Below are 288,358 nucleotides of genomic sequence, written 5' to 3' on the forward strand. Positions count from 1 at the left end.
TCGTTTGTGTCCTCTGCCTAGGGGAATGCGTCCCCGGGGATCTGAAGCAAGAGCCCACCTCACTTCCGGTGAGTATGTTTTCCAGCCTTCCTCAGCAGCCCAGGGAAGCAGTCAGGAACATCCAAGTAAGGAGTGGGGCCTGGAGAGTCCAGCTGTGGACTCTTTCTGGATGAGCTGCCTGGTCTACTCTCTGCCTCAGCCTCTCACCTCGGAAATGGGCCAAAGCCAGGGACATGACCTAGCTGGTCCTGGCTGGACCGGTGAAGATAATAACTCGGCATCAGCAGAAGGCATGTGGGGCAGCTGAGGATCTTGGTGGAGCTGGCCTCCGGATCCTCCCTGTTAACCACAGGGACCAAAGGGATCCCCCTCCCTTGCTTAATGTTGAACCTAGGCCCTGTCACATGCTAGGTGCTGGGCTTTTTTTCTTTTTAATGCTTTTGTTTTGAGGCAGGGTCACAATGAGTTGCTCAGCCTGCCTTGAATTTTCCCTCTAGCCATGGAAGGCCTTGATTTATCATTTTCCTGCCTCATCTTCCTGAGTACCTGGGAATACAAGCCTTACTACCAGGCCTGGCCACAAGGGAAATTAGAAACCAGCTTTAAGCTCTTGGAAAAAGGCTCAAACCACCCACCTCTCCAACTTCTCAGTACCCACTGTAGGGTTAGCGCTCAGCTTTTAGGAGCTGCTCCCAAAAGGATGACCAGGATATGGTGGCCACTTAGCATTCTCAGGACCTTGCTATTCCCACTGGAAAATGGCACCCATGGCAAGTCAGAAAGCCAGGCTCTTCCATGCAACAGCCATGGGAGAGAAGTTATTTAGCAAGTAATGTTTCAACCCATCCTAAGCCTGAGTGACTTTGTATCCGCAGGGTACAAGGAGCTAATGCAGAGCTGAAGGAGCCGGTCTGCAAGCCACATGGTGGCCACTATCCCTCCCAGTGTGGGCTGGCCCAGGTGGTCTGGACCCCAATAAAACAAGCTGTCAACTCTGTGTGCCTTCTGTGTGTTGGAGTCTCTCTGTCACGTTGTTGTAATACGGGGACTGGAGAAGGAAGCTCTGGGCATGAGTAATCCAGCCTTCCCAGGAGAGAGAGACACAATGGGACAACTTCCTGGAGTACAAGATCCTGGCTGTGCACCGCTTCAAACACAACAGCCCCTAATTCTGCGCTTGTGTAGAGGGGGCTTATTTTCTTTTACTAAAACAAACAGGAAAAAAGGAGGCCTAGAAACTCTGGCACTTGTTTCTAGAAGAGGTTGGTTGGGGGGTCACAAAAACCCAAGGAGAAATAAATAGTGATGTCCTGGAGTGTCCAGGTGCCTGAGGTTGTCACCACCCTTGTCACACCCAAGTCCTTTCTGGTGGTTCCCTCCACTTGTTAGCTTGTCTCATCCACATCCCAAATTACCTGGAGCTGTAGCACCGGATGTTTCTCCAACCTGACCTGGAGGGCCTGTCCCCTGGGGTCCTCACCTGGTCTTCTGCCCTAGTAGATTGTCTCCTGGCCTTCCCAGTGCATCTGCAACAACCAGCTGGGCCCTTGAGCAGAGTTTAAAGCACTGGGCAGGGCTGGATTCTTGCCATGTAGGAAAGAGAGGAGGTGGTGGGCTGGCCAGAGGAGCTGGAGGACAAGCACGCTCCACAACCATGCCGTGTTGTCTCCTGTAACTGGTACTACCGACATCTACCCAGTGCCTCTATGGTGGGCAGATAATGAGCAGAGGGTGAAGGTTCCCGGCTTGATGATGCTTTTGAGTGGCAAGTCATCCCTGCAGCGGAAACCAGGCCAGTGCTCGGGGAAGTGACCGTAGTCCCTAGACTGATGGCCAGTTCTGCAACAGGATTGCTTTTCCCGCCCGTAAGCCATTTGGTGAAGTGTTCTGTCAGGCAGAGAGATGAGTCTAGAAGATTCTATAGTCTCCTGAGACACACAGACACTACCTTGTCCTTCAAATTCTGCTACTTGGGGTTTCCAGTTTCCAACTGAAGAGATTGTCTGGAGGGACAGGACTTACGATCATGGCTCTGGTTTGAAGTGGACAGGGTAGAATCCACTAGGGAGACAGGCAATTGTGCAGGAAATGTCAGGAAGGTCCTCCAACTGGGGCTAACAAACATCATCACCCTGTATATCCATCCCCATACACCAGAGCTGCCAATGAGTGTTTGAGGTACCACTCTGAATCGGCGAGGCACTTTGGACTGGCCTGGGGGACAAATGTTTAACAGAGGGTAGAGGTTCCACATGCTGAATGGCTCCCACCGCTGGGTGGAATGTCAGGTTCGTGGTGGTGTGTTTGTTGCATAGTTCTGAATTTCCTAATAAAAACCAAGTGTCCTCATGAAAATCTGCTCATGGAGGCTTTGAGATAAGATCCTTCTATGTAGCCCAGGCTGTCCTCACACCAATGATTGTCCTGCCTCTACCTATCCAGTGCTGGGATCAGAAGTGTGCGCCACCACACCCTGGATGGGCTGCTCAATTCTTGTGGGAAGACACATCAGGGGTTCGGGTTGTGTCCTGAGCATACATCATCCTGTGGCTCACTTGTCCCACCTCCAATTTTCTGTCTTGAAGTCACCTATTTCTGTGACAGTTCTATGATACCCTCAGGACAGGCTTCCCCATGGACTTGCTGCAGCTTTAAAGGGACAATGGTGTACCCTAACAACACAATTATCCTCTGGTAGAATCAGGTGAGGCCTGCCTGTAACTTAGTCCCAGAAATCCACACCACTCATCTCAAAAGGGACCAAGATTAATTCCCTGGAAGCTGGCCCTTACCGTGAAGAGTCACACAGCATCTCCAGTCTTGCTGTGGGTTTTTGGTGGTTACTAACCAGATTTCCTTGCTACAGTACAGATGCAGCTGCTTAACAAACACCTTAAATGGTCATATAACCCAGAGGCTGGCCCTTCACTGGTGAGGTCCACCGGCCATGACCTGGCCTTATCTGACCCTCAAGGCCTAGGGAATTCAGGCACATCTGTGGATGCCACTGACTTCCTGATAATGGCAGCCATGGAGAAACTTGTGCACCAACTTTACCTGCTGGCACACAGAGGTCCATAATTCCCTTGGAGAAGCTCCCATGGGGCATGCCTGCAGGGCAGTGCTGTTGCCCTCTGGGAAGGGCCCAAGTTTAGAGATGATACCTACAAATAATTTGACAGGATTTTGTCTAGAAGACCCAAGTGACTCAGCTTCTTAGAGTGGAGTTACCCTCCACTAGTCAGGGACATGGGTGGAGCCTGAGGTGGGAGGGGCCTGGGCTTTACTTACCTGGAGACCAACAAGCAGCCTTTCCATGCTGGGCTCCCTTAAGGCACTCTATCCTCTACACAGGCCTCAGTTCATTTTCTGGTGTGATCTTTTCTCCCTCAACTTTGAGTCTATAGAAGAAAAGCATGAATATCCCGTCTATGGCATCAAGCCCTGAACAAGTTGTGGGAGCCAACTCTTGTGTGTTTAGAGTCCCAATGCTTTCAAGACTGGGCTAGTCTTCCCCAGGAAATACATGGTACATAGGACAGTTGTTAACACACATACATTGCATGGGGGACTCTGGCCAATGTATTAGAGGTACAAGATCCTCATGGACAGCTCAGGGGCCAGTTCAGGCCCACTATGATGTGTGCCCTATGTACTGAACCAGCAGGACTGATTACCTCCATCCCTTATTCTGAAACAAACTTCAAGCCATGTCACAGCAGGTCATTGTCTCCTTGGAAACTGTCTCCCATAGCCATCAAACACTGGCTGAGCCAGGTCTATGCTGTGATAACCAATGACCCCAAGAGTGGGCAAGTATGACCTCAGAGTATGACAGGCTCAAGCCATCTTGGTACCTGACCTGTCCTCCTCACCCAGCCCTGTGCTAAGTGGATGGCATGGCCCAGCTCCACCCCTAAGAAACACATCACACACCGGAGGTTCCTAAAGTCGTTTTATTGTAAAACCATAAATACAACACTGACATGAACTTGTGAACACACTAGGCGACTGACCCTCTAGTCATTGAGAGCATGTCTTTTTGCCTTGGCATCAACCAACTGGGAGATGGTTTGGGAGTTGGGGGAGGAACTGATTCTTGGGCTGGGGCTTTTGGTGACTTAAGGAATGCAGTGGAACCTTTTTCTTCTCCATGGGAACATTCCACTTTTGGACAAGAACAGACAGGTAAAAACAGCAACATTGAAACAGCTCAGTTTTAAATTTTATTACTTTGTAAAAATCTCTCTTTTTAAAATTTTTTTCTGTCCCTTTCCTCCATTTAACATCAGTAAAATTTTTAAACATCATGAAATCAACTTGGCTGTAAAATGGAGAAACAGTATCCAAACCAAACCAAAACACCCCAAAGGACACACAGAAAACCCTAAAGAAACCCGCAAGTTTGGCCTTGGGAGTTTATGTATCACAAGAACCGGCAACTCAACCCCCATGCAATGTGGCTCCTTGAAGGACTGCTGGATCCACACCATCGATACAGGAGACCACCAACGACATCTTTGTTAATTAACACAGCAAGTGTGACACTAGGTAACTTTTTTTTTTTTAAATACAGTACATGGTACACAGGGTCCCTAAGATAGCCCTGCATAAACCCCCGTGAAGACTTGAGCCAAGCGCTGGCTGTTTATAAAAATATTATGTTGCTACAAAAGTATAAATTAATGCTACTGGTATTAAGAAATATTAAACACATAAAACTTATAAGGATTAAGAAAAATATTCATTAATACCTGTAGAAAACTCTGGCCTAAAAAAGATATTTTTTTGTGTGTGTGTTTGCTTTTTTGTAAATTTTTTTGTGTTTTTAATTTTTTTTTTTAAGATGACTTGAGTTTCTTGCACTTGAAGCGAGACACGGATGTGTCTATGGTATTGCCTAGAACGTCTTTACTACTGAGACAGGATGGGGGCGCACACATGTGGTCACTGAGTAGGAGGGCAGGAGGGATGGGGGCACCAAGGCGTTCTCAAGATTTACCTGATGTGAACGGATCACCCACATGAAGTTGTGGGGCAAAGGAAAAAAAAAGACAGGATCAGGAGACAACTGAAAATAACTCATGCCTCTTAAAAAATATCTCTGCTCCAGGTTGTTGTACAAAATGGTTTCCTGATGCTTGGGGTCCAGAAGGCCCTGCCACATGGCTCTTGCTCTTTCCTGGCTGGCCAGACCCTCAGCCTGCATCGGGCCACAAGCTTGAGCCCTGCCTGGGAAGCCACCCACCCTGGCTGGGTGGGAGAAGGGTCCCAGGAGAGCCTTTGGGCACCTGGGTTGTGGGAGGAGCCCTCCTTCTGGCTGGCCTGCAAATTCAGGGCCCTAAGGACAAGGCCAGGCTGTGCCCCTTAAGGAACTTTGGTTCAAAGAGTCAAGGTGCCCAACGGGATGCTTGGGTGGGTAGGACCTTGGTGGGTTATGATGCTCATGCCAACCCTAAGCCTTGTCAACTTCCCATACGGGAGTGGAACCCTGAAGGTGCCACCCTCTTCCATGTGAGGACTACATCTGCTCAGAGACCACAGGTTCCCTTGGTCCAAGCCAGGGCTCTCTAGACTGCCATCCTCAGATCCAAAGGAGACAGGAAAAAAAAAAACAAACAAACCACCCCAGCCATAGAATCCCCCTGGAGCCCCTGCCAAGGGGAGACAGGAAGGAAACCCAAGAGAGAACACTGTATCATTGGTTCACCATAACTGGCCTAGCAAACATTAGCCACAGTGAAAGGGAGGGCCGGCCTCCTTGCCAGTTCTCCCACTGCCCTGGGGACTGGAGCCCTGTGCACTGTCTCCAGGGTATAGCCTGAGACTCAGTCTCTTGGTTCTGCCCCCCAGAAGCCTTCCTCTAGATATATTCCAGACACAATAGTGTCACAGCACTGCCAAGGCCAGGCAGCTCGGGGCTGGGCCCAGCTCATGGATACCGAGGGCCCCTCTTCAAGCATGTCATGGCAAGGTCTGGGTGGCATCTCACAGGGTATCCCTTGACCTACGTCCCAGCTTTGATCCTTCTTGGTGACCCTGTGTCCTCAGGGTGAGTATGTATGGTGCCCAGACTCTCCTCAGGTGTCCCCACTCCTTGGGCAGTCTAGCCTGAGGCCAGGAAAATAGGGAACCTTGGGCTCCAAAGCTTCACAGTGGAAAACATGCCTTGTAGAATTCTTCCAACTCTTCAAAGTGCAGGAGATAAAATCTGTCAAACTGAAATGAAGACTCTTCCTTCCTACAACCCTGGAGCTGAGTTCTCATCAGTGTTACCAGCTGCCCTTCTCACCAGGAGACAGGTACCTTTCCCTCAGCCCAGAGCCAGCCCCACAAGGCCAAATGTGAAGCCATCAAGTGGGATGGTGACATCATATGTGCTGTGTCCCATGGCTTCCTGCGCAGGCAACCCCTAGGGATGAAATGCAGACAGCTGTGCTCAGCACCCATCTTGCTTCCTGGTTGCTGAATGCCATGCAAGGGAGGCTTGGCCGGTAGACCTGGGTGTTGGGAACAGAGTCATGCTGAGATCAAGTGTTTCCATGGACAATCACTCCTCACAGACCTGAGACCTCTTGAATGTTGAATCCTGCAGGCCAACAAGCTGCAGGCCTTGTCTTGGGCTTCATTGGGGGAAACAAAGTGACCTCAGATTCACGGAGAACCTTGCTAATGGAAGTGCATCTTCTCTACTTCCATGTTTGGATTCAGGGATGTCAAAGCAAAGACCATTTTTTTTTGGCCAGGGAATCATACAGCTTGAGGTAAGCTATGAGAACAGGACAGAAATGGCCCAGCTTCCTGGTCTCCCAGACCCCAAAAGCCTATGGTGTGAAGACCTTTAGTGGTCACAGAACCAGGAGGCAGATGACAAAATCTTTCTGAAGGTCAAGGCCAGCCCAGGCCATTGGAGAGGAACTGGAAGAGCCCATCTTAGTGCTTTGGCTGAAGTAGAATTTGGTAAGGTGGCTATTGCTGTTGATGGGGCCTGTGGCTGGGCCTGGGAGATCTTTGGGATTTATTGAGCTGTTTGCTGCAGGATGTGCATGCACTGTGAGATGGCCCACATGACAGCAGACACCGGGTGCAGTCTTTCTGGTTGATGACACTAGAGAGAAATGATTGACAGCCTGCCACCTTATAATCTGTGAGGACGAGGCAGCCTGGGAGACAGGTTTCTGAGGACTGACTGGGGCTCACATTGAACCTACAGAGACGATCTCAGCCCAGGGATAGATTCAAGGTGCCAATGAACTGGACAGGATGTAACGACCTCTGACCAGGAGCCTGGAGTTTCACACTAATGTTCTTTCTGGAGGGCGAATGTTCCATGCTCCGAAAAGAATGCTTGAAATGTACATCTGGGCTTGGCTGATGGTCAGCCACTCACAGCAGCTCAAACCAGCTCTGCCTGAGGATCTGTTCTCACTGACCGCACTCAGCTCCCAGTGTGGCTACAAGTGCCAGGTTGTGTCCCCTTCCCCAACAGCTGAGGGAGACTGTCCCTTAGCTATCCAGAGCCCACCTCCTGGAATGTTCCCCAAGCAGTCTGAAGACATTCCTTCATTCTTCAGGGAGCGACTCTGAGTTCCTGTCTAGATTTCTCCACTGTGGACAGAGGTTCCTCTGATGGTTAAGACCCAAGTTGAAGACACTGTGCTGAAAATGCCTGGAAGTCCCCCTGGAGGAGAGATTGTATGGTGGTTCCTGAGAACATAGCTTGCTGGAGTGAATGTGAGTATTGCCTCCTCTGATTTATCTGTGTATCTGAGACTCTGCAGGAGAGCTGGGTTCGTCTTGTGAGGCAGAGAGTGCAGGCTTAGTCCTCAAGGACAGTGTTCTGAAACCTTGAAGAGAACCGGAAGCCTTTGTGTCTTTAAACCCTCCTCACTCCTGTCCTGCTGGGGACTGGGGGGAGAGGGCCATGGGTACAGTGCTTTTGAAGTCGAGGTATCTTTCAGTTGAATAATGCTTTATGACTAGAAGAGGAGGGCAGTCCAAGCCCCAGGTGGTAGAGGTGCTTTGGCAAATAGCCCCACAGGGGTGGACATTCTCAGCCTGATGTGTATGCACCCCCATCCCACAGCTGTGGTCACTGAAGAATCAGGGATACCAAGGTCTTTATTTATGGGGTGGTTGTGCCCGTCATCCTCTGAAGAGAATGGCATCCCCTCTCGGCATCTGGTCTGTGTGTAGAAACACTAGCTCCTGGCCAGGGGGGTCAGAGTGAGGGCTAACAGCTCCTTTCACAGCATAAAATCGAATCAAGCGCATCCACCCACAGGATGTTCAGCCAGCAACGTACTGTGCCCCACCACTGCCCTGACTACAGGTCTGAGGTGCCTGTGAGGACCTCTGAGGGTTATAAGCTCCCAGAACCCCTGGGATCTGGGGAGGGAGAGGGACTGTGGGTCTGGTAGACACAAATGTGGAGTGAGTAAATCACAGTCCCCGCAGAGCTGGAGGTCAGCATGTGGTGAGCAGCAGGAAGGAGTCAGTCCAGGGGCAAACATTCATGAGGTGGACATTCACACTACCACAGGCAGGAACCAGGCAGCAGCTCGCTCGCTGACATTCAGGACCCCAAAAGCCACATGCTGCCCACTATGGCTTCCACCAAACCCCACAGTCAAAGAACCACGTCTCCTCTCCACTCCCTACTCCAGACACACAGCTATATCCTTGATCTTTGTTTTGTGAGTCCTGAATACCACCACTGAGATGAGCTAGTTTACAGTGTGACTTGAGCAGTAGAAGAGGAAGAAAAACATGAAACAAAACTCTAGAACATAAGTTATGATATTCAGTGCCTCCCAGCAGAGTCTAAGTCAATGTGAAAGGAAATTGAATCCCCCAAAAGATAAAAAAATTGCTAAAGCATTGGAGGAAAAAAACAAACAACAAACAAACAAACAAACAAAATGAAAAAAAAACCTTGAGTGTAGAGTCAGTTATACATCTCTGGAAAAAAATGTTTTTTTTTTTCTCTCTCTCTCTTATATTAAAAAGTAAAACATCAGCTTTATATTTTTAAAGTCTCCTTTCCTGATTTGGGGAGATAGATAGTGTGTATTCTAAGGCAGCTGACCCAGACATCCAAGGGGAGGTCACGGGTACAGCAGCTTAATGCCCTGAAGGTGAAACAAGAAATGAAGTCCAGTGCAGAAACTGTCCATCTGATGCAGTTTGGAGAATCTGTCAGAGCAGCCGGGCCAGAGGATGGGCACCATGGGTTGAAGGGACGGAGGAATGGAAAGGAAGGGCTCGGGTCGGGGATGGGAGTTCAAGCCACTTCAGCCCTCAGCTGCCTGAACATTTCACAATCTCAGCTTCTCCCAATCTGCACACCTGAAAACGGAGTCCTTAGAGCCCCTGCCCAAGGAAAGTGAAGCCATCCTGCTTTCCCAGTCTCTCGGCTTTCCTGACACACCCAGCTCAATGCACACACACCCGAGGACAGGCATGCATACACGCACCAGGTTTGTGTGTATGTGTGTGTGTGTGCATGCGTGTGTGTGTGTGTGTGTGTGTGTGTGTGTGTGTGCGCGCGCGCGCGCGCGCGCCATGCACGTGTGGAGCTTCTCTGGCTGTGCATTCAAGCATGAGCTCCCTATACCCTTTACCCACACAAAATGTCACGTGTGGGTGTGGACACATGTGCATACACACACACACACACACACACAAATATACATACACACAAACATACACACACACTGGAAAAAAAAGCACTTAAGTTTCCAGGGGGCATTTACAATGAGGTTCCACAGTGTTTAGAACTTAAATTTCTTTGTGACAGTGTTGTGTGTGTTTTCCTAACGTTTTTCTTCTTTACGTCTTTTTTTTTGTTTGTTTGTTGTTCCCCAAAGTTGAGTCTTAAAGCATGTTAGATTTCAAAAACATGAGCTTGTTCATGTCTTCCGGGCTGAGCAGCCGCCTCCTTTTGATCAGAAGTGCTTGTTCACACATATTTACACACCCGCTTCGAGCCCCCACAGCAGGAACAGCCAGGAGCCAGAAGGCGAGCTTGGCAAGTTTCGTGTGCTTTTGGGTCACACATGACCAGTACTGGAAGAGGTCGGGAGTGGCCTGGAAGAGGGGTTCCTGAAGGTAGTCGTATACTTCATTCTTGCCCAGCCGGTCATCTTCCTGAGCTGTGGGGTGCTCGCCGGTGGCTGAACGTGCCTTCTTGGTGGCGGGCTCAAAGTCGGCCTCCTCAGCCCAGGACTCCTTCACCTCATTGATGAGCTCACACACCTTGCTGATGATCTCCTCATGCTGATAGGGTGGCACTGGCCGAAGCTTCTGCTGAGGATCCAGGATCATGGCCACCTTGTGGGCTGGGTGCACCTTGAAGTTCTCCTTGAGTGCTTCTAGGAAGAGATGGCACAGCTTGCTGACCGTGCCTGCGTCGTTGGCTTTGGCTGTGAACAGTTTCTCTAGCCGGACGTAGGTGGGCAGCACCAGCTGCAGGGTGGGCTGGCTCTCATTACTGAGCTCAATGACCGCCTGCTTCACGGGCGTCAGGATGGCGGCCAGGTTGCTCAGCAAGTGCTTGTTGAGGCTCTGGATGAGGTTCATTTTCTTGGCACGGCTGTAGAACTCGCAGATCTGCTCGTAGCGCTCGTGGACCAGAAGCAGCGAGTCGGTCACGGAGTTCCAGCAGGGTGGTGGTGATGTCTCCTCCAGAGAGCCAAAGGTCTCCTTGGCCAGGCCCGTAGAGCCTGCTAGGTCCTCACACACATTGAGCAGCTCGATGACCTCATGCATGCTGCGGGCCTGCAGCGTCCGCTTGCTCAGCACACTCTGCACCACTGAGTTCAAGGCACAGGCTGAGCAGCGAAGGCACATGCCAGCCTTGGAGAAGGCGGATGTGCTCACTCGGCAGTCGGTGACATACACGGTCCGGATCTCTGACATCACAAACTCTGACAGCACGTTCTGCACCCAGTGATGCACCAAGTCACCGCTCTCACGAATGTCTGCACCCTTCACACCTAGCACATAACTCTTGATGTGGTTGCCCTCAGCCTGGTAGGCTGTAAGGATGTAGCAGGAGTCAGGGCCCACACTTTGGGAGTGGCACGTAACACCGATGCCCAGGCAGGCATTGCTGCCCAGGGCACATGTCACCTTCACCTTCACCTGGTTGTACATGCGTGGCAGGTGCTTCAGTGCTAATGTGTTAAAGTTGCCCAGGATCTCGGTGACGGAGAAGGCCCCATAGCGGGCGCCACTGTCTACCAGGGTTTGGGCCAACTTGAGGAACTCCTTCCCACTGACCACGCTCAGTGCACCCAGGTCAGCACACATGACCCGCAGCAGCCGTTCTGCGATGTTCTGCCGCTCCTTCTCGGGGATTACACTGTTGGGTGTCAAACCACTAGTTGTGGCTGGCAGGGGACACAAAGAGAAAAAGGATTACTTCTGACATTCAAAGCTGCTTAACCTGGCTGCAACAACATCCTAAAAGGGCTAGTATGAAGAATAACAAATAGATTTTGTGTTGCATACAAATTGGTATGGTCTTCTTTTTACAGTCGACAGTACCTTAGGGATAAAGTTCTATGATTGATTGATAATGCCTGCCATGGGCATAAGAATTGTATATAGTGATATGTGTGCAACATACTTGTCACATGCGCCAAACACCTAAACCTTTGAATACAACCTTTTCTTCAACAGGAATGACATAGGAATCTTTAGTGACTAATGTGTTTTAGGGTCAGTGCCAAATTAAAAAAAAAAAGCTTACAGAAACTGAAAATGTGAGGTTTTAGTTGTGATTCTGGTATTAAGTAGTGCTTTGGACACACACACGCACACCCCTTCTTCCTGGCTTCCTTTCACCTACCCACCAGTTAAGAATTCCTGCCCGAGTCTAAGTACAAGTATGCTTTGGAGCTGTATGCATCATCTTCAGACCCACAGGAGGTAGAGATGGGAACAGCGGGGGACAGGACAGGGCTGCAGTGGGGCTGCAGAACTTCCGGGAGCCCTAGGCTCCAGCATGCTGAGACCTACTGTTGTTGGCACTGTTCCTCTGGGCCTGAGGTTTCCACTTCTCTTCCACTGCAGCAGGTGGAGATCGGGACTGGTTGGAGGCGATGTTGTTTTCACTGTCGGCTGCAGGCACAATGGGAATAACGGGTCACTTGGAAGGGGAAGGGGAAGCTGAAGAGTAAGGTAAGAACACGTGTATGTGGGGGGGCAAGGGGAAAAGCAACACATGGCCACAGGGAGCTGAGTTCAGGCTTCTCAGAAACGGTCTGTGCTTTCAAAGCCTCATCTGCACACTCTGGAAACTGAGGACAATGGTATGGCTACCACACAACTTCAGGAAGGACTATAGAGATGACAGAGAAGAGGCCAGGACATAGGGGACTCTTAGAGAGCATGAGCCCTCCAGGAGCCCTGCACCCACCACAGCCACAAAGCACGGCTCTGAAGTGTGCGTGCGCTCTAAGTGCTCCAAAGTGTCTCACAATCTCTCACTTTTTTTTTTAAAGCACACTAGATAATCAGACTGCTGCCAGGCAAAATAAGATAATCTGTATGATGATAAAGTGCCCAATTTCCTTAGAATATGGAAGTCTAAAAACACAAAAGTGAAAACTGAATTAACACAAAATGGACAAATTACTACTAGAATCTGACTTCTCTTAGCAACTGTTACTGAGAATAAAAGAGTTATGGGGAGGAACACACATGGACTGAGCACACCACAGGAAGTCTGTATATAGGCTGGAGCCATGACTCAGAGGTTAAGAATAAATACTGATCTCCCAGAAGGCCTGAGTGTGTTCTACAGCCCTCTACACTGTAATTCCAGCTCCAAGGGATCTAATGACCTCTTCTGGCCTCCACAGGCACCTCACACACATGTGGCAGTCACTCACCCAGACAAATACACATAAAACATAAATAATTTTAAATAGAGGTCTAATGATAAGTAACCTGAGTCAAAAGTAAGGAGAAGAAATAACTCAGCAGAAGCATAAATTGAATGAAATAGAAAATGGACAAGCATAAAAGAGCAAAGCCAATAAAAACAAAAGCCAATTCTTTGTAAAGATCAATATACTTAATAAGCCTCTCACCCGAGGATACAAATCATTAGGATCAAGGACAAAAAGGAGTTATCACTAGAGAGCCCAGAGATATCAAAAGGACTAAAAGTAACTATGAACTTTAGGCCAACAAATTCAACAGTTTAGGAAAGACAAGCACCTCAAAGATACAGAAATAAAGCTCATCCCAAAAGAAACGGGTAACTTGAACTTCTGTGCCCATTAAAGAAACAGTGCATAAAAGTAATTCCCACAAAGAAACCTCAAGGCCCTTAAAGGTTCACTGGTTCATTTTATAAAACACTTAGGTAAGTAATAATGTAAATTCTACACAAATTCTCACAGAAGACAAGGGTAGTAAGACTATCCCACAATTCATCTTATGAGACTAGTATTCTTGTTATTTGTATTTTTGACGACAGACATTCTGACTGGAGAGGGAATCTTTTAATCCAACATTAGAAAAAACATTTTATGTGTATGTATGTTTTGCCTGCATGCATGTCTGTGTACCACATGCATGCCTGGTACCTATGGAGACCAGAAGAGGTTGTTGGATCCCCTTGGACTGGAGTTATAGATGGTTGTAAGCTGTCATGTGGGAGCTGGGAATCAAACCTGAGTACTCAGCAAGAGCAGTCAGTGCTTTGAATCACTGAGCCAGCACCCCAGCCCCATGAGATGAAACCTTAAAGTAGCTTTAATCTGCATTTCCCTGAGAGCTAAGGATGCTATACACTTTCAGAAGTTTTAATTAGCCATCTGCATTTCTTTCAAGAACTCTCTGCTTAATTCCACAAACCCCCTTAAATTGGATTGTTGTCTTCACATTTATTTTATTTTATTTTTTTTAGTTCTTTCTAGATACTAATCCTCTGCCCAATATACAGATGGATTTTTTTTCTTCCATTTTGCAGGCTGCCTCTTTATTCTGATAGATTCTTTTGCTGTCCAGAAGCCTTTTAGTTTCAGGAGATTTCATTTCTCCACTGTTAGTCTTAGTCCCCGGGTTTCCCCAAGTCCTATTCAGAAGGTCTCTAACTACTGAAGTGCACTCCCTGCTTCCTTATCAGTTCTTAGGCTGAGGTCACTGAGTTGAGTTTTGTGCAGGACGAGAGACAGAGATCCAGTTTCATCGTAAACTAGTGCAGACACCTTGGAAATAGGGCTTCACAAACAAACAAAGAAACAAGAAATCAAACTAGCAGATGACCTAGCTAAATTTTCCCTGGGCATATGCCCAAAAGATCTCATATCACACTACAGAGATACTGGCACATCCACATTCACTGCTGCTTGATTCACAACATCACAGATATGAAAGCAGCCTAGATGCCCATCAACTGATGAATGGATAATGAAAATGCGGTACAAATACACGATGGAATTTCATCCAACTATAAAGAAAAAATTAAATTATGATGTTTTCAGGTAAATGACTGGAACTGGAAAAAAAATTATACTGAATGAGATAACCCACGCCAGGAGAAATGTCACAGTCTTTTTCAAATGTGAATCCCAGCTTCCACTCCTTAGCTTTAACCTGGAACCCTGGAGACTAGAAAGAGGAAATCAGGATGTGGGAATGCCTTAAAGGAGCAGGGGGGTGGGGTGAGATGGGGGGGGTTTATAAAGCCAGGCAGTGATGGCACATGCCTTTAATCGCTGCATTTGGAAGGCAGAGGCAGAGACTCTGAGTTAAAGGCCAGCCTGGTTTACAGAGCGAGTTCCAGGACAGCAAAGCTACACACAGAGAAACCCTGTCTCAAAACCCATCCCCCAAAAAAGGAGGGGGCTAGAAGACAGGTAATAGGGAAGTAGAGAGTGGCAACACTGAGCTAGAAATGTCTAAGTGGGGTGAGGAAGTGGGAGACGAGGGACAGAGGGTTAATATACTATTTTGTAATCAAAGTTAAAAATATAAAAGCCAGATTTATGAGAGATACCCATTACGGCTTGATAACATTTCTCTTGGAAGCAGTGAGTCACCATACGAAATTCCAGGTGCCAGGGGTTGGGTACCTTGAAGAGCTGGTCAGGCCCCCAAATGACTCAGGCTCTTGTCAGTCCTCCTGGATGCCAATCAAAACTCGAGTGTAAGACCCTGTTGCTGAAGACTCTACACACATTTTTATAAAATAGAGAGAAAGCTGGAGCTCAGCTGGAAACTTCCTCTCTCCTGGCTAACTTCTAAAGAGCCAGAAGTTATGATGCATGCAGGCAACTAGGAGAGAAAAGGCATCACTGGACACCTAGCTAGGAACCTTACCAACTACCGAACCAACCAACGTTTTAGGCAAGAGGCACCCACCTGTGTACTAATGGCACAACTGTCACGTAATCAACTAATCACCCTCTGATTCAACTGGAGCCCCACTGCACAGGAAGGAATTCATGCTTAGTGTTGTAAGCCAGGTCAACAATCCACACTTGGGGGAGTCGTAGGCCCAAGGGGATAATGCAGTACTGTTGTTTAACTAAAATGACTAAGCACCTCTTCTACACAGACAAGAGTCACTCTCAGCCTTAGCTAAGCCTCTCTTTACAGTGAATGGGGGGAGGTGGATGCAGAGACTCATGGCTGCCCAAGGCACTGAGAGTAAGTGATGTCTGAGTGCACACCCCTAAAACAAAATGGATACCACTCCTACTGAGGCTCAGGGAACCCTGAGGACGAGGGATCAGGAAGAACAGAAGAGCTACAAGACAGGGAAAAGGACTGCAAATGTCATCTAGGCACAATACAATCATTCTAATCATGAACTCACAGCAGCTGTAGTTACCTGCACTGGACCTGCATAAGACTGGCCTTGTCAATAATCAGCCATGGATGTGGGAAGGGCTAAGGAGCCCCCCTTCATTACTAAACTAATAGCTATAATAGACTCTGGGAGATGTGGGAGCAATCATCTTCAGTTGTGTATCTACTGCTAAGTGCACCAATGGAGAGTTCTAAACCCAGTCTTAGCTGGAGTTTCTATTGTTGGGACGAAACACCATGACCATAAAAGCAAGTCGGGGAGGAAAGGGTTTATTAAAGCTTTACACTTCAGCATTGCTGATCATCACTGAAGGAAGTCAAGGCAGGAACTCAAACAGGGCAGGCACCTGGAGGCAGGAGCTGATGCAGAGGCCATGGAGGGTGCTGCTTCCTGGCTTGCTTCCCATGGCTTGCTCAGCTTGTCTTCTTATAGAATCCAGGACCAGCGGTCCAGGGATGGCACCACCCACCATGGGCTGGGCCCTCCCCCATTGATCACTAAATGAGAAAATACCTTACAGCTGGATCTCAAGGAGGCATTTCCTCAGCTGAGGTTCCTTCCTCTGATGACTCTAGCTTGTGTCAAGTTGACACGCAAAACATCCATGGTCACGCAGATAGCTATAGTTAAATTCAGTGAGTCACAAAACAAAACAGATGGGTATGTGGGGAAGTGGGTTATTGTTGTTGTTTTTTGGGGGGTAAGTAGACAGGAGTAGAAAAAGTTGAGAGAGGGTAGGGAATGAGAGTAATTAGAATGCACTCTCTATATATTCAAGTATCCTAGACTTTATAGTTTGTGGCTTCTGAAACCCTTCTGCTTCCAAGCATTTCAGAAGAGGGATACTCAACCTGCACCTCCAATAGCTGATGGAGAAATAGATACCTGTCAGGCTGGGTCTTAGCACCATAGTCTTTGGATACATAACCCCTGCAACCTCATCTTTGGGAGCAAAAGCTCTTACAGTGGAAACGAGGAAGTCCAAAGCTGTAAAGTGGCTCCAGGCATCAGAAATCAGAGGTGTCCACCACCTCGATCTAAAACAGAGGACCACTGACTTCATTTATTCTCTGGAGAGTCTCCCGGTGCCTTGTACCTGTGCTTTCTACCCCTGCTGGTGAGGTCCAAGGGCTGATCTCTCAGGAGTCAAGTCCACTGACTCCACAAGGACAGACAGCCTACAGCTTCAGTGTGGAGGTTAAAGCTGTGCATCTGGAAGGAGCTGACCCCCCAGAGAGAATGCTGGCCTATAATCACTGATTTCATAACCACTTTTGCTTCAGATTCCTTTTTCTTGGGGTGTGTATTCATATGTGCAGGTCCATGTGTGCATACCAATGTGTGCTAAGGTTGGAGGGTAACCTTGACTGCTGTTCCTCAGGGGCCACCCGGTCCCCATCGTTTTTTTTTTTTTTTTTGAGACAGGGTCTATCACTGGCATGTACCTTATTAGACAGGCCAGGCTGGCTGGCCAGGGAACTCCAAGGATCCGGTCACCCATCACTGCCTCCCCAGGCTAGGATTACAATTGTGCCTTGCCATGCCTGGCTGTTCTATGTGGGTTTTGGGAATCAAACCCAGATTCTCATTCTTACAAGGCAAACTCTCTACTGACAGCCATTTCCCCAGCTCTTCAGTGTCCTTTTCTGTGAAATGGCGTTCACATTAATGTGACAGTTTAGAGGGCCACTTTGAGAATTAGATGGTGAACATGTCTAAAACTCTCAGACCAAGACCTGGCAGCAAGGATCAGCTGAAATGATGCCAGGCTGTTCTTAGGAGCTCTGCCAGGGATTGTGTTTTCTGGACCTTTACAAAGGGGATGGAAAGTCAAACTTGTAGAGTTTCATGTACCACACTCAACACATACACCTGACACATGGCAAGCTATAGTTAGCATCATGACTGCTAGACCTACTCCTGAACTGTCACCAGGGCAGACAGGTTCCCTCCAGCACATAAGTTTACTGGCATGAATTAGCCTGTGCCATTCAGCAGCTCTTAATGAGATTGGTGTTACTTGAGGCTGATCCCCCTTATCAATGGTGCTGAGAACTGCGCTGCTCACAATGCTTAATTTCCCTCCATGAAGCCAATCCTTTAATCCTGATTCTGCCTGGCTGGGATTCCGCCTGGCTTTGCACTGGATGGTGGGGAAGGCACTCTCTGGCTGCGCTGGACCAGCACAAAGCAACCCTTCAGCAACTCTGAACAAGCCAAGATGCTGGGGAATAGTGGGGCCACTTCCTGGCTCAGCCATACTTGTATCATAATGGTTTTGTCTTCCAGCTGCAGAGTATTGGGGAAGCACCCCCATACAGACTCATGCCTCATTACAGCTTCCCCCAGTTAGTAGAAACGGGAAGCTCAGGAGAGGAGAGGGAGAGAGAGAGGGAGAGGGAGAGAGAGAGGAGAGGAGAGAGAGAGGAGAGAGAGAGAGAGAGAGGGAGAGGGAGAGGGAGAGGAGGAGAGGAGAGAGGAGAGACGGAGAGACGGAGAGATGGAGAGACAGAGACAGATGGTGGAAGGTGGCATGAATGAATATGAATTAACTGTGGGAGGCTGGGCTGTGAGGTTCAGGAACCAGGCTTGGTACCCAAAGACAGGGACCATGGCTACCACCAATCCAAGGCTGTAGGTTCCCCTTGAGGGCATGTCTAAAAGCTTTGAACCATTCCTGGCTGATCATGGAATCACTGGGAGATGGGAAACACCTGTAAGTGGGGTGAAGACACCAGGCAACAGGAGTCTGTGTGTCCCTGCTTTAGAGATGGGGACAGTTTCCTGCCTGAGGTCTCACAGCATCTAGAGAGAAGAACTAGAACCCCAGAGTCCTGACTACCACTCACAACTCAATTGTGTTTGTAGAGTGACTTATTGCGGGGGAGGGGGGGAGCTCTCCCAAGGCAACACAAATTAGTGCCTTCATGTACAGCACTCTCCTTGAAACGAGTGAATGGAGGCTGGAGTAACATCACATTATCTAGAGGATGAAGTCTAACTCTGTGTGGTGGTTTGAATAAGAACGGCACCCAGAGGCTTATGTATTGAATGCTTAGTCATCAGGGAGTGGCACTACCTGAGAAGGATTATGAGGTGTGGCCTTGTCAGGGTAGCTGTGGCCCTGTGGGAGAAAGTGAGTCACTGGGGGTGGGCTCTCAGGTTTCAAAAGCCAAAGTCAGGCCTAATGACTCTCTCCTCCTGCTACCTGTGGATCTGGATGTGGAACTCTCAGCTAACTCACCAGCACCATGTCTGCCTGTAGAGTGCCACGCCCATTCCCCACCTTCATGATAATGAACCAAATCTCCGAAACTCTAAGCAAGGCCTCAATCAAATGTTTTCTTTTGGAAGAGTTGCCATGGTCATGGTGACTCTTCATAGCAATAGAAACGAAGACAGAAGTTGGTACCAGGGACTGGGGGATGACTGTGACAGGCCTGACCGTGTTGCTTGTGGGTGGAATGTAGACTTTGGGACTTTGGATTAGGAAATCAGTTGAATGCTTTAAGTGGGGTTTAATGGGCCATATTAGTAGGAGCATGGAAGAGAGTGCTGAAGCTGATTTGAACTGTAGAGCCCAGCTCAAGAAGTTTAACAGGGGAAGAATATTAGTAAATGGCCTAGAGAGAATTTTTGTGATATTTTGGGCAAAGAATATGGCTGATATTTGTCCTTGACTGAAAAATCTACTTGAGTCTAATTTGAAGAGTTTTGGATTAATGGCACTGGCAAAAGAGATTTTCAATAATGGTGTCACATGGTCATTAGTGGCCGGTCTTATGCAGATCAAGTTGTTGAGCAAGGAAAAAATACAAATTGTACAGTTTGAGGAGAAAAGGAGCACCAGGAAATGTAATAGAGCTAAATCTAGGGCTCAAGGACACAAAAATTTTAAAGAAAAGCTTGAAGCTAAATGGGATCAAAGGAGTGGTGACCTCAGGGCAGGACCCCACCTAGATAAGCTTCCAAGTTGTGAAAAGGAATTAAAGAGTAAGCAGTGAAGGAAACTGTCAGCAACAGAAAGCTGATGCAGATGTAACTGAACAAGGGGCCCTACTCCAGCTCCAGCAAGCAGCAGAATTTGGCAGTTCTGGTCACATGGTTCTGGTTTTAGAGTCAAGGATAGAAGAAAGGGATTGTGGTATTTCCCTAAAAAACTTTCCTCATGGCTAAGGAGAGCTGCTGAGGCCAGGCATGTGCCAGGGGTGTCCCTGAATGGAAGCCCAGAGAGGCCATTGTGTGAAGCCGTGAAGGTGAAACCTGGATTGTGTTGGAGACCCCAAAATGTTGAAGATGCCAGAGCCATGAGATTCCTGCCAAAGAGAGCTGTAGACTGACTGGGTGTGGAACCAGCCCAGGAAAGAGAAATGTGTTACAGTCAACAAAGCTGGAAAGAGTTGGAGATCTGAAGAGCACCTTGACATCAGACATGAAGATGAGGAATGTGGAGTTTGCCCAGCTGATTTTTAGTCTTGTTTTGGTCCAGTATTTCCTCACCATGCTTCCTTTCCCCGTTTTGGAATGGTAATGCATATTCTGTGCCATTGTATATTGGAAGCATGGGATCTACTTTTTGACTTTGGTTTTATAGGTTATTATAGTTAAGAGAATGTCATGAGTCTTTATAAGAGACTTTGAACTTCGGACTTTTCAAACAGTGTTGATACTGTGATAGGCTATGTAGACTTTTGAAGTTGGACTATGTGCATTTCTGGATTAGGATGTGGCTACAAGTCTATGGGGGCCAAGGAGTGGAAATGTAGTGGTTTGAATAAGAACGGTCCCATAGTTTTATATATTTTGAATGCCTGGTCATCAGGGAGTGGCACTACTTGAGAAGGATTAGGAGGTGTGGCCTTATGGGAGGAAATGTGTCACTGGGAGTGGGTTTGGGGGTTTCAAAAGCCAAAGTCAGGCCCAGTATGTCTCTCTTTCTTCTATCCATGGATCCGGATGTAGAACTCTCAGCTACTTCTCTGGCACCACGTTTGCCTGAGTGCCGCCATGCTCCCACTATGTTAACGGACTAAACCTCTGAACTGTAAGCCAGCCCCAATTAAATGCTTTATTTTATAAGAGTTGCCATGGTCATGGTGTCTCTTCACAGCAATAGAACAACCTGTAAAGCTGAGTGCTAGGCAGGCCCAATCTGGAGGCTCTACAAACCTCAGGGGACACAATTAATAACAACTGGTGATATCAACAGTGCCAACTACTCAGCCCCCATCATGTCCCACATACATTTTATATAATATTTCTTTTCATTTCTTTCATTTTTTTTTTTGAAACAAGGTCTTATGGTGTTACTCAGAATAGCCTTGGATCTGTGATCCTCCTGTCTCAGCTTCCCAGAGGCTGAGATTATGGGTGTGCACCACCACTCCACTTCACATGCTATTTCTAATGCCTCTAGAAGAACTATGTGGAGGGACAGGTGCCAGCTGCCCCTTTGCCCAGATGCATGATGGTTCCTTTTGCAAGTGTTGGTTGAGCAGAGGTTCTGGGCACCCTTCTGCCACCGATTCAGGATGGTCATGCGCCTAAATGCCCACTGGTAGAAACTGAGCACATGGGATTTGGGTCACTTGTATATTCCCTTGCCTCTCCCCACACCCACCAAGCCAGAGAGAAGAAAGCCCCGAGTACCCAGGAGAGTATAGGGCCATAGGAGGGAAGGGACCTGGATCCCTGAGTACCCACATTGGGGGTCCCCAGCCAGACTTCTTGTGCCATGGCTGTGTGGTACATTGTAACCCGTTTGTGGAGATGCTGGAACTGGGGACTCTCACTATTGACACACAGTATTTCCCTGAATTAGACCAGAAGCTGGAGGCACTGTAATTCATGTCTGGAGGTCCAGGCTGGGAAGCTGGACACCTGTGCTGTGCAGCGCAAGTGTGAAGACAGGCTGAGCCTGAGGTGGAGCCGTGCAGTGTGTCTTACACTAGCAGCCTGTGAACAGCCTCCACATCCTTCCAGCTAATTCCTTCGGGAGCTCCAGGGCTTTGGAGAGAGAGAACGGTCAGTGCATGGGACTGCCTGGGGAAGGTCTGAGCCCAGTCTACCCAACTGCTGGCCTCTCTACCACCAGCCTCTGCTCATGTTGACCTTGAACCATACTCAATGCCCATTTCCAGGCCTCTTTTCCTGGCCTGCCACCTCTGGGAAGCCTGTCTTCCACCCCCACCCCCAACTCATCCTGTGCCTGGGCTGAGCTCCCAGGGCTCAGACTAGCCAGTGATGAAGGACTTCACTGGCCGGGGCTCACAGGGTGGATGCCCAGGACTGACAGCATTGTGTGTGTGTGTCGGGTTAGGGGTGAGATGGGGAAGGGGTGTGTGCTCTGGGCGGGCTCTAATGGCCGCTCCCATTTGTGTGTCTGGGGTCCCTCTTGGTCTTACCTGCATGGGACTGCATGTGCTCCAGCAGGTTGCTGTAGAACTGAAACTGAATCCCACAGGCACCGCACGTGTAGGGTTCTGGGGAAGACAGGTGACATGTGACAGGTGGCTCACCCCCAGGCACCCCGACACTGGGCTGCAAGGTGGGGACCCAGATGCATACTTGGGACCCAGGGCCCAGCCTGTCCACTGGCCTGTCACTAGCCTGGAGAGGGAAACGCTGAGGAGAGGCAGAGGCACAGAGGAAGGAAGACGCGCAGATGCGGGCTGCTCCACCAATGGGCCCGCTCCCTTATCGAGTGCTTACTTCATGCCGGGCACTGTTCTGAGTGCATGGGAAGGACAACATCCAGGCACTGAGCGAGCGAGCGAGCGAGCGAGCGCTCTCAGGAGACACACTGTGTCCCTTGGGGTCCTCAGCTCAGCCCCTCTGCCCCTGGGGCCACACAGGGTCACTGCTCACAGAGGGAACAAATGAGGAGATGCACAAACGAACGAACGAACGAACGAACGAGGAAATTCACCACGGGGAGGGGATGACAGTGAGGAGGGAAAGAGGAGACGGAGGAAAGCGCAACGTCGGGGTACACTGGAGAGGAACAGGAGGGGGAGCTGAGGGGAACAGGCTGCACCATCAGCTCTGTGAATCCAGTACCTGGCAAAGAGGGAGGAGGAGGAAGCAAATCACTATTAGGTAGAAGGGAGGGAAAGAGGGAGGCTGGGAAGAGAAGTCCTGGGGCTGTCTGGATAGCCAGGAGTGGGTAAAGCTGTCCCTCCTGTGTACGGAGGGCTCTGTCTACCTGTCCATGCTTCTCCACCCTCCTGGGCCCTCCGCAGCCTCCCCAGGCTGGGTGTTCCCTGGAGGGTGGCCCAAGGCCTGTCTACATCTCAGTGAGGCCAGCAGTGTTCACTCCCTGACCTGCCTTGCCCTCTTCAGCCCCCCGAGCAGGACCATCCATCACTTACTCTGCAGGAGAGGGAAAGGATTGGAAATCAGGGGACTTGCAGTTTCTGCAAAAGAGAAACAGTTTAGCTAAGTTTTTTTTTTTTCCAGGCCTGGGGCTGGGAGGTCATTACACAGGCTGAGCCAGGGGGCGCTCGCAGTAGGCACCCAGGTCTGTGTAGGAAGGTGGGTGAGAGGGGACTGGCAGAGAGGCTACGGGTATCAGGGAGGCAGCTATCGCGTGGTGCTGGTAGGGCTGTTTCTCTAGGGTGCTCTGACAGTGGGACTCGGGTATGATGCCCAATAAGTGGCCATGCACTTGGTGACAGGATGTTGGAAGCTGTTTCCAGGTTCTGACACCAGGGTTAGAGTGCTTGGTACCAAAGCACCCGAGTGGCCCTGGAAGGTTGTTTGCTGGCAATCCCCCATACTGCCTGGCACTGCCAGAGGATGAGGCTGGCAAGCCCCCAGTGTAGCGGGTAGCAGGCTGAGTATGGGGTTCCTGGCTCTACCTACAGCCTGGGGGACCTGGGGTCACAATGGGCTTCTCCTGGGCCTCAGTTCCCTCATCCAGAAAGTGGGAATGAACGGAACACTGTCCCCACAGGATTGTGGTATGGGTGAAAGAGATACAACACACAGAGCTCTGAACACGTGCCAGCCACGTCGTAAGCGCTCAATAAATGGCGGCCGCCAGCAACAGCAGCAGCAGCTGCCGCCGCCCACAGCAGCTTCGTTCCCAAACCGATGTTAGCCTTGGTGGCAGGAGAGGCGCCAGGGGTGCAGCATGGCTTGGCTGGGAGCCCAGGCCAGGCCAGGCAGTCTGGGTTCTAGTTCCAGGCTGCCACTTCATCCTCTGCGGCCTCGGATGGGCCACGACGTCCCTCCTTGACTAATCCCTTAGAGAGGCTCTGGGGTCCCAGTGACAGCCCCGCATTGGTACTTGGTTTACATCAAAGCAAACCAAGGCAAAAAGGCAAACAAACCTCCAAGCAGCATGTCCTCCTCTCCTGCCTGTGTTCTCCGGGGCCGTTTATGCTCATACTCAAGTACATACAACCAAGGAGGGATTAGGGCTCACCTAGGGCACTCACCGGAGGCAGTAGAGCTAAGTTCAAACCCCAGGGAGCTTGCGACTATTACTAGGCAGAAGCCTCCACCTGGTGTCTGTGCTCCTCACCACTTGCTGAAGCCCAGGGTGGCCAAGATGCACACCATTACCTGTATGCACCAGGCAGTGCTGGCATGGGGGCATTCACGCAAGCCTGGTATTCGGTGACGCCAGCTTCACAATGGCAGAAGATCTGTTCCCTTCCTGTCCTGGCCATCACTGTGCATGCCAGCCTGCTGTCCCTTTCTCAGACAGAGACTGCTGGTGACCACGCACATTCCTGCCAAGGGTAAACTCTGGAATCCAGAGCTGTCTGTCCTGCCGGCTCCAAGGTGCCACTAGGGCCCAGAACGAGGCAGCCACCAGGTGGCAGCAAACGCTATCAGGAGTGCTCATGCAGAGCCATAGCACTGCGAGGGGGCTAGAAGAGCATCGGTTCTGTGGTCTGAGGTCCAGTGTGGGTCCAGAACCTGGGACCTCTGGCTCCTTTAAGACGTCTTTCTACTGCACCCCATTTGTGTCTCCCGAAAAGAAGCCTGCTATGGTATTACTTTTCACTTAGCTATTGGCTCTCTTTGGGCTACCCATCTGGGCTGGCTGAACTGATGTCTGGGTTTGGGATTAGGGAAGTTTCCCTCTCCAGGGGCACGGGACAAAGGATCAAAGTGCAGCCACAGAAGGGCTTCCATGGGCACAAATGCCCCTTCTGCTCTTGATCTCACTACTCAGCTCCCCTCTTACCTACACCAGAAGACCCCCAGCACTGCCCTTCTGAGGGAGGAGGCGACAGACGGACAGGACAGGACAGGCCCCGTGTACTGTCACCTCACAGGCGCACTCACCACTGGAATTCTGTGAGCTGCTGTTGGTCTCCTCAAAGTGGTTCTGTGCTTTTCCTTCTACCCGCCGGCTGAAGGTGCTTTCTGCTGGGTGGACGGGGAGAGGGGGAGAGAGAGAGGAGGGAGAGGGAGACGGAGAGAGAGAATGAGACTATGACATGGGCAGGGGCCAGCTTGTTCGTCAGGCCAGAGTGGGCAGGAGGCTCCTAGACCTGGGAGAATATAAGAACTCCACTGATCCCTGAGCCACCTGGTCCCAGGAGACTCTCTGGCAAGTGTCTGGGAGGTCCAGGAATGGAGGGGGAAGGAGTGACCTGCCCAAGGACACACCAATGTAACGCACCCAAAGAGCGGACAGGGAACAGGTCAGGGCCCCATTTTTCACTCCAGGGCCATATGTGTAAGGCCAAGTCATTGGAACGAACTTTCTTCTGTTCCCCCTGGCAGGCTGTGCTGCTACAGCCTCGCCCCCCCCACCGCAAAAAAAAAAAAAAAAAAAAAAAAAAAAAAAAGAGGATGGAGGATGACAGCCCATTTTCTGGACCCAGCAAGTATCTCAAGGCATAAAGGATGTCTTGGGACAGGCACATGACAAGGAGGAAGGGGGTAGAATTTGCTCTGGAAAGGCCAAAGACTAGGTGAGGAGGGTTGGAACTCGTAGTGGAGGGGGCGTGCTTGGCTCCTTGTGAGCCATGCCTGGCATCTTTCCAAAGGCTCACCGTCTCCCAGGCTCTCTCTCCGGAAACTCCATAATGCAGAGATGGGCTCAGCCAAGCAGAACGCTATAGCTACAGTCCCAGCTGCAGAAGATAACCCAGCCTTCCCACAGTGCTCCAGGTACCAGGTGCTCCATAAGGCATGGTGGAGCCAGGAGATGAGAGTCTCGGGAAAGTCAATTTGAGATACTCAACTAGCCCTGACCCTTTTGACAGCTTGGATGAGGCTACCACAGGCTCAGAGAAACTGACTAGAAGGCGATTCACTGGACTTTAATAGATGCATCCTCCAAAATAGTGGGGGTCCTGGCAGAACCCCATTTTAAAGATTGGATTCTGTAATATCTTTCCAAGTGGTGTTTGTGGGAATTCACTTGGAGAAACACCACTCACCAGGTCCATCCTACCCAACAAAGTGCTGGGTGTTGGTGCTCTGGGTCATGGGGGACATGGGTGATGGATGCCAAAGGCAGCCAGAGGCAGCTCCTATAGGCCTGCTCAGTTCTTTTCCATCACTTCAAGGTCTCCCATAGCCTGTAGAGGCTGCTAGCATTAGGACCATGCTCCCTCTGTGTCCATAACAGCCTGGGTTGAGCGTCTCCAGACAGCATGTAAACTGGCAGAGTCCCGTTCATTCTCTGTCTACAGAGTGTGAGGGGCTCTCACTCTTGAGCACCTACTGTATACCAGCCACAGGGCCAGAGGTCTGCCATCATGGTCTCCTTGAATCTTCTCCCCACCATGAGGCTGTGTGATATGATACTGGCCACGAAATGGCAGAAAAACAAGCTGAAGTCAGCAGGCTCCTAGCCACTGCGATAGCATGTGAGCCTCAACTGGAGACAGGTGCCTCCCTTGTAAGAAGGAAGGGCTCCTCTTCTCTACTGCAGCCTGTGTGCACAGGGGACAGGCAGGTGGGCAGGATCTTTGTTCTGACTAGCACGTGGGTGAGACTTGGTGCAACTCAGGTCACCAGCACCTGTATGAAGTCCCCCACTGCTCAACTTTCCCGGTGCCAGGGCACCTGGTTGGAGACCAGCGTGCGCATGTCCACATGCACACAAACAGCCATATTCTCTAGGAGGGTGACAGTGACAATCTCCACCTTACACCACTTCAAAACCCCTGCCACCTCCTGCTCCCGACCTGCTGCCCGTGGACTTGACCAGCTGGTTAGCCCAGGTCAAGATCCACCACAGGGCTTCCGAGTCTCAGAGGCAGCTGCTGGTGTGCCCTTGGCTCGCTGGGCACTTGGCTGAAGATAGTTGACATTCAATGAGTGCCAAATGCCATGCCAGTCCCGGCAGACAATTCCCAGTGGAAGCTGAGGGCCTTTGCAAACTCAGCCACAAAGCTCAGGAGGGGAGCAAAGGCAGAAAGCCATGACCGTACCATTTGGTGAGCCAATGTCTGCCTCCAAGGGGACCATGGTGGCCAGTCATTCCAACCCTTTTAAGGTGCTGAGGACCGAACCCAAGCAAGGCCTTCCACAAACACTCTACCACTGAGCTATCTCCCCAACCCTTTTTTTACTTTAAGATAGGGTCTAACTAAGTTGCCCAGTCTGGCTTGAACCCACTCTATAGCCCAAGCAGGGCTTGAACTTTTGATGCCCCTGACTGTAGTCAAACACACAGTACTTGAAAAAATCCACACTTCAAGGCTGGCTGACTCCCCTCCTTTTGGGAGATATAAGCACATGAAACAAAAGACCACAGCTAGGCCCAAATTAGCTTGTTAAACCAGAAGAAAGGCAAGCACCACTAATTAACCCAGCCAAGTCAACAGTCACCAAATGATGCCAGGGGCTCATTTATCTGACCTTTCAGTGGAATCATTCTGTGTGTTTAGTGGCTAGCTTTGGCCTCCTGAAGGTAAACGAAAGGCCCACAGCCCCATCATCTGGATAAGTGGCCCAAGGCTTTCCTTATATGAGTCTGAGACTCGGGATTCCTGGTAGCTGTAACTAGCACATAGTAGGTCTTATATGCAAGAGGAAACAATCACTGGGGACTTTGCTGCTCAGTCACCTTCTGGAGCCAGGGCTCCTTTTTGCATGGGCCTGGAAACTTCTGAGCTGGCCTCCTCTGGTTTCCTGCTGGGCCTCTACCTCCAAGAGGGTTTCATGGGGGAACTCTAGGGAGTGGGAGGCCAGGGAAACAGAGCTCGAGACAGCCACCCTACTTGGTGGAGAACATCTCTGCTGAAACAGCCTGAGACAGTTTTCTGGAAGGTGAAAGTGCAAGGTCACGCGAAGGGGTCCAGGCAGAATGAACTGGGCGGGATGGTCACAGACAACAGCGTGCTCACGATGGTAAATGGCACCCGCCACAGGGCCACTGAGGCACCGGTGCAGCAGGGAGTGGTAGGGCTTGTGGAACAGGGGAAGTGCATAGACACTGATTGTGAGGGAGGCACCAACCACTGCCCTGCAGGAACACAGGCTAGGAGCCAGATCAGATGTTTCAGCACAGTCAGAAACTCAGAGTTCTACACAGACTCTTCTCACGGTCAAACACTTCCAATTGATCTTTTATAAAAAGCTTTTAAACTTCATAAAGGCCAAATGAAACAGACTCCCTTAGGCCATGATTTGAGGAAAAAAATGTATCAAATTACTTTGAAAATGTTTGTAAATTTTGTTGTTTAACCCTCCAATTGAGGTCCAGAACTTGGTCTGCCAGGGTCACAAGTAGCCAGAGGCCATGGGTCCCAGTCTGTACCAAAGCATGATGGGACTTTTGTCTTGTTCTTGCAGGGCAACAGCTATGGCCGGCTGTGGGCAGGGAGCCAGGGAGGCGTGGGTAATGGAGGCCGTCCGTACCTGCGGTTGCCTTGCTTGCTGGAGATCCCGAGTTTGGAGTGCGGAACGTCTGAGTTTGGGTAGCTGGAGGGGTACGGTGTAAGAGGGTGGTACATCGGACCACGGAGGCCGGAGCTTTTTTCCCCGACTGGTTCGTCTGGGTCTTCGCTGCCACGAAGCGTGGAGATGGGGTGACCTCTGGATGGGAACACTCAGAACCGGTGTCCGGATCTTCCGGCGGCTCCCACCCGGGGGCGGTACCTGAGAGGGGCATGTTCTCAGTCCTTGAGGGCCTTCAGAGCCTGCAAGTGACTGGCCTCTCAGGCCACGGGTCCCGGAAGGCTCACTCTGACACACCTATGCCCAATCTGCCCTCATTCTACGGGGAGCAAGGGCTCGAGCTCCCACCCGGAGCCCGAGGACCTTTGAGAGTCGAGAAACTTCCCCACTTTTCACTTCAAGGAAGCCTGACCTCCGGGTCATGCCCAGGACTACCTGTTAAGTCACCACCACTTCTGTGCAGTTTCTGAGTGTCTACATCCTTAGACTCGGGGCACCTGGAGCATTACCCCAGGCCCAAGTACATTTTCTAGAATGTTCAGCCCTTTTCCTTCTGGCTCCTACGTGACGAGGAGAAGCAGACAGGCAGTGACGGTGGAGCAGGGAAGGGACAGGGGTTGGGAACTGCTGTCCTTAGGAGACTTGGGGCCTGTCACTGCCACAGAGGTAAACGCCTGTCCCCCGTGAGGCGTGGGAAGTCTCTCTTACCCGCATCCTCCACAGAGCCAGGTTCTGAGAATGAGTGGATTCTCAGGCAGTTTCCACCTCTGGTGGTCTTGGGTGCCCTGCACTTGGCCCTAACCTGACCCGCTCAGAAGAGCATCACACAAGGCCTGCTTGCTGAGACCATGTAAGGTCTACAGCTATGTCTCCTGATGGAAAGAAGGGGACCAGACAGAGTGGGGAGGGGATCCTAGAACCCACCCACAGGAAGGAGCATCATCCTGAAGGCCCTACCTGTGCACGGGGCCTGGGCTCACTGCTCTGAGCCCCTTGGGCTTCCTGGCTCTGTGAGGGTGGTGGAGCCATGTCAGAATCCTGCTCTCAGGGCAGTGCCCATCCTGGGAGTTGGAGACTTAAACTACCCATACCAGAGGCTGAGATGAAGGGCTTTGAGCCCCCGGCTTCCAGCCATTCCTAGCACTGATGCAGAAGTCGAGGTCCAAGGAATCCAGGCCCCATGCGAACAACCACAGCTCTTCCATGAGGAGCTGAGCACAGTACAGGAGATGCTTGCCTGTGCACAGGGCTGGTTGTGCCAGGGGAGTCATTCGGTCACAGCTCTAACAAGCTCCAGCCTAGCTGAGGAGATCTCCGGGGCCTCAGTCTGAGGAAGGCCCGGGGAGCTCTCACTGGCAAAGGACACCTCCATGTTTTCCTTCTCCCCTTTCCCGTTCTTTCTCACTGAGTCGAACAGGAAGGATGGCTTGTTGAGTAGATCCCCCTCTTCACTGTTGCCACAGAAAAACCCGACACATTCAACCCGATACTGCTGCCCGGGTCCGCCTCTGACTGCTCCACCGTCTCTCTATGCGAGGAACAGTTTAGGAGCCATGGCTAGAGGCTCACTCTCGGGCCTAAACTGAGGCTGGGAAAGCCAGCTCATAGTGGAAGCCTAGCTCCATGACTTCTGGCCTCAATGGTCCTGGGCTCTGTACTATAGGGGGAGCAGAGTTTCCCCTTCCTACCTCCACTGATGAGGCAGGATGACCCCACCCCAGAGTGGGCAGCCCCCAAGGAACTCAGTAAGACATCCAGAAGCCAGAGAGATACCTTAAAGTAACGGCTCCTCACATGGAAACTGCTACTGATGTTCCTGCTTAGAGACGGGGAATCTAAGCCAGGAGCTCCAGTGAGATCCTTAGGGACACCAAACAAGAAGGTGCTGGATGACACAGGATCTGAAGCCAGCCAGAAGCTCAAGAAGGCCTATCAATATCATATATTCCCTCCACGCATCACATGACACTCACCCACACATCCAGAGCCCTGGGGTATGAGGACAGAGAGTCCATGAGCTGCCTGGCCACCTGCTCTCCCGAGAGCCCCGTCTCTGTCACTGCACCCCACTTCTGGGGACTGTTTCAGTTGGTTCCTGCTGTGAAAATCCTGGCATTGCTTATGGCAGGGACCTCAGGGCACCTATGAAGCACTTGATCTAATAAACATAGACAATCATCTGTTTGCTCCGGCTGCCCTGCCTGGGGCTTCTCACCTCACAGACTCTGCTCAGGCCCCTCAGCTCCCCACTTTCTCACCTCCTCTAACATCGTTCTCTTCCACGCTCAAGGCCGTTGTCCATGTTGTTTCCTTTCATCCCTTCACATTCCGACTGTTGGACCTATGTGCTGCACTGAACATCACTTCCTTAGGGAGCCCTCCTTAAAACTCACTTTCTTGACTATCTGTCCCTCCCTCTCATCACCTCTTCCCTTCCAGGAACTGACTGCCATCGATGACATTTGCTGTGACCTTTGATGAGTTTGCTCTCTAAAGGCCCGAGTGGTCTCGTTTGTCCCCCTATCTTCATGCACTGGGCTTGGAAGCTCATTACCTGAATGAACCACAGGGAATGATTCAGAAGAACCATGCCATCCACGAATGAATGCACTGAATAGCCAGAAGAGTGAAATGTAGAACGCTGGAGTAGAGGGCATCAAAGTCAGGAAGTCAACAGAGGCTGTAATGGTGCCACGAGGCTAACCTTATCCTCCCCCTGCCTCGAAGTGTAAAGCAGAGGGGGTCACAGAGGTCTGGTCACCACTTCAGGGTCACTCAATGGGTTGACCCCAAGCATGGATGGATCTCAGCAGGTTCCTAACTCACATTACCCATCAGTCTACTCCACATGTTTGGCCTCACATGGGACCCCATCAGGCTTCTACCTGGGCCTGTACTAGGAATGAGCATCTCAGACAGATTGGCCATTTTTCATTGTAAGAAACACATGCGATTTTTATACAAACAACACACCTAACAATGACAGGGTGCAATTATACAAACACACCTAACAATGACAGGGTGCAAAGTCTCTCCTATAGGAAGCTGAAAAATTAACCGAGGCAGAAAAAAAAATAAGAGAAAAGAAAGAGGCTAGAGAGGTATGGGCTGTCTCTAAACTCTAGGAAGCAGGGGTGAATTTAAGGAATCCCGTGTCCTAACGCTGAAGATGGGGGGGGGAGAGACAACCTTCATGGAATTGTGTCCTGGAAAGAGGACTTCTGGCCACAATGCAGTGATTGGAACAGGACTGGAGTTTCTGATGAAGCTAGAAAAACAAACCACGGTGTGCAGACCTCACCATGTGATCCATGGAGTAGACTCGAATCCCAGCTCATTCCAAAATCTCCACTGGAGATAGCAAGCTCAGAGTACAGAGCAGGGCCCAATGGGCATGCCCACTCACTGAACATGAACCAGGACAGTGACCAAGGTCAGGGTTTCTGATGAGGCTGGACACTGCAGGGCAGAATAACAAACAACAGATAACTGAGCCAAGAAAGAATTCCAGAAATGTGCAGTGGGGCTTCCTTAAAGGCTTTAGCTGAATTACGCACCATCTGTGTAGAGCGGGTCTCTGCACAGAGAAAACAGACGTGTGTGTGTGTGTGTGTGTGTGTGTGTGTGTGAGAGAGAGAGAGAGAGAGAGAGAGAGAGAGAGAGAGAGAGAGAGAGAGAGAGAATGAGGACTGAGAGGTCACACTGAAGTCACACAAGATTAGGAGATCTCTGGGTCCCACCTGCCAGAGAGGAGAAGGCCTACTGACGTCAGCAGAGTCACAGGTCATGCCCTGGAAAGCTAAGGCAATGCTGAGGAAGAGCTATCCCTGTTGCTCTAACCCGGTTTAAGACAAGACTCTGAAGCATTAGTTAATCTGTAAGGAAATTAATTGCCTGCCAGAACTAAGGCAGTACTTTTCAAAGGAATAAAACACAACCCAGTCAAGTCCACAACATACCATCTATAAGATGCAGCACAAAACAATTACTTTCAAGGGGAACCAGGAAAATGTAGTTAAAAATCAAAAGGAAAACCAATCAGAAGAAGCACAGAAATAAATATGAGGATGGAATTATGGGACAAAGACCTTGAAGCCATTATTATAAATGTACTCAGAGGTTTAAAGAAGACCATGAATATAACTGAGAACAAGGAAAGCTATAAAAATGAATTTGCAGAGATTAGATATTGTAGAAGAAATGATGAATGAATTTAAAAGCAGGGCAAACTGAAGCATAGAGGGATAATTAGGCTGGAAGAATAAACACTGTAAGCACTATCAGACATCTAATGCACATGCAATTAAGGTACTGTGAGAGGAAAAAGAAACCAGGGAAGAAAAATAAAAATCTCTTGGTCAAAGCTGACAAATCTCAGCAAAAATTACTAAGAACTAGTCTTACAGGTTAGTACTTAGAAGGCTTCAGAGGGCTTGAAAGATGAATCAGTGGTTACAATCTAAATTCATGACAGACTGTAATACATTGAAGACATATACTATAAACCACAAAGTGAAAAAGCTGATAGCAGAATATTAATGGAATAAATTAAAAAATACTTGATTAGTACTGCAGCAGGCAAGAAAATAAGAATGAAATTGAATAATATGAACAAAAAGAAAAATATATAGTACCAAATGAAATCCAATCATATCAATGTGCTATATTAAATGTAAATGGGTTAAACTGTTCAACTAAAAGGAAATAGTTCATTTATTGTACCACAATTTTTTTTAAGATAGAGTTTCTCTATGTAGCCCTAGCTGTTCTGGAACTCACAGGGAACCCTGTGCCTTTGCCTTCTGAGGGATGATTTTCAAGTCATGTACCATCATGTCTGGCTTATATGTTCCATTTTAATTTGAAGCTTAAAATAACAACTTTTAAATATTCTAAAGGGGAGGAGCACAGATTTGAAAGAGTGTGTGCATCTAACAGCAGACATCCAAAAAAACTAGCCAAAAATGGATGCATCCTAAAGAGGCAATGAAAAACCCAGACTGAAGGGTGAGGATTTTGAGACTTTTGGCTTAGTACCTGATAAGGCAAACAATTTCTTTTTAAAGGCAAGAAAGGCCACAGAGACTTGAAAATTATCAACTAACTTAACCTAACTGACTCTACAAATCATAAACTTACTCTTAATTAATTAATTAATTATGGTGAAGTGAACAGGGAAGACGTAGCCAAGAGAAATCATATATAAGGTAGACCACAAAACTCAATTAATTCCAAAGATTAGAAATCACAATATGTATTTGACCATATTAGAATTAAATTAAAAATTTTAAATCATTAACTTACTAATATATGGAAAGGGAATACATTTTCTAAATGATGTTTCCTATGAAGAAAATGCCAGGTTTGACCATGTAAGTGTTGAATTTCTATAAAAATATTTATAGAAAGTAATTCCAACTCTATATAAATTCTTCAGAAAATGGAAGAGAAAGGAAGTTTCTTTGAAACTGCTTCTATGAAACAGCATTGTTCAGACACATAATAAATACAAGGACGTTACAGGAAGAGCATGGTACTTGTTGTAGTTAAAGTTGCTCAACTACCTTGGAAAACAGCGGCTAATCTGTGGACATGTATGTGTTGTGCACACGTGTTGTGAGCACACTCACCCGTGTGTGCACACATGGAGGACGGAGGTCAGCCTCAGATAGCTTTATTAGTTCCCCACATTAGTACTGTTGTTGCTAATGTTCAGAGTAGTATTTCTGAGACAGGGTCGGCCACTGAATCCAGAGCTCACTGTCTGGGCAAGGATGGCTGGCCAGCAAGCCCTTGGTACTCACCTCTCTCCACTTCCAACCCCCAGGACTGGGATCACAGGCACGTGCTGCCCATACTCAGCTTTTAAGTGGATGCTGGGAACCAAACTCAGGTCCCTGTGCCTGCACATCAAGCACTTTACCACAGAGCTATCCACCAGTCTCAACAACCAGCTACTCTTAAACATACACCTACCGGATGATCTGGCCATTCCACAAAGACGTGTACATATAGTTATGGCAGCTCCATTCCCATGAGATCTAAGGTGGAGATCTCCACCTTACACTCTAAATATCCACCCAAGAGTAAACAGATAAAGGGCTGGATAATGTCTATGGAGACCATGGTATATGTTTGCCATTTGCCATTCAGTGCTTTGGTCAATGACAGACCACAGTATACGGTGATTCCATAATGTCATACCGTTTAATAAAGCCACAGTTGTCTAAGTTTGGGTAAGTGTCGCTCCCTGATGATTGTACAACAAAAAACCCTAATGATGTGTTTCTTAGAATGTGCCTGACCTTAAGGGAAAGATGGCTACGTTCAGAGTGAACTACTGAAAGGCAGGCTACCCCTCAGTAATGGAGCGCATTCTGTCAGAGTCCACCTATGTTGGACATGCAAACTCATCAACACTAACATAAGCAGACTGGTGACTGCTGGCGGATGAGAACACAGTGAATAAGGGATTACAAAAGGGCACACGGTGACTGGATTTGCACTCATTATCTGAATCTTGGCACACCCATGGACCAAAGGTTCCCACTTTCACACTATAAATGGTGGGAACTCTGTTATGGGATTAACATATCTCACTGGTGGTATTTAGTGCTTCAAAGACTCATTAGAAATATTTACTTCCTTTTGTTGTTGCTGCTGTTTTTGTTTTTTCGAGACAAGCCTCCTCTCTGTGTTGCCCTGGCCGTCCTGGAACCCACTGGCCTTGAACTCAGAAATCTGCCTGCGTCTGCCTCTGCCTCTCAAGAGTTGGGATGAAAGGCGCGCGCCACCACTGCCCAGCCAATACCGACTTTCTTAAGGACCCTTAGTCACACCCCACTGGTTGATCATGGGGCACATTCCTAATCTAGGACTGTATTCCCTGCCCTCGGGAGAGTTTGGCTAAATGTCAGGGGAATCCTGGGAAATTGTACACAGAAGTGAGTAGAAAACACGCCCTTGAGAGCAAAGTAACCGATCCAAGTACTTCGACGCTTCTGTAATTCAGAGTTCCTCTGCAAAACCCTTGCTGTGATGGCATCTTCAGTGCGCGCTTCTATGACTGTATATGTGTACATATAATCAGAGTTGGATACATTAAACACACGCTGGGTTTTGTTTTTTGTTTTTTTTCCAGAGCTGAGGACAGAACCCAGGGCCTTGCGCTTGCTAGGCCAAGTGCTCTACCACTGAGCTAAATCCCCCAACCGCACATACACTGTTTTAAAACAGCAATTTTGGCAAAGAAGAGACATCTCAATATTGTAGCTTTCTTCAGTTCATGTGGCACTCTGACTTTCTGATATCCTCAACCTATTTTAATAAAACACAGGCATAGCGACTCACTAAAAATGCATGCCATTTTGTACACTAGCAAAAAACAAACAAAACAAAAGTTAAGAATCTACACGTTCATCTCAACGGAAGGAACACGCCACACAACCCCAATTTACAGGCCCACCTTCCAGCAAACCGGGTGGAAGGCAGCCCGAGCTGACAGGGCCAGTGACGCTCAGCAGGGAGCAACCGAACCCTGGGGTGGGGAGCGGGCAGGCGCGCCTGCTCGTTTCTTCCGTCCAGCAGGACGTGGAGAGCACAACCCCTCAGACATCAGGAAGAACACAGACCAGGAAGGGAGTCGCTTTCACTAGCTGATCACCTCACCAGGAGCAAGAAATCCACAAAGGAAGGAAGCTACAGGGACTGACGAGGAAATCAGTGAACCTGCAGGACACAAACGCAGAACGCAAAATTCTACCGCTCCCGGGAAACAGCAGGAGCAACTGGGAGAGTCCAGTTTAAGAATTACAGCAGCATCACAGGGCACAAGACACCTATGAAGCGGGTGTTAGAACTGAGGAGGACTAAAGCAGTCCCAGATACGGAGGGCTACACAACGGCCAGGGCCTGGCTGGGAGACCCAACACCATAGCCATGCGCCGGCCCTGAAGACCCAACACCACCGCAAAGCGGTGACTCTTCAAACTGGCCTACAGAGTCAATGCAATCCCCCCAAAAAAATCTAACTGAATTTTTTCTTTCTGTCCCCCTCCCTCTCCCCACCTTCTCATCATTATCATTTTGGTAGAAAGTGGCAAGCCTCTAACATTTATGTGAAAGAATAAAGTTCCTAGATGAGCCATATAGTCTTTCAAATGGAAGGATAAAGTGGAAAAAATGTAAGGAGAGCTGTTTTAAGACTTCCTGAAGAGGTGTAATAAATAATAGCACTGGTGTATGTATAAAGGTAGAAAAATGAATCAATAGAAAAGAAAGACATTAACCCTTGGATGTTCAACTGGTTCCAACAAAGGTATCAAACCACTAAATAAGAAAGGGTACCTTCAACAAAGGCTGTCAGGCAACCCAGTGTCTACACAGAATAGGACCAACCTCATACCTCACCTCAGCCATGGGCTAATGCAACTCAATTGCAGACCCAAATGTGGAAGTTAAAATGATCCAAAACACTTCTAAAAGGCAAGGAAGAAGCCTCACCATTATTAGGTAGGCGAGGATACCAGATCCAGAAGCACCTACTGTAGAAAAGAATGATAAATTATGCTTCATGAAAGAAAGTCACCTGCTTATCAGTGGGTTCTGCATGGAAACTACCAGGTCTGCCAAAGGCTGGGAGAAAACATCCATGTGATGAAGGATGGGGACCAACTCAAACAGACGAAGAATTTCTACAGCCAATGAAAAAGGACAGGGAAGAGAAAGAGAGAGAGGGAGGGAGGGAGGGAGGGAGGGAGAGAGGGAGAGAGAGAGGGGGGGGGATATCATCCACACAAATATTTCCAGACTAAAATAAGGAAATGGACAATAAGTCAATGTAAAGAGGGTGAACATCACCAGTTACCAGGGAAGTAGAAGTCAAAGCCATAAGATGCCACTGTCCACACACTAGAACAACCAGAAACAGACAGCCCGATGTACCCAAACCCCAGAACACTGGGGCCAGCACAGTTCCTGGGGAGGCTGAGATGCTATGGGCATTTTGGAAAATGGCATGTCAGTTCTAATAAAAAAGAAACAAACCTATTCCCCGGTAGCTCCACCCCTTGGTATTTGTCCTCAAGGAATGACCCCCCAAGCCCACGGAGCGCATCACGCAAGCCTTTCACAGTAGCCCCATTCACGTCAGCCTGAAGCTGGAATTGACCCAAGTGAACAGGCAAGTGATCAAACAGACTCGGAGTTTGCACAGTGGGGATCCATCAGCAGTAAAAAGGAGCTGATGTTATGACACACATGAGTCTTAAAAACGTTTTGTGAACAAAATCAAAAGCAGACATAAGTGCACACATGGGTCTCAGGAGAACTTCCACAGTCAGCCTTCAGTTCATCGGAACCAGGGACACATGCCCAGCCATGGCCACCATCCAATCACATCTTCACACCCACCTCCTACCTCTCTCTCCCAAAGCCTCCCCGACACAGGTCGAATCCTGAGGCCATCAAGACACTGTCTCCCGCCCAGCCTTGCAGAAGCCATCCTCTGCTGAAACTAGACCAAATCTCATGTTGTATTTTAAACAGGTGTTTCTAAAATCCCCAGAAGACAGCAGTGAGTACCAGAGAAACATAGTCAAAAACCTTAAGTCTAAAACAGAGAAAAACCAAATGAAAACCAGGAAGAGATGTAGGGAGACCTGTGGGAGGGAAGCACCAAGATGTCGGGGAAGAAGTTAGGGTGCAAGTGGGGCTACCCTTCCCGTCATGTGCCAAGGGAGGCTGGACAGCTTCAGGGTGGAGGTAGGCTTACAGCTGCTGGGTGCGCTTCGGGACCTACTCCTCATCTTACTAACACCATGACCTTATCAACACTCTCTGGGAAGCAAAGGAAGCAGCACAGACACTGAAGCCCAGCTGCCTCTGGCCTTGTGAGTGATGCCTCTCTAAGTGCATTCTGGGTAGCATCCTCATTGGCACTTAGCAGCAGCTGCCCACAAACAGCCCAATGCCTGGGCACCAGCATCAGGAGTAGAGATCAAATGGACAGGATGGTACCCATCCAGTAGACCCTCTGATACTCTCTCTACATGGCGTGGCTACATAGGGTGCATTAGGGCCACAGTAGATATCTACCTGGAAGTCACTGCCGGATGCAGATGTCAGTCCAGACTCTGGGACAGAAAGATCTCAAGGACCTTCACAGATGGGAAACTTGGCCCCAGAGAAGCTCACTAGGCAAAAAGTCACACAACAGTCAGGCATAGAACCAGACCAAGAACAGAGCACAGCCCAGTGCGAACGAAGGATTGAAGCTACCATCTACAGTAGGGTGTACCCCAGCCTTACCACTCTGCCAGCAGGGAGGAGTTCCTTGGGAAGCTGCTGATACCTCCATTGAAGCACTAGACACCTGTCCCCCTAATCAGATATCCTCAGGGGAGCCACCTGCCTATGCTGCTACTGAAGGTCTGGGACCATCCCAGACAAGGGGTTTTGATGCTGTGACCTCCACAGGCTGTCCCTCTTCCTCTACCCAACTCTTCCCAGTCTCAGAAAGGGGGATGATCCCCATAGTTCTACAGTGAGGTGTCCACACAGGGAAATTAGAAGAGACCCCTAAACACCCCGCCCGACTCTTCCAGAGGCTATGAAAGTCCTGCCTCATCACAACTTATGCGTCCACCTGCATAGGAAAGGGTGAAAAGGCGGAGACCCTCTGGCTCATACACTTAGGAATGGACCATCCCTGACTCCCATCTGCAGAAAGACACCTGGAAGTCACCAGGTAGGCTGACAGGCATCCAGAGAGTGGAGGACCAATGGTACCAGATGGAACCCCTTTCTATCCTTGTCAGGACAGAAGGAAGGGATTATGGGTCATGGTCACCAGGAAACGCCAGATGCCTGGGCCTGGTTTTCAGATCTTCTGCCTTGCACAGTAGCATGCCTCCTGCCTTCTTAAGGGTTGTCTTGCCTAGGTGCCCTCCCACCAGGGAGGTTAGGCCTTGGTCAACTAGGAGGAAAGCTACATCCCAGGACAGATACTGGGGGGGGTGTGTGTGTGCAGAGTCAGGAAGTCTGCACATGCAGGTCTTTGGAGAAGGTGGGGACGGGGTTCACTACAGTTCCTTGACAAACGCCACCCACTTTCCTGATGCCCAATATGAGAGCCAGTCCTCTAAGCGCCTGTGAGAGAGCCCGGTGTGGTGGTAGTGTATTCCCCGAAATATTGTGCACGCTAATAAACTTATCTGGGGGGGGGTGTCAGAAAACAGGACAGCCACAATATTAAACATAGAGGATAGGCAGTGGTAGCACACGCCTTTAATCCTAGCATTCCAGAGGCAGAGATCTACCTGGATCTCTGTGTGTTCAAGGATACAGTCAAGCATGGTGACTCATCACGCCTTTAATCCCAGAAAGTGAGCCTTTAATCCCAGGGAGTAATGGCAGAAAGCAAAAAGGTATTTAAGGCGTGAGGACCAGGAACTAGAGCTGGTTAAGCTTTTAGGCTTTTGAGTAGCAGTTCAGCTGAGATTCATTCTGGATGAGGACTCAGAGGCTTCCAGTCTGAGGAAACAGGATCAGCTGAGGAATTGGCAAGGTGAGGTGGCTTGTTCTGCTTCTCTGATCTTCCAGCATTCACCCCAATACCTGGCTTCAGGTTTGATTTTATTAATAAGACCATTTAAGATTCATGCTACAGCCTGGCCTGGTTGGTTTCTGCTTCTGAGGAGGCTTTCCAGGCTAGTCTACCTCACAGTCTACCTCATGGCTCAGGCTAGACCCAGACACCTGACAGCCCAGACCCAAGCTCGCCTTGCCGGCACCCTCCCTAGCAAAGCTCCAGAGTCCTGGCCAGTGGCTAACCCCTGCCCCTTCCCAGGTCTCCCCACCCTCCCAGCTGGAGAAGGGACTCACTGATGGGCGCATGTAAGGCGACATGCTCCTGGTAGGGCGTGTAGTACTTGTACTGCTTCCCGCAGAACTCACAGGTGTAATTGCCGGTTTCTGCGGAAGGAGAAGGAGGTATGAGAACAGGTGCCTGCCCTCCCCCACCTCAAGTTTCTTAGCCCCCAAACTCCTCTTCATTCTGGGACCACCAACCAGATTCAACTCGGACTGTGGAGGGGTACGGTCTGGTTCAAATCCCAATGTGGCGTCTCCTATAACCTCTGACAGTTGGTGCTCTCTGTGTGTGGCGGGGGTGCGGGGAGAGGGGGCGGTTCCATGTACACATGTGTGCATAGGTTATCATACGTGTGGAGACTCAAGGTCAGCTTTGGGTGCTTTCCTCCACAGATGTTTGTTTGTTTGTTTGTTTATTGAAACAGGGCCTCTTGCTGAACCTAGAGCTCACTGATTTGGGGGAACTGGCTGGCCAGTGAGCTCCAGGAATCCACCCTGTTTTGCCTTCTCAGTCTGGGATTAGAGGCACAGGCTGCTGCACCTGGCTTTTTACATGGGTCCTGGGGATCTGAACTCAGGTCCTCATGCCGGCATGCAAGCGCTTTGCCAACTGAGCCTACTCTCCAGCCCCTCACCACCTCGTGCCTCCACTGTTCTACCTGTGAAAGGGAGGGAACAGAAGGGCCACCATCGTGGACTGCTGTGAGGTTAACTCTGAGTATGAAACGATTAGAACAATGCCTGGCAGCCTTGACGCTCTGGGGACCCCAGCTGACCCGCAGTCAACCTTTCCATCAACCTTCTTGCAAGTCCTGCCCACTGCAGGGGTCACCACCATGGTCCCTTAGCTCTAAGACTTGGTGTCTCCACCCACCAGAGCTGGGGTCACACTTCTTAGTCCTCGGTAGGCCTGAATATTTGTTTATTTACGTATTAATTATTGCATGTGTCTGGTGTACATGTGGGTGCACGTGTGCTACTGAGCACATGGAGAGGTGGGAGGAACAGCACGGGTTCTGCAGGACAAGTTCAGGTATCCGGCGGACAAGGCTCACACTTTACTCCTTGGGCCATTGTGCTGGTCCATCACTAGCCTTTTATCTTCACATCTCTCTAGGTTCTGCCTAAATTCTCCTTTAAAGATGTCTGGTGTAAAATGGTTTATTAGGGGACAGTGCTGATAAAATACTGATAAATACAGGCGCAAAGCTTTTAAAAGAAACACACGCTATCTTCTGCGATCCCTACACCAAGGGGAACATCTTCCCCCAGGACCTCACCAGCTGCCCCACCCTGCCCCCACATCCCCTTCACCCTCCTCTAGGGCGTTTCTCTGCTGCTACCATTCATTTGTCTGGCTCCTGTGGCCTTGAATTAGCCAGCCCTGATCAATATCCTCTTTGTAACCTGGTGTATTCAATCGACAATACTTTGTGGACATCTTGCCCAATCAATAAGTATTGATCTCCAGGACTGCCTTTATCGGCTGCATGGCTCCCACGGGACTTGGGAATTTGCTGAGCCAGTTGCCCTCCACCAGGGGACATTCGGATTGTTTCAAGCCACACACCCCATCCCCTTGTTAAAAAAAATGCTGTAATACACGTCCTTGCAGGGGCTTTTGCATATTTGCCTATTAGTTTGGCACATGATTACAAAAAAAAGCCCACTGCTCAGGAGCCTGCCTGTGACTTCCTAGGGATAAAGAGGTGGGGGAGGGGCACGCCTTCTGGAGGCCTCTGGTCACACACATACTGCATCCCTACCACTCTGCATCCCTACACTCTCTATTTTGCATATCTGACCTGGGAGGGACAGCCCGATTACACTACAGACTTTATTTTCCATTTCCTTGATTTCTAAGGAAATTGTTTTTCTTGTATAATTAAGTATAGTTTTTCTTTTGTGAATTTCTTTTACAAATCACCACATTATTTATAGATTCATGATATCAACATTTTGTTACATATATTACAGACAGCTTTGTCTCAGCTGGCTTCTTAAGTCTCTTTTGATTTCCTCTCCCAACCTGGAGGCTTTAGGATTACAGGTAGTTAAACAATTTTTGGAGCTGACTCATGAATGCTGAAAAGGTATGCCTTTTAGTTCTTGTCAAGATTGTTAGATCAACTGTATTAATTATATTATTCCAATATTATATAACCTTGTCTGCTTGCTCCAGGAAAGTCTAAATGCTGTGATAAACCCTCCTATTCCACTGCTTTCCTGGATTTACTTTGTTATTTAGGTACATTATTGTTTGGTGTAAGAAAGCTTGTGGTTCAAACTCTCTACTGGAGGGCTGGGAATGGAGTGGTCAGCTGAACTTGCCTAGCCTGCAGGACATCCTAGGTTCCCCCATCAGCTCTGTGGAAACTGAACTTGGTGCTAACTCTTGCAATCCGAGCAATAGGAAGGCAGAGGGAAGAGGATCAGAGGTTCAAAGTGACCCTCATCTACACATGGAGCTCTGAGTCATCCTGGGCTACATGACATGAGACTCGGTCTTAACACACCACTTCTAAGTGGTTCCTGGACCACAGGAGCCTGACAGAAACCCAGTATCTCTGGATTTACCCAAGATCTGCTGAGAGAAAATTTCTACAGGTGTGGCCCATAAATTTATGTTTTAACAAGGACATTCTAATGCATGGGAAAGTTTAGGAAGCATCGTTCGAACATTTAATTAAACCATTTTATTAGTTCGTCTGGTATTAATATTATTAAGTTCCTAGTGATCCATCAGGTCGTGATTTCTACTTGTTTGCATGTGTCTAATGACATGTTCTTACATGTTCCTATACTTTCATTCATTAAGCCGGGACGGCACTAAAGTGGAGGCTGAGCAGAAACTGTCATGTCCCTGTCTTCAAAAAGCCGTGTGGAAAGGGAAACGGAACGCTCAAACCATCACACGACTTTCAAACCGCACCCATAGTATGTACACTCAAGGAAACAGTGTCTCGAAACGCCACAATGAGGCCTTTAATCTCTTTAAAGGAGTAGAGAATCAAGTCCCTGGGAAAGACAGGCTGAAGCAAAGGGAAAAGATAAGGAATGAACCAGGTGGGACGCTCGTAAACCATTAGTGATTGGGATTATTTCCAATGAACTTGACAGCTCCTCTTTTCTCACCGGAGAGATTACACCGCTTGCTTTTATTGCGATGATCGATTTGGTTTTTACATGGTGAACATTCCTAATCCCCAACCCTGAAATGCTCCAACAGGACGCCACAAGTAGGAAACTCCATGCTCTGAATCTTTGTGTCACGCATAATGTCATTACAAATATTTAATGAAAATTACTTAGAGGTTATCTATACCCATATATGAAAGGTAAGTACATTTTCTATTTAGACTCAGGTCCCATCCTAGGATAGTACATTATGATACGCAAAAATTTTAAAATCCAAAATCCAATAGGTCTTAAGCATTTTAGCTATGGGACAGCCAACCTGTGCTCATTTTCTGTTTTTCTAGCCTCACCCTCTCTAGTTTGTCCTTCTGAGCTCTGGCTGTTTGGGATACGAGCTCTTTGCTTTTCCATTTCCTCCTGTGTTCCATTATTTTTAAATATTCCTTTTTATTTTAGAAAGCATATAACATATATTTCTTTAATAGTTAACGGGGGGGTGGCATTTAAAGTATTTCACTGCTGAGAAAGGGTGCTTAACCTGGTACTTATTAAACTGAAAAAATATTTATTTGTATTTATATGTCTCTGTGTGTATGCTACATGTGTGTGGGTGCCCACGGAAGCCAGAAGAGGTGTATGCTGTCAACTGCTGGATGGGGGTGCTGTGAGTTGAACTTGGGTCCTTTAACCGCTAGCCCTTTCTCCAGACCTTTTCTGAGACTTTAGCACATGTAAAAATCCCCTACAAAGTCTCACAGCATAGATCAACCACCGGGTTCTAATCTAGAGATTCTGATGCCACAGGTTTGGGGTAGAGTCACAGAATTCACATTTCAGGTAAACTTCAAGGAGAGGTTGATCCTGCTGGTCTGGGACCACACGCAGGGTGGACCAGCCAGTCCTTCGCTGTGCACAGCATTGGAACACTTTAGTGCATTACCCCATGTCTCTCTTCTTTCAATTTTTATTCTTTTTTGGGGGGAAGGCAGGGTCTCACATAGTTCAGGCTGGGCCTGAACTCACTATGTAGCTGAACATGGCTGTGGCATGATGGTGTCCCTGAATTTACTATGAAGCTGAAGGTGGCTATGGCATGCACTACCATGCCTGACTTATGGGGTGCTGGAGATCAAACCCAGGATGGGTTTGTGCATGCTAGGTGAGTACCTTACCTACCAACTGAGCTAATCCTGGTCCTTTTTGGTAACTCACCTCTATATTTAGGTCAATCATTAGCACATACACTCAACTTCCATAATTAGATTTACAATGGTTAAAACTGACTTGTTCAGAGTCCATAGTCCTCTTACACTATAGATTCCCCAGTGCCTACATGTGTTCCATCAATCAGTTCCCTAAGTATGTTATTTCAGAAAAAGTTTTTCTCATTTTGATTTGCATGCCAATTCCAATTTGCCCAGGCGTAACATTCTTACCGCCTCTTTCCTTCCAAACATATCCACTTTCTTTGGATATACAATGTTGCAGAGAAGTCTCAAGACGTCTACTTGGAACTCAGAGGTAGATACAACTTATTTTTTACAGGTAGATATCTCAATTTTCCTCTTTCTAGCTACACCTTTGAAGCCATTAAGATCTGCTGATGCTTAGGGTCTCCTTATGTTGACTCTGCTTGACAGTATGACAAACCTTTCAAACTCACACATACAGGGCTCCGTGAGCTCAGCAATGTTTTCTTCCATTAGCTCTTTGCACTCTTTGTCTGTCACAACTGGTCACAGCATCAGTCACCTAGAGCTGGTCCCGTTTTCACACGTTTCTTATGGTCTCCCGTGACTGCTGTCCTTCACGTTGCTAATCGGTTTTGTGCAGACCGATTCTGTCGTTACGGTGGTTCGGCTTTTCATACGGCTCCTGTGTTCTGTTTTCCCCTTTCCCATCTTACGCTGCTCTGTGCCTTTTCATCTTATCCCGATGTCTTTTCATCATACAATCCCAGGCTCCTTTACCACAGGGCCATGCAAAGGTGGACTGTCCCTCCCCTATCCACACGTTCGGGCACTGGGCTCCACTGTGATGCCATCTGGAATTGGGGCCTTTGAGAGGCAATGAGGATTCAGTGAGATCAGGAGGAACCATATGATGGGGTTAGTGTCCTTAGGAGAGACACCAGATCTCAGTCTCCCATCTCCCTTCCCATCACCCTTAATGGCGACATAAGGTCCTCTGCAAACCAGGAAGAGACTCCTCACCAGAACCCAACCCCACCAGGCTTCCAGATTCCAGAGCTGTAGCAGTTACGGCTAAGCCTTCAGATTCTGGGTTTTTTTGTTTGTTTTATGGCAGGCCAAGTGGGAGATGAGTGGTAACCTCCTCTTCCTCCTCCTCCTCCTGATACAGGATTCTTGCTTTGTAGTCCAGGCTGGCCTTGAACTTGAAATCCTCCTGCCTTAACTTTCTTAGTACTAGGCTTACAAGTGTGTGCCACCACATCGAGCCTGTTATAATATGTGATGGAGGTTGTACAAAAACGTTTTTGTCTAGACTTTGTGACAGGCAGTGTTCAGAGATACACTCTTCCCTGGGCTTTTCCTGCACCTTCTTCTTTATCTGCTGGAGTTCTCAGCATTGTTGAGCTTTTGCTTGTTATCAAGCTGCCTCCTTTATCCAAGCATAAAGGTCACTCGAGGCCAGCTTTCCTGCCTCAATAGATGATGGGAACTGTTCTCCACATCCCTCCGGCCCACAGCCACAGCAGTCATCCTCAGCCTGCAGCTGACGGGCATGACACCCGACCAACACTCTTCCAGCTGCTGCCCTCTTGCTCCTCAGGGCCTTGTCTCTTCCTCTCCCATTTGTTCAGGTGAGGCCCCATGGAAAGCACTTTCCTCCGGAAATCCTCCTCTTCCCTGGACCTTCGGAGCTTTCCTTGGAGTAACCAGGCTCCCTTGTCCTATGCCTAGTATATTTTTTAGGGATCCATAGCACCAGTCTTTTCAAGAAGCAGCATCCTCCACTCGCGCTCAGTCTGAGACTCCGACATGGCTGCCGCAAGCAATCTTACTCCCACTGGGGAGAGGTGGGGGTGCCCGCTGCCAACCCTGGTTGAGTTTCCTCAGGGTAATCCCAGTGTACTCCGTGGGGAGTTCTCCAGATCCTAGCAAGGGCTTCCTATCGGATCAGGCACAGAACACTGTGCATCTTGATGGGCAGTCTGCAGGTCCCACTTAGTCAATGTGACAAGGACCGTGCTAACTCACTTACAACAGAGTCCCACCCTATCCCTGGGGCCATCCTGAAAGGGAGGGCTGTCATCACTCCACTGTGGAGTAGATCGGACAGACTTCAGAAATAGGGAGGGTCCCACGCACTAGGACTAGAGTTGGGATGTAGGTGTGGGCCTGCTCTCGAACACCTGATGGCTTCCCAGTGACATCCCTCGTCTTACACCCTGGATAAGAGACAGGAACTGGGCTCGATACTGCTACATACATTCTCTCGCCATGGAGAATGTGCCACCGTTCCTGTCCCCCGCTTCCAGGTGAGCCAAAGCACGCTGAGCAGGGCTAAGCACCTGTTCGTGCTTCTCCTACAGTCTCACTCTCAGTTAGACATCTCACTGTCTTCTCAATCCACGAGGTGATTTTCACCCTCCCAAGTACCCAGTGTCTACTATGCTCGCGACAGGCAGTTCGATCCCCTCTGCAGACACCATGTCCTCTGCAGGCTCCTGAATGACTCAGGAAGAAGCAGAGAGAAATCTAAGAACTACCCTCTGAGCATGCTCAGACAGCACGAAGGAAAGGCCCCACGGGCAGCATCTAGAACCTTCTAAGATCCCAGGTAGAGCTCCCTTCTGTACAGCATACCCCTCTTCCATGTTAGCTCATCTGATTTCCTCACCCCCGAATTCTGTCTGGGTGTGTGTTTTTGCAAACAGCCTTGGATCCTTATTGTAATAAAGAGCTGAAGACAATAAAGGTCTCTTCTTGCAGGATAGTAACTGAGGCACAGGAAACAGGTGAAAGGAACAAGCTGGAACTTCTTGAAGGGCTGGATGGAAGAGTCTCCCTCTTTGTGGTCCTACTGTACCTGCCTACACTGACCATGGGGGGGGGGGTCCTTCCCTATCTAGTCTCCTCCTGGCAGCCTCGTGGTCACCCAAGTTCCTCTCCATTCTGAACTCTGGCTCAGCCCTTTAAGGACCAAGTCTGCTGTGGAATAATCCTGTACACTGTGAAAATGTGTTGCTCTCATTGTTCATAAAGAAGCTGACTGGCCAAAAGCTGGACAGGAAGTGACTGGGCAGGAGACCCAGACACAGAGGAGGCTGGGAAAAAGAAGGGTGGAGTCAGAGGAGTTGCCAGGAGACACAGAGGGAACAAGACATGCTGGAGGACAGGTAAAGCCATGAGCCACATGGCAAAAAAATAGATGAATAGAAATGGGTTCATTTAAGTTGTAAGAACTAGTTAGTAATAAGCCTGAGCTATCAGCCGAACATATATAATTAATGTTGAGACTTCTGTGTGTTTATTTGGGAGCCAGCAGTCCCGATAAAAAGCTCTGCCTACAAAGTCTAGATACTCATGAATACTCTGAAGAAATGAGACACCTCTAAGATATTGAATGAACCCCACCTTGTGTCATCCCCACCTATGTGAATCCCCACCTGATGACTCCCCTCTGATGTGCATCCTACCTGATGTACATCCCCCCCTCCCCCCCCTCCCCCACCCCCCCCCCCCTTTACATCCCCTCTGAATGTGACATCCCCACTCTTTACTCCCCCACCTCTGAATGTGACATCCCTCTATGTGAATACTTGATGTACATCCACCTCTGAATGTGACATCCCCTACCTCTGAATGTGACATCCCTACTCTGGTACCCCCTACCTCTGAATGTGACATCCCCCCCTCCCCCCCCCCTCCCCCCCCTGAATGTGACATCCCCTACCTCTGAATGTGACATCCCCTACCTCTGAATGTGACATGGGGCTCCATCCCTACCTGTATCTGCCCTGGAAGCTTCTTGGTTCTCATGCAGGACTTCTCTGACCCCTGAAGATCTGGATGCTCTGGGTTCTAACTGTCTGCTCACTTGTCTACCCTCCCACACCCCTGATCTCCATGTGAATTACCCGAGTGCAGGGCCATGTCTGCCATCTACATCTGTACAACATCCAAGACAAGTCTGCTGAAAACACCCAAGTTACAGGCGTGGTTCCTGTCCTGAGGGGTTGTATGGGATAAGTGTCTATAAGTGTCTGCGTCTGCAGGTGGCTGCCCTCCTTAGCTTTGTTCAATGAGATGTCCCTCGACTTCAGTCATCACCCTCTGAGCACCTAGTACATTGTTCTGGCACTGGGCTACAGCACTAGCAGTCTGGGATCTCATTAACATCTCCCGAGTCTGCGGCGAGCATTTCTCTCACTGCTGTGGGAGGCTGAAGTACAGGAAACTAACAGACTGTGGGGTCACCATAAACGAATTGATCAAGTAAGACTGTGGACTGGCTACTTTCACTACCCTGGCCTTGACCCCACACTGTCTGCAGTTCCTTGAAGGCTAAAGTCCTGAGACTGCTTAGCCCAACGGACAGGTGGGCAACAGGGCTGCAGGTTTGGGCCACAGCCTTTCTAGCAGTGTGGCTCAGGCCGCCTCCCTCCCCCGACCCGCCCGCCAGCCCTTGGCCCCAGGGTCCCGCATACTTGGTCCAATTTTCTGGAAAGGCTCCGGAGGCTCCTCCTTCACTTCATCCGTGGCCACAACACCTTGGTCAAAGGGGTCTGTGGGAGAACACATGGCCTTAGCATACCGGTCAGCCAGGACACAGGACCCCAGCTGGAGACAGGGAAAACAGACAGCCACAAAGACTTACCTGCCCGATTCTCGGGAGCCCCTTCCACACTGAACACTGTACCCAGGCGGGAGGCGACAGCCGCAGGAGGAAAAAAGCAAACAGAAGGCCTGTGAGTCCCTGGCCACAGCTACCTCTTCCAGCCATGCCTAGCTTCACGGGGTTGTCTGCGCCACCAGGAGGCCTGACCTCCACCCTGGCCCATTCTTCCTCCTCCCTGGGGGCAGCGGCCCACACCAGACACTTGCTGCTCACAACTCCCCAGCATGAGTGCCATAGCAGAGGAGTCTCAAAGGTGAGGAGAGGGAAAAGGGAGGGGAGGGGAGGCTGTGGAAGAGGCAAGCCTGGTGTTACATCACGGCTCAGTGGCTGAGGTGTAGGGCTAGATAGGGAACCTCAAGTCCTTTCTGGGTCCCAAACCCTCTTTCTAGGAGTCTTAGAACGCTATAGATAAAAGACTTGAATTTATTGTTCCAACCTCCGCCTCTATAAGATGCTCAAGGGACATCGTTCATCTTAACAAATTGGGTTAATTTCGCTACAGCATGCAAACACTCGACATAAAACTGTAAAACGGCACGAGACGAAGTTTCAGCATTCGACTCATTTTGACCTCTAAAAAAATAAAAAAATGCAGCAGCAGTTTCATTTGGATCAGCCACAGAAGGGAACGTGGATACGCAGGGACATTCCCTCCCCAGAATCCTGCAGCCGAGATCCGTCTCCCCGGGGCTCTGCGTTACAGGGGACGGTGCCCCTGAGGAAGGCTTTCTCTGAGGTGACTCCCAAGAGTGAGGGGCCTGACTCACCATCCACGGCGTGGAGGTCTCTGTGTTCCTGGAAACAGCTGTAGTATTTGTATTTCTTTCCGCAGATGTCACAGGTGTACCTGAAATTGTCTGGGGGCGGGGGGTGGGACAGAAGGACGACACTGGTCACTTGCGGTGAGGCTGCTGGTCAGTATACCAGACTCTGGAACCCAGACGGGACCAACCCGCTCTGGCCCCAACTGGAGGGCCCCACGGAGAACTTGATCCTGAGCCATCTGAGTCCCGGCACTGCCCACCTCTTCTGAACAGAGGCTACTCCTCCTCACTCCCTGGACCTCTCTCTGAGCAGCTCCTCTTCCACGCGCAGCTGGGTCTCCCTCCACAACCCCCTCAGCCTCCACTCCAGGGCCGAGTTAGAATGCATTCTGGGACTGTAAGGCTTGGATTGTAACAACAGGTGTTCTTTGTGGAGATCCAGAACCACAGACCTGGGAGCCTGATTCCCACACCAACCCCTCAAACCCTCCCCGTGAGACTCAAGTTCTCCAGGACCTGGCTCTAGATGGGTCTCATCTCTCACCACAGAGGAGTATCCACCACTGCAGCTCCTATGGTGAAGGCCAGACGTAACTGAGAACAAGGCGCCGCCCCAGGCCCTTCCCTCGGTTCTCCCAACCAGTCTTTCCAACAGAGGGAAGAAACAGTCTCCCATTAATGTATGAGCGAACTAAAGGGACGTGATCGGCCCCAAGTCCTACAGCAAGGCAGCCTGGCTTCAGAGGCACGCTGATGGCCCTTGCAGCTAGTGTTCACACCCTGTGTGACTCCTCTCAGGGGGCTTCTGATTGGGAGAATATGGTCGAAGTGATGGGATGTCACTCTGGAAGCTGGGTGACAGGCAGCCAGGGCTTTGGCCTCGCACACACCACGTGTCCCCTGCTCAGTCTGTGGTTGGCTGCTGTGTTCTTAGTTCAGTCACAGGGAGGAGACGCAGGTGGCAAGGACTTGAGTTTGGCCCTCTGTGAGTAGCCAGTGGGAACTGAGGCCCTCAGAGCAACAGTTTGAGAGGTACAGAGGCCTGAAATCCTGGCTTTCTCACTCAAGCAAACCTAGGAGAAACACCTACCGGCTGAAGCCTGGGATGAGACCACAGCTCTGACCAAATCTGCCTGTAGTCCTGTGGGAATCTCGAAACCAGAGGACCCTGAAAAGCCACACTCGAATTCCCAACCATAGAAACTGGGAGAAAACCAGGGTGGGTTGCTCTGAATCATTAAGTTTTATAGACTTGACAGCTAACACTGGTCCGAGTTTGCCTGTTCCCTAGGCCTCCCACAGTGAGGCTAGCAGCAACCAGACCTATACCTTTCCCTCCAGGGCACAACCTCTTGCTTCTGAACTGGCTCAGACCTGTTGAATTGTGTTCCTCTGGCTGACCTATGGAGGGCCCATCAATCTTATCTCCCAAGGTCCCTAGGCAGCCTACAGAGGTACAGCAGCTTGCTCAAGGCTGTATGGAGAGAAGAAGAGAGAGCTAGGGACCAATATTCACTGAACTTCAAGCTAGAGCCGACTCAGGGTTCCCAGCCTTTCTCTGCTGGGATGAACCGTGGTGGGGTGCTTTGCTCTGGACCCATTTCCTGCTCCTCAGCATCCAGTACAGGAAGGAGCCAACGGAATACTCCACGCCAAGGCTGCACCACTCTGCAGAAGGGTGAGAAGGGTTCTGCTCCCCTTCTCAGCTGAACTCAGGGACAGGAAGGACACTGGTCATCTTTCGTCCCACCTCCGCCCTCAGCCCATCCCTGGAATGGTGGTCCCGGAAGGCTGCAGGGGCGGACTGTCACCGAGGACCCACAGCTCAGGCACTTGTAGACATTCACAGGAAGGAGTACCAGGGTCTTCCAAAGAGGAGCTGGTGGGGGGTGGGGGGCGGGGAGTGGGAGGTGTGGTCTCCGCCCTCCTCATTTTCCCTGTCTCATTTTGGAAGTCTAGGGCACACAGATCAGGCGACCCTGGGTCCTTTCTTAGGCTTCTGCTTCAGCATCACTTCCTTTCCCATGGCAAGCCAGGCAGCTCAGAGGAACCTTTCCTTCCATTCTGTCCCATCTGGACCATAATCCTTAGCTTCTCCCACAATCCCATCATCGTCTCCAGATGCCAGCATGGAAAGCTGCCTGGGCGCTAACTCCAGCTGGGATGAAGTCCTGACCTTCCTCTCTCAGACTGCCCGGCGTTGCCTGCCCTCCGAGGCCGATCTCTCTGCTGGCATGTATCTCTGCCCACAGCCTCTCCTGTCGCAGACCTGCTCCTCTCCCCACAGGCCACGTTTCCCAGCTCCAATAAAACACATCTCCCCCCCCCAACTTTCCATCACTGAAAACCACCCCCATCTGCCCTGATGAATCTGCACGGTCTCCTCATGTCCCAGAACTTTAATGGAGGAGTTGAATAGGGAGAGAGTGAGTTATTCCCAAAGGCGTCTGCCAGTGAAACGAGAGCCGGGCGGCTCAGGAATGCCACCATGGACCTGCTACAGGAGGCAGATTCCGGAGTGAGACACGCCTAAGCCCAAACCCAACTCTACCGTTGGCAAAAATATGACTGAATTTGGACACACTCCCTAACGCCTCTCTGAGATGGGAATAACAACAGCTCCTCATAATGAAGAAAAGAACAAGATCCAGCTGTAGGGCATTTTCTTAATTAGTGATTGATAGCAGAGGACCCAACCCATTTTGAGTGGTACTATCCCTGGGCTGGTGGTCCTGGGTTCTATAACAAAGCAGGCTGAGCAAGCCATGAGAAGCAAGGCAGTAAGCAGCTTCCCTCCCTGGCCTCTGCATCAGCTCCTGCCTCCAGGTTCAGGTTCCTGCCCTGTTTGAGTTCCTGTTGTGACTTCCTTCAGTGATGAACAGTCATGAGGAAGTGTAAGTCAAATAAACCCTTCCCTCCCCAGGTAGCTTTTGCTTACGGTGTTTCCTTATAGCAATAGAAACCCTAAATAAGACAGGTCAAAATGGCTACCACCCCAACGAATAGGGTAAATGTCACGGCGCAGGGTTTTCCAAAGAAGATCTAGGAGATGAAGATGGGATCTAGGGAAGTATATGGTGGGACTGCTCTTTGATCCCCTCATTCTGAAGGATGGGTGAGTGGGTGGGTGTGTCTCTATGTCTGTGTGTGACTGGATTATCTCCCTGCTAAATATACAACAGGTCCTTGGATGAGGAAGTTCAAGGACCTTTTATCCAGGCCTGCCTCTACTGCTAACAAGCTGCATAATTGCCACACTCTGAGACTCAGGGTCTTCATGTGCAAGGTGGCAGGCTGGAGTTGATATTCTCCACCTTTCAGATCCAATGTTCTACAGCCCCGTGCCAAGGCCGACCCATCAGCTCACGAGACACAGAGCACTGCTGCTGGTCTGACCTAGGTTGGGACATAGGACAGAGGAGACAGCACTCTGGCCGTGGGGGAAATGGCCCATATAGAGGAATGGAAAATGAAGCAAGGTCTAAAAACACTCCCACCACAGCACCAACACTAGGGAGCCTGCACAGTGGAAGCCAGACATAGAACAACAGCCCACTGACAGGCTTCCAGGGAGGCCAGGGACCCAGAATAGCCAAGGAAGGAAGGATAAATAAGGAAGGTCTTTAAATGTGTGGCTGACCACAGGCAGACCACAGGGGCCAGAAGAGAAGCGAGGAGTTATTGAAGCAGACAGCGACAGGGCTGGGCTGGGGAGAGAGACAGCTGCTGTGCCTCAGAGCTACGGTCTATGGCAGGTGTCTGGCCAAGCTGAACACAGAGGATTCCTATCAACTTTGCTCACCTCTCCAGAGTGGGCGCCTCCAGAACAGTGTTCTCGGGGCTTAGCCTCAGGTGGGGCCCTTCTTCAGCTGAGGCTAGCTTATATCCTAACCTCCCTTTTTTGAGTGATACTTGTTATCTTTAAGTATTTTATAGTGGTGCAACAAACACAAGTAACAGGGTGTCATACTGGCTCCCTGGGCCAGATCCTGGCCGCCATCTTCACTGGTGGGAATCTAGCCCCATCCTGTCCCCTTGGAGTTCCCACTACAAGTGAGGGGCTGAGGCTGGAGATGCTATGCCCCGGGGCACAGCCTCCTCCTCACCTGGTCCTCTACAGAAAACACTTCTTGGCCCCTACCAAACAAAGTGTTTAGGCCTTGAGCAAGCACCTTGGTCACATTGCAGCCACAGAGAGCCCTGCGGAACTGAACCCTTGGCTCAAGAAGCAGGAGGCAGACCCTTCCAAGGGTGCCCAGCCTCCTGACTTCCATCGGCACCCCTCCCCCTATGCCTGTGCTTTCCGACAGTCACAGCAGACGAGCCCCTCTGGGCCTGGCCTCACTCATTGGGGCTGTGCACACAGCCATGGGGAGCTGGACCACATTCACACACACCCCACTTCTGCAGGCAGCCCTTTATGTGAGTGCACTCACTGAGCCACTCCTAGCGCTGGGCAATCTGGGTGGTATCTGAGTGGTCAGGGACAATGCGCTCAGAAGATTCTAGTTTGCATCTTCCGATGGATGGACCCAGACATGGGCCCCCATGGGACAGTCAGGGAGGGGTGAACACTTGAGGCTCCTGGTGTGCACAGGGTGGGTGGAAGGGCAGAGGTTTCACCTCAGAGTGAACCCAGCGGGCTGTCTGCTTATCATCCCATGGCGTTATCGAGTTGGAAGTGGAGGCCGGTAGGACCTGTGAGCAACTACCACAGGGCCCCAGCATCTGAAACCCTAGGACCAGGCATCTAGGACATCTGTGCCCAAGGCTGAAGGTCCTCCAAGAGAACTATTCCCCGGCACAGGCTACAGAACCAGGTCCATGAGCCAGGATCCAAAGTACAAGGAAGGTGCTTCCTGGAGATGTTCTTGGTGGCATGGGACACCCATGACAAAGATGCCCATGTGGGTACAACTCATGGTTTCCCAAAGTTACGTGGCCAGAGAAGCCTTTTGCGAGAGAACCCTCCTCAGCACCCACTTTGAGAAGGCCTGCTCTGATTTCCTAAGGCCCCTCTGGTCCTAAGGCCTGGTCTCCAGCAGCGTGTTTCTCAAAGGCTTTTCAAGGCTGTCCCAGGGAGGAAGGAGCAGCTCCTTTCCAGGCCCAGTGCTTGGTCCCCACCCACCCAGGAGGTGGGAAAAGTACTCACTGCTCTGGGAGGCTCCCTCCCCTGAGGTGGCTTCGGTATCTGTGAGAAAAAGAGAGAGAGAGGAAGGAGGTAGGCAACTGGTAAAGATGAAGCCGGGGCAGCGCTGTGCCAAGGGAGAGACCGTGAGCGGAGCAGCTGGAGGGAGTCCGGAGTGTTGTCCACGCATGGATGCTATGAGGGACAAAGGCTCACTTCTGCCCCGAGGCTCAAGATCACCTGGGCCTGAACCTGGGCTTCTCTCCCCTGACCCCAGCTCAGGAGGGGCAGGTGCCAGTTCATTTGTCCCCTGAACTCCAGAAAGGGAAACTAAGGAGCTGCTGGCCCCTCTCTTGAGTTGTCCAGAGCAACAAGAGATGACATGAGCACATGGCCTTTTGGGGAAGGGGAGGTGATACTCCTACTGAGCATCCCTAGAGCCCTCAAGGCCTGACTGTCACCCCCCCCCCTCCCACCCCCCCACACACACACTATTTTTCCCACACCAAGAAGGCTCCTCCCTCCCTCCACGCCCCTACTCCTACGGCTGAAGGAGGATGAACTCTCAGGGTCTCCAGGGACACCGGGCAGAGCACGGGGCAGCCGGGCGCCGCTCACCTCGGTGCGCCCGCACGTGGGTCTGGAAGCAGTTGTAGTACTTGTACTTCTTGCCGCAGATCGCACATTCGTAGGACCCTGGAAAACAGCAGGGGACAGTGAGCTACTGTGCCAGCACAAGGCCCAGGACCCACAAGGTCCCTTGGCAGACAAAAGGGTGTCGAGGACCACAGAGACAGCCTTGAGCTGGAGTTCATGAAGCCTGGGTCCTACATCCACCTGCAGCCACCTCTGTTCCCCGGCTTCCGAATCATCTGCAGGATAAAGGTGACAGCCTGGACTGAGTCCTGCACATACACATTAAGAGGAAAAAGGGGAGGGACCCAGAGTGCTGGGATGGGCCACCACACCATAAGGACGTCACTCCAGCATTGGACAGAGAGGAAGACCACAGACTTCAAATCAGGCCACAGGGGTTCGGGTCCCCATTCCGCACCTGCCATCAGTCTGGCCTTGGTAATTTCTCCACAGCAGGCTGTGCTCTGTGCACCGCCCTCCAGCTGGCCCTTCACTCCCCCTAGCAAGTGTCCAGTCCCACTATAGACAAGCTCACCAAGAACAGCAGTCCACATCTGCCAAGGAGCCATGGTGCTCTCAGTCACAGAGAATACCCCCCAACACACACACACACACACACACACACACACACACACACACACACACACACACACCTGACTTCTCTGCTTGGAGCCTTTTCCTAGGTGCAGAGAACTAAAAAGGCTGACCCCCCCCCCCAAAATGACCCACCATGTAGAGTCTGGGACAAAGTCCATGGCAGGGAGGCTGGACACAGCCAACCTGCCAGGGACCCCAGGTAAAGAGCCTGCCCATGTCCAGTGGGCAGAGCCCTCCTGCAGGCTTGAGACTACTTGGGCCCAGCTTCCACCTTCTAGAACAGGAAGGCCAGGAAGCATGTGCAAGAGGTCTTGGTCCCAGCACAGGTCATACTCAAGCTGCTGGGTCTGGGGGCCTAGGCACGTGACTTTTCAGGAAACGACTGGCACCCAGCAGTCAAGGTGGGAGCATCACTCCTTCAGTGTGAAGGAGCTCGACTCTGCCATTCACAGGCTGTGCCCAAGTCTCTTCTTTGGAAAAGGCAAGGGCGTTAATGGCAAGACTGAACACACAAGAACCACGTTCCCTGAAGACCCATGGGGAGTGGTAACGATCACTAACTGCCACTCTTTTCTTCTGTGCCCAGAAGCAGAGACTCTTCTGTCAAGCACCTGGGAGAGTCTGTATGCCAACCCCCCCCCCCCACCTCTCCACTCCCCCACCCCCCCCACCCCCGCTCCTCCTCTAGAACCCACTTTCACTTGTCTACAGCTTGGATTCTTCACGTGCCAACAGGACTGTGGCTCCTGCCTCTCCCAGTGAGAGCAGGACACACAGATAGCACACGAGCCTCTGGCACAGAGGAAGCACTAGGGCAAATGACCCTTTCACAGGCACCGCCTAAGGCCATCGGGGAACACAGCTATGTACATTTGGACTCATCACAGTAGCAGAATTACAGTAACGAAGCAGCAACAAAAATACCTTTATGGTTGGGGGTCACCACCACATGGGGACCTGTATTAAGGGGTCGCAGCACTAGGAAGGTTGAGAAGCACTGTTCTAGGAGACAGTGGCCAGTGCCCGTGGTACTGCGAGTTACTTCAGGGCCGCTGGCATCCAAATCCCGCACAGCACCGAGCAGTCTGCCTCTTAGGGTTGCATATACATCACCCCTGCCACACTGGGAAAGATACAAACGCGAAGCAACAGAGCGCACACATTTCTCTGCACTCAGCCCCGTAGTTGGCACACAGCGAGGACTCAGTATTTCATGGTGGCTTGCTGCCGGGCTCATCCATCACCAAGTGGTAACTTCCTGACTGTCGTCTTGGCGCCTCCACCCCCTCTAACAGTTTCTGCCAGTTTCTTTCCACCAACCAAGGATTTATTGAGCATCGGGGATGGCCAGGCACTGAGGCTCGGCAGTGAGATAGATGTGATCCCTGCCCTCCGTCTAATGGGGGGCAGATAGGTCAGCGGGCCTGGGGATAACTTGGTGACGGTGTCGTGACAGCCAGAATAGGACCTGGAGGCTCGAGGTGGGACCCTGGCCCGGTTGTAGAGGAGTGCAGTCTACGGAGTCAATACTGTTTACAATGAGGGCCTATAAGGCAGACCACCTCTTCTGCTGGTGCGGAGCTGAGAGTTCAGGCTGCCTTGTTGTGAGGCTTCTGACCGTCTCCCTACCCCTGACAGAGGGAGGATAAGTACCACACGCTGGCAGGAGGGACTCCGAAGCTCACCTTCCGATCACCCTCAGTGCCGGGGCTCCAGGTTCCCTGTGGGTAGAAGGTGTGCATGGACAGAGAAAAGAGAGTGGTGGCCTCACCGAGCAGTAGCCGCAACCCACCGAGGTCTAAATCTTAACTCCCTGAGCGCCAGTCAGGAAAAGGCCCAGGAGTCCTCTCTGTGAAGCGAACCGATCGTCATGGGGATGAGACGTGGTGAGACTGTGAGTCTCAGCAGAAGGCCTGGTTACTGCTGGCACTCAGCAAGGGAGCGTTGTGGCTACCACCGGCATTTCAAAATCGTTTTCCTCAGAAGCAAGTTTCCAGCATGCACAGGAGGAGGAGGATGAGGAGGAGAGGAGGAGGAGAGGAGGAGGAGGAGGGTCATAGCCAACAGAGACAGGGCAAACGCTCAACACATGGCCCTGTGCTGCTGAGACAGAGGCACACAGCTGCTGCAGGCTGGGAAGTCCTGCAGGGAAGGATGGAGGTACCACACACACACAGGTGGTTGGGGGACCATTCTCCTCCGTGGCTGTCGGTGGCCCAGAGGAAGTCTTGCTGAAATTGTCCAGAGAATCTAGACCACCAGATTTCCAGACGTCCTGTCATCCCTGGGTACAGACTCAAGATTTGTTCACAATGGCCGGATGGGGAGTGGGGGAGGGAGGGTGGCCCCTCAGGCCCTGAGAGACTAGCAGAGTTTGCTTGCTCAGGGTATGTAGCTGGCCGCCATGGCCAGCGGTGCCCACCCTCCATGCTGACCCCGATCAGGCCTCGTTGGTCCCTCAGCCATCACGTACCAGATGCATATCTCAAAGCTTGGTTAAAAATCCAGGTCCCTGAATACCGGCTCCGAACAGATCCACCGTGGGGGCTGCCTTCTGGAGCTTTTCCATCTGAATTACGTAAGAAATCAGAAAGAGCCCTTAACATTGGAGAATGCCTTACGATTGAGCTTTGGGTCAAGGCCAGCTGGGGGAAGGGGATGACCAGGCACCTCACCTGGGCTATCAGGGCCTCAGTCTCCCTAGCTGACATCAGTAAGAGTAGTTAGGGCCATGTGGCAGCCTCCTCATTTGAAAACTTGTGCTGGCACCTGGGTGAGGTGGCACCCGCCTACAATCCCAGATCTCAGGAGGCAGGGGTGGGAGGATGGCAGGTTCAAGGTTAGCCTGCTCTACTACCTAGTGAATCTTAGGCCAGCCTGAGCTAAAGAGCCAGACCCTTTCTCAAAACAAATAAACAGGGCCGGGGAGACAGCTCAGCTGGTATAGTACTAACATTACAAGCACGAGGATCTGAATTTTATCCCCAGACACCACATAACAGACACTGTGGTGCACACTCCTAATCCCAGCACTGGAGGTCAGGACAGAGAGATCCCTGGTGCTGGCTAGACAGCCAGCTTATCATACTTGGTGAGTTCTGAGCCAACGAGAGACCCTGCCTGGATCCAAGAAAAGGAGGCATGTGGTACCTGAGGAATGATACTGAGTACCTGAGGTTGTCCTGTGGCCTTGACACACATGCATGCAACACACACACACACACACACACACACACACACACACACACACACACACACAAAATATTAGTATTGACCATGGTCATTCATGTGTTCTCCAGGGCTGTTAGGAGGGCAGAAGCAGTGGATAGGCCAACTCTCCTGATGTTTTGTTTTCTAGAAATTCTCATTTGCACATGAGCATAACACTCCCCCCAATAAAAAGTTCCCAATAAAATGATCCTTGAAGGAGACACATGACATGCTTACTTTGACCTCTGTCCACCTCTCATGGCCACCCCTGACCCTTTTTGGTGCTGGGGCACTGGAGGAACGCCTCTGGTACTGTCAGCTCAGACCAACTCCCACCACTGCCCCCTGCCCCAGCCTCCACCCCTAGCCCTGGGACTCCTGCCCTGCATGCTTCCTCTTTGGCTGGCTCCTCTGTGAAACGTTGCAGTGCCCGTCACCTGGGACATCTCGGAATGGGGCTGGCCTCTGACTCGGCACAGCTGGGGGAGCAGAGGCAGAGGCAGGCACACTCCGGAATCTGCCCAGGCTGTAGGCCTGGGGGGCGGGGAGTACAAGATGCCAGCTTGGGGGCTTCTCCCATTAGTTCAACACACCTTCAAAGCTCCGGAGAAGAGGGGTCGCTAGTATCTCCATTTTTCAACAGAGGGAAGGGAGGACCAAGAAGGTGACACATCCTGACCCCAAGGTTGCTCGGTTCTGCCCAACTGAGTGTCACCATCAGCTTCACAGAGGACGTCCTCAGCGCAGCGCCGGTGAGCAGGTACAGGCCTTGCTTCCCTTCCCCACCTTTCCACTCCACTGCATCACTGGCGAGCACATGGTGCTGAAGATGCCCAGGCCTGGGGCTCTGGGGCTGGTGAGGACACACACTCAAAGCCAGTCCCTGGGATTCCAGAGCTAAGCCTGTGCCAGCACAGCAGGTCTCTTTCTGGATGCCAAGCAAGTTATGTTCTCCTTAGTGGTGAGGCCATACACTCTCCAGAGCTAGGGTCCTTACCAGATCTGACACCACATCCCGGACAGGACGGACGGACTCTCAGTTCTGGGAGGGACTCTCCTGCTCTGAAGGGGCGGGCTGGCAGGACTTGCCTGTCCAGTTCAGTCTTTCCCCATCCCTGTCCCTGTTTCCCTGCAAGATGGCTCCCAGGCTGCAAACAGAGCCTTATCAGCAGCTCCCACTTAGTACTTTGCTACATCCCTGGCAGAGGCTTTGGCCTGGAGTCCTGTGGGAGAGGAATGTATGAGGGGACCAGGAGAGGAAGCAGTATTCTGAGGACAGGAAATGTGGGTAGGACCCTTGACTGCAAGTGTGTATACCCAGCTGCCATGTCCAGAGAAGCTTGGACACCTAGACTAAATATAAAATGACCGACACCCAAAGGAGATGGATGGAAGATCACAGACCTGAGGCCCATGGATATCTATGCCCCTCACCCCCCAGTTCCCAGAACTTGATAAAGGCAGGCTTTGGAGTGGGAAGTTGTGACAAGTGAGCTTCCTGAGGCTCCCAAGGGCTTGGCCTCCAACTGAACGCCCTCTGGAGCAGGGCCTTCTCAAAGGGGCGCTTGAGGACAGTGGCTGTAAGACAATCGCTTCCCTGCTGTCAACTTCAAAGCCCTTTCCCCCTTAACCCAATCAATCAGAGCAGGTGGGGAGGCACTGCCCACTGGTCTCCTCTGTCACTCTCTCCTTCAGCTTCTCCCAGTCTGCCAGTGCTAACCACCAAGCGCTAACCACTAAGCTCTCACCCTTCCGCAGGGCCGATGCTCTCCCTGGGTCAGGACAACACTGACGTTCTGAGCACAGAGAAGTGACGGGATCTAAAGACTGGGGACAGACAGCCTGCTCTCCGTTCAGGGGTTTCCAGTTCTCCGCTCTCCCTCGGAATGGAGATGGAAGGGCAGGGAAAAGGGCTTCGTGGTGAAGTGGCCGCTGTACAAGCGCGAGGACCTGAGTTTGGAGCCCCCGCACCCACACATCAGTCAGGGGCGGCGGCCGGCGGCGCACAGCTGGGATCCTACTGCTGGAGATGGCAAAGACAGAAGGATCCTTGGGGATCCAGTCAGACTAACCAAACAGCCGAGCTCCGGGTTCAGCAAGAGACGCTGTCTCAAAAAAATAAAGGGACGGAGTAAGAAAGACACCCCACACTGACTTCCGGCTTCCATACCTGTATTCTTACACATGTGGACACACACACACACACACACACACACACACACACACGCACGCACGCACGCACGCACACACACACACACACGCCCCCCCCCCCCCCCCCCCCCACCCACCCCACACACCACACACGCACACACGGATCTAACAGGGCTGTAAATGAAGAGGCCATTAAAAATACTGTCTGAAGACGGACCTTCCTGTGGTTTTTGGCATACATCTTGGAAAAATTCAAAGAATCAAGTGACACAGTGAAGCAAGCCCCATGGTCTCCGGCTCCCTGTTCACACGCTCCAGCCCTCCAAACACTGAAAACCAGCACAAAAGGAGGGCCAAGTCCTGTCTCATTCTACCAGTAAGAAAGTATTAATTCACAGATACATGAGCTGATCGAGAAAGAAAGAAAGCCTTACCCATTTTATCGAGAAGTGTGCTTTGGATATATTTTTTTTTTATTTTTACACTTACTATTTATCTAAATTTGTTTTTGACAATTTGCATGCTAATCACAACTCGGTCTGGGGGAAAAAAATTAAAAGGTTTTAAAATGTAGAGCTTTATGATCCCAGGAAATTTTTTTTTCCTCCAGAAATTTCTATTTCAATTTATGTACCTCTTGTTGTGGCAGACGAGTGTGAAACAGTGATCAATAAAAGACTTTCAAGCATAAAAAATATATTATATTAGGATAAACCCCCATGGGGGAAGTGGACTAGAAATAGTTCAAGGAGAGAAAAAGGATATAAAATTCCTGTCTGCTAAAGATGAGCTTGTTCACATGCTTTTTAAAGTGACAATGGTGGGCCCTAAATAGCAGTGGCATTGTGATTATTTCCATAATTCCGCCTTTAAAAAACAATACAATATTCCAGGAATTATAACCTTTGCAACTGGTGAGAAATGAAAGCCAGTCTTTTAGGAGGCACTAAACTAAAGGTGTTTGATGCACTGGTCTGTGGGGTTCCTCTCATCACCGCATTCATCCTGGGGGTGCCAATGCCCTGAGGCCTCAGCTGATGCCAGAACCTATCCTGTGTTTTAGTCCACCTTTAGAGACATTCTCACAACTCTTGTCCTAACGATCCCGCAGATTTAAACCACTGAGCATCCCACACACAGTGGGGTAGACCCCAGGTCTCCTAACTTACAGCCAGGATCCCCTTCCAATAGGGGTTTTCCACCCAGACCCCTTCCCAGTTTACCCCAGACGCAGATTCAATAGCAGAGAAAACCGGCCTGGGAGGGCAGCCAGGACCCCTCCTTCCCTCGTGGCTGTAGCAAAAAAAACCTAAGTGTTGGTTCTGGCAGGCTCAGGCACCAAGACCTGCCAACAGCCTATTGAAATAGGAAACTCACTATCAGCTGGCACTACCAAATAGGACCTGGCACCTTCCCTCCTGGACTTGTCAAGGACCGAAGCCCACGTGGCTGTGTCTGAGTAGTTGTGGAACTACTCATCACTCCATCCAGAGCCACAGCCCTGTGGCTTCCTACTGCCTGGGGTTCCCCCTTCCTCCTCTACTCCCTCTCCCAGGATGGCTTTGTGGGCGTGCTTGTGTATGAGAACTGTCCTTCCTTCTTGGGTACACTTTGCACCTATTCACTGCCTAGGACAGACACCTCCCTGCAGAATCTAGTTTCTATCTGACCCTTGATTCTTCTCTTGTAGCTTGGCTGGCTGCCATCCTTCCTCTCTGTTTGCCTACCTCTAGGACCAGAAACTCATTCCCTCACAGGTTATATTTGGTCACCAAACAATTTCTGACACAAATGACTTCCTGGTGGCCACTCCATACTGGTTGGACTTTTTGGAATGTGTGTGTGTGTGTTAAGTATCCTAAAATGCTGTGGGCTGTGGATATCTAGCCTCCATCACCCTGCTCCATGTCCCCTACAGGCTCTGTTGCTTCTCCAAGACACACAGTCCTAGGCTTGTCCCCGTGTCCCTCCCTACACAGTTGACACCTGGTTGGTTCAGACTTCACAAGAAGCAGAGTCCAGTGGAGGCAAGACTGTTCCCTGGCTCTGTCTCCATGAACATGAACCTCCCTGGGCCACCCAGCCCCTGGTTGGCTCCACAGCATAGAGAAGAGCACTCACTGATTGAGGGTACATTTTGAAAACAGGGATGAGTGCCTGCCATTCTTATCTCTTGGGACCAGTCAATGGTCCATGATGACATCCGGACTGTGGTGAGCCCAGCTGGCTTTCCTTGTCCCCATCTTGCATAGTGATAGCAAACGGGTTTCCACTTCCAATCTTCTGATTCCAGCCATCTGGCAGTGTGTTGTGTTAAGGATTCTGAGGAACACTGATGGAATGGTGTACAGGGGTCCATTAGTGATGCCTACCATGAACGTGGGATTGGGAGTGGCAATAGTGATGCCTGCATATGTCATTCTTCACAAAGGAGCTGAAACCTCATGCTCCAGCCCCTTCCCGGGCTACAGGACAGAGCTGTGCCTATAGCTTGTCAGATGGGCAAGGCATCTATTAACTCATCCATTCACTTCTGGTTTTATCTAACAACACTGTCGAGCTCAATATCATCTCTGCTCTTGCTAAAAAAAAAAAAAAAAAAAAAAAAAAAAAAAAAAAAAAAAAAAAAAAAAAAAATGAACCCCTGGGTCTGTCCAATAAATCCCATGCCAGCTGTAACTGCGTTGACATGCTAAGAGCAAGACATGCCCTTCTCAGCACAGGTCCTCTCTAGACAGCAGCCAGCCTTCTGGGCACCAACACCTACAGCAGGACTCTCCCAGTCAATGCCATCCATGTGGCCATGACCCTAGTTTCTCCAAGGGAGATACCATTTTCGTCACTGGAAAACCATCTGATGGCGCAGGTCCAGTGTGGACTTGGGGAGGTTTCCAATGCCCATAGCTGCGTGACTGAGCAGGGACACCATTCCATTCAGTAACACAGCCTGTTCCTGAGCCCAGAGTGTGCTCGGCCAGCAAAGCACATGCTTGCTGCAAAGTGTCTCGGGGGCATGAGCTCAGCACACTCAGACACCAGGGCACAGAAGGTGCACATGCCAGCACTTTCTGTCACTCTTTCATTTATGCTCAAAAGCAGGGGTAAGGCAGACCCTATCAGGAGAGTGGGCTCCTTGAAACAGGAGTAATACACCACCAGTGTGCTGTGTGGCTAAGGACTCTCCTGCTTTCCACAAGATTTGCCTCCCTATAAAATTATGGGATGGGTCAGCTCAAGTGGTAGCATGCATAGCCCCACTGTCCACATGTACACCCAGCACAGACTCCAACAGTCAACCATTCACCCTTCAAGACCCTCAACATTGAACTCTCCATAGCCATGGATGAGACCAGGATTGGAGCTTCAGGTAAAATCCACTCGCCAGCAAAAGACGAGTTTATTTCCCTCAACACAGACATCCACTGGGTTCTTCCCAAGACCTTCTTGGTTGGTGACAAGATCAGGATAGCTTCTTCTGAGCCTGACTCTCTGCACCAACTACACAGCAAGGAGGAGAATCTGCCTTGTGGACAGGAGAGGAGCCACACGGTCCTATGTGGCACAGCTTTCCAAAATGGTAGTTTGCCTTGAGGTCATCTCTGGGGTTTCCACCACCTCTTCCAGTAGGGTGTGCTAAGAGAAGGTTATGAGGAAATTACCCAAGTTACTCAAGACTTGACTCTTGGGGAGGCCAACAACATAGAAGAGAACGAGAAATTATGTGACGCTGATTTTATTTCTTATTCCCGCCCCCTAGTCCACACCACACCGACTCAGTTCTTAGACTAGGGAGAAAAGCAGGTACTGAAGAGGTACTTTACATCACCTGTTGTGGGATATTTGTACACTGTGTGAAAATGGATTGCTGTGATTGGTGTAATAAAAAGCTGAACATCTGATAGCTAGGCAGAGGAGGAATAAATAGGTGGGGCTGGCTGGCAGAAAGAAAAGAGGAACCAGCCAGCCACCCGGGGTCCAGACAGACAGACACAGTGGCAGCAGGAAAGCAGGATGGGCAGTATGTAAATGAGGTAAACAGGCCTCAGGGCAGCACATAGATTAATAGAAATGGGTTAATTTAACTTAAAAAAATAAAGAGCTATCTAGAAACATGCCTAAGCTAAGGCCAAGCATTCACAATTAATAATAAGTCTCCGTGTCATGATTTGGGGGCTGGTGGCCCAAGAAAGCCTGCTACATTTGGTGCCCAACATGGGGCACAGATTTCTACATAGGGCCTGAGAAAGCTGGGGGGGAAAACCCTACACAGCTGCCTAGTAACCCAATGCTCGTCACACACAGAGGCACCGCTCTGCCATGTAGAGAGCACTTGAACAGCCAGGACGTTAAGTAGAAACAAAAAACTAAGGAAAAACGCCTGCCACAGTGTGGGCTCCAACTCCCTAGAGCTGGGGTGGTTAAATGCATCCCTCTGTTAAATGCAGCTCCCAGTTAAACAGGCTCTCTGCCAGGCCTGTGGGCTTAAGGCTTGGCTCTCATGGATCCAAGGAGGGAGTGGAGCCAACCATCAGAAGCACACAGTGGAGGGCCTAGCTGCCACTTGGAGTTTAAGGCTTGGCTCATACAGTCAGAGAATGTCACAGGTACACAGTAAAGCAGCAGGTCCAGACTGAAAAAAAAAATTTAAACAGGTTACAGTGTGTTTAAAAGTGTGTATAGGCATTTAAAAAATAAAAGAAAATGGGGATAGTCAAAGGAAAAAAAACAATAGTTTAAAAACAATAAAGTCTTTAAAGAGAGAAAAAAGTAATATAAAGGGAAAAAAGCCACGTAAAGATGGGAAATATACAGGGGTCTGTATCCTGTGTTGACTTTGAATTTTATGAATGCTGATGAGCACATGACTGCTGCTAAGAAACATGGGATTGTAAAAGGAACTGCTGAAATAAACCAGCCTAGATATTTTAGGGATGTCAACTTTAAAATGGAATTCAGAAAATGTATTGCATTGGGGGAGAGGTTATGATTTTGTTTCAACAGGAAATGAAAGGCTGTGGATTCCTTCAAAGTTAACAGAGATCAGGTTTGATCGGGTGAGACCTCCTGAAAATCTTGGCTACAGATATAAAGAAATAAACCAGAAAAAAATAAAAGACAGGTGACGTATATGCTGATCCCTCTGCATGGGAACAGTTCTGAAACTGGACAACAAATGTTACACGTCCCAGGACTTGACCATTGTTTCAATTTTCTCAGAGTCCCCTGGAGATGCCATCGCCCCCAGACAACAGGAAGCAGTCTAGAGAACATAATACCCACATTCCCAAGAGGTGGGGTGGGTGGTTTTTGGTAAACTCGGTGGGTTGTGAATATTTGTCATCATTTAGTGGGGATTTAGGAATATAGGATAAAAAGACAACCATTCATCTCAAATATTTTACAATGATATGGGTTTTTGTGTATTGATACAAATTTAAGGCTAATTTTGTTGTACCATACATATGTTTCTACTCTTGTTTAAGGTATTGTAGTTATGCAGCTCATTAAAATGTATATAAAGTTCTAGTCCTTGAAAGCTATTATTACAAACTGGTTAGGATAATTAAAAACACACGTTAGTAGTTAGTCATCTATAACAATCACACTTGTAGTTATGTTAGGTATGTTTTCAAGGTTAAAGAGCTATATTTTAGATAGATAGGGGATCTTCAAACACTTCAGAGACCTACAGAATATGGCATTTAAGATGTTTAGTAACTTAAGGCTTTTCATGATACTGAGACATTTCTGTTCCTGGCAGCACCAATCCACTTCATAAAAGGATGATGTGTGTTGAAGAATCTTCATATGGAGTTTGCTTTCACTGTGGCAAAGCTAGCCATATGGGCAAGAAACTGCCCTTGCCTCAACTGCTAACATTAAGTATACTGTATAAAGCAGGACACAAATGAAAAAGACTGCTGAACTTTGCCGAGACAAGGTGGGATAGTCCTTTAAAATTCCTGCTTCATAGAAAAGTTTGCCAGATATTCTAGGTCTTAGGCCGAAAACAGATGCCCCAGCATTGCAAATGAACCTTGGATGACTGTCCAGGCAGCCAAATGTCTCTGTCATTTCTATAGTTTTGGAAGTGGCTTGCACTGCATTTCCTGTTTATTCAGGTAATGTTATATCCTTCTTAGGTCTTTGATGGAGTTGAAGACTAGATAGTTATAGTTGAAGTTATGATAGAAGGTAAATTAGGTGCAAAACTTTGGACTCACCAAGATAGGATAAATAATGGAGTATTTTCTCTGAATTTGCCAAATACAAATGGACTGAATATTGTAAATGTAATTTTTACCTGCTAATTGTTCTTATTGTATATAGTTTTACTTTGTTAGAGTTAAAGCCTTTCCTTTTTATTTAGACAAAAAGGGGGAAATATGGGATATTTGTACAGTGTGTGAAAAATGTATTACTGTGATTGGTATAATAAAAAGCTAAATGACCAATAGCTAAGCAGGAGGTATTGTCAGGACTTCTGGGCACAGCAAGAGGAAGGAGGAGGAGATAATCATGGTGTTGGGAGACACCAATGAGACCCGGAGGGAGTCAAACATGCAATATGAAAGGTAAAAAGCCACAAAGCAAAATGTAGATGAATAGAAACGGATTAAATTAAGTTGTAAGAGCTAGTGGGACAAGCTTAAGCTAAAGGCCGAGCTTTCATAATTAATAACTCTCCATGTCATTATTTAGGAGCTGGTTAGCAGCCCAAAGAAAATTCCAACTGCAGTTACCAACACTCAGACTATACTACTAAGAGCTTATCCACTCATCACTAGGCACAGCACCAGGCACTTAGCACACATCCTATGTCCTCACATAACCCATGAATCTGTTTGGTGGGCACTGTGGTACAGAGGCCTCACACCATGAGTCGGAGAACCTAGATGTGCTCTCCATCACAGGCACCACGGAGATGAGCTCCTCAGTCAACACTGTTCTGTCCACTTCTATTTCGATCCCCACATCCATGAGGTGGCCAGGGTGGGTCCTCATCTAACAGAACAGGACACTAATGGACAGTGCAAGCCAAAGACCTGGCTGTTGAGCAGCAGCTGAGTGGGAAATGGTGCTTCTGGCTGGCCTGCCTACCAGAGGCCTCCCTGACTGGATCTTCACTCAGCTACCCTTCACAGGACATCCTGGGAAGGGCAGCAATGGTTGCTGGGCTTAAAGAGTATTAACATATCCTTGTCAGTGAGAATAAGAGCATAACCTCACCTCCATTCACAGATGGAGGAAGCATGGTCCTTGGCTTTGGGAAGAAAATGCTGAGGGGCAGAAGTTAGGCAAGGCTCCCCTCCTCATGCCCAACTGTCCTTCATGCTGCTCTTGAGATGTGGGCACCTCCTGGCCCCCTCAGATGTTTGGTGTGACAGCTGTCAATGAAATCTATACCTCTCCCTTCTGGCTCTACCATAAATGGCCTGCTTGAGGTCATCTGGAGCTTGGTATCCTCTGCCATTCGGCTATCTGTGAACATGGCTAACTTGTGCTAGAGTTCAGAGACAAGTAGAGCCCTGTGTGAGCCACAATGGAGAGTGTTAAGAAGAAATACATTTTCAGGGTTCCGAGTTACCAAGATCTACTACTTTTGAGACCTCTCTTTACCACACCATCACCTCGCCCCATTCTGACTATCACAGTAGCACAACAACACAGCTCCCCAGAAGCCAGCACCATGCTGTGGGGTAGGAGCAAGGCGCAGAAGTCAGGCAGGTCCCAGAGATCCAATCTCCAGGGGCTCCCAAACTTGGCAGGGGACAGGCACAGTTCATGTAGACCCCTCTGACCAGAGGAGATGAGGGAAGGAAGGAGGCGCCCTGGAAATGGCCTTGAAGGACAAGTTGGACTTGGGAAATGGGTGGAGGTATTCCCAGAAGGGGAAGCAGCAAGAGCAGACAGGATGACAGGATGAATACTGTGTTGAGAGGTCTGGGATGATCAGAGGCCAAAGACAAAGGGCTATTGGAGGATCCTGGTGCTGTGGCCACAGTTCTGGACATGGCAGGAGTCAGTCTCAAGGTTTGTAAGGAAGGACAACATAGAATGTGGTTTTTATTTGTTATGATATGTCAGGCAGAGAGACACAGAAGTATGGCTGGTCATGGGATGCTGTGGTGATGCACGTGAGGACACTGAGTAACAGTGGACAAGAGAGCAGGAGGCAGAGGCCAGCAGCTAAGGAGAAAAGGCATCAGGACTTGAGGGTGAACCTTGGAAACAAAGGGCATCTCCCCTGATGCCCTGTAAGCCACACACAGTATGCAAGCCAGGAAGACAGAGGGGCTGAGAAGTCAGGAAGGGCAGGCCAGACCGAGACTGTGAAGGGTAGATGGCGATGGTGGAGGGAACAGCATGCCCCTGAACACTCTGGGCAAGGCAACCACGGATGAAGGTAAGGATGGACACGTACATGTACACGTGGGGCCAGACTAGGGAGCAGGGTAAGGAACATGGGCCTTGTTTCACTGTCTCTGGGATTCAAAGCTGTGGCTCGTGGAATGACGCGAAGCCACCAATATGTTTTGTTTGGCAGATTTCAAAAGCCAATCTGAGAGCCAATGTTGAAAGCCAAAAGAATTCACACCAATATGTTCACATGTTGGGCACAGGATCTGTGCAGAGATCTGGCAGGGCTGAGCCCAAGTCCCCACTTGAAGTGACTCTTAAGAGGCTGTCAAGCATTGTGGTGTAGGAGCAGCTGCCCTCTGTACATAGGGCAGTTGGGCACAATGCCATCTCATGTCCTGCAGGCTCTCGCTACATATGCTAAGCCGGCCTGTTAGGCCGTGTGACCATCTGAGTGCTTGAATCATCATTGCCTTAGAGCAAGTTATTACCAGACTCTTCCAAGTACAGGAAGGCACCTACCTGCCACTGATCAAAAGATGACCAGGACCAGCCCTGGGAACTTTCCCGCAAGTTCCCAGTCAAGCCAGGGACAAGACAGACAGGACATGCATTCAAGATACCAAGCAAGCAGTAAGGGCTTATGCTGGTTCCTCACCAGGGGCTTGGGGTCTCAAGGTGCGATGGATTCACTGGGCCAGCAGATATTCTAAATATCTGACCCCAACAAAGGCTTGACAGAAGCATGGGGTCTTGTCACATCAGGAAGAAAGTGAACTCTGCAGGCTAGAATTCAACATGCAAAGGCAATTCTCAGGAGCTCTGCTCTCTTCCTGGGGCGGAGCAAGACATGGTCTCTCAGAGAGGCCAGCCTCTTTCCGGCCACGCATTTCTACCTTGAGGTCCGGGTCCTCACTCAAGCACTCACCCAGGGTCTGCTGGTTGCGGACGCCGCCGATCACCACGCAGATCTCGGCAGGTACATCGCCAGTTCCATCCTTGCCCACCGCCTTCTTCTCCTCCTTGGCCTCGCCCTGCCAGATGACCTCCTGTATGTAGTCGTCCGGCAGTTCCGTTTTCACCTTCACCTCCGTCATCGTCCCCTGCTCAGCACTCAGCGAGGCCTCAGCAGGCACTGGCTCTGGGCCCTCCACCTTGGCGTTCTTCTGACTGCGCTTCAAGCGCTCCCTGGGAAGAAGAGAGGCCGTTCAGAGGGGATCCGTAACAGCCCGCTGGCACACAGGGAACCCACCAGCCCTGAGCACCATACAGACTTAGGTCAACGCTCTGTATTGAATGCAAAGGAGGGCTCCTTGGCCTCCCCCATCAGCTCCATTTTACATCTGGGTAAGTGGAGGTCTAAAGACTCCCAGGAGTACCCAGCTGACCTCCTGTCATTTGTACAACTGAAGTCACAAGCTACCTCAAGGGGCACCTCTGGCTACTGGCAATGTATTCCTGTCCAACTTTAAGCTGGGAGGCCTGCCTTTATAGATTCGAGGTCTGGTTCAGGCAGCCTGGGCTAGGGCCTGAGACTCTATTTCTAACAAGCCCCAGGCCAAGCTGGGGGTCTGGTCTGCCAACAGCACTCTGAGCAGCACAATCAGAGCATGCCAAGTATCTCGCACTGTTTCTGTTCCTTGGCAGCAGGACCACAGATCCCATCCAAGCTCTTTTCTACTCCCACTTTAGATGGGAAAACATCGGTCCCAAGAGGCTCTCGTGGTAAGGGTGTGAAAGAGTCAATGGGTTGGCACAGGACTGCTCTCCAAGCATTTGAGAACATCCTCAAGGACCTGAGGTCGGATGGAACTGGGCAGGACGCTGAGTGCACTCTGTAGCCTGGAACAGAGCCATGACTTGCCTAGGTCATAAAGGCAGGCGCAGGCGAACACACGCAGCCAGGGCTCTGGCCCCCACACCCGGGCCACTCTTTCCCCATTGCTCTCCATGGGTTCCCACATCCTTTCAGTAGGTGAACCATCCTCACGACTTCCATGTGGAAGGTGAGTAAGGCAAGGTAGGCACAAGATGAAAATCGAATCTCATTCCAGGCCCAGGGACACTGCCTGGCTATGCCTGGTCCTTTCTTCTGCTCAGAGAAGCCTAGACTCAAGGCATGCTCAGGCCTGGCCACGCGTGGAGCAAAGTGGAGCACTGTGAAGGCGTGGAGATGTGGGAAGCAGGGCCTGGGACTTGGTCCTGGATCTACCTGGACCCTGCGGTGTGGACCCATAGAAGCCCTGCTCTCTGGGTCTCAGAAGCTACAAGAGTCGAGGAGCAATGGTTTCACTGCACAAGTTGATTCTCTAGCCACAGCTGCTCCTAGAGGGGCAAAAGGTTGACGCTGAGCAAAGAGAGAATCCTTGAGGGCCTGCTTACAAGGGAGGCACAGAGAAAGGCCACCGGGGAGCTACTCTGGACCAAACTGTGCCCACCCATCCCCAAATTCACGCACTAATATCCAAACCACAAACGTGGCTGTTTCTGGGGGCGCAGTGATTGGGAAATAATGAGAGTTAAATGAGATCCCCACAGTGGAGCCTTGATGATGACGACGTTAGTGACTCTTGGACCAGCAAGAAGGCTCAGCCAGGAAAGGCGTTTGTCATCAAGCCTGATGACCTGAGTTTCATCCCTGTGACTCACATAGTGGAAGGAGAGAATTGACTCCCACAGGTTGCTCTTTGCCCTCCACATACTTTATAACATGCCCCCCACCCCATGATAAATAAGTTCACAACCGTTACTCTCTCCAACAGAGGGCACAGCAGTTGTCTGCAAGCTTGTAGTCGCCCCTCCCCGGAGCTTAAGCCATCTGACTCCAGACTTGGCCTCAAGTCTCCAGCCTGGTGAAACACTATGCCTGGTATTCCATTAACCACCATCCAAGGAAAGCAGGGGAGGGGCCAGATGTTCACTCCCTACTCAGCACCTCACCTTGAAGCCTGGGTCTCCTCATCTGCAAGCACAGCTAAGGGTTGTCACGGGTGAACACAGAAAACCCTTAGCGGAGTACTTGGCCCATTAATATTGACCTGCTACTAGGTCCTGGTGAAGCTGCCTGCCGGGAGACCTCACAAGAGCCAAACTCATGCTGGCTCTTGAACTTCCATGAGTGCAAGCTGAATAAATCTCTGTTCTTTAGAAACTACTCAGCCTTGAGTAGTTGATGAGATCAATAGAACACAGATTATTTAGAGAGCACGGAAGACTCTTCCATGGCATACAGTCTAGCACATGGACTGCAATGCATTCAACCCACAGCTCTCCAAACGCCAGCTCCACCACGGCTGAGAACCAGGAAGGGAGACCCCGAGCTGCTCGAGACAGAAATAAACATACTGATTGAGGAAAGGTGGCCACGAGTTACATTTTCAGACATGAAGAGAACTGCCAAAGGCCTGCCCAAGGCCTGATCTCTCCAAGGTTTGCCAAGTTCAGAAACAGGACAGAAAGGAACATCGCCGTCTCCTCCCCAGCTTGCTCCGCCGTATTCTCAATTTCAGCACTGTTACCCACCCTGAAGAGACCCCATGCCCCTTCTCGATCCTAAGGTCCTCATTAGTTCCAGGCCACCCCGTGAGGGCAAGAGGAACTGTGGGTCAGACACACTGTGTCACTCTAACCTGCTCGCCCACGGACCCTGCGGTGTTCCTCAAAAAACCCTCCCCGAGCCTTCGTTTCCACGTCTGCTACGTGGGGATCCTCGCTGGACACGAGGATGGGTGGGGACATCTGCCTGAAGTGGATGTCCACACAAATTTCAAATAGCAGTTATCATTATGACAATGACACTGGTTCATGATGTTGTCACTCTGGCCACCCTGAAGCCTTCCGAGCACGTAACTCCTCTGTGGAAGGCGCATCTCCCTCCCACAGGTGACTCCCACAGCGACTGGGCACGCTTATGAATTCTCTTTGGCCCTCTTGTCCCCTTTGTGACTTCACTGTCCAGCCTCTCCGCCATCACCTTGTCTATTTTCTTCCTAGCCCTGGCTGCTGGCTGCAAAGCCTTGTCCATTGATGACTCACCAAACTGTGCACGTCCTAACAGTTGTCTGTGTAACGCTCTACCTCCAGCATACAGCAGGCACACAGCAGATGCTCCATAAGTGCTGTACCTGCTCAACGATCAAGAGAAGACATGCCACCTGGTGAACAGGCATCGGGACTTCTGCTTGCTGTGACCCACAAGGGCTCGCCGAGACAGCAGATGGATCTACGCTTAAGGTAGCCATACCCATCTGCAACAGGCCTGGGTGGAAATATAGTACAGGGAGACTTCAGGGCATGGCACCAACTCAGGACTTGAGGCCATGTCTCCTGACCCCTGGGACCTCCAGACGGGTCACCGGGGTTCTAGAGTGAGGACGAGCAAATGACTTCCTCCCAAGGGCAGGTAAGACTTTTAGCCCCCTCCCCGACCCTACTACATTCTAAATAGGAGCTCGCTCTGGAAATCCATCTGCAGCTGCGTGAGCAGCCTGACCCCTTGACTCGGCCTATGGATGGGGATAATGAGAGCCGCTCTCTTTCCACAGGTATGTGTGTGACGGCACGGCACAGAGCTACCGGCTCCCCTTCTGTTAATGCTCGTGGTGCTCAGGACACACACGGGCAGCTTCCATCTCTTCCCCAACTCCTGCACTGAGATTTACAAGCCCAAACCTCTCTCTTCCTCAGCTGCTCCGCATTTAATTAGGTGTCCTAATAACAACGGCATCACACAAGTACTTAGATCACTTTGAATTAGTGGTGCAGCTCCTTCCAACTTCTTAAAAAATTTTTTTTCATATATCATTTTTTAAAATAGAGCTCATTATTTTAATTATATCCATTTAAATGTACAGTGGAGCCCTTGAATATTCTCAGCACGAATCATTAGGTATATTAGTGGAAAAGCACTCAGAATCTATCTACATGCTGACACTCCATAATCTATTCTATTTGTGTCGCTGTAAAATAGATTTATATATAGATAACTACAAAATAGTTGCTCAAGATATGCTGTGAATTTTATATTTAACCCGAGTCACACTTCAACATCAAATCCAAAGATGGGCACTGGAAGGGTATTTCTCAGTAAGTACCTGCTGCCCCTGGTCACTGGTTACTCTGAATGTGGACTGACCGGAGAGAGGCCAGACCAAATGGGTCCCCTGCCCAAAGAGGTGCTGAAAGCTCCTGCCCATCTCTTGGGTCATGGTTCTCCAAATGTGTTCCTCGAGGGCTTAGGTGTTCTGCTACAAAGGCTCACAATCACCCAGGAGGCTGGGATGGTGAGGATGGCCTTGAGTAGGACTCCAAGACCCCATTTCCTTCATTTTCAATAGACACAACTTTGTTTTGTTGCCTGACACTGATATTTGAGTTTCTTCCTTGTAGTGGGGTGACTGGAGCTCCCCCAAAAGGCATGGCTACATCCTAACCCTAGATTCTGTGAGCATGCTTTTTCTGCACGTGTATGTGTGGGCTTATGTGTGTGTGTGGGGGGGGGTGATAGCAAGAAGCTAACACCTCACTTTACCTTCAGGGTCTCTCCCTTAATCCAGATCTCATGGAACCATTAACCGTCGGCTCGCCAATTGGCTCTGAGCATTCCGTTTCTACCTCTCCAGTGGTGCTGGGATTACAAGCATGCCATCATGCCCATCTGGCTTTTGTGTGAGTACTTGAGATCTGAACCCTGGTCTCCTGCTGTATGGCAAGCACTGAGACCATCTGCAGCCCCAAATGTGAGCTTCTTTGAAAACAACAACAATAGATGTTTGCAGATGTAAGGATGTTGGAAGTGAACTCATCCTATGTGCAATAGCAAGTATTGCCGAGAGCACAGATATTAGAGATAGAAGAGGTCTCAGAGAAATGGAGGAAGCTACTGGACATCCAGGTAGATGTGGCCATACATCAAGGAACAATGACAGCTGCCAGAAGCAAGAGGAAACATTTTGCCGCTAGAGGCCTCCAGAGTGAGTGTTAATCTGCTGGCTCGCTGATTTCTGACTGCTGTCTCGAGATTTTGCAGGAATAAACCTCTGTGGCTCTAAGCCACCCAATCTGAGGTGCAACAGGCTCTTCTTCTCTGTATGGGACGTATTCAAGATCCCCTGTGTGTATGCTTGAAGCTTGGGCTGTGTGGACGTTTTTTCCTATGTGCCCCACAGCTCTAGCGCATAGCACCAAAGGCACCCTGTCCTTCCACCAGGGTGCTGTGCTCGGCTCTCTTTGCATCACGACTTCTGTGGTTTGGGAACATGACTAAGTGGCATTAGAGCCACTTAAACACAAGCTGAGACAGCTGAGATGAGAACCGCGGTAAGCACTAGTGGAAGGGGTGGGTGGTAGACACTGTGGATACCCTGACCGGCGTCCTGAGCACCCAGGACGGCATGGGATTTCACAACACCATAGAGAGAGCAGTAAGTCACTGAAAAACTTGCAGGCGGTGTATTTCTGGAATTGTTTTGTTTAATATTTTTGGATATAGTTCTGAAACCACAGAAAGCGAAACTGCGAGCAGTGGAGGGGGTGGGGGTGGGGAACTACTGTAACCTGTTGGATAGGCCACGGGGAAAAAACACACTGTAGAGAAGTAATTCTGAAGCGGTGGCTCCTCCGAGCCGTGGGATCTCTGAATCCAGCCCTCCTCTCCCCCCGGTGCTCACTCTTCTTGTTCCTGGCTTGCTGTCCTAGGCATGTGGCTGGTCTCCTGTGCCCAAAGACTCGGAATGAAGCCCCAGAAACAATCTTCCTCCTCTGAGTCTTACCTGGCCGTTCAAGTGGACGTACCCACCCAGTCCACCTGCGTTTTCAAGGCCTGCTGCCAGATGGGGAACCCAAAGCACTAGGCGTACCATACAGTAGCAATTCAGTGCACTCGGGTGAACGAAGGTCATGTCCAAGGTCACAGAACGTTGACTTATAACCAACATAGGGTAAAAACAATTCTGGCTTCTATTGTTGTCTGGTAATCACAAACCCACAGCCTAAGATGACGTCATCAGTGAATCCAAGGCCTGGGAATGCTGGAAGACAGGTCCCAAGTGACCCTAGGTACCTGAGCCAGACAATGTTGTTCTTAGGCATAATTTCTATACCAGTCCACCGAAAATACTAACATAGGAAGTTCTACGTAGTCCCAGTAAATAGAGACATCAACTCGCTGGACTTGAACCCTGAGGCTGACTCCCTTCGACTGATTTTGCAAAGCTTTCTGCCTTCTGAGATGGGGGGGCGGGGGTGGGTGTCTCACTATGCTGCCCAGGCCAGTCTCACATTCCTGAGCTCAACTGCTCCTTGAGTCTCCACCTTCTGAGTGCCTGGGACCATCAGCCCGGTGATACCACGTCAGGCTTCTGGGATTCAGTTTCTCAACCTGAGACGTAGCACGCCCACACAGGGGTGAACCCTGTGTGCTCAGGTGTGTGTCTCTCACTATATGATGGGAAGCAGTGTGTTTGCCCGCACCCCTAGAGTCAGCCTAGTTCTTCCAAAGGTGCCATTTGCCATGGTGCTCATCCACTGAAAGCAGCACTAATTGTTGCGGCATGCAAACAGTGCCTTGCTTACTCCCTCCAGAGCAAAATTTCACTCTGCCTCAAGCTCCATTTAACTACTGTCTCCAGAACGTACCGACGCTGGCATCGGAAATAAACCGAAACACACACTGCATGCCTGCAGGGGTCATAGGACCCTGCTGCAGAGGCTGACCTCAGATCAAGTCCGCCGTTCCCCACCAAGCTGCCCTCCCACTGATGACCTCAGTCAGACTGTTTCCTGTGGGTCATCACTGACCCTGCCTTGGCAACGCTTCCGTCTATAGTCTATAGAGCTGCTGGTCTCCCCTGCATCCCCGGAACTGCTTTTCTGAGGCCCCATGAAATCTGGGTTGTTAAATGCGGCTGTCCCGCCCCAGTCTCCATGCAAGGTACTTTCTGTCTTCAGCCGCTGATTCTCCCCTTCCCCACACTTGGCACTGAACTCACCCGAGGGCCTACCACCTTCTGGCTACTCTTGTGTATTGTGTGGAATCCTCATCTCATCCTTGTAAGAGTTGCTGTGGTCATGGTGTCTCTTCACAGCAATTAGAAACCCTAACTAAGACACCAGGGCAAACACTCCTGAGTGAGGCTTAGGCCCTGGAATCTGCAGGCTTCCTCCATTCTAATGCATCCTGCTCCAAGCCCTCACCTGCACCTATGATTTCCATGCAACTCTGAGAGACATCCAGAGGCCACAGCTCCACTCACTGTGCTTGTCTTCTGTGCCTGGGCCCTGGTGGGGAGCAGCCAAGGTCTGCTGAGAGAACAATACAAACAGAAAATGACTAGACATCAGCACATCAGTGCACAGGGCAGAGGTGAAGCTGGCTGTGATGCTGCGGTGATGCTGTGGTGATAAGAATGGTACCCACAGTGTGGGGAGGAAGGGGATCTCTGTGACGTAGTGTCCAGCTGTGGCACTGGATGCCGGACAGCTGCTCCCACTATCCTGTATGGCACCTTACAAGGCAGGCAGTTCCTGCATTACAGACGAGGAGGCAGGGACAGGAATAATGACAATGTGACTTCTGGAGGGTCTCTGAGCTTCCTCATCACAGAAAGATGATCCTGCCAGGGTCTGCCTGACTCCAAAGCTGAGGCTTTTGACTATTTGGACAGGTTTAGTTTTCACTTCTCAAAAGAAGAGAGACTGGGAAAACACCTGCCGATGAATAAACAGATGTGGGACGAGCGCCAGGAACTCCAAGAAATAGGGAGTACCCATACAGGACAGAGACAGTGAAGAGTGGAGGGGTCCTCTCCTCCCCAGAGAAAGCTACCTGGGCTTGGTGCACACTGTCAACCTCTAATTCTCCATGATGCTGCTCAGGTAGTTGCTTGCGACAATGTGTCCTTTGGACATACAGCCGAATGACAGACTTCGGACTGAGAGACCGGGAGGGCGCCAAAGGACTCTGGAGTGAGACCTCAGGCTGGAGAGACGGGACCAGCCCGGGGCCTGTACTTACTATTCTGCCCAAGTTTCCAATCCTTGCTCCATTATCTGCCCCTCAATAACCCTCCAAATTGTCTGTGCTTCCATTCCTGTCATGTATCACTGATATATTTTAATAAATAGTCAAGAAGAAAAGATTAAATTAATAGATTGAAACTATTAACCTATTAAACAACTCTTAACATTCTAGAAACTCAAAATAACCTACAATACATAAATACATCATTACTTTGAGATAATTCTTAGGCACTTAATTTTCTTCAATGCACGGTGTCAGTCAGCCACAACACTGACTAATATTGCCGCTCAGAGAGACAACGTTAAGATTTAAATATTAAGAGAAAATTCCCTAGTTAATTGAAAACTAAAGCAGGAAAAAGAAATAGTCTCAGGCAACCCCATCAAATCTCGAATGCCAAGATTCAGCTAGTAGGGTGTTCTGCTTAAGACCCGGGAGCTCACTTCATGGGCACGGGGACACATCCCATTGGAGGCTGACCCAGACCTGGCCATTACAAGGGATTAGCATTAGTAGCATTTTAAATCAACACATGGCTTGGCTTTGCCAACGGGCCTGGCAGCACTGTAATTCTGAACTGTCTCAAAGGTGCCCTGTTCCCTGCTCTCACACATAATGACACTGCTGCCCCAGCCACTAACACCCACACAACAGCCTCTGAATAGGCAGAATAGGGAGTTGATGAGGGGGTCTGTGCCCAAGATCCTACACAGCCCTGCTTCAGGACACACGGGCTCATACAGACAGATCCCAGAGGGCAGGAGGCCCCATGGGCAGTCTTCCTGCAGGTCTCAGAACCAGAATCAACATTCTGACTACTGACCTTATTTCCAGACAAGCCTATGGCTTAATAACTCCCCTTCCTCTCTCTCCCTGCCCCTCACGTCTTCCTAGGATTGACAGAGGGAGAAGCTCCTCACAGGACGGCCGCTCCTCCTCCTTTTGGTCCCATGCTAGTAGATGCTCTGTAGTCCTTCCCTCCGATGGTTTCCCCTCAATCCCCCGCCAGACCTTAAGACGAGTGGGTGATACACAGCGTCTCTCGTACCTAGCCGTCTCTGAGTACGGAGTTCTCCAGGGAACAATGAGCTCAAGTTGACAGACCCACAACAGACTCTGTCCTGCTGTGACCCTCACAGGGGCCCTGAGGCTGAGAAACTGGATGTAGAGTTAGCTAGCACTGGATTACTGCTTACCGCCCCTCTCTTTATGTGCCTTCAGGGATGCTAATGCCAACACTCAAACAGTTCAGAAGGTTAAAGGTCAGCCAAGCATGAGGCACCCTGTATGCTACCACATACAGCTGGCTCTCTGTCTCCTTGGGCTCCATGTCCACATTCCAAGTGCTAGATTGTCTGGGTGTATGTGTGTGTGTGTTGGGCGAGGACAGAGATGTATCCTTGTCATAACTCCCTAAGCTATGCGGTCTAGCAACCCATCACAGGACAGTTACACTGTACCAGTTATGACTAACCCAGAGGAAATCCAAAACATATGGAAGGACATGCAGAGATGACAGGCAAATATAACCCATTTTCAGATGGGCCCTGAGCATCATAGGACTCAGTATCCTTGGGGTCCTGGACCTCCCTTATCCCACACAGACATCTGTCCATATCAGGGACCCAACAAGTAGCTATTTTCTCTAGTTCCTACAAAGGAGACAAAATGTGATGTTTGCTCGGACTATGGAAAGGATGGCCACCCTTTCAGCCCATCGGTCAAGAATGCTTTCTACATGAAGGGAACCGGGGAATTTTCAGCCCCAACGAAAACAAAAGGAGTGGTGGGCGTGGCTGCTGTCCAGCCAGCAGCAAAGATGAGGCAGAGACTGTGAGAAACAGACAGGAGGGAACCAGGAGGCAGCTATGGAGTAGGGCGACCTTCTTTACCAGCATGCTTTGACTGGTGTGTGAGCGAGTTTCAGCTGAGTGAGGGTGCTTCCTCCCCCATCAGCAGAGGCAGCTTCTCAGGAAGAACCCCCTCTGCTCATAGAACACACACAGCAGGATGCAGAGCAGAGAGAGCCAAGCGAAAGTCCCAGGAGACCCTGCTCAGTTCTCTGTGTAAGGTCACCCCAAACTCAAATGCTCTTTGGTGACGACGACCTGTGGATCCCAATACATGTGAGCGAGGCTGTGCATTCATTTCTCTGGCTGTCTCCGTCGGGCAGCAAGAGTTGCATGTGAACGTTCCAGAATCTTCTCTACTTAGTCTAGGTTTAGCAGTAACTGATTAAGCAAAAACTGAACTCTGCCTACTAGAAAAGCAACCAGTCCCTTGGAGCAAGGGCACAGACCTTACAGTCAACCGTCAGGCTAAGAGGGTCCAGGACCCACACTTTGCCTAGAGTCTGGCAGAGGGAGAAGGGCCATTTCTGGACATCAAATCCAAGCTCTGTCACTTGGGAGCATAAGCCTGGAGCCAGAGGAAGAAGCTTCCTGACTAAAGCAAGCCAATTCTCAAAGAGTCTCTTCCATCTACACTGTATCATTCACTAGAGCTAGGTGACAGTTACTAATGAAAAGTCAGTGCTGCTGGGCGGTGGTGGTGCACGCCTTTAATCCCAGCACTCGGGAGGCAGAGCCAGGTGGATCTCTGTGAGTTCGAGCCAGCCTGGGCTACAGAGTGAGTTCCAGGAAAGGCGCAAGCTACACAGAGAAACCCTGTCTTGAAAAACCAAACCAAAACAACAACAACAAAACAAAAGTCAGTGCTAATGAAACCGTCTGGGACAACCTTTATTTTACTGCTGAAAACCAGAATGCTAAGCAAGAATTACTCTCTAAAGAATGCAGCTCACACATGAGGTCATGATTACACAGTCTACTGGTAAAAGGCCTTGACATTAAGGGTAAGACTCAGTTAAGCACAAAGCTATTCAACTGTACGAGTGACCTTGGGCATCTTCAACTGGATCTGAAGGAGGACATCAGGCACCGCTTTAGAAGGTGTTCCGAGGAGCAAAGAAAGCACGTGCGATGTCAAGGCATGGTGACCAGATCCCAAGGTCCCTCAACAACCAAGCTCCATCCTCACCCTCTCCCCTACACCCTGCCAGCATGGTGACAAGAAAAGTGGATGACGCCTGACCACCTGCTATGGCTGGGCGTCGTGCAGAGGGCAGCCACATTACCAGCACACTGAGGTGTGAAACTGACACAACCTTCACCGTCCAGATGAGGTAACCAAAATGTGCCAAAACGCAGGTCGGGTAACAACCAGTAAGTGGCAACACCAGGATCCGAACCCAGGCAGACTTTGTGTGAGCTGCCTGGTTCTCAGCATGGCTAGAGGGAAGGCAGAGATATACAACCAACCAACCAACCAACCAACCAACCAAGCGGGGAGTGCCAAGGTTGAGAAAAGAGGTGCCATGTGGATATGAGTGCCCAGTCTGGGGCTGTCCCAGGACCAAGCAGGAGGCTGTGCATTTCAGATATAGGCTTCTCCCAGTCAGTGTCCTCCAGCTCAAAACGCAACAGTCCATCATGTGCTCAAAACACAACAGGCCATCGCGTGCTTACCTCTATGCCTACCTTCTACAGCCCTGTGGGTCTGAACCCTCAGCAGTATCTCCTCTAACATCTTGCCCCCCACTCCTGTCCTCTTAAAGGCATGATGACCCTTTTCAAATCAAATACAGCGTCATCTCTGTTCAAAATCCCTAGTGCCTCCTGATGGCGAGCACAGTAAGTGCCAAAGTCACAGTGCCCTCTTGGATGCTGCTCCAGTGCAAAGGACATGCCCCAGCCCCAGGGCCTGGCACCTGTAGTTCTCTCTTGGAACACACTTCCCTCAGAGAACCGCTAGGTTTGGCCTCTTTCATGTCCTTGTTTCCGAGTCCCCTCCCCAGTGGTGCCTTTAGTGACTAAGCACCCAAGCTGAAGAGACAACAGCCTCTGACAGTCTCCCTGCCACCCTCCCCGCTCTTTCTGCCGAGGCACTCATTAGATCCCACAAGCAGGCACTTTACATATTTGCCCCACCAGAACCCCGACTCCTCGAGGGCAGGGCCTGCAGTCTGTTGTGCCCAGTGCAGTATCATCAGAATTTAGGCATTAAGTAGTATCTTATGGAATGAAGGAGTGAATGAATGAGACCCGGCTTTCCCATCTTCAGGATCTGTGCACACCTGCCATATGCAAGGAGGCATGAGTGGCTGACCCTCTCTTATCTCTGGCTGTCTGGAGGGTTTTACTAGGTCATTAGGCTCTTTCCACAGGCCAAATGGGCACAGTTCTCCAAGACAGCAAGCCTAGAGCCATCTGTACCTGCTTCATCATAAAGCCTGCATTTCCTCTAGAACGTTCCAGGTACCGTCCCCGGCCCCTTGGGACAAGCAGCATTTGGCTGCTGCGCTGTTACGTGGGTAGCAACCTGCACATTCGATCAGCATCACCCAAGCCCTGGATCACTGGGCTTGTAAGAGCAGCCTGGCCTGGGTGACAGGGAAGTACTGTGAACTACATTTGTCTGCTCCTTAATACTAGGAACCCCGCCTCTCCTCTGTCCCCCTCAATTTAACTCTAATTCCTTAGCAGGCCATGCTGTTGGTTTTGGGGGTTAGCCAGAGGCCCTCAGGGGGGAAAATAACAAAATTGTGTGTTCTAGGCCAAAGAGAGGGCACAGGGGTAAAAGGGCGCTTGGTGCGGTAAGAGGACGCCCTAACAGGCAGGGAGCACAGGCCTCCAGAGGGCGCTGTCCACCCTTCAAGGTCATTTCTGCCCACGGCTTTCTAGTCTCAGTCTTGACTTTGGTGTGGGGAAGCGGTGGGGGGGGGGGGGGCTTGAAACCTTTATTTTTCCATCTGAAACTGGCTGAGTAAGCTCTGATGTGCCAGTGTCCACCACACCCGGCCTGGCCAGGGTCACACTCTCTAGAGGCCTAAGTTCCCCTGACACTTTAACATGTCAGCCACTCCTGGGGCCACCGAGCCACTCACCAGCCACACTGTGTGGTCATGTAGAGCAGAAGTTCCCAACCTGCGGGTCGGCCGTGACCCCTTGGGAGTCAAGTGACCCTTTCACAGGGGTCACCTAAGACATCAGAAAACACGGATATTCACATTATAGTTCATAACAGTAGCGAAATTACAGTTACGAAGTAGCAATGAAAATAATTTTATGGTTGGGGGGTCACCACAGTGTGAGGAACTGTATTTAAAGGTCGCAGCAGTAGGAAGGCTGAGAACCACTGCTCTAGAGTCTATTGTGAGTTCCAGTCAAGGAATCACACAAACTTACCCAGGAACCCTTACCTTTCCTTTTCTATTGCCTTCCTTTTTATTTTGAAATAGAATCTCCCTAAGTTATTCAGGCTAATCTTGAACTCATTCTGCAACCCAGGTAGACTTTGAACTCATAAACTATCTGTCCCTCAATCTTCCAAGTAGTCAGTCTACACCACCAGGCCAACAGCAACCCCCTCCTCCCGGACCCCTAGCTCACTAGTGAACTCCTAACTGAGCCCCTTTACCTGGAGAAGCAGGAGAGCAGAGTGGGCAAAGACATCAGAGACGTCAGACTGGCAGGCAGCCTGGCCCCCCTGCCTCTTTCCAGCTGAGCATCCTTAGGCACATCAATCCCTCTACCTCCGCTGCCTCAGCGGACACTCAGAATAATACAAATGTGTCCCTCGCAGGGGGTTCAGTCCCTAAATCTAAGTGGTGGAGAGCCCTGGCTGGTCAGGAAAAGGTATCACACCTAACCCTCCTTCTGTCCTTCCCTGGGTAGGAGTCAATAATCAGTCTCTGGACTCTGCCATTGACCACGGTCACGAGACTGTAGTCAATGCACAGCCACAACTACATACTAGCGCTATGGGGAAACCCATCTATGTGCTCTGGCTACAATGACCCAGATACGTGCTCTGGAGTAGGACAGGCCAATGTATAGATGACAAACACCAGTACCTCATCCCTATCGGAGTCACAGTGTGGATGGAGCTCCATTTCTCTGCCTGGCTGTGGATGCAACACTTCGAACAGTGCCTGGCACACAGAAGCCACACAAGCCGGCTGGATCAGTTACGACTTGACCCATCCAAGCACCCAGTACACAGCCCAAGGCACACTCCAGCAGGTGCAAGGCCGACGAGGAAGAGGGTGGGAGCAGCTGGCTATGCCCCCACTTGAGTGCAGGAGAGGGGAAGGCACCATCTCTGACAAGTTCCAGGTCTGGCACGGTCACTCACTTTCCTGATGACCCTGAGCAGGAGAGTTCCTTGCCGGAGCCTCAGTGTCCCCACATGTACATCGAGAGGGTAGACTATACACATTCCCAGGCCCCTTCCACTCCTGAACTTATAGAAGCCACTCCCTTGGAGGCCACAGACCCCCACACACAAAGTCCACCACCAGGCTCCAGGAAAAGCTGCACCCAGAGCGCTATAAGCTTTACCTCCAATATCACCAACCATGTTCACAGGCCTGGCCTGACCCACCAATCTGAGCGCTTCAGTTGTCCACTTGACACCACCCAGAATCACCTGAGAAGAGAGTCTCTCCAATGAGGAAGTGTCTACATTGGATTAGCCTATGGAGATAAATAGATCTGTGGGGGACTGTCTTAACTGTGTGGTAATAACCATCCCACTGTGGGTGGCACCATTCCCTGAGCAAGAGGTCCCGGAGCGTACAAAAGTGAGAAATCAAGCTGAGCACCAATAAGCAAGTGAGTGAGCACGCATGCACACTTTCACACACACACACACACACACACACACACACACACACACACACACACACTTGACTAGCCATGACGGACTAGCTGTGTCAGGATACTGCGCCACTGGCTTCCCCACAATCAACTGCATCCCGGTTTTTAAGCTAAAGTAAACCTACTCTCCTCTAAGCTGTTTCTGTCAAAAAATATTTTATCACAGAAACATAAATTAAAAACAAAAAAAAACCACTCTCCTCCATTCCAGCCTACACACACTCCTCCTGTATCACCCCCACTTAACCGTCTCCTGCACTGCATAAAATATGGACCTGACCCTATGAGGTCACATGTGCTGAAGGGACCTCCCTCCGGGTGTCATGACGAACCCCCCCCACCCGCTGAAACAAAGCTGAACACCTTGCCCTTCAGCTCAACGGACACACTTCCCAAGGATTTCCAAAGGGTGTTCCAAGGAACACGTAAGTGAGGGAGGTCAATCTCCATAAAGGGTTCCATAGTTCATTAGGTTTAAGAAACATGATTATTATCATCCCCCCCCCCTTTCCTTCCCCACTCGAACAAGTCAATAACCACATTTTAGTCTAAAATGTCCCACAGCAAAAAAAAAAAAAAAAAAAGAAAGAAAAAACAACAACAACAACAAAAAAAAAACCCTTTGTTTATTCCAGAGTTCTCCCAGTAAATGTGGCCACAGAAAGAGCCTTCTTCAGACCTCCCACAAAAAAATTCATCAACTTGAAAGAACCGGTGTTTAGGGAATCCATGAGGCACTCCAATATGACCTTCCAGTCTCGCAGGCGACCCCTGACTCTCTGTGCCAGGGAGCCATCTCTCTCCTCAGGCCTCAAGCAAAGGTCACATGGTCACTCAGGCTTTCCCCACGGCACAGCAGCAGCAGCACTCAGGCTAAACTTGCCAAGTGCCAACTGGGCAACGCAGGTCTCATGGCCATGTCTCTTTGTCTTCCTCCCTCGTCTGGCAATACTAACCCAGCTCTCCTCTGGCCGTCTCCTCCCATCTCCTGCCAACTTCAAGGGTGAGGATGGACCCCTCGGCCAGCCCATGGACGGCCCACTGCCTTGCTTTGGAGTGATGGGTTCAGAACGAAAACCCAGTCCCAAGTACGTGGGCCCAGGAATGCCATATTAAGCTGGGCTGGTACCCTAAAGTTGCCACTTATCTGCTGAGCTCCCCGCTTGGGCTCACGCCAACTTTCGCAGCCACTCACTAAGTTCTCCAGTGAGTCATGTCACAGATGCCCGCAGAGGGCACATGGGAAATACTGCCCACCAGCTCAGATCCTTGAGGGTGTACAGATGCTTCTCATGCTCCCAGTGGCCAAGACCAGGGACAGGAAGGGGCGTGGCATGGTGAGGGATGTACCTGCTAACCGTGCTTTTCCTTCTGGCTGCACTGGCTCCGTCAGCCTGCAAAAGAAACCCAGAACACCTCCATCAGCCAAGGCAGAAGACATAGATTCTAGCCACCACTACTACCCTGCGCGGCGCTCACAGAACACTCGCCTTCAGGTGGATAGTCGGGCCACAGACTGCTGCTCCATCCCTCCAGGGACGAAGGACTGGAGTCCTCAGTTGGCAGGAGCGAGTCTGGACACCTGCCCACCCCCATCTGCTTGGCCCTTTAAATCCAGGAGAGGACCCACTGCCAACACAGGCCCCTACTGCCAACACAAAGCCAGTAACCGCACACCCTGGGGACCCAGTGAGAAGTAAGTAACTAGTTAAATCTGAGATTGAATTGCTCTGCTTTTATTTTCTGCTGGGATTTCCAATAAAACAGTAGCTGCAGATTTATTCCTACCAACCGGAGGGGAAAAATCCCATTATGTTAAAATATTCTGTCCCCCCACCCTATGAGCAGAGGAATGCAAGAGAGGGGGCCAGCTCTTAATCTTTTTATTTGGGGGCGAGGGGGGTGGGGAGATAAAACTGACCAAATGAAATTTCCACAAATCAGAAAATCCTGGTTCGGATGGAGAGACCATGGCCCTGGGAGCTGCTTCCAGTCTTATGAGGCCTGACTGACAATGGCCTGGGGTCATGACTCTTAGTCCAGGGATCAGGAAGGCTCTGGCACAGAGACCAAAGGAGGCTACAGGAAGGTGAACAGTGCCAAGATCCTCCTCCATCACTGGCTGTGGGCAATGCCCTTTCTTGGCTATCTGAAATTACCTGCAGCCACAGTAATTCTAGAACATGTCCACAGCTCAAGAGTATGTGCCCACTATCCAGAATCTGAGAGAGACCCACTGCATGCCCCCACATTTCCCCACACTCCTGGCAGGGTCTGTGGCACCCTGGTAACTTAGCACCCTGCTATTTCCATGACAAAAACACACACAGCCACCCTGCATGGATTCCTGAGTGACAACCACATGATAAAACCCCCCCACCCCTGGTTAAGTTCTACTGCCTAAAGGTCACGGTCTTTTTGTTTCCAAGCTTTCTACCTTTTAGAGCTGTGGACGAAGGGCTGAGGATCCAAAGTAAAAACTACAGCTGTCTTTTGATGTGTGCTTACAGTTAAAAAACTGGCGAAACTATGAGGCTGGGTTTGACTCGAACAGATCATCGATATTAAAAAAAAAAAAAGTTTCATCCCCAAAGGCCATGTTTTCAGTTTCTCTTAAAAACAAGCCAAACCCAAACACCAGGTTATTCGGGAGTGACATTCAGTCCTACAGGGTAACAGGCAAGCCGTGGTGACATTTCTGCTTCTTCGGTCCTCATTCCTTCCTCGTCTCAGAGCCAACACCTGCTTGGTCCCTGTGACAGGCCCCCCTTGTCTACTTCTCAGTGAGTGCCAGTGTGGGGCATGGATGCCTACTCCCCTGTAATGCTCACTGTGCGTCCCCACTCAGAGGCTCAAGGACTTTCTTTATACAAAGTCTCACAGCTCTGAGTACAGACCAAAAAGCTACCTCTCTCAGCCCTAGAATCCTTTGTCCTCTGCCAATGTTTGAGAAGAGCGAAGTGACCCCATGGAGCTCCCAATCGCCACACGCGGACAATGGGAAAGATGGAGACAGAAAAGGTGCCACGCGCATGTATGGTCTGGAAAGAATGACAACCTGTGACATCAGAAGAAACAGGTGGGAAAGGCCTGTCATTTCACGGAAGCAAAGGAATGGGATCAGCTACGGCCGCTTCCATATGTCCTGCATTCCTCAGCTTGATGCAAGGCTGCTTTTGTGTTCAGGCAGGTCCAAAGCAGGAGATGTTTGATCCGCAGAGTTTTCAGAAACTGTGCAATCCCAAATAATCTGTTACCTTTCAGACTGAACTCAGGGTGTGGATTTGTAACATTTCATATACACTTTTAATGTTGTCTTTTCCCTCACAATTTGTAAAAGGTTTATTATTTCTGTTTATGTGCGTGTGTGCATGTGTCGGCACGGGTTTATGTGCACACATCTATACAGGTACCCATGAAGGTCAGAAGGTGTAAGGTCCCCTGGAGCTGGAGTTATAGATAGTTGTGAGCTGCACTATATGGGTGCTGGGAACCAAACTCTGGTCCTCTACAAGAGCAGCAAGTGCTCTTAAATGCTGAGCCATCTCTCCAGGCCTTCCCATCACAATTTTCTGCCAGGTTGGCTAGGTCCCACACAGTGAATGTGCAGCAAAGGGGGATGGATGCTCTGTTGGGGGCACACTTGGCAGTCTTCACCTGCTTCTCTGTCATTGACTCTTGGCTTCATATAGCTGGAGGTCACTTAAGACGAAATGTTCCCAATTATTCAAACTCTTGTTGAAATAGGTTCTTTTGCAGAGAACGGGGGCGGGGCGGGGGGTGCCATGTACCAGAGCTGCTAAAGGTAGGACTATCTACACTGGGAAATGTCCATTCCCATGTGGGAATTCTGGGACAGGATGGAGGGTGATTGGGCAATGGATACGGCGGGGGACTACAAGATAACATGTCACTATCACAACAGCACATGGCAAGCACAGCTTCTGTGACTGGCATGAGATAAATAAGGCCACATATGTTCACATATGTTAAAATATTTAACGTGGCAATAATAACCATTAGCAGCCCCAGAAGTAGTTACAGAAACCAACATTCACGGGGCCTAGGAAATCAAGGCTTGAGAAAGCAGAACAAGCTGCAGAGCCAGGCTGAACTTTCCCAGAATCCCTTGCTCAAGAAGGCATGTCAGTAGGTTCTACCAGACCACCATAACCCCAAGGCTATTTCCAATGGTCCAGGTGACCCCAATTACTGTTTAGCATCAAGTCCAGGGAGAGCCCAAGTTGTAACAGCTCAGATAATGTGACTGCTGTGGTCACATGAACATGCTCCGAAAGGATGTAGCTCCTCACCCTGGTTCTGTCTGGGTCTTACTTTGAACTTCAGGCAAAATTCCTCTAGACCCAAAGCTCTCCACAGGTTAAAGTGGGGGTGGGCACAGTGGGATGAACTCAGACCCCTCCCCCACCCCCCACCCCCGCCACCTCTGCCACTCTATGTTGAGGGACCCCAACTCTATGACCAATGAGATATGGATGGGTCAGTGGGGAACTCTCCTTCTCATTCTTGCTGGCTGGGAGTAGAGATGGTACCCCACCCTCTTTCCCAGCTCCATCCATTCCTTATACCCCAGATTCTCTCCAGCACCTGGGCAAGGCTATTTTTGGTTCCCTCCCTCCCTCCCAAATGCACGTTAAGTTGTTCTTTTCCATTCTCTTATTAAGGGTTTTCTTGGAAAGAAAATATTATTCCAAACCCAGAATTTTTATTTCTAAATTTGTGCAAATGTAAGTTGTAAGACATTAGCTGCATTTCACATTTTGTGCAAATGGCAGAAACAGGCAATTCGTGTGCTACGGGGATGGGGGCTGGCCAACGATTTCGATAAAATAAACCCTTTTTTAATTTAAATGCTAATGCACTGAATTAAAATTTAATAACTGAGGAAATTGAAAAGCCGAGCAGGAATATTGGAAATAAATCCAAGCAGAAACAGCTGAAATTAAAAATTCTAGAGAGTGGGAGGACAGCAGCTAAGCTGTCTTATATGATTACATTTTTTTTTTTTCAGAATGAAGCAAAAAAAAAAAAAATCCTATCTCTTGCTGGCTCTAGGGCAGTAAATCCACAGCGCTGTGATTTATTGCTCAATTTTCCTGAGGGAAAAAGGCTTTCTTTCATGCTGAAATATTTCATAAATTTCAAGCCAGCATAAATTCTTAATTTAAAAGTTATGGAGGTCACATTTAGTGCACGGGTACAGTTCCAAAATCTTAAAGGCATAGCAGCAACCAAAAAAAAAAAAAAAAAAAAAAAAAAAAGGGTAAAATATGAGCCTTCTCCTCTCTTTCTTTTTTTTTTTTTTTTTTTTTCCATTTTGGTTTTAATTCAAAAGTTGAGATTTCATTCTTAAAGATTCTTCCTGAATGGACAGAACCCAACCAAGCATATGGAAAACTGGTGTGTGTTTGGAAATCAGCTGTAAAAGACAAAGAGATAAAGATTTAATTCAATTATGAAAAGGTTGTTTTTTTTTTTCTTTCTTTTTTCTTCCTTCCTTCCTTTCTTTTTTTTTCTTTTTCTTTTTCTTTTTTTTTTTTTTTTTTGTAAAGCCACTTGAGGAATTTCTGGTATAAATTTCCTCCTTTCCTGGCTGGAAAGGGGTGGGGGAGGGGGAGGGTGGCCAATGTAATTGCTTCTCTTAGATCTCCAATCTTTTGTGCACTGTGATATATTCATTTGTTATACAGCTGTTCAGTGGCGGGAAGAATGCTGGGGCGCCCATAATTCTAAGCAAATCAATCAAAAATTAATGATTTGTCATGCTTGCACAATGGAGGAAAAACAGCTCCTTGGGCCCTGGCCGCCTGATCGCCAAGAATGAAATGCCTTTCTGTGATAAGAGAGCGGAGCCAGAGGCTGGGGTGGTACCACAAATGTGATCCCCCCACCTCCGTGAAGGTGGAGGGGCCACCATCTTAGAGTGGGCATGTCCAAGATGGCGCCAGGACAGGCCCCTGCATGGTGCATTTCCGCAGTGGTATAATTAGGCTCTTGGCTTTGCCATCCCCCATGGCAACTTGAAAATCACTTCCTCCCTGGAGGACTGACTGGCTCCCCTCCCCCAAGGAGATTTAATTTGTCCCTGTGCATTATTCTCCCAGCACTGCTAAGACACTACCATCAGACTCTTCCACCAACTCCACAGGGCGGGGCCACCCTTCTTGGGATGCCACACCTCCCAGGCGAAGACCATACCCCACACGCGGCCATGTCTCCAGTACCTGGCTGAGTGAAAACACTCAACAACATACTGTTGGATTTGTTTACAGGAATCACTGCTCAGAAAATTCTGACTGCAAGGTTGGCCTGGTGAACAAACCACACTGGGAATCCAACATGGATGAAATGTGTGTGAAGGCTCTCATACACATACATGTGTGCTTGCGTGTCCTCACACAGATGGAGGTAAAAGGTCGACACGAGGTGGTTGTTTCAGTTACTTTTCTACCAGACTTTCTGAGACAAGGTCTCTCACAGATTCAGCTAGACTGGCGAGTCCCAGGGTCCCCGGGGACCTTCACTTCCTCCACGCTGGGATCACAAGTGCACACTGCTCCTCCATTCTCACACGGGGGCTCGCATCTACACACTTGTGCTGCAAGCCCTCAGCCAGCTGAGCTGCTCCCCAGTCCTCACTAACTGAGTTTTAATGACCGGTCACTCCTCGCTCTGGATTTCACGGAAACCTACTATGTGTTAAGTACTGTACCGAGTTCTGAACAAACCTCCAGCGGTCAGTACACTTTGCTGTTTGTTGTATCCGCAGGAACTGGACACATGCAAAGGAAAGCTCTCTGCACGCTCCATCATACCGATTCACATGAAGGTCACATTCTTAGGTGTCCATAAAATATATGTGTGTATGTGTGGGTGTCCACATTTAGTATGTACGCTAGTTTAAATTTTTTTTTTTTTTTTTGATTTTTCGAGACAGGGTTTCTCTGTGTAGCTTTGTGCTTTCTGAATCATTGGTAGCCAGGCTGCCTCGAACTCACAGAGATCCGCCTGCCTCTGCTCCGATGCTGGATTAGCGTCCACCCGCACTAGTTTAAAATTTTAAAATAAAAGTCTGCTTGTATGTCAACTGGTACAGTCAGCCCTGTAGGTAGGGTGAAGCTCTCCCAGCCAGAAGCAGCTGTCAGAGCCCCAGGGCCTCCCAGGGGATAATTCTATGTTCCTTACTATTTATGGAGGACCACGTTAACATATCCTTTTCCTTCCAATAGCCAGCGCTGGCTCCAAATGAATCACATAATGGTTTCCCTTCCCCAGTGAGCAAGGAATAAGAAGTCACCTGCTCTTCACTCACAGGGTGCCTTCCTATTGCAGGATATTTGATCACACTGTGTGAAAGGTGCCTTCTGATTGCTTTAATAAAGAGCTGAATGGCCAATAGGGAGGCAGGAGAGAATAGGCAGGACTTCCGGGGAGAGGGAGGAACTGGAGAAGAAGCAAGGCACTGAGGAAGTTGGACATACAGAATGGAGGAGAGGTAAGAAGCCATGTGGCAGATGTAGATTAATAGAAACAGGTTAATTTAAGTTGTAAGAGCTAGTTAGGAACAAGCCTAGGCTAAAGACCAAGCTTTCATAATTAGTAATAATTCTCCATGTCATTATTTGGGGGCTGACAGTCTGAAAAAAAGGCTCATTGTACCTTCCACAAGTTATCCTACCCTCACAGTGCTGCACTCAAGTGGTAGATGGTACCACTAGACGTAATCGGTAAAGTATGTATCCTTCCTGAAGAGTTCTATGCAGGGGCAATGGTAGAGATGTCAGGAATGCTGGGCACAAGGCCAGGCTGTGGGTTGTGAACATAATTAAAGGTGGTCAGGATAGGCACCTCCGAGAGAACACACGGAGGAGGTGAAGGCCTGGCCATGAGGTACCTGGGCCAGGCTGAATGGCCACTGCAAAGCCCACAGGCCAGCGGTATGCCTAGTGTGCTCATGACCAAAAAGGATGCTGGTGGACTGAGCAGAGTCAGTGAGAGAGACAAGGAGAAGTCATGAAGGTCACCTCACAGGGGGCCCTGAGAGGCCACTAGAGAGCCTTGGGTGTTCAGAAAGACTGCAATGGCTGCTGTGTTGCAAACAGGCCCTGAGGAGGAAGCTGGTGAGGCTGCGGTTGGGTGCATTAAAAAACAAAACAAAATATAAAAAAAAAAAAAAGTGGAACAGGAACACTAAGGAAAAATGGGTAGCTTTCTGGTATCCAACGTTAACAACCCTAGTACATGGAGGGATAGAGGACTGCGCCATGTGGACTGTCCTGAAGATCCTGAGGAGGAGACAGCACTATTAGCCATACCCTTCTGATAGCAATTAACCCAGCAGCCACAGGGGCCAAAGAAATGTTTCGGCGTCACATGGCTGTGAGCAGTTGGCGTGGCTCCCACAGTTCTCCTCACTCTATATCCATCCCCTTCTTGTACTCGCACCTTCAGCTCCAAAACCTTGGGGCAAAATCTGGTTCTAAGCAAAGTGGACGAAGTGTCTTCCTACCTCGCCTCCCAACCCCACCCAGGCTCAGGGAGTCCTTATTTGTATTCCCCTGGTGCTCACCAAAGCAGGCTGACTGTGCCAATGCAGAGCCAAAACTTTGCAAGTTATAAAGAGCTTCAAACTGTTCCCCCAAACTGAGCGTATTATAATCTCCCCAGTTAGACCATGCTGCTCAGACCTCACTCTATCATTTACTTTGTTCATATGGTACTTGGGTTTCAAATGTGTGTCTCCTTTCCCAACTGAACATGGTTGCTCAAAGCCACTGACTGCCCGGGATTCCAAGCCTGAGGGGTGAGCAGGGACAGCAGAGGGGATGTGGGGAAGAAAGAACTGGAACTCAGATAAATGTTGTTTCCAGTAAACACATAGGTGTTTAAGCAAGGCCTTGGGCAGACTGAAAGCAAACACGGTCTTTCTTCATTCATGCAGACATTTCTGTGTATGACTACCTATGATGGGCTGGGCACCGGAAGAATTATACAGAAACAGTTGAGGAGAGAGCAAATGGGGACTTTTAATGGCCTACAGTTATCACCAACGGCTACAGTTATCAAGAATGTGCTCAAAAGAGAAAGGCAGGGTTCCAAGCTCGTCTCTAGCAAGAGGGTCTAACAAGACTAGAGGGTCCATCCAAGGGAGGGAAAGGGAGCGTGGCATTTAGGCTGAGTGGAGGGAGTAAAGGATGGAGAGGTGAAGAGAGCCTGCACACAGCTAAGTGAAGGGAACAACGTCACACCAGGTGCAGGGCAGAGACAAGGGCGCCATACTGTCCATGCTGCAGCCTCCACCTCTGGATGGGGCACCAGCCTACCAGTGTGTACAGGCTCCCACCGAGTGCTCCTGACTAGCCCCCTAAGCCAGAGCCAGGCTGCCCTCCAGGCAGGGATCAATCCACTAAGATGGCATGAAGAAAATGCCCCAGTACCAAACAGACACGTGGGAGTTGATCAGACGGGAGCAAGGTTTTGTTGCTACGTCTCAAAATAGAGTTCTGTGCTGTTAGGAAGTCCCTGCCATTCTTCCAGTGTGTGCAGAGGGTGGGATCACCTGCTTGCACCGACCTGCACAAAAAGGAGGAAGGTAAGATAAGAATCACCTCTGATGGGACCTTAGAAGTAAGAGCAGTCCCCCTGCACTGCCAGGCACGGATCTCCAGACTGCACAGTCCTGGTTCCCAGTCTAGGGACCAGTTGTCACCAACAGAATTGGAGCCTCAAGGCCACTCACGAATCCAAAGGGCGCTATGATGGCTCCAGTTCTCAATGTCTGTTCTTGCCTTCCCCACACTGGGTGGGTCACAAAGCTTCTAAATGTTGCTTCAGAAAGTGAGTTCTCCTGGGTCAGGCCCAGTGAGGTGTTGTGGCTTTTAAATATGTTAAACTCATTTTATATTTTCTAAGGACAGACAGAGATAGTATGGAGGCCCTTGTCCATCTTTCATCCAAAATGAGGGCCTTCGGGAGAGCAGACATTGTCAGAATTCTGTCTTCAAAGTAGCTCAGAGCAGAGATCTTAAAAGTAGGGAGAGTCAGAAGTGGAAACCCAGGCAGGGCCAGCTCAGGTCTGGGCTAAGAAATCACAAAACCTTCATGTTCAAAATCCACAGCAGGAAGAGGAAGCCACTGTCAGAAACAGGAGTGTCCTCCCTGACAGCATGGGCACCAAGTCAACTATTAGACAAGTCGGGACTTCAGAGTGGTCCAACTCTTCTCTCTGTAAATGAAGATGGGAGGTATTGTGTCCATCTCGCCCTGCTATGGTTACAGATGAAATAAGTTGATCAGTCACATGCTCCAAATGGGGTCTTCCATCCATGGTGGTGGCAGCACCATTAACAACAGGAAAACCCTAAAGAAGATAATCTTGTAATGCAGGAGCAGCTCAGGACATGGCATGTATCCTCCGCCACTCTCCAATGTGGGGACACTTCTGACGGCCAGACCCAGCCTCACAGTGGGCTGGACACAGAGACCAGTTGGGAAAACCTCACAGGGCTTGGGCCTGGACGGTCCCACTCCAATGGCAGCTTGATTGCCAGGCTGCAAGGTGACCTTGGAGAGTGACTTTCTCTGTCATCTGGAGGGGACACCCTCTTCTGGGCGCACTGATGCAGCTCTGTTTGTTTTCTTAAAGGAAAAGGAAAAAGAGGGGGGAAAAAAGCGCATCTCTTTGCAGTCACACGATTAACCTCTCAGTTTACAGCAGAATGAGTCATGTGACCGAATTCCACAAAAATTCTCTCTCCAGGTTTATGATTTTACAGAAAACTCCAGGGAAAACCGCCTGGAGCGAGTTAAAACCAGATCAGCCATAAACCATGTTCTGGCACACTCTCCCCATGCCAAGACTCAGATTACTCATTAAAGACGTGATAAATATTCACTTCAGAGCAGCAGGAAGTGGGGGAGGGGCGTGCACAAAAAAGAAAACTTTTGTTGTTGTTGTTTCCTGGAGAGAAAAAAAAAGTCTATTATAAATACAGGAAGGGCTGTGAAGTCTGAACGAGATGGCCAAGGATGGAGGGATAGGGCTGTCTTTAAGAGAGATGGGTGTGGAAGAGGCCAACCCGCCATGCATCAAGAACAGACTTGAGGCTTGGACCCCCTGTAAAATGCCCAGATGACCTTGCCAGGGAAGAGAAGAGCCTATATGGCCTGCTGGGGTGAATGCTCCTGGTCCACAGTTTGCCCGTTTGCCCAATGGAGTGCGAGATTGGAAGGTTCTCAAGCCCTCTAACACTGACCTGTGAAACCAGGTGGACGTGAATTCAAATTCTGCCCGGACAATTGCGCTGTGACCTTGCTCCAGACACAGTCTGTCTCTGAGTCTCCTTTTCCTCCAATGTCAAACAGAGACTAAAAATCAGCTCTTTTACAAGGCTGCCAGGACATTCTTAGTCAGTGTTAAAATGTTCCATGACCTAAAGACCCAAAGACCGTCGTTCTGACGACACAGATGGTAGATATAAAATTAATGCTTAAAAAAAATCCTGATTACTCCGGCAAGACAGATTTTGTACAGTGACTCTCAGCATGGCATACAGAGGCTGATGGCTGGATTTCAAATAAACTCTGGCTCCATAACTCAGTATCTGGGGGACACATTAACTCTTGACTCAGTTTCCTTGTCTACCAAAGGGGGATAATAACAGCACTCACAAGATTCCTGAGGGCTGAATCTGCAATACAAAGCTCTCTAAACAGCAATTGGCGCACCCTGCGACCTGCACACATAATGACCTCTTCCTAAAGTGGGTTCTCAGCAGTGGGCTTCATAAAACCATCATTTATTGTCCAGAGTGGTGAGGCACAGCCATAATCCCAGCAGTCAGGAGACTATGATGGGGGAACATGAGTTCAAGGCCAGCTTAGGCTACATAGAAAGACCCTGTCTAAAAACCCAAAAGTAAATTAAAAGTATCCATATGAATAAACAAGAGGTAAAATATATTTTCATTTACGAATCCAGCAAGTCCCTTTTTTCTCCAAACCCCAGTTTCCTCGAGTACAAAGAATTTTGACAGAAAGGGTTTCTGAGGACTCCCCCAGTTCTGAAGTATCCTGACTCTGTCTCTTTGTCCTGCTGTCTTGCTGCCTGGTTTATTCTGACCAGGAAGCCCTCACATCACAGGGACAACTTGGCCCTACAGCACTAAGGACCCAAGACACCAAGGACCACCATCAACGCCTGCAGTCTTGCTCCCGGAGGGTGGATAGCAGTTTGACGCTTCTTTGGGGCTCCACAGCATCCAGGGCTGGGGCTGTGCTACATGTGGGTGGGGCTTCATGGGACCAGTCAACTGGTTGAAAACATAAATGAATCGTACTGCCAATACTGAGAGAACGGTGGTACTAACTGGGGTCTAGGGAATCATCTAGTCCAAGAATGGTAAGCAGGTTTTATTTCAGTGCCAATTTTAATCAGTTAGCAGAGGCTGCCTGGGACAATGTGCTCAGAGGAGTCTGGAGCCACATTAGGGCACCTCTAGAGAGTGTGATGATCCATTACCGATGTCTACAGTGAACTAAGCTGAGGATGGTAGCCTGCTCACACTTCTAAACTAGCCCAATACTTTCTTTGTACAGATGGAGTCTCCTGACCCTCCAAATACCACTTTTCAGGTCATCACAATGCAAAATATCCCAACACAATGGAGTTTGGGACATTTAAGTTTTGGAGAAAAAAAATGTTTATTTTATATATGTACACACACACACAGACACACAAACACACACGAGAGACAGAGACAGAGAGACAGAGAGAGACAGAGACAGAAACAGAGAGAGACCCAGAAACAAATCCACACAGAAAATGTGTGTGTATGTGTGTGTGTGTGTGTGTGTGTGTGTGTGTGTGTGTGTAAGAAAAATAAAAGGGCAAAGTAATGTTCTAAGATTTTTTTTTTTAAGAAAGAAAAAAAAAGTCTAGAATACACGCTCCAAGTTAAAATCTTATGAATTCCTCTTGCAAAATAACTCCTGGCCAGCCAACCACAAGCTCTATAAATACATCACAAGATCAACAGTCCAGGCAAACAGGGGGAGGAGGAGGAACAACTGCATGAATTTTTTCAAAATCAAAATAGTTCCTCTCTCAGTTGGAAAGGAAGGAGTCACCCACTTCCCAACAAAATGAGAAACCTTACAAAACCTTACAAAGCTAAGAAGATGGTAATTCTACACACCCCAGTGGGTGCCTGCTGGGGAATCTGGGCAGCCAGACTATTTTAAAATTATTCTATAATTCTGTTTTCTTCTCAAATGCAAAAAAAAAAAAAATGGATTAGCTGTGACGCTGTGACTTTTCACATGGGCTTCCATGAGACAGTGGGGTGTTGGAGCGCCCAGTCAGGGCATTCTTTGGGCCCAACTAGTTATGTCTCCCCAGTGGATGGGCCAAAACAAATAAATAAAAGAACAAACAAGCAGACAATGTTTTTTTAAAGAAGGAAAAAAATCACTGAGGGTCTTTTAAATATAGGCAATTTAACATAGAGATATGAGCTCAGGCCCCTAATGGGACTGTGAGCTCTCTGGGCAGAGTAGCATCTAGGGACCCGCTGCTGGCAGCCAGGACCTGGAGAGTCAAAGAACGATATGGTGCCAAAAGTTAAAGCCGCTCGACATGAGTAAAATTACAACAAGAGCTACTCAACTGGAAAGAACCACAAGAGGAGGGCTGCAGCCACACAGGAAACATCTCGTGAAGCAGAGATAAGAGAAAAACTCCAGGTTTCTCCTTCTTCTATTCCAATCTCCTCCTATGGGCTGAAGGAGTTGAAGGCCAGATAGCAAAGGCACCTGGGAAATGTAGTCCTCTACCAAGCACCACAACTAAACAAGGTGGAATTTTGGAACCCTCTGATATCTCTAGATCACAGTTGGAAAGTGTGTGAAATATATCCACAGTCTCCACCCCTGACACATGAGGGGGGATGCCTGCATGACCTCCATGAAAACTTTCACTTCCAGCCTTTTCTGAGAGCCTACTGTTAACCAAAAACATGGAAGGCTAGCTGTCCTAACCCACCACCCAGGAGATCCAAGCACTCAGGAAGCATCCCTTGACCAGACCAATCACTACCCTCAGGGACAGAAGCTCCTTGGGTTCCTTCTAAATTCTTCCACCTTCAGGGCCACTCCAGATCACTACAACTTTTTGTTGCTGTTTAAGTTTGCTAAAGACAACAGCATTCCTACCACACCAGGGCACAGCTGCATCCCTGGGATTCTCTTTGTCCTGCCTATTGGGAAAGGCTTGATTTAGATACATTCTATGGAAGACTGCCTTCAAGGCTCAGTTCTCGCCTCCCTCCCTGTTTTGTTAAAGCACTTATGGCCTGAGCCATTCAAACAGTATTGATCAAGCAGCTGGGATACTCAGTCATCTTTTTATGGCCTGTCTTCTCAGCTGGACCATCCATCTTCCCCAGCAGGGGCCATGCTCTGTATTCTCTGGTGTCCAAAGATGAGCGTGTCTACATAGTGTTGTTTGAATCTTAGATGGTCTTTAATAATAATAATAATAATAATAATAATAATAATAATAATAATAAAGCCAGATACTGAGGTGAATGCTGAAAGATTAGAGAAGCAGAGCAAACCACAGCCAAGCTCACTTCACCAACTCCTCAGCTGATCCTGTTTCCACAAATTCTCAGACTGAAAGCCTCTGAGTCCTCACCCAATCGGGTCTCAATGGAACTGCTTTAGTTCCTGTTTCCTCACATCTTATATGCCTTTCTCTGCCCTGCCGTAACTTCCTGGGATTAAAGGTGTGTGTGCTTCCCAGTACTGGGATTAAAGTGTGTGAATGTGGCTTTTTTTGCTTGAACTCACAGATAGAGGTCTCTGTTCTGAGTGATAGTAAGGTGTGTGCCACCACTGCCTGGCTCTGTTTCCAGGGTGTCCTTGAACTCACAGAGGTCCAGACGGATCTGTCTCCATGTGATAGAATTAAGGGTGTGTGCCACCGCTGTCTGGCCTCTATGTCTAATCTAGTGGCTGGCTCTGTCCTCTGATCCTCAGGTGAGCTTTATTAGGGTACACAATATATCACCACATTTTCCCCTTTTTTGTCTAAAATAATAAAAGGCTATAACTAATATAAGAAAAACTAAATACAATAAGTATATACAATATATACAGTCCAGAATTATTTTACATTACATTAACAATATCCAGGCCATTAACATTTGACAAATTCAGACAAAAAACTCTATTATTTATCCTATTTTGGTGAGTCCAAAATGTTGTACCTAATTCACTTTCTATCCTAACTTGTATTACCAACCAAAAACTATCTTTTGATGTCTTTCAAATGTATATACTTTACACATCTTTAGTGAGTATCTTTTCTGAATTTGTTAACAAGAAAAACTATAACTATAACTAATCTTCAACTCCCCCAGAGACCCGAGAAGGAAATAATATTACCTAAGTAAGCAGGAAGTACAGACAAGCAACTTCCAAAAAATGTGAGAAATGACAGAAACAGCTGGTTGCTGGACAGTCACCCAATATTTCTCTGCAACGTTGAGGCATCCATCTTCGGCCTACAGACCTAGCATATCTGACTGCTGGAGATGTCTTTCTGTATGTTGTGAATGTGTTGCTCTGATTGATTGATAAATAAAACTCTGATTGGCCAGTTGTCAGGCAGGAAGTATAGTACAGGCTGGACAAGCAGAGAGGAGAATTCTGGGAACAGGAAAGCTGAGTCAGGAGACGCTGCCAGCTGCTGCCATGAGAAGTAAGATATAAAATACCAGTAAGCCCCAAGCCATGTGACAACTTATAGATGAATAGAAATGGGTTAATTTAAGATGTAAGAACTAGATAGCAAGAAGTCTGCCACGGCCATACAGTTTATAAGTAATATAAGTCTCTGTGTGTTTACTTGGATCTGAGTGGCTGTAGGCTCTGATAGGACTAGAGAAATATCCAGCTACATCTGACAGACTCATCTGTGAAGCAGGATTTTCTAAAGGGCCTTCCTACCTTGCCTTGGCAAGGTTCATCAGTCCTTTCTTTTGTGTCCTGCTTGTCCATTTTGGACAGCAAATGTCAGCAGTTGATGTGAGGGCATTTTTTTGCCCAGTGGTTAACTTGCCATAACATAAGTAAACTCTATATGGAGTTTCTTCGATGGCCATCATCTTCTCTGAAGTATATTGGTGCTGCCAGAAGCAGATATATCTCATTGTCATTAAAAAAAAAATCAGTGCTATTAAAACATCTTAAATGTCATATTCTATAGATCTCTGAAGCGTTTGAAGATGATCTGTCTGTCTAAAATATATTTCTATTTTACCTTGAAAACATACTTAACATGACTACATGTTTGATTGTAATGACTATTAACTTGCATTTCTTATACCCTAATTATTTGGTAATAATTTTCAAGGACTAGCAATTTGCATCACACTGTTAAACGAGCTCTACAGATACAATGCCTTGAACAAGATTAGAAATATATGTACAGCATTTTTTCTAACAAAATTAAGCTCAAATTTGTATCAATATTCAAAATTTTGTATACAATAAACAAAAATCCAATCCAATGTAAAATATTTAAAATTAATAATTGCTTTTTAAAGGTAGATTCAATAATCTACCTTTTTATCTTATCATATCCATATTTTCACTTTTTTCTTTTCAGAGTAGATTCAGTAATCTACTCTTTATCCATCATTTCTATATTTTTTTCAGAGTAGATTCTCTTTATAATATCTATATCCTCTTTTTTTCTTTTCAGAGTAGATTCAATAATCTACCTTTTATCTTTTTCTATATTCTCTTCTTTTTCTTTTTTTTTTTAAACAAGAACCCTAAATCTAATCTCCTTTGTTTAGCCTTTTTCCTGACCATTAACAATAACAACTTGTAACCAACCATCCTAAACAATGACAATTATCCATAGCCCATCGAACAACCAAAAACCACCCACCCTACCTCTTGGGAATATGAGCATCATGTTCTTAAAATTACTTCCTGCTATCTAGGGAAGATGACTCGGGTTCTGGGAAACCTGGGAGGAAGACATGTCCCATCAGCCCTGGGCATCATCTGCTTAGTGATGGGGGATTGCTACACCCATTCATTCAGCTCACCAGGCTGGAGTCAGGCTTTCCATGTCAGAGAGGAATGAGCAGGCTTTGGGTCACTTTACTGAATGTCATATGGTTAGAAGCCATGCACAGATTTAAATTCTCATCTTCTAAGACAAATACCAAGTTCTTTCCCTTTCCAAGGTCCCACATCATATTTCTCTTTCATAAACTGGGCTGATTTGATGAAATCATTCAATGAAGAGGAGTTCAAAATTGTAAGGCTCTTAGATCAATGGCCAGCACAGATCAAGCTCTATGCAAGTAACAACTCTTCACCGTCACCATCCATACTGTTGTATCCATCACCAGGGAACTTGTTTCCACAAGCCAACCTATCACAATACCCATAGTAAACAAAATACAGAAGCAAAGTAGTAGACCATTGAAAGTGCCTGTGTCTAATTTAAGCTGGGAAATTATGTGAAGATATAGGACTTAAAAATTAAAGAAAACATCTGAAGACATAGCAAGATTCTCAGAAGTCTACCCAAAACACTAACCTCCCTGTACCAAGCACAACTGCCTTCTCCAAAGCTAGGCTTGCAGTTCCCCTTCCTGTAGCCACATCAGTTTCACTAGTGGATGTATTCAGTATAAAAGATATACCATTGATGCATGGCCTTTTGAGCCAGGTAGCATGTTGTATGCATGAAAAATAAAGTGCACAAGGTCGTATGTGTTTGAATGTAGGCTGCAAACCTCCACAGCCTTATCTCCTCCTTAGCTAAGCTGTATATGGGGCTCTGTGATCACAACCACCAAGTATGAGCTTCCAAAGCTCTCGAGACAGATGTCGCTTAGAAATTAACCTCTGACCGCCATACATATGTGAGTGCCACATGATAGTGTCCTTGGAGGTCAGAGGATGGTGTTGGATCCCCTGGAGGTGGAGTGACAGGCAGTTGTGGTAAGTTTGATGTGGGTGCTGGGACCTGAACTCGCGTCCTCTAGAAGAGCAGTAAAGCTCTTGACTGCTGAGCCCTCTCCCTCCAGCCCCCATTTTCCCCTTCTGAGGTCCCTTGGGGCAGCAAATCTCCAAGTGGCTCTGTAATACAATATACAAACTGGCTAAGCTTTTATAACACAAGTGGTGGTAACCCCAACAGCAGGCCCTCTGAAGTGCTCAGCACCCAAAAAGGCTCTTCGAATCCAGCATGATGATCTTGTCTAGCAGCCTCACTATGAGGAGCCACTCATTCTCTTTACAACTGAGTAAACTGAAGGGTCAAAGGTTGATAGGTCCTGCTGTTGGTGGAACAGAAGTGAACTGAGGACACTTGTGGATGGCAAAGTGGTCCAATCCTGTGGTCCAATCACACAGTCCAGGCTGGAATGAGAGTGGAGTTAGGCCACATTCCATTTCATCCTCACCAGGTAATTGTGTGCTAAAGTTTATTCATGAACTAGTGATGTAGCTTAGAAGGCAGAATGTCTACCTTGCATCTCAATCCACAGCTCCCCATAAAGCCAGTGCATGTCTGCAATCCTAGCACCCAGAAGGGTCAAGGAAGGAAGACCAGAAGTTCAAACACAGTAACAAAATATCCATGTCCTTTTCCTGGAACTTCCTAGAGATTCTAGCACTACTACAATTTCATACAAATAGAGGATTAGATTAACAAAGTCACATGTCCCCAATCACACTGTCCTGTGTGTAACAAGGCCAATATTTAAGGCCAAGCTTGTCTGGCCCCGAAGCCCACATGCTCAACCATCAAGTCATCCAACCTTCCCCTCAAGGAAAGAAAACAAGAGCCACAAGAAAATACCGACTTCAGCCTAAGGAAATACGTGCAGTCACTGCCGGATGTGGTGAGCTCCCATAGGCCATCAGCACAAGACAGCAGCCATGTTGTGACAGGAGGAAACCACTCAACAGATTTGGATGAAAGGCTAAGTGTTAGTGGAAAAGTGTGTGTGTGTGTGTGTGTGTGTGTGTGTGTGTGTGTGTGTGTTGAGTCCTTTAGTCTTGGATACTTCTAGAAGATCTCAGACCTTCCTAATGCTTCTCAGCCTGGCCTTCATCGCCCACCTTTTATGGTCCCTCTTTAAGGCCCACCATCTTTGAGTGAAACTCTATGGACCAAGTATTTCATTTGCTTTATTCCCTTCTTCCTGATTTCACAAGTGTTGTAAAAAGTTAATGAATCTATAAATTGCTCATTGGTTTAAAAAAAAAAAAAGAAAAAATAGTTAATGGAATTTCAATGAAATGCCAGTTCTACATAGCTGTTGGCAAGCCCAGGGTTGAAACACCTGGCACCAAGTAGTCCAAAGAGGGTGCCACTAGGTATGAAGACAGAAAATGAAAGGAAGTAGATCCAAGCAGATCTCCCTCTAAAGCATGACAAGATCTCTTCATGTCAGACCTCAGAATTGCCATGGAGTGACATCTGTCCTAAGGGAGACGTGGTCACATCTGTCACCCAATTTGGAAGCTATTTCTGAAACAAGGGAGATCATACACACACACACACACACACACACACACACACACACACACACACACATACACATACACACACACCCGTTCTTCCATGGGCTGAGGCCAAAAGGGCAAAAGGCACAGCTGGAAAAACACATCTAAGAGGGCCACAGCCACAGAACCACAGAGCTTCACTCATCTGGACGTGGACAGTGGACAGAGGGCGCCTTACTGGAGAAGAAGCTTTGGGTGTGGTTGGCACAGGCTTCCCAGCCAGAAATGCTGATCTGATCTCTGCTCCACATGAGGCTTCCCTATCTCCACTTACACACCACCTACACTTGCTTGATCTATCTGACCTTTCTGAGGCACAAGGCTGACCCTGTCATCCTCTCTCACCTAAAGCACTGCATCCTGGACTCTCATTTCTACCAAGATGAAAACCATACCCTCCTCCTTCAGGACAGCTGCTGCTCTTCTCCAGCCACTGTGTTCTCACACCTGCATACCTTCTCTGCAGCTATCTTCACCCCTGGTGTTCATCACACCTGCATACCTTCTCCTGCAGCTATCTTCACACCTGGTGTCCATCACACCTGCATCCCTTCACCTGCAGCTATCTTCACACCTGGTGTCCATCACACCTGCATCCCTTCACCTGCAGTATTTCACACCTGGTGTTCATCACACCTGCATCCCTTCACCTGCAGCTATCTTCACACCTGGTGTTCATCACACCTGCATCCCTTCACCTGCAGCTATCTTCACACCTGGTGTTCATCACACCTGCATCCCTTCACCTGCAGCTATCTTCACCCTGGTGTCCATCACACCTGCATCCTTCACCTGCAGCTACCTTCACACCTGGTGTCCATCACACCTGCATCCCTTCACCTGTAGCTATCTTCACACCTGGTGTTCCATCACACCTGCATCCCTTCACCTGCAGCTATCTTCACACCTGGTGTCCATCACACCTGCATCCCTTCACCTGCAGCTATCCACCCCTGCATCACACCTGCATCCTCACTGCAGCTATCTTCACACCTGGTGTCCATCACACCTGCATCCCTTCACCTGCAGCTATCTTCACACCTGGTGTTCATCACACCTGCATTCCTGTATCTGCAGCTATCTTCACACCCGGTGTCCATCACACCTGCATCCCTTCACCTGCAGCTATCTTCACACCTGGTGTCCATCACACCTGCATTCCTTCACCTGCAGCTATCTTCACACCCGGTGTCCATCACACCTGCATTCCTGTATCTGCAGCTATCTTCACACCTGGTGTTCATCACACCTGCATTCCTGTATCTGTTCCCATCGGGCTGTTTTCTCTCCCATCTTCCCAGTCTGGCCCTGAATGGCCTTTACACCAGGACACCCTGGGGCATGCTCTGCAGCCCTGCCCTATGCCCTTGATGTCCACCACTCAAGACTGTGGAGCACTTCTGATGTCACTCTTCCCAAAGGCCGCACTGGTTCAACTGCCTACCTGACTCCTTCCCCAGGCTGAATGCAGCCTAGAGGGACCAAGGTTCGTTCACCAAGCCTTGGCCTGTCCCAAGAAGACACACTCAGACAAATGCTAAATATGAGTAAGGTGACAGAAATTGTCACCCCAGGGCATCTATGTCCTACAACCCTGGGTTCAAACCCTAGGACCTGGGCCAATTCTGCCCAATCTCCCTGGGTTCCCACAACCTCCCAAGGAACACAACCCAAACAGGAGCAGAAAGAAAAGCTATCTCCTTCATCCTTTGGCCTCATGGCCTTGTCTTTATTTTCTGTGAATGAATACAGTTCAATCAATCAGAGACGAGAGTCATGGTCAGCAAAGGCAGGGCAGGAGAAATGGGAAACTATAGCTGGCCAGGGACAAGGAAGAGCCACGGGCACACTCAGGTAAAGGCTCTAGGGTGGTCCTAGTGACGGTCTAGACCAAGTCAAGTGACACTAAGAGAAGCAGACACAAGAAATACCTGCAATTACAACATGGCTTTTGGTTTCCAGAAAATTCAAAGCCTCTTTCTCTTTGTTTTTCCCCTAAACCAGTTACAATTAGCACGGAGGGATATAATTACGTTGTTAGTCTAATTGCCTGTTTGAAACAAGATCTACGGGGGTTTAATGGAAGATTTGAAGGGGGGGCAGATAAAATAAAAAGTCGGGGTAATCACAGAAGAACCGTGGAATGTGACTTTCTTCTCAGGTAGAGACAAGGTCTCCCCGTGCCAAAGCCAGGGAATTGCCTCCCATGTCAACTCCCTGGCCTGGCTGGGTGGGGAATGACACTAACCAGATGGCTCCACTTTGCTGGAAATTGGTTTTGGAAATGTTGACCTAGTTAATCGGGAAGCAATCCTAGCAAAGGCCTTGCTCCTGGAGCCGTCCAACTATAACCGGCGGTGACAGAGTCACACGTGGGAGGACAGTGTTTTCCCAGGCGGAGCCAGCGTGTGTCGGCTGGTGTCGGCTGGCTGGCCTGGGCCCCTCCACTGCACCAGGAGACCGTGTGGTCCGCTGACAAGCCAAGAGGAGGCAGTTCTGAGTCGGGATGAAGAGGAGCATCTGCCTTAGGGGGAGAATCTGAATGAGAGTCAGTAAGAACCATAGCAACAGAGCCATTCAAGTTGGGTTGCAGGATGCGAGAATGAACTGGGTGACTCTAAAGGACGGAATCTGCTCTCTCTCTGCAGGCCACAGAGAGGAAAGGAGTCTTAAGAGAAAGAAAGACTCACTTCCTCTTTAGGACCACTCCATCCATGATCCCCTGAGTTATGCACTTACATAGGGAAGCTAGCCCTCTATGGTGGCTACATGGAAAACATTCCTCTTCTAGTTATTTTCTCAAAGGCAGGTAGCATCCTAGCAACCCACAGCTACCTCCATGTGGAAGTAGAGATGTCCCAACAGGAAGTCCAAAGCGGGGCAAGCTCACTACTGTGGTGGCCCCTGCTATTCCAGGACTGGAAACCAGGAAGCCAGGATTCTAGCTTCACTCCTGCTACGGCCAGGCTGAGAAAATCGACAGGAGACCAGCTGCATCGCTGCCCTTCCGTTTCCACTTCTGGGAGAAAGGCAGGGGACAAGGAGGCATGGCTGCCCAGTTTCCAAATGCTGAGACGTGCGATGCTTCGCAGTCAAGGCAGTGATGACTGTGACCATGGGTGGACCTTGCGGTGGTGAGGGCAGAGCCGTCCTCGTTAGTTCCCCCACTAGCACTGTTTTCTGTACATGGCATGAGATCATGGATTCCCTTGTGCCTGACAGAGATGGCTGAATGGCACACGAGGGCCATGACTACCAGGAACTCTGACAAAACAACAGACGATGGTTGAATTCTCTCAGTTTGAAGCCTCTCGCTACAGGATCAGAGGAGATGCTTTCCCAGAATCCTTCCTGAACCTTCTAATTCCCAAGGCTACACACGTCCTCTGCTCCACTGTGGAGCAGTGAGGCTTAAGGCCTTGGAGACCCTTTAGGGCCCTGATACATTCCACGGGAAAGATAAGGACCTGATCTCCAGGCAAAGACCCACCACTCAGGAGCCTTGGGCAGGGCAGGTCTTCTAATTAATTTGTGTCTACTAACAGTGTACCACTGTATCCCAAACACCCTTGGCTGTCCAGGAGAAGTCAGTACGCTGGGTTTTCTGTCCCCGAAGCATTCAAGGTCCACAGTAGCAGTGGAGTGTGCCGAGGACCCACAGTACACAGGCAGCCAAGGTTCCACAACTCTGTTTATGAGGGTGCACAACATGTGTGACACATGAAGACCAGAGGGAGAGGCGCTCTGCTGCTGAGGAGAACCCCTACCTGGTCAAATGGTCCTTCAGCTCCAGCATGGACTGTCCTTGTCAAGAAGGACAAGGTGCCCACCAAAGACACATCCATCCTGGACCTCCCTTTTTTCTAGAAGGGAGGGAAGTTGCTGTTCTCCACAGAAAGCTTCGTGTCAGGCCTGTCAGCTTGGGGAGACCTGAGAAACCTAATGTAGGCAGAGGCCAGAGTCCCCCCATCCAGCTCACTGAGCAGGGGCATGTGACTATGTAACTGGAAGGTTCTGGTAGGCTCTGTGGGAATTCCTGTGCTGAATTTTGGGGACTTAGAAAGATGAACACCTCAAAAACTCCCTGTCCAGGAGGGCCAACAAGGTGACAGGAGTCACGAGGACACTGTCAGGGCTGACATGACTGGAGTCCCACCAAGTTTGATGCAAGCAGTACCCAGGAGGGCAGGCATCCTTCCTCTTGGTGCTTACAGTAATACTCCAGAGTAGTTCCTGTCCCCAGTGTCCAGAGACAGAGGACCACTGAGATGGAGTATCTCGTTCCAGGAGAGGCCAGCTTCAAATTCAACTGTGTCTGAATTCAAATTTCCCTGGACAATACTAACCACTGGTAGTGGGAAATTCACTAAAAAGCTCAGCTGGAGTTGATCAAGCTTGCCTCCTTGCTACCTGAGCCTCTACCGCTCCCCCCCCCGCCCCCCCCCCCCCCCACCCCCCCCCCCCGCCCTCCACACACACACCTGAACACTCTGTATATGACTTTGATGACTAGTAACTCTGAGTAATGAGGCCTCACTCAACAGGGAGACAGGAGATGTCAACTCCCAAAATGTAAGGACTGCAGGACAGCTAGGCAGAAGCTCCCGGGGCCACACCTTTCTGAGACCATCCCCAACAGAAGAGGCTATGGAGGAAGAAGCAGGTGAGTCCATCTCTGAACGAGCAGACACTTGCCAGATGCTTACAGAAAAGCGTGAGCAGCCACCAAGGGTCTCAGATGACCAACCAGTGTGTAGGGTCTCTCTCAGCTCTGAGGCTAGACTCCAGCAAGGCTGTGAGATCCACAGAGATTCATGGTCTCCACCTCCTCGTTCCTACTTCTTAAAGGATGCTGACATGCCCTCTTTTAAAAAGACAGGAACAAGCATGCAGCCACTCAATTAACATAGCAGCGCCGCGCCCCCCCCCACTCTGGTAATTACACACAAGGAAAGGCTGCCCCTCCTCCCTCTAGGTACCATCTGTGCCATCAGGGAGTGAAGGTGAGGTGTCCTGAAGGAGCCAAGGGCTGTCTGTCTCTGAGCAAGTCCCAGGGCTCTGCTTCATGGGCAAACAAATTCTGGACTCGCCACCCATAAATTGTCTGAACCCTTTTTCAACGGCTTCCCCCATTTCACTAATTGCATTCGCTGCATTTTTTCTCCATAAATTTAATTAACTTGCTACATGACCTTGGGTTAGAGGAGCCACCGCCTCCCCTTCAAACTCAGTTTCCCTCTATATAAAACGAGAGCAGGGCTACACGCTCATGGCTCACTTACAGCTAGAACATCCCAGAATTCTGTGACGGGGACAAGCCCATGACCTTGATATGGCAGGTGACTGTAGCTGGAGGCTCCCTGGAGTGCCAAGACCCTCCCACTCAGAATAGCTGTGGCCTGGCCACGGTGCCAGCTCTCAAGGCCTCGTCTCAGTCTGAATGAACAGGCAGGACCACCTACCCTGGTGAGGTCCTCTCCATCCCCACAGGACCTCAGAGCTCCAATCTGCCTCTGGCATGTCAGTGGAGCTACTAGGCCATGGGATTCAGAGACTCCAGATCAAGGTCTGGATCCAGAGCATAAGCGTGAGGCTGAAATTGTAATAATAATAACTGACATTTATATCACGCCTTTCATCCCCAAATCCCAAATTAATTAACTTTTTACGAGACATTTTTAAACTAGTGCCATTTAATAAAATTCTATTAGGAGAAGTCTTTTTTTTTTCTTCCCCAGCCCTATATTTTTATTAACAGCCACCAAAAATATAATTTATAGGCAACTGAAAGCCAGTCAAGAGAGGGAGAGGAAGAGGACAGTTCTGTCGAAAATGAAGCAGGAAGGCTAGTGCTGGCCGGAAGAGCTGAGCTCCTGCTCTGGCTGTCAGAGGTCTGGGGGCCTCTGGGTGGGGGTGGGATGGGGTCCCATGAGCCTAGGCTACTCCACACGATTGACTCAGCCCACCGTCATCATTCATTTCCTATTTATTGATCATCAGTTTTCTGTAGCCACCTCGCTAGCTGCTGTGGAGAAATCAGAGAACAAAGAAGTCAGGGCCCTTTTGCTGCAGGAATGCACAAGGCTTGGAGAGGTAGGTGTTCAAGAGCCGATTACCACCGCAGAAGGTGCTGAGAAGAAGGACCCCTCTTCTCCTCACAACAGCACCCAACACGGGTGCTGGAGATAGGGGCATGGAGGTGAACAAAGGCCACCCTGAAAAATGGGTACTTAACCGCAAAGATCACCTTGGTATGAGCTAGGCACGGGAGGGAAGAACCCAATTCAGGAGGCAGGAATACACTATCAGAGGAGGGTTCAGAAGAGAAACTCCCGGCAAGCCACTGGGAGGGAGCGGAGAGACAGGACAAGAAAGGCTAGGGAACTGGGGAATTCCATTCCTAGAAGAGGGGCTGACCAACGCTCAAAACAGGCAGGAAGCAGAAAGACACAGGCCCTTCTCCAGAGCTGGTCACTGGGGTTTTTGTGTTTTTCATGTATACCTGGTGCAGCCACAGTGTCCAGCATGGTCACCATAATAGCCCATGTGGCTATTATGCCATTGTGATGGGGTTCATCCCCACACTGAGGTGCACTGTCCTTGAAAAACATGTACTGATTCCGGAGACGCTCTACAAGATAAGAAACATATACTAGCTTTGTAAGAATTCTTATTATGATTGCATGTTGGACCGGCAACTCTGTGGAGATCCTGGGTTATGTGAAATGCGTTATTCAAATTAATTTCACCTGTGTCATCTTTTTCAATCCGGCCACTAGAAAATTTAAAGCGACACGCACAGCTTGCTTTGTATTTCTGCTGGATAGCTGTGTGATCTGTGTTTAAGAACAAAGGCGTTTTAAATAAAAATGTAGCTACCTAGTGCAGGGGGCGGCAAGCAGCAGGCCCTCCTCCAGGGCTGGCTTAGGCCTGAGCCTAGTTCTCTGATCCCCTTCCTACTCTTCAACAAAGCCAAGGAGAAGCAAAGGGAGAAATTCCAGTGGGTTCCAACAGTGGGAGGCTGAGCTAGGGCATGAAAAGGCCATCCTGTCTCCACTGTCTCCCATCACACCAGTTAGCCAGATTTATCAATGAAAAATGCTAAAAGAAAATTTAAAAAAATGTAACCATCACCCCCCTTCGTTTTCTCTTTAGATTTTAGAAACAGAGTCTGACTCTGTAGCCCAGGATGGCCCAGAACTCACTGGGTCAACCCAGGCAGGTCTGGAACTCAAGGAACATTGCTACCTTAGCCTCCAAGTATTGGGACTTTAGGTATAAGATGCCCCTAGGCCTTCAACCTCTCATGTCTTGAGCCCTGATAAAGATGGTGGGGTGGTGCTAGTGAGTCCCCAACACTTCCTTTTCAAAACTGAAGACCAAACCCTCTTTCCTTCCATTGGCTAGGGCAACACTGGGTGGGCCTGTCCCATTTGGGACCCTGAGTCTCTCTGCATTCTTGGTTATCTCTGGCACTAATCAGAGGGGCTGAGTGGTGCCTGCAGCCCTCCAACAGGATGAAGGGTTCCCTTATCCACCGCAAGGAGGCAATATCCAAAACCATCAGAGGCTAATGAGGACACGTTCCTCTGTGGACCAGGGTTTCCCAGCCCTCCCCTGCTCCCAGCCTCCCCCAATGCTCCCCATTCTTGTGGCTGGGCTATCACACAGAGCACAGATGCTCAAAACTGCCTGCTAAGCAAAAAGAAAACATGTGGATACCATACCCTCCCCTGGATAGATCGGTCTCCTGGTGATGTTCCTGGGCCAGTGGTCCATTTGGTGAAACCAACTTTGAGCATCCTTCTAAATACATTACACGTTCATTAACTACCTGAGTGGGTTAAAAAAAATCATTAGAAGCTGAAGATTACACAGAGTTTGAGGTAACTCTGAAGCCATGTAATCGCCTCTTTTTCTGTTGTGTAAACAAGAATTCTAGACTGCCCCCTTTGAAGTGGCCTGGGCCCCGCCCTGCTGCTCTTAAAAATGGAGTTTCACAATGGTTCTAAACCAGTTCTTCTCGTTTTCCTAAAAGAATTCCTGCTGTCATTCAACCACAAATAAAATCTTTCATGAAACTGTAAATGCAAGGGAACCCTGCCCGGTGAGGTGAGACGAAATCACTTCCCAGCGCAGGAACAGTGGACTGCTGACTCCTGCTCTCTACCATTCTCTAAGCACCTACTGCATGCACGGCCTGGACATGCGCAGGTGGGCGGGCGGCTGTTCGGCTGACAAGTGGCCACACACACACAGAAGAGAATAGAAGAGGGCACATCGGGCACCAAACATGCACAAAGACCTGCCGCTTCTCATTTACTGGACCGAAGAGGGTTCTGGTAAAGTCTAAAGCATGTTATGTCAAAGTCAGAGCGCTCTCAATGTCCAGATTCTGGCTTCAGCAGAGTCTCATTAACCAGAAAAACCAAATATAATGAGGGGAGGGCGTGATGAGGAAGAGATGGGGAGGGGTGATGAGGAAAAGGGTAGGTGAGGAGCATTACGGTTCAAGTATCTATCTAGTATCCACCTATGAGTAAGTACATACCGCGTTTGTGTTTCTGAGTCTGGGTTACCTCATTCTGGATGATTTTTTTTTGTTTTGTTTTGTTTGTTTGTTTTGAGACAGGGTTTCTCTGTGTAACTTTGGTGCCTGTCCTGGATCTCGCTCTCTAGACCAGGCTGGCCTCGAACTCACAGAGATCTGCCTGGCTCTGCCTCCCAAGTGCTGGGATTAAAGGCGTGTGCCACCACCACCTGGCCTCCGGATAATTTTTTCTAGTTCCATCCATTTGCCTAGAAATTTCATGATGCCATTTTTTTTTAACTGCTGAGTAATACTCCATTGTGTATGTGTACTACATTTTCTTTATCCATTCTTCGGTTGAGGGGCATCTAGGTTGTTTCCAGGTTCTGGCTATTATGAATAATGCTGCTATGAACATATCTGAGCAAGTGTCCTTGTGGTGTGGTTGAGCATCTTTTGGGTATATGCCCAAGAGTGGTCTCGAGGTAGGTTGATTCCCAATTTTCTGCCATATATTAATTAGATGCAAAGCAAAGGATAACCAGACTACAGTGCACAAGGATCACCCCAGGGAGGAAAAAGGGTTAAGATCTCCTGGGTAAACTGGGAGGGGGGAGTAGAAGGGAGGAGATAGGTATGGGAACATGAGGGATCAAGATGGCTGATCTTGGGGAAGGACAGAAAGGAAGAGCAATGAAAGAGATATCTTGACAGAGTGAGCCAGTATGAGGTTAGGGAGAAACCTGGTGCTAGGGAAATCCCCAGGAGCCCACAAGGATGTCCCCAGATACGACTACTAGCAATGGTGGAGAGGATGCCTGAACTAGCCTTCCCCTGCACTCAGATTGGTGACTACCCTGATTGTCATCACAGAACCTACATACAGCCAGTGACTGATGGAAGCAGATGCAGAGACCCACAGCCAAGCACTTGGCCGAGCTCCTGGAGTTCAGCAGAAGAGAGGGAGAAGGAACAAGGGGTGGAGGAGTAGGGTCAAGATTATGATGGGAAAACCACAGAGACAACTGACCTGAGCTAGTAGGAGCTCATGGACTCTGGACTGACAGCTGGGGAGCCTGCATGAGACCGAACTAGGCCCTCTGAATGTGGGGAACAGTTGTGTGGCTTGATCTGCTTGTGGGGCTCCTGGCAGTGGGACCAGGACTTATGCCAGGTGCATGAACTGGCTCTTTGGAGCCCATCCCCTATGGTTGGATACCTTGCTCGGTCTTGATGCAGGGGAAGGCACTAGGCCCTGCCTTAACTTGGTATGCCAGACTTTGTTGACTACCTAAGGAGACCTTATCCACTCTCAGGAGTAGATGGGGATGGGATTGGGGTGGGGGTGGGTGAACAGGAGAAGGGGAAGGAAGGGGAACTGGGGTTGATATGTAAAATGAAAAAAAAATTAAATAAATGAAAAAAGAAAGAAAAAAGATGCAAGCATGCAAAAGTATCTCCCACCAAGTCATTTCTTTTACATGAACACTTTAAATAATAAAATGAAGGTAAAAATCTACAAGTTCCATCATTTTCAGTGGGAAAGTGAGGCGAAGCTCCGAGGTTGTAGCTTGCCCACTCTCCAAGTCTGACTCAAATCCTGTCTCCATCTCTGCCATCTGCCAGGAAGAACCCTTCCTACCCCAGCCTTGTCCCAGAGCTTCCTCCAGATGAGGAAAGCCAGTCTTAGTGGGCTAGGTGTCCCAGGCACTCTGGCTACCAGAGATCCACAACCATTCTACCCCAAAGACGGACTGACCCAGCACTCACAAGGGTCTCCGCAGCAGAGAACAGGACCAGAGTTTCCAGAGCCAAAGACCAAAGAGGAAGAGAAATAAAACAGGACACTGAGACACTTCTGATAAGATTCCCAATCTGAAGACAAGGCGGAAATTCCCTAAGGCCTCCATAAGGGAAAAACCTACAAAAAGACAAGCCCAGGGGTGCGGTGGCTAGAGCGCTGGAGAACAGCTCCCAACCCAACACTCAAGGAAAACAATGTCCTTTCCAGACCTGCCCGATCTCACCCACCCCGAGATCATGAAGGGAAGGATTCAACTGTAAAAGGAAGACCGTAACTGGGCCAGACAGAGCTAAATCTAAGCGGTGACAGAGGACTCAAGGCGGCTTATGATCTCCCAAAATAAGACAGATGGGGTTCCCTCCCTCTTAAAAGCTGAAAATTAAAATTCCATATTCCATTAACCAGGAAGAGACTGGAAGAATGGCCAGCCAGGAAGAAGTGCATGGAAAGGTCAATTCTACATGGGCCAGGGAGGGTGGACATTCTTTGCAAGGGGTTGGGGTGGGGTGTTAGCAATGCTAATTTATTCGTGCTCTCAAGTTTAAACATCTTTGTTACAGAGTTACCCATAAGAAATGAGAAAGAGGACCATGACTTCCAAATCACAAGAACAAACCAAGGTTGGGACGAGGGGAGGGCAGAAAAAACAGGAAATAGAGTGGAATTTAAAGGAAAAGAAAACTTTGGCAACCCAACAAAGCAGGGGTGGGGGAAATCAAAATGAGGCGAAAAGGAAGACGTTGAAAATTTATAAAGTAATTGTATTAAAGATAGATAGTATGCAAATTCCCCTGTTAAAAACCCCCTGTTAAAAACTGGGCATCACAAACTGAGTGAGGCAGGCAGGTCAGGGGCTGGAAAGAGACACAAAAAGGTAAGGAAAACAGAGGGGGGCTGAGGTGATGGGGAGGCAGCCAGGAGAAGGCCGGACAGCACACAAAGGAGCCTGTAACAGTCTACTGTGGTTTCTTGTGCAGTGTATGTCAAATAAGAAACTAATAAATTACACCAGACCCATGTCAATAACATGTGGAAGTAATAACAGGACCCAGGACAAAAACAAATTTATAAGGAACAAAATCTTTGGTTTTTTGTTTGTTTGTTTGTTTGCTTTTTCAAGACAGGGTTTCTCTGTGTAGCCCTGCTTGTCCTGGAACTTGTTCTGTAGACCACCACCCAGCTGAACAAAATCTTAAATGTGTCAGAAGATGCACAATAAGGAAGTTTTGTATCTCCATTAAAAATGCACAGATGAAAACCGCTGAAAATACATGGAGAAATGGAAGGAAAGCCCATTAAAATTCGGAGCCTGAGCACTCCTCCCAGAAATGGACAGATCATGATTAAAACAAAGAAAAAAAACCACAAATGAGACAATAAAAGACTTTAAAAAACACAACTAACCTTTTTGATATATTTCATACACATTTATAATATAATATACTTCTCAAAAAATCCACAGAACAATCACAAGCAGATGATGTGAGAGGCCACAAAGAAAACCCCAATTTTTTAAAAATTAGAAGTTATATAGGCCATATTCTCTGACCACAAAGCAATAAAACTAAAAATTAAACAAAAAGAAAGCCACAAAAATTTAACCACTTGTAACTGTAACCTGAAGGTCATTTAAGGGAGTATTTTTTAAAGAGACTAAAGAATGCAGACTCTTTAAAAATGAACAATGAGGGTACTATATAGGAATGCCCAGGGGATATTTCTGAAGCAGTCATTCAAAATGGGGACAAATGAGAAGAAAAAAATCAGAAAAGGAAATGAATGAAAAATAAGAAGTTAAAGGAAAGAAATCAGAAGACTTGAGAACAAAACCAAGGAGAGGTGCTTTGAAATCACCAATCAAATAGTTACCTGTCTGGCCCTCAGCCTGGTCAAGGAAATACAAATAAATTCAAATTTTAATAATAAGAAGAGACAATAAGGAAGGCTTTATATGGATGTATTTTCAAATGTACATGGAATAGACGTTTTCTAAATAAATGAAAACTATATAAAACTGACTCAAGAGGAAACAAAACCCTTGAATAGGCCAATAATCTGGGAGAAAAATAGAAATTATAAAATTATTGTGACTAAACAAATAATTCCACAGGCAAATATACTAAATTCTCAGAAAAAAAAAAAAAAAAAAAAACTATTTTCTGAATTGCTGGGCAGGAGGTGGGAGTCAAAGCCAAAACTTCTACTAAAATCGGGCAAGGGAAATTTTAGAGGGGAAAAAAAATGTGTCTAAATTTTATGCAAATCATACAAATCCAAACTTCTTTTAAATAAATGTTAGCAAAAAATTGTGACTAAGTTTTTAATAAATCATACAGAACCAAACTTCCTTAAATAAATGTTAGCAAATAAAATATGGTACCAAACCACAAAAGCAATAGCATTCCAAAAAAGAAAGATTTATTTTACTAGGAATTTTCTCTACACCTTCTTAATAGATAGCTCTCAGAAACTTCACACAAATAATAGTAAAACAGGAGCACTTTTCCGGTTAAGAGTTGGGGATGCTCAAAAATGCCCGTATTCCTCAACACTGTTCTGGAGATCCGGGCCACTATCAAAAGACTGGGGGTGGGAAGACAGAAGTATAAATACTGAAAAGGAATCGGCAAAGTTGCCATTATTTACAGACACAACTGTATTCATCAACAACCTAAGAGGACCAACTGGAAGAGCATTTTCAGAAAAAAGAGATTTCTGGCCAAGTAACCAGATGCAGGATATATAGTCACAAGTCGGTACCAATAATAATTAATGAGAAATAGAACGGGTAAGGATGGGATACAGCGCACTGGTAGAGTGCTTGCCTAGCATGTGTGAGGCCCTAGGTTCAATTCCCAGCACCGAGTGAGTCACCTGCCCTGTGTAAGAGCACACAGCAAAGTCAGTGAGAAGAGCAGGTCACCCAGGAGACCGTGGTGAGGCCTTCCTAGAAACCTCAGACACAACAGTGAGGAGAGCACTTTCTGTACAGGAAGCCGGCACACCATAAATACATCACTTCCTTCAAAATGAATTCACAAATTCCAGTGATGCTAGGCAAAATGCTAAGAGGATTCCTGGGGGACCTTGTGGAGTCCACACCAAGCTCATGCAGAAAACAAATGATTGGCTTCTGGTACAGACTCTGTACATCTTTTAGAATAATAACCTATGGTCTCACACTGATCCAGTACTGAGCACCTAAAACAGGTGAAAAAATGGCTAGGTAAGCCAGCCGTGCATTTAAGGGAACAAGTCCAAAGGCAGCCCACAGACACTGGAGAATTTAGAAAACTTTGAATATAGCATGTGGGGAGAAAACAGCTATGTACCTGGTCATGCAGACCCTCAAGAGCTGCTCAGAAAGCCCCATGCTTCTGGAGAGTTCTCTAAAGCACGCTTATCTTTAATTCAGCTAACAGGAAAGTCCACACAGACTCAAAGTGAGGGGTAGTCTACAACATGACTAGCCTGGCCTACTGAAAGACATAAAGATCTGAAAGACCCAAGATTGCTTCTAAGTCAGACAGGAAGGACTTCTCCTGTAGGGGCACTGGAGTAGATGGGAGGTGAGAATCAGGTCTGCAGATAATAGCATTCTTCTGCAGTAATTCCCCAATTTGGTTACTGTGCTACATTTATGTAGGTGAATGTCCTTGGTTTTAGGAAATATACCCTGAAGTGTATAGCGATGTTGGCTTAACTGATCAAGAAACAGAGTCCTATAAAAGTCAAGAAGGCAGGAAGGGGAGAGAAAGGAAGAGAAGGGGAGAAGGATCCAGCCGTGTGGGAACTCTCTCTGGGGAAAGTGAGTGAACAACACTCAGATATTCTCTGTACAATTCTTACAGCTTTTCTGTAAGCCTACATTACACCAAAATAAGGTTTTGGAAAGGAAAAGTCCCAGCTGCAAGGCCCCTTGGGATGGTTACATCTCACCTATGCATAACATATTCTTTTTTTTTTTTGGTTTTTCGAGACAGGGTTTCTCTGTGTAGCTTTGCGCTTTCTGGAGCTCACTTGGTAGCCAGGCTGGCCTCGAACTCACAGAGATCCGCCTGGCTCTGCCTTCCGAGTGCTGGGATTAAAGGCGTGCGCCACCAACGCCCGGCTGCATAACATATTCTAAATCGCGCCTGGGAGTTAGAGGTACCAAATTCTGTTACCTCCAGAGTGGGAGGGGAAGGAGACCAGGAGAGCGGTGCGGCTCCCATCACCAACTTCCACTAAATGACTCAGGTACCACAAAAACAAACAGAACTCGTGAAGTGAAGAGACGAGAGTGGGACACCTGGAGAAAATACAGGCGAGGAAATTCCAGATGGATTCAACAGCTCAGTGGGAAGCAGGGGGGCAACACCAAAAACCAAACACAGGGCAATTCTGAAAACACTGGAATGAAGAGGTATTTCTAAGCATCTTCGGAAAACAAAGTAAAATAAAAACAGTGTGAGACTGGGGATCGATCCTCTGTCCTTGAACTGTTCCGTAGGAAACGTCCGGGCTATAAGGGACAAGGAGCTAGCCCATGCTCCGGGTCTGTTCTAAGCACTTTCCACGTGCGTCTCACCTGACTCTCATGGACCAGATGCCTCAGGTATGAAGATGGGACTCACAGAGAGAGAACCTCAGGGCACCTTCCATACTCCAGATGCTGTTTCACCACCCACCCTTCTACACCACCTCTGCAGAAGCCCCAGGTCCTTTACGGTAGTGCAACAAACTAGCCATTTACCTCAGAGCTGGTGGACTCTAGAAGGTTCTCAACCACTCCTTCCACACTGCTCGGCCACTGAATTGCCTCTTCGCAATGTCATAGTTGGAACTTTATTTCCTGTCTCTGAAATTCACACTGTCACCCTGAGGTAGCTTTTAGTGTTTCTTTCTTTCTTTCTTTCTTTTTTTTAAAGTTGAGGCTCAGATACTGAGAAAGAGAGATGCCAAAGACAGCATGGCTAACTGGTCATCATGAGAATGTGGACCCAGGTCCACCTGGCCTCTCAAGTCTGGTCGCTGGATCACTAGACTACATGACCTCTAGAGCCTCCTGGAAAAGGATTGAAGACACCAGTCAGTGCCCTAAGCCAATGGCCAGTTCCCCTGAGATAAAGGCACCAATCCTGAAACACACTAGAGAAATCAGCCAGATTTGATTCTGTGGCAGCCGCTGGACCACCACACCCGGATTTGCCATGAAAGACAAGTAAACATGATGTGATCCATTCAACGTATATTCTGAGCAGCGACAACGTGTCCATCTTGGGGACATCACTGAGGGTTAAGAGACTCTGCCCATCCTCAAGAAGTACCCAGTGCAGAAAGGTAAGCGTTTAGTCACCCAGTTACTGATGGAACCAGCTAAGCCTGACGTGGATGAGAGGAAAAACGAAGATGGGAAGAAGAAAGGGGCCTGCGCAGAGACCTAGACCCACTGCCCAGAAGCAACCCCAGGGCACAAAAGAGTCTGCTGCTTCTCCGATGACCAGGCAGGAAGAGGCCGGCCTGAATTCCAGGCTGCCAGATCCTGTCCTGTACACACCTCCTCTGTGGCACAGCAACACCATGGGCATGGTACTGGATGCTTCCAGGACCCAGCAGGGGGTAGCACATGCAGCCCAGTGTGGCTCCGAGGGTGAGAGCAGATGCCAAGAACATTGGCATGCTCGCTCCTGCACCCACCCCTGGCCCTGCAGCTCCTACTTCAGCTCTCCTCAGTTGAACCTGCTGGAGCTGGCAGTGATGTCACCTGGGATGGACAGGCAGAGAGGTCAGGAAAAGCCACAAGGCTCCTACCCAAGGGACTAGGCCATGAGACAGCTTTCCAGCAAGTAACTGTCCCACACACACTAGCCACCAGGGTTCTAGTCAGGCCATCCACAGTACTTTCATCCTTGCTCAGCCCTGGGGTCTTGCGGCCTTTTGTAAAATCAGGCCTCAGATCAGCAGTCGCTCTGGCCTGTGTTTGCACAGGGTAAGGATTGGGGGATCCTGAGCATGACTAGATAATTACAAGCGTCCTGTCCTCCTCTGCATTGTGCCCCCATGGCACCTTCTGGAAGTTGCCATGGCAAGTGAGTTTACGTGGCATGAAGGACCATGCCCTGCCATGTTCAGACTGTCAGAGCTGCCCAAGGCCTCCCCCTTGACTCCTCCCATCTACCCAGGTGACCCCACCTGAGAACATGCCTCCATCCAGAATAAATCCATCAGACGTACCTCTATCGAGTACCCGAAAACCTCATTCTACCTACCTGCCAGGGCGAATATAACCAAAATAATCCCTTTCAGAGAGCCCTTCTGGGCCATGCACACACACACACACCACACCCACCACCCTCCCCCCCCCCCCCGCCAGCCATCCTCTTCGGGAAGCACACTGTCTCTGGAAGCCAGTTTTCCCCTGGGAGCTTCCCATCAGCTGGGCACTGGGCTCAAGGACCACCTATGCACCCTGTCACTTCCTCACAACTGACACAGGGATTAGACAACTGCTGTCCCCACCTTTCAAGGAGGATGCAGGGGTGGCAGATCTAGGGGGTGACACACACTTGATTGTCCTCTTCGCTGATGTCACCTCCATGGCACGGTCCCACCAACCTCCTTCAAAATACGGCAGTGACGCAGAAGCCCACTTCTGTGGGACAGCCATGGCCCTGGCCCTCTGAGGACACCATTGTGAGACCAAACATATATATAAAAAAAAATATAAAAAAAATATATATATATTATATGTATCACGTGCTGGAGGGCAGTTCCACTCATTGTCTTTCTCATTGTCACCTTTATGCCTGGCCTCAATTTTAGCAGCTTGAACAGGCAGAAGTCTGGCCCTCACGGTTCATTCATTAACCTCTTTTTCTCCAGAGTCTTCCTATCCCCAACGCTCCCACCAGCTGGACCTCCCCCAGTCAACACCTCAGACTTAGGCCTCACCAGAAACACCACCATCGAAACTTCAAGCGTCCATTCTCAGACTCCCAGGCCTTCCACCAACCCTGGCCCCCGTAGGACCTCTGCTCCTTATCCAATCACACCTACTCCAGACGTCTGGCCCCTCCCCTCACTGCTGTCTGTCATAACTAAAGCCAGACCCACCACAACCCTGTGTGTCACCATTCTCAACCCAGCTCCTCTCTGCTTCACCCCGGCAAGCCCCTACTGCTGGGGGCTTATCACACTGTGAGGCTGAGACCACAGGCCTCCAGCGGGCCCTGGATCCGCTGATAATCTCCCTCACGGTCTACACTCCTAACAGGAGTGTTTAAGGTGGTCTAGCTCCCTAAACCACAACCAACCTGTTCTCCACAATGGTTGCTTTCTGGAGAAAAATGAAAGTAAAATCAAAATGAAAGAAAAATCAAAACACTGTATTAGCACGCCACTGACCCCAGCAGCCCGCCTCCGTCTCCACGAGACAGCTCTTGCCCTGTCATAGTGGCTAAGCTGGACCTTCCCAGACGGACACTGGGTCAACACCATCATGCCAGCCCAGGCGACTTCCCTCAGCTCTCCTGCAGCATCCTGCTCGCTTGTCACCAGATGCTCTCTCAGGCAGGACGACAAAACAGGCCGCCTCCCCCTCATACTTAGGAAGTATCCATAGACCACTGGATCCTAACTGGACTCCTGCGCAGAACTCCCTGAAGCAACCTGAACTAATTCCCCTTGCTCAATGCCCAGGCACCGATTCTACTCACACTGAGTGCCACCTCCACCATGACACTCCATGGAGATCACTGTGTCCAGGGTCACTAGTGGCCTCTGATGCCAAACCAACAGGATCCTTAGGGTCCTCACCTTAGGGAACATGGCTAACTTTGCCTTCTCTCCTGGACTCTTTCTTCTTGGCTTTGAGGAGCCTTCTTTCCTGGCTTTCCTTCCCCTCACACTTCCCAGGGGAGCCACAAGGCCCGTGGTCAAATGCCCGCGTGCTGGTGGTCAATCCTGACATGCCTGGCCTGGTCCAGACTTGTCTCTGGCTCCTGACTTCACCATCAATGCTCGGGCAGCTCAGACACTGTGTAAAGGTTCCTATCTCCACCTCCACCCGGCTCCCGCCCAAGACCATTCTCCAAGTCCCATCCCACCAAGCACTGGGACCACAGGTAGACTGAGGTAAGTTGTGCCTCCTCTTCTCACCTCCATCACCTGTGTGATGTGTGCGAGCACGCTGGCTCCACATCACCATTCACCTCCATCTCTCTTCCCCGACACCTCTCCTCATCAGCACCACCTGTCTCTGGGACTCCACCTTTCCCATCATCCTCTTTTCCACTGTTTCTTCTCGTAGCAGCCAGGAGAGCCTTTGAAAACCCAAGCCAGGCCCTGTGGACATGCCAGAACCTTACCAAAACAACAAAAACAGAAACAATTAAAAAAAACCAACTCCTCCTCCGTGGCCACTAAGACGATCTACCACCCACTTACTTTCTCATTTTCCCCGCCTCCCCACAGGGGGAGTGTTCTGCTGCTTCCTCCAACACAGCCAGCTCATTCCAACCTCAGGGCCTTTTCGCTTACTGTTCTGCTCCTAGAATACTTTCTCCCATTAATCACAAGGCTTGCTTCCGAGTGACTTTTCCTGGCTGGCTCCCAGTCTCAGCACTCTACCCCCTTTCTGGCCCTCTCCATTTCCCAAACCCAGTTATTCATTCCAAGCACTTCTTTTCTCATCACAGCACGAATGCTGGCAGGCTTTGACCTTGTCCCCATTGCACAGATGGGAAAACTAAGACCCTAGGTCAGAGGAAAGTAGACCTTGACACAAAACATCTAGCCCTGTAGCCTGTCCATCCACCACTGGTCCCTCGCAAGGGCAGGAATACTAACCAAATCCCAGAGCCAAGAATGAAGACATTGGAACAAGTTATCACGCATGCCCAGACCTGTTTGGCTCCACCAGTCTCAAGGCTAGTTTAGAGACAGCAAGCTCTCCAGAATCATCGTGACATCAGAGAGTGTCAAGAACCACCACATGGTGATTTCCAGTGTCAGCTCTGATGGGTAAACGGCTCAAACATCATCCTTCCTGTCCTCACAAGAAGAGGTGGAAAAATTGAAAACTCCTCCTCTTAGGTTCTCTGGAGAACACAGGGCATAGAGCAGTCATAGAGCAATTGACGCTTATAAACTGGAGACACACAAAAGCAGAGCCATATGGCTATGGGCTGGATCTAAAATGTCCCAAGAGAGCCATGTGCTCAAGGCTGGTCCCAGTCTGTGGCTACCGGAAAGTCAACGAGCCTTTAGGAGGTAAAGATTTGGGAAAGGAGGCTGGAAAAGGAGTGAGGCATGGGAGGGGCTACCCTCTGGTTTGTAGCTCCCACAAGGTCAGCAACAGTGCTCCACACCATGAGCTCCCTTCCTCTGTCTCTCCACAAGTCCCTGAACAACAAGCCCACGTGACCATGGGTGGAAACCCCTGAAACTGTGCGCTGAAATTATCCTTTCGTCCTCTGACATTCCACCTCAGCAAGGAAGAGGTAACTGCCAGAACCTCTTCCAGGAGATGTGGATGGCCAGGACACTTAAATGTTGCCTATCTGACTGCTGGAGGCCAGCCCAAAGTGTACCCCAAGCTCCTGGGGGTCTCCACCTTTCAAGGTTGGTTTGTTACTCTCAAAATCCCCAAAACATCTCCTGGAAAGGTTTTAAGCAAAACCCATTGGCTTAAGCCAGGAGGAGTGGATTGTCCCTGTTTACTGTAGGCAAAGGGTGGTCAACCAGCTGGGGGAAAGGAGGGAGCCCAGCAACTCAAGCCCAGGAGAGTGAGTGCCTATCCTGCCGGTCTCCCCGAGGCAGAAAATGAGAAAGCTCAGACATGTTTCCAAAGGTCACAGGCCAAGGAAGCAGATTCTCATACACTAAATAAATAACTCCATAATAAAATAAACAAATGAAGCAACTGAGATTAAGTCCTAAGAGTGCGACCGTTTCCTCTCCCTGGCACCCTATGACTACATGAAAAAGACGCCAGTAATTACAAATGAAAGCTTCTAGATAGTCTATTCAGGAAAGAGTTCTCAGGGAAACCCAAAGACAGGAGGCAGAGAAAACAAGAAACAAAACAAACTAACAACAACAACAACAAAAGAAAAAATGGGAGCTACCCAGACACCCCAGAGAGTAAAGACACTTGCCACTCAAACTGACAATCTAAGACTCATCCCTGGAACCCATGTGGTGGAAGAAAGGACTAAGGCCTACAAGTTGTCCTCTGACCTCTGCAGGCACAAGTGTGAGAACACAGGCAGACAGACACACAGATACACACACACACACACACACACACACACACACACACACACACACACACGAGAGAGAGAACTGAAGTTCCTGGCATCTATGGTGACAGCAAACACCGAGTATAGCCTGGGACCTAGTCTCACATACGCCCATATAATTTACTGGATAAATCATGTCTAACTCCAAAACAAAACAAAACATGGCATTCCAAAAGGCAAGAAAACAAAACAAAACAAAAGCCACAGCATTCACCACGTCCAGCCTCAGAAACAACACAGACTTTTCTGAACTGGACTAGCTAACCCTGAACGTCTCTGAAAAGTGTTCTGGGTAGCCGTGGAAAACCCGCACAGCAGCCACCAACAGAGAAGCAAAGGGGCTACTGAAGAAGCGTGAGGAGAGAAGGCCGGGCCACAAATGCACAGCCTCAGAAATCACGCAGGCTTTTTATGATGGGCTCCTTGGTAGACCTGACTGACACGGCTTGAGAAAACAATCAGAGCTGGGAACCAACCGACAGAAACTATCCAAACTGAAATGCAATGAGATAAAATAAAATGAAACCAGACAGTGGGAGCCTCCAGTTTAACACAGAACAAAGGGCATGGAGGTCACAGCGAGGAACAAGCTGAGGGGCTGGTGAGAGGGAGTCAAGAGCGCTTGTTGCTCTTACAGAGGAGCTGGGTTCGGTTCCCAGCACCCGCGCGGTACTCACAACTATCTGAAAATCTAGTTCCAGGGGATCCAACACCCTCTTCCCACCTTGGACACCAGATACACACACGGTGCACATATATATCATCAGGCAAAACATTTACACATACAAAGATCAAGGAAATAAGAGAGAGAAGAGAAAAAAGCTAACACAAATCCAAACTCAACAGCTTGTCTTAGGTCCAACGGGGATTGCAGGACACAGAACAAGCCACAGGTCTCATAAGGTAGAGGGACAGGCAAGTAAAAAGAACCAGCTTACCCCTCACTGGAGCTGTGGCCAGGGCCAGAAGCTGCCCACAGGGCACAGGCTGGCTCGGAGCTGACCAAGAGCTCCTACCTTCTGCAAGCCTCAGCTCGGGCTGCCTCACTGGCTCCCACCCCCAAAAGAAGGAAAAAGTAACAATCTTGAGGTACCTCCAATAGGACCTCTGGCAAGGATGGGGGAAGGGATGAGTCCATGCTTAACCTCCCTGAGCCTTTCTGTCTCACCAGGGGAGGGTCTGAGAACCATTTGTGAAGCTTGCTTTCTGGGGGAGCAGGCTCACTTGGGACTGAGCAGGATAGGGAAGGCTCTAGAGCACATTCCTCACAGGTCCCTTTATCAATTGGCTCCTCTCTAACAGAGGGCCCCACATGGACTTACATGGCTCGGGCAGGCACTATCAAAGGAACAGAAGAAAACCCAAACAGGACCCTAGAGGACACTGCCCTGTGAGACCTACAGATTAGACCCATGAGGGGAACCCGCCTCTCCCTGCTGTTCTGGGCAGCTGTGAAGGCTGTTAAAAGCACTGTTAAAATCAATCATCAGTGTTAACAGTAAGCTCTTATTGTAAGTACTTCTGTGTTTATCTTCCTGTAAATAAACAAAGATATTGGGGGGTGGGGAACCTGACGCCCTAAATGACAGCTGTTCAGACTGTTTTCTGGTATCGGCTGTCTTAGGAAAACGACCATCGGGGACTAGGAAGGTGACTCAGTTGATAAAGAGCGTGCTGTATACGCGTGAGGAGCTGAGTCTGGATCCTAGCACCCACGTAAAAGCCAGGTACATGGAGCCTGTTTCTAACCCCAGTGCTGGGAAGCTGGTTGAGACAGCCAACCCTGGAGCTCACTGGCCGGCCAGCCTAGCCAATCAGTGAGAGAGAGAGAGAGAGAGAGAGAGAGAGAGAGAGAGAGAGAGAGAGAGAGAGACCTCCAAAAATAGGGAGGGAGCAAATGAGGAACACATCCATGTCAACTTAAGGTCTGCACATACACATGTACATGCACACTAACATGAACACTCATGTTCACATACAAACCACGAAAGAAGGAAGGAAGGAAAGGAAGGAAGGAAGGAAGGAAGGAAGGAAGGAAGGAAGGAAGGAAGGAAGGAAGGGGGACTGTCAGTCAAAGACCCAGCGGCATGACCATGCACCAGCACGTGCTGCTGAGAACACGCCACTGACTGGTGAAGCCCATGACAACTGCAGCCAATTGCTGTTGAATCACAACTCCAGCTCCTGACGTGTGCTACCTACCAGCCAGGACTACTTCAAACAGCTTTCACTGGCTCTTCCCCACAACCATTTCCACAAATGCCAGAGGGGTGGTAACTTCCCCAATGGCCTGGTACAAGGGACCGTCGTTACTAGTGCTCACGGGAAAAGGCACGGTGGACGTAAGCAGCCCTGCACTTGCAGGAGAGTCAGTAGTGACTGGTGTGACTTCCCTTTGGGGGGTACACAAGCAGACTGCTGGGAGACACCTTCATGTTGTACCCTACTCCCCCTCCAACTGTAACCCCCCACCCCAGAGTTACATGAGACCCAACGAAGGGATCTCTTGAGTTACAATTTTTGATAGAGCGCACTGAGCTGGTGATACAGAGAGAGCAGTGGCCACAGCAGCGCAGCAATGATAGCAGAGCGGCCTCCATAAGAGGAGGAGCTGGAAGGTGGCCTGGCCGTGTTGACAGCCACAGAGAATGGAAGGCTGGGCTATAGTCATAAGAAAACCTGAGAGTCGCCTCAGAAAGAGCAGAGGCACAGGGGTGACAGCCTGGCAGCAGCAGAGACACTGGCAGTGGCAGAGAGCAGTGAGCAAGCAGCAAGAGAGAGGCCGCTGGGGCAGGAGCCAGTGGGGGGGCAGCGGTGGTACAGTAGCCCTGACATCAGCAACAGCAGTGGTGTGGCAGCCTTAAGGGCTAATGGTCTAGATGCCCTAGGCCTGGGAGCTGCATCTCTGACCACTGTCAAGGGAACCCTCAAAACAAACTGCAGTCAAGAGCCAGGGACTGCAGAGGCCCACATAATAGCTTCTGACACCAGTCCAGCAGAGCCAAGGGTTCCAGTTCCTGAGGCCTGAGCGAAACCTCCAGCACTAGAGGGAGCCACATCTGCTGCTCCTGGCTGGCTGCTGCTGCTACTACCCACTGTGGTCCAAAGTCTGGGGTTGCAAAAGGACCAAGGGCCACAAAAGCTTTTCCTCACCTACCCACTACTGCTATCCCAGCAGAGCAAAGGGACTCCAAGCATTGAGCTGTTTACAGACACAGCCAGCTGTAAATGCAACCCAGCTCCCTCGAGAGACAAACACAGAAGATCACAGAAGATGGGCCCATTTACTGCTTGTGGTAGTTTGAATGTAATTGGCCCCCTTAAGCTCATAGGAGGTGGCACTATTAGGAGGTGTGGCCTTGTTGTAGGAAGTGTGTCCCTGTGGAGGCAGGCTCTGCGACCTCCTATGCTCAAGCTAAGCCTGGTTCAGACCATTTCCTGTTGCCTGCAAGTCAAGATGTAGGACTCTCAGCTCCTTCTCCAGCACTGTCTGCCTGCACAGCACCATGATGGTGATGGATGAAACCTCAGAAAACGTAAGCCACCCTAGTTAAAGGTTTTTCCTTTATAAGAGTTATCGTGGTTGGCCAAGCAGAGGTGGCGCACGCCTTTAATCCCAGCACTTGGGAGGCAGAGCCAGGTGGATCTCTGTGAGTTCAAGGCCAGCCTTGTCTACAGATCAAGAATCAGGACAGGCATCAAAACTACACAGACAAACCCTGTCTTGAAAAATAAAACCAAAAACAAGTTGTCATGGTCACGGTGTCTCTTCACAGCAATAGAAACCCTAACTAAGACACTGCTGTTCCTCCAACTTGATGTCATGCCGAGCTTTTAACCTCCTGATAAAATGCAGATTACTTCAGACCTCCTGGCTCTATGTGCCATGTCCAGTTTTCCACAAAAAAATAACAAAGCATGCAAAACAAAAACAACAACAACAACAAAACCCCTGGGGAGATACTGTAGACACCAGACTTAGACATGAAATACACGTGTGGATTTAAAGTAACTGTGATTAATGCACTAAGTAAGGGCTCTCTAATGGAGAAGGTGGACACAATGCACGAGCGGGTGGTAAGTTAGGGAGAGAGACGAAAGCTCTTAATGATCGAAAGACACTGCTAGGACTAGGAAGACTGGCTCAGTCCATAAAAGGCCTGCCATGCAAGCATGAGGTCCCGAGTCTGGACCTCCAGCACTTGTGTACAATGGTAAAGTGCAAGCCAGAAAGTGTCTTAGGAGGTCAGGGCACCTGCTGCCCAGACTAACAACCTGAGTTCACCACCTGGGACCCAGATGATGCAAAGAAAGAACCAACTCCTCCAAGTTAGCCTCTGACCTGCATATGCTCCCCACGACATGTACACTGGGTGTATTTTCGAGCAAGCTCGCACACATGTGCATGTACACATATACATACAAACAGATACATGAGTAAGTCAATAAATGAATGTGGGCATGGCGGCACACATGCACTCTCAGCACTGTGGAGGTGAAGACGGGATGATCCTGGGGCTTGCTGGCAGCCAGTGTAGCCAGTGGGTGAGCTCCAGGTTCACTGAGACAACCTATTACAAAAAAATTAAGTAGAGAGGGAATGACGAAGCTATTTAATGTCAATCCCTGCCTCCTCCACACATGACAGTGCTAAAAAAGAAAGTTTTCCAAACTTTAAAAAAAAAAAAAAAAAAAAAAAAAGGGGAAAAGAATGCAAAAGGAACACAGAGCCCAGAGATGTGACTCTGTAAGTAAGGCTCTTGCTTAGAATGCATGAGGCCCAAAGTTTGATCCCCAGCACAGCAAAAGTAGGTCTGGTGGCACATACCTATAACCACAGCATAGAGGTGGAGGCAGGAGAATCAGGTGTTCCAGGCCATCCCTGACTACATAGGGAGCTTGGGGACAGCCTGGGCTACATGCAACTGCCTCAAAAAACACATCACAATACCTAAGAACTATGCAATGATTTACAAATGTGTGTGTGTGTGTGTGTGTGTGTGTGTGTGTGTGTGTGTGTGTGTGTATCATGAGCATCCCAGAAGGAAACAACAAATAAAGAAATGGAACTGAAGAAATATCTTAATGGCAGACACTAAGCCACAGATCCAGGAAGATGAGAGGAGCCAACCAAGATAAAAACAAAAACAAACAAAACCTCTACAATCTGCACATCAAGTTCAAACAAGTATAGAAAATCAAAGAGAGGGAAATCTTAATTAAAAATTACAAGTGGTGGGGAGGGCCTCGCCTGTATGGAGAGGGGAGGTGAAAGCTTTAGACTTTGCTTTACAAATGATAAGGAAGAGAGATTGTTGGAAGAGGACAATCACCAGCCTACAGATCATATCAAATGACACTGCATACAGTGAAGGAAAGCCCAGTGCATATGGTGAGCAACCCTGCAATCCCAGCACCTGAGGAGCAGAGGCAGGAGGACTGCTGAAAGCTCAAGGCCAGCCTGGGCTACACACAGAGTTCCAGGCCTGGCAGGGCTAGCTATGTAGGTGAGACTCTACCTCAAAACACTTCTAAGAAAAGAAAGGAGAAGGGGTTGAAGGAAGGATATAAAAGAAAAGGAAGAGGAGGAGGAGGGGAGGGTTGAAATTAAAACTCAGAGGTAGAGCACATGCCCTCAGTTCAATCTTCAACATTAAAAAAAAAAAAAAAAAGAAAGAAAGAGAATGAAAGGAGTACCTTGCCAAAAAAAAAAAATTCTAAAAAGTTCTTTAGAGAGAAGAATACAGGTAAAAAAACTCAATGTATACACAAAGAAAAGTAAACGAGGAGAGAGGAATCACTGAACCTAAATCAGTCTTTTATTTTCCTTATTTTTAATCGATCCAACAGATAAGCTCGTTAGACATAACATCAAAGGTTGCATTTACAACATATTCATAAGTGAAATGAATAAAAACGATGTTGTGAGGGATTGAGACTGGAGACTGCCCCTGATCAGAACTGTTCAACTCATCCTATTTGACTTTATGATGATCCAGGGACATTAAATACATCGGTGGCAATGGTAGTTTTGACGTGCAGTGGATTTATGGGGTATATAGTACCTATCAGAAGTCAAAGAGTGTTTGAACTATAGTAAGAAAAGTGTATCCGCACTCCTTATGAAGTGGCAGGGTGCTGTTTGAAAAGAGATGTGTTACACATGGAAACTGCCTACTCATGGATAATTAAGAGTTGATAATAGTGAAAAAAAGAGAAAGCAAAAAATGTGTAATTAAAATCAAAGAAAGAAGAAAAAGAGTGGAAGACACCACTGCCCACCCCCCCAAAAAAACTAACAAAATCAAGGAAAAGAAACAATGGATGCAGGCAGCAAATAGAAAGCAATGACAACCATGGCAAACACTTTAATGTGCGTGTTCTAAACATAATTAAGAGGCAGACTATCAGAGCAGATAAATAAAAACAAGATCCAACTATATACTGTCTACAAGAAACCTACTGTAGATGTAACCAACCATCTTATTAAATAAGAAACACAGAACCAATGCAAAGAAGAAAGCCAAGAGGTCAGAGATAAGAGCTAAAACCTTACCCTTCCTCCTGCGGTGGTCCTACCTCTCCAAAAGAGAACTACTTCCTGTGTTAAAGTCTTTCTATAGACTTTCTGTTCTGTCTTCTCATTGGTTGTAAACCCAACCACATGACCACCTCGTCACTGCCTCTCTGTATAGACCTCCAGGTCTTCTATGGTTGGTATTGAGATTAAAGGTGTGTGTATCCAATGCTGGCTGTATCCCAGAACACACAGAGACTTACCTAGCTTTGCCTACCAAGTGCTGGGATTACAAGCGTACGCCACCACCGCCCGGCTTTCCTATGGCTTGCTAATAGCTCTGACCCCCGGGCAACTTTATTTATTAACATACAAGTAACATTTTAGTACAAAATAAAATATCACCATAACCTACATTAAATAAAAAATACACACAGAGGCCTGGGCAGATATTGGACTGAAAGTCAAGACACACAGAAAAACGTACACCATACCAACAACTAATTACAAGACACCTAGGCCAGTACACTAATTCAGACAAAGCAGAAGTCAGAGCAAGGAAAACTACCAGACATAAAAGAAGCATTCCACAGTGATAAAGGAGTCAGTATGCAGGGAAAACCTCAACCCTCAACAGAGCAACACAGCATCACCATGTAAGGCTAAACACCTTGAAGGAGAGGTGAACAAATCCACCGTTAATGTTATCTACCTGTGGCTAACAGATACAGAGAGCAGGAAATCAGTACAAATACAGTTAAAACTGAATAGCACTGTCAATCAACCTCATCTAATTGACATTTATTGAGTATTTCATTCAGTAATACTATAGGATTCATTTTTCTCAAACCCATGTGGAATATCCACTGAGACGGATCATACTCGAGGCCACAGGAAACACCTTAACAAGCTGAAATGGACAGAAAGCTTTTGAGTCCTTAGATCATATGACATTGAACTAGAAATTCAGCAACAGGCTACCAGAAAACCCAAAACATTTGGAGAGTTAATAAAAACATCACATGTTAAAGCAGGACTATCAAGAGAGATGAAAATCTTGAACTAAGTAAAATTAAAATACATTTTTTACATTTAATAGAATATCTTCTATTTATTATTTGGCAACTTCACATGTGTCAATAAGGCATCCTGATCATATTGCAAGGTTAGTTAAACACTTAAACTCATTGTAATTCATCATATCAAGAAACTAAAAAGAAGTCACACACCCTTATCAACACACACACATTTGACAAGACCCAGCACTCATTTAGGATTGCAAACTAAGAAAACAGGACTTCCCTCAACTTGATAAAGAATATATGCAAAAGAAAATTTCCATGCAATTGGTATTCTAATTAATGAAGAGAAACCAAATACCCACTCCATAAGACCAGAAATAAGGCAAGGATGGCATTTAGCACCATTCCCATACCAACTCATAATAGAAGTCCTAGTTAATGAGATAAGGAAGGAAGGAGGTTTCTTAGTTAGGGTTGCTATGAAGTGACATCATGACCATGACAATTCTTATAAAGGAAAATATTTCATTGAGGTGGCAGCTTACAGTTTCAGAGGTTCAGTCCATTATCGTCATGGCATGGCATGCAGGCAGACATTGTGCTGGAAAGGAGCTGCTACATGTTGATATATAGGCAACTGGAAGTAGACTGAGACTCTGGGTGGTAGCATGAGCACATACGAGACCTCAATGCCCACCTCCACAGTGACACACTTCCTCCAACAAGAGCATACCTACTCCAACAAGGCAATACCATCTAACAGTGCCACTCCCTTTGGGGGCCATTTTCTTTTAAACCACCACAGGAGGGTAGGCAGGGTACATAGGTAGGTGTTTTTGTTCATAGATGACATGGTCATCTATTGTAGGAAGTAGTAAAGAAGCAACCCAAAAACCTAAAACTAACAAGCAATCCCGGATGGTTGCAGGTTGTAAGACCAATGTCCAAGTCAACTGCTTTCCTGTAGAAGACGAACAGTGAGTAACTGTGACCTAAAACTAACACACAACAGCATTTGTATCAGCACCAGAAAGTTAGACATAAAAAATATAACCTGACAAAATGAGTAAAATCAAAGGAATCAAAGACTTTAATAGCTGGAAAGACATTCCATTTTCACGGAGTATTTTCCCAAGATTCCATATTACCAAGATATCAGCTTTTCCAACCCCATTGGTGGAGGTGTGGTGAGCCAGTTCCAAAGTTGTGAGCATGGGAGTGCTGTCTCTATTACCCATCTGCCATGTGGCAGCATGGGTGGGGGAGAGATGCCCTCCCTCACTGCCCATCAATGCCTGAGGCAGTTGTGAGAGCTGTCCCTGCCCCTCGTCAGCTGCAGCACTCGGGAGAATGGCCCCTATGCCACCTGGGCTACATAGTGGAGCATGCCCTGAAGGTACTGGATGTGCAGGAGATATGACCTTCAGGACATAAAGCAGAACTGGTCCCGCACCTTGCTTATAGCCGCAAGGGGTGAGCTCCCCAGGACAACGCAGGAGACCTCACACTGGTGGAGAGCTGGCAGGCTGACCAACCATGCAACTACCCAGGCCCAGAACCAAAGTTATGTGTTAGCCCATGCCAACATCCACCTCCAGCTGTGATCTGCTGGAGCACGGGAAGGGACCTGACCCTAAGACTCAAAGCTGTAGGATCTCCACAACACAGGGCAACAGCAGGATAACCAAGAGGAGTTCCAGTGAGGGCCCAGCATCGACAGTGTAGCAGAAACCAGAGGCCTCCAACCAGACCAGTGACTCTTTGTAATGAGCACCTGCAGGTAAAGATATACGGATAAAAGGGTTTACTGTGTGACTCACTGTGTCTCACTGCAGCTTCCATGATGAGACTTTTTTTCCCCTTCTCTCTATTTTTCTTTTTCTTTTTTCTCTTAAATTTTATATTATTGAGGACGGGGGTTTGCAAGGGCAGAGGGTAGGTAAGAAGGGATGGGAAAATGAATGGGATAGAGATGCATGATGTGAAAGACCCAAAGAATAAACAAACAAATATAAAAAAGATATCAGCTCTTCCCAAGTTTATGGAGGGATTCAATCCAGTCTTGATGAAATGCCCAGCTAGTTACTGTGTGGCTATAAAACACACTGATTGTAAATGATGCATGAAAAGGCAAAAGACCTAGACTACTCAAGCACATCCTGAGGAATAAGCAAGGTGGAGGACCACCTGGTGCTTTCCAACCTCAGAATCTACTCTACAGCTACAGTAAACAAGACAGCAGAGAGCTGACCGAAGACAAGAGGTAGATCACTGCAGCAGACTCGGCAGCCCAGAGACAGAGCCATGCCGATACCTTCAAGCCACCTTCACCAGAGGAACAAGGCCCACTCCAGTGAGATGGGTCACTAAAGGATGCTGCTGGAGTAACTGACAACCACATGGAGAAAACAAAACCAAGGCCCGCTCAGGCCTGCCTCCACACTCCAACCACAAGTCCTCCCACCGAACAGCACAGCTGCCCACCCACCTCTCCTCTGCTCTGTGCAACACCCACGTCACCGCAATCACCTCCTAATGAGCTCAGGACTCTCAGGGTCCGTGGCAGCGCTCATGGTGGCAGCGTTCACGGTGGGTTGCAGACCTTCCCACAGCCCTGTGTCTGCTCCGGGGTCTTCTCTCCCTTTCACTACATACCTTGTTCTCTGGAGTCACTGACGTCCATATGTGGCCCTGACCGTATCTCCCAACAGTAGATATGCAGTAAGTATTTCACAGATAACTAAATGTTGAAGTGATGTCACTGTTGAACACATTCTCAATAGATGCACCATTTTAGAATCTCAACCTTCAGACATCAACATCCACGATGACTATGTCTGGGACTGAAGGAATCTCAACTCCTTTTTGCTCACCTAAACATTCTGTCAACATATATTGCTTTTGATATAACAAAAGTAGTAACAGAGGCAACAAAGTAAGAAAACACAAGACAGGTCAGGTTTGTAGGAAACATCAGGAGTAAATATTTACTTTCTGAAGGAGTCCTTTGCTTTGAAAGAAGCATTTCTGTAAGAATTTCATATGTGGGTAGTTGCCAATAGAAGGATTTGATGTGAAGAAAGCTAAGTTCAGAAATCCTTGCTTCCCAAGAAAACAGCAGCAGAAGAACTCCTCCTCCATCCTTTCAGAAGGTCCTCTCCTCTTCTCAAGGGTCTGCCCAGTCAGATCCAAGCTAAATGACTCGAGACCCATCAGCCTCTAGAGCAGTGGTTCTCAACCTGTGGTCAACCCCTTGAGGGTAGAAAGACCCTTTCACGGGGGTCGGATATCAGATATCCTGCACACATACAAGATATTTACATTACGATACATAATAGTAGCAAAATTACAGTTGTGAAGTAGCAATGAAAATAATTTTATGGTTGGGGTCACCACAACATGAGGAACTGTATTAAAGGGCCACAGCATTAGGCTGAGAACCACTGGTTTTAGAGTATCCCTTTTGGACCTGGAACACCAGGCAGGGTTCTCTGCTGGGTCACACCAAGGAAGAGCCCCTTCGATGACTGGGTGGTGACAGAACAGATCCCACCAATAAGGAGGGGTCTAAAGTATTTCCAGATCTTGACCTTGGGAAAGTCCTCCCACCTAGGAATCCCAACGAACCAGAACAGTAACTCTCACCCACTCAGCACACCCCACTCCAGGGCCCGCTTCCCTGTGTATCCCTTCAATCCAAAGCCCAGAGCAATACCCAGGTGTGTACTAGTGACCCAGTGAGGAAGCAGACCAGAGAGCAGGGGGGATGTGCCCATAGTCACCAAGCAGAGACAAGACACAGGGTGCACAAAACAGGACAGAATTCCAACCTTGGTCTGATGGATGCCAAAGCATTATAATACATCAATATATACATTCAAGTACCAAAGTTGGCAAAGCTGTTCAGTGTGTGATCCAAGGCAAGCTCTGAGCAAGGCCAGGTCTGAAAGCTGCTGTTGATGTGCACACAGGAGGGGTGCCAGCAGAGAGGGGGGGGTGCCAACAGAGGGAGCACACAACTCCTAGTAACTACCAACTGATGCCCACTTACGAAAGGGACTGCTAGGTGGCATTTCCATCCTCAGACGGTGCACAAAGGAATGGCTGAGAGAGAGCTACAGAAAGCTACCAGACCTACTGTATCTCCCATGATAACTGCCACCAACTGTCAATGACTTAGCCCTTCCCACGGGCCAGGCATTGTGCCTGGCACTTGAAACTAACTTGCTGATGCCTCCAACTGTCTATGACAGACGTTGGTATATGCCCACTTTATAGGCAGACAAACTGAATATATTCCTGTACCTTGCCCCCAACATGGCCCCTTGTGGGGTATGCCCTCTGGCCCCTCTCCACCCTCATAAGCACAGGCTCCTAGCCACTTAGGTCCACCATACTAACAGCTTCTCTTGAAAAGAAATCAAGACACCACAGAGGTGATTCCTGTTGCCAAGGTAACTGGCTGAGGGAAGCGGGTCAGAAACATGGGGGTAATAAAGGTGCAAGGGAGGGTGACCTCATTAGGGGCAAGGACCTCTTCCCAAACTATGCCCCAGGATCTACAGCACCCATGTCCAGCCCACAACTCCCCTCACTGCCTAGTTCTGACCAGGTGCTCAGTCCCCTGCTCAACACGGTGAAGCTGCCGCGCCCCCACCTACCGCTGTCAATCATCCTCGGGGTGGAGGGATAACATGACTCTTTGGGGCCAGCTCTGCAATGGACTGAAGAATATTTTAGGATCATTAGAATTTCCGTTCCCTCTGCACTGTGGAGAGCTGATCACTTCTTTCTCTGGGCCTCAGTTTCTCCTTCTACAGAGTTAGGCCAACCATCCTCCCCTCACCCACTTCCCAAGACCAAATGTGCAGAATCAGCAAGAACACAGTCACCCACAGGCAAACTGAGCAGCTAGATGAAGGCGGTACTTGTGCGGCTGCTGCGTGTGCCATGGAGAAGGCTCCACTTCGCAAAGATTTGACGCTGCTTGAGCGAGACCTGGCAACTGGAGAGCAGGAGGCAGCCAGGCCTCTCCTGACTGTGAAATGGCTACAAGTTGCCAAGTTCACTACTGGCACCAGAGTCTGCCAGGAGGGATGGCTAGAAGGCCCACCAGCCAGTTTCCTCTTCAGGGATAAGCACACTCATACATTTAGCGTGTACACACACACACACACACACACACACACACACACACATACACACACACACTCATAAATAAAAATCTGATTATTGCAGGCTTTTCTAAAGCCAATGTGACTGAGTTTTAAATCTTTCATAAAGAAATACTCATAAAATATTCAAGTGAGTCCTGCCTGTCTCTGGAGACTAAAAGTGGCTTCAGGCAACCCAAGCCACCCACTCCATGGGACCCCAGGAGCTCTGCCATGAGCCACAGAGCAGCATGCCCACCATGGCTGGGGGTCAACATAGTCTTTGGCAAGGACTGGGCTGGCCAGGTCCTCGATTGCCAGCTTCCTCCCTGCTGCGCTCTGTGTTTGGCTCTACATGACTGGGAAGCCCTGGGCTCCTGTCAGACCACTAACATGCATAATAAGACCGACAACAAACGAGGAAACACAGGCTAATTCAAACCTTGCAGGAGCGGCATCTGGAAGCCGGCCACCACATCTTTCTTTCCAGATTCCTCCACCGATCTGTTCGCCCAGCCACGATTCCCTGGGAGCCTACCACGTGCCTTGACACTGTGTGCAGCAGGAATACGCTGGCGAAGACTACAGGCAGAACTCTTCCCTTGTTTCCCGGACTGGGGACTGATCTCAAGGCTGAGGTACGAGGTGAGCCAGGAGCACCCCGCCCCCCAAGAATGCCCAGAAGTACTCGAGGAAAGATGGCAACTCTAAAAGACAGGGGGGCCTTGTGATGGGTCAGCCACTAGCCAAATGTGCAACAATGTAAGCCACAGAAAAACGACGGGCACTGACAGGAAACCACTAAAATATGTATCCCAAGTCTACAACCATTGCTGGATTTGGACATAAAATACATATCTACATGTACATCGAGACAAGGGAATAAGAGAATGAATGAAAGAAAGAAATTCAGAAAGAAGGGCTCTTCATATAGGAAAACACTAATTAATAAATATGAGGGGGATGAAGGAAATAGAAAACAATCACAGCCCTCACTGTGAAGTCGGGAATCCAGAAGAGATGCTCAAATTGGTGGAGAAAAGGTGGTGAAATGTTGATCTAGCCTCCAAATGCCAGCCCACGAATGTGTTAGCAGACACCACCTCCACTGGGTGCTCAGGCGGACACCACCTCCACTGGGTGCTCAAGGTTAAGGTCTCCAGTCACCAGCCTCCACAGCACATCACACACAAGAAGGTGACATCAGAAGTGGGATAGTCCCATTTGAGCTGCTCCAGCCATCTGACAAGCAAGGGACAGGCCAGGGGGTGGGCCTGGACAACCGCTAGAGGCTCACTAAAGGGGTCAAAGACTCAGAAGTCAAAGAAAGGCCAAGAACCTGGCCCCAAAGGAGACACAGCAGCTACGTGTAAGTGGGATCCTGGATTGGATGCTGGGCCAGAGGAGGGTCATCATGGGACCACTGGTGAATTCTGCATAAGAAACAGAGATCAATTTATAGTACTGTCGCTACAAACTTAGGCAAGCCGGATCCAAAGCCAGAAATCTAAATAATCTGAAATTCAGAAATTTTGGATAGAGACAGACAAACTGATATGGTATGGTATGGTAATGGTAATGATAATGGTAATGATTGGTATGGTATGGTATGGTATGGTATGGTATGATAGATAATGAATTATTTACAAAAAAAAAAAACCCTTTAGTTTTAGGGGCTGGGGAGATGGCTCACGTGACAAAGGGGCTTGCTTAGTAAGCATGGAAACCTGACTTTGGCCCCTCAGAATCCATGTGAAATATGGGGAACAGTAGTGTATGCTTGTGATCCCAGCAATGTGCAGATGAGCAATGGAGACAGGTGGATCCTAGCGCTTTGCTGGCCAGCCAGCTTAGTGTACTTGGCCAAGTTCCAGGCCATTGAGAGACCCTGTCTCAAACAAAAGGCAGAAGGTGCCCGAGGAGTAACAGCCAATGCTGTCTTCTGATCTTCGCACACATGAAACTTACATGTTGGATTCAACACATTTCTTTTTATTTCTGATTTTTAAGACTAAAGAGGCTCAACCAGTAGAGTCTATGCAGATAGTCCAAAATGTGAAAAAGTATGAAATCTAAAATACTTATGGCCTTAAGAATTCCAGATAAAAGAAACTCAACCTGTAATTTAATTTCCTGTATCAATATTAATTTCATAGCATAACTTGAACATTATACAATAATTATACAAGGTGTTAACATTTGAAGAAGCTGGGTGAAAATGTGTGGAAATGTTTGATAATATTTTTGTAAGTTTTTTTTTTTTAAGTTTGAAATTATTTTAAAATGAAAAGCTGGAGCCAGCGAGATGGCTGCAGAGGGAGGGAGGTAAAGAAATCTGCGGCCAAGACGAACCACCTAGGTTCAATCCCCGGAACCCACACGATGGAAGGAGGAGGGAGCCAACTCCTGTACGCTGTGCTCTGGCCTCCGCATCTGCGGTGGCACATGTGTGTACATGAGCGAATAAATAAATACAATTTTTAAAAAATGAGAAGCTCAAAATAAGTAATGTTAAACCCTGTCTCGGGGCTACCATTGAGAAGCCTAGACAGGGAAAATAAACCTATAAATCTCTTTTTAAAGGGTACGTGCTGTTAGATGGGAACAGAACCACAGGGGGAAAAAATGAAGCCAAAAAAGGATGGGGGATCGAGCAACTTTAAAGAGTCCTTAAGAAAAGCCTTGGTGAGAAAGGTACCTCCACATGACAGAATGGGCCAGAAAGGAAGCCAGCTGAGGAACAGTCAGTGCGGAGGCCCCGAGACTGTCGTACATGGTGTAAGGGAGATAAACGCTGTCAAACTGAGCTGGGGCCGTCTTTCCATTCCATTCTTGCCTCTGTGGGAGCTGGCTGCCCCATCCTACCCTCTCTTTACCCCGTTCCCTCTGAACAAGGTGAAAGAGCACCCCCAAACAAAGCAGGGTCATCATAAACAAGTTGAAGTCCCACAGCCAGCCACGCAGCTTAAACTTCCCATAAGAAGACCTTGCTGCTGCTTCTAGAAGTCCAGCCCCAAGTTTATCTTGCAGAACTGGGACAGAAGGTGCTTTTCCTGCTGAGAAGATGCTGTCCTGCATGGAGGGTCACACAGCAAGACACTCTGAGCTTGCAGCTGAAGAGCCACAGTCAGCTGGACTAGGTCCTCTCACTCCCTGTGGGATCAGATGAGCAGGAGGAGTCCTTATCTCCCTGTCATGGCCACCAGGGCACTGGTCACCCAGCGTCCGCGTTCTTCATGGTTAAGTGCACAGCTGATGAGATATAAGGATGGCTGTTCATCAGCCACGCCTCTGCAATACATCAACAGTGGACATTGCCTGTTCCCATCCCCATCAGCACACCTCACCTCTGCAAGGCATCAACACTGGACATTTCCTGTTCCCATCCCCATCAGCACACCTCACCTCTGCAATGCATCAACACTGGACATTTCCTGTTCCCATCCCCATCAGCACACCTCACCTCTGCAAGCATCAACACTGACATTTCCTGTTCCCATCCCCATCAGCACACCTCACCTCTGCAAGGCATCAACACTGGACATTTCCTGTTCCCATCCCCATCAGCACACCTCACCTCTGCAAGGCATCAACACTGGACATTTCCTGTTCCCATCCCCATCAGCACACCTCACCTCTGCAATGCACAAACACTGGACATTTCCTGCTCACAAGGCAAGCTAATGTGAAGCCAAGTGGAACTGGGCTATAGGTTTTCCTTCTACAAATTGTCTGCAGGGTCCTGCCACCTCCTATCTGCATCCAAGATGGTCATCAGTACCAGGAAGGGACAGCAAACTAACCCTAGGAGACAGGAATCTACAAGCCTAGCTTACATTGAGGTAAACTTGGTTCATCTTCTCAGCATAAGCTCATGCCTGTGATTTTTTTTTTTTATTGCAGTCATATAACACGGTCATATTTTCTGCTAGTAAAATTGTCCCTGGGTCAAACAATGGAATCAAATTGATCAATATTTCAAAGCACTGTTTAAAAAAAAAAAAAAAGCTTCCTGGTGTTCCCATGTTTCTCCCTCCCTCCCTCCTCCTCTTTCTCTCTCTCTCTCTCTCTCTCTCTCTCTCTCTCTCTCTCTCTCTCCCCCCTCCCTCCCTCCCTCCTCCCTCTCTCTCTCTCTCTCTCTCTCTCTCTCACTCACACACACACACACACACACACAACCTTGAGAATTGCCCATCATCATTGGTATATGGGGTAACAGTTTCTTCTTACTGGGCTGCCTTATAAATGCATGTGGTAAGGCCAACCCAGTACCACAGTGGCTCCCCAGTACTCTGTTCACAGAGACCACCTGCTATTTTCAGCCTCCCTCAGAAGATATTTTTAAACATCTTGAAATGCCATTTGCATACAAAGCCTCAGCTAATTATAACCTCTTCCTCAGAGCCCGGGATACCCTCTCCTCTCCCCTCTGCCGACCACCCACAAGGTCACACACCTCCCCTATTCCTCTTCTCCCTTACCTCTTGGCATCCCCAAAGCTCCCAAGAACTAGCAGCCTGCCTTTCAGGGGCTCATCTATCCTGCTCATCTCTGATGACAGCAGACATCACAAAGACTCTGTGGATTTCAGAATCCTCTTCCTGGGACCAGCCCAGCCAAGGCAAAAGCTCCTGGTGACAGACAGCTGGTGTCCAGGGATGCCCACAGGTACAAGGAGCTAACTCAGGGCAGGCCCAGAGCATCATTCTTCTGGACACTGGATCCCAGGGCAGTGCCTAGCTCATAGTAGGTGCTCAATAAATAAACAGCCAGTGGCTGTCCTGGCTGCTGTTGTTTGAAAGCTCTGTTCAGTAAGGATTTCCTCTCCAGCTCACTGGGAAGGAAATGAGTGACTTTATGCTCACTGTGCTCTGAAAATAACATGGAAAATTGTTCTTAGAAAGTGAGCGTTACAAGTTTCCAGAGCGCCCATGAAATCGGGGAAAGTTCCAGGCAGACGGGAGCTGCTGCTGCTGCGGCTGCTGCTGCTGCTGCTGCTGCTGCACCTGCACCCCCCTGCTGTTGCAGCAGGGCATGTATTCACACTACCATACAGGTCACATTAAAACAAATGTTTAAAGATGGGCAACTAAATGGACTATTGCGACCAGCACGTTTTCACCTCTGCCTTAACTTCTCTGCGTAGCTCTCCTCCTTCCTCGTCTTGTGGATAGCACCTCTGAACAGAAAGGCTGTTTTGATCATTTAGCCTAGTATTTCTATTCCAATAGTAAATTTCCAATGGCTTCAAGATGGACCGGCTCTGTGCACACCTTAGGCTCTTCCCCTAAGAGATTGTTTATGCTAGCATTTCCCTTAACAAGTGTTCCCCAAAAAAGGTCACGTGAGGTCACCAACTCCCTAGCAAGCAGCCAGAATGATTAGGACTATTAGGAACCCATTAGGTGACTCTTGAGCACCCATAGTACCAGGTGAAGAGTGGGTCTTCTGGTACCATACGCTCTTCAAAGAACTGTGCATGAGGCAAGCCCCCAAGGGGCCATGCCCTCCAGGTCTTGAGGACCTGGCTGGAGGAAGGATGTAAGAGAGAGGTTCCTGGGGCTTAGCACACCTCTGGGATCCCAGGACAAACACAAACTTTGGTATAAGAAAATCCGATGTACTCAAACACCACCTCGCTAGGAGCCAGTTTATTCAATTACAATCATTATTGATAGAGGAATGCTCAGATGCTGGCCATCACTAATTGTGTGATGGGGAAACTGAGGCCCAAGAGGGCAGGGCTGATCTCAGTATGCACAGCAGGTCAACGGTGGTAGCAGACAGGACCTGTGACACCTGTGCGTCCCTCCTGCAGCACCCCCCACTGCAGGGGAGGAAGATAAGGCATCCCCAAACCCTCATCACGTTCCACTGATTTTTTAATAGACTTGAACAATTTACTGACACCAGTGGAGCTTATAAAGTAGTTTAATTGAATTAATTAGGCAGTCACGACTTACTCCTGAGTTCCCCCCTTTGGCTCCGGGGAGGCTGTGCCAGCCGACTGTTAACCCCTCGTATGCTAGAAAGTCTGTGGTTCATGCACATGTATGAGAATTCATCACATCACCCGTCACTTCTCTCCCCAGGTTCCAGCCATCATCCTACCTGGATCTCACACAGCCCACCTGGATCTGGCATTAATAGGTCTAATCCGCATCGGCCAGGCCCCAACTGTGGGAAAGCCACCCTAATTAAAACCTCGAGGAGATCCCTGGATATGGTCCTGTACTGCACTCCAGAAGGGCCTAGATGACGAATAGCAAGGCCGTGGTTGCAGACCCCATATGGGAGCCAGGAGATGTCTACTGATGCCCACACACCCCCACCTCCATAGCCTTGACTTCCTCCTAGGAGACGCTGCCTCACACTATGCTTGAGCATGGTCCAGGAGGCGGCTGGACATGCAGACTTTCAGTGGCAGCTGTGCCTGCCTGTTCAGAAGCTCTGGGATGGGGCCCAGCTCAGGATCTTAACAGATGCCACCACCCTCCCCAGGACTGTGAAACACATCAGAATTAGGGAAGAAAGTGGTCTGGGTGAGGGCCGAGATTTCGTCTACAACCAGAAACAGGAAAACTCACTCACTCACAAATTACTCAAGCATTATGTGTAAAAGGGGAAAAACTGGAAATAGCCAAATAGTTACCAGATAGGGCCAGGCTGGGCCAAGCAGTATACTCACAGGAGCCCTGTGAGCAAAACCACAGGGAAACACAAAGCTTCTAATACTAATGGGTTCCAATCAGGAGAGAAGTAAGGATCAGTATCCATCAGACTACTGGTTAAAAACCAACCCTCAGATGAGATTTAACCAGCCAGGGTCAGTACCAACTAGGGTTCCAGGTCATTCTCTTTCTTCCTTGTTCTTTTCTGTTTCCTAACTCTTTCTATGCAGAATGGAGCACTTACTACTCTTTATAACGAAGAAGCACAAATTTGGCTTTATTGTTGTTTCAAATAAAACAGAAAGATCCTATGGGAAGTGACTGCTTAGGAAGCAGGAAGGTCCATAGTAACTTGGGAAGTACACGGACTTCTGAGATCTCAGTCTGGGGGGTCCTTGTCCCTGTCCTTAGGCTGGGAGGAGGAAGACGGTAGAAGCGGGGGTGAGGACAGAGAGGCAAGAAGGATGGACAGACTGACTGACTGATGGAGGAATGAGCAGGTGAATGAAAGCAAGGGCAGATGAAAGAAAGTCTGGCCGATGAACCATTTTATGAAAGTGCAAGTTTTTTTGGTTTATAATCAAATGAACTCTGGAAGGAAGGAAGGAAGGAAGGAAGGGAGGGAGGGAGGGAGGGAGGGAGGGAAAGAAGGAAGGAAAAGAAGGAAGGAAAAGAAAGAAAGAAAGAAAGAAAGAAAGAAAGAAAGAAAGAAAGAAAGAAAGAAAGAAAGAGAGAAAGAAAGAGAGAAAGAAAGAAAAACACCTCAAGAAGCCAGATGGAAACGGAGCCCAAAGCCCTGTGCCCACAAGGACATGCTTCAGAGCAGCCCACACACACTTGAACACACCTGGCTGGCAGAGATGCATGAGTTGGTAGGTCAGTAATATGTCACTGTTTCCAGGAACTTCTAAGTCTAAAGCTGGGTTGGCTGCAGGGCCTGTTAAGTGGCCTCAGCAGGAGCGTGTAATTATGAAGTGTCAAACAGGAGCCAGGTGAACAAACACCAGACCGGGGATGAGAGGCTGGCCGGTTAGGAGGCTCTCTGCCAACAGCTAGAATAGGGTCATCTGTATCTTCTCTGTAGCCTGGAAAGCCATGGCATAAACAGCTACTCAGGAGAGACAGAAGCACAAAGTATGGAGATGAGAATCAAGAAGTATCCAGGAGAGCTACTTAGTATGGCAGAAAAGAAAAAAGAAAAAAACAAAACAAAACAAAACAAAAAACCAGCCTGGGGGAGGGGCTGTACAGACAGGCTGTACTGGAGGTACCAGCTAGTTGGGATACAGGATCAGAGCATCATGTGAGCACCAGAGCCTAGAGGAGGCTCGAGAACAGGAAAAAATGGAGACGTGTCCATTCTGTAACCTGCTGTCCATCCCCACAAGGCTCAGACCTCCGGGCAGTGACACCTTTCACCTTGAGCCAGCACACCCTACGGAGGAAGCCATGTCACCACGCTTCCTTCTATCCCGACATGACAAGCACAGGACTCCCTGGGTGCACTGGGAAGCTGCCTGATGGACCCTGGGGTGACCAAGTGTCCTTAACAGGGTTTAGAAGAAATTCTGCATCCCCAGTGGGGACAAGAAGAAGAGGAGGAGCCACGCCCTAGAGTCACCTCATCTTCCCATTCCTGATGCCCACATTTCCTTCCACGTCTGTTGCCGAAGTCCCAGCTCCCCCTGGACCGAGTGGGGTAGGAATACACGGGCCTTGGCTTCCAGGCAAACGCCAACCAACTCTCCACACCCCGGAATAATCTGAGTTGCGGGCACCACTGCCCTTGACGTGCCCAGGTCTCCCTTTCACATCACACAGCGGGGACACAGGACACCACCTGCCCCTTCTCCTTTCCCAAGTGAGGCGCCCTGAGTCACACCGCAGTGGGGGGCAGAGGTGTGCCTCAGGCTCCTGTGGCTCACTCCCACCACGGCTCAGGACACAGACCAGAGAGGAGGACTAAAACAGAGCGGACCGCCCTCCGGTCCCTCGAAGGCATTCACGCCCAGGCTGGGAAGCTGAGCCGTCAGCGGGAGGGATGCTTAGGAGGTTGAAGGACAAGACCTAACTTGTTCTTTTAGGGGCTGAAGAGTGAGAAACAGTATCGGCTTAGCGCTCACAAGACCTGGGAGTGGGGGAGTCACCAGGAGCCCAAGTCTGAAAGCCGGAAGTGCAGCGCGGTGGCAGAAGGCTAGCCCCCCAAACGGGAGGCTACGGGTTCAATTCCCAACACCACCCCGAAAAAGAAGGCAGGGCGGATGTATTTTGCTTCACAGTTCTGGAAGTCAGAAAGTCTGACGGCAGGGGGCTACCACCTGGCCAGGGCCTTGGGGAGAGTCTTCGCACAGCCTCGTGGGGACAAAGCTGTCACACCGTGGCAGAAAAGCAGAAGGGCACGGGGCTGCTTAGCCAACAGATGAAGTGCAGGGGCTGGAGAGCAGTCTGCTCTTGTGAGAACTGACCCAGGCAGTCAGTCCCTGAGAGGGAGCCATTAATCCCGTCTACCAGCTCAGTCTTATCTTCAGGTCCCCACTTCCTGACATCCGCCCAACAGCAATCAAATCTCAAGGAGAGTTTCCGAAGGGACAGACCTCGGCAGGTGTGAGGGACTTCTGATGTCCCTCACTGTCCGGTCTTCTGAGTTCTTCAAACACACCCAGGGAAACAGAAGTCAGCGTGTGACCAGGCACAGGGACCATCAAACAGATCCCTCCTCCAGCTGGCCTCTGGGCCACTCACGTTAATAGGGACTTGTCTCCCTCAGGACCAATTTTTTCCAGATGCTTGGCAGGCACAGTGGGGCACACAATGCTTTTAGAAGTACATGTGCACACACATGCACACACACACACACACACACACACACACACACACACACCTTTCACTCTTTTAAAAAGCCAGAATAAACTGAATTTTCAAGTCACAGAAAATGACTGACATATAATATCTTCACCTTTATAACCCCCCAAAATTGGTCATTAAGGTACAACTTCTAGTGTTTTCTTTAATGAAGGAAGGACTCCCCCAGAGGCACAAGTGCCTGGGGTCCACAGAGTCACAGTGTGGCCAGACCTCCTCAATTAAGAGAGTAATTTGTACCTATTCAGTGCCCTGGGCTGCTGTGTAAGATTTCACTTACAGAGGGACGTTAAGCTAGCAACCTGTCTGAAAGCTGGCGGCAGATGAGACTCGTGGTTCTCCAAGGGTTAGGGTTGTACCTAGGGTACGAATTAATCACTGAGCATTTCCAAGCCCAAGATTCAAGACCTGAAGATCCCGTAGGCTGTCTGGGCCTCAATCCTGTGCCCCTGGCTTCAGATGTCAACGTTTCTCAGTGAGACACGTAAACCCACCATGTGCCACCCTTGTGTAAACCCACGTGTGCCACCCTTGTGTAAACCCACCCTTGTGTAAACCCACGTGTGCCACCCTTGTGTAAACCCACCGTGCCCCACCCTTTCCTTTTGCGTCACTTCTCACGTGTGTCTGAAGGCACGGGAAGCGGAAGCCGCAGTGTAGACACACAGCTGTCCTCTTCAGGACAGACACCGCTCTCTGAACCTGCTCTTCCAACAGTGACCCCTCTCTCACTCCTGAAGGAGTGACTGTCACAGGAGGAGGCTGCCCCTTAAAACAGGATGAACTAGCCCGATGATCCCACCAGAAGCCACGACACTCCAGCTAGTGAGGTGGGGACCACAGCCTTGAGTGAGCACTCCATCCTCATCGTATGCAGATTCTGCAAACCCATCACTAACGTTTGAAAAAATGACACGTCTGTGTTTACCGTGGGAGGGAGGGTGCAGGGGTGCCAGTGTACATGTGGGGGTCAGAGGACAACCCGCAGGAGTTGGTGCTTTCTTTCCTTCCACCTCGTGGGCCCCAGGGACTGAGCTCACGTTTGTAGGGCATGGCGGCAAGGCCTTCACTCGGGGACCTATCTCACAGGCCACCCTTTCCAGAGATGCAGAAACACTGGGCCCTGGGTCCCTCCAGGAGGTCTCTCCACCCTCTAAACTGCCTCCCTCCTACCAATGAAATTGGACTGTGGGGGGTCCTCAGTCTGCTGGGCCCAGTTTCCTGGGACCAATCAATGAATAAGGATTCCGTGTCCTGGGAGCCTCATAAAAAGTCTCACAATGTGGAGGATTTCTCTGGTAGCACGCAATAGCGACTCCCTCACATTGCTCCTCTGCTCTGACCACCCTGGGCGCAGCTCAGCCTCACAGTGGGGCTGGACAACCTGGCTCCGGAGCCAAGGATCTCCAGCCTAACGTTGCCAGTACCTGGCTGGAAGCCACGTGCTGCACCCTGGGACTAGAGATAGCTCTAACAAGAGACATTAGAACCAGGATGTCTCCTTAGCTGAACAGAAGTTAAGGGACAGGACCTGGGAGGGCAAAGTGCCCCTGTCCAACCAAAGCCAGACCGGAGAGGCCACACTCAGACTGTGAGAACCATGAGTGATGGAGTTCCCAGGGCACAGAGGCAGCACCTGCTGTCACAGGCCAGAGAGGTGTGGGCATGCTTGCTTTTGCCTATTCCACACCTTCCTCCAGAGCATAGAGCCATCTTATCATTGCGGCTACTACCTACTACCCAAGTGCTTCAACCGTAAGGGCTATTATCCCCAGCCTCCAACACCAGAGCCAGGTGGAGTAGGCATGGTCAGCCTCTATGACCCAGGATCAGTCTGAGAGTCTGGGAGAGCCTCTCTTTGTGGTGGGAGTGGGCCTGCCTGGGAACTATGTCAACACGAGGAGCAAGAGCGAGCCCCATCAAATGACATCATCTGTGTACTCAGGCCAGCCGTGCCCAGCAAACAGCTGGGTTTGTAGGAGGGATGCTGACATGTGTCCCTTTTGACTGAAGAGACTCTAAGATGAGGTCCCGTCTAGAACGTGGGGTCCACTGTGTGAACTGGAAGAGCCAGGGAAAAGCCTTGCTTTGCTGGGAAGGGGCTGTGTGATCTTGGGCTAGCCTCACCGCCTCTCTGAGTTTCCACTGATGTGGGAATGAAATTTCCTCACAGTGACTACTTTGGGCACTTGGACATAATTTGACATCGATGCTCACAGATGTCAGGAAAGAAACAAAACAGACTGAAGGAAATCTTGTCACAAGGACTGCCGTGTCCATACAGCCTAAGAATAGCTTAGAAGAGCAAGGGGGCCACCTGAGATTCCGAATCAAGGGAAAGCTACCAGGGAAACCCTTCCTCCAGAGCCACAGCCGCTGGCATGGAGCCAGGGAGCTCTAGGCAGTTTCCTGCCCATCATCTGTCCTAACACCGCCCTTAGGAGATTTTCCAAGGTCCAAGAGAGCACAGCCCCTCCATGGTTGAAGTGGTTAACAGTGTTAAAATGCACAGTGTGTGGCCAGACATCGCTCTCTTCCAAAGGTACCCTCATTAGAGCCAAATAATACTAACTAAAGAAGCACCGCGGCTTCAAATAATGAAGGGGAGTCCAGATTTACTGCCCACCTTAATAAAGACGGAGCGAACTGCCACCCTGAGTAACAGGCAATGCAGACCAGTAACCCTATGAGACAGGCCAAAGAGCGGGCCTCCAAGCATCCTGGATCACTGCCAGGAGGGTTTCAAGTTGCAGGGCAAAGGGAGGACCCAGGCACTTCTGTGCTAAAAGAAGGGTAGGAATTTAAAGGAAGTTGGAAAGTATGGGGCCCAGAGAAAAGCAATTTACTAAATAGGAGAGTTTACAGTAAGCTAAGGTTAGTTCCTTATTAAAGGAAGAGTTTTAATACCTTCGGTGTGATTGGGCCTGAGTGATTACCCATGCCACAGCAGTCAGTGCAAGGTGACATCCATGGCCTTCCCTGTCGCTCACCACTTACGCCACACCGTCCAGGCTCCCCCTGGTTCACAGTAAACACTCCATACAAGCGGGCCATTTCTTCTATATTGTATTTTCACTGGACCTCTCCTTGGTCTGACGTGCTTCAATATACAGATCCTGTTCTAGTTTCCTCTCTGTTGCTGTGATAAAAAAAAACACTCAGTCCAAGAGCAACTTAGAGGTTGCACTTCCAGGTCAAAGTTCATCAATGAGAGTAGTCAAGGCAGGAACTCAAACAGGAATTTGAAGTAGAAACAATGGAAGAATTCAGATAGCTGGCTTACTCTCTGGCTCACTCACAGGCTCATGTTCAACTAGCTTTTTTACACAGGCCAGGACTCCTCTGTTTAGGGAAAGATGCTCCCCACAGTGGGCTGAACCCGCCTACATTAACTAACAACTGAGACCATCCCCTTACAGACATGTCCACGGGGCCAGTCTGATCTGAGCAACTCCCGAAAGGAGATTCTCTTCTTGGGTGAGTCTGGGCTGCATCAAGTTGAGAGTTTAAGCTAACTAGGACAGATCCCCACCACTATGTGGCACATGCCTACGGTCTTCAGTACACCCCGTACAGGTGTGTGGCCCAATAGCAGCAGGCTATTGTAGAGAGTCCATGAGTGTAACAGGCTGGATCTTCTAGGTTTTCATAAGCACGTGCAATAGTGTCCACACAACAAAATCCTCTAACAAATATCTCAGAAGTTATTTGCATCATTAAGTGGTACCTAACTGAGCAAGATGATGAATCCGTGTTGCTTTATTATAGCCACTCAGTTTGTTGATCTGTCAGAGCAGCTACGGAAAACCAACACAACCCCAGCAACAAAGCACAAAAGACAGATGCCCAAACACCCAGCAGCAAACAGTGAGATGCACACAATCTGTCAATCAAAATTTATTAAGCCCAAAAGAAGTAGAAAAATCAATCAACAGGAAAAGACTCAAAAATGTCAAAAATGTCCAGAAATGAAAGGCTTTAAATATATTAAAATGGCTATTATAAATACACCTCCATGTTATAGAGACACGAGAGAATAAAAAAAAAAAAAAAACATACTTTCAGGGGTGGGAAGTCCAATCCTGGGAGAGAAACAACAGAGTGGGCAGAACTATGGACAGCTAAGACAAGAAAGAAGAGCAGACTGGCAACTTCCGGATGCTTCAACAGACCCTGCGAACAAACAATAAAGCTCAGAAGGAAAGCAGATGGGAAAAGGAACCCGGGCATCAGTGAGCTGGAGGACAGCCGTAAAAGGGCTAGGAGACATGCAATTAGAGTACCCCAAAATGGGGTATTTGAAAAGTAATGGCCTAAAGTTTTCCAATTTAGTGCAGACTATAAACCCTGAAGACCCAGAAAAATCAATGATTCCCAAGTCGAAGAAACAACCAGTCTCAGGTACATAAACATCAAACTGCTTAAAATGAGAGCTGAAGAGAAAAAAATCTCCCTAAGTCATCAGAAATTTGTTTCAAGACTTCAAATAACGAGCAGCCAAGATGAAGAGTGTAGCCACCTTCTTATCAGAAAACAGTTTCGCCGGGGGACAGTGAAGCCCACCCCCAAAGTACTAGAAGGAAAAGCATTCATCTAGAATCCTACAGCTGGCAAAAATATCAAATAAAAACAAAAGCAAAATACAGAAGCACCAAGCTCAACAGGTTTAGCATCACCTGGCCAGTACCAGAAGGCAGGGCTCTCTGGTAATAGCAACCAGGGCACCCCAAGTACCAGTAGGAGGGGACTGATGGCTTGAACCACACAGGCCCTTACAACAGAATGCTGCTTACGAATACAGAGGCAAAGCAGGGGTAGATTTATCGGGGCTACCAGGGAACAACCTTGCAACACCCTGTTAAGAAAGAAAAGCCACGCTGCCAAACAGTGTGAGTGGAACACATCTGTGCCTGTGAACGTATTAGGAAGCCCGAGTGGGACACAGCTGCCGTCAGGGACACTGCCCTGTCAGCCCTGCCAACCACAGGGCTGGAGAGAAGAGGCCCAGGTAGGGGTCCTTTCCAGTTGACTCGTTTAACTTCTGTGTCGTCTGAACTGTTTTCAAAGACGGTGTTGTCCATACGACCTTGAGTTTACAATTGAAAGGGGGTGACAGGTCAGTTTGCAAACCATTTTCTGTGCGAGCACAAGGACCTGAGTCCAGACCCCCAGAACCCCTGTAAAAGCTAGGCTTAGGCAATGCCAGCGATGTGGCTCGGCAGGCTGAAGTACCCGCTGTCAAGCCCTGAGGACTATCTGTGCTCAGATAGTCTCGGTGGTCTGCCCTCAGGACCTAGACGGCAGAAAGAAAGGACTGACTCCCACAGACTGTCCCCTGACCTCATCGCGGGTGCCGTTACTAGCATGCAAACACACACATACACACAGCTAAGTTAAATGTAATATATATGCAATATCAACATTAATATATTTATAGAATGTAGTGTGTGTGTGTGTGTGTGTGTGTGTGTGTGTGTGTGTGTGTGTGTAAAGTCTGAAACAGTAGAGTGTGTCTGTAACCCAAGTGCTGGGGAAGTGGAGGCAGGAGGATCCCCAGGCCTTCTCGGCCAGCTAGCTGTCTAGGTGAGTCAGCAATGAGATTCAAGGAGAGACCCTGTGTCAAAAAAATAAAGTATAAGATGGTTGATGAAGACACTGTACGTTGACCTCTGGCCTCCGTGTACAAATGCAAACACACAGAGAGAAAGAGACAGACAGACAGACAAAGACAGATGGACAGACAGACACAAACACACACCAAGAAGTCCTTGGCACACAACTCAAGTCAAGCTGAGCGTGAACTATTACTTCAGCCCAGTGATGTTAGTACTTCACCAACCGAGTACACAAAAGGTTCTGCTGCCTTGATCCCTCTAACCACCCTCTGCTCCAGCCCTGGATAACGGTAAGAAACCGACTCCCCGCCGTCTGTCTGGGAAGGTGTCTGGTGTGGCTGTGCTTGGGGTGTAGGAAGCTGCAGGCAGAAAAAGGCAAACACTGAAGGGACCCTCCATCAACGCACCAAGCAAGAGCTGGGTCTACAGTCAAAGCAGCCGGAAACTGGGAAAACTCAAGATATCCATCAGAAGGGGACTAGCACACACTGTGGCATGGGCTAAGACTCCCTTCTCTGAAATGCTTGGCACCAGAAGTGTTAAGGGTTCCAGAGTTTGGGATATCTATGTAAACTTTACTGGCTGGGTCTCCCTAATAATCGAATCCCCAAAGCATTCCAAAATCCAAAACCGTCATCACTCAAAGGTTTCAGATCTGAGTCCATCTCAGATGTCAGGATTTTAAGATGCTCAACATGTAGCACTTCATTGAAGGACACGGCAGAGCACTAAATACAAATGCGACGGGGGAAGTGTGTCGAGGGCTGCACAGGCCAAATGTGGTAGTTTCACTCCATCACTATGAGTCATATATGGGTGAACCTCAAAAAAATCCCGGCTAGGAGACCTTTAAAGAAATAGAGACCCCCAACTAAGACATCTCATTTTAAGATAAAACAACAGTGCTTCCTTCTAAGAAGACCCGTTGCAGCCAGGTGAGGGGCAGAGCAGGTGCAGAGGCACTGCGATTAGAAACTGAAGCAAGTAAGAAAGGTCTGCACACAGGCCAAAGGCTGAGGTTGGTTACCCTGCCACACCAGGGCTTCAAAGGGGCAGAAAGCGTGCAGGCATGCTCTCCCCCTGCACCGGATACTTTCTGTGGATTGCCTCAAGACGCTCGGCTCACTCTCTTCTGGGTTCACTGATGGAGACCCCTTTCAATCTACAAAGCAGAAACTCGGATGCAGACAGGTTCGACAGTGCTCCCAGAGTGGGAGAAAGAGGAGCAGAGGCAAGGACGGGTGACCGTGGAGCTCATCAGCCTCTGACTCTATTCCCCCTGGTCACAGTGAGAAAATGGAAGCCTCGTGAGAAGTCGGGAGGGGAGGTTCACAGCATCTCCGGACACCTTTTCCTGCACCTGAAAAAACAGGGGTATGTCGGCAGAAGGGTGGACAGCGCACACTGCATGGCCAAGAACTCCAAGCAATGTCCCCTAACTATGGCACACAGGGTAGGTACCACGGCCCAAGTCACACTTGGAAGTGCAGAGAAGAAAACCAAACAGATTTTGTGGAGGACGAGGGGCCAAGGGAGAAGCTGGAAAGAAAACAAAACTTCCTCCCTTCCAGGTCTGTGACGGAGCCATGGGAACTTTCCAGTCTCGTTAGCCTTGGTCCACAATGTTGGAGACCTCGGGAGGACCTGCACCTCGGCTGGCACCTGCCACAGGGCCAGAATGAGGTCTCTGACCAGGAAACAAGAGCTTACGCTTGACTCTGTAGTTCATCCTGTTCTGGAGAAGCTGGTAAAGCCCTGGCACCGGGCGATGATGGATCAGCTAATGTCTCACTCAAGTTGTCAGCGTTTTGTTAGCGCCAATTCAGTGGGTAATTAAGAAAGAAGTTGGGACCAGATGGGGAAACAGACGCTGGCTTGGCCGTGAGCAGCTCCCCGCACATGTAAGAAAACAGCGGCCAGCCAGCCCGGAGGCGGGGGACAAATAGAGGGACCACAGCAACTGCTGCTGGGGAGGAGAGGCCCATTTCAAAGAGGCAGAAACTGAGGCCTCGAGAGGCAAGAGAACCTAAGGACCACGGAAAGATGCAGGTGAACAGGGATGCAGAGACCGGAGCTTGACAAAGGCATGAGTGATTCTGACCTGGGAGGGAGCTGGAGATGGGGGTCGCCACCAACGGGGAAATGGGGATCTTCAGAAACCAGGCAATGAGGAAGGGTCATGCATGACACATGACTGTGGGGACCGAGCCAGGAGGCAGGACCTGTGTCTCAGCCTCCACACTGCCACTGCCTTGCTCTCTGCCCTCCTCCACGCCTCAGTTTATTGGTGTGGAATGGAGGAAGGAATCCCTGCCCAGCCCACTCAGAGCAGAGCTGAAGTGAAATACAGAGCGCTCATTTGGGGGTTGAAAATACAGAATTACCATGGAGTCTGGGATCCCATTTCTAGGTATCAACCCAACGGGATTGAAGGCAGGATCTCAAAGAGCTCTCTGCGTACTCGTGTTCATGGAGGCCCAAAGGAGGGAGCAATGCAAACGTCCGCTGATGGAAGGACAGACAGACAAGCGTGGCACAGCCATACAACAAAGCAGTATTCCGTCTTTTTATCGGAGCTCTTGCCATACGCCTGTGGGAGTCCAGCTCCCACCTTCAGAAGGGTCCTTAGGTGGAGGAGAGAGGAATAAGAAAATATCAGCTAGAAAGACCTTCTTTCTTCCACCTCCTTTACCTAGGCTGCCACTAGAAGGTGTGGCCCACATTTAAGGTGGCTCTTCCCACGTCAAAAGATTAAAAGTGGGTCTTCCCACCTGAAATGATTTAATTAAGAAAAACCCCTCACCCATATACCCAGCTGTTAATTCCAGATGCTGTCAAGTTGGCAACCAAGACTAGCCGTCATAATAGGTGACTTTAGTTTGTGTCAGGGCCACCAAAACAAAACAACCACCACCATCAGGGGACAGGGGTGCAGAGCTGGCTCAGTGGTGAAGAGCGCCAGCTGCCCCTGCAGAGGACCCACAAGATGGCTCACAACAATCCTAACTCTGGTACCAGGGTTCTGACAGTCTCCTCTGACCGGCTGGGGTACCCAGCAAGCACATGGTGCACAAACATACATGCAGGCAATATACCCATACATAAATAAGATAAATAAATCTAAAGGACAAACAAAAACATGAGCCAACACCTAATGTAAAATGAAAGGCCAGCTATATCGTGCTTGAGGGCCAAAAGAGATAATCCACAAATGTTTCTGTCAGCCAAGCAGCCATTCACTTGAGAAAGGATTATACACTACTACAGCAGTTAAGTTCTTTTTTCTGTCTTTATTTTTCTGATTTTTTATTTTTTATTTATTTATTTATTTTTGAGACAGGGTCTCATACACCTCATACCTAGCCTCAGACTTGTTATTTAGCCAAGGGTAGCCCTGAAATGATCCTCCTACCTGTACCTTCTGAGTGCTGGAACTAAAAACAGGCCATCACACCCATCAAATCTCATGTTCTGAAACAGATTCTCAAACTCTTGAGTTTTTGAAAACTTAGGAAAAAAAAAACCTATCTCAGCCAGCTGAATGTGGCAGAGTACACATCTGTAATCAGCGCCCACAAAAAGCTGGAAGTGCAGGCAGGAGAATCACTGGAAACTAGCCTGGCATGTGCGGCAAAAAGAAAGGAGAGACTCTGCCTCAAAGTGTGGAAAGACCCATATCTGAGGTTGACTTCTGATCTCCACATACTCTCACCTGCATTCACACACAAATGCACATGTGCATGCATACACACTCACACACACAGAGAGAGAGAGTGAGAGAGAGAGAGAGAGAGAGAGAGAGAGAGAGAGAGAGATATTAAAAAAAACAACCACGTTATTCAAGAGCAGAGAAAACTCAAAAGTAAAATAATTATGTAAAACAGAATCAGGAGAACTCCAAGAACAAGCAGGAAGTACGACATACATTACAAAAATCACCAAAACCGAAGGTGAAAGCTAGCCTGGACCATGTGCAGTTACTCTGTGTCGATTTAGATGAACCATGGAGCAGGAAATAACCAGGAAAAACAGAGAATTGAAGAAGGGAAAAAAAAAAACAGGAAGGGAAGACTTATTTTAACAGTTAAAGGCATTCACAATACAGTGTAGCAGAGAGGTATGTCCCTGCTAAATGGCCTAGCAATGAAGTATAAAGAGCAAAAGGTGAAAATAAACAGAAGCATCACTGGCAAACATTAACAGACTCTTAATTTATTGAAATAATTAATAAAAAATAGTATGATTAGGGACCTACAGGAAATCTGAAAACTATAATCATCAATGATAAATCGTAAATGATAATGGGTATATAGTAAGAAATTAAGCCTACAAATAAGAAGTATTTCTTTTGCAAGCAAATGAAACATTTATACAAATTAATACTAATTTAATACAAATTTAAAACTCTCAGTAAGTTACAAAAGCAGAATTATTACAGGCAAAATTTTATCACAATAGAATGAAAATAAACACAAAAATCATGTCGAGCCACATGGGGGAGGTTGAGGTGGAGGCAGGATGATTGCTGTGAGTTTGAGCCCAGCCTGGTCTACAGAGTGATTTCCAGGGCAGCCAAGGATTTTATACAGAGAAATCCTGTCTCGAGAAACAAAACAAAAAAAAAAACAAGCAAAGCAAAAGAAAAATCATTAGGAAATTTAAATTGCACTTTTTTTTTTTTCTTTTTTTGGTTTTTTCGAGACAGGGATTCTCTGTGTAGCTTTGCGCCTTTCCTGGAGCTCACTTGGTAGCCCAGGCTGGCCTTGAACTCACAGAGATCCGCCTGCCTCTGCCTCCCGAGTGCTGGGACTAAAGGCGTGCGCCACCAACACCCGGCTAAATTGCACTTTTAAATAATCTTTATACTTACAAAAAAAGCCAGTAAAGTTTTAAAATAAGGCTTATGAATGTCACTAAGCATGTGCTAATAAGAAAAGCATTTTTACTACTAATTAGAAAAAAATCAGAGGTAGCTAGAGAGATGGTTCAGCTCTTCTGCTCTCCCAGAGGACCTGAGTTCAGTTCCCAGCATCCACATTGGATGGTTTACAACCACCTGTCACATCAGCTTCAGGGGAATCCGGCACCCTCTTCTGGCCACTGTGGGCACTCATGTGCACATACCCACACACAGGCACACATAATTAATAATAAAATATTTTTAAAAGACGAAATAAAGAGCTAAGTGCTCAAGAATTTTAAATCTATAGAAAAGAGAGGGTGAATTTACTTAATACAAAAGTACAATAATTTGAGATATTTCAAGTAGTGAGAATTGACAGATAACTTTAAAAATTTAGGCTATAAGTACAAAAATAATTAAATGGCCCCTAGATACAAGTCCTTCAAACGATAAATTAGAGGGAAAGTATAACAGCTATAAAAAAAAAAATCAAGTTAGGAGACAGAATAACACAGAGGGCCTTTCCAAAAATAACCTAACATTCTGCCCTATGCCAATATAGTTCAAACTCTGATGAAATAAGTATGTCCCTAAGAAAATATAAATGATCAAAATTGTCTTGAGAAGAACAGAGCCCAAAAGTTAATGGAGAAAAAATTACACTAGGAAATGTCTCCCAAAATTCAATAAGAGAGAGTTTTCATTTAAATTATTTTAAACTTTCAAAAGATAGACAATCCCTACACTGTGTAAATCACCCAGGCCAGGCCTACAAATAAAAAACTGGCGTGCACACTTAAACTCTCGTTTCCTACGCTCTCACAAAACAATACATTGTTTACACATGACAAGGACTCAGGATCCTTCTCCACAGAGAGCACAGAAGCCACCTCCAATAGCTGCCCGACCTCAACCGTTCTAAGGCCCCCTGCTCCAGACCTTTGGAAATGACAGAAAGTGTTCTGACTGACAGTAGCACACGACTATTAAAAAAAAGAAGAAGAAATGACAAAAACAGCATACTAAAAATAAAACCACAGGGCAATCTCACTAATGAATACAGACACGAAACACCACAAGATGGACCCAGGATATATTAAAAGAATGAACCACCGTGAACAAGATGGGTTCCTTCCAGGATAGTTTAATACTTGGAAACCTATTAATATAATTCATCACATCAGCAGATCAAAGGCATAAAAAAACCATACGGCCATCTGGGTACATAATGAAAAGGCGTTTGTTAAAAATTCATCATCCCTTTCCCCCTCTTATTGCTAAGTAGCTCTATAGTGGGGGAGGGGCGAGTCACACTGTTGCAAGGGGAAATTTTCGAATACAGAAAAGTGAGAATCCTTCCTATAGCACAGCCCACACCTCCGAACTGATAAAATTCTACAAGTAAAGAACTCTTGGCAACTCAGAGGACATTTACTTAGTGATAACATATTTCTGAAACCCAAATCAAACACCACACTTGACCAGAAAGTAGTAGAATTTTTCCTACCAAAGGAACAGTAAGACTGTATTCTTGCTATTTGTCTAATTATTCTAGGTCTAGTTGATGGATCAGGTAAGGTTGGGCGGGGGGAGCCAAAGCTGAACAGTATTTACATATCTCAGAGCCAATCCAGAATCCACTGAAACTAAAAATAATATAAGGCATCCTCTAACTAAACCAACACACAAAAACCAACGGTTCGCTGGATATGATGGTGCAGGCCTGTAATCCCACCTATGTGGGAGAAGCATGACGAGCTCAAGGCCAGGCTAGAGTGAGTTCAAAACCAGCCTGGGCAACTCAGTGATCCTCCCCAACCCCACTCCACCCTGTGTCAAAATAAAAACTAAGACAATGACTAGAGGGACAACTTTGTGATAGAACACTGGCCCAGAATGCAAGAAGCCCTAGGTTCAATGCCCAGTACAGGAAGAAAAAAGAAAAAACTTACTACATATTCAAATTTGGTAGAATATATTCATGGTATACAATGAGAAAAATTATCCCATTCACAATTGCAGCAAAAATACCAAATGTCTGGAGAGAACACTTAATAATAAATATCCAAAAATTAGATGAAAAACTCTAAAACTGCTAAGTCATATACAGGAGTATAAATGAGGACAAAGAGCCATGTTACTGGACAAAATGAATACAGCACAGTAATAATTCCCCTGTGTATCTATAGACCTCAACTTGGTCTATAAATTAAATGCAAATATAGTCACAAACAGAAAATCAAGCTCAATGTCTCTTCCTCCAAAAATCTGCGCTTCCCAGCGTTCATTTTCCCTGCCACGGCCTTGGCGCCCAGTCAAGAGCACAGAGCTCAAGACAGGATGCTCTGAGCAGAGTCCACACTGACTCAGCAGCTCCTCCCCTCACGGGCCAGCACCACAGTGGGCCAAACACGGAACGGATGGTGGGCAGATGGATCCACTCAAAAGGGCATCGGCATCTGAAGATGAAATGCCAGCACAAACGTGGGAAGAAGACTCATTATGAGGGAATTCTGGTGAACGACATAAGATTTAAAATGTCTTACTGAAAATGAGTATTAGTATAAATAACAATGTAAAAAAAATAAACATGAAATAAGTGGGGCTCATTTTGGAAAGTTGGAGAAACATGGGATTATTGGTCCTTTTGTGTATAAATTCTGTTCTCTTTATTGAATCCTTTTTTAGTAACAAAATCAAGACTTTTTTTTTTTAAACACACCACAGCCCATGCTGACCTGGAACTCACTATGTTGACCTTGTTACTTCCTGCCTCAGCCTCCCAAAGACTAGGATTTCAAGTGTGCCCTCCCACACCTAGCAAGAAGGTATTTTTAAAAAGAATTCTGTTTCTTTTCCAAGTCAACAGAGGTTCCCAAGCAGCCTCCAATAAATGCCATAACAGAGGCAAGACAGCTGGAAACAGTCCACTCATACGCACCTTTGACCTCATCATCTCTCTTTGGAAGAGACTTTAAGACATCAATCTGTTTTCTATATGTAAGATGTAATTTTATGGAAATGAAAACTGAGGACCAACCTCAAGCTTCAACAATACAAATGAGTTAGATACAGTATATCAATTCTCTCCTACAAATATTACCGAGTCTTGAAAATCATTAAGAAGACACCATAGAAGCAAAATTCTAACATATTATGACTTAGATAATAAGAAATATGCTTATGAATACCTAGAAGAAAACGTCCCAATGTTTTCATGGTGAATATGAGGGAGGGGGCATTTATTTAGGACCACCTTTTTATTTCTCTGTTTTCTGATTCTGGCTGATTTGTCAGGTTATGTAAATATTTGACTTGTTTCTTTTCCTCTGTTAACCATCTTAACACGTACAGTCCAATAAGGTTGAGTATACTCACACTCTGTGTAACTAACTCGGGGGGTTTTCCGAATGGGAACCCCTGTACCCTCTGAACAACCCCCTGCTCCCTTCCTGCAGCTGCTGGCAAACATTTTCCTTCGAAGTTTTGAGTCTGACTCAGAAAACTCACAGAAGTGGACCTCTAAGAACACTGTCTTTCCTATGTCCTCAAGCCTCACTCACGTCCTTGTGGGTAAGATCTTCTTTCAAAGGTTGAATAATACTCCATTGTGTAGATCTGCCATATTGTTTATCTTCTGATTTAAATTCTTTGGGTTATGTGCTCACCATGGATGGCTGTACTGCATGCACTATGGGGTGATTCTATGTTTCATTTATATGAGCACTCACCCCAGATACCAACAGTCAGGGTCCAATTTCTCCATATTCTTGCCTACACTACTTGTTCATTTAGTGTCTGTCTGTCTCCCTCCCTCCCTCCCTCCCTCCCTTCCTCCATGCAGCCGTCAGTCCCTCCCTCGTTTATGGGTAAGATAGTTCATTATGGGTTTGAACTGCATTTCCCCAGACTGGTGACACTGAGCAGCACTGTGTCATCACGTCACATGCTTTTTGCCATGGGGATGGCATTCCTTGAATCCCTTCTCACTTTTCAATTGAGTTACTTTGTTGTGGCTGCTGACTTGTGATCACTTTTTGTGGTTTGGTTGTTAAAGGACTTCCTCCTCCCCCTCCTCCCCCCTCCTCCTCCTCCCCCTCCTCCTTCCCCCTCTTCCTCTTCCCCTTCCCCCTCCTCCCCCTCCTCCTCCTCCCCTTCCTCCTCTTTTTTCTTTTTCTGGTGTTTTCAGACAGGGTTTCATGTAGCCCAGGCTGGTCCTTCTGCCTGCACCCCCTGAGTGCTGGGGTCACATGTGTGTGCCACCAAACTTGGCTCTGGAGGTACTATTGCTGTGGTTTCATCTATAGCATGACTAACAACTCCTTGTCAAGTATGCATGGTCTGTATGCATGGTCTGCAAATATCTCCCGCCCTCCCACATCTTGCTTTCTCACTATAAATTCTTAATGCAAAGAAGTCTAAGCATGATGTAAAAAAAGAGAAAACAAAATTTAAGACAGAAAAACATGAATGTTTTTCAAAGTTAAACATTTTACTTAGCCACCACCAGTACTAAGTAATAAAAATTGTTTAAAAAAAATAATATCTGGAACATAAATAACAGAAAACCAGCAGCTCTAAACCCAAAGAGTTAGAGAGAGAGAGAGAGAGAGAGAGAGAGAAGAGAGAGAGAGAGAGAGACTCATTGCGACACATGCCTAGAATCCACGCACTCAGGGAACCGTGGCGGGAGGATTCTGAGCTAGAGGCTGGCTCAGCTACTTGAGCAAACCCCATCTCACAAAACAAAATCAACAACAACAAACCGAAGAGAGGACTGGCGAGACGGCTTAGTAGGTAAAGGCACGTAATGCCAAGCCGGATGGCCTGAGTTCAATCCCCCGGACTCAAGTAGGGGAAGGAGAGAACTGATTCCCACAAGCTGTCCCCTGACAACCACACACAGACACCCCTTTCTGTACACATGTACACATAAAATAAATAAAAATGTTTTTAAAAAAATATCATGATTGGTAATATGAGATGACAGCCAGAGTGTCAGATAAGCACCAGGCACCTCCCAGGAGAGGCAGCAGGTCGGCGAGGGAGAGAATTTGGTGAACCCACAGCTGTCTTCATGCCCAGAAATGGTTTTTCAGAGGAGGGGTCAGGAGAATCTCCTACCAAAAGGCAGCAACATGTACAAAGACTTGTCTCACTGTGTGGATTATAATACTGAAGGCAACCAAAATCCAGGAAGACGCTGGATTGGGGTGCATACATATAGTGAAAATACAGTCCAGTTAAAAAATGTTTATATTCACAGATGAAAGATATCTTCAGTTTTAAAAGCAAAAAGCAAGCCAGCCACAGAACAGCATGCAAAATATAATCCCATTTGTGTAAAACTGTAATCATAAATACTTAAATATGTAGAAATGACTTGAATAACGTTCATCAAAATGTGAACAGTGGTTATCTCAGAATTCAGGTGATTTTTTTTTTTTTAAAGAATAATCTTCCTACTTTTCAGGACTGCGTGAATGTTTTTGTAATGAATGTGTTATTTTTATAGTCAGAAAAAAAATAAACCTATTTTCACTTAGGAAAAAAAAACAGGAATGAGGAAAGAACTCTGGAAAGACATTTCATACTTGGAGAGCAAATTGCCTCATCTGTGGAGGGAGCTGGAGACAATGTGGTCAGGAAGCCCCCAGTTCGAATCTGGCCCTGACACAAATTGGTTTGGGCTTGGGCAGGCCAGCTAGCCACTGCATTCATTGGCTCCTCTGTATGAAGATAAAGATGGTAAGTCTATGTCACAGAACTACTTTGAGGATAAAGAGACCAACGCTGGGAACGTTCTCAGTTCATCCTGGGCTCTCTTCCCTTTGAGCTCACTGCTGAATGTTCCTGTAGTCAAACCTGGCTCATATCAGGTGTTCAAGATGTGTTAAACAGGATGGACGGATGGACGGACAGACGGACGGATGGATGGCCAGATGAGCATATGGTGAGGCAGGAGGACAAGTCTCTAAAGGATGGAGGGATGGGATACATAGATGGGTGGTTCAGGAGATGGATTAAGACAGACAGATTGATCGGTGGGTAACCAGAACAGCAGTCTGCATTTCCCCCAAGATAACCATGTCGATCTATCTCCCATCCTAAAACTCAACGCCATGTCGGGGCTCCTTAGGCAGGTAGTGTTAACAAGGGCACACCTCTGGAACCACCTCAATCAATGTGAAGTATGCTACCGGAGTATGGAATCATAAAGGATGCTACCCCACCCACCCACTCTCCCTCTCATACAGGGACAGGGTCCCTGTCCCTTCAGAACCATCCTCTATGAAGCCCCATCGATCAACTGAGTCTTCAAAATCCTGGCAACAAGGTACACATAAAAAACTTTTAAGATGACTTCAGCCCCAGCCACCACGTGATTGAGACCACGGAGTCACCCTGAGTCAGAACTCACCTGGGATACTCCCAAATCCCCAGCCCATAGAGACCAGAAGACCAGAGGTGGCTGTTGCTGTGTTAAACCACTGAGTTTTAGGGTACCATCTTGCAGAGTGACACATACCTAATACGGGTGGGGAGATGCGTGTGTGTCTAAGAGGCAGGACAGTGCGGCTGCGGGCTCTGCAAGTGGCAACATATGTATCAGGTATCCTGCCTCCTCTCAGCTCGGTTTGTTCTACAGCCTCCCGCTTCCCGCTATTCAAGCCTCCCTCACCTCAGCAGCTGTATTTCCAAACTCCAGCCTTTTTCCTTCTAAGAAGAAACCCTGCTTGTCTAATTGCCTTCCTTCCGCTGAACAACTGAACAGCACATACCTTCGGAGAACACCCAGTCAAAGCTCTCGCTGAACAGCATGAGAAACTGAGGCTCAAAGAAGGGAAAAGGATTGCCCCAGACTGGAGACCTAAAACCCCTGGCTATTTCTCCGCCAACTGCCTGTGGGCTCCTGGCATCCCCAGGGCTGAGTCTTGACTCCACTTCTCACTGTCTGTCACTGTCCCACGAGGAGCGTGAGCAACATTGCCAAGCCTGGCTGGGACGCACCAGAGCTCTTGGCTGCAAGCGTACCTTACATCTGTCTGGGTAGAAATTTGCATTCTGCAACCGGGAGGCCCCAGTTCCAAGTATGTCAAATGTAATTAATTAGAGCAGACCTGCAACTGTTTTCAAACGCCGTATTAGAGGCTTTGTGCACACAGAACACACCCCGCTGGCCCGCTGAGGCTTGTAAGAATCTGGGGAATAAAAGCCAGGGGGTCCTGAGCCTATGCTGAACAGAATGGGGAGCACAGTTTCCCCACATCCCAGTCAGAAAAATCCATCGCAGCCAAGGTGAAGGGCAGAGTGGCAGGGTCTGCAAGACTTTGGGCTCAAGTCCAGTCCGGCCAATAACTCCACACACTGCGTGTGTCACCACACTCTCCCTGGCTGTATAACAGAACAAGAGCTCACAGCTCAGACAGGGCCTGGAATTCTGTGTCCACCAGGACCTGAATCCAACTGCCTCCTAAGCTACCTGGGCAAGAGTGGAGTACCTCCTTTCATCTCCAACCGCAACTGACTCACATTGAAAACGCTAAGTCAACAGGGGCCTGGGCAGGGAATGGCTGAATGGGAAAAAAGTTCTGCTGTATAAGCAAGAAGACCCAAGTTCAGATCCCCATCACCCCGGTAAAAGACAGGCACAGGGGCATGCATCTGAAACCCCAATACCGGGGAATGGTGACAGGCAGATCTCAGGGGTTCCACATAGACACACACGCACACATACATATAAACTTAATGTGTGCGAGTGTGTGCCCCTGAAAAGCCTCATGGATGACTGCACTAAATGAGATGCCAGCTATTAACTGCTTAGCCTAGTGCCCAGCCTATGATACACACTCAGCCAATGTGCAGTGGCAGAAAGACTTCAAGGCAGAAAAAAAAACCCATTCTGCAAAACTAAAGTAAGATAAATATGAATGCCACCCTGCGACCTTTTGACGGAGATCCCAATTAAAAACAAAACCACCGCTGAATTTCCAACCCTCGGCTTCAGCTTCCAGAGCACTCAGAGGGAGAGTCCGGGGCGGAAAGTCAGACACCACGCTGCTGGCTCTCGTCCTCCTCCAGGACTCAGGACCAAGTGAGAGGCCGGGGCTAGAGGGCCCCCCACCTGCCTGCTTCGCCCACTGAGGCTGCATGCACTCTGGATCTTCCAGAAACCCCGCTTTCCCAGCAATGATGGAACAAACCAGACTCCATAAAAGAAGGGCTTCCAGGACCCCTAGGCCTCGAAGCCCAGAGCCCTCCAGTATAGCTGGGTCTCCAGGCCCACCTGGAACACCCACACACGAAGACCTCAAAGACTGTCTACACTTGGTGATATCCGGCAGGCAGAGAAACTATCAGGGATGAGGGTAGGGGAACAGGTGTCGTCTAGACCGGTTTCTGCCTGTCCTGTTAGTTTTACTTTCTTTCAAACGTCTTGGCTAATGTTTAGAGATCTCGGTAAGCAGAATGGGACACTCTTTAACTCTTCCCTGGAAATGACCAGTCTGTGTCGTCGTCGTCGTCGTCGTCCCTGTCCCCCCCCCTTTCCCCCAGTGTGCGCAGCGCTCCGCTGAGCTCCCATTCCCAGGTCTGTGTTCTCCGCTCAGTTATACCCCTGCCACCCCACCCCACATCATCTTGAGTCTCCTGACAGCACTGGAGTCCTGAACTCTGTCCAGCTCACTCAGGAGGCTGCTGTGTGACAACCCTAGGTAAGGCTTGCTCTCGCGCTCCGGGGTTTTGCTTCCTCAACCACAGAGGGAGTGGAGCGAGGAGGCTTGGGTCAGCACTAGCCAGTAGAAATATCATTTGAGCCCAGAGGGCAATTTCAAAGATCCTAACAGCTCCATTACTTTTTCTTTCTTTCTTTCTTTTTCTTTTTTTTTAGGAAAATGAAGGCTGGGGGTTGAGGGGTGGCTCAGTCAGTAAAATGACTGCTGTACTAGAGGTCTTGATTTCACTTCCCAGCACCCACAGGAAAAGCCAAGTGTGGTGGCATGAGCCTGTAATCGCAGCCCTGGGAGATGGAGCCAGAAGGACCCTCAGGCTCACGGCCTAGCCGGCCTAGCCCAACTGGTGAGCTGTGGGTCCCAATGAGAGATCCTCTCTCAAAGCACAAGGTGGACAGCGCCTGCAGACGATACCTGAGGTTGATCTCTGGTCTTCCCGTGTACACACACACTTGCACAGACACAAATGTACACAAATAAACAAATAAATGGGAAGGGAAACTGGTGAATTAACCTTGAGAGTGTATCTTATTTAAGCCCATGCAGAAAGTCATCTCAACCGGTCACCAAAGTTACACATTGTAACTGGCATCAATCAGACTTTTCCCCCACTTAAGTCCTTAAAAAGCTGATGCGGATCCACTAGTCACATTTCAGCTGGTGATTTCTAGAATATACTATATGGCAGGGGCTCAGACCATCATCCTGAGCTGTCCTGGTACAGACTCAGACAGAAAGGAGGCCAGATACACAACAAATTCCACCTAAAGCTAGTGCACCCCAAGGAAGTTTCCCTCCCAGGGGCCTCATTCCAGGCGGGTTTCAACTGTCTTTTGGATCAGTTCCACTCTCTGCTTTTCCAGCATCCACTGGAAGAAACACTCTCATAAACACACTTAAATTTTGGTAGTTATGTCTTCCAGTTGATGAAATCAAAAGAAAAAAAACTCCCCAATATTCGGCTACATCTTCACCTCTTCTCTCTGGCCGTCCCAAGCGTCTTGCTTACATCAAGTTGGCTCACAGAACTCTGAATTCAAAATAAAGCCAAACACAAATTCCTTGCAAAATGTATCCAACAAAAAATCCCCACCCTCTCACTCCTCCGGTTTTTCTAGAAAAATACCGGGGCAGATGGGGATTTGTACACCAGGGCTCAGAGCTGAAAGATGAGTGGCCAGCTCCTCAGGCGAGCTGTCTTGGACAATAACATCCAGAGCACAAAGCCAGAACAGTTTCTGACTTAGGAAAGGATGAGCAAACTGAATGCCAGAGACTGGTCAAAGGCCACCAGGCCTCTTACCCACAGGGGATCTGCCAGGCTTCACTCCTCCCTGGCCCTGCCCAGGCCCAGGGCTGGTACCCAAGGATGCCAGCCTAGCTGGCACCCCTGCCCAGGTTCAACTCACTTCACAGTGATGCTCCTGTGTGGTCCACAGCCCACTGGGAGCCTGGTATCACCTGACTCCACTTATTCTCTCTAGCTCATATGAGGCTCCATTCTGCTTTGTCAGCCAAAATATTTATATCATTTTTCTGTCGACTCAATACCATCCTTACCTCGTTCTCCCTCCTTCCCTGTTTAAGAAAAGAACAGAGTCATTGCCAGTGTATTCCTCCACATCTTTGCTGTTCCTAAGCACTTCGAAGTCTGTCACATACTAAGAAGCACACTGAGGCTTTGGTGTTTAAAAAGCATTTTCAAGCTGTGTGCTGGTGGCACACACCTTTAATCCCAGCACTTGGGAGGCAGAGGCAGGCGGATCTCTGTGAGTTCGAGGCCAGCCTGGTCTACAGAGTGAGTTCCAGGACAGCCAGAGTTACACAGAGATCACTTTCAAACATGTCAACTCAGTTCCTTCCTGGGAAGTATTCTTACCAGCCCATTTCCCAGATACAGAAATGAAGACACGGAAGGTCGAAGGCATCCCTCTGTTGTCTCTGTATACAAACAGAAAGCACGTCACAAACTCACACCACCTTCCAGAGATCCCAGGGCCTGCCATCCCCCTCCGCTGTCATCTAGACTCTACCAGGGAGGGAGGGACACCCTCTCCAGCCAGAGCCATGCTATGCCTACACCAGCACCCTCCTTTTGAAATCTGATCAGTCTGCTTGGTTTGGGCTGAGAAGCAGGCCATCCAGCCCAGCTTTGATGACAGCCCCAAGGGTGTCTAATTATAACAAGGAAGGGAGGAGCCAGGATTCTCTGGCTATTTCTCAAGACCAAATTAGCCTTAATTCCTTTTAACACAGGGTATGTGCATACTGCAGGAAATGCACTCGTTATGGAGTCAAGAAATCTGAGATTTTTAATCCTCCTTCTGCTTACTTGCTGAGTTTTGGGGACAAGTCACCCCACCTTCCTCCCCCAGCCTCCATTCCTCTGTTTGTGTGTTGGGGGATAAACGTGATTAGATCGGGAAGGACAAACTGGCTCATGTCCCGTGCTAAACTCAAGTGACTGAGAGCCTCATACTAAGAAGCACACTGAGGCTACTAGTCAAGTGAAGGGAAAAGAAGGCGGCCATGATTGATTAGTAATGTCTGCACGGGCTTGAAAGGGAAGTGGTAGAATGTATGTTACCTATTTACCATCCCTGGATTAGGCAGCAGAAAATCAGCACAATGATGATGAAAAGCCTCTTGTCCGTTACAAAGGTTTTTCTCACATCTCACAACCATAAGCATCACCATCATCGCCAGTACTGTCATCCCCACATTACAGATAAGGAAAATAACCGGCAAAGAATAAAGAACTTGGCGGGGGGGGGGGGGGGGGGGGCATAGAGCAGCGACTAGGCCTTGCCCCTCCAGCTCTGATCTATCCAATCAGCCCTTGGATAATGTCACACTGGAGTTCTGCAATGGGGAGGGCAGAGACAGAGAAGGAGACACCACAGGCTGTTCACACCTTTTAGAGACGGTCATAGCAAAAAGACGGCAACCTGCCCAAAGACACAGCAGGAAGGGGGAATCTGAGGTCAAGAGTTCCAGATACTTCTCTAGGTGAAGGACTACCCTCTCTGCACTGATACCAAGCCCAGCCAAGGCCAGGGGCAAACAGAAGGGATGGGTCACAGCATACACCACCAGGAGCTGGACAACTGATCGGTGCGAAGAATCCTAGCCCTTGGGTGCACCTCCTTAACTCAGAAACACGAAGTGGATGAAGTACCTGATGCATGCAAAGGCCTGAGTTCAGATCCCCAGGACCCACATAAAACTCCACACATGGGAGTGCACACCTGTAATGCCAACACTGCCTCAACAAACAAGGTGGAAAAGCAACATGGGCCTGCATACACACTTGTGCGCTCACGCACACGCGCACGCACGCACGCACGCACGCACGCGCGCGCACGTGTGTGTGTGTGTGTGTGTGTGTGCACACACACACACACACAATGAACATGGAAGTGAACTTTGAACACACGTGGTCAACCCTAAACTAAGATTCCCATTCCCTTGCTGAACTGGGGCACAAACTGTCAAAATGATAAAGTTTCATATAAAACAGAAAGAAATTAAGCAAGCAAACAATAATCTCAGTTTTCCATCATTAATTTTAGTTGAAGTTTGGCATCTGCAACACAGAACTGGGCCGGAGATGAGGCTGGCTGGGTATCAAATCACACAGCCAGTTGAAGTCTGAGGGCCCTTGTGTTCAGCGTTCGGCAAACAGCCCCCTGGCGAGCGGCTAAGCCTCTCCCCAAGCAAACACATGCATGGCTGGCATGTCGCTTCCATGCGGTGCTGGCTCTGCCCCACTTACAGTCTGTATCTCCACCAAGTAGAGGGTGACTCCTGTCGCTTCCAACCCAGTCTAAAGAAATACTGAGTCCTTAGACCAGCTTTGTAAGGTGCTTGCCGAGTATACATGAAGATCTGAGCTCAACTCCCAGAACACAAGTTTTTTGTTTTCTTTTTTTTTTTTAAGCCAAGTGTGATGGCACATGCCTGTAACCCCAGAAAAGGATACTTGGAGTTTGCAGGCCAGTCAAATTAGCTGAATGGGCGGGTTCCACGTTCAATGAGAGACCCTATCTCAAAAAAGTAAATAAATATGGTAGAGAGCAACTAAGAATAGTCGATGTCAACCAGACTACACACACACACACACACACACAACACAGAGAGAGAGAGAGAGAGAGAGAGAGAGAGAGAGAGAGAGAGAGACATATTACAGGTCTGGGGAGCTGCTAGTGGGTAAAATGCTTGCTATGCAAGCATCAAGTCCCAGGTTCAGCTCTCAACCTCCACGTAAAAGCTAGGTACAGTCGCCTACACGTGTAACCCCCCTGGGGGTGAGGGTGTTAGAGACAGGAGAATCCTGGGACCTTGCTAGCCAGCCAGTCTGGCTGAACTGTGAGCTCCAGGTTCAAGGAGAGACGCTGACTCAAAAATAGAAGGTGGAGAGTGCTGGAAGAAGAGACCTGAGTGCACTCTGGCCTCTACATACACACTTACAGGCCAGCACATCTGCACACACACAAACACACACCCACAAATGGGGGAAAAAGAGAGAGCGGTAATGTGGTCATAAGTACTTTTAAAATCTCCAAGGCACGTAAAGTCAAAGGAAGTTCACTCCCTGCCCTGCTGAGGATTCCAGTTGACTTTCTTTCCCAAGGGAGCCTGGAGCTTCAGAGCCAATTGTAAGAGAACACTGCCCATGACTCCCTAAGAAGACACCAGTTTGGACCAAATAGCCAAACCCAAATTGGTCATCCACTACTCACCGGACTCAATTCCAGCTGAGCTATTTCCAAAAGCCAAATTAAGTCATCAAATATTTACTGAGCTTCTGCTCTGTGCCAGACCCCAGGATGAATAAGCCATGATCTCTAGCCTTAAGGAAGTCACCAGCTGGCTGGAGAAACAGATGTGCAAACGGCCAGTTCAGGCTTGAATCCACAGAGTTGGAGGAGCGAAGGGAGAGAAACTTAACTCCAGCTGGTGAAAAGGAACCTTCCCAAGGGTCTCAGCTGCTCTGGGACAGAGATGAGGGAGGAAACTCCAAGCAGGATCCTCAGTGTAACCACACCTCTTTAAAGACTAGACCACCGGCTTTGAAACGGACCGGACCAGGAAACACTCAGTACCCCTGAACAAGACAGGACACTGATAAAAAGCATCACCTCTGTCATTTTTAAAGAGAGAAAAAGGTGTGTGTGTGTGTGTGTGTGTGTGTGTGTGTGTGTGTGTGTGTGTATTCAGCTGTTCCCTAGAGAGAAACACTACCCACCTATTAAAGAAAAGCCTCCATGTTTCCTGAACTAGTGTACATAGTGTCAGTGAGACCCAGTCTCCCCAGGTGGAGACTCACTGGCCCCTTGATCAACTGTCCACTGACATACATTGTCCACCCTCTAAGGAGCTCACAAGGCCTGGTGTTTTCACTCAGCTGCTTCATATCATCATAAAGTCTCCTTCAAGGTCAGGGTAACTATCCATCCCCTTCTCCACATGCAGAAACTGTAGTCCCAAAACTAAAAGTGACTTTCCCACAGTGACACAAAGCTCACCACACATCACTAGGTTGGATTTCAGAGTCTGGTCCTAGCTTTGCATACTGCCAACAGGGTGAACGCCAGGAAGCTTCCTGAGCATCTGAGATAACACCTGACCTGAGGTAACTTCCTGATGGCCCCATGTTTTTCACTTAAGAAATGGATTTCGCTGACACCCCCTCAGCTCCTCCCTCTCCTCACACCCCACCCTCTTCACATCTCTTTCAGATCACACTTTATTTAAATCCAAATTCCAATGACTCAATGACTGCCCTCTTCACACAGGGCTCAGCTTCACCTCCACCACACACACACACACACACACACACACACACACACACACACACACGTACACGTACACACGTGCACACACGTGTACACACGCAGACACACATGCACACATGCCCACCACATCCTACCACATCCTCAGTTACTGTCATTTTCAACTAAGAGAACAGAGGTGTGGACCACTCTGACCAGGACTAGCCGCATGGACTTGACTACCAGAAGCTGAAATACTCAAATGGGACTCAGGGAGGAAGCCCCACCAATGAAACCATGGGGGTTGAAGGACATTGCTAACCTTCTGAGGCTAACTTGAACAACAATCAGACAGAATGTGGGTCTGGCCCTGCGCTGTCCACTATGGCCACGTATCAATACTTAATGCAGGAAACGTGACTGCCAGTCAGAACTGGGAGTCACTACTGGAGGGAGATGCTCACAGATTTCCAATACTCATACTCTCCACTCAAAGAGTGCCACATTAATTACTTTTTATATTGATGGTGGGTCAAAATGGTGGCGCTGTTCAAATTCAGGGTTAAAATCACATTTTATTAAAATCAATGTCACCTGTTTCTTTTTAGTCTCTTTAGTAGATTACTAGAGAATGCTAAACAGCATATGTAGCTCTGACTTGTGGTTTGAATTCTATTTCTGTTAGACCACACTGCTCTGACATGTTCAAAGGATGAGACAATGAAGACGACCAGAAAGGTGCTGCAGAGGAAATACGTTCACACACACACACACACACACACACACACACACACACACACACACAACCCACAAACTTCCAGTGATTAGAACGTAAATAGAGCTCCGACATCGGCTAACCTCAGAAAGACTTCTCTGGCAAGCCTCTAAGAAAGTAGGAAATACAAGTAACCATGACAGCCACTGGGCCTACCAGGCAGAGTTCCACGCCACTCCCCATCACCTTTCCAGCATAAGGACTCAGGCTCTGCCTGCGTGTCCCTTATCATGCCTCCTGATGTACACAGCCAAGAATTCACAGGTGGCTGTAAAGCCGTTCAAACAGGGAACAAAGCGGGGGCCCAGGACACCTACCCTACAGAGTTCCCTACAGCCAATCAAGCAATAAATGAGAAAACATCGTATAAACAAGGAAGTTCAAGTTACTTCCAGCCTATCAAGGGAGTTCATCTAGTTCCATGCCGTTGGACTGGGATCTTCTGTGCTTCTCATCATATACAGACGTCCTCAAGCATAGGTAAGTTCCATGCGCTGGTGCCTATACATTGCATGAAGCACCTCTGCTATGTTCTGTCTCCGCATTCTCTTCTAGCTTCTCTTCTCTAAGGCTGACTGATCTGCCAAGTGACTCTGCAACTCACCAACAAATGGTGACTCTAAGTCTAACCGAGACACAGTGACTCGGAGGTATGCATGCCATCTGACCACGGCACCTCTGTCCCGAGAATGTGGGAGTCCAGATGTGGCCTCCGCAGCTTTCTCAACACTCTGATGGTGCGGCTACAGCTAACTCCTTAAAGAGTCGGAATCAGCGGCGAAACCAATGCATTCACATCCTCTAACTGGTCTGATGTGCTCACTTCACAAGCACAGGAAATAGTGATTCGTCCAAGGTCACTTACCAAGGCCTCAGGAGAGCTAGCCCTGAGTACCCACAAAGCCACTTCTCATTACCACAGAGAAGACACAAACCATCATAAAATTCTACAATGTGAAAGTATTGAGAAGTCTCTACGCCCGTGAAAAGCCAGCTTGTCTATACTCAGTCCAACGGGGCAAGAAAGTTCTCATCACCCACGAAGAAGGAGGAAGGAGTCTGAGATCAGCAGAGAGAACGGGCCAAGGGCCGAGGCAAAGGTGGGGAAGAAATGTATCTGACCTTGGAACAGTTCACAACTGTTCCCAAATGGCACAAGCCATGGGCTGTGCGTCGTCTAGAGTCAGCTGACCAGCCATCTTTGTCGTTCCGCCAAAGCCAGCCAGCCTTGTTCAACTCTACCTCTGTGCAGAGCTCCAAAGTATAAGCAAGCTGTTCTCCCTGGCTTGGTCCAAGTCAAACTATAAATCGAGTCCTTGAAATTTCAAACCTTATTAGAAAAAAAAAAATCTCCTTAGGCAGAAAAGCAAAACATTAAGTAATAAGACTCTCCACTGTGAGAGGGAATATAAATTATCTTTCACCAAAATGACCCAGGCCATCATCAAATTACCACCCCTCAAGTCCAATTTGCCAAATCTTTTGGCCAATATTATATGAGTATGATAAACAGACGTGAACTAATAAAAATAGCTCCTGGATCCATTTCTGGCCACACATCATCTGAGAGAGTAGATGCAGAGAGATGAGGCCCAGGTCAGCTCACACCTCAGTGACACCAAGAGAAACAAAAGAAAACTAGCCCCGCCCCCAACAGGACCAGCATGCACTTCTATTTCTCTATTTCCTACACATCCAACATGACGAGAATAACCAATTCTTCAGGACAGAAAAAAAAAAAAAAAAAGGAAAAAAGGTCTACAAAACAAATGATTTGCAGGTCTAGCCATAAACCCTAACTACAGACAACAAAACAAAATGTTCAGCAGAATAGATCGTAGGAATCTGAGTGGCATGGCAGATTGCAGGCTACACAAAGGGATGGGCTGAAATATTTTCATTCCTTTGCACTAGAGATAACCTGTTCTCTTCAGTCCTGACTTTTCCTCCGAAGTCCTCACCCAAATGTCCCTACTTCAGTCCCCCTCCAGTCCTGCTAAACTTGAGCCCACAATCTCAGGAGGCCTCCAGAACTCCTGAAATTAAAAATTCCTTGACCGTAAAGACATTGCCCTAAATAATTCAACAGAAAAAAAATATTTTTAATTATGCTATTTAAGGAGGAAAAAAAAAAAAAAACTCATTCCAAATATGTCAGAATGTAGCCAGTCAACCTTGAAGGATTTTGTTACAAAAAAAAAAAAAAAAGAAATGAAATGAAAATTTCCCAAATGCACTGGCGATGATGGGGACTGTCAAACCTGTGCCTCTGTGAGATTCATTTCACAGAATTAGGAGCCCTTCAGAAACCCAATTAGCAGAAGGCAAGGTTGGCAAGGCACAGACTAGGTCCACCAGGCCTCCAAGACCCGATGGCTGTTGCTCATGGGTCCAGGGTGGCTCATCCCCACCCCAGGTAACCCACCCCAGCTCCCACCTCAAGTCCTACAGGGTCCCCCCAACTGCTACCAACATACTCCTTTTGGACTGAAATTTTTGAACTTTTTTTTTTTTTTTCAAAAAAAAAAAAAATCTCAGCACATCCGACCAGACTCTGATTTATCACAAATTTCCCTTGTCTGGGAGCAGAGATCTTATTTTCATCAGTCAAATTTGAATCCAGTCGATATTTGTCATTTGAATTTTTTTTCTTTTTTGTCTCACCTCCCTTTGAGTCATCTTAAGGCCCAAATCTCCACATAAAATATTGTTTATAAAAATGACTTCAAATTCCAAAGGCCAGCATCTCCTGGTTTGGCTTTTGTGTGTATTCTGATTAGTTTTTCTTTCAAAGAAAATAATAAATTTTGCTGCTAGAAAAAGCTGAGTTGGTGTTTTAGTCCATTTCTTCAGCAAAGTGTTTTTTTTACCAGGGAAGATGGATACAAATCAGAATTTTCATCTCTCTGCCATTGCCTTTCATCTTTTATTTTCTTGCTGGGTCAGTAAAATTTGTGCTTTTTTTTGTTGTTGTTACAACCCCCCACTAACACACACACACACACACACACACACACATACACTCCCCAAATGATCAAGGCTAATGAATTTCTTTTCCTTTGAAAGTAATGAAAAAAATGAAAAATACAAAATATTAATAAATTATCCAACCCCACATCACAAAGAGACCTGAAGCCAACACAAATTTTAAAATAATAATAATAATATTCTAGTTGAAAGAATGAACAATATGAAGAAGAAATTCTCTTTAACGAGGATTTGTTTTATCCCTATCTTCATCAATTGATTCACTTGCGTGCCATTAAAAAAATGGGCTTCTGTGAATCCACTGTTAGTTTTTCATAATAATGTTAATTATGCATATCTTATTTTAATGGCGGCCTCTCCTACAAATCTGTGGGCTACTCAGTTTGTACAATATATGAATTGACATTTTCCCCCTCCGAATATTGCTCAAGAAAAGGTCCCTGACATTTTCTAGATAAAACAACAACAAAACAAGAAATGCCTAGACCTTGCAGCAAACAAAATCAAGAAAGAGTCATAATTATTCCATCAAAGCAAAACACACACACACACACACACACACACACACACACACACACACAAAACCTAACAAAAACCAGAAAAAAGACAGTCAGGATTTCACTCTAACTTTTCCAGTTTCTGCTTTTCTTAGAATCTTAGGAGTTAAATGCAGTAAAATGTAAATGAAAAAAAATTTAAAGCTACAATTTTTGGGTGTGTCCAAAGCCAACATTTTAGGATCTATTTTCTCTTCTAAATCCTTCTTTCTTGGAAATGGAAAAACTTTGAACACTGCCAAATGGTAAAATTAGTCATTCTTGCCCACCGAGCAAAACAAGTCACAAATTACAATGAAACACAATTTGTAATTGCTTCATAAAGCCAATTCTCCCAGCTTTCCTTAAACTAAACTACTTCCCTCCTTCCCTCGTTCCAATTAGTTTTTTTTTCCCCCTCAAACTAAAATGACTTGGGTACCTAAACTGTCTTTGCTTTTAGGAGGTATTTTTGCTTTCTTCCCTTCAAGAATTGAATTCATTCAAATTCCAGCTTAATTTTCATTTACATATTATCTGGATTTGGCTTCAGAAATAAAAATTGTCCTCATGTTCCTTCAATGATCAAAGTGACAATTTTCACTCCAAAAAAGATAGAAAAAAAGAATCTTTCCCCCTCTCCACCGCCTTGTAGAGGAAACTTTGGAAAAAATAAGAAATAAAAAATATTTCTTTTCAATTTTAATTTCTTTTTTTTATTATTTACAAAATAGTATCCTCTAGGTGGCGTCGTTTTAATGGGAAAAAACTACCGTTTGAAGAAAAATTAGAAAAAAAAATTGAGAGAAGGAAATATGGCCTTTAAAAAAAAATTGTTGCAAAGATGGGGGCCTGGAAGGAAAGCTCTCCTGGGGGGGTCACCAGGGACCCTGAGCGCAGAGAGGGTCAGGGGGAAATTGCAAATTTCGGGGGAGGGGGAGAGCTGGAAGAAGGTTGCATTTTCGCAAAATCTGAATTGTCCAAACTGCAATGGCTGCTCCGTGCTCTCGCCGCTTTGTTTCTGGGCTCCGGTCCGAGCTGGGGGCCGCGGGGGGCGCCCGGTGCGGGGTCCCCGTCAGCCCCGGCCGCCGCCCCCGCGCCGCCCGCGCCCCGCAGCGCCCCAGGGGGGCCGCTCCCGCACCCCGGCCGCCCGGCCCCGCTCCCAAGCCCCCAGCCGGCGCCCGCGCTCGGCAACCCGCGGGGCTGGCACGGCCCCCGCCCCGGCCCCGGCCCCGCGTTACCTGCGGAGCCGCCGCGCCGCCCGGCTGGCTCATCGGTCCGTGCGGGAGGAGGCGGCCCCGGCGCGTCCTGCTCCTCCCGGGCCGGGCTGCGCCGCGCGCACAATGCCGCTGCCACCACTGCCGCCGCCGCCGCCGCCGCCGCCGCCGCTGCTGCCGCTCCCTCCTCCGCCCGCCCCGCGCGGGCCGGGGGGCGGGGGCCGGGGGCGCCGGGGGGGACCGCCGCGGGGACCGCAGATCGCCCCGCCGGCCCGCGCCCGCCGCGCCGCGCCGCGCCCCGCACCGCCCCCGCCGGCCTCCGAGCAGCCGCCGGCCCCCAGCCTCTCCTCGGCCTCCGCCGCCGGCCTCCGCGCCGCCCCGCGCCGCACACAAAGCCGCCGGTCCCCCGCGCCGCCGCCGGCCCCCCAAACTTTCCCGCGCCAGCCCCGTGCGCGGGGCATTTGCTCGTGTGGGGCGGGGGGGGGGGCACCAAAAAGTTTTGGGGAGCGGTCTCTGTTGGGACAGAAGGGGTTAATGGGAACGCCTCTCCCCTCCCCAGTACCCCCACCCCACCCCCAAATCAGATTGATTTTGAAAATAAAAGTTTCGAAGAGCGCAATTGGAGGACTTCCTGGGAATATTCGGGTAGCCCAGGCTGCCCCTAGTTCCCCTCCCATAAGTTTGAGAACTGAGGGCCAAGGGGACTCTCCCTAAGCCCCCCGCGAGTCTGATCTTTAATGTACTATTTGAGGAGCCTCTCTTCTGTGAAATGCCAGTGAAGGACTCTTTTACCCTCCCCTGCCAAAAAATTTAATGTCATTTTTTTTTTAAGCTTAGAGACTGGCCCTATGGTAAAAGGAGAGGTTGAAGGTTGAACAAGGGTCAGCCCCTCCTCCAATTTAGAAAAAGAAAATTTTGACTAAGGGCTCTTTATTGAACTGAAATGTAAAAGACGCAGGCTTTTAGGAAAATCCTAAAATAAAATTAAAAAAAAAAAAAAAAAAAAACTTTTTCTTACTGGAGGAGCTTCCTTCTTATGACTTAGGAAGATTGAAGAGAGTTGGTGTGTTTTGTTTTGTCTTCCCACTCCCCAAAATAGATTTTAAAAATAATAAAACAGAAAGGCCTGGCCTATATGGAAACTGGAGAGGGCCCCAGATTCCTTCCCACAACTGGGTGAGTTTTAGAATAAAAAGTTGAAGAATCGCAGTCTATCAGATGAGAAAGGAACCAGCATGTTTCTCTACCTCCTCCCTTGAAAAAACAATAAGGGTGGGGTTTGGTTTGTTTGGTTTGGTTTGGATTTTAATGGAAATTAAGGGTAGTAAACGGGGTGCTTTTTCTGACTCTACCTTAAGAAAACGTGTAGGAGTTTTTAATGTTTAAAAAACAAACTCCACTGGACATGAAGGGCTCTAAAATGGTCCCCTAAGAACCGCTTCTAACCTCCTACCCCACCCCCGCACTCCTCCCTACCCACAAACACACAAATAATTATTTTTTAAAGACACCACTCTCCTGGAAGAATCTGTGGGAATGTGGCCCTCTGTGGAAGAAACAGGATGAAGAAACCCAGGTCTCTCTCACACCCTGACCTGGCAAATAGTCACATAAGAAGTTAAGAGGAATCTTCTAGTTACTTCTGGAAACCCTAAAATCAGTGATTCATTTAAGGTAAAAAGTGGTGGTTTCTTCTCCCCCAAGCTTAACAAGTATGTTCCCGGCAGAGATCTGGCAGCATCTGCCAAGGCCAGTGTGGATCAGGTGTGGAGGAGAACTGGCAGTCGGTTGAGCCTGGCAAAGCCCTTGACTTACTTCTGCCAGGGAGCCCCTGCCTGCTTGCCTCTCCTCCTCCGGGATGCTGGAGCCTGGGTATCTGGAGAGACCTCTGGTTCACAGTCTCTCTGACCCACCCCTGGTGTGCTGTTTTCAGAGCATCTACCAGGTCCAGGCCAAGCCCCCTCCTCTGCCTAAGCTAAGCCTGATAGGATGCCCTAGAATAGTAAGGAAGGAGACTCACGGTGTGGTGGGTATCAAGAGAAAAACCCTACTCTGAGAATCAGGAAAACTGGACGCGGTTAACTGTTCACTGAGCAGTTACTGTATACGTGTGTCTAGCAGGGCAGATAAGGCGTCAAGAAAAACTTGGCCCAGCCCTTCTGGAACCTGAACCATCCTCCAGATGGGCAGGTCTCACCCTGGAGTTTTTAGTTCATTCATTTGAGGTAAGGGACCAATAATTGAGATTTCCATCACATTCCCGGCAGCTGCTTGCTTAAAAACACCCCTTTTTCAAGCCACTGTAGTACCTGGACAAATTGAGGTGCAAGAGAAAGGGCCCAGTCCACTCCAAGCAAAGACTCCAGAAGTTACACCTGACTGGCCTATGTGCAGAGCATCCTCCCCCAGGATCTTCATCAGATAGAGGGTCTCTCCAGAACAGAAGTGTGAATTCATAGGTCCTTGCATAGGTTTAAGGACCCAGGAACTAACCCCTAAACAAACTTCGTCTACACGTCCATTTGAAGGGAGAAAATATTTTCCACCAATTTCCAAAAAGGGTTCAGTGACCCCTCAACTGGGAATGACAGATAGCCTGTCACCTCTAGCTTGCAAAATCCTGTGTCCTCCTCAGCCTTTTTTTCCCTGCTTCTCCACCACCCATGGGTCAGAAGACCGGAACCTCATCTGGACAGAGCTCCCCAAGAGTATCCAGCACACCTGCAATGTGCTGTGATTTCTAAAAGCCTAGCACATGCAGTCTACCAATTCATCCTTAGCAGGGTGACCCTGGCCTCCTGGCAATCGAGGATGAGGGACAGGAATTCTATTGGCTGCCTGGTATGGAGACCTCTGTCCTTCCTAGGCATGTTTTAGGGATTTTCTCATATTTCTCACTTAAGACTTGGGGCACTCCCACCCAGCCAGCATGAAGTAGACGATGTCTCAAAGCCTTTTTGAAGAGGCCAGAATTGTCTACTTGAGATCACAAAGGGCAGGGCCAGAGCCAGGAATGAATGAAGTGGAGCCTTAGGTTCTGACTCGGACCCACGGGATTCCAAAACCTCACCAGTCTTGGGAGCCCTCTTTTGGTTATCATCAGCAGAAACAAAAGCATGCTAGAAAGCTAAAAGTAAAAACATGTCTCTATCAGTAAAGTGCTTAGAACCTGAGTTTGTGCCCTAACACCTGTTTAAAAAAAAAATGCAAACATCAACATCATAGGGTACAGACAAGGATCCCTGGGACTCGCTGGACAACCCATTCAGTTTATCTGGAGAGCTCCAGGCTGGTTAGAGACATTGCCTCAACAAGGAAAAAAAAAAGGTGAGTTAGACCTGAGGCCCGATGAATGACACACAAGGTTGTTCTCTGACCCCACAAGGTAGGAACATACACCTACAGGTTTAAAAACAGAGTGTTGTTTTGTTGAATTAAGGGATTGGGTTGTGGAATCCAAGGGCTGGAAATAAAATGAAGGCAGAAGCTCCCTCTCTTCTCTTCCATCACACAGTGACACAGGTCTCTTTAGTTTTACATACATACACACACACACACACACACACACACACACACACACACACACACAGAGGGGGGAGAGAGAAAGAGAGAGAGAGTCCTTGCCTCTCTGGGCTCACAGTCAAATGGGTCGCCCACAGGTCTGCTTAGCCACCAGGTGCTGACAGGTATATTTGGGCACCACTCCAAACTCCAAAGAGAGAGGCTTTGCTTGGCTAGGCCTGGCTCAGGTGTCACTGGGTGCAGATCATCGACGACCAAGGAGAGGGCAGGGCCACTTGGTACACAGAGACACCCCCTGATGGAAGCATAGGAAGGATGTGGCACTGGACAGACCCATCCAATGCAGCCTTGTGGAGGGACTGGAGAACTCCCCGAGATATTCAGCCCAGGGCTGTACTCAGGACCGGCACGCTCCACAGCTCTCCTGCTGGAGCCTGTCCACATTCAGGGGTCAGAGTTAGGATGCTGAGGGGAAGGAGGGACAAAAGTCAAGCTTTCACCACAGGCAGGTGTTTTGGAGACAGAAAGGTACAGCATAGAGCCTGGGGACCTGGCTAAAAAGCCTAGTGGGTGTGTCCACTGTGTGTGCTCCCGTGCAGCAAAGCTGGAGGCTGAGAGACGTGGAACAGAATGGAGACTGGAACTAGCCAACAGCCTCTGTGTGCAGAGTCTGAGGAATGAGAGTAGCATTCATGGAAGGGCCCAGTCGAGGCGCCAGGGCTCCTGGAGGAAACTCACACTCCAGTCTCGTACCTCCCTTAAAATGTTTTCAAATAAGTTGCAGCATTTTCTGAGCACATAGACCCCCTCTTCTGTAAGAAGAGGAGATACTTATCCCCATTTTAAAGATGGGGAAGCTGAGGCTTATGCCCTGAAAAGCATACAGCAGCCAGACTGACTCCTGCCCAGCGTTCCTCCAGAACATCCCTGCTGCTTCCCATGACAGCCATCAAAACCAGCGGCTTCTCTCAAGCCTCTTGCATTTCCTGGAGAATTTTCTTCTTTACCTTGTTGTTATCCTTCTCCTTCCTCAAAAGGGACTGAGATCAACCAGTGCTAACTCACTTTCCAGGAAGGCATCCTTGCAGTCACGGTAGGGAAGTTTCGAGAGAAGCAGGTACCTAAGGCCTTGCCTGCGCCCCAGAGAAATGAGCCTAGGCGGAAAGACCAGAGAGAATAAAGATTCAGGACAGGGGCCCTGCAGACTGGAGAAGTCAAGCTGCTGGTCCCTGCCTGGAAGCAGAATTGAGGCCAAGTGTGAGCCGCCTGCCTGTCCCTGTATCCAACACCCAAAGCATGTTGTGTGTATGCATCATTTTGGTGTTCGAGGCACTGTTCCTTGGCCTCTGCCATCCCATGAACTCCACAGAAAGCCCAGCATCCTAGTGACCTCTGCTCGCTTCAGTAGACCTGCATACAAATCTGCACTCACTGGTCATCAACATTCACCGCTGTGAGTATCTTAATTTTTTTCATCTGTTAAACGGCCAAATCAAGGTGCCTATCACACAGGGTTATTTAAAGGCTTAAAGCAGTCATACTTTAACAAGTATAAGAAAATTGGAGTCCTTGGTGGGAGGGATGGAGTCACCCAGCCAGAAAGGCCACACGGTCTGAGTTGATGGCAGAGCCCCCAGGCCAGCAGGCTGTGCGCCTCTGGTGCCAACTTCATCCTGATTTTAGTTCCTGGATGTCTCGGGATGGAAACAGGCTTGGGCCACAGGAAAGAGAGAAAAGCACCGGCAGTGGTGACAGAACCTGGTCCACCCCTTTTCTCCTGGGCCAGCTGCAGGCTTCGATCCATTCCTTCTGCTCTGAGACACCTTGTGAGTGGGTCAGCCCACTGCATGGCATGTATAGGAGGGGTAAAGCCCTGGACCCCGACACAGCCAGGCTTCAGCCTCAGCTCAGCCCCTTTCTAGCTATATGATCTGGAGCATATTACATCACTGTCTTGAGCCTCAGTTTCCTAACTTACTAAACCATACACACACACACACACACACACACACACACACACACACACGCATGTCTTATATGAGATTTAGCATATCCATGATTACCAGCATACAATCGTGTCCTAAATGTTACCAGTAATGGCATTACTAGTGATGATGATCTTGGTGGCTTTATCTACACAACTTCCAATAGATGGAGCATGTCTGAAAGGATACTTTAGCCATGAAACCATTTGGGTCCATTGCCAGTACAAGTGAAATCAGGGCAAATATGCACTTCCTAATGAACATACCAAGAATAGACACACTTGTATGGACTTCTTACCCAAAACACAAAAAACCTGGAGCTGGAGAGAGGCCTTAGTGGTTAAGGACCAAAGATCAGTTCCCAGCACCTATATTGGGCCACTCACACCCACTGACCTCTTCTGGCTCTGCAGTTACCTGCTGCATGAATGTGTACACACACACACACACACACACACACACACACACACTTAAAAAAAATATTTTTAGCCTAGCAGCAGTGGTGCACACCTTTAATCCCAGCAGTCAGGAAGCAGAGCCAGGTGAGTTTGAGGTCAGCCTGGTCTACAGAGCGAGATCCAGGACAGGCACCAAACTACACAGAGAATCCCTGTCTCAAAAAAATAAATAAATAAGTAAATAAATAAGTATTTTTAATACATAATCTGAGTCTGGGGGTATAAATCAATAAATAGAGGCTTGCCTGGCATACATGAAGCCGTGGATTGGCTCTCCAGTGTTGCATAAACCAGGCATATGGAACACATTGTAATCCCAGCATTAGAAAGGTAGAGGCACGGAGGCAAGAGGATCAAGAATTCAAGGTCACCCTTGGCTACATTTCTCCTTTGTATCCAACTTTGGCTACACAAGGCCACCTAAAAACAAACAACAGCAAAAAAAAAAAAAAAAAAAAAGTAGTAAAGAAAATTACATATACAAAACTAAACACAAAGAACCATCAGGAAAACTCAGATGGAGACACACACTCTGAAACAACTGGCCAGTGTCTTTCCAAATAACAAATGCTTAAAAGACCAAGAGGTGAAGCTGCTATCTCACATCAGCAGGGGCAAATAATGAACCCACAGAAGGATCCTGCGGCTCTAGTAATCATGATCCTTCAAAGTAGAGGGACCCTAGATTCCACGTCACTTTTTATTTGTTTGGGGCCCTGAACCAGAGTGTGAAAAAATGATGTAAAGAAATAATGAAATTTCAACATGGATAGTCTATATTGGATAATCATGTTTCTTTGTGTTAAATTTTTGAATTAATCATTGTTTTTGATGTCACATAAGATGATGTTCTCACCCTTATAAAGTACACATTTGAGACAAGAAACAGCACAAACTCAAATTGTTACTGGGAAAATAACATATCTTTGTGTGTGTATATGTGTAAAGCATACATATAAGTGTTGTTGGTTGTTTTTGCTCTTTTGGGGGGCCCACCACCCAGCTCCCAAATAAGTCATACATGGAGGCTTAATTATAAATGCCTGGCCTTATCTTGACTTGTTTCTTGGCAGCTTTTCTTAACTTTAAATTATCGCATCTACCTTTTGCCTCTGGGCTTTTTCTTTTTCTTACTTCTGTATATCTTACTTTCACTCTTACTCCATGGCTGACTGTGTGGCTGAGTGGCTGGCCCCTAGCATCCTCCCCTCCTTGTTCTCTTGCTCCTTCTTCTTTTCCACCCAGATTTCTGCTTCTATTTATTCTCTCTGCCTGCCAACCCCATCTATCCTTTCTCCTGCCTTGCCCTTGGCTGTTCAGCTTTTTATTAGACCATCAGGTATTTTAGATAGGCACAGTAACATAGCTTCACAGAGTTAAACAAATGCAACATAAACAAAAGTAACACACCTTAAAATAATATTCCACAACATTTCTCCCTTTTTGTCTAAATAAAAATGAAAGGTTTTAACTTTAACATAGTAAAACTACATACAACAAAAACAATTATCAAGAACTACATTTACAATATTCAGTCCATCTGCATTTAGCAAATTCAGAGAAAATACTACATTATCTATCTTAGTGAGTCCAAAGTTTTTTGTTTTAGTTTTTTTTTTTTTGTGGGTTTTTTTTTTTTTTTTTTTTTGGTTTTTTTCAAGACAGGGTTTCTATGTATAGCTTTTGAAACTGTCCTGGAACTCACTCTGTAGACCAGGCTGGCCTTGAACTCACAGAGATTCGCCTGCCTCTGCCTCCCAAGTGCTGGGATTAAAGGCGTGGGCCACAACTGCCCAGCCAAGTCTAACATTTTATACCTAACTTACTTTCTATCATAACTAAGGAAAACTATAACTCTAATTATTTAGTCTTTAGTTCTATCAAAGACCCAGAAAAATGAAATATTACCTAACAACAGAGATATCTTGTTGCCTGGACAGTCACCCAAAGTTTCTCTGCAATGTTGGGGCATCCATCTTCAGCCTGTAGGTCCAGAATATCCAGCAAGCTTTTCAGTGAAGCAGAAAATTTGAAGGACTGTCCTGTCTTGTATTGGCAAAGTTCATCAGTTGCTTTCCTCTGTATCCTGCAGAATGTCTGGCGGATTCTTCTGTGAAGCAAAAATCTCGAAGGACTGTACTGTCTTGTTTTTGCAAAGTTCAGTAGTCACTTTTCTGTGGGTCCTGTAAATTCAGTCTGCATAGCACATTGTCAGCAGTCAAAACCAAGAGCAGTTCTTTATTCACTGGCTAACCTTGCCACAATGAAAGCAAACTCCATAAGGAATTTCTTCAATGCCCATCATCTCTGAAGTAAATTATGCTGCCAGGAGCAGATGTGTCTCATTGTCATGAAAAACCTTAGGTTAACAAAACATTTTAAATACCATATTCTACAGGTCTTTGAAGTGTTTGAAGACCATTTATCTATATAAATATATCTATTTAACCTTGAAAACATACCTAATGTGACTACAAGTTTGATTATTATATATTAACTACCAACCTCATTTCTTAATTATACATTGTAATTTTAAATGAGCTGTATAACCACAATACCCCAAACAAGAATAGAAACATATATACAGTATAGTAAAAATAACTTCAAATTTGTATCAATATACCAAAATCCATGACAATGCAAAATATCTGAGATTAATAGTTGTCTTTTTATTCTATATTCCCCTAAATATAACAAACATCCGTGGCCCACTAAATAACCAAATACCTCCCACACCCCTTCTTGGGAATGTGGGCATCATGTTCTCCAGACTGCTTCCTGCTGGCTGTAGGTAAAGGCATCTTTAGGGTCCCTGAGAAAATTTGAGATAATGGCCAAGTCCTGGAAAGACCAGCTATAACCTTTGTTGATAGATATCACATGTCAAGGTTCAGGAGCTCTCCCTTGATCAAACCTGATCCATATTAACCTGGAACAAATCCACAGCCTCTTGTATCCTGTGGAAACAAAAGCAAAACCTCTTCTCCTAAGCATTTTTTACTTCCATTTTAAAGTAAAGGCATTCCTAAAGTATATAGGCTGGTTTATTTTAGCAGTCCTTTTTTTTTTTTTTTTTTTTTTTTTTTTTTTTTTTTTTTTTTTTTCGAGACAGGGTTTCTCTGTGTAGCTTTGCGCCTTTCCTGGAGCTCACTTGGTAGCCCAGGCTGGCCTCGAACTCACAGCGATCCGCCTGGCTCTGCCTCCCGAGTGCTGGGATTAAAGGCGTGCGCCACCAACGCCCGGCCTTTAGCAGTCCTTTCAATCTCATGTTTCTTAGCAGCTGTTATTTGCTTATTAACAACAAAAAATTCAAAATCAATATAATAACATACAGGATCCAGCTTCCCTGTGTATTTTCCACCTCTGTGTGGCTTCTTCTTTTTTTTTTTTAAATTTTACTTCTCTCTTTAAAGACATTATTATTTTTAAAATATTTATTTCTTTCTATGACTGTCCATACCCTTTTTCTTTCTTTCTTAAGCCTATGCACCTTGTAAAACCCCCTGGAACCTGTTTAGAGGTTTTTTCCTGTCTGGATCTGTCTTTACTGAGTACCTTTTGGTCTTTTTTGACCATATGAACAAACTTTAAACTATTAAGTGGCACAGACCTCCATACAGCTTTGGTGGCTGGCTCCACCTGCTTCTGGAGTCATGAAAGTCAAGCCTAAAACTCATAGCCAGGTCAGAGGTGCGTGACCAGGAACGAACTGCGTTCAACCTTCCTAGCTGATCGGAAGCCAGTACCTGCGTTGCCACAAGTGGTTTTTACTCAGCTCACCGTTTCTATTTAGTGCTGCCAGCTAACAGCAGCGCCTCTTAAAGGAGCTGTGCCTTTTTTTCCCAGCATTCCCGGGCCCTACATGGAAATTCAACCCATGTTTGTATGCCAAAATGTTGTTAGTTGCTTTTGCTCTTTTGTGGTTCCACCACCCAGCTCCCAAACAAACCACACATTGAGGCTTACTCTTAATTATAAATGCCCTGGCCTTAGCTTGGCTTGTTTCTTGCCAGCTTTTCTTAACTTTAATTATCCCATCTACCTTTTGCCTCTGGGCTTTTTCCTTTTCTTACTTCTGTATATCTTACTTTCACTCTTACTCCATGGCTGACTGTGTGGCTGAGTGGCTGGCTCCTAGCATCCTCCCCTCCTTGTTCTCTTGCTCCTTCTTCTTTTCCTCCCAGAGTTCTGCTTCTATTTATTCTTTCTGCCTGCCAACCCCATCTATCCTTTCTCCTGCTTCACTATTGGCCGTTCAGCTTTTTATTAGACCATCAGGTATATTAGACAGGCACAGTAACACAGCTTCACAGAGTTAAACAAATGAAACATAAACAAATGCAACACATCTTTGCATCATTAAACAAATGTTTCATAGCACAAACAAATATAACACACCATGAAATAATATTCCACAACATGTAAGTATATAAATGCATGTATTATTTATATATGCCTACATATAGAGTCTTTCATACATGTCTGCATGACAAAGCAATAATATGCCATTACATATTAATGACTAGCAAATTTAAATAAATAGTATACAAAAGTTATTTGTACTACGTGTGTGTATGGTGTGTATGTGGTGTGTGTGTGTGTGGTATGTATGTGGTTTGTGTGTGTGTGTGTGTGTGTGTGTGTGTGTGTGGTTTATGTGGGGTGTGTGTGGGGTGTGAGTAGTGTGGGTGCATGTGTGTGGTGTGTGGTGCATGTGTGGTATGTGTGTATGGTGGGTATGTGGTATGTTTGTATGTGTGCGTTTTTGCTGGGAATTGGACTCCGAGACTTGATTATACCAGACAAGGGCTCTACCTCAGAGCTATATCCTCAGCCCTTCTTTGTATTATTATTACAACTTTTCTATAACTTTAATGTTATTTCAAAATAAAAAGTTTAAGAAAAAGTAAAACTCTGAGATGTTCAGAACAGCTTGAAGCTGACCTTGAAGTTATTTTAAACACAATGGAATCTTTCATTGCTTGTTTGACCAAAAAAAAAAAAGATTCATTGATCTTACCTGCATCAAAATCTGCTGATTTTTTTTCTAATGATGTGAGTTTTCATTTGTGGCCATTATTCCTAACAGGTCCAATTTTCCTAGGCAAATTTTGTGTTCTAAATTTTACCACAGAGATTTAGGGTCTGCCACAATTTGTAGTCAATCACGATATTTACTGCATATGGGAGTCAGTAATCTTCCTCAGTATTATTTTCTATTGCTTATTTTTAAGTGAATTTGTGTGTGTGCATGTGTGTGTGTGTGTGTGTGTGTGTGTGTGTGTGTGTGTGTGTGAGATTTTGCAATTTTCACTGTTATCCGTAAGATGTAATCCTTCAAAATTAACTTGGTTGAGGTGGCTTAGGGGTTATGTGGACCCCTGGCTGGGCATCTCAGTCTGCTGAGAATGTTTGATTGACAAGCTTGCCAAGCCAGATGGGGCCTGGGTACTTGTGTTTCAGCAGGCCCCACTCCCAAGTTCTGCAGCAGACATGGACCCAACCGTGAACCTTCTGTGGGGGACATCTTACATCCCCCAGTATTGTCCTCTCTGCTGCTGTAGCTGTCTGTTCCCAGCTTAACTAAGAAACCCTTGAGAAGGAGTCAAGCTTGTTGATTTCTTATTGGCTGGCCCAGATCCTCACATAGACTGACAGTCACTGAAAATTCATTGGCTATTTGATTGGTGGCCCAACTAAAACCTTAAGTACAGAAGAAACCTGCATTTCTAAATTATGGTGAAATGTATGTAACATAGTGTAAAGTTTATAGGATGTGACTGAGCATTTTCATGTTGCTGGCTAACCATCACAACCCAGAATTCCTCATCATCCCAAATAGAAACTCTGAGCCTATCAAACATCAATCCCCATTAGCTCCCAGCAGCCTCTGGGGACCACTGATATACTCTATCTCCATATAGACTACTCTTTCTAACCCCCATAAATAACCACACAGCATCTGTCCTGTTGTGCCTAGCACATTTCACTAGTATAATGTCTTCAAATTGCTCCATGATGTTGCATGTGCCGGAATTTCATTTATTTATTTATTTATGTGTTTTCATTCTTTCTTTTCAAGATTGACATCTCCACAAAGCGCTCCTGCTGAATGGAACAGGCAGGGACAAAAATAAAGACTCTGCTCCCAATTCCTTTTTTACAAAGCTGATTTTGTGTACGAATGTTCCAGCACAGGAGCAGATTCCCATGTTCTGGAGTATCACTTTTATATGTCACCTCTGACATTGACATGTTTTCTATGGTTGGATCGTAGGAGTCAACAAATTGGCCTTCAACAAACTGGCTGTCAATGAGGACTCCTGCTTCCGCCACCTATTAATTAATGGAATTTCATTATTTTTAAGACTGAATAATATTCTATTGTATGGATATATACCTCATGTTGGTTATGCATTCATCCAGTAAATGCTTAGGCTGTTTCCACCTTTAGCTATTGTGAACAACACTGCTGTGGACATTGTATATGAACATTGTATATAAACGTTTGTTCAGTTGCCTGCTTTCAGTTCATCGGGGTATAAAGACAGATGTGAAATTGTTGGTTCACGGGGTAATTCTATTTTTAGGTTTTGATGAACCATCATGTTTTCCATAGCAGCTGAAAAAGGAACGTCTTTAAAAGCTGCTTCAATAAGGTAAAGTGATGATTAATCCTTCTGAATTTTATCCAGAGTCTATTGAGAAACAACATCTACTCATCTCTATTTAGCAAACTCAAAGAACCAAGGAAAGTTACACCCTCCTTTTGTTCTGTGGGAGACTGACTGTGTTAAAGGACCTAATTCCGCACATCTCCTTGGGCCCATCCCTTTCTGTAATGTGACTTTGCATTTTTCTCCAAAGCGGCAGGATCTAACAGATGGTCCTGGAGTCTGCACTTAGCGCTGTGACTTGCTTTGGCCCAGGCGGTGTTGGTGAGACTCGCTAGCAGACGTTTTCAAAGTGCTGTTGTGCTACTGACTGACTTTGCAGTTCATCTTGCACTTGAGCTTTACTGTGAGAATGTGTTCACAGTAATGTGGTCTTCTGGAAAACCAGGAGAGAAAGGTAAAAAGAAGTTTCTCTAGCCACCCACCAGATGTGTGAACGCCTAACCAACCTCTGGCTATCCTCAGGGGTAGAGAGAGCTGGAGGAGCCTGGAAGGACCATCTCCATTGTATTCCAAGTCCACATAGGTGTGAGCAGCAGAAACACTTGTAGTCGGACTTTTCTTTGGGCCATCAGCTCACAAAAAATGACACAGAGACTTATTATTAATTATGAGAGCTCAGCCTACAGCTTAGGTTTGTCCCACTGGCTCTTACAACTTGAATTAACCCATTCCTATTCATCAGCATGTTGCCACGTGACTCGTGGCATTTACCTCTCTTTCTGCATGTCTTGCTGTCTCTCTGCATCTGGCTGATGGCTCCACCTTTCTTCCTCCCAGAGCTCTCTCTGTCCAGAAGTCCCTGCTGTACCTCCTGCCTAGCTATTGGCCGTTCAGCTTTTTTATTGAACCAATCACAGTGACACATCTTCACACAGTGTAAAGGAATATTCCGCAACAAACACTTGTTGTTGTGCGTGACTGGGTTTGGGGTAGTTTGTTACACAGCATTATTATGGCAGTGGGTAACTGATACACACTTCCTTCCTCTTCTGATTAGCTGCAGTTTCTGCATCTATCAAAAAAGAAGAAGGCAATAAATTTCACTGTTTTCATAGGGCTGTCGTGAGATGTGAATGACAGATTCAGTCAGGTTTGGCCTCTGACAGCTATAATCCACAGGCCATTTCTCCCATCCATCTTGATGGCTGCCATCCTTCAGTTTATAATGAAGGTGAACTGGAGACATTGTTTCTATTTCCCTTGCTCTGGTGACAGTATCTCGATTTATCTCCCAAACTGTGAAAGTAAATCTGGATTGTCAGCCTGACTAAATTGAGAAGGACTCAGAACACTAGTATGTCCCACCCCAGGTGTGTTTTGGGGGATGTTTCCAGGTGGGACATCAAATGAGGCAGGAAGATCTGTCCTCCTATGGGCAACCCCTTGCAACAGCGTGGTGTCCAAGTGGGATGAAAAGAGAAGTCTACCAGGCAGGCCGGCCCTTTTTTCTGCTTCCTAGCCACCATCAGGAGCAGCCTCTGGCATAATCCCGTGACGTGAGATTCTGCCTCGTCTCACGCCCAGAGCCACAGGTCCAGCCACCGTGGACAGAACACTCTGAAAGTGAACCAAAGTCCCTCTTTCTTCCCTGCCTTGTTCTCTAGGGTCTTTTGTCACAGCAAACAAACCTCGGACTCACACACGGAACAAGCCTTCTATGTGCTCAGACTCGGTCCACACAGAGTTACTCTAACCCTGAGTACCAACAGCAAGCCGTCCTGGTCTGTCCAGTTACTGCATTCCATCCCTTCCGTTCACACATTGGTTCACGGACCATGTGACAGACAGAGCCAATGATGTTTGGATCCAACAGTCTGAGCTGCAAGTTTTGTTCTCCATTGAGGTTGCTAAGGAGACATAAAGTTACAGACTCCCAGGGTACCCTGTGAAGAAAGCTAGTGAGGTGCCATTTGCTTTTCTTATTGCTGTGACTGAAGCGCCACAAGGATGGGAGGTTTTTTTCGGCAGACAGTTAAGAGGGTATGGGCTATCGTGTTGGGAAAGCACAGTGGCAGAGATGGGAATCGCTGGTCATATTGTGTCCACAGTCAGGAAGCAGAGTGAGATGAATGGGAGGGGTTGGCCCACTTCCCCCTTTTTCTGCCTCCCAGAATCACCCCACCCCACGGATTGCACTGTCTACATTCAGAGCGTGTCTTCCCACCACCTGCTTCCCTCACAGATACACCAGTGGTCTATCACCTAAGGTGAATCTAAACCCTGTGGAGCTGGCCATCAAGGTGTACCATCACAGCTGACATGGGCAAGCAGGGCCTAAAGATAGGAAGAAGGGGGGGTCTTGATGACATGGTTAGAAACCCTGGATCCAGCCAGGTCTGAAGCTCTGCTTCTTTGGAAGTTTAAATTATCTAAATCAATAAACATTCTTTGAGTTTGTTTTGTGAAAACAATTTCAGTAAGGAATCTGTGACTTGGAACTGAGTGAGTAACTTTCCTTGCATTCCTGCTGGGCCACATTCCTCATCTCACTGGGCTCACCACCCCCACACCCACATCCCCCACCACCACAGTCCTCATTCCTACTGATAGACCCCACCTGGGACTCCCAGGCCAAGTCCAGACAGGATCCTGAAAGAGGGTGATTGAGCACGTCTGGGCTGATGAGGCATGCTGGTTTATTCTAGAGAGTTCTGTCTGGTGTCAAGTGTGATTACTGAGAGCACTAATTTTCACTGTAGTAGTGTCATTGCTTGGATTAAAAAAAAAAAAGCATATGGTCACCCTTAGCAGGCCACTGGTCCTTCTACTGTCCCATCTGTATTCTTTATAACCCCTGTCACAGTTGAAGTTATCAGCTTGACATAGCTGGGAGGAAGGAACTGCACATGAGGAAGTTCTTCCATCGGATTGGCCCGTGGACACATCCATGCGGCATTTTCTTGGATTAATGTAAGAGGACCCAGACCACTGTGGGCAGTAATATACCTACGTGGCTGGGCCTAAGTAACTGATCCACCACACACAAAAAATCCATGACAGCATTAGACCTAGAAAAACAATTAGCTTTATAGCCTCCTTAGAAACTCATGTCCATTACCTGTGGATAAGTGCATAAAATATATTCAATGTGCAGGGCGGTGGTGGCACACGCCTTTCATCCCAGCACTCGGGAGGCAGAACCAGGTAGATCTCTGTGAGTTCAAGGCCAGCCTGGCCTACAGAGTGAGATCCAGGACAGGCACCAAAACTACACAGAGAAACCCTGTCTTGAAACAAACATATATATATTTCAATGCTGAAATTGTAAAATTTAATGTGAAGTTCCATAGCTTCCATTCCAATGCCAATTCTAACTGTACAGAATTTCATAGAGTTGTTTAGACTTTGATTCCAGTTCATTTTGGTGTGTGGTAGTTTTATTATTTGCCAGGGGAACAAAGGCAGTGAGCAGCACTCCTCTGTGGCCTCAGCTCCAATTTCTGCTCCAGGTCCTGCCTTTGAGTACCTGCTTTAGTTTCCTTCCATGGTGAACTGTAAACTGGAAGATGAAATAAACCCTTTCCTCCCCAAGTTGCTTTGGTATTTGGTATTTATCACATTAACCCCACACAAATGTGATCGATAGGAGTCTAACAGCATAGTGTGGCAGAGTCCACAGTTGCCAGCCATGGTATCTGTCCTGGCTAGTTTTATGTCAACTTGACACAAGCTAGAGTCATCTGAAAGGAGGGAACTTCAATTGAGAAAATGCCTCCATAAAATCCAGCTATTGGGTGTTTTCTTAATTAGTGATTGATGGGGGAGGGTCCAGCTCAATGTGGGAGGTTCCACCCCTGGGCTGGTGGTCTTGGGTTCTATAAGAAAGCAGACTGAGCAAGCCATGGAGAGCAAAGCCGTAAATAGCATTCCTCCATGGCCTCTGCATCAGCTCCTGCCTCCAGGTTCCTGCCCTGTTTAAATCCCTGTCCTGATTTCCTTCAGTGATGAACAGTGATGTGGAAGTGTAAGCCAAATGACCCCTTTCCTCCCCACCTGCTTTTGGTCATGGTGTTTCACTGCAGCAATAGAAACCCTAAGGCGCTCCCCAAGTTGCTTTTGTCATGGCGCTTCATCATAGCAATAGTAACCCTGCCTAAGACAGAAATTGGTAGCAGGATAAGAAGTGTCGCTGTGACAGACGTGACTATGTTTTTTGGGGGAGGATCGTGGAAGGACTTTGGAACTTTGGGCTAGAAAAGCCATTGAGTGTGGAGAGCTCCGTGGGCTGTGCTGTAGGAGCTTGGAAGATAAGAAGGTTGAGCAGACAACAGAGTCCTAACTTATGAAGCTTCAGAGGGAAGCAAAGACTCTACAGGCCATTTGTGTGAAGAATCTGCGGTCCCAGTCAGCTGGAGCTGAAGAATCAGCTGTGATTAACAAGATACCTGAACCACTCAAGTGAAATCTTTGTTTGACCGGGACAATGGATCCCGGTCAGCTGGGACTGAAGATTCAGCTGTTAGGAAGAAGAGACGAACATCACTGACGTGAAGTCTTCTGGAAGTGTTTCCTTAGGGTCAGCACACAGAAGCTGTGTTCCAGAAGTGGTCATGGTGTCTCTTCACAGCAATAAAACCTGAACTAAGCCAGTGGTTGATGAAGTGGGGGCAGGATACTGTGGGTGAAGCTATCCCTGGGCTGGTGATCCTTGGGTCTATTAGAAAACAGGTTAAGTAAGAATGGGGAACAAGTCAGTAAGTAGCACCCTTCCATGGCCTCTGCATCAGCTCCTGCCTCCAGGTTCCTGTCCTGACTTCCTTCGATGATGAACTGTTATATAGAAGTGTAAGCCAAATAAACCCTGTCCTCCCCAAGTTGTTTTGGTCATGGTGTTTCATCATAGCAATAGTCACCCTATGTAAGACAGTACCTCTCTTCCTCAAGAAATGAATTCTAATTCTCTTGTCCTCAAATTTGGATAAGCAGGAAGTCAAGGAGAATGACTTCCTAGACCCAGGCATGAAAGACAGTAGAGTTTTCACTAGAATTTTTTGAACTTGGAGTTATGGCCCATTGTGAATGAAACCCAACTGCTCAAAAGCTGCCATTTGTGGCAAAGTAAGGCAAGGCACTGGAGACAGCCTCTGACAATAGCCATACCCAGTCCTTAACCACAAGCACCTGAGACCCTCTGCATTCATATAAGTGCACATAGATGCAGACTTCTCCCCGATGAGCCTTCTGTGAAACCTGTTGTCTTAGTCAGGGTTGCTGTTGCTGTGATGAGACACCATGACCAAAGAAACTTGTGGAGGATAGGATTCATTTGGCTTACACTTCCACATCACAGTTCATCATCAAAGGAAATCAGGACAGGAACTCCAACAGGGCAGGAACCTGGAGGCAGGAGCTGATGCAGAGGCCATGGAAGAGCATTGCTCACTGGCTTGCTCCTCATGGCTTGCTCAGCCTGCTTTCATATAGAACCCAGAACCAGCAACCCAGGAGTAGCCCCGCCCACAATGGGCTAGGTTGCTTCCCATCCATCACTAGTTGAGAAAATGCCCTACAGCCCAATCTTATGGAGGCATTTTCTCTATTGAGGTTCCCTTCTCTTCAATGACTCTAGCTTGTGACATGTTGACGTAAAACTAACCAGCACACCTGTAATTACAACCTTTAGAGAAGATTCCTGACCCACAGAAGCTGTGAAAGAATAGATGTGTACTCATCTCACAGTTAGTTGGTAATGAATTCATGGTCCCCAGTCTTCGGGTCACCCCTGCTCAGGAACCAGGCCGACAAGCAGTGAGCCCCTGGATCGTTCCAGTACCCAGATGCAGACTCCCTTCTCAGCATTCAAATCTCTCCTACTGACCCCAGACATCATGGAACAAAGCCAGATCTCTCTCTTCTACGCCATGTTCAAAGTCCAACCTGATAACCCAGAAGCTTAACGAAATGGTTCTTTAAAACCTCTACTGTTGGAAGTTGTTTGTAACACAGCCATAAAGAAGGGAAGTGAAGCCGAGCGGTGGTGGCGCACGCCTTTAATCCAACACTCAGGAGGCAGAGCCAGGCGGATCTCTGTGAGTTTGAGGCCAGCCTGGTCTACAGAGCGAGATCCAGGACAGGCACCAAAACTACACGAGAAACCCTGTCTCGAAAAAAAAAACCAACAAAGAAAAAGAAAAAAAAGAGAATGAAAGAGAAGGTCCCATTTGAAAACTGTGTATCAACTATGATGTCCATGATGCACAGTGGAAGGGAAACCTTGGCCACCAGAGTCACTGCTGTGTCATCAGACCCTTCTCCCCCTGTAAAAACACTCCCTGCAGCCAGTTTCCATGAGTCTTTTGTCCTTATCCAAGGGGATGGTCTTCCCAGGCTGTCCATTGGCTGTGAGCTTCTCTACAACATAGTCTTGTTGAGGCTTTGATGTTACTTCCTTATAAGGACCTGGCCCAAATCAAGACCGCTCTGCTTTTCTGTGATTTAGATGGGTAGAGGTGGTTTTGTTCTTGCAGTTTTATGTAATTGAAATCTTCTAATGTCCAAGGCTCTGATAATGGCCCAGGAGTACTGTGAAGGAAAGGAGGGGAAGAGGAGGAAAGACTAGTCAGAGGAAGTCAGGGGAGTCAGCGGGGCGATGAGGATAAGCTCTTGCCCATACCTTATCAACTCTGAGACAGGAAAGGACAGAGGCCTTGTACATACGTGCATGTGGCACACACACACACACACACACACACACACACACACACACGCACGCACACGCACGCGCACACACACTGCACATACACACTCGCATGCATTGTTTATACACATACACACACACACACACACACACACACACACACACACGCTCACACACTCATATGCCTCTCCATTGTTTGCCTTCCCTACCACAGCAGAACTACAAGCCATTGACCCACATATGTTACTTTAAAAGACAGTGTAGCAAAAGCCCAGCTTTAAAGTGTCTGCAGAGATATTCTCACTACAGCTTTTCAAGAAGTGGAGGACTTCCTTTCTAGGTGCCTAAACCCAGATTTCAATAGCTTGGAATGGAAATTTTTCTGGAAACCAGATAGCATCATTCTTCCTGCCCTTCCTGAAACCCCACATCCAGTACTTCCCCCAGCCTCTCAAGAAGTACGTGAGAGCAGCACGTTTGTACGATGGAGTACATTTTCAAAGAAAAATTATTTTCCTCGCCATTTTTGAGTATGCATTTAGTTCTTTAGAGTTAATGGCTACCTATATGAATGAAAACCAGCCTTCCCATGATGCAAGTGTATCCACCCTATCAAAGACAACATGGCCCAGATGCCCCCAGAGGTTACCAAGCCTTGAGCATAAATGAGGTCACACTATATTTATTTAACAAATACTAACCCAGGCCTCACAATGAGCAATTCAAAGTGCGTTAAGATCAATTGGTTTTTGCTAAAATGTCAAGAACACACAGGGGGCAAAGGATAGTTTCTTCTATAAATAGTGTTGGGAAAACTGGGTATCCACATACAGAGGAATGAAGCTAGACCTTTATCTCAAAACACGCGCAAAAATCAACTGAAAATGAACTAAACCCTTACGTGTAGACATAAAACTGTCAATTAGCTAGTAGAAAACACAGAACCTAAGTTCCATGACAGTGGTCTGAGCAGTGACATTTGGGGTATTGCTGCAAAAGCGCATGTAAGACAGACAGCCACACACGAGGGACAACTTCAACAACAAAGCTTCTGCATAGCAAAGAAAACAAGCCGCCAGGGGAAGAGACAATCTACAGAATAGAAGAAGTTATTAATAAGCCAGAATATAAGAGAGTAGTGCCCCAAATAAACAAACTCAAGTAGGTTGATAGCAAGAAAGCAAAGAACCCCATTAAACCATGGACAAAGGACCTGAATAGACATTTTTTTCTAGGGAAAATGTACAAATGGCCAAGAGGTATATGACAAGGTGTTTGGCACCACTAATCACCAGGGCAATGACATTCAAAACCACAGTGAGATACCACTTCACACCTGATACAATGACTATTTCCCCAAACTGGAAAATAACAAGTACTGACAGGGAAGTGGTGAGGAAGGACCCCCAGAATCTGTTAATAGGAATGTAAATACATAGCCATTGTGAAATCAGTATGGCAGTTTCCCAAGTAACTAGAAACAGACCATATGATCCAGCAATTCTGCTGCTTGGTATATAGCCTACAGAAGTAAGAGCAAAATGTCAGTCATCTGCATTTCCACGTTGATTGCAACACTATTCAAAAGAGCCAAGATGTGTAATTGATCTAACTGTCTATTAAGGGATGGATGGATAAAGAAAACATGGTGTTCATCCATAACAGATTATAAGTTTAAAAAAATGGACACCCTGCCATCTGTGATAATATAGATAACCCTATAGGATATTGTGCTAAGGGAAATGAGCTGGGCAGAGAAAGGCCAATGTTCTATGATCTCACCTATTATGTAGAATCTGAGAGGCGGGAAGCTCAGGAAAGGGTATAGAGCATCCTCGTCGGCTGAGGATGATGTAAACAGAGATGATGGTAAAATGACACAGATTTCAAACCGGCAGGAGACTGAAGATCAAGAGCTGTGTTGTACAACCCGGGGAGTATCGTTAACGACAACGTATCGTGTACTTGAAAATTACTAAGAGAGTAGATTTTAAGTGTTCTCGCCAGGAAAGATAAAGCATGTGAGGTAATGTGTATGCTAATTAGTTTGGCTTAGCGTTCATTTCATAATGAATACATATTTTAAAACATTGTGTTGTACACTAAAAAATACACATTTTATTTGTCAATTTAAATTTTTTAAGGTTTAAAAAACCTATTGCTCTTTCTCAGAGCTTTATGAGGTAGGTGCTGTTTATTGCTTTTCTGTTTCACAAGTAAGGGACACAGGACCAGGAGCTTAAACTATCTTGCTCAAGGACATGAAGCACATGCATAGATCTGGGCTTTGGACCCAGATGCTGCATCCTAGGGCTTGCATTCTTTCCTATGTGCATCTTTATCGATGCTGAATCTCACTGATGTAGATCCCTTACCTCATGGTAGAAGTAGCTGAATGTTACTTTTAAGACTTCCTCCTTTTTCCAATTCTCACCATTTCCAGAGCCCTCGGGAAGGGTTATATGTGGGCTCAGTGTTCCCAGGATTCTGTTCCCAGAGAGCAGGGCTGTCCCCACAACCGTATTCTATACACACTGTCTACTACCTAGCAATGCAGCTTAGCAAACATCCCCCAAACACCATGACTTCAGATAAGAAACACAGATTCCCCTCATCAGTCTGCAGGTCAGTTGAAGGTTCTGGGCTTGGCTGGACTTGGCCACATGTCTAGATTTAAGTGACTCTTAGCTGACCTGTGCTGGCTAGGACATACTGAGATACTTGGTTCTGAACCACAGGCCTCATACCTTCTAGCAGGCTAGCCCAGACAATGGCAGAGGGGCAGAAGCACATGATCTCAGTGTGCATGCACTCAGCAAACTTGTGTGTAAATTCACCTTTGCTAGCATTCCATTGGCCAAAGCAGGTCATCTAGTCATACGGTAGGACCTGAGTCCAGTTGGGAGGGTATTATGATTGCATGGTTCAAGGAATGGACACAGAGAGGGATAAGAAATTGGGCCATAAATACACACAACCTATGACTTTTCACCCTTCTTAATGAGAGAGAGAGAGAAGAGAGAGAGAGAGAGAGAGAGAGAGAGAGAGAGAGAGAGATATGCATCTGTATGTCTAAGTACCATCTACCTTGTTTTTTTGGAAGCAGGTTCTCCCACTGGGACAGGGTCTCTCGCTGGCTTCCTGACTAGCTAGGCTGACTGGCTGGCAAGCCCTAGAGACCCACCTGTCACTGTCTCCCCAGGACTAGAATTCCATGCACATGCCACCACATCCAGCGTTCTGCACCGGTGGTGCTGGGCATTGAACTAAGATCCTCACACCAGCATGACAAGCACCTTCCAGACCAAGCTCTCAGGCCTGCCTCAGAACAAAACTAAATTTCAAGTAAAAAAGTCATTTAGACAAAGCACCACCCAAGACGCATCCATTTCAGTTGAGCTCTGAAGGGCAGTGAAGAAGGGGTGTGTGTATGTGTGTGTGTGTTTGTGTGTGTGTGTGTGTGTGTGTGCTGTATGCATGCACGCGCAGTAGGAAAATGTGCACAAGTGGTTCTTTGGAGAGAGAAAACAGAGCTCTCTTTGCACCTGCAGGAAACAGAGTGCAGTGAGGTCCCCATCTGGAGTCAAGGTGGCAGTCACTGCCAGCCACTGTGCCAGCAATAAAGTTAGCATAGCAGCGACATCAGAGCAGGCAGTAGCTACAGTGACTCAGTTAGTGACTTCTTAGCATATCAATGTCTCGTTTTCTTTCTCCTGTAGAAAGCTCAAATATTGGATCGCCTGATTCAAAGTTGGCCCCCAGGCAACCCCAGCGCTTCCAGGAGGGCACGAGTGAGTATCTATTTTCTTTCTGTTCCTGGAAAGCAGCAACTGTCATTTTCTGGGCTCACACACCCTGCGCACAGGCTGATTATAATCCTCTCCCTGAGAAATGGGGGAACCCCAGGAAGCCTGCCAAAACCACTCTCCAAACGTCCAAATCCATGGCTGTTGTTTCTGGTGGGAGATACCAGAAATGGTCAACCCTCCTGAAGAAAGAAAGGTCAGGGCCTGTGGGTAAATATTGACTGGTGTAAACATTTCGTTTTAAATCAAAAAAAGCCTCAGTAGCTGGAAAAACTTACCCCAAACAAAAACTAAACACACGAAAGTGAGCCAACGAGCGCTCTGCTTTCTGTCACAGGGGTGCCAAGACAGTCTCAGTGACAGCATCGCCTTCACTCGGGGCACTGACGGAGGGAAACAGGCTGCTTGGTGGTGACTGGAGACAAGGGGGATCTTGGCTTCCTTCCCAGAGTGCATTGGTTGGGAGAAATCCCCAGAATTCTCGAACTCTTCTTCAAGCGTTCGTCATGTACTGGCTCTTTATATTTGTTATCTCAATCAACCCTGAAAGGATCCCCAGGAGGGGCAGGGCAGGTGGTTTGGTTTGCTTGGTAAAACGCCTGCCTTGTAAGTATAAGGACCTGAGTTCGGTCCCCAGTCCCCAGGTAAAGATGCCAGGCTGGAGGCATGCACTTGTGATCTCAGGCCTGAGAGGGTGAAAACACTTGGATCCCTGGATCTAGCTAGGTAGCCAGCCTTGTCTATTTGGCAAATTCCAGGCTAGTGAGAGGCCCTGTCTCCAAAAAAAAAAAAACAAAAACAAAAACAAAAAACAAAAAAACAAGTGGACAGCACCCAAGGAAAAGCACCGTTGAGGTTGGCCTTTGGCCAGCAGTGGGCATCTTCGTTTTGCAGATCATGGAAATGAGACAGCCCACTTTAGCAATGGAAACTGCCCACACCACACAACTGTGTGTCTGACTGCAGCACTGGCCCTCTCAGATGTGGCTCCAAGAAGCCACCCATGCATGAGTGTCCTTCCTTCAGAAATCAGCAAGCTCAGCTGCTCTCAAGTCAAGGCATCCATAGTCTCTGGGGATACAATTTCCAACGGGACTGATTGGCCAGCCGGGGTATTGAAGAGATCTGTGTCTAGAGTCTCTGAAACTGAAATGCCTAGGGCTCCCAGGGAAAGGAAGGAACCTGGATTATTTTCTTGTCTCATCTTCTTCAACACCCTTCTCCATTGATTATCCATTACAGTTATTTCATGTGTTCAGGGGGAAGGGCAGGGACACATGTGTGGGTATGCACACACATGTACGCAGGTGCCTATAAAAGTCAGAGACTGATACTGAATGTATGCCTTGATTTTTCTCCCCCTTGTTCTTTGAGACAGTGTCCTCTTGAGCCTGGAGCTCGTCGATCGGCTAGCCTGGCTGGTCAGCAAGCTCTAGGAACCCTCTTACCACCGTCTCCCTCCAATGCTGGGATTACAAGTGTGCACTGTTGTGCCCGACTTCGTACATGAGTGGTGGGGATCCGAACTCAGGTCCTCAAGCTTGTGCAGCAAGCACTTTTTTTCACTGAGCCGTCTCCCCAGCCCTCTGCTCTTACTGTGGGGGCATCACCTGAGTTTGTGGCAGGGGGATATCTGGTTCCGGACGTTTTGGGAGCAGAGATGTCTTTAATGACATCACTCTCCATCCTTTTTGTTGCAACATCAACTTCTTTTCATTTCATTTTTTCCTGTTTAACAAAGTGATCCAAATTTTGACTCACAATGTCCCCAATTGCATTAATGACTCAATTTTATATATTCATATATATATATATGTATATATATGAATGAAAGCCTTATGACTCCAGAAAACATAAAACTTTTAAATTTCCATCTATAAACACAGTATTCATTTAGCTGTGATGCCAAGACGATCCTAGTGGTTTTCTTTGGCTTCCTTCATTCTCTTGGCCAAAAGTTTAGCATATCTCCTCCTTATTTTTATTAGTGTGTTGTTTTTTTTTTTTTTAGAGCAATTTGTCTGTGTTTGTGTTATTCATGGAGTAATAAGACATTGAATCTTGGGTGCTTTGATCCTGGACCTCTGACTTTCTTTTTTAATGGCTATCTGAAAACACACTGGCAGACATCATCTTCTTTAGAGAGAGTGAAAGCTTTAGGATTCTGGTAGCTCTTTTGGACCCCAGCCACTGAGGCAGAATAATATCTGTCAGTCCAGGAATATTCTCTCTCTCTCTCTCTCTCTCTCTCTCTCTCTCTCTCTCTCTCTCTCTCTTTTCTTTTCTTCTTTTTTCTTCTTCTTCTTCTTCTTCTTCTTCTTCTTCTTCTTCTTCTTTTTTTTTACAAAACCAAGTTGAAATCACTCAGACCAGCATCCAAAATGCATCTGGAACAGACGTGTGCTTCCTCTCTCCAGCTCTCCTTGGTCTATAATAAGAATGCCCCTTATTAAACAGCAGGTCTACTCTGCTGTGAGTCAAGACACTTTGCTTCATGGAAAAACCTTGTTTGCCATTCCCACCACTGATTTGGACCACACAACCCTTCCATTCTTCACACAGAGCATCAGCAGCTACTTCTGTGGCCATGCGCTTCTCATTAAACATACAAAGCTTGAGTCCGTCATCCACTGCAGTGAGTTTCTTGGCTGGGAAGGAGACATTCAGCCTCATCTTAACACAGCCTACTGTCCAGGAGGTGCCATGAAAAGGGAGCCATATGTTTTTGTTTACTTTTCCTCAGACTGGATGTGAGATTTTGTGGTGGTATTGTGTTCCCCAAAATATTGTGCACCCTAATGAACTTATCTGGGGTCAGAGACATAACAGCCACTAGATACAAAGGCTAGAAAATGGTGGCACTCACCTTTAATTCTAGCACTCCAGAGGCAGAAATCCATCTGGGATCTCTGTGAGTTCAAGGCCACACTGGAAACAGCCAGGCATGGTGATACACGCCTTTAATCCCAAGAAGTGAGCCTTTAATCCCAGGCAGTGATGGCAAAAGCAGAAAGATATATAAGGCATGAAGACCAGAAACTAGAAGCTTTTGGCCGGTTAAGCATTTTGCTGGTTAAGCTTTTAGGTTTTGAGCAGCACAGTTCAGCTGAGAGCCATTTGGATATGAAGACACAGAGGCTTCCAGTCTGAGAAAACATGATCAGCTGAGAAGTTGGCCAGGTGAGGTAGCTGTGGCTTGTTCTGTCTATCTGATCTTCCAGTGTTCACCCCAATACCTGGCTCAGGTTTGATTTTATTAATAAGAACTTTTAAGATTCCTGCTACAAGATTTATTACTAAACATGATTTGATGAGGATGTAGGACAGCCCGGTAGAAGCCCTAAGGTGTGGTGCTCCAAGGGACCACAGTTGGGGATATAGTTGATCACAGCTATCATGGATAAGCTGCTTCTCAGCTACCATATCTTCAAATTCATCTACATTTGAGAAGTCCCATTTCTTTGAGATACGGATCTTCTGGTAGCTGGGGAATTTGGCTCTATGCAGGGCCTCAATCACATGCCATTCTGCAGCTTAGGGTGAATGTACATGATGACCTGTTGTGTTCTGAAGATTCACAAAGGCACCCTACCGACCTGTCAGGAGCCTATACTGTGGACAATATTGAGATCAGAGACATGAATATATGCCAAAACATAGGTCAGTCCATATAGGAAATAGGCTACCAAGGAGGGGGGTGTTAGAAATCACTGCAAAGTCATCCCCTGAGAGTAAAGGAACCTGGTTGGCTTAACTGGTTGCCATCATCTATTTTTTAAACAAATGATATTGCATCCAAAAATCACTAGGATATTGAAATTGCATTAGATATATTTGAAAACAATGATGTAAACATTTTATATTTAAATATTAATAATAACAAACTGCATGCTTTATAACTATTTAAAATAACAATACTTTTTTGTTGGTGTTGGTTTTTTTTTCCCGGGTTTTTTTTTTTTTTTTTTTTTTTTTTCTGAGACAGGGCTTCTCTGTGTAGCCCTGACTGTCCTGGAACTCACTCTATAGACCAGGCTGGCCTCAAACTCAGAGAACAATATATTTTTAAAAGTGTGTCATTATGGAGACTTTTCATATTTCCTTTCAAGGCACATAGGAAAAAAAGATGCACAAAGGCCTCTGATTTTATTCAGGTGCTTCTTTATACAGATGAAGCTCTTGAAATCCAGAGGGTGGAAAGGTCATATAGCAAAGTAATACCCAAGCCGGGCCTACCTCAAAAGTCTTAGAACTCCTTATTCGGCCCTTGTATTAGCTACTTTTCTTCTTGCTACAACAAAATACCTACCAAAAGCAGCTTAAGGAGGAAAGCGTTGCTTCTGGCTCATACTTCCAGAGGATGGTCAATTACGGGAGGAAAATCATAGTGACAGCATCTTGAAGCCCTGGCCACACCCAGTGCACAGTCAGGAAGCAGAGACTGAAATGTCACTGTGATTGGTTTAATAAAGAGCTGAGTGGCCAATAGCTAGGCAGGATTTCCAGGCACAGAGGATGCTGGGAAGAAGAAGGTTGGGTCGCCAGTAGACAAGAGGGAACAGACATGCAGGAGGAGAAGTAAAGCTACGAGTCATGTGGCAACACATAGGTGAATTGAAATGGGTTAATTTAAGTTATAAGAGCTAGTTAGAAACAAGCCTAAGCGATAGGCTGAGCTTTCATAATTAATAATAAGTTTCCATGTGGTGATTTGGGAGCTGACTGGCAGGACAGAGAAAGTCCGACTACAGATAAACACTGGTGTCCAGCCTACTTTTTCCTTTACTTTTAGTCCAGGGCCCCAGACCATGGGATGGTGCTGACCACAGTTAAGATGGGTCTTTCAACTTCAATTAATTCCATCTAGATAGTTCCTCATAAGCTGGCCCAGAGCTTGTCTTCTAAGTGTCAAATTGACACTGTGAACACCACAGCACTTGGCTCCTAATCAAAACTCTCTGCATCAGAGTTCCATGAAGTCCCAGCACTCCAAAGGCATCAAAGAAGTGAACATTCCTCTAGATCAGGGGTTCTCAGCCTTCCTAACACTGTGACCCTTTAACCCAGTTCCTTATATGTCCTGGTGACCCCCAACCATAACATTATTTTTGTTGTTACTTCGTAACTGTAATTTTGCTTCTGTTGCGAGTCATAAAGTAAATATCTGATATGCAGATGGTCTCACATGACCACTGTGAAAGGGTTGTTCCGCCCGCTGAGGGGTCTCGACCCACGGCTTGAGAACCGACGACCTAGCGTGTGCTTGCACAGAAAGATCATGGGTTAGCAAGAGCAGCAGAGTCTACTAAGCCTGCTTTGGCAGTACACACACCAAGGCCTATCAAGATGGGCAAGTGGGTTCCATTCTTAGGGCACACAGGGAAGGTGTCCTGCTCAGGACCCTGGGAAACCTGTAGCCTGAGCAGAAAGCCGCCCATACGAGCTGGGTGTTAAATAGAAGAACATGGTCACTGCCAAACCAGAGTTAAACCTGTCCAATCTCCCGTTTTCTTGCTAGTGTTTTCTGTTGGCCAAACTAACCAACAGCCAAAGGGCCGGGAAGCCAGTGGATGGCTCTCTCAGATCTCAATCGCCTTGACCGAGAGTACAGGCCAGAGGGGAAAGAGTCCACCACACTCTCCGTTTTGAGCTGAACATGTGTAGTTGAACAAAAACAACAAAGGAAAGCCACAGCAGAACCAAGAGATCTGGCCCTAGAGAATCTGAAATCACATGTGGCTGAGGCAGGAGGATTTTGAGCCCTTTAAAATATTTTTATTTTTCTTGTAACTTTCATGCACATGTATCTATTTATTTGAACGTTACCAATTCTTTGACATCTTCTTCCTTTGGAAACGGATCCTTATTTCTCTAAAAACTTGCCTGATTAACTTTCCATTCATGGAAGCTTTAATGATCGGCTAATGCTTTAACCAAACCCCAGAACTGAAGGGAAGTCCCTGGGAAAAGCAATAAGAAATGGCCATTTTTAAACAGAAATTTATTATTAAAGATAATTATATGAATTATTAATAGTTATCTATTAAAGGCAGATTAATCCTTCTATAATTAGAACAAAAGAATGTGTACAGCTGCCCTAAACCAAACTTTAAATCCCTTTTCTAGGCAACCTGTGATCCCTTTATGATGACAGCAGCGCCCTCTAGGGGCAGGGAGCTCCAGGGACCCAGTAATCGGGCTGGGGCTGGGCTGGGCTGGGCTGGGCTGGGCTGGGCTGGAGTTGGGCTGGGCTGGGCTGGGCTGGAGTTGGGCTGGGCTGGGCTGGGCTGGGCTGGGCTGGGCTGGGCTGGGTTGGGCTGGGCTGGGCTGGCTGGGCTGGGCTGGGCTGGGCTGGAGCTGTGTTGGGGCAGGGACAGGGCACGGATGGAGAGGAGAGCAGTACTCTTACCCCAGTTCTCCCCCAGAAGAAATCAGGCCGGTGGTATACCCAGGCCATCATCTGGAAGCAGAGCACCCGAGCTCAGGTTCAAGCAGACCCACTGACCCATTGTTTCGCTTTGCCTAATGTCTTTCTCCCTGGACCCAATTTCTCTCCTCTGTGTCACCCCTAGTACCTCTTACACCCGAGGCTGTCCTCAAGCCCAGAGCTAGAATAAGGAAAGTGAAAAGTGTATTGTCCTGAGTACTAAATACAGTAATGCTTATAAATCAACATGGTAGCTACATGGAATAGTAGAGAAGAGAACCAACATATACGCTAACGATCAGAATCCGGACTTAAAACTATAGCCTGACTTTGAAATTATGGACTAGCCTGATGTACTGGAGCATGCTTGTAGTCTTAGGTCTAGGGAGGGTGTGGACATGAAAGTTTAAGGCCAGCCTGGATTACCTTGTCACAGAAGCGAATGGACAAATCCAACTATTGGATGCTGGGTAAGAACAGGCAAAGGGCAGTACTTCAGTGGTGCCTTGGCCTGGGCTGCTTCTGAGCCCAACCTCCTAGTTCAGGAGACGTACAGGGTCTGCCGAGTGTGGCAGGCTGTGAGGACAGGCAGTTGTCCTGCTGAAGTCAGAGGACTTTCCTGGGTCACAGCGAGAGGCACACACAAGTACAATAGCACACACAAAAGGCTGCCTTTGGCGGTGGTTGTACATGGAGGTGAGCAGCTTTATTAGTCTAAGATTCTGGTCAAGGTTAGGGCAAGCATATTTCTGGCTGGGGCGACACATACGGGCAACAGAGACCAAATGAGGGCATAAGCCAAAACACAAAAGTCTGGCTGCCTTCCCAGGCTGCACACACGTGTGGGAAAACCAAAAGGGCTTAGGAAAGAGGGAATGTTGGAGCAGACTGTAAAGTGCCCTGCATTTCGAGTCTATTCTCCTACCCACTGATAGATGTCAGCAGTGGATGGCAGCCCTACTTGCTTGAAGTGTCTCAATAGAACTCTGACAACCACTGACTATTAAAACACAGACCCAGGACTGGCCCTTAGGAAGATATCCTTGAAAAGAAATGCAAGAATAAAATAAAAAAAAAATGGGATGTGGGGAGAGCTGAGTCAGTAAAATACCTGCTGTGGAACCATGAGGACCTGAATTCCGATCCTTAGTACTCACAGGATGTAAGCCAGATATATGGTAGCTTGTGCCTATAGTCCCAGCACTGGGAAGATGGACACAGGCAGACCCCTGCAGCTTACTTTTCAGTGAGTCCAGCTGAACTGAGGGGCTCCAGTGTCAGTGAGAAACTCTGTCTCAAAACTTAAGGTGGAGGAAGAGCCTGTGGTCCAGCGGGGTGGCCTGACCAACTTGGCAGCCATCAGGCCCAGATCCAGAGCTTTGATTCCGTCAATCCCAACACCTACTCCACCTACAAACTGCTAGGCCTCGAGGAGGGGCTGGTGCTGCCAAGCCAGATCCAGGAGCACGTCATCGACACTGAAGATGAAAATCTGAAGCGTTGTTGTGCTCAAAGAAGTCATGGCAATGGTCCGGTGTTTATGGTGCTTCAGAGACCAGAGGCCTTGAGCCAGACCAATGACTCATGGCAATGAGTATTTGCATGAAGAGCTGTGTGGACAAAAAATGTACTGAGTAACACAATGCAGTTTTTCAATGCCACTGCAGTGTACGAATTTGCAGTGGAGTGGTGGGGAGGATAGAGGAATGCAGTGATGCAGATGTGGTGGAGAGAGGCTGAACCATGCTGACGTCTAAGGCCTGAGCTAACGCTGAGAGGCCATGTTGATGTACGTGCCCTGTACTCCTGATCAAGGGCCTGTCCATGTCTGTGGTCCATGCTGACGCTAGGGGCCATGTCTGTGTCCAGCTACAGCCAGGGGCTATGCTTATGTCGGTGGCCCATGTTATTACTGAAAGCCATGTGATGTCTGTGGTTTGTGTTGCCACTTGAAGCCACGATGACATCCATGGGCTGGGCTGCAAGCAGGAACAATATTGGTGTCCGTGACCTGTACTGCCACCTGAGACCATGTTGAGGTCCGTGGAAAGAGCTGATGCCGGAGGCCAGATGGATGTCTGTGGTCTGTGCTGTGACCAGACACCATGTGGAAGTTCGTGATCTGTTCTCCTGCTGACTATAAAGGACAAGGAACCTTCTTCTGCAGTGGCATCAATGACGGCAGACCCACAGTTGAGAAAGAGAGACATAGAAGGCTTCTGTGACAGCCCCCACCCCAGTGTCCCCCAAAAGTAACAACCTCGACAGGAAGCATTTGAAGAGACTCTTTTTTTTTCTGGGGTTGGGGGGCATTGAGACAGGGTTTCTCTGTGTAGCTTTGCCCCTTTCCTGGAACTCACTCTGTAGCCCAAGCTGGCCTCGAACTCACAAAGATCCACCTTCCTCTACCTCCCGAGTGCTGGGATTAAAGGTGTGCGCCACCACCGCCCGGCTCAAAGAGACCTTAAAAATTGTGATAATGATGCTGAAGTCTAGTTCTCCACAAGAGATGTCTACTAGGGAGGGGTGTGAGTGGGGACTCACTTTTCTTTAAGAGGCTGGCCTCTTGGAGCTTGTCCATGCTCTGGTGTCAATATGAACAACACAAATTGGACTTTTTAAATCTTTTTTTTTTGGTGGGGGGAGGAGGCCACAATGGGGGGAGCAGACCTGGGAGGACTAGGAAGTAGGGATGATTAGGGTGCGTTATGAGAAATCCCAAATAATCAATAAAAGTATTTGTTATAAAAAAAATTTAAGGGGAGAATGGCTGAGGAAGATAGCCAATATTGACCTCTTGCTTCCACATGCATCACACACACACACACACACACACACAACACACACACACACACACACACATACATACACACACACATACACACATACACACACACACACACACACAGCAGAGAGGTGGGGAGGGAGTGAGGGAGGGAGGAAACAGATCAGTACAAATGACCCGTTTTGGAGGACAGAAAGAAAAAAATGGAAAGAAAATAAGTAACAAAAGAACAGATATTCTTGTGTCTCAAAACAAAAGAACCCACACCCGCATGCACCATAGCTCAACTGTGGAAAACAAAGACCAAAGAAAAACATCTTAGAAGCAGCTGGAGAAGTTGAGAATGGTGTTGCACACCTTTGATCCCAGCACTGCCGAGGCAGAGGCAGGAGGATCTCTGTCACTTCCTGGCCAGCCAAGGCTACAGTGGGGAGTCCCTGCCTCAAAAGACAAAAAGCAAAACTCCCAAGAGAGGAGTGGGGTGAGCTTAGTCAGAGACACAGACCTCCTGTCTTAGGGTTTCTAGTGCTGTGAAGAGACACCATGGCCACGGCAACGCTTACAAAGGGAACATTTAACTGGATGGCTTACAGTTGGTTTAGTCCATCATCATCATGGAGGAAAGCAAGGCAGCATGCAGCATGGTGTTAGGGAGCTGAGAGTTCTACATGTGGATCCACAGGCAACAGGAAGTAAACTCTCACACTGGGCATGGCTTGAGAATATCCGAGACCTCAAAGCCCGCCTCCACAGTAACATACTTCCTCCAACAAGGCCACACCCACTCCAACAAAGCCACACCCCCTAGTAGTGCCACTCCCTATGGGCCTAGGGAGACCATTTTCATTCAAACCACCATACCTTATAAGCATGATGACCCTAGAACCCACATTAAAAAAAAATTAAGATGTTTTTAAAAGGCCAGGAAAGATGGTATGCTCTTGTGCTTGTAATCGCAGTACTGAGCATATAGAGATGGATCCTTGAGTCTCATGGGCCAACCAGCTTACTCTACTTGGTGAGTTCCAGGCCAATGAGAGACCCTGGCTTAGAAAAATAAAATAAAGATGGACACCCTCCTGAGGAATGACAGCCAAAGTTGTCACATAGACACACACACACACACACACACACACACACAAAGCAGCAAGAGAAAAATGATTCCACACATCTAGACAGCACATTAACTTCAATCCTGCCTTTTCATATAAGATAACGGAAACCAAAGGGACATATTAAAAAGCATTGGTTTAAAAAAAAAACCCACTAAACCTGCCAAAAGAAGAATTCTACAGTAATCAAAAATATCCTTCACACAAGAGCTAAATAAAGAGAGTCCCAGATTAAAATATAAGTCAGTGGATAAAGGGCTAGCAGCCGTCATGACTCGAGGCCTTGTCTTACAAGACGATATAAAAAGTCCTTTGGGCAGAAAGGGATTGAAACCAGATGCTAATCAGAATCTCCAAGGAGAAGTGAAAACTGCCATAAATAATAAATATGTGACTTACTATCAGAGTCTCTCTCTTTCCCCCATTTCTGTTTTACCCCCTTCACTTTTGCAAAAGATGTAAAAATAATGTCACCTTTACATAGTTATGTTTATTCTATGTTATTATATAAATGCATTAGCACAATATGGGAGGGAGTTAGGGAGGGGAAGGGGTTTGTATTTTCCCAGAATTCAGTGCATACTGGTTAGACGTTCCCAGGGGCAAATTATCACATATATTATAACCTTAATGGAGCCAATAAGAACATAACTAAAGAATCTAATGGAGTAAAAATGCTACAAAGAAATATTTATTTGGGACAAAATAAGGAAATAAAGAGATATAAGGAGAAAAAGACAGATACATAACAAACACAAATGGCAAATATAACTCAACTCTAGCCTGCCAGTAATGACATTAAAACTCAGCATCTCTCTCATCACCTCAGTCAGAAGGACCATAGCAGACTGGACCAAAGCACGCAAGCCACCTACATGCTCCCTACTAAGAACCCGTGCGAGATGGTTCACAAAGAAAGGATGGAAAAGGACAATCCAAGCAGACAGTGTGTAAAAGAGCTCACTGTTTTCATAGTGTGAAAACAGATGTTTAATAATACAAAGAAATATAGCAATAATGATCATTTTATACCCTATCTTCAAAATGCTTAGCAATAAGATTTACACAGCTCTACCAATCAGCTGACGTGAGTAACATCTACTGAATGCTCCATCCAACAAAAGCAGAATTCACACGCTTTCTGAGCACATATGGAACATTTTCCAAAGTAGACAGTATATTAGACAATAAAACAAATCTCAATAAACCCAAACAGATTGAAATAATATAAACTATGTTCTCCAAACACTATAGAATTAAGTTAGAACTCAACAATGGAAGGGAATTTTGGGACTGAATAAACATTAGGAAATTTTAAAAATATACATGTAAATGATAAACTGGTTAATGATGAAACCACAAGGTAGTGAGAAAAATATCTTCAGCTTACTGTAAATGGAAACACATCAATATTTATGGGATGCAGCTAAAAGTGTCCTGAGAGGAAAATGTATACCTGTGCCAGAGATAAAATCTGAAGTGAATACAAAGTCCATCAACACTGTTCTTGTGATTATATCATGTATATATATATAAAATCTGACCTTCAGAAATTAGACAAAAGGAGAAAAAACCAAACACACAGAAAAAGAGTAAATAATAAAGACTACGAGAGAGAGAGACAGAGACAGAGACAGAGAGAGACAGAGAGAGACAGAGAGAGGAGAGAGAAATAGAAAACAGTCAAAAGTTGATTCTTGGGGCTGAGGAGATAGATTCAGCAGTTAAAAGTTTCTCTTTCAGAGAACATGTTTTGGGTTCTCTGCACCCACATTAGGTGATTCTATGGCCGGCCACCTGCAATTCCAGCTCCAGGGGATCTGACTCCTCTCACTTCCACAGGCACCTGTATTCACAAGCACCTACACCCACACAGAGATACATACATGTAATTAAAATAAAGTATCTCTTTAATGAGTTGATTCTTTGAATTTGGTTGATTATATAAGTGAAAAGATGATAAAGGGATGTTTGCACTCTGTGCCAGTACATTAGATAATTTCAAGAGATCAAGTGTTAAAATACCAGATGATCAGAATGACTCAAAAAGAGATTGGAAACCAGAATAGACACATGCAATGTATAGAATACATAATAAAAAATCTAATTAGCAATGAAATCATTCTGCAAAGAAAAAAAACCTCAAGTTTTGAAGGAGGTCACTGGTGAGAGTTTTATCATAGATTTAAAAAAAACACAATTTTACAAAATATATGAGAAGGAAATTCTTTTCTTTTTTTCCCTTTTCTTTTTTTGGGATATGGGCCCACCATATAGGAGGCTGGTTTCATATTTTCTATGTAGCTCAGCCCAGTCTCGAACCCCTACCTCAGCTTCCTGAGTACTCACATTACAGGAATACACCTCCGCATCAGGACTACTCACATTACAGGAATACACCTCCACACCAGGAGTACTCACATTACAGGAATACACCACCACACCAGGAGTATTCACAATACAGGAATACACCACCACACCAGGAGTACTCACATTACAGGAATACACCACCACACCAGGAGTACTCACATTACAGGAATACACCTCCACACCAGGAGTACTCACATTACAGGAATACACCACCACACCAGGAGTACTCACATTACAGGAATACACCACCACACCAGGAGTACTCACATTACAAGAATACACCACCACACCAGGAGTACTCACATTACAGGAATACACCACCACACCAGGAGTACTCACATTATAGGAATACACCACCACACCAGGAGTACTCACATTACAGGAATACACCACCACACCAGGAGTACTCACATTATCAGGAATATACCACCACACCAGGAGTACCCACATTACAGGAATACACCTCCACACCAGGCTACTTTCTAACTTACTCAATATAGCCAATATTACCCGGAGACAGAGCAAGGTGTCATAAGAAAGCTACAGACTGTTGTCTCTACTGAGTCTAGACACAAAATCCTCAGCAAAGGCTGGCATTTAACACAACATATCCAACTAATAACACACTGTGATCAAGAGAAGTTTATCCCAGGAATTCAAAGTTGGGTTTGACATGGGAAAATCAACATAGTTTTGAAGGGCAAAAAAAAATTTTTAAATTTCCACAATCATCTCTATAGATTCAGAGAAGATGTCAGACAAAAATCTAACTGCTAAAGTTATTGATAAGATGTCAAAAAGCTAGGGGGACCGAGGTGTCTATAAAACAGCCAAGGTTGCCATCATACTTAAAACCTTGAAAGACGGTGTTAGCATTGACATCAGGAACAGAGAAGGTGTGCTGTCATTGCTTCTGTGTGACCACACGGGCTGTTTCCAGCAGGGAAACAAGGCAAAGGACAAAATAAACAAAGCGAGAATATAGCTGAAGTTTTCCTGTGTCCTGCCCGGTCCACAGCTACTCAGATCCAAGTAAACACACAGAGGTTTATATTAATTAAAACTGCTCAGTCATTAGCTCAGGATTACTACTGACTAGCTCTTACACTTAAACTCAGCCCATTTCTGTTAATCTATATGTCACTACATGTTCCGTGGCTTTACTTGTGTGCCATTACATGTAGCTCCCTGGGCAACAGGCTGGTGTCTCCTGACTCAGCCTTCCTCTCCCCAGAATTCTCCTTGTCTACTTATCCCACCTATACTTCCTGCCTGGCCAATCAGTGTTTTATTAAATCAATGTACAAAAGCATTATTCCACAGCATGAGAAAATAAAAGGAAGGCAAACAAGTTCACAAAGGAGGAGTGACTGACCTCAGCTGAGACTCTGCACCCCAGGTTCCCTAAGGAACCCACACAGAGTGGCTAGAACCAAGAAGCCTTTGGAAGCGTGGTAGCAGGAGACAGGACAGATTTGCAAAAGCAAATGATCTTTCTACAAACAGCCTAATCAAGTGATTCCCTGCACAGTGAAATAAATCCAGCCCGCTAGCAATAAAATACAAAGAGAATAAAATACTTATTTAATTTAACAAAAGAGATGCTAGATGTGTGCATTTGCAACTGTAAAACATTACAGAGAAAAACACAAAGAAAATCTAAGTAATACTAAAAGACATCACATGTTCGTGGACTGGAAAACCACATGTTTTCGGAATGAACCTCTTCCAAACCGATCTGTAAATTCATCCTCTTTCTGAGGAATGTTTAGAAGCCCTTGAGTCTCACTCCTTCCTTCCCAGGTAGCTGTGAGGACTAACTGGCTCCTAAGAGAGGAGGCGGGGTGCCTCAGGGTTACTTCTGAAGGAGGCGTGGACTGCTTGAGGGAGCGCTCTGCATTTCTGTTTTAATCTAATCACTTTTACTAAATTTAATTATTTGCCATTAATTTCCCACTTTGTAGGGTTCATGTTAATTGTTACAAACAAGTTAAATTATATCAATTGGCCAATAGATTCTTGTCTGAGACAAAGGATTATCATAGGTCATCTTCTCGTTGATACTCATGGAAATGAAATTTCATGACTCTGAAATCTTTTAGAAACATTTTAACTTCATGGAGAGAGAAAGAGGGAAAGGGAGAGGGAGAAGGAGAGGGAGAGGGAGAGAGAGAGAGGGAGAGAGAGAGAGCACATTTGAGTGCATGTTTATGCATGTGTGTGTGGAGGTCAGATGACAAATGGTAGGCATCACTTCTTTCTTTCCACCATGTGGGTTCTAAGGAGGTTGAACTCAGGTGTCAGACTTGGCAGCAAATGCCTTTACCTGCTGAGCCATCTTGCAGGCCCCAAAGACACTGAAAAATCTTTAGCAAGCGTGTTTATTTTTTCGATGGCTTCTATGTAGGTCCTATGGTGTCTGTAAGTAAGATGGGCAGCAAACAGGACAAAGTGTTTCACCTGGAGTTCATATTCTAGAGAGGAAGGCAAGTGAGAAACATACGCAGAAAGCTCAGAACAACCTGCTACGTTGTGTGCTGAGTCCTGTGAAGAAACACCAATCGGGATAGAGATACAAAGAGACGTGGGGTGTTGTTTGAGGCTGAGTAGGGATGGGACAGTGGGAGGGGCAAGGAGGAGGTGATGGGGAGCAAATGTGGGTGAAGGTCAACGATACACATGTATAAAAATGTCTTAAATACCTGTTATTTTGTACGCTAAGGAAAAGGTGAATTTTAAGAAGTTGGATTTGTGTCAACTGCAATTTTAAAATGTGAGGTGATGGGCTCCCTTCTTGAGTACTCTTTGGGGGTTTTATTGGTCAATTTTCAGGGAGTATTTCTGTAAGAAAAATGTGGCCGTGGAACCATCACCTCCAGAGTTTTGGCAAAGCTGTCATTCTTCAGGGTGAGGAAGTACTGACTGGCATCCTTGGGGGGGGGGAACACGCTGGTCCTTACAAGGCAGTGTTTTAATGCCTGGGTGCACTGTGCTCAGAGTTCATAAGCCACATGAAGGGCAGCCACATTTCCATGCAGGGAGTCCAGAACAATTTTGTTGCCAACCAGAAGGGTTGCATGCACACTGTCAAGACGGAACTGGCAAGTGTAAAACAGTAGAGGGAACATCAGCCCACCTTCACCACCTACTGATGGCATGTCAGTCCCTATACCAACAAAACCATGGCTAAAGCAGGAGAATGGAACACGCCCCTTATCCCTGAAACTTGTGTTTTATTAAAGGCTCTGTTCTTCAAAGGGGGTGGGAACTTTATTGGAAGGCACCAGCTTGGGAGGCAAGAGGTCTGGGTCTTGGGTCCACGTCAATAGGGTTACTGGATGCTCTTAAGCAAGCCACACCTCCTCTGGACCTTCATACCCTCACAGGTTCTAGGGAGTTCTCAGGCTCCACTACGACCCAAAGCAAGAGAAAGGAAGGTGGTGGGGTCAGGCAAGGTCCTTCATTGCCACTAGACCTAACTCCTCTAATATAATAATCACAAGGAAAATGCCAGCAACAGCTAAGGCTCCACTTAGTGGGCCCAATTCTGTCAACTTCACCTGCACCATTTCAATAAGCAGGGGTCAAAGCAATTCTGATGGGGATGTCTTTCTGTACACTCTGAGTATATGTTGTTCCCATTGGTTGATAAATAAGCTGCTTTGGCCTATGGCAACGCAGCTTAGAGGCAGGCAGGAAATCCAAGAAGAGAAAAAAGGAAGAAGAAAAGTGGAGTCTGGAGAGATGCCAGCAGCCACTAAAGGAGAAGCAAGATGCCAACAGACTGGTAAAGCCACTGGCAAAACAGATTAATAGGAATGGGCAAAACATAGATGAACAGAAATGGGTTAATTTAAGATGAAAGAGCTAGCTAGCAAGAAGCCTGCCATAGGCCATACAGTTTGTAAATATTATAAGCCTCTGTGTGTTTACTTAGGGCCAAGCAGCTGCAGGATGTGGGTGGGAGAGTTCATCCCGACTGCAGGGCCGGGCAGGATCGGAGAAACCTTCCGGCTACACCACTCCATAATATATGTTACTTTGGGTCCCAAGCTCACAAGCAAAGAAACAAGTTCGGAAATACAGAGTCAGTTGCCCGCTATGTTTATGTGGCTGAATCATTATTTGATACTCAAATCCTTGGATTGTCCCTGCTGGTGTGAGAGCTCTGAGTAAAGGGAGCAGGAAGATGGAAGCCCTCTCTTAGCCCATGGCCTAACCCCATCGCTCTGGCCACCTTGTTAGTCACTGGAATTGGTGTTTGCCAGCTGCTGGTAGGTCCTATTTAATCAGGAAAGCAGTGAGTGTGAGAGCAAAGATGGTCTCTGCTGGGCATTTATTTGAGGGAATGAACAAATGAATGGATGGATTATATTGGCGAAAGGTGGCACGTTAAAAAATTTGTTGCTAATTTCCAAAGATTACTAACAGATTTACGGTGTCTGGCTAAATACAAGGGTGTCAGGAACAAGTCAGATGAGTTCCAGAACTAGTGGAAGGCAGGTCTGATGAAAGACACAGATCTACAAGCATGGAGTTCTGTGGGGTGGTACGTCACTTAGCACTGGCTTGGTGAGGACAGAAAAGTTGACCTGATAGCTGAGCATGGCCGTATTTGTCCTTGTGTGAGCGATTTGACCTAAAGGACAATGATGGTCAGTAGTGAAAGAAATAAGTAGTAGAGAGTATTAGTACCGGAGGGCTGGGCGAGTGGGGTGGAGTCCACATTCTCCAGGGCTTCCCTGAAGGGGGCCTTAAGTCTGTGAAAGAACACTGTCTGTGAATAGGGTGGGGGTGGGGGCGTTCCCTGCAGCCTGAGAAGGCTGTCCGTGGGCTCCATCTTCCAGAAGCCAGGGGTCTGGCTGTCTCTTCTCGTCATCCATTTGTTCCTTTAGATCCTCCAACAGCATCATGTCACTTCCTTAATCCTAGGAAGTGATGGCTGGGTGGAGAATGGTACATAAGGCATGAGGAGACAGGAACTAAGCAGCAGTTCAACTGAATCCCTCAGGGGTGAGGACTCAGAATCCTCAGTCTGAGGATTCATGGAAACAGGATCGGCTGAGGAGTTGGTGAGGTGAGGTTGGCTGTGGTTTGCTCTGCTTCTCTGATCTTTCAGCTTTCACCCCAATATCTGGCTCCATTTTTTAAAATAAGACCATTTAGCAATTTGTGTTATACTCAACGACAAAATTATTTCTGTTGCTACTTCATAACTGTAATTTTGCTACTGCTATGAATCATAATATAAATGTGATTTGGGAAGAGAGGTTTGCCAAAGGAGTTGTGGCCCAGAGGTGGAGAACCACTGATCTAGAGGGATGAGAATCTATCATGGGGGAAAGCGTAGGAAGAGGACAAGGCAACAAGAAGCTGACAAGGGGGCTGGAGCAGACCACAGAGAGATCGCATCCTTTACCATCAGCAAGAACCAGAGTAGAAAACTGCAAATAAAGTGAAGACAGAAGCTCTCCAGGCCGCCCCAGGGGTGGGCTTCCTCCAGCGAAGACACTCCTCCTAACCCCCCCCCCCCCCCCAGACACCACCACCAACATGGAACCAAGTGTTCAACTATGTGAGCCCATGGGGAGATATTCACGTTAAGCCACCACAGCACCCCTCAAGTATTAAGGACCAAACTCAACTGGTAACTAGTCATGCAAAATTCAAGATAAATATATTGTAAAAGCCATCCACATCTAATGCTGAAAAATACAGATCAGCAAAAAGAGCAAAAAGGAAAACTGTATTTAAACTCACCCTCAAGCTGTTAGTATTTTAGTGCACAGCTCACAAATATTGTCCGTGATTATCTATAATTGTCTTAGGTGGGGTTACCATTGCAATGAAATGCCATGAACATAGGGAGGAAAGGGTTTATTTCACTCACAGTTCCACATGACAGTCCATCATTGAAGGAAGTCAGGGCAGAAACTCAAACGCGGCAGGAACCTGAAGGCAGGAGCTGATGCAGAGGCCATGGAGGGGGGCTGCTTTCTGGCTTGCTCCTCATGGCTTGTTCAACCTGCTTTCCTATAGAACCCAGGACCAGAAGCCCAGGAATAGTACTATCCACAATGGGCTGGGCTCTTCCCCATCAGTCACTAATTATGAAAATGCCTTACAGCCCAGTCCTATGGAAGCATTTTCTCAATGAGGTTCCCTCCTTCCAGCTAATGCTAGCTTGGGTCAGTGGATATAAAAGTAGCCAGTACAGTAACACAGATGCATGAATAGTAAACTTTTAAAAACAACAAAATCCTATTCAAAATGTTGCTTGGAATGATATTGTATCATATTTACGGTAGCTTAATAGTTTGTCAGTATGAACATAACTTTATTATATGATTTTTTGGTATGTCACAAAGCATAGAAAAACATTCTCTTATGATACAGTTACACAAACATACTAAAATATTGTATATAAAAAAAAAAAAAAAAAAAAAAAAAAAAAAAAAAAAAAAAAAAAAAAAAAAAAAAAAAAAAAAAAAAAAAAAAAAAAAAAAGAACAATGATACCAGCTAACATCAGTTAAATAATTAATCTTGTTATTTTATATGGTCTGGTGGGGTGGGAGGGAGAGAAATTCTACATTATCATTTGATAACATGGTTTTGGTATTTTTTTTTTCTTGAAGGGACACTATTGTGAAGAACATCCTGAACACATTCATCCTGTTATGAACCTACTTGAATTTCTCCTTAAGAAAGAAACTGTTGGGCCAATGAGATGGCTCACTGGGGGAAAAGAGCCTGCTGCTAAGTCTGATGACTCGAGTCTGACCCTCAGGGCCTACGTGGACATGGTAAAACATGGTACTACATGGACATGGTACTACATGGACATGGTACTACATGGACATGGTACTACATGGACATGGTACTACGTGGACATGGTACTACATGGCAGGAAGAGAGAACCGACTCCAGGTGGGTTGTCCTCTGACCTCACTACGTACACTGTGGCACCTGCACGTGTGTGTGCATGCACACTCACCACACACACACACACACTCACACACACACACACTCACACACACACTCACACACACAAGTAAATAAATTTAAAATGTATTTTTTTAAAGAAATGGAACTGCTGTGCTATGGATTATGTGCATTTAAATAATTCTACTAAGTTTATTCACCTGGTCACCCCCATTCCAAACGCTTCTAATTTATACTTTCCTTTTTCCTTGTTTTAACCAATAGACTGTGTGATTAATTTTACACTTGGAAAATATGGTAGATGGAAACTGGTTTCTTGAGATAGGGGTTAGTTGTTTGTTTCTGTAGTACTGGTGATCGAACCCAGGACCCCACTGCAAGCTGGACGAGTGCTTCTCTATGTAGCCATCCCCCAGCCTCATTCTTTCCTTGCATTGGGTCAGGAATTTCTTTGCTTTCTGGCTGCCTGTGTTGACTTGTGAGTAGGGCTGGTGCCCACTTCTCTATTGGAACATCCAGAGTATTGACTCGGCTTTTTCTTACTTTATGCATTATTTTCTGCAGTCATTTTCTTGCTATCTGGTCAAATCTCTCATTTTTTTGTTGTTGTTGCGTAGAAAAGCCTTTTCTGTTTCACGATTGCATCTGTTCTTCTATATCTGTGTACAGTTGCTCTAAATGTCTCATTGATGTTTAAATCTTTAATGTTGGTGGATTTATTTTGGTGTGTTGTAACTTAGGCATCTTAACTTCCCCCCAAAATAGTAGCCAGTTGAACCACTGTTTATGGAATAATTCTCTTTTCATTTTAGAATCTGAGGTTATACATGCTGGGTCTTTGGGGGAAAGTATCTGCTCTGTTTTATTTATGTGATTATTTATTCTGGTTTTAGAACTTGCTATTTTCATACTGCACATTTTAATACATATTAGCATTTAACAAAGCAGAACAGATACTGTCTACTCTTCCCTTTCTGACTCCCTCCTATCCTCTCTCTCTTCCTTTATTTTGCTATTCTTACGTATATTTTAAATCAAATTTAATACAAATACCTTTAATTTTATCAAGTATAAAAATAACATTATGTTGATAGAAATAGTATTGAATATAGAACATCGAGCCATTGAACCCTCTGTTTTGGATAATAATATGGTTTCTTTTATATCCTTGAATCAAGTTCTGTTCTTCATATGTGTCATGCATATTTTATTAAATTTAAATTGCCCTTGTTATTCAGGAAAATTAGACATAGATGTGGATGTCAGTATTCCCATACATATAATTGTGTGTGTGTGTGTGTGTGTGTGTGTGTGTGTGTGTGTGTGTGTGTGTGTACCTGCTGGTGAGTGCACTGGACATCTTCTTTGGTTGCTTTTCACCTTATTTTTAGAGACAAGGTCTCTCACTGAAGCTAGCTGGACTTCCAGCTCCAGCAAGTCCCTTGTCATCACCTTCTTGAGGCTGGAATTACAGACAGGCACCACTGCACCCAGAATCCTACATGGGCTCTGGAGATCTGAACTCAGGTCCTCGGGCTTGCATGTCAAACACTTGGCTGATTGAGCCATCTCTGGACCTCTCATATAGGCAGCGACAACATATTTTAAGATTTGTTTTTAAAATTATGTGTGTGCTGTGTATAGGTATGTGCACGTGTGAGTGCGGGTACCTGTGGAGTCCAGAAGAGGGTGCTAATGCCCTAAAGGTTGAGATGGAGGTGGTTATGAACTGTCCTTCCTGAGGGCTGGCCACCGAACTCCGGCACTCTGCAATAGCAATGACACTCTTTTCCACTAAGCCGTCTCTCCTGCCCCAGCAGTAGGATGTCTTAGCAACAACTTTTCTTTACTCAGTATCCCTAATTACCTTTTTTTTTTTTCATTTGTTCTTCCTGGCTTTCATATGGCAGTGCATGAATGAAGACTGTAACTTCCTCATTAACTATTTAAAGCCCTCAGCAAGACCAATGTTCTAATGATGCTGTCCAGCACGTCTGACCCAGTCTTTACCTTTTGAGACGTCTTTGAATGTTAGTAAACCATGTTAGTAAACAGCAAAGTGCAGCAAAGCCAGTTAATGACATATGTTCTAATGTAAATTGGTTAATTCAAATCCATGGGGATGGCATGCACTGAAATAGCTTGCTCCCCCATCACAGTAACATCTTAGCAATCTCTTCTGCCAGTTTGCCCCGTTTCAGAGACGGCAGCACGGCTGCCTGGCACCATTCAGAAGTGTGTACTATATGCCTGAAGCAGGGTTATAAAGCACTTACAAAGTGTTTTAAAGCATTCAGGCTGGCGACCTAGGGATCCCTCTGGGACTAGGGCTCATTTGCCCCCCTTTCCCCTGATTTTAGCATAGATGTTTTTAGAATGTTTGGAAGCTGCGTGACATGAGATAGTCCGTGTGACCGGAATGTTCTGAAGGCTGCGTGACAGGAGGGAGTCCATCCTTCTGAATATGCAAACAGATGGGAGGGGCCAGCTGATTTCTATTAAGGCGAACATCAAAGCAGTTCATAAGAGTTAGAGTGGCACGGCTCTCACTCTTTTTCTTTCTGTTTTGGAAAATGTAGTTATTTTCACAAACATGTTGTTTATGCTAACATTGAATGACTTTATTATCGTTATTGTAATTAAATAAATAACAGTAAAGTCATGTTCTGTCCTCACATCTAGTACAGTAAGTATCCACAGCCATAACTCACTCCAACCAAAGTTCCGTGGGTATCTTAAATCATTTTTAACAATGAGAAAGTATTTTGAGGACAAAAAGTTTGAGAACTATGGCTTGAGGCTAAATTATGCAATTACTCCTGCTTCTAAATACAGCCATTCCTGCTTTGCTTTTATTGTTAGTGGGCTATAATTAGTTGTGTAAGTAGTAATTGTGCAGTGTTTTTGATGTTTATAAATTCAAGACTTCATAATAAAATATTAACAATGAAATCCAGATTGAAGATACAGCAGGCTTTGGGATAAGTTCCTCCGTGTTCTTTTTAAGTATTATAAACATGAATTTTCTGGCTGTGGGAGAACAAAGAAGCCACATTCCTAACATTGAACTATGTGGGGAAGCAGCCTCTGATACTGTGCAGATACCAGAACCTGGGACCTTTAGAAACTGTAGAGATGGCAAAGGAGAACAGTAATGAAGTGAATTCAACGACAGCAATGTGGTCACATCAACAGACATAAAGTGGTGGCTTTGTCATATCAGAGGCTGCACTTGGAACCGGTAAGTTGCCCAGATCATCAGAATGCTCAAAACTTCGTATGTTTCAAAGCTCAAAGGGAGCCGCTGAGGTGGCTCGGTGGGTAAAAGTTCTCCTGAATTGCAAGCCTGATGGCCTGAGTTCAAGCCCCAGAACCTCCGATGGACTCCCGAAAGTTGTTCTATAAGAACTTAAAATAAAAGGAGCTGAGGGCTAGAAAGACAGGTGACTGGTTACGAGCACTGACTGTGCTTGCAGAAGACCTGGGCGTGATTCTCAGCATTCACATGGTGGCTCACAGCCAACTGTAACTCTAGTTCTAGGAGATCTGTTACCCTCTTCTGACCTCCATGAACACCAGACATGCATGTGGTACACATACATACATACAGGAAAAGCACTCACTCACATAAAAGTAAAATCAACAAATCTAAAAAGTGATTTTAAGTTGAAAATACCATATTTCCCCATTTCACAAGAGTGACGATTATGTCTGTCAAAACCTGCATTTTAAATAAAGAATAATTTCTCTCATCAATGAGAAAAATCATAAAAATCATTAGGAATCAATTTCACATGATAAGTATTTGTAATAAAATTTCTTAAAGTTTATCAAAATATTGATAAAGCAAATGAAAAACATCTAGAGAATACTGTCTGTGTCTTTAAAAATAATTGTACATCCTCAGACATAAAATATTTAATAAGCTTCAAGTAAGGAATGCCATTAATATGTGCTTATCACTGCAATCTAAATATATGGACTTGCTTGTTGCAGAAATATTTATCTGCTGAGAGAAGAAAACAACTTTTTGGAATATGTATAAATCAAGGCAGTAAAATGTCAATCATTATTGATGAAGTCTCAACCATTTCATATAAAATAGTTTTAATAATTTATTTAACACGAGAACTTCAAGAGTTTGAAGATAATTTAATGGCTTTTGTTGATCTCATGAGGCAGGAAGGAAAAGCACCTGAAATAATTTATCAAAATTTATTGTTGACACATAAGAAAAATGGTTCCAATGAACAATATTTCCATGAAAAACTTATTAGATTTCGTATAAGCCTGTGAAGAGCTGGGGAGAGAACCCACAGTTTCAAACAACATTTTAGCAAACTTCTTGGACATTTTAATCAGGTGCTGTCTGATTCACTGAAGTTGAGAATCCCTGTGGCTGACCTGTATAAAGTAGGTAAGTGATTATGAATGTCTTCTAAATTAGTGTTTGATTTATTGTCACGCATTATATAGTTTCAGGGAAAAATTAATAATAGAGCCAAAGATTTGAAAGTTGAAACAATGGGACTTAGAATGCTTGGGCTGCGATGGATTGCAAAAGCAGTTTGAAATTTTTGAATTTATCAATTTAACAAAAATAGTGTAATCGGAGCAAACATTGAGAAAATTGCCCTCTTTCTTTTAGAAAGAAACTCCACTGTAAGTTAATTTGAAAGTAAAATAGGAATAGTGACAGTTTAATGTGAAGTTTTACTAATGATTGGAGGCAGATTAATGTGATGAACACTAAAAAAATGTGGGAACACAGAAAACCAAAGGAAAAAAAGAGGTTTAATAGAAATAAAGATAATAGACTCTTTCTGATGGGAGAAAACATTGAAGAGAAAATACATCCAATCCATAAACAGTCAGAAAATGTAGTTGGTGTTTAATGGCAAAAGCAAAAACATAAAAAAAATTTTTCTTTAATTTTTTTCTCACTAAACTGTGTTTTAAAATGTATTATTACTGTTGGTATGACCACTATTTGGCTCTCCAAATGGATCAAGGTAAATGAAGGTTGATGAAATGATTTTTGTAATTAAATACAGTCATGCATCACTCGGCAGTGGGAAAACGTTCTGAGGAGTATGGGCTAGGTGATCCCACATTTGTGCACCATGGCAGAGGGTACTGACTACCTCAGATGCTTGTCGCATCACAGGAGATGCAGTCTTTGCAGATGACCAGCTGACAGGCTGCCTATCCCTCCCTGATTAAATGTGTTATATGGCATGTGGTCGTACAACATTATAGTCCTCAAGTTCTGCATGGCCTCAAGAATAATGGATTTGAAAATGTAAAAACTGAATATTTTAAAGGTTAGAAATGTTTGGATTGGTTGCTGGGTGTTCAGTGGAAGCTGACAGATTCATCAGCATTTGAACAATATTGTGATCTTAAGAGACATGTGACACCAGTCAGCCACCTAGTACTAATTAGTGGTTAAGTGGCTGGGAGAATTAGATGTGCTCTGTGTGTCAGATTATTGCTCACTTGATTTGTGATAGTTGTGTTTTTAAAGTTGCGCCAACAACTTCTAGAAATCAGCAAATGGTTTGGAAGTTACTAAAATAATCTGATAACAATTTAATGTTTTATCTATAAGAATGGCAAGAAAGTTTATGATATGTAGGTAGAGACAACTTTGTTTCCCTGAAGAGTACAAAACAATAAAATTTTGTTATTTTTAGTATATATGTTTTTATTACCGAATCCTTAGTTAGCCTTTGGAATAGTCGCGTTTTTATTAGGTTTTATGACAAATTGCATTGGCAGGCGGTGATAAGATGAAGTTAAGCAACACTGATGGCTGGGACCTTGTTGTTGCTTTTACTGAATTTAATTATGTTTTTAGTGCTTTTCATAATGCTGATATTTGATTGAATGTAATTAAAAAATCAAATTTTGTGAGCATTATTTTTGGTATATAAAGAATTTAATATTGTTTGCCATCTTTGACATACTAATATGGTTAGTTAAAATAGTAGACTTTTAATGTTGAATTGACCTCTTATTCTCATAATGGGCCCTATTTGGTGGTAGTATATTATTTTCTTAATGTGCAGCTTGATTCAATCATCCTTTAAAAAAAAGAAAAAGAAAGAAAAGAAAAAAGAAAAAGAAATTTCATATCCACATCCCCAAACACAGTTGGTTATTGGCTTTCTTTCCTGGGTTTGTCTATAAATGTTATCAGACTTGAGTCTGGATGACCCCCTCCCAATTAAACAACAGAGACACAGTGCTTTGTATTCTCTCCTTAAAAAAAAAATGTCCAATTATAGTTTTTAGTCTATGTAAATTGCTTCACTCTTTTATTCTCTCTCTCTCTCTCTCTCTCTCTCTCTCTCTCTCTCTCTCTCTCTCTCTCTCTCTCTCTCTCTCTCTCTCTCTCTCTCTCTCTCTCTCTCCCCCTCTCCCATCCCCCCACTCCCACCCCTGTTTCCAGCTCCTCAGTGCTGGGATTTGAACTCAGGTCCTCTCCCCAGCCCTATTGTTTTTATTTTTGTTTCAGTTTCTATCTCTTTTTGAATCCATTTCAGGGAGCTAAGTCTTACAAAAGAATTTGCTTCACCAAAAATCTCAAATTTTGAAAAAATACATTTTGTGTGTGTGTGTGTGTGTGTTGCATGTCTGTGTACCATGTGTGGGAGAGGCCAGAAGAGGGAGTCAGATATCCTGGAACTAGAGTTGTAGATGGCTGTGAGCAGCCCTGTGGATGCTGGGAACTGAGCCCAGGTCCTCTCCAAGTACAGCCAGTGCTCTTAACCTCTGAGCCATGTCTCCAGATCCTTAAGCATCATTTTTTGAGACTAGCAATTTGTGATTTCTGTAATATATGCTTTAAGATGGCACTTTCCTCTAGGTCTATAGTAAAGCAGTTTCATTATTCTGAATAGAATAATTGAAAAACTAAGATACTATTCACATGCCATAAAATTGACCCTTTGAAGATTCATAGCTCCCTGCTTTATTCACCAACTTTATGACATCACCACAAGTTAATTCTAGAACACTGTTATAACTCAGAGGAAACCCGGTGCCCCTTAAGCTGCCTTTCCCCAGGCTCCCTCCCCCAGCTCATCAGCCACTAATCCACTTTCTGTCTTTGGACTTGATCATTCAAGATGCTTCATATAAACAGGATCATAGCACTCATATCCTTTTGTGCCTGGATTCTTTCGTTTAGCAAAAATATTTTCCAGATTTATCCCTGTAATGGGTGTATTGATGCTTTATACCTTCTTATGATTACATACTGTTCCTCTGATGCATGTGTATGTTGATTTTTTCCTGTCATTTTTGATGGACACTTGTATTAGTTACACTTTAAGATGTTACAAATAATGCTTAACATTGAAGTGCTTTTTTTTTTTTTTTTTTTTTTTTTTTTTTTTTGCTGGGTACGTTTTTCATTCTCTTCTGTATACCTCTAGGAGTGACATTGCTGGGTCATATGTCACTCTAATCTTTGAGGAACTGACCGCTCCAAAGTGGCTGTACCATCATAAAACTTCCTCTGGTAACCAGTTTTCTCTACATTACACCTTTAAATCAACTATTTTTAAAAAGATTATGGCCATCCCCCTGAAGGAATGGAATGGATTTCATCTGTATTTCTATAAAGACATGAAAGATAATGTTGAGCATTTCATCACACACTTATTTACCATTTGTATCTTTTTTGGGGGGAGTGCCTATTTTTACTCTTGGCCTGCTGAGTTATTTGTACCTTTATTGTTGAATCCTAAGGGGTCTTTACATATTCTGGGTTCATGGTACTTCTTGGATATACTATTGTCACATAAAAGTGATTTGCAAATATTGTCTCCATCCTATGGGTAGCTTTTCAACTTCTTTTATTTTATTTACTACCAAGATCAATTTATTATTTTTTCATGTGTATGTGTGCCTGTTGGTGTGTGGGTATGTGCGCATGAGTTCAGGTGCCCAAGGAAGCCAGAAGAGGGCACCAGATCCCCTAGAACTGGAATTACAGGCAGCTGTGAATTGCCCAGCATGGGGGCTAGGAACTGAACAAATGGGCTGTGGGAAGAGCAGGATGTGCTGTCAATGTCCGAGGCCTCTCTCCAGCTCCCTTTCAACCTAAGAAACTATTGGTTAATGGAGAGTATTTTTGTTTTTCCCTAATAGTTTTATGTGTTTAGCCTTTGTGTTTTGTCTTTGATCCATTTTGGGTTAATTTTTGCATATGCTGTGAATTACGAATCCAATCTCATCTGCACATGACAACTGGCTTTTCTACACCAATTTTTCATCAGATTCTTCTCTCCTCATTGAGTTTTCCTCTTGGGGTCTGTGAGATGGCTCAGTGGGTAGAGCTGCTTGCTGCCTATCATGATGGTCTGAGTTCAGTCCCCAGGTCCCACATTATGGAAGGAGAGAAATGTCTCCCCAAAATTGTCCTCTGATCTCCACATATGGCACACCCCTGTCAACAAACACACAGATAAACAAAGACACACATAAACAAATAAAATGTAATTTTTAAAAGATCATGAATTTTCTTTAAAAATTTAAAATAATCTCCACACCAGTTTCTTTTTTAAAAAAGACTAATTTTATTATTTTTGCCTATGTGTCTCTCTGTGCCACCTGCACATGTGTCCTCATGGAAGCCAACAGAGGGCGCTAGACACCTGAGAAGGGGAGTGGGGCTGGGATTGGAACTCTGGTCTTCTGCAAAAGCAGCAATGCTGTCAATCACTGAGCCACCTCTGGGAATTTTCTTGGTGGCGATAGGAGCCTGAAGCTGCATGAGTTCATTTATGAGTTCTCAATTTCAGATTTTCATGGCTTCCCTTACACTACCCGCAGGTGGTCCTGGTTACAATAGCTTTGTAATCTCCATTCTGACACTGGAAATGACAAGGCCTGCGACTTTACTCTATCAATGAAAGATGTCTAGAATATACCCAGCTCCCTGAATTTCATATACATTTTAGGGCCAGAGTTCTGACATTGAGGTGTGTGGGTTGGGGGAGGGGAGGCAGATGGAATTTATTGCAACATTAGAGTTATGTAAGTCTCCTCCCAGCTCCTCCACCAGAACCTACCTGCTGGTTTTGTCTATATTGTCCATTGCAGCCAATCAACTCAGGAAGGCAAGAAGTCAAAAGACTTGCCTGGGATAGTAGCTAACAAACATCTTTATGTTTTTAACAAGGTAAGAAGTAAATAAGGTAAGAAAAACTATAACCCAAGAAGAGGGAGAGCTCATAAGTCACCAGAAATTCAACAGGAAACAGGCTTGGAAAGGGATACAGAACTATTGGGATCACTCTAGTAGCAACCAGGCAACAATGTACACTGAGATAAGGCATATTCAAAGCATCTGCAGAATTTCAGAGAGGGAGGTAGGGTTACAGCGAGGAAAATACCACTGGTCCTAAATACTGTTCTACCCTAACCCTAACCCTAACCCTAACCCTAACCCTAACCCTAACCCTAACCCTAACCCTAACCCTAACCCTAACCCTAACCCTAACCCCAACCCCAACCCCAACCCCAACCCCAACCCCAACCCCAACCCTAACCCTAACCCTAACCCCAGCCGTTACACTAGCTCTAAGGCCAGCCCTAACCCTAACCTTAAGCCGTTTTAACCAAGCAAATACTCTGCACACTGCTGCAGCCTTTGGCTTATTTTTTCAGAGCCCTGGAAAAATCCCTTCTGACAGTTTCCCAGCTCCTTCATTGCTCTCACGGAGGAGAGAATTATACAAGTCTTTGCTGTTTCCACAAACATTGGTCTGAATGTTAACAAACTCCCACCCCTTAGCCTTTTCTCTTTCTGATTGATTTTGCCAGCACTCTTGTTCGCATTTTAATAATTAGAATTCAACAGTTCCCTTTCCATTTCTTTTCCAAGTCATTGATGTCATACTTATTGTCGAATATTTTCATTTTTAGTTCAGTCCATTTAAAAATGTGCCTTTAAAAAAAACTTCTTGAGCTGGGCGGTGGTGGCGCACACCTTTAATCCCAGCACTTGGGAGGCAGAGGCAGGTGGATCTCTGTGAGTCTGAGGCCAGCCTGGTCTCCAGCTGTTTTGGTCTTTCTCTGTTTTGTGATGAGTAATACTGAAATCATGCGTTATCCTGGGGGCAGCCCCCGGACTCCCCTGAGTCCCCATACACACTGCTCTAATTATTTCCTAGGCCTTGTGATAGGTGATTTTTATTTTTGACTTTTTTATTTATGAGGGCACTTTTAATTTTCTAAGTGGTTTTTATTTATTTTGCAGCCTGTTCTTTATTTGATTGCATTGTAGTATATAGAGACATCAACGAAGTCCTCCCCCTTTTGGATCCATTGTTTTCTTTTGTGATTCCTAAAATCATTAACTTAAAAACTGTTGTGTGAACATTTGAGAATAATACATTCTTAGGCTGCCTGTGTCATTTCACACTCCTGCATATCTGTATAATCAGTATCCTCTGCCTCTCCTTCCTTATTTGATCCTTACTGACTGAGAAATCGCTCAGATTTTTTATTATAAACTTCATTTCTTATAAATTATTGGATATTCAGTTGCCTGCTTTAGTAATGGATGAGTTGCATTAGTTTGTGCTTTTCAAAGGTTCTAGTCCGCCAGGCCGTGGTGGCGCACGCCTTTAATCCCAGCACTCGGGAGGCAGAGGCAGGCGGATCTCTGTGAGTTCGAGGCCAGCCTGGACTACCAAGTGAGTCCCAGAAAAGGCGCAAAGCTACACAGAGAAACCCTGTCTCGAAAAACCAAAAAAAAAGAAGGTTCTAGTCCATGTCATCTCAATTTCGAAGTTACCCTGTGTAGTTTGAATGATTTGTCTAATGTCCTTGTGGGTGTGTGAGCCTGAGCGTGCATGCACATGTGTTGAGTGTGTGCAGGTGTGGCACTCGCAGCTCAGTCACTGATCCACCTCTTATGGTTTCAGACTGCCTTGAGGTCCTGGGCTCCACCTGTCGCGCCTCCCCAGTGTGGGTTTCAGACACACACTGCCACACCCAGCTTTCTACACCAGTGCTAGGGACCAGAACTTACCTCTTTTCCCGTGAGACATCACCACGGCCCCACCTAACGTCCTTTTGTGACCTGCAGAGTCTATGGTGGTTTTCTTTTTGTTGCTGATACTGGGAAATGTGTCATCTGTGAGTATTGCCAGTTTTTTAACTTTATTGATCTTTTCAAAGAATAAGTTCTTTGTTTCATTTTTTTTTTCTATTTTTAAATTTTCATTGATTTTTTTTCCTATCTTAGATTTATTATTCTCTTTTGCTCTTTTGCTTTGAGTCTATTCTGCTTTTGTTTTCCAAGATTCCTGAGGGAGCTTAGATTGCTGATTGGAAACTGTTCATCTGTTTATGCATGAGTGTAGTGTAATAAATTTCCCTCAGTAATTCCCTGGCTGTGTCCACCAATTTTGATACACTGTATTTTTACTTTATTCAGTTCTGTGTATTTTTTTTTATCCCTCTTGAATCCTCCTCTCTGTCCAGCGGGTCATTTAGAAGTGATGGTCTGTTTCCCAGCACTAGGAGATTTCTCCTTTATGTCTCTGATTCTTGGTTCGATTCCATGTGGCTGAAGAAATTCTCAGTGCCAGTGCCCTTATAAAGCTGCTTGTGATTTAAATATCTATTTACTCATTTTTAACATAGTCTTTCAATACTTTTTTTTATTTTATGTGTATAAACGCTTTGCCTGCATGTATATCTGTGTGCCATGTGTGCAGTGCTTGAGGAGGCCAGAAGAAGGCATCCTATCCCCTGGAAATGAAGATCCAGAGGTTGTGAGCCAACATGCAGATGCTGTGATGTGGATTTTCTGGACGAGAAGCCAGTGCTCTTAACCACTGAGCCATCTGTCTCTCCAGTCCACGGGCGCTTTTTGATGTTCTTACTTGGTACACGTGTTTCGGAGCACATTCCACCCCGTGTCTGTTTGCCCTCTGTTCTTCAGGTTGAATGAATTCTATTGTCTAACTTTGCCATACGATGACCCTTCTGTCCGGCTCACTCTGCCCTGGTCCTCCCTTGCTTTGGTTCCTGCATTCAGCTGCTGCCTCATCATACATCTTACTTTTACATATGTTGTAAACTCACACCATTGTGTTTGCTTCAGATGATCAATGATCTTCGGAGAGATGTAGCTAATAAGGAATTATTTATTATTATTGAGGTAGCTGTCATTTGGGGGACTCTTCATTCCTTTTGTAGATTCATATTTCTGTATATTATCATTGTATCTTCGAAGGGATTTTTAAAATCATTTCTTTCTCTTTCTCTTTCTCTCTCTCTCTCTCTCTCTCTCTCTCTCTCTCTCTCTCTCTCTCTCTCTCTCTCTCTTTCTCTCTTTCTCTCTTTCTGTAAGAGATAGAGATTTGTGAGTGTGGATGCCTGAGTTGGCCAGAAGAGGGCATCAGATCCTCTGGAGCTGGAGTTACATGCAGTTGCAAGCCACTGTAGGTGGATGCTGGGAACCAAACTCTGGTCTTCTGCACGAATGGCAAGGGTTCTCAATTGATGACCCATCCCTTCAGTCCTTGAAGGATTTCTTTAAATTTGTCATTGTTATCTTTAGATAAATTCTTCAAGATTGTGTATTTGAAGATTATTTTGTCTTTTGTTATTAAACTGTTGTTGGTTGTAGAATCGGATCTTAAAAGGTCTTTTCTTTCAGGCCTATGTTGCTGCAATATACCCCATTTTGGGTTGTTTGTGATGAGAAATCTGATGTCATACTCATCTAGTTCCTCTGTAATTAATACATCTTTCTTTGGATGCTGCTGTAGAGAACTTCTCTTTATAATTATTTGTAAGTAACTTGGTTGTGGTGCCCCCAGTGAGTCTCTTTTCTTTTCATTTTGTGGTTGAAGCTTGTTAACTTGTTTTTTATCTTTTGGTACATACATTCTATCTAATGTACAAAACTGCCATTTTTTTCTTTGAGCATGATTTTTTTTTCCCCTGGACATTTTCATGCTGCTTTATTTGAAGTTTCCCATGGCACATGCATCATCACCTAGTGTTTTTCAGCTTCTTTTCCATTTCATTTTGAAAACTTCCTAGCATATGAGTCCACTTCACTAATCTTTCCATACGTAACATCAAAGCCACAGGTAATCCCAGATTTTGTGTGTCTTATTTCATGTAGTATAATTTTTCTCTGTGGGTTAAATCATTTTTGTGTGTGTTTTCTAACAGCTGCACTTAACTTCTTCAGCCATTCTTTAGTTCTCTTGATGTATGAAATGGAGTTATATTACATTAACATCTTCAAATACTCATCAGTATCACCTCTGGGGTTCAGTGCATTATTTTTTCCCTCATAGTTGGTGTTTTTCTGCTTCACTATAAAGCTGATAAGTTTTCATTGACTGTCAGGTCGGACTGGCTTGACAACAGTTGATTAATCAGTGCTGCCAAGATTTTTAGATGTTTAGAACAAGAAGTGACTCTCATTTTAATTTTTCTATCATGGTTGTAAATGAATGTGTAGATAAAATAGTGACTATAAGTCATCAAGTTGATTGCTTTGTGTATTAGAATTCCATGTTATTTAGTGACTAGTGTTTACTATTCTTTATAATGAGAATCTCACTTTTATATAAAAAAAAGGTTTATCCTTTCTGGGCAGTGGTCTTTAATCCCAGCACTTGGGAGGCAGAGGCAGGCAGATCTCTACGAATTTGAGGCCAGCCTGATCTACAAAGAGAGTTCTAGGACAGCCATGGCTACACAGAAAAGCCCCATCTCAAAAAAATAAAAAATAAATAAAAAATAAAAAAGGTTTATTCCTGTCCTCCCATTAAAATACCTGGTATGAATTAAGATTTTATATTAATATTGTCACAATATTCCTTTGACATATTAATGATTATCTTATATCTTTCATCCATTCTTTTGTTTTAAACATTATTATTCTAGTCCAAGTAGAATTTGCTTTTGTACTTAGTATGATAATCTTTGTCCTTGTAGAGAGAAGTTTGATCTGCTTATATTTATTGTGATGACCAGTGTCTTTCTGCTAATACTGTCATTGTATTTCATGTCTCCTCTTATTTTCTTCCTCACCCTCTGCATATTGTGCTCATGTTTTCCACTTTCTTCTTCTTCTTTTACTAATCTCATAATTTACATGTATTCTTTTTTATTTTGGCTGATTCTATTTTAAAAATAAAAAACCTTACTAATTCTGGACTCATCTTCTATGCATGGAATATGTGAACCCTTTCCCAGTTGTATCTAGTTGAGAGTTGTTTCCGTTAGTTTTGCTGCTCTGTGTAGGCATTTCCTACCCCAGACTGTTTTTGTTTTGGCCAATTTCAGATTGACTCTGATGTTTTGCTTTTCTTTTATCCCTCCATGCTTCTCTCTGAATTCTGGGAGATTTTCTTTTTCTGAACAGATGATTTAAATTATTTATTATACTTCCTTCAATTTTTAATATGCTCCTCATGGCTTTTCTACATTTTCAAATCCAACAATCATGATTTTCATCTTAAAGTAAAATGGTCTAAACTCACACAGTCACCCTTTGAAAAAGCACTGTGTATTCTCTAATCTCATGGAAATACTAATTTGATAATAAAAATTGTCTTTATATTTCTCTGCCTGGGAGTATGTTTCCTGGATATTCATCGGATTTCACTGTCTATGGAACTGGACAACTCACTCTTCTGCGTGCAGCCCTGGGCATGCTCAGTTCATCCTCTCAGCCTCTTATTGCCCTTTAGTTCATCTTCAGTGTCAACCCTGATCCCAGGCACCAGGATGAGCTCTAAGTTATTGAAACCAGTGGATACTCATCAAAGCGTCATTCAAACTCCTACAGAGCAGGGATACCCAAGGTCCAGCCAACTTTCCCAGCAGGTCTGATTATCCATCTCAATTTAGGTACCACCCTTAGCGCATCTCCTGGGAAGAGGGGGAAACTGCTTCAGCCCCGTGCTCCAAGTATAGGCATTTCCAAAATCTTTGATTTGCTTTCCATGATCAGCAAATGATCTCAGATCACAGCTTGGTGTCTCTTTATGTCTCAGGGGAAGCTTTCTTCATCCTGTTCATCTACTCCCTCCACGTGTTATCTGCTGAGCAGCGACCACACGCCAAGTACTGTTCTGGATGCTGGTGGCTCAGCGGTGGAAGAAGACAGGCATGCAGCTTGAGATCTAGACAAGAGCCGTAGCCCACAAGATGAGGATTTTTCTCTCCCTCCAAGTGAGCTGATTCACATCACGTTGCTTTATAATATAGATCCTCGTCGTTCAGTACCGATAGGGATTGTGAATTCTTTATGATGGGGTTAGTGGTACAGTCAAGTCATGATGATGAGTATAAGAAGGATGTATCCCTCTAAGGAAGGCACAAATACAAATAAAAAGAGAAGAAGAAAGGAGACCAGAAGAGAGGGTGGGGAGGAGAGGCTGGAGAACAGAGGAAGGGGACAATTTCGGGGAGAGGAGAGAGAGGAGTGAGAGGGGAGGAGAGGAGAGGGAATTCTGAGTTCATCCCAGCCGCTCCACAGATCCTGAGGGTCTCAAATAACTCATTAATTAACTCTGGATCCCCGAATTTGAGACTCACACCCACAAACTTCTTCTCTTCCTCAGAGTCTATGTTAAGGATAATGGCCTCCCCATGCTTTGAGTGGAATACATAAAAAAAAAAAAAATCAAAATCCCACCGCCATTTTGTATTAACTACACAAGTCTGTCCGCCCTCATTTGGCACGTCACAACCGCGTTCTCCTTTTCCTTCTAAGGTCAGCAGAGCGTTCTGTTCTCACCTGAGTTGTTTCCCACCTCCAGCCTCGGTGTGAGGTGCTTTGCTCTCACACCGCATTGCCTCTAAATGAGGCCATGAAAGCTTTGAAGGAACTTTGCTCTTCCAATTTATTCCATGAGTGTGGCTTCCCAGAAGAAGGCCCCAGAGCTTGAGAAGTATTGATGGTGTCAGGCACATCGTGGGCATTTTAAGTGACTTCAGATAGGGGACCAGCAGATGGCAATTTTCCTGGGACTTCATCAGCGTTAAGTTTGCTTTCTGAAATCAGCTGACGGTGTGGAGGAAGAAAGCCGGGGCATTATTTAGCGCTATTGATTGCCTGTCCTTGTGTTCCCTGTTTCTATTTCCTGTGCAGAGAATCCTCTGTCATACCTTTTCTCATTTAGTAATTTGGCCTTGGGGGGTTCTTAAGTAATTTTTTTGATTTCTTTTTTTCTGGATGAAACATTTTCAGCCTTGGTCCAAGGAGAGGTGTAGGGGAGTCTAATAGTCCTAGAAGATATGTGTGTCATAAATGCATCTGTGTCTACGTCTGTGTGTGTTTATCTGTGTCAGTGTGAGTGTGTATGTATGTGTATGTATGCGTGTGTGTGCATGGGTGTGCGCACATATGTATATATGTGTGTGTGTGTGTATCTGTGCAGGTATACATGCCCATATGTAATTGTGGAGGGTTTCTTAACTTAGATTCTCAAAAAGTTTAAATTTTTAAAAAATGGTTACTTTTTTTAAAGAAAGGTTTAAATTTTTAAAAAAGGTGTGGCAGTGCACACTGCAATCCCAGTACTCAAGAGGTGGCGGTAAGAGGATTGTGGGTTTGATGTCAGCCTGGACACACAGCAAGATTCTGTCTAAACCAACCCACCCACCCCATGAAAATGAGAATGAAAGAGAAAGGAGAAAAAACGCTGTAGAAGGAAGAAGATGGCATGATACCCGCGCAGAAGATTAGAGACGATCTGAAGAATAAACCAGGTGCAGCCGGAGGACGGCCATCTTAACCGTTGGGTGATGGTGGAGACACCAGTGTCAGTAACAAAACTGGAGAGGGAACTTTGGGGAATAGAACGGGGGAGTCCTGAGTCTATTCTGGAGGACTTGGCCTGACAAAGAAGTACTTGCTCACAGTGTGAACACAGCTGCAGAGAAAAAGAACTGTGGGCTAGGATCCAGGGAAAAACCAAGAAAAGTTACAGTATACTTTCATTAAAAGAGAGCGAGTGCGAGAGCGAGAGCGAGAGCAGCAAGAGGGGTAGTGTTGGCACCCCACTAGAGCAGGGGGAAGAAGTCATGTAAAAAGGCTCCTGCTGGGTAGTTGGCTATGGAGGCAAAAGTCCCTCAATGCATATCTCATTCTGAGAACTCAGAGCAAGCACCATGGGACGGCACTCTCAGACCTTGGCTGCTTAATTGACTCTAGGGAAGGAAGAAACTTTGAGTCAGAATCATAGAGTTCCATGTAGTGGATATCTGGTCTGAGACATAGTCTGGGGTGGACCTGAACTCAATGTCCTGTATCCCACATGATGGAAGGGGGGAAACTGACCCTAGCAACTGGTAATCTGCCCTTCACTTGTGTGCACCCCACCCCACCACAGACAAATAAGTGTTAAAACAATAGAAGGCTACTGAGATGATTCCGTAAGTGAAGTAGTCACAATGCAAGCCTGATGGCCTGAATCCCATTCCCAGAACCCACATAAAAGCTCAAGGGTAGAACTGATGCCATAAAGTTAATCTCTGACCTCCACACACATCTGTCTCTCTGTCTCTGTCTCTGTCTCTGTCTGTCTGTCTGTCTGTCTGTCTCTCTCTCTCTCTCTCTCTCTCTCACACACACACACACACCAATAATAAATAGATAGATAGATAGATAGATAGATAGATAGATAGATAGATAGATAGGTAGGTAGGTAGATAGATAAATACATAAATAAATAAAAAAGTTGGAGGAATCTCAAATAAATTAATAATGCACCTCAAGTTCTCAGAAAAATAAAAACAAAGCCAAGCCCATAGTCAGTAGACAGAAAGAAATAATAAAGATCAGGGCAGAAATTAATAAAATGTGAATGAAAAGAACAATATAAAAAAATCAATGATTCTTTGCAAAGTTAAACAATCTTGTAGTCAAACTAATCAAAAGAGAGGGAGGACACCAATTAATAACATTTGAGATGAAGAGGCAGATGTTCCAACAGATGCCAATGAAATCCGGAGGCTCCCTGGGGTGTACTCTGGGAACTTAGATTCTAATAAATTGGAAAACCTAGGAAAAAATGATAAGTTATCAATAAGTAACCAAACTAAACCAAGAGTCTATAAACAAATAGATCTATAACAAGCAACAAGATAGAAATAGTAATTCAAATTCTCACAACTAAATAGACGTCCACACACAGGTAGAGTCTCTGCTAATTATTCTGAACTATGATGTACTAAGTATTGTTATGGCTTAGGAAGGAATTCTGCCAACCCTGTTTATGAAGCCAGTACTACCTTGATTCCCAAACCTGGTAAGAACACAGCAAATGAATCGAATTATTTTTCTGCTGTCTTCCTGATGATCATGGATGAAAAATTCTTAATAAAAATATTTACAAACCAAATTCAAATTCATAGGTCATTCATCATGACTGAGTAGACTGCATTCCAGGAATGCAAGGATAGTTCAACATATGCAAATAAATGCATATAAACATCATATTAATAGACTCCAGAACAGAAATCATATGATCATTTTAATTATTTCAAAAAAAAACCTTTGACAAAGTCCAACACCCCTTAATGACAAAAGTCCTAAAGAGGAACAAAAGGTGTTTACTTCAACATAATAAAGCACATACATGACAAGCCTGTTATTAACATTATATGAAACAGTCAAAGACTCAAGAGTAACCACTAGCATCAGGAACCAGAGAAGGATGTCCACTCCCTGTATTCTCATTCAACAAAGTCAGTCCTTGAAGTCTTAGCTACATCCCTAAGACAAGAAAGGGAATGAATGGGACAAAAATAGTAAAGGAGGAAGTCAACTTATCCCTATTTGCAGATGAGAATGATGCTGTACATAAGGCCCTACATTCCCAGAAAGCTCCTTGAACAGCTTCAGTGGAGAGAAAGACACAAAATCAACATACAAAACTAGAATTAGTAGCTTTTATTTATGCCAATAGTGGAAATACTGAGAAAGAAATCAAGAAAACAAACACTTTAAAAACATAAAGCAGTAAGTCTAACTAAGGGATGTGGAAGACTATACTGACAATTTTAAAACACTGAAGAGAGAAATGAAAGGCTTGAGAAGATGGAAAGGACCCCTGTGCTTATGAGTTGCCATAACTGATATAGGGAATGCGTCTAAATTAGCAAAAGCAATCGACAGTCTGAGGGAAGCTCCCAGAAAAATTCTAATGGCATTCCTCATAGAACTAAAACACAATCTTAAAATTAGTAGAAGGCCCTGGACAACGCTGGGCAGTGGTGGCGCACACCTTTAATCCCAGCACTCGGGAGGCAAAGCCAGGTGGATCTCTGTGAGTTCCAGGCCAGCCTGGGCTACCAAGTGAGTTCCAGGACAGGCAATAAAACTACACAGAGAAACTCTGTCTCGAAAAACCAAACCAAACCAAACCAAAACAAAACAAAAAAAACCTATTAGTCATTCCAGGGCTCTACTTTCTACGTAATCCGCTCTGCGTGATTGCATAATTTGTGTGTAGTGTGATCACACAATCTATGTGTATGCGTGGCATAGCTCCGTAAGCCCATATGCTCATGTGTGGGGGAATCTATAAAAAGCCGGTCACTCCTCCCCCTTCTTCTCCACCCCCCCCCAATGTCTTCCATAGGCCTAAGCACTTTCTCTTCTGTCCCTCCTTCCCGAATAAACTCTGATGGTGGGTTTTGTCACGCCCCATGGCTTTTCTCACATGGTAACAGCGCCGCTTAATGAATAACCAACACCTTCTCTCTCCCCTGTAGAAAAACCAACTCAAAATAGTCCAAAGGTCTGGAACTCTGAAGTCATTAAAGGAAAACTGAAGGAAGACACTTCAGAAATTCGAGTCCAGGTACAGACTTCCTGGGAAAGACTGTAATCGCTCAGGAAATAATCCCGAGAATTGACCACTGAGATTGCTAAACTTCAAGTTTCTGTTTAGCAAAGAAACGAGTGCTGAGACAGCCTACACACCGGGAGGAATACTGCTAGGTATGCATCCGACCGAAGATTACTGTCCAGAACATATGAAGAACCCAGACCACAATACCACCCCCACAACAACCCAGCCAACAAATGGGCTAATGAAATAAGCACTTCTCAAAAGATGAAATGAAAACGGCCAAGAAACGGGAAAAATGGCCAACATCCCTCGCAGTCAGGGAAGTAGAAAGTAGAAACCACACCATGATTCCATCTCGCCATGATCAGAACAGCTTCAGAAAGAAAACAGTGAATGCTGGCAATTGTGCCAGAAAGAGGGACGCTTGTACTCTGTTGCTAGGAATGTGAATGGATTCAGCCACTATGAAAATCAGTATGAAGTTCCTCAAAGAACTAAAACTAGAACTACCAATGATCAAGCCAAACACTTCGGGGAATATGCCGGAAGAACTCTAAATCAACGTACCACAGAGATAGACGAACATTGGTGTTTACTGATGACCAATAACCAAGTTAGGAAGTCAGCCTAGATGTCCATCAATAGATAAAAGGATAAAGAAAGTGTGTGTGGTGTGGTGTGGTGTGGTGTGGTGTGGTGTGTGTGTATGTGTGTGTGTGTGTGCGATAAAGTGTGTTGTGTTTGTATACACATGTATATATACACATATACATATAATGGAGTTTTATTCGATCAAAAAGAAGAATGAGATTACGTTATTTGTTGGAAAGCAGATGCAACTGGAGATAATCATATCAAGTGAAATAAGACAGACTCAGAGAGACAAAAATCGCATGTTTTCTCTCACCTGGGGAGCATAGTTTTTTTTATAGAACATTTAGATGTGTGTGTGTGAATACACCTATATGTGTGTGTATACACATATATACATATATATATGAGCATTTACACACAAATTTGGTGTGAAAGCACAAGAGAAACTTGGAAGGAGACTAATGAGAAAGTGGAAAGGAGATGGAAGAGAGAAGCAGAGTGTGTGTGTGTGTGTGTGTGTGTGTGTGTGTGTGTGTGTGTGTCACGGTCAGAACCCATGATATAATAGAAAGAAATCGTATTTATTAAACCAAGCACTGTATACAGTGAATATGCACCAGTTTTAAAAATAAAAAGAATGAAAGAAAAGAAAATTTGAAAGCATGGCTGCAGATGTATCACACTTGCCTAGCACGTGCAAGCCCTGGATTCAACCTCAGCACCCCAAATCATAGCAATATGAAGAGGGAGGAGGAAGAAGAAGAAAAAAGAAGGGGAGGAGGAAGAGGAGGAAGAAGAAAAGAACAGGAGGAGAAGAGGAGGAGGAGGAGAAGAGAGAAGGGGAGGAGGAGAAGAGGAGGAGAAGAAGAGGAAGGGGAGGAGGAGGGGAGGAAGGGGGAGGAAGCTAAACACCCATTTGTTGCAAATCATCCCCTTGGCATATTATTTCCTTTGCCTTCTACTCTTGGTGTTTGCATATGCATATATGCAGCTTGTTACTTTGATTTACTCTATCAGTCTTTCCCCTTTGTTATTTCTCCTGTGTCCTTTATTCTTGAACTACAACTCCTCACATGGAACAAATACAGACAGCACCTGACTTACAGGGGTCTGGCTTTCGATTTTTAACAGTTGCGTACAGTAAGACTCACCCTGGACACCCAGACTTCTCGGTATGAGGTGTGAGTGTTGGAGTCTTCCTGGGCTGGGGATGTGCAGTATGGGATTCTGAAGTGACCTTGGCAGCTGCAGACAAGGGTAAACAATGGATACTCTATGGTGTCCTCTGTTACTATGAAGGGTGCTTGGTAAGGTGGGTGTGTAAATAGATGCAGCCCCATTGCAAGGTGAGGAATGAGCATCCACACACCATTTACTGGCGCTGGGTTGACTACAGCAGTGTTTGAACTGGCCACTTCTAAATCTAGAATGTGTTTTTCGGTGTAGACTTAGGTCAACTCTGCAATCACTCCCTGGCTTCCCTGCTTCCTTTATTATAGGACGTTTCTTTCCTTTGCCATTTTGTGACATACTTTTTAAAAGAGATCATTATTTTATTGTATGTGTAGAAATATTTTGTCTGGATGTATTTGTATATCACATGCATGCCTGCTGCCCATGGAGGACTGAGGAGGGAGCTGGGTCCCCTGGGATGGGAATGACAGTGGAATTTTGAGTCCTTGTGTAGTTTCTGGGAACCAAAGCCTGGTTTTCTGCAAGAGCAGCCAGTGCTCTTAACTACTGAACCATCTCTCCAGCCCTTATGACACACATCTTACATATTAAATTTGTTTGTGGGTACTATACTTACCTTTGGACTTTTGGATACTTTGAGCCACAGTGCTAATTTGGCTCCAAAGCATACCACTTTGATATTAGTTCTCCATGACTTATTTAACTCTGTTAATGTCACCTCTCTGTTTGCCAGGACTCTCTCCACCATTTTGCCAATTCTGTTCCAAATTATTTTAAAATGTATTTTGTCAAATTCTAAAAGAAATCCTTTTAGAGTAAAACATAAAATCATACCATTTACATTATCTTCTGGAAAAAAGTTACATCCCCCCCCATTATTCAAATTTTCTATTATTGCTTTCATGAAAAACTATGTTGTTTCTGGGGGTCTTCTGTCTTTGTATTTTGCTGTTTATATCTGATTGTGAAGTAGATCTTGGTTTTAATTTGTTTTCTGTCTTATATCTGTTTATGAAAATTATTAATTTAAAAATAGCTATCACACTTTCATGACATTAGTTATTAAACTAGTATATTATCACTATTGTTGCATTGATGAAAATAATCAACTTATTTTTACTTTTTTAAGACTTAAAAAAATTATTAATGTGTATGAGGTATGTCTGAGTGTGCACATGTGTGTAGGTGCTCCCAGAGGCCAGGAGAGAACATCGGAACCCCTGGGGCTGGAGTTACAGGTGGTTGTGAGCGGCCTTATGTGGATGCTGGAAACTGAACTCAGGTCCTCTGCAAGAGAACATGCACTCTTAACTTCTGAACCATCTCTCCAGCCCAAACATCAGATTTTAAAGTGAATAATCACAGCCTCTGTGGAGGAACCTTCCTTCTACCTCTCTGAGAGTTATTCCTATGCTTTCTTTTTCATGTCTTATCACATCAGCCTGAATTATCAGTATACTATTGAATAACAATAGCAGTACACTGCTCACCTGCCCACCTCCGCTTTCCTAATGGGAAAGTCTCTGCCTTTTTCCATTAAAGCCGCTAGCTTGGTTTTTAATAGATCTTTACTATGATAAGAAGTGTCATACTGTTCCTATTTTTAAAAAACTGTTTTGACATCCACTGAAACACATTTTTGGCACACACTAGAATGATCGTATGGTTTCTATTATTTAATCTATTGATCTGCTGTGTTGTATTAACAGTCCTTGTGCTGACCCTGCCTTGCATTGCTGGAGACCCTCCATGGTCATGGTGGTTTACTCTCCTAATAAGTTGCTGAACCTCATTCTCTGGGACTGTATTCTTAAGCGATAGTAGATCCTGTTTCTTTCTTTCTTTCTTTCTTTTCTTTTCTTTTTTTTTTTTTTAGAAAAACAGTTCTTTATCAGAGCTCAAAATCAGAACTGTATTTGCCTTGCAAAATGAATTAGCAGATTTTTTTCCACCATTCTTTCTCTATGTTAAAGAATAATTTATGTAACATGGAAATGCAGTGTTCTGTAAAATTTGGATAGATTTCTCCAGAGACATTCCGGTGGATAAGAATGTCCTTTTCGGGAGTGGGGAAGATCTCTCTTGAATACATTTCTCCCGCTCTCAGATTTTTCATTGTCTGCCGGTCTCACCCACATTTCTTGTGTCTGTTGCGTTACTTTATAATTTTGTAGCCTGTCATCTGTTTAATTGATAATTTTAAAACAAATTTGCTGTAGAATTATGTGTGCTCCCCCCTCGATAGGTTTTAATCTTTTTGATTCATTGTTATAATCACTTCCTCATTTCTGATTTCATTTGGGCCTCTTTTCTTTTCTTGATTATATTTGCCAGAGGTTGGTCTTTTTTTATTAGCTCTCACAGAGAGCCAGCTCTGGGTTTTATTTATTGATCCCTCTGTTTTTGTGTCTTCTAATTTGTTTATTCCTCCTATCATCTTTCTTTCCAGCTTAATATTTTCCTTAGGGTCTGAATGCACACTGCGGGTGGGGTAAGAAGACCCTGCTTTCCAGGGTCCAGAGCACGTGGTTTCTTTATGGTTTACAGTCTTTAAGTTAAAAAAGCCTGTGAAGTGGAGTTCATGCCCACTGACGGGCTAAGTGACTGCCTGTGATCTTAAGATGTACAGTGTGTAATATGGGGAGGGGGCCCATAATGACTGTGTTGTCGGGAGGGGCATTGGGAAATAGCTGACCCAAAGACGACTTCCAGGAATTGGGTGTGTGTGTGTGTGTGTGTGTGTGTGTGTGTGTGTGTGCAGCCCAGGGGTCAACTTTGGTGTCATTCCTCAGGTGCCATCTGCCTTTTGATTATAGTGTGAGTGGGCATGATGTGAATGTGGGGGGTGGGGTGGCATGCATGCCGCCGCACCTGTGTGGAGGTTGGAAGACAACTTCATGGAGTCCGTTCTCTCCTCCCACATTGACGAGAACTCTGGGCATCAAGCTTGGCCTCTCATGCTTGCCCAGTGAACACTTTCCTAACGAGCCGTCTCCCCTGGCCCCAGGAGTGCTTTTGTGCCAAACATCCTTCCCATGCCACTTGTCAGCTCCGCATGCTTTGCTTGTTTGTGTCTTTGTTTGTTTTGAGACACGATCTCTCATTGGCTAGGTTAGGCTGGCCCGCCAGTGAGCTCCAGTGATCCTCCTGGCTCTGCTGGATTATATATGTCTGGCTTTCTTACGTGGGTTCTGAGGATCAAACCCAGGTTCACATGCTTTCACAGGAAACATTTAGCAGCTGACCATCTCCTCAGCCCCTAGGAATGCTTCCTTCTGTATCAGGCACCCTCCGCATCTCCAGCCCCACCCACCCCTGCGTCCTTTACCACCGTGGTTGGGTCCTGCAGGTGGCTGTGTCTCCCTCTGTATTCACATGTTTGTAAAAGGAGAAATGAACTCCCAGAAGGCTCATGGCTTTACCGTGGGCTATTTCGTTATTAACAAAAACAGTCTCAGACACCTGGAGGAACTTACAAAGAGTCCTGTTAGAACTCAGGGAATGGGGGGGGGGGATCTACGTCACTATTTTTCTTTATTTTTACTAATATCTCAACTGAAATTCAGCATTCTTTAAACAAACTGGAGCCACGCTAGCCATGCTATGACATGTCTCCAATAAAAGTCACAGACATCTTCTTACCACAGGTCAGTGGCTACAGCATCAGACATTTGCAGCTACAGCCTCACCCAAAGCATTTCCTTTCTCTTTCTTTCCTTATAGAAATACTGAGGATTGAACCCAGGGCCTCAAACATGGCAAGCAGACTCTTTACCACCGAGTTACAGTCTCTAGATTGTTGTCTTACTTAGGGTTTTTATTGCCGTGAAGAGACACCATGACCATGGCAACTCTTATAAAGGAAAGCATTTAATTGAGGTGACGGCTTAAAGTTTTGTGGTGGGAAGCATGGCGGTTGAGAATATGGCGACATGCAGGCAGACATGGTGCTGGAGTGCTGGAGAATTCTACATCTTGATCCAAAAGCAACAGGAAGTGAACTGTCTCACTGGGTGTGGCTTGAGCATATATGAGACCTCAAAGCCCGCCTCCACAGTGACCCACTTCCTCCAGCAAACCACAGCTACCCAACAAGGCCACACATCCTAATAGTGCCACTCCCTTTGGGGGCCATTTTTTTTCAAACCACCAGAGATGCATTTTAAAAACATAATAATGAACCAGGCATGATGGTGCACCCCGTTATCCTAGAACTGGGGAGGCTTAGAGAGGGTGTACGGGCTAGTCTTATGTCAACTTGACACAAGTTAGAGTCATCTGAAAGGAGGGAATCTCAACTGAGAAAATGTCTTCATAATCCAGCTATACAGCATTTTCTTCCTTAGCAATTGATGGGGGAAAGCCCAGCCCATTGTGGGTGGTGCCACCCTGAGCAGATGGTCCTAGGTTCTGTAAGAAAGCAGACTGAACAAGCCATGTGGACCAGTAAGCAGTACCCTCCATGGCCTCTGAATCAGCTCCTGTCTCCAGGTCCCTGCCCTGCTTGAGTTCCTGTCCTGACTTCCTTTGATGAAGAACTGTAATGTGGAAACTTGAGTCAAATAACCCTTTCAGCTCCAAGTCACTTTGGTCATGGTATTTCATCACAGCAATAATAACCCTAAGTCACAGGGAGGTCTAGATTTCAAGGCTAGTGAGAGCTACAAACTGAGTTTGAGGCCAACTAAGGCTACATAACAAAACCCTGTCGAAGAGAAGAAGAAGAAGAAGAAGAAGAAGAAGAAGAAGAAGAAGAAGAAGAAGAAGAAGAAGAAGAAGAAAGGAGAAAGGAGAAGGAGAAGAAGAAAGGAGAAGGAGAAAGAGGAAAAGAAAGGAAGGAAGGAAGGAAGGAAAGGAAGGAAGGAAGGAAGGAAGGAAGGAAGGAAGGAAGGAAGGGAAGCTTCTCCAATGTTGTCTTCCACACCTACCCACAAAATACATATAGCAGGATTATATTTCTATACATTTCAAATATAGGTAAAATGAAACTATTCCCTGTGTGTGCACCCTGATGTGAGTGTGTGTGTGTGTGTGTGTGTGTGTGTGTGTGTGTGTGCACATGTGTATTCACATGTGTGATGGTCAGAGGGTATCTTTCAGGATTTGGTTCTTTTCTTCCAACATGTAGACTCCAGGGATTGAACTCGGGTCATCACTCTTGGCAGCAAGCCCACTGGGCCATCTTGCCTCCCTCCAAGCTATTATTGCTTTTCAAATGTAAGGCCATGAAAGACTAAAACGGAAGGGACAGAGGCACAGACAGGGCTGCCTGTGTCGGGTGGGCTTGGGAGTCGGGAGGGAGGCTTCAGGGGAGGGAAGCAGTCGGTCTGTCCACACTTCCCTCGCGTTTCATGAACTTTCCCTCCCCTTCCTTTTGAAGAACAATGTATGGGGCAGGGGAAACATCCAGAGAAGAATGAGGGGGGTAGCCCCAGACACTTCTACCCCTGCTGGGACCGGTGGGTCCACCCACCCCACCCCCACAAGCCCCAGTTTTACCTCACATGTCTTGTGCTTCCCATCCAAAGTGCTAGCTCTCACTTTAGTAAGTTCTGAAGTTTCGTGTGTTTGGTTTATCCGAGATTGTTCTCTCCCATTATCCCAGGAGCTTTCCCTGACCCACCCCTGCCCAGGGTGGGTCCGGAGGCAGAGCTCCCTTGGAGAGAGACTTCGGGTACTCACTTGACAGTCAACCAATCACCTTTGAAATCCATCTGACAACTGTCTATGTCCCTTCCTGCAAATTTAGAAAGCCACCACCTTGGGCCATTGCTCCATTCTGCAGATGAAGAAACCGAAGACCAGAGAGGCTAGGTGACTCATCCCAGGATGCACAGCAAGCGGCCCAGTGGCAGAGTTAACCCCCACTTGTCCCATTTCTCTGCCCCTCCCATCCCATTCCCAGCCCTCTTTGCAAGGTCTAATCCAGAAGCCTGCTCTGAGCTCTGCACCTGAACGAAACGGCCCCCACCCCGGCTTGCTCCTCGCTGTGAGTCCGGTGGCCGAGGCAGATGCCGCAGCCATTGCTCAAGGCAGCGAGCAGGGAGGGCCGCGGCTCCTGCGAGGCTTATTGCACCATCACTCACTTCCTGTCAGGCCTTATTGCACCAACATCTCCTAAATGACAGAGTTGGATTCATTAACTGTAAATTCAATCAAACTTGAAAGAGAGAGAAAATAAAAGTGACTTGGAACAAGAGGAATGGAGGGTGCTAGCGAGCCGCGGGGAAGCGGCTCAGGCCCTTTCCGACTCTCAGCCTCAGGCAGAAGGCAGTTCCTGTCTGAGCTCGGCGAGGGCACAACTGCCCCCAGCCTGTGGTGAGGCCTTGGTTTGCTCCTCCGTAGGTGGGGTCACATCTTCTCCGGGCAAATGCATGGAGGATGGGATGGGGGAGGGGGTTATCGGGAAGGGAGGCGATGACCACGGTGGGATCAGATCACAGGCAGAAACACTCTGGCTAGGGGGTCCCCGGCTTGCAGCCGCGAAGCGAGGGAGTGGACAGTGCACGGCATAGTTGGAACTACTCGTTAGGGAGGTCCTCAGATCTCAACGGCGCATTTTTGATTCACAAGAGAAATGCCTTTTATGTCTTGGGCAATGGCTCAGTGGGTAAGGTGCTTGCTTGGCAAGCCTGAGGACCTGAGTTCGGATCCCCAGGGTCCTCCTCGTATATGTGTCTCTAAACCTGCTCCTAAGGTAAGACGAGGGGCGTAGACATGAGAATGGTGAAGGCCAGCTAGCCCCCGTATTGGAACAGGGAACAAGGAACCCGGTTTCAAACAAGATAGGAGGCAAGGCTGTTTTCTGACCTCCACACATGTGTGTGACACATGCACACACACACACACACACACACACACACACACACACACACACACGGAACAAAAGCCAAGAATGTCTTTTCTCTCAGGGTGCGTGTATAAAAGCAGAACCATTTTGTACCGCAGCAGACACATGCTACTTTTTGTTGTTACATTGGTTTGGTTTGATTTGGTTTTCCCACCCGCTGAATTGATTGTATGAGCTACTATTGAACACCTTAGACAAGGTCACAGCAATCTGGAGAGCAGCTGGGACTAGAAGCAATCTTCTTGGGCCCCTGATCTATCCAGGATGAGTCTGTTAGCTATCCCTGTCTGGTCTAGGGGCACGGTGGGTGAGCACCCATCCAGAAGCAGAGGGAGGACAGCAGTGGTTGACTGAGTGGCGGTGGTGGTGGTGGTGGGGGAGCACAGGCAGGCTGCAGCAGTAAGGCTCTAGAGAAAGGGCTCCCAGAAGCACTTGCACTCTGAGGGGAATCTGATAATCAGGGGTTGAGTGGGGGCATTCAGCAAAAAAGCCAACCCAGGGGTCTGATCCTGATTCTGCCACTGTAGTGCCCTGAACCCTTGGAGGGGACACCTCTCTGAGTTTCTGTTTTACCTTTACAGGTGTGAGGAGGGTCCTCGTGGAATGTCCCCCACGCTTGATTGAGAGGTGACTCTAGAAGTTCCTTTGGACCTCCTACGGGCCGCTTTGAAGCACTGCCACCTACTGGTCACTTTCTCTCATTACACCCCCATCGGTTGGGAGGGCTCTATAGGTAATTCACCCACATCCTGCAAGTTCTCTACATCTACAGAACAACCTTGTCGGAAAAGCAAGTGTCCTTAATTTATCTCATGTACAAGGTAACTGGAGGGCAGAGAGGTGAAGTGACTTATTCGAGGACACACAGGAATCCCACATGGATGTCCTGGCTCTCAATTCAGGCTTAGGATTCAGCTGTTAGTGACAAAACCCAGTAGTCTGTGTGGCTCTGGCTGGGACTGGACTCAGTCTGGCCAGAAGGAAGGGAGATGGCCGCTTATGTGGATGGCTCCAAGAGGAGGTATATTTCATACTGACTAGCTTGCTTCTGGCTCCCAGGAAACCCAAGTGGAGGAATGATTGTCAAAGAATGATTGTCGTCTGGCTGCGTCTTGCAGGAGATGTCACAGAGGGCCGGGGGATATCTCCCTGCTGACATGGTTCCTGCTCAGAGCCTGGGGGGCACTGCTGGTTTCCTGAAGAAATGAGTAGATAGGGTGGGCTGGGGCTGGGGCTGGGGCTGGCGGCAGGAGGGCTGGCTCTATAGTCAGAGTCCGCCCCTGCCGTCCATCCTACTGGCCATATGAGCTTGGACATGTAGGGAAACTGTCTACCAAGTAGGGACTCTGTTTCTTCATTTGTGAGATCAGGACACCCGTCACACCTTAGCTCACCACCCGCTGTATGGATCAAGGGAGGTAGTATCGTAAGGCACAAGGGTGCCCGGCACATGGCACTTAGCAAAAGGTAAATACTTCTATTGGTGTTGAAACAATCTGGATTTAAGTGCTCTCTGTCATTGACTCTTTTACTGACCTTGGGCAGTCCCCCCTCCCCCAAACTCCCCCCCCCAAGTCTTCACCGAGGTAGCTGGATTGTTCTGCTGAGATGTCCTCTGGCTGCATGGTGACTCTGCCACTGTGGATGCCCCGTTCAAGGTCAGAGGGAGGTGGGTTTGGCGAGGGCCCATGCACATCTCTGGTTAGAATGGCTCTTTTCTTTCTGTTCTTCTTGGAACTATTTTAAATAGCAAGGTCAAGCAAGCAGAACTACAAATCAATTCAAACAAAAGCGCTGAGGCACATGCCCTTGAACTTCCAGGGACTTAAAAATAACTTCCCCGTCATCCCCAGCCAAATGCCCAGTATCTGGGATCCCTGTCATCGTGGGCTAATAAACCACCTACATGGGAACTGACCAGAAGGAATCCAATCAAAGTGGCTGAGACGCCCGCTCGCATTCACGGGACTGCAGGTCTCCTCCGCAGTCCCAGGGCTGCATGGAGAGGTGGCCGCATTCTCACAAACAGGAATATCAGCAGGACTGGCCTAACCATCTTAGTAATGACCCCGCTGCTCCAGTAGCCAAGTGTGGCCAGCCTGCGCGGAATGCTTCAAAGTTCTACCTTGCACACTGGGTCGGGGCGGGGGCGGGGGGGGGGGGGTGTGTGTGTGAGGGGAGGTGTTGAGGATCACTTCGCCAGGGCTGGGGAGGGTAGCTGAGGAAGTGGGAGTGGTTATCTAGAAAAGGAAAGGAAAGGGGGTGCGCAAAGTACTTACCGTGTGCCTGGCATGTGCTAGATGCTTCAGATCAGTTCATTCCCCACAACTACGCTGTATGCGGGATGTCTGGGTTTTAGAAACTATACCTTTATTGAGATAGAATTACTGCCTATTCATCTTGACATGCACAGCCCAGCAGTTTTACTATCTGTCAAATCCACAAACATTGCTACTGTAGTTCGGGAACTCTCGTTACCTCCCACAGGAACCCTAAACCCTTTAAGTTATTCCCTACCCTCACTTCAAGCCTCTGGCAACCACTCACCTGTGTTCTGTCACACAGATAACTGAATCTAGCTATTTCACAGGCATGAATTTATATAATATACGGCTTTTTTAAAGACAGGGACCACTGTGTAGCCCAAGATGGCCCTGAACTTACTATATACCTTAGGCGGGCTTTGAACTCATGATCCTCTACCTCAGCCTCCCAAGTGCTGGGATTACAGGCGGGTGACACCATGCCCAGTCAATGTGACTGGTTTCTTCCATGTACCATGATGCTTTTGAAGTGCACCCATGTTGCAGTTCTATTTTGTGACTGAATAACATTCCACAGTACAGCTGAAATCCACTGTGGATTTCCAATGATCAGGTGAGGCTCTCCACTGGTTGACTAGTATGAACAAAGCTGCTGTGACCATCCTCCGGGTGTTTTTGTGTACATATGTGTCTCTAATTCTTTCGTCAATGGCAGAGTGGGTCTACCGAGTGAGGAACTCCTGGGTCATAGGTTACTACCGTATTAGTTTCCGAAGTGACCAGGCCTCTGGAGCTCAGTTTCTTTGAGTGTCCATCATGTGATTCTGTACCCTTGCAATTATGGCCATCACAGCAGACAGGACATGGCCCTGCCCTATGGTTTGGGCTTGCTTTTGCCTGCTCAGTGCCTTCCATTATGTGTGTGTCCTCCTTCAGACGTGTAACAAATCTTTCAGTATTTGGAGAAACAACAACCTTCAAACCGTCTTGAGCTGCAATATTTCTTTATGTTTTCTGCACATAATTCTCGTATCAGATGTATGAGTTGCAGATTACTTCCTCCACTTTTGGTAGCGTCTTTTTAATTAAAAATATTTTATTGTTTGAAGTCCAGTTGATCTGTTTCCTTGGAATTTTTGGTGCTGTGCTTAAAACAACATACTGTTTCATCCGAAGCCACCTGCATCTATACCTATATTTTGTCTAAGGGTTTTATTGTTCTAGCTCTCACGTTTGGATTGATGGTCCACTTGGCGTTAGTTTTAATAACAGGCAAAGGGTAAGCTTACTCATTTGCATGTGGAAAGCCCATATATCAGCTGACTTTTATTTATTTATCAAGAGACAGGGCCTCACATTTCCCAGGCTGGCCTCGAACTCACTGTGTAGCCAAGGATGGCCTTGAACTTCTGATCCTCCTGTCTCTCCCTCCTGAGAGCTGGGGCTACAGGGATGTTCTACTGGACCTGTTTGTGTGTTACTGGAGATAGAACTCTGGGTTTCACGTGTCCTAGACAACCACTCTGCCAACTGAGCTGTGCCCTCGGGTCCCAGACTATTTACTGACAAGACTACTCTGCCCCTTGAATTGTCTCAGCACCCTTGTCTAAACTCAGTCGCCAGCCATAGATGTAGGGCTTGTTTCTAAACGCTCAGATCTGTGCCCTTGATCTCTGTGCCGGTCCCGAGACCAGTACCATGTTGACTCCATGTGCTCGACAATTTTCTGTCAGCATGACACAGGCTAGTCATCGGAGGGGAGAGAGCCTCAATTAAGAAAATGCCTCCATAAGATGGGACTATAAGAAAACCTGTAGGGAATTAGTGATTGATGGGGGAGGGCCCAGCCCATTGTAGGTGAGGCCACCCCTGGGCTACAAGAAAGCAGTCTGAGCAAGCCATAAAGAGCAAGCTAGTAAGCAGCACCCTTCCCTGGCCTCTGTATCAGTGCCTGCCTCCATGTTCCTGCCCTGTTTGAGTTCCTGTCCTGACCTCCTTCAGTGATGGACTACAATGTGGAAGTGTAAGCCAAATAAACCCTTTCCTCCCGACATTGCTTTGTTCATGTGTTTCATCTGAGCAATAGTAATGCTACCAAAGACACTCATCCCTGTTGATTTGGAGAAAATGTTGAAACTGAAACGTGTGAGTCCTTGAACTTTGTCTTTACGTTTTCAGTATAGTTTGGTTAATCCTGGCCCCTTACATTTCTGTGGGGTTTAGGATAAGCTTGCTGATTTTTTTTTTGTTTGTTTGTTTGTTTTTTGTTTTTCGAGACAGAGTTTCCCTGTGTAGTTTTGGTGCCTGTCCTGGATCTCGCTCTGTAGACCAGTTTCACGAATGTCTCAGCAATAGTAAATCTTCCACAAGCATGGGACATCTTCAGCTCTCCATTCTTTTCTTTCAGTGATGCTTTGTAGTTTTGAGGGGCAAAGTGTTGCTCTTCCATTGCTACATGTACTAAGTATCCTTTCTAAAGTGACTTTAATATGAAATTCTTCCATCCCTTTTATTTGTTCTTTTGTTGCTAGTGTCAAAATTACATCACTTCTTGTATATTTATCTTGCCTCTGGCAGCATGGCTGTTGGCACTGATGAGAGGAAGAGTCAGCTGGAGTGGGTGAGTGGCTTCTGATCACCTGGCTTCTGATCCTCATATTCCCCCTTTCTTACCCTTCAAGGAAATTCTGCTCGTAAAAAACAGGCGCTTTCCGCCTCCCCTTATGGTCTCAAGGATGGGCCAAGCCATCTTTTCCCAGCTTCTCCCCACTGAAAGAGGAAACGAATGTAGAGAGGAACATGACCGTGAGTGGGAGGGAGACGTCTCTGTCCTCACCACTGAGCCCCTGGATCCAGCTGTGCCTGAAGCTAGCTCTTCTATGCAGCTGGGGCTTTTCTAGCAAGGGTTGAAGCCCCACGTGATCCCCCGAAGCTTCTCGCCGTGGTACCACCCTTACCTCTTTCAGCTGCTCACACTACCTGTGTGGGTATGTGAGAAGCTTCCAGAAAGAAATGGAGTCTGGAGTTAGTAAGGAACAGGGGACAGGAACCCAAGACCTTAGGCCCATACGGGTGTGGAGAAAGAATCAGGAAAACCAGGCACAAAGCAGATCTCAACTCTTACTTCTTATAGAGTTCTGGTCAGCTTCGGTCCCCTTCAGGCTGGGGGTTTCCTGGGCTAAGACACTCTCTTCTGACTGGTTTGGGGGCCCATTCCAAGCACAAAGGCCCCAAGACTAATAATCATGACAGCTCTAGAAATGGACCTGCCCAACTGCCTCCTGCAGTTTCCACTAAATCTCTGAAGGCTGCAGGACAGAGACAATCTTGGCCATTGGATAGTTGGGTAAACTGAGGTGAGAGACAGTATGCAGGGACTTATTTAAAGATTCTCAGCTCCTGAAAGACTAAGTGGGTCTGAGTCTTGAATCTCCACATCTGATATTCTCACCATAAACCAGGGAGGTGGTGGGGCCTCCTTGGGATTTGCCTGGGGCCTGAGATTTCCCATAATCCAATTAATAAATTGTCCAAGATGGAGGGCCAGCTCCCAATTAGTTCTCCTGCCTCCCTGGTGCCTCACGGAGCTTCGTGGGTAGCAACTCCCTGGAAAGAGAAGAGAAGCCCCCACCCTGCTCTCCCTCCTTGGGAATCGGGGGGTCTGGAAATTAGCTGATTCTTGATAAGCCCTAATTATAAATTAGGTCTTATTATCTGTGGCTCCTGGAACTACGCTGGTGAATTAAAACTCTAGGAAAAGGAATATTTCAATTAACCATGTGAACTCAGGTAATTGCCTGCTGAGGCGAAGCCCTCACAGAACAAGCCATGGTACAGTTATGAGGACATCAGAAGGGAGAGGCAGGGACCAAAGCATGGGTGGGCTACGTGAGGAGAAAAGAGGGGTGACCCCTCCAAAAGGCTGTTTCTCAGGTCGTCATCCTAGAAGTGGCAAGGCTTTGGGGTGCATCTCACCAGTGCCTTGGTCTTGTAATCAAAGATCTAGGTCCTCCCTCTCCTAACTGATATCCCATAGTCTCTGCCTCAGTTTCCTCACTTGAAACTCACATGTAGTGATGGACGTGGCCAGGAAGTGTGAGGCACTCATCAGGTACTGGGTTCGAGCACAGATGGATGCTCTTAAGGGAGGAAGTGAGAGAGGAGGAAAAGTAGAAAGACGTGCCTGAGCTGACCAGGAATCTAGAGGGGGTGGTCTCCATCCTTCCACCCCGTCATCTGTCTGTCCACCCCACATCTATTTCATGGATGTTTACCAAGAGCTAGATGCTGAGCAGGGCAGCATGAACGTAAGGACTAAGGTGGCGAGACCACAGGAAGACGAGCAGAGCCCCTGCAGGAACAGTATCCCGCCTCCTGGCTCCCCGCAGGGCCCACACCCTTGTAGCCTTCCTTGGGGACACACTGGACAAGGGGAGGGGGTGGCGAGGCTGCTGTGCCTGTGGACAGAGGCCAGTGTAGGAATGAGCGTTTCTGGGAAATGCCCCTTGTCCCCCTTCCACTGCTTCCTCATGCAGCAGCAGCTCCCAAACCCTCGCTGTCCAGTAGGAATCCTGGAAATGACCGTGAGGACAAAAGGATTCCATATCTGCTCGAATCTGACTTGTGCAGAGAAGGAGACGGCGGCGGGTCCACAGTGGCGCTGAGGCGGCTCTTTGGAGTCGACAGAGAAGGGTCTTGGGACTGACTCGTTGTTCAGGAACTCATCATGCACCAGCCACCCTAACTCACGCTCTCCGCGTCCCATTGCCACCCACTCTCCGCAGCCGCCTCTTTGAAGCACGGATAGAAACGTCCACCAAACTTTGCTGAACTTTCGAAGGCCAATTGGAGGAGCAGCTAAAGTGGGAGCAGGTCAAAGGGGGCCCAGTTTTATTGTTCATAAAGGATATTCAAGGACCCAGGGAACACCATGTTGCCAGGCCTCCAGGAACTCTTGACTGGAAACGAACAGTATGGATAGAGCATGGGAGAGAAGCCTGCCGTTTGCTACCCGAAGTTTTCATTAAAATTCCTTAAATGGCTGAACAATTTGCCCCAAAGTACCTTCCTTACAGTGCAGGCTCAAAGATGGTCCTGTGTTGGTCTAGCCACAAAGCCTTGTGCCTTGGAAACATAAATCCCTTTTCTAATGTTGGAATGGATGATCAGCTGATAGTCTATGCCTGAAAGCAGTGAGGGAACCATTTACCTCAAGAAAGAATTCAGCCTATTTCCAGAACACAGTGATCACCCTAAAGATGCTTTGTGTAAGGGGCTGGAATTAAAACCCCCATTCTGGCTGTAGGTGGAGGAAGAGCAGCTGCGTTTGTGTCCAGAGCCAGGGTTATTTGCTGGGTGGAAGTCATAAGAACCTTCCATTCCATGAGAGGAAACTTACTTCCTCGTATTTGCTGGCGCATCCAAACATTTAATTATAAAAGCTCCTCCAAGGCGATAGATGTTTAAAATTAAGATGAATACACTCATTTTGGCCAATAGCACAGACGGCTATTACTCTGAAAGCCCCAATTCATTACTGGATATTGTAACGGAACGCTAACACTTGCACAACGGCCTGGAGACCTGTCTCGCATGCACAATCAGCAAGCCCTGCCCAGGCCCTTATACCCACGGAGGGAAGCAAGCAAAACCCGAGCATGTGCCCTTGGAATGATCGCCTTTCTAGCGGAAACACTGACGGACCTTTAATTACAGCAGTTCCTTTTGCATGGTCTGATGTTGCAGCTCAATCCCTGACCCAGTCTCGTGAGCATGGATGTGGCTGAGCGGCAGGGGACAGTCTGGGGCTCTGGTTTCTTCCAGTCTCAAAATCACCAGGATGTGCTCTGGATGCTATGCCCCCTCCATCCACTAGAGGGCGGCTGCCATTACCCACCGGTGCCCTAATGCCTGGGACAATTGGGTCAACATCAAGATGCCTATCCACCAAAACATTAGGCGCACTGGCAACAACAAGCAGCCCTCAAGTGGACATTACCATCTTGTATTTGAAGTCCTCCGTTGGCTCTTGCTTCTCCTGGGAGATACTCTCAAATTCAGTCAGAGACCAATATTGTATATCTTTGCTTCCAGTTTAGCGCTTGAGGAGCCTCCCGCCCTCAGGTCTGTCCCTATCGCTGGGAACTGGCTGGACTGTCCAGGAGCTAGTTTCTTTTCTTTCTCTGTCATGTTGTGACACAGCCCAGGGACTCTCACCTTGCTATTGACTCTGTGTTGCTCGGACCATTCAGTCATCAGTGGAAACGCAAGTCAAACAAACCTCTTTGTTTTATGCATTACTCGGCATCAGATGCTCCATTTTAGCAACAGTAAGACAGTGTGGCGCAGATGGCCATTATCTACTTCTATGTTTTCCGTGGTTGATTGCCAGGTCTCTATACCGTTCCATCCTGAACCATCCTTCTCTGTACCCAGTATGTGACACAGGCCTTGTGCATGGGAAACAAGTAATAAGGATTTGTTGTTAAATGAGTGAATGAACACATGCCACAGATAATTCCAGATAGTTCACACAGCCCTCAGGCCTGGGAGTGGTGCCGATCAACTTGGGCTTTCAAGTTCTGGTTCAGACTTCATATCTATCTACACCAATAGGAAGAAGCCAGGGCGTTCTGGTTTTATTTCTATCGTGCTGATAAAATACCATGACCAAAAGCAACTTGGGGAAGAAAGAGGATCATTTCAGCTTATAATTCCTGGTTACATTCCACCAGGGCAGGGAAGTCAAGGTAAGGACTTCAGACAACTAATCATATCATGCATCCTTAGTCAGGAGCAGAGAAAGAAACAGAAGCATGCATCCTCATTCACTTGCTTGCTGTGCTCAGATGGATTTCTCCACTCAGACAGTTCAAGACCCTCTGCCTAGGGAATGCTGCCACCCACAGTAGGCAGGGTCTTTCAACATCAACTGAATTAACTAAGACCATCCTCCACAGACATGCCCATGAGCCAACCCAGTGTAGACAGTCCCTCATTGAGACTCTCTTCCCAGGTGATTCTAGGCTGTGTCAAGTTGACAATCAAAGCTAGCCATCACACCAGTGTCCCCTGACTCTCAGAACTGGCTCATGCACTAGTGGATAGCTACAAGTTCTAAATCTGCGGACTACGCCAGTGGGCTGGAAACTCTGGAAAGACTTGAAAGCCCAGATTCAAAACAGTTTGCTAGCAGAATTCTCTCTTCCTTGGAGTAACCCTGCTCCCCTACTCCCATCCCACTCCCCACCCTACCCCTCACCCCCACCCCTGCCACTCAGCCCCCGAAGACCTTCAATTGACTGGATCTTCTCCACTCTCACAGTGGGGACAATCTTCATTAGTCAACTATTGTAAATGTCAATTTCATCTAAAAATAACCTTCACAGAAGAATGTTTGACCAAATTTCTGGATGTTATAGCACAACCAAGTTGATACTTACATATAACTAACCAGTTGTGGAGGAGACCGGGGAGTGTGGACAGAGTCGGGAGCAAAGAGCTTACTGGGCTCGGCTTGCAGGCCCACAATCTGACCTTCAGCTCAGCAGATTTTCTGGAAGGAGGTGTTTGCTGATGTCTTTCATTCTTCACTCCTGAGTGATATAAGCTTCCCAGGCACAGCCTATAAGTGGTGAAGTGAGAGTCCTCAGTGGCAGCCAGGGATTGAAAATCAAAAAGAAGGGTGGCAGGTGGTAACTCCTACATCAGGGGCTTCAGAACCAACAGGGAGACTGGGGAAAGCTGCTGGATTCCTGAGAGGAGGGAGACCTCACTGAGGGTGCCAAGGGTGGCATAAAACATGTGGCCCACAAAGGACTTTCACAAAGAAGATGGAGATGACTTGGTGGCCCCTAGCCTGGAGCAGCAACCAAGGACCAGCGGAGTGATGGTTCTCCCAGCAGAGTGAAGAAAGAGGTTACCAGGGAACCAATGTGGTGAGAATTGCAAACAGGAATTAATGTCAACGATTCAAAACTACTGTAAATGTGCATGTTGCTAGTGGAGGGCTCAACACTTTGTGCTCAAAGGCCCTGGGAAGATTGACTCCTGGGAACGGTGCCTCCTCCACTGGAGACAAGGCCCTTTCTCTCTGCAGAGAGGCAGTGCCAGAAGATACTCACTGAGCCTCCCACAATAAACACTCTTTGCAAAATTCAAGTGCTTTAAACCCAACTAACCTCCAGTAGCAGCAGTTCAGTGGACAGTTGTGAGAGCTCCATCTTACAGCAGGGGAAACTGAGGCCATAGAGAAGTGGTTCTCAGTCTATGGGTCGTGACCCCAACAGAGGTCGCATATCAGATGTCCTGCAAACCAGATATTTGCATTATGATTCATAACTGCAAAGTTACAGTTATGAAGTAGCCATGAAATAATTTTATGGTTGGGGGTCACCACAACATGAGTAACTGTATGAAAGGGTTGCAGCATGAGGAAGTGGAGAACCACTGGAGGGTAAATGGTTTACCAAACATCATCCCAGCAGCTCTCTGGTTCCAGGAAGGCTGGGAACTAACTTGCTCCATCACACACCAGTTCCTCAGGCTCACTCTTCAAGAGGAGGCCTGTTGACATTCAGTCTTTTCTCTGCTACCCAAGAACCACATGACCCAGACAAATACTCTTTTGTACCTCAGTTTACCTTTGCAGCGTAGTTAAGTGATTCCTGCTTCCTAGGGGTGTTATAAGAATCCACATAATCTTGAAGGTAAGGCATGTAATATATGATACATTTGTTTCCAGTAAATCATGGTTGTGGTGGTTTGAACAGTTATGGCCCCATGGACTCATGTGTTTGAATGCTTGGCCTATAGGAGGTGTGACCTTGTTGGAGTAGGTGTGGCCTTGTTGGAGGAAGTGTGTCACTGTGGGGATGGGTTTTGAGATCTCCCATGCTCAAGCTATGACCAGTAACACTTAGTGGATCAGGATGTAGAACTCTCAGCTCCTTCTCCAGCACCATGTCTGCCTGCACACCGCCATGTCCCACCATGATGGTAATGGACTAAACCTCTGAAACTGTCAGCCAGCCCCAGTGAAATGTTTTTCCTTTATAAGGGTTGCTGTGGTCATGGTGTCCCTTCATGCAATGGAGACCCTAAGACAGTGGGTATTAACAATTACAGCAGAGTTAGCGGAGGCAACGGCCCTCTAGACACTGCAGTGGAGTCACTCTGGCCTGGGCTTCTCCTATGGTCTGAAGTGTTCCCCACAAGCTCTTGTTCTATCACCACTGTGTGCTGTTTGGGGTGTCGGAGAACTTCAAGACATGGGGCCTAGTGGAGGACAGACCCTGAAGGTTATATATCCAGTCCCTGGTCCCCACTGAACTCCAGGGTCCACGCAGCCTCTGTTGTGTGCAGAAATGACCTAAAGCTCTTCCGCCATGGCTCCCCTACCATGAAGGGCTGAAACCATGAGCCAACATAAATCTTCCCTCCCAGCCAATACAGCAGCATTAGAGAGACCAACTGCCCTGGATTGCTACTTTCTAGTCATCGTAGGACCTCGGCTGCTCTGCCGCCATAGAGACCCCTTGCTTACTACAGTACCTGGCACCCACCAATGCTGAACTTACTGGATACTTCTCCATCAATGACACATTCCTCACGTAATGTCACCATACCTTATGAGACGAGCCCAGTCATGACCCCCACTGGGAGAGCAAGAAATCGCCTAGGAAGCTTAAAAATGTCATGTAAAGCCACCAGTGAGAAGAGGCAGGGATAGAAAGTCTAATTTTCCTCTCCCAGAATTGTCTTGAAGCCCTCCTGGGCTCTCTTCTCCTCCCCACCACACACAGGGACCTCGTAAGGCGGCCTTTGCCTTGCGCTGTGTAGACAGACACACTCCCAGCTCAGCGCTTCCAATGCCGATCTGTTTCTCTGCAGCCCAGAGTAGACCTGATCTCAGAGCCCTGGTGAGAAGTCGGTGGCTGGTGAGAGAATTCCCACTGAGAGTGACTGGGGTCTGGCCAGAGAGACCAGAGGTGGAGCATTTACCCTGCTAACAGGCAGAGTGGCTGGAGGTGGGGCGTGCGGTAGGGGAGCTGTAATTCCAGCTCCCGGGGAGGCTGAGACAAGAAGTTCAGCCTGAGAGACAGAGTCAGTTCAAAGGGCCTAAGTAACTTAGTGGCCCTGTCTCAAAAGTTCAGAAGGAAGTTGGGGATGCAGCTCGGCAGCAGAGTGCTTGTCTGGTATGGGAGGGTCCCTGGCTTCTATCCCAGCATCAGAAAAAGAAGGAAAAGAAAGAAAAAAAATCTTCACAGTCCTTGACACACCTCAAAATGTTTTCATGTACTTGCTCCTTCAGCGGTCCCAGGACTGAGTCTTTTTCCTGCTCTGTTCCCGGTGGGACAGTACTTCACCTGTGGCTTCAGAAAACAATGAAAACACAGCACTGAGGAGCCCAGCTGCCAGGCCAGCCATGAAGCAGTGGGGCTGGTGGCCCTGATTCAGTGTCTGTTTCCACGTGGACAAGGAGGGCTGGCATTGCACAGAGGACCCAGAATACAGAGTCCTCCCCATCCCCAAATCTCGGGGTGTAAATGCTTACACAGCCCTCGGGTGACTCAAAAGCTCTCCAGTCTGTAACCAAATGTCATTAGAAGAGCCCTTGGTGAGGGAACTAAGTCACGGGAACTCTTGTCACACGTAATCTTCCTTGGGTTTCTCACATGAAATTCCAAACCTTGGCTATCAAAATAGAACAGAGATACCAGGGAACGTGGCTGCTCATTTTAAAAAGGAGAGAGACAGAGACAGAGACAGAGAGACACACAGAGACAGAGACAGACAGAGACAGAGAGACACACAGAGACAGAGACACAGAGACAGAGACAGAGACAGAGAGAGACAGAGAGACACACAGAGACAGAGACACACAGAGACAGACAGAGACAGAGACACAGACAGAGACACAGAGAGAGACACACACAGAGACAGAGACAGACAGAGAGACACACAGAGACAGAGACAGAGACACAGAGAGAGAGAGATGGACAGAGAGACAGAGAGACACACAGAGACAGAGACAAACAGAGACACACAGAGAGAGACAGACAGAGACACAGAGAAAGAGAGACAGACAGAGACACACAGAGACAGAGACACAGAGAGACAGAGACACAGAGAGACAGAGACACAGAGAGAGAGAGATAGACAGAGACACAGAAAGACACACAGAGACAGAGACACACAGAGACAGAGACACAGAGAGAGCGAGATAGACAGAGACACAGAAAGACACACAGAGACAGAGACACACAGAGACACAAAGAGACACACAGAGACAGAGACAAACAGAGACACAGAGAGACACAGAGACAGACAGAGACACAGAGAGAGGGGGGGCGCGATCGTGTGAGAATCAGAGGACAACTTGTAAGGACTGGTTCCCTCCTTCCACACCGTGACTTCTGGGGATGAAGCTCAGGTCGCCAGTCTTGGTTGGCCCCCTAACCCACCAAGCCATCCCACTGTCCCCGGGTGCTAATTGTTTAGGGTCCCGGCCTTGCCGTCCTCGGGGACATTGACTTCTCAGTAGGTACGGGGTTCACATGTTCCGTTCTAGAGTGGTCAGCCCCTCGAGGGAAGAATCCGTCAAACGATCGTGTTTTAGTCTCTGTCCACTCTGGTGCAGTCTGAGACCTAATGACATGAAGACATGCTGGCGTGGCACCAGGTAACTGGAAATCGCCCACCTACTGGCACTATGCCTGGCGGTGAGGGTTAGCACCAACTAGCCTGGTGATAGGTGCGGTTAGGGTGAACAGCCACCCTTGTTTACCTGGGACTACAGGGGCACCAGGATGATGTGTCTGGGTAAGTCAGCATGAGTTGGTCACCCTTGGGTGATGGGGTCAGTGACTGCAGCTGACTTCCCAGGTGGGAGGGCACTGAGAAATTCTGTGGATTATTTCATTCAAGCCTCACGGGAGCCTGTGAGGAGCTAATAATGACTCTCAGTGTAGACTCATACATTAAAGCCTTAACTCGGGGGCGGGGGGAGGTGCAGGAGCTAAGAGCTCACACCGCTCTTGCTCTTGACCCGAGTTCAGTTCCCAGCACTTTGTGCGGGGTACATACCTACCTATACAAATACACACGGGCACAGGTACCGTGGCGTGCTCGTGGAGGTCAGAGGCCAGTTCTCTTCTACCACATAGGTCCCAGGGGTGGAACTCAAGTCCTTAGACATGATGGCAAGTGCTTTTACCAACTGAGGCATCTCCCAGCCCCACCTTGTCTTTTATGACAGGGTCTCTCACTGAACCCTGGCAACTGGCCAGCAATCTGAGGATCTTTCTATTTCCTCTCCCTAGCGCTCTAGGCTCATAGACGTGCACAGCCTGCCTGAATTCATTTACATGGGTACAGGGGTTCCAAACTCAGGTCCTCACCCATCATAGTCCCTTTAGCAGCCGAGACACCCACCCACCCCCAGCCCCAAGTACTGATTTTTAAGCAAGAAATAACTTAATTGTTTTTCTACCCTGTGGTAATTATCTCCCTCCTCACGAATCTTCTCTTCTCCCTATATGATTCGAATAGGTGTCTTACTAATGTTTTGTTGTTGCTGCTGTAACAAAACGTCCAAAGCTAGGTACTTTATAAAAGAAATATGTTTACTTAGCTCAAAATTGTAGATACCAGAAAGGCCAAGATGGGTGATCTGTCCATCCTCTACTAATGGCTTTCTGGGTTATACCATAGCATAGTGGAGAAGCAGGAAGAGAAGCAGCCATGTGCAAAACAGACCCAGCTTTATAGGACCCATTCTTGAGAGGACTTACCAGGGTCTTATGAGAACCTCATGAACGTCTTCTGAGAATGGTGCCCCAGTGACCTGATCACTCTCTACTAGGCCCCGCCTCTTAAAGGTGCCATTATCTCAGCACCACAACCGGGTCAAGCTCTGAGTGCAGGAAACCTTGGGTGATGTAATCAAACCATGTGACTTGTGATGGCCAGTACCACACAGACAGAACAACCCTAGCCTTTCCTGCAATGTTTCTGCTCACACTTTTGAGCCTTGCTCCCCCCAGGGGAAGCTCAGATTACAGGTGACCTGCTAGTTCACCCAGCCTGAAGTCGTGAAACAGAGCTACCTCCAAGTCCCCAGACCTACCTACAGGGAGCTCCACTTACTCTAGATCAGCCAACCTGCAGCTGGCCAGCACAGAGGACAGAAAGCGAAAGTCATTGTGTTCACACTCCCGAAGGTCAGTGACTTGTTACACAGCAGTAGCTAGCTGATAATATGACTCTGACAGCTAACAGCCTTTGATGAACAAAGTTCGTACATTAAGAGTGACTAAGCATTGCTGGTTACTAGGTTCCTAATCTGAGAGGTGTTTGCTACCCTTTTAGGAGTTAATAAAGGGCTGGGAGAGGGGGTGAAAAGGAAAATATTCTGTGTCCCAAATGGTGCTTGATGTTGCTCTTTTGGGTTGTGTTGCATGAAGTCTGCGGACCCAAAAATTTTTCAGAATCCCCTTTCCCTAGGATAAGCACCTTAAACCCACAAGGTAGTTAGTTCTAGGAGAAATGAAATCACTTGCTCCTACATGCACCAGAGGACACACTTTCATATGCATCAGAGAACACAGCGGAAAGAGCTGAGGTGAGAGACCTGGGCTGCAGGCCCTGCTGGGCCTTGAACCCACTGCATGGCCTTGGATATACCTCCCCTTTTCTGATCCTCACCTCCACATTTGCTGATCAGTCTGGGAGTAGATGTGAACTGGCCAGGCTCAGACAGAGGTGCTCACCCACGCGCGCATGTGTGTGTGCGTGCGTGCGTGCGTGCGTGCGTGCGTGTGTGTGTGTGTGTGTGTGTGTGTGTGTGTGATGAGTTTTTACAAAGGTTTTGGAGCCAGATTTGTGTCCTGCTGTCTGCCTGTGAGCTGTGTGATCCCCAGGTAAGTTACTTCCCTTGCATGACCCCAGTTCCCCTCCTCTGTAGGGGAATTACTGAGGCCTGGATGCAGTTAACCCAGGCACCAGGGAACCCCGAGCCAGTGGTGTTCATTGTTATTATTATGTCCAACTAGTGGGTCTCCTGAAATGGATCATCCCTGTCCAGCAATCTGCTCCTTTCAATGGAGTAAATACGCTTCTTCTCCAGCCTCATTTCAAGAGTTCCCTCTTTAATTCTACAGTGGCATTTGCAAGGGAGTTATTTACAGTGCAAAGGGATGGGATGGTTGCCTCCTAAAAATGGTTTCACAAATTTCCTTCGCTTCCTGTTAAGATATTAGCGCCTAGTAATTGTCGTTCTATATAAATGTAGAGCGGCTGCAAAAGCGCGCCCCATAGTAATTGTGAGTTGTCTTGACGCTAATTACATAGGGGAGCCTGTTTAATTGCCAGTTAAATTGACTGTGTGTGTTTTCTCTAATCTGTGTTTCCGGGCAAGTTGGATGACATCAGCTCCTCGTTGGACTAAGTGTGAATTTGGAAGACCCCCAAGAGGCCTCCCGTGAGAAGGGCCCCTGAGGGTGGATGGAGCGTGGGTGGGGTGTGGAAGTTTGTAGGCCCAAAGATGTGGATCCAACCTGGGGTCCCGGAGAAGATGAGGGACGTAAGACCCCTCTTAAGCCAAATGGGAACTTCGGGCTGCACAGAGCAGAAATGACAGCTTGGGTTTGTTCTGCGCCAGCCTCAGCTCCTGGCTGGCTGGTGGTACCCAGCACTGGCTCAACACCCTGCAGGCCTTCACACACCCTGGCCCTCCCTCTGGCCACAGGAGTCCCAGACCTTACTCCTCACTCTCCTGATCTCAATGAGCCTGCTGCCCAGCCTCGATGATGCACTTCCCGTACAACCCTGAGAAGGAGAGCCTCCCTCTGGCCAGCCCCTGGGCTCTCCAGTGTTAGGGTTTTCTGGTTTCCCTCTTACACTGGAACAAATCATAGCCAGATAGACTGTGAGTCCTTGAACACGGGTCATGCCAGAAGAGGAGGTCTGGAGGTGAAAGTTGCAGAGAAGAGTGGAGAGGAGGAAGAAGGCCGAGAAGTGAAGTTAGGGGGAGGGCAGAGAGGAACAGGTCGGGGAAGGAGAGGTTGAAGCAAAGAGAAAAGGGAGAGAGGGAGGAGGGGGCGGATTGACAGATCACCATAGCAACTAATAGAGTGTGTGTGTGGTATATGCGTGTGTGTACTTGTGTGTGCTGAGGAGTGTGTGTGTGTGGTATATGCGTGTGTGTACTTGTGTGTGTTGAGGAGTGTATGTATGGTATATGTGTGTGTGTACTTGTGTGTGCTGAGGAGTGTGTGTGTGGTATGTGCGTGTGTGTACTTGTGTGTGTTGAGGCAGAAACTGATGTCAGGTGTCTTCCTCCATCTCTTCCCACCATGTTTTTTGAGGCATGATCTCTCCTTGAACCTGGAGCTCATGCGTTTGGTTGCACTAAGTGGCGAGCGAGCTCCGGAGCGCCCGCTGTCTGCCTCCCCAGTGCTGGGATTGCAGGCACGCAGCATCACGTCTGGCTGTCTACACGAGTGTTGGGGTGGAGAGTGGGCTCCCACTCTTGCACGGCAATTGCTTCACCCGCTGAGTCATCTCTCGGGACCCCGTGTGATGCATGTTCACAGTCGAGCCCGTTGATAGCCCCACTGCCCTGAGGTAAGTACCACAGTCGCCCCCATTTCACAGAGGAGTAGAATGAGGACACTTAGAGGCTGAGCAGCTTGGGCGCAGGACCCCAAAGCCACAGACCCAGGAGTCCACACATTCCAGTGCGGAGACGGAGCTGCCGGGCAGGGAAGGCAGGAGGAAAGAGCGAGGGAGAGAGAGGAGTCCCCCACCCACCCTATGTTTAAAACCCTCTCTAGCCTTCCACACACGCTCTCTCCTTAGCTCAAAAGCTAAATTAGAGTGGATTGCACTCTCCTCACTTTAGTAATTTAGATAAAAGTAAAATTTTGTCTGAGAGTAGAAGCAATTATAGTGCGGGTTTTGTGATTAACTTGATTAACACTGTTTCACTTGAAAAGCGCGCCCCCCCTTTGCTGGCGCTCTGTAATCAGAGCCCGTCTTTCAACTGTGCTACAGCTGCTCTTTCCCCGCCCCCCAAAAGGGGTTTGACACAAATACTTATTAGGGAGGACTCTGGGCTCGGGCTGAGCAGTGGAGTGGCGAGGAGCGAAGGGCGCCCTCTGCATTAGCATCCGTAGCCCATTGAAAGGCTGTCGCCCGCCACCCTGCCTGCTGACAAAGATCCCAATTATGCGCCGATGAAATATACATACGTGATACAGGAAGCTTTATGCATTTTTAATTTTTTTTCAAAGAGAAAACTCTAATTAGAGATTTTATTTCTTTAAGGGGAAAATGATATGTGGTTGCAAGACGGATTATCTAGGGTTATCGCTGGGTGACGACTACGAAAGTTTCCCCCGTCCCAGCCCAATCCTGAGCCAGGGCTGAGCTGCCTGGTATCTTTGCAGATGCTGAGTTCTGTACTGGGGATCTGAGGGATTGGAGTCCAAGTGGATGTGGGATGAGCTGGCCGTCGTTACCTCCTCTCCAGGCTAGTCCTCTGAGCTTCACTGTTCTGTTCCCTTATTTCTATCCAGGCCTTCTTGGGCCATGGTTATGGAGGAGTTCGCTGCTGGGTCTGGTGCGCCCAGTCCTGACAAAGCTCTTTTTATCCAAAACCATCAGTCTACAGGTAGATAAAGGAATGAGTTCCAAAGAGAGCTCTTGTGTGCACTCCTTGACTTTGCAGGCTCTACTCTGGAGAATGTGGAGAGAGGCCACTTAGCCACCCATCAGAGAGGCTGTAGCAGTTCCCAGGAGGATGTGAGCCCGGCCCCTCTCCTCTGGATCCAGCCAGTGGTGCTCAGGGTCCTGCTTGAATCTTGAACCCAGCCTGGGTGAGGACGAGCCAGTGAGGGGTCTCCTTTGCTGGGATGAGAGCTCCTTCCCTGCAGCCAGCTCCTAGGCAGTTTCTAGAACCTTCCTGGGATCCTGACACTGCTGTGTGTGCAGAAGCTCATTACACGTGGTCGTCATTCCCCCCTCCCCCCACCGTAGCTCTGTAGCATGCTGAACACTTGCTGTTGAGATCAAATTCATGCCATCGATGGGCTTGGAACTGTCTATCGTTGACCGACCATTCGCCGCCCACGCAAGTGACACAGTCTGGATGTCTAGAGCCTTTGCTGTCCCTTCTGCCCATGTGTTTATCGGCCATGTTCTCTCAGGACAGGCAAATACCAAGTGATTGCGTGCTAATGAAACAAGCTATAACACCCGGTTTTGTAACCCGGGCAGTCCTTCTGTCAGCTGGGTGCCCTCAAGCAGTTCCTGGATCATTCTGGGCTGATCATCATAACATACAGACTTCCAAGGAAGTTGAAGGTTAAAGTGATTTGGAGGCTGGGGGTGTAACTCAGTTGGTAGAGTGCTTGCCCGGCGCTCATGGGGCCCAAGAGTCCATCTCAAGTACCACACAAACCAGGGGTGGTAGCACACATAGCTGTCCCAGCACTTGAGAGTTGGAGGCAGGATCAGAAGTTCAAGGTCAAGCTGGGTGGCGGCGGCGGTGGCGGCGGCGGAGGTGGTGGCGGCTAGAGGCAGAGGCAGGTGGATCTCTGTGAGTTCGAGGCCAGCCTGGGCTACCAAGTGAGTTCCAGGAAAAGGTGCAAAGCTACACAGGGAAACCCTGTCTTGAAAAAACAAATAAAAAAAATAAAATAGAAGTTCAATGTCATCCTCATGTTCAAGGCCAGCCTGGGGTGCATGAGACCTTGTCTTCATTTAAAAAGTAAGAATGGAAGAAAGGAAGGGGGGGAGGGAGGAGGAAGGAAGGAGGGAGGGAAGGTCGGAGGGATGGCAAAAGAGAGGAAGGAAGAAAGGGAGGGAGGGAGGGAGGAAAGAAGGAAGGGAGGGAAGGAGAGAGGGAGGGAGGGAGGAAAGAAGGAAGGGAGGAAGGAGAGAGGGAGGGAGGGAGGAAAGAAGGAAGGAGGGAAGGAGAGAGGGAGGGAGGGAGGGAGGGAGGAGGGAGGGAGGGGGGGGGGGGGAGGGAGGGAGGGACGTATTGAGAGAGAGCCTGAGTCCTTGTGTTAGGACTTGTGGTCACTGTGATGATACACGGACAGGTGGAGCCACAGAAAGCTGAAGTTGTCCTCTCACACAGGAGCACTGGTCATCTACCAGCAAATCTGTGTATCCCAGCCCTGTATTGGTCTAGCACGCACTGGGGACAGATGCTGGCTCTAAACACGCCAGCTGAGTGTGTACATGTGGATGTGGGTGTGTGTCTGTGGCTGCGAGTACCAGGAAGGGCTGGACTACAGCCGGCAGAGAACAGAATAGGAACTCAAACCCAGGCCTGCCTGGCATTCAGCCTCCTGAAACTGCGGACAGCCTCTGGGCAGCCTGAACAACATCCCAACCCCAAGTGCAGTACATCCTCCACTGTACCTCATCCTCACAGCCGGAGGCCCAGATGAGGGTGACAGCCTATGTGGGAGTGACATTCAGGGGGTACTAGAGGCTGCTGGGGCCTGCCTTCCTCTTCAGTGACCCACCAATCTGGTGGAGCTGCCAAGGTCCGTCCCTGGCCTCATTGCCCCCCTCCCGTCCAGCCCTCCTCTGGCCTCCTGATTTTCCATCCTGTGCACCCCCCCAAGCCTCCTTCCTGCCTCTCCCAGGGCGGGCTTGGGCCTGGCACCACTCCAGAATGGCTTAATCAGAACAAATCCTGAGAAAGCACATGTATTATTTATTCCTGCAAAGGTTAAATAATTTGATGAGTTTCTTAGGACGCTGCTGGAATGCTGATGGCCTCTTGGAAAAAACACACATACAAACAAACACATACGAAGCACATCTCTCTCTCTCTCTCTCTCTCTCTCTCTCTCTCTCTCTCTCTCTCTCTCGTCTCTTTGTCTCTCTGTCTCTGACACACACACACACACACACACACACACACACACACACACACAGCCACCATTGCCACTTCCACAGTAATCTCTTGAAGGAGACCCAAGTATGGCCCTGGTGATACTGGCCCTGAGGCCAGGAGAGGCCATAGATCTTCCCTTCAATGGCTGGAGATGACAGTCTTGTAGGGGTGGCGGTCTGTGCTTTACCCCTGAAGTACCACCCCTAGTAGGAAGCAGGTAACTGCTAGGTAAATGCCACCCCTGGGGTCGTGGCCGAGGGAGGATCCCTTAAGACTTGAAATGCATACTGCACTGTGTACTGCTCGCTGTCTTGACTACCTCGTGGTCTTGGATGCTGGATGCTGGAATGGTGGAGAACCGTGTTGGACTCTGCCTCGCCTCTCCTGGATCCCGCGACCGACTCCCCTTTGCTTGTTGTAAGTTAACTCAAAACAAACCCCTTTGACTCTCCGACAGACTCGACAGACTCGGTGGAATTGCCCCGGATTGCCACTCTACAGTCTCTCCTGTCTTCCTGCCATGATGCACTACCCAGAGCTGACCACGCCTCAGATTCTGTAAATGGCCATGGGAACACCATTGATTACGGACCCAGCCCTTGCCTTCCAAGGGTTTGTGGAGGAAGCCCGCTGCATTTGAGGTGCAACAGGTTGTCAAAATCATGTGGAGAAGGTCCTGCCTGTGGCCTGCAGGTGACCAGGTCTTTCTTTCACGTGACTGTCAGGGTCAATCAGTTCACCTCTGCTGGGTGAGGAGGCCAGTGACAGAGGCACAAGAGAGCAGGAAATGTATCTGTGGTGCCATCTCCTCTTCCTTCCTCTTCCTCTTCCTCAACATCATGGCTGCTCTAGCATCTAGCCCTTCCCAGTGCCCAGGCTGAATATATTCGTGTCTAATGAAATCCCCTCTCCTCGAATTTTAATCTTCCTTCTAGAGACCAGAAATCCCATAGAGACTTCTGGAGCCACCAAAGGGCACAGAACTGTATGGAACCAGGTCTATTGGGGGATGTCTGGGCACCGGCCAGGGGTTCTTTCTGTTGCCACACAGACAGCAAGGGGACAGAGCTGGGGCAACGTGTGGAAGCTGGTTCTGAATGCACAGCCATGGGACCCTGGAGAAGTTACCTCACAGCTTGTGCCTCTGTTTCGGCCCTGGAATGACCGCATGCCAACCTCTAGGGAGATGTGAGTCTCAGTGGGTTCGTGGAGTGGATGGTCCTGGGTCACAGCTAGCTGAGGCCCCATTTTGCTGTCCCTGCCCAGCCTAGACCAGCAGACCACCCACTCCCTGGCATCAGGTACCTCACTTTGTGAATGCTCCTTTGCCACATAGACCTCACCCCTTCCTCAGTCTCGAGACATCCCATTTTACAGACAAGCAAGGGTGTTCTTTAGAGTCTGAGCACCCCTGGGAAGAGACGGCAGAACTGGGGTGCAGCGCAAAGGGTGTAACTCTAGATGGGATATCCAGAGATGTGGACTTGACTCCAGACTCTGTCCCTCTGCTGGGTGATGGATGGTTGTTACCTTACTTTCTCAGTCTGTAAAATGGGGGTGATCAAAGACTAGTCTTCACAGGGCAGACCATAAGTACACAGCACAGCTCCTGGCAAAGCAGCAGACTAGCATGACAGAGGGCAAACATTCTGGAGAGTGAGAGGTAGTCACTTAGATCGTAAAATAGGCGGGCCCTAGAGCCAGGCACTAGTTTTGCCTCTTCCTAATTAAATGACCTCAAGGTCATGGCTCAGTTTCCTTATCTGGAAAAACAAAGCCCATTATGGTCGCAGTTTTCCTGGGAGTAGCTGTGACTCCATAGCTACAAATCGTTACGACAGTGGGGAGCATAGGAAAAATAAGATACTGGGAATGGATGAGAACCAAGAAATGGGGCTTCGTCTCCAGGGAGCAACCTTGTGTCTCCTTGGGTGTGTTTTGATGATTGGCAGCAATTTTTATGAGTTGATCCCCCAGGACTGGTGCGAGGGACGGGCCATCATTGGGGTCAAGGGCTGTGTGCGCACCCCGTCACCTTTCTCCTCACCCTGGGCAAGCTCTGTCCCCAGGCCACATAGCCCATACACCTGGGCTTCTGTGGGAAAATTCCACACGAGAGGCTACAGCGTGCTGCTCCGCCGTTTTAATTACTGCTTCCTTAATTGAGTCAGAAGTGGTGTTTGTGTTCCCATCAGACCCACGAGGACCTCGTTGTTTATGTGAATGACTCTCAGTGGAGTGACAGCTCTGAAATTCCAGACGTTCTGTTTGCACCGATGTCAACAAAGTGGCGAGCGAGCGCTGGCTACAGACTTGCGATCCCACAGTCTTGGTGCTACATACAAGGAGTTAGTGTTTCCTTTGTGTGGGGTGACAGGAAACAATGATTGGGACCCTCATGTCACAAGACCCTGGCCATGGAAGGCCTCAGGTGGGCTGCTGGCAAGCTCCTCGCCATGGAAACTGCTCTCTTTCAAGGCAGCTTCTTCCCTGATGTGCCCACTGGGTGCTGAGTGGAACATGCTGGCAAGCTTGGCTCAGCTCCTCTTGAGTGACAACTGGAGTTGGATGGAAGTGGGAGGGACTTGGCTCAGCTCCTCTTGAGTGACAACTGGAGTTGGATGGAAGTGGGAGGGACTTGGCTCAGCTCCTCTTGAGTGACAACTGGAGTTGGATGGAAGTGGGAGGGACTTGGCTCAGCTCCTCTTGAGTGACAACTGGAGTTGGATGGAAGTGGGAGGGACTTGGCCAGAGACTTCCAGCTCTTTCCTTTTGTCCACTTCCGTTATCAGCCATACAGAAAGACTTCTTGACAACCAAGGGTGCGTGCCAGCAGTCAGAGAGGAGGGTCTCAGCTCCTAGAGGGCTCTGTCCTTAAGCTGCCCACACAGAATGACTAGGGTGTACCCTGTGTGCTCAGTCTGAGAATGCTTCCTGGGGCAGGGTGTCACATGATCAGGCCCTGAGCCCCGTATGGAAAGGATGGAGGAAGAGAGACCAAGAGAACTGCCACACTCCTGCCCTCAGCACGTCAAACACGGCCCCACTCAGTCACTGTGCCAGAGGACTCCAGGCACAAACCCTGGAGTTTCTCAGGAGCTTCCCACTTCTTTCTTTCTTCCTTTTTTCCTCCCCGTTTATAAAAAGATAATTCAGGAGACATTATTTCAATCAGACCCCCACACAGTTTGAGAATGCTAATGCTTCCTCTATTAAAAAGGTGTGGAATAATTAGGATGCTGATGAAGACTGGGGACACACCGTTCTCAGGTGCTAGATGCGCTTCTGTCCTCTCCGTATCCCAGAGTGACATATTAGACGGGCACAGGGCAGCGTCTGCTAACACTTAGGGCTCGGTGGCTTAAGCTGGAAGCCAGGTTTTGAAGACTGTGAAAGGGTTTCGAGGTCCCGCCATGGGAGGGCTCGGGAAAGACAAGAGTCAGGAGAGGGAGAAGAGGAACACTCCGGACTGATTCAAGGCAGAGGACAAGCTTGAGGGGAAGCGACTGGGGACTGAAACGGTGGACCTTGGGATTTCACCACCTCTTATTTGGGGAGTGTGAAAAAGTGAACAAGGTAGAACCCTGAAGATGTAAAAATAATTAGTGATTAATTCGGTCTGAATACTTTCCAGCCAGGCACTGTGCCAAGGTCTTCATTAGAAGGAATGATTTAACTGTTGTAGGCCACGTGGCAATCCCTCTTCCTGCCCTGAGGTATGTACTAGTCTTGCCCCCATTCTAAAGATGAAGAATCTGAGACACAGGCGGAGTAATGACCTGGCAGGAGACAGGACAGAAACCTGAATCAGCACCAGTCACACCAGAGTCGAGAAGTCACTGGGATCTTCAGGAGCACAGAGTTTGAGCTCCACCTATGAAGGGCCTTGAAAACCAGCTGTTGTAGATAGAAGTGTACCCCTCCCCATGGAGGGTGAGGTCCTGACCTCAGGTCCTGCGAGTGTGAGTGTACTTAGAATTTTGGCAGGTGATCAAATTTAGATGTGTTATTAGGCTGGGTCCTAGTTGGAGATGGTTGCTACATGTTTTGTTAAAGGTAAGGAAGGATGGCAACATGGTTCAGTGGGTAAATGCACTTGCCTCCAAGACTGGCAACCTGAGTTTGATCCCCAGGACCTACAAGGGAGAAGGAGAGAATCAACTTCTGCAAGTTGTCTTTAAACCCTCCTGTTGGGGGATAACCTTTTTGTAGACTGTGAAGATGTGCCTCTGCAAAGGCACCTTCTGATTGGTTTAATAAAGAGCTAGATGTCCAATAACTAGGCAGAAGAGGATAGGTGGGACTTCCGGACAGAGACAGGAACTCTGGGTTAGATTCTGGCACAGGGAATTCACCAGCCAGGCACAGAGAAAGTGGGACCCACAGTACTGAGCAGAGGTAACAAGCCATGTGGCAGAATGGAGATTAATATAAACAGGTTACTTTAAGTTATAAGAGCTAATTGGGAACAAGCCTAAACTAAAGCTAAGCTTCCATAATTAATAAGAAGTCTCTGTGTTGTTATTTGGGAGCTGGAGGGCCAACGAAAGTCTGATTATACCTTTCACAAGTGTGCTATGGCATGTGCACCCCCCAAAATAAGAAAATGAGCACATAAATAAACAATAAACAAAAATGAGAGAGGGGAGATGAACAGACAGACACATATTCATGGGGAGGAAGAGATGAAGACGTGTAGAGAACACAGCCTGTGAACTGAGGGGTGCCCAAGGCGACACAGCACTCTGGAAGAAGGCAGCCCCACCAAGCCTTGGATTCTCCCTTCAGAACACAAGATGGTACTTTCTGTTGTTGTTGAAGCCAGGTAGCTTGTGGTACTTTGCTAGGTAATCCTAGGGAACACTACAGTAGGCAAAGATGGGTCTCAGTGGCTCGGGTAATAGGAAACCGTGGCAGGTTTATGAGCTTGGTGAGTCATGGGAGAGAGGTGTCTTCAAAAGATTACTCCTGCGCTGTTTTTCACTCAGGATCCAGGAGGCCAGGAGGGCTCCTGTTACCATGTCAGAGCTGGTATGCTTAGGTCAGGGGATGGAAGGGTAGTGTAGGCAGAGCGGGAACCTTGGAATGGCCAACGGGAAAGAGACAGTCACCATTGAGGACTGCAGCAACAATGGCGTCAAGTGGCTTTATCAACTCAGCCTCAGGGAAGATGGGAAAACTGAACTGATGAGGAGGAGGAAGAGGAGAAAGAAGAGGAAGAGGAGGAGGAAGGAGGGGGAGAGGGGAAGAGGAATATAAAGGAGGAGGAGAGTGATGAGAAGGAGGAAGAGGCAGCAATATAATTCAGAAGTGAAGTCACTTTCTCTGAAGAGGGCAACGCTGTTTCTTCCCAGCCAAGACACCAGCGCCTCTGCAGGGGGTCTTTAGGAAATACTAAGTGGGCTCTCACATGTTTGACTGTCTCTTGCTTCTCTCAGCAGCAGGCCCTCTGAAAGCTGGAACACCAGTAGTGTCCCAGCCATTCTCGGTGGAGCTACAGAGGGCACAGCACTTGAGTAAATACAGCTTAAATTTCGTTTTTGCATTAGCAACCCAAACATTCAAGTTCACTGTTCTGGCCATAGCAGTCACTTCTGTAGATTAAATTGGCTAAAGGCCTGACCAAGGGTCCCATCGGGATTCAACAGGTCTGTTCACACAGCTGGTCCTTGCATCCAGATATCTAGCTGAGCTGTGGCAAAGCCACCTATCATGGGATTTTCTAAAGAAGAAAGTCCATCTACTCATCCATGCCCGTTATTAAATTAGAAGTCACTTACCAAGCCAGTTTCTGAAAAGCCGATTCCATTTGCTCATTGATCCCTGTTATTTCCAATCTATATGTAATAGTTAGTTTTGCTGTGAAACAACCCCCAAAGTCTAATTGCTCAAGACAACAATCATCAGCTATTGCTTAGGAGTCTGTGGGTCAAAGCCTCAATGGCCAAAGCATATCAATTGGCAATCAAGAAAGTGCCCCATAGACATGCTCACAGGCGTTGGACGTAATTCCTCACCTGGGTTTCTTCTTCCCAAGTGTATCAAGTTAACAACCACGATTAGCCAGCACAAAAGGCTAACTTATTTTGACATCCTATCTGTCTGGCACTGTGCTGGGCTCCTCAATATTTATATCTCATTTAATCTGAGATATTATATGGCTTTCTCAAGGTCATACAAAACCAAGATAGTCTCAGGACTAGGTCTAAATCACGTGCACACACATACACATGAGTAATTGTTTTTTTTTAAAAAAAATCACTCCATTCTGTCTGCCAGCTGTAAAGTTGAACTTGTCACTTCTGGTTTCCTAGTGTACATTGTTGGACTTCCCACCATATTTTACTCAGTTATTTTCTCACCTGCTTTTCCCAGGGGTTGTCATCCACTCTACTTCCTGCGCCCTCTGATGAGAAGGCCACTGACAATGACGGCAGCCTGATTCATCTCCAAGGATTATAAACTGAAGTCAGATGAGTCTCTGGAACACCCAGCAGCAGGTGGAGATGAGGGGAGCTGACGGGCAAAGCTTCGTTTGAATTTTCTTTGTGCACTGAAATATAGTTTACCTGCTTGAGCTGCCTGGCTTCCACAACTGTGGTTATCTTGGTTCCGCATCGCTTGGAAACTACAATTTGTGTTGAAAAGAAAAAGCAAATAAATGCAGGAAACCTTAGATTAAGTAGATGAACACACGCTTCTTTCCTTAGAGAAAATGAAGATATCGGACTAAATGTTTGAAGGCCCGGTAAAAACAGCAACGGCGTCAATGCAGTAGCAACCACGTCCTTGGTGCCCAGAGGACCAGCCGCAGGTGGGCTGTCCTTGAGCCTGTCTACCATTCTGTGAAGGCAGGAGGTATGCCAGGCGATGATGTTCATGGGCCAGCTGTCCACCCATCTGTTTGTTGTGTCATCCATCAAACGCCAAAAAGCCTTTCCTAGATTAAAACACCATGGGGTAAGCTAGACCAGGAACAATTCTACAGGTCCTTGGCTCCTGGCTTCAAGGTTTAGCAAGGGAAGGAAGCAGATGGATCTGCCCAGGTGGGGGTGGATACCAGGGGGTCTAAGGATAGTGAGGCACAGAGGAAGGAGTGAGCTTATCCTGACAGTGGAGATTAGTTCCGGGTCACTCCCTTCATCTGAAATCAGAAAACAGAAGCCAGTCCTGTCCACTGGTGCTCACCGGGGCTCAGCAATCTCTGTACCTCTCTCTTCGGGGTCAATTCTCTTTGAATTCCTCGAACACAAACACACACATGTGAAAGCTTAGAAGTCAAGGCTGTTTCTACACAAGTGCAGAACCCCCAAAGGACTCTGGGAAGTATGACCTGGAGGTCAACCTTCCTGGCTGGCAGGCGCTGTTCTGGGTGGCAGAGCTATCAGGAGGGTGAGGACCAGAGGCGGGCCGCTCTGCAGGCTTCTCTCGCCTCCTCCCTGCGGAGGGTTTCAGATTTTCTCTCAATAAAAATTACCACTGGGCAAACACAAATAAACTTAACGGATTTAAGTGACAGAGTTAAACAAGCAGAGGATAGGATTTCTCTTAATGAGAATAAACTACTTGCATATGAAAAAGATTTAAAACTGAGGCTCCAATAACTCACCAGAGAATTGGAACTGGGGGAAGGAGGCGCCACCAGCCGGGACCTCCATCTGGCAGCTGGAGATGCTGGAAGGCAAGGCCACAGTCCTGGGTAGCAGTGGTGATGCAGAGGCCAGTGATGGAGAAGCTAAAGGAACCATCCCTACCACTGACTCTTCGCAGAGGCAGACACCAGGCAAGGGTATTAGGCAGGAGCGACTGACTTAGGTCTGCTCTCCGGGGGCCTCTCTGATTCCCTGCATTAAGTGGAAAGTCCCGCCACCACACACACACACACACACACACACACACACACACACACACTCAGGTCCCATACTGGCCTCTCCTTCCTTCTAGATGAGTAAACTGGGGCTCTATCTGCATGATTGGGAACTGCTGATAACGTGTCCTGTCAGTGTTTGCATAAGGATCCTATGCGGTGATACTCATGAACTGTTTATTCATTTAATAATTCTTTCCCCAACTTATGGATCAGGGACTCTTCCTAGCTCTGGGGACACAATAGCAAACAGGACCAACCGAGCTCTGATTGTGCAAATTCTAGAAGATTCTGAGGTCAATGTTTGAAGTGTTTGATAGCAAGCAATAGAAAGCAGATGGCGGAAGGTGAGCAAAAGCGCTGATGGGTTGCCACAGTTCGGTGCATGACTAGGTAGTCATGGAAGCTGAGGAAGCCCCGCCATGGGGCTTGGGGGCCTCTGCATCAGCACCTGGGGCAAAACACAGCACTGCTTCCCCTGTCCCTCTGAAGTGTTTCCTCCGCTCTCACTCTCTCCCTGCATTACTGGCTTCTTTTTCTCTTATTGTCCCACTGGGCAGTGGTGGCGCACACCTTTAATCCCAGCACTCAGGAGGCAGAGGCAGACAGATCTCTGTGAGTTCGAGGCCAGCCTGGTCTACAGAGCGAGATCCAGGACAGACACCAAAATTACACAGGAAAACAAAAACAAAACAATCAAACAAACAAACAAACAAGCAAAAAAAAAACCCAAAAACTTTTATTGTCCCTTTATGGTTGGGACCTAGCCACTGCAACCCAGCTTGTCAACCTCAAGATGCCTCTTTCCTCCAGTAATTTCAAGGAAGTTCTCTCTGGACCCTTCTGGAGTCTCACATCTTAAAGAAATTAATCAGCATTTCCAGGAAGATGGCAAAATATGGTCAGCCAGGCTTAGGTTACATCTTCAATGGCTGAGTTTTAACTGCTGTGTGTCCTACTAAACACCCCTGCCAGAAACACATGGATAGAAGAAGGAATGTTCTGCAATTAGAAGGAAGCAAAGATCCCTAAGGGCAGATGTCACCCCATGAAAGGCACTTAGCCTGGCCTTGACAGGTAGTAAGGGGCAGCTTCCAGAGATGACAGGGCTTAGCGAACCCTGGGAGAAGTCACTCACTCCTTCATTTTTCATCTTTATTGGTACTTGTGTTTCAGGGACAGAGTGTCTTGTAGCCCAGCTTGGTCTCTAATTATTTAAGTACCTCAGGCTGGCCTTGAACTCCTGATGATCCTGCCTCTGTGATGGGATCACAGGTACACATCACCACAATGGCTCGACTCTTCACTGTTGATCATAATTCGATATTATGTCCAGCAGGAAATCCACAGGTTCTCAAACCAGAATTAACTCTTCTTGGGAGATCACAAAGCTGTCAGCCACCTTCCTTCTAACTTTGTGTGAATTTCCCGCATTTTCATGATGACATGCCCCTCAGAGTTGGATTCCTCTGCATTTTAAAGTCATCTGGGAGATCAAATTAGTCCTCCTTTCTTCCTGATCTCAGCCAGGAGCTACCAAAGCAACTACTCTCCATGTCTGCAATCAGTGTTACCGAACCAGGCCGTGGAGCCTAACCGTTGCCAACTCTAGGATGAGGAATCTCCTCTGCAAATCAACATTATAGAAGTGGTAAAGCTGTGGCCAATGGAATACAGTTACAAAAAACATTCTTTGTAATCTGCTGTTCATCTGTTTTCTGTGACCTCTAAGACTGAACCCAAAGGCAGGCACTTTTAACTCAGAAGGCAGAGGCAGGCAGATCTCAGTTAGTTTGAGGCTAACCTAGTCTACATAGCAAGTTTCAGGCCAGATGAGGCTACATGGTAAAAACCTGTGTAATAATAATAATAATAATAGGAAAAGATTGGATCAAATTTTTTTTGGTTTTGCTTTTTGAGACAGGATCTCACATAGCCCAGGCTGACCTCAAACTTGCTAAACAGCCATGCAGCATTTTGGACTTCTCTTCCTCCTATCTCTATGAACACTGGTATTACTGGCACGGACCATGATGCCTGGTCTATGTGAGTCCAGAGATCAAACCCAGGGCTTTGTGTGGCCTATGTTAGCACTCTACCAACTGAGCTACATCACCAACAAGGGCCAATATTGCTTTGAGTAGGGTGCCTTTTATCCCTCCTTTCCTCCTTTCAATTACAAAATAAACAAATAAATCCCAGAAAATGATGGAGACCCATGTGCTCCCCCTCTAAAATGGACAGATACTAACATTTTGTCCTGCTTCATACTTTATTTATTTACTTATTTAAATGATGTGTGTGTGTGTGTTGTTGTTTTTTTTGTTTGTGTGTGTGTGTGTGTGTGTGTGTGTGTGTGCATGTGAATGCAATGCCCACAGAGTCCAGAAGAGGGCATCAGATCCCCTGGAGCTGGAGTTAAAGGTGGCTATGAGTTTTCTGACCTGGGTTCTGGGATCTGAACTTGGGTCCTCTGGAAAAGATCTACCTGCTTTTAACCATTGAGCATTTCTCCAGCTCCTGAAGTTTTTTTAAAAAAGATGTTATACTTGCTGATGGAGCGGAAGCTCCTTTGCACATCTCTCTTCCAAACCACAGGCAGCCATTGTGACAAGTTCAGCAAACTCCTTTCCCATACTTCCTCACAGGTTTTAATACATAACTAGGTGTCAGTAAACAGTGAAGAGAAATTCTGGTGGGATCTCAAATTTGATGCAACTGTCTCCACACTGTACATGTAGATGAAAGTTACTCCTGTCGTTCACTGCCTATCTTAGTCACTGTTCTGCTGTTGTGAAGAGACACCACGACCAAGGCAAGGAAGAATTTAACTGGAGGTTGCTTCAGTTTCTGAGGCTTAGTCTTTATCACTACGGCAGGGAGCATGGCAGCATGCTGGCAGGTGCTGGAGCAGTAGCTGAGAGCTACATTCTGATCTGTAGGGAAACAGAGAAGAGAGAGAGAGAGAGAGAGAGAGAGAGAGAGAGAGAGAGAGACAGAGAGACAGAGACAGAGACAGAGACAGAGGGAGAGGACAGAGGGAGAGGACAGAGACAGAGAGACAGAGAGACTGACTTGGCATGGGCTTTTATAACCTCAAACTCCACCCCCAGTGACATACTTCTTCCAACAAGGCCACACCTTCTAATCCTTCTCAAATAGTGTCACTCCCTGATGACTAAGCATTCAAACACATGAGCCATATTTATTCAAACCACCACACTGTCCTCTGCAGGACCAATCCATGTCATTTCTTACAAGTATGCACATTTTGTCTTTTTTAAGTGCTGTGTAACATTTCACCCAATACTTTCATACCCGTTATCTGTTCCTTATCTATTGAAATTGTTTCCAAATTTTTGATATGCAAACAATGCTAGGTTTGGCCTACATATTGGCAGAGAAGAGTTTAAAGTGTGTGTCTTTTAAAAACTACTGCGATAAGAGGCTGCTGCATGTACTTCTACAAGAATTTACAGTTGGTTGGCATGTTCTCATTCACGACATCATAATCCTCCCCAATAGCCCCAAGGCTACAGGGCAGGGTTTGGCTATTTGGAAAGTTGAGTCCTAGAAGAGGAATGAATGGCCCCAGGTCAGAAACTTGTAGAATTATTTGGGGAATCTGGTTTATAATCTCAGACTCTTCTCTCCATTTGTGTGTGTGTGTGTGTGTGTGTGTGTGTGTGTGTGAGTGTATGTGTGTGTAAACACGTGTGTGCCAGTGTAAGTGCATGTGTGTGCTGTGCATATGAATGCTAGAGGTTGGCATCCGGTGTCTCCTATAGCAACTCCTTTATTTACTAAGGAAGGGTCTCTTGCTGAACCTAGAGCTCACTGCCATCTTGTCTCTTAGCCTGCTTGCCCTGGGGAACCCTGCCTCCACCTCTGTTTCTTTCTCTCAGGCGGTGAGCTACAGGTGGGCAGCTGTACTCATCTGGCTTGTTCGTGGCTGCTGGAGTCCGAACCCAGATCTGCCCAATGTGACATGAGCACTTTATCCTCTGAATCAGTGCTCCAGCTCTGTCGGATTTCCCTCTACCTGGCAGGGTTAACTTGCAGTGAGCTGCAACCCCCAAGGGTCCGTTTTGTATGTTATTCCAGAAGGAGCCATCACTGGCAGCCTGAAGGCACTCCTGGGGATGCCATGGGATGAAGGGGAATCCTGACTGGGCACAGAAAGAGAACTCCGAGCTGGCAGCTGCAGCTGAATCTGGTCCACAGATGTTTAGTTTGGCTCAGCTAATGTTTTCAAAGAATCAAGCCAACTTTTAATAATTGGGACATTTTACATTTTAAAAATGCCGATTTCTGGCTTGTCTTGAAAAAAAAAAAATCAGGAAGGCTCACAGGCCCAGATCTGAATTGTCACATGGCAACAATCAGCTAAACCAAGCAGCAAACGTGCCTGTGGATGGGTCATGCGCTCTCTGATGGACCTCAGGCCGCACCATTCCCATCGCCCCCAGACTCTGAGACAAACACAGTCACCGACTTCTCTGCCTGCGCGGTGGTTCTCCCGTAGCAGTGAAAACTGGGGATAGGACCGTGCAGTTTTCCTCACAGTGACTGACTTCTGTTCTGGACCCTCCGGGCATTCTCTGTTGTGAGTGTAATTGGGTTATTACTCGCATTAGACCATCATTTCCTAACCAAGAGAACAGCAGGAGGCATGGCACCGGCCTTCTGGAAATGATAACTGCCAGGCACGCACTTCCCAGGTGCTGGGTTTTGGTACCTGCTGCGCGTTAGGCACTATTTAAAGGTCTTTACACGTAGCAATTCACAACAGGCCAATGGAACAGGCACTCCCGAGCTGGGGGACGACTCAGTACTTACAACACAAGCATCGCTTGAGTTTGGATCCCAGCACCCTGGTAAATGCTGGGCATAACAAAGACCTCAGCTTGGGAAAGGTGGAGACAGGCCGATCCCTAGCACTGGTTGGCCGGCCAGTCAGCCAATCAAATCCATGAGCTCCTGGTTCAGCGAGAGACCCTGTCTCAGAAAAGAGAGTGATTGAAGAAGCCATTTGACATAAACCTCTGGATTCTACATGCACATGTACACACATGAACATGTATGTGTCTACTGACAAACACGTATATAAACCACACACACACACACACACACACACACACACACACACACACACAGAACTAGGCATTATTCTCAGTCTCATTTATGAATTAGGAAGCACAGGCATGGGAGATGGAGCAACTTGCCCAAGATTGACTCAGCGGAATCTGAATCTAGAGAGACTGAGCCATAGTCTACGGCGGCCACCACTGTACTCTACCAAGATTGCTGGTGAGTGTGTGTGTGTGTGTGTGTGTGTGTGTGTGTGTGTGTGTGATTCACAACAAGCACACTCTGTGCCCATGCACTGCTGTGGTGTTATGACTGTCGATGGTAGGTTCACCCAGGGCTGGAGAGAACAGACTGAGGCATTATGAGGTTGATGACTGAGCCCTGCTCTGAAAACCAGAATGGCTGGGCCATTGTCCTGGTGCACATGGGCAATTCCTCCATCCCTGTGGGCTTCAGTTTCCATATCTAAACTCAGAGTTTAGCTCAGTTGATTTTAGTTTAGTATGGACTGCACGACCTGCAAGCTACTAACTGCCCAGTCCCACTGCTCTGCAGTGCTCTGTCTGCTTCTGTCTCTGTTTCTGTCTCTCTCGACATATACATTACTTTTTTAGTATTTTTAGTTATATATATGTGCCTGTATATGGGTATGTGCACATAAGCACAGATGTCCAAGAAGGCTAGAGGCATCCAATCCCCTAGAGCTGGAGTTATAGATAATTATGAGCTGCCTGACCTGGGTGCTGGGAACCAAACTCAGGTTCTCTGGAAGAGCGGCAAGTGTTCTTAACTGCTGAGCCATCTCTCCAGTCCATTTTTCTCTCTTTCTGCAAGGCATCTCTCTGAGACACCCACAGCCAAGTCTGAGCCATGTGTCTGCTGGTAAGGCATGGGAACCTTACCCAAGGCATTGGTATTCACTGTGAGGACTTATGCCACCAAACATCCACATTTGCTGGAGACAACAGCAGCCACTGGACTCTCCTCTGGCTTCCCAGCAACCCCGCTGGAGTCCTTTTGGAAAGCTTCCAGTGACCGGAACTTGCTCAGATGGGAGGAAGACAATGAGTGGCGTACAGTCTGGAGACCTGAGCTCCGTTCCTACATGACCTGGTTCCTGTTAAAGCTCCAAATCCTGTGCGACTCATCCTTTGTGAGCATCACTTTTCCTCCTCCTTGCCTTAGTGACTGTAAAGTACTGTGGGGAAAGAAAAGATGGCTGGAATCAGATGTGCAGAAGCTGGGGCCAGGCCCTCATAGAGTTCAGCACCGAGTGAGGATGTGGGGAAGAGGTGGGCGAGACATTGGGCCCTGCTAGATCTTGCTGGAGAGATGGCAGCAAAGGAAGTTTGGCTCTTGACGTTGCTTTTGGATTGGGTGGAAGCCCCACCCTGTGGCCACACTATCATCTCGGGAACCTGGGGATGTGTGCAAATAGGAGCACTTACACGGCAGAAGAGATATTGTGGACATGATTTAAAATTACAACCCAAACCAGGAAGCGGTCCACTGTAACCACAAAGGGTTTAAAAGCTGAAAACCTTTTCTGTCTGGAGTTGGAAGACTGAAGGGGAAGAGATGAGAGGTACCAGAAGCGTGAGGAAGGCTGACTGTTGCTGGCAGACCCACCTAGAGAGCAGCACAAAGCAAGACATGCAGCCTCATGCAAGGAAGGCAGGCCCTGGCTGAAAGTCAGCAAGAAAACGGGGTTTTGCTCCTAACTCCACGAGGAGCTGGATCTGGCCAATGGCCTGGATGAGTTTAAAACCAGAGTTGTCCTGGGCTCTTCCAGGTATGGCTCAGGGAGCTCCCATCGCAGATGGCATGAGCAGGGGATCCAGGCTGTACCCACACTCCAGACCTCAGACCTGGGAGACAGCAAACATGACTTCCTACAAGCCATGGAGTGCCATGGCAGAAAATAACTGGAGACTTCTTGCCACAGTTGGGGGCCACTTCGCAAATGTGGAGGTAGACAGTCTCACACAGTCCTACGCTGTGTGTCCAGAAAGGACAGCAATGGCCACAGTTTGATGGAAGGCGTTATTTCAGAATCAGATTTGGAGATGGAGGAAGGGGACCCCCTCTAGATAGCTGGGGGCGACTTTTCTGATTGCTAAAGAGTTTCCATCCTACTGCCAAGAACACTGGGGGCTTGAAATGACCCTAGTGAGCAGAGAAGAGATGTGCTGAGGGAAAAAGCTTTCACATTCCAGAAGTGTCCCCGGGTTCATGAGCCCTCTGGAGAATCAGTACCTCTCCTCAGTGGAAATGATAAATGACTGTTACGCTGGCCTCTCACTCTCTCCCGTTGCATATTTCTTCACATCAAAAGGCTATAGCATCCAAATCAGCAGTGCAAATGGCCAGCGAAAGAGATGTTTCCAGGATGCAATTCTTCCTGCTCAGCTGTGTGACTGCCCTACACCACTCCCACTGCCGGTGGCTGCTCGGTCGCCTGGTCTGGGAAGGTGCTGAGGGTGCGGTCAGTCACTGCATTGCTAGGACCACAGTTCCTGAGAGGAGATGTAATGAAGGGATCTTCTGTTTTTTTCCCATGGTTTCAGAGGGCTCAGTTCAAAGTTGGTTGGCCCCATGCGCGTAGGCAGAATACTATGGTGACAGGTATAATGTGTGGTCCACAGTGAGGCAGCCCAAGAAGAAGCATTCATTCTGAGGGCTTATTCCCCCCCCTTCTTTCTTCCATTCCATCTTGTCTCCCAGCCCACAGGAAGGGGCCACTCACTTTCAGAGTGGGACTTTCTCTTCAGTTAGTCCCCCTCTGGAAACTCCTTCATAGACATACCCAGAGGCCTGCCTCACCATCTTCCAGGAAATTCTGCATCCAGTCAAGTTGATGGCTAAGATTAACCACGGATATATACATGAAGATATACAATGGATAATAGATTTCTCTGGCCACTCAGTCAAGTTGATGGCTAAGATTAACCACGGATATATACATGAAGATATACAATGGATAATAGACTTCTCTGGCCACTCAGCAAAGAGCAACATCTACTCATGCCTACTGCATGCCTTGTACTCAGTGAGGAAAAGGGAAGAAGGATAAGAGCCCTTAGAAAACCTCCACGGAGCTGGATGTTATCCCTGGTCCCCAAATGGATCTTGTCATGACCAGCAAGTGCTGGAGAGATGTCTAACTGTTGTTACAGCGGACAGCAGCCCTGATGCACACCCTGTCTCTGAGGAGTCACACTTTCCTTGAGGTTCCAGCTCCCCAGCAGGCCTTCCTGGGTCTCATACCTTTAACTGCCGCTACAATCTGACCCGCTGGGGTTCGATGAGCTCCAATCTGGGAAAAAGCCTAATATAGTACCTGTCTGTGAGCTCTGAAGTTCGCCTCCCAGAAATTGATTCATTAGAAATAACTGTGGATGTGTGCAACGATGCATGCCCAAAGCCATTTGTCATGAGGTTGGAAACAACCGATGTCCACAAACAGAACATTTGTTAGAGATGGCCATGTATCCACAGCCTGACGAGCTCAGTAATCCTTCAGAACAACACAGATCCATGCATGTTGTTAAAGAAAAAGTCCACTTACAGTGCTGGAGGGAATTCTGCCTGCAGAGTCTTGCATTGATATCACAGTTATGTAAACTGGGTGAACGTCTAGACTGATGTACTTATTATCCACAATCTCCTCTTTCCTTTAGACTTTATATTCCAAATTTCAGCAATGAAATTAGATTACTGTTTAAATCAGGATTTACAACAACCAAGTTCGAAAGCACCCTTTCCTTCAGCACATCCAGAGGTCACCTACCCCGGGAGGCTGTCCCTGCTGCCCAGGTGGCCATTTCC

The 288,358-nt window shown here is 47.3% G+C and overlaps 2 protein-coding genes across 3 annotated transcripts in view; one reads left to right on the forward strand and one right to left on the reverse strand.

Moving 5' to 3' along the window:
- Positions 1 to 999, forward strand: part of LOC114683732 (protein AMBP-like) — a 6,910-nt gene extending 5,911 nt beyond the window's left edge. The window contains exons 6-7 of the mRNA XM_028858050.2: positions 22 to 68; positions 876 to 999. Of these exons, the coding sequence (XP_028713883.1) occupies positions 22 to 68; positions 876 to 890 (62 nt within the window). The 3' untranslated portion in view covers positions 891 to 999. The remainder of the gene's footprint in view (positions 1 to 21; positions 69 to 875) is intronic.
- Positions 1,000 to 3,942: 2,943 nt separating this feature from the next.
- On the reverse strand, positions 3,943 to 179,294 carry Znf618 (zinc finger protein 618). 2 transcript variants are annotated; one of them, XM_037202603.1, is made up of 15 exons: positions 179,197 to 179,294; positions 87,518 to 87,561; positions 71,358 to 71,617; positions 59,181 to 59,276; positions 56,093 to 56,170; positions 55,499 to 55,537; positions 50,350 to 50,439; positions 49,562 to 49,597; positions 49,392 to 49,469; positions 40,592 to 40,681; positions 28,670 to 28,909; positions 25,133 to 25,213; positions 22,237 to 22,314; positions 12,025 to 12,126; positions 3,943 to 11,393 (listed from the first exon to the last, which is right to left on the reverse strand). In XM_037202603.1, the coding sequence occupies exons 1-15, from the start codon at positions 179,227 to 179,229 to the stop codon at positions 9,877 to 9,879; spliced, it is 2,862 nt and encodes a 953-aa protein (XP_037058498.1). In that variant the 5' UTR covers positions 179,230 to 179,294; the 3' UTR covers positions 3,943 to 9,876. The 2 variants fall into 2 exon arrangements, with proteins under 2 accessions (XP_037058498.1, XP_037058497.1); XM_037202602.1 differs by lacking the exon at positions 59,181 to 59,276 and having other exon boundaries at positions 179,197 to 179,293.
- Positions 179,295 to 288,358: the final 109,064 nt, after the last annotated feature.

This window comes from Peromyscus leucopus, chromosome 2 (assembly GCF_004664715.2).
Source record: "Peromyscus leucopus breed LL Stock chromosome 2, UCI_PerLeu_2.1, whole genome shotgun sequence".
NCBI lineage: Eukaryota > Metazoa > Chordata > Mammalia > Rodentia > Cricetidae > Peromyscus > Peromyscus leucopus.

Excerpts from the sequence above, each read along its gene's own strand:
- Znf618 (XM_037202603.1), bottom strand. The coding sequence starts at position 179,229 with ATGAGCCAGCCGGGCGGCGCGGCGGCTCCGCAG. Across the intron at positions 87,562-179,196 it reads GCGGCGCGGCGGCTCCGCAG|GCTGACGGAGCCAGTGCAGC; the intron begins GTAACGCGGGGC and ends TTTCTTTTGCAG. Across the intron at positions 71,618-87,517 it reads AGGAAAAGCACGGTTAGCAG|GGAGCGCTTGAAGCGCAGTC; the intron begins GTACATCCCTCA and ends TCTTCTTCCCAG.